The 247,165-nt window shown below is 46.7% G+C and overlaps 4 protein-coding genes, 1 long non-coding RNA gene and 1 pseudogene across 16 annotated transcripts; 4 read left to right on the forward strand and 2 right to left on the reverse strand.

Annotated features, from left to right (window-relative positions):
- The first annotated feature begins 25,472 nt into the window (after positions 1–25,472).
- On the forward strand, positions 25,473–237,336 carry LOC310707503. Its single transcript, XR_014526520.1, has 2 exons — positions 25,473–25,856; positions 237,048–237,336. It is a non-coding gene; the product is annotated as an uncharacterized lncRNA (long non-coding RNA).
- Positions 60,167–70,172, forward strand: NCL (nucleolin). Its single transcript, XM_083504158.1, has 15 exons — positions 60,167–60,405; positions 62,020–62,127; positions 62,637–62,892; positions 63,260–63,403; positions 63,952–64,128; positions 64,364–64,450; positions 64,877–65,006; positions 65,576–65,712; positions 65,911–66,034; positions 66,370–66,524; positions 67,202–67,328; positions 67,659–67,810; positions 67,918–68,044; positions 69,374–69,588; positions 69,699–70,172. Exons 1-15 carry the CDS (start codon positions 60,388–60,390, stop codon positions 69,779–69,781), a joined length of 2,040 nt encoding a protein of 679 aa, XP_083360284.1. The 5' UTR covers positions 60,167–60,387; the 3' UTR covers positions 69,782–70,172.
- On the reverse strand, positions 77,675–106,356 carry B3GNT7 (UDP-GlcNAc:betaGal beta-1,3-N-acetylglucosaminyltransferase 7). 4 transcript variants are annotated; one of them, XR_014526441.1, is made up of 3 exons: positions 106,186–106,324; positions 79,580–82,017; positions 77,675–78,224 (listed from the first exon to the last, which is right to left on the reverse strand). XR_014526441.1 is itself a non-coding variant. In XM_083504465.1 (2 exons), exons 1-2 carry the CDS (start codon positions 106,194–106,196, stop codon positions 80,826–80,828), a joined length of 1,203 nt encoding a protein of 400 aa, XP_083360591.1. In that variant the 5' UTR covers positions 106,197–106,356; the 3' UTR covers positions 77,675–80,825. The 4 variants fall into 4 exon arrangements, 1 of the variants encoding a protein (XP_083360591.1); XR_014526442.1 differs by having other exon boundaries at positions 77,675–78,229; XR_014526443.1 differs by having other exon boundaries at positions 77,675–77,994; positions 78,128–82,017.
- On the forward strand, positions 91,740–92,194 carry LOC310707886 (small ribosomal subunit protein uS8-like; annotated as a pseudogene). The gene has a single exon. The product of its transcript is annotated as a small ribosomal subunit protein uS8-like (transcript).
- LOC310707860 (NADH dehydrogenase [ubiquinone] 1 alpha subcomplex subunit 8-like) lies at positions 106,298–114,133 on the forward strand (the record flags this gene model as incomplete). The annotated part of the gene is made up of 2 exons (XM_083505317.1): positions 106,298–106,412; positions 113,558–114,133. The coding sequence occupies 2 exons, from the start codon at positions 106,298–106,300 to the stop codon at positions 114,046–114,048; spliced, it is 606 nt and encodes a 201-aa protein (XP_083361443.1). The 3' UTR covers positions 114,049–114,133.
- Positions 139,458–228,444, reverse strand: ARMC9 (armadillo repeat containing 9). Of its 8 annotated transcripts, none has more exons than XM_083504058.1 (26): positions 228,203–228,336; positions 226,522–226,606; positions 225,433–225,558; positions 224,536–224,691; positions 222,270–222,425; positions 220,368–220,460; positions 217,089–217,113; positions 213,760–213,917; positions 210,970–211,068; positions 203,788–203,823; positions 194,815–194,849; positions 193,396–193,507; positions 191,330–191,422; positions 189,769–189,859; positions 186,572–186,695; positions 182,192–182,331; positions 180,610–180,686; positions 178,593–178,667; positions 172,442–172,532; positions 168,811–168,869; positions 160,942–161,046; positions 160,453–160,568; positions 155,443–155,567; positions 154,979–155,111; positions 146,912–147,084; positions 139,458–142,209 (listed from the first exon to the last, which is right to left on the reverse strand). In XM_083504058.1, the coding sequence occupies exons 2-26, from the start codon at positions 226,573–226,575 to the stop codon at positions 142,187–142,189; spliced, it is 2,475 nt and encodes an 824-aa protein (XP_083360184.1). In that variant the 5' UTR covers positions 226,576–226,606; positions 228,203–228,336; the 3' UTR covers positions 139,458–142,186. The 8 variants fall into 8 exon arrangements, with proteins under 8 accessions (XP_083360184.1, XP_083360185.1, XP_083360182.1 ...); XM_083504059.1 differs by having other exon boundaries at positions 155,443–155,537; positions 224,524–224,691; XM_083504056.1 differs by having other exon boundaries at positions 224,524–224,691.
- Positions 237,337–247,165: the final 9,829 nt, after the last annotated feature.

A 247,165-nucleotide genomic window follows, 5' to 3' on the forward strand; every position in this document is an offset into this window, starting at 1 on the left:
TCATTCAGCCTGCTTACGTATATAGAGCTCAACTACAAAGCAACAGTAACAACTTTCTGTAACTATCCAATCATAGAATCATAGAGTTGGAAGAGACCACAAGGGCCATTGAGTCCAACCCCCTGCCAAGCAGGAAACACCATCAGAGCACTCCTGACATATGGTTGTCAAGCCTCTGCTTAAAGACCTCCAAAGTAGGAGACTCCACCACACTCCTTGGCAGCAAGTTCTTCCTAATGTTTAGGTGGAATCTTCTTTCTTGTAGTTTGGATCCATTGCTCCGTGTCCACTTCTCTGGAGCAGCAGAAAACAACCTTCTCCCTCCTCTATGTGACATCCTTTTATATATTTGAACATGGCTATCATATCACCCCTTAACCTCCTCTTCTCCAGGCTAAACATACCCAGCTCCCTTAGCCGTTCCTCATAAGGCATCGTTTCCCGGCCTTTGACCATTTTGGTTGCCCTCCTCTGGACACGTTCCAGTTTGTCATTGTCCTTCTTGAATTGTGGTGCCCAGAACTGGACACAGTACTCCAGGTGAGGTCTGACCAGAGCAGAATACAGTGGCACTATTACTTCCCTTGATCTAGATGCTATACTCCTATTGATGCAGCCCAGAATTGCATTGGCTTTTTTAGCTGCCGCGTCACACGGTTGGCTCATGTCAAGTTTGTGGTCAACCAAGACTCCTAGATCCTTTTCACATGTACTGCTCTCAAGCCAGGTGTCCCCCATCTTGTATTTGTGCCTCTCATTTTTTTGCCCAAGTGCAATACTTTACATTTCTCCCTGTTAAAGTTCATCTTGTTTGTTTTGGCCCAGTTCTCTAATCTGTCAAGGTCGTTTTGAAGTGTGATCCTGTCAGGGACGCGGACTTATAAAAAATATTGGGGGGGCCCGGGAAAGCTCATGAATAATAAATAAGCTCATGAATATGCAAATAAAGTGGCTCCGGCCCTAAATAGGGCAAGCCACGCCCCCCAGCCAGCCGATTGGCTGGCTGGGAGGTGTGGCCAGTCGGGATTCCCCTGTTCTCGCGGGATTTCCGGCAGTGCCTTGGCAGTGGCGGTGGTGCTGCGAAGCAGCGAGGCAGGAGCCCCCGCCATTAGGGCGCGCGGCTGGCTGGCTGGCTGGCGAAGGAGCAGGTGGGGAGGAGGCGGGGGACGGCGGCGGCGCTCTGTTGGAAGGGCGCCCGAGATTATTGGGGGGGCTGAGCCCCCCAAAAAAATTTTTTGAGGGGGCTTGAGCCCCCTCAAGCCCCATGGAGTCAGCGCCTATGGATCCTGTCCTCTGGGGTGTTAGCCACCCCTCCCAGTTTGGTGTCATCTGCAAATTTGATCAGGATGCCCTTGAGACCTGGTAATGTCAAGCTGGGGCTGGTGGGAATTGCAGCCCAAAACATCAGTGGGGTGGAATGGGGGGTTCACCAGGGTGGGGGAAAGCGTCCTCCAAGCTAAGAACTTTTCAAGGAAGACAAAAGAACAACTCCTTTGAAAATGAAACAGAAAATGCCACTGTTTTTACAGTAGTTTGAAAATCTTCAACAGGCTTCTTCAGTTTGAATTGGTTTCTTGCAATTTCTTAGGTTGCTCAGCACAAATTCATCAGTAATCGACGCATCTTTATTCCTCTCCAAGCATATTTCCCTGGGGGTGTTGGATTGGGGGCGATTAGGAACAGAGGAAACGAGAAGAATGTCATCCAGTCCCCTTTTCTGCTTTCTGCTACATGTTCTGAATCTGAATACCAGTTAGCAAAGCTACCGAAAACCCAGCAGGATTCTCCGTCTTCACCTGAAATAATGACTGTTTCTCGGATAATGGCCTTCCTTTTCCTACTACAGACAAATTTATTTGTGGTGGAATAATTATATAGTACGTGGAAGGGGAAGGGCTTTGCTATCCTCATTCCGCTATTACGGTAATTATATGGGCACAATAAGATGAACTAAAATAGTTTTTGTTAAGTCGTGGGTTGACATAGCAGCCGGCACAGCGATTTCTTCAAGTAGCTCTTTATTATGGTAAGCTGGAATAGAACTGAACTGCAAACAGCTCAGCCGGCCTGTATTTATAGGCAGCTGGCTGTCAACATTGTAACCACAACAGCCCAGAGTTCCCGCCTAAAATAACTGCCGCGGACCTGAGTGAAAACTATCTACAGACCTGAGTGAAAACTATATACAGTATCCCCCTGTTGGCCCAGGGTGAAACTACACTACATAACACCCCTCCCCACCGAGATAAGGCGTTAGTTACAATCGTAATGGTTTCCTTATATACAGCACTACGCGTAATGGTTCAATTAAGCACAAAAGCATATCGGTTACATTTCCCATACTTAGACCAACAGTGATACCTGTCCAACAACATAGTCCTTTAAATAAGTTGGGCGCTTGGAAACTCTGCCAGACCGCCGGGGACTGGTAGCCAAGTCCGGAGGGCCACACAGTTCTCGCTGAGGCTGTGGTGCGACCCTAGGTGGCATTGGAACCAACTCCCCTGGATCCGCTGCTGTGGGTGGAGCCTCCGCAAGTGGAGTGGTCTGAGTCTGTTCTGAAACGGCTTGGTTCGGCTCCACGCTGGCAGTTTGCGAGGGAGGTGTAGGTGGGGCCTCGCCATCTGTGCGTGTCTCTTCTGGAGCCGCAAACGCAGTTGGGGGCACCTCGGTAGTGTCCAAGTCCCCAACCCTGCGCCTAAGCTGGTCTATGTGCCGTCGCCACAAGCGTCCGTCTTCGAGTGCCACCTGGTACGAGCGAGGTCCAGTGACTCCCACTACCGTGGCTGGCACCCAAGGGATGTCCCCCACATAGTTCCGGGCAAAGACCTGGTTTCCTGGAACAAATGACCGTGGTGCGTTGGCACAGCCTGGGGGTTCAGCCACGGCAAAGTCTGGGTGTAGCCGGTCGAGCGGTGACCTGAGGCGGCGGCCCATAAGCAGTTCAGCAGGACTCCTCCCTGTGGCCGCATGAGGGGTGATGTGTTGCACGAACAAGTATTCGGCGACCCGCTCATGCCAGTCTCCCCGGTCCAGGCGCGCCAGTGCCTCTTTTGTCGAGCGCACCATTCTTTCCGCTTGCCCGTTGCTGGATGGATGAAAGGGTGCCGTTAGGGCATGGCGGATGCCCAGTCCCAAAAGATACCGCTCAAACGTGCCTGACGTGAACTGCGGTCCGTTGTCAGAGACAAGGACATCAGGACACCCATGCGTTGCAAACAGGCCTCGCAGCACCCGGATGACAGCTTCGGTAGTGGTGGAGGGCATCAGGGCGACCTCCAGCCATTTAGAATAGGCGTCCACCACTACCATAAAGGTCCGGCCCTGAAAGGGGCCAGCCAGATCGATGTGCACCCTCGACCAGGGTGTCTTTGGCGTCTCCCAGGTGTGTCCCTTAGCTGCCGGTGGTGCAGGCCTCGACTCCTGGCACGCTTGACAGGCGGACACCCAGGCAGGCGGAAGCCCTTGCAGGAGACGCTCCATAAGGCTTTGGAAGATGCCAGGAGCCACACTCACCCCGAACTGCAACCGGCGGCAACGGAATGCCCCCCGGTGGGTGACGATCGTCTGGGCTTCAGCAGTGGCATCATCGACTGGCAGTTGTTGATAGGCTTGGGCAAGGTCCAGCTTAGCGAAGACCTTACCCTCACCCAGGGAATGCAGCAGGTGTTGGACAACAGGAACCGGATAAGCGTGCTGCTGAAGTGCCTTGTTGATTGTGCACTTGTAGTCAGCGCAGATTCTCACCGACCCATCTGGCTTGACAGGCGTGACGATGGGGGTTTCCCACTTTGCGTGGTCAACCGGCTCCAAAACTCCTTGGGCGATCAGTTTGTCCAGTTGTTCGTCCACCTTAGCCTTGAGAGCAAAGGGAACCCGGCGTGGCTTTAGCTTGATGGGGGCTACTTGTGGATCAAGGCTAAAGGAGATGGGCGTACCTGTATATTGGCCCAAGGTGCCATCAAAAACCTCAGCAAAGTCTTTGACCAGACCCTCAGTCTCTGCGTTAGAGATGCAGTTGATGCCGGTGACTTCCAGGCCGAGGGCATCAAACCAGTCTAGCCCTAGGAGGCTTGGCCGCTGACCTTCGACCACCACTAACCGGAGCAGGCCCGAAAAATCCTTGAAGGCGATCCGGAACCGGCCAACGCCTACCACGGGAATGTCGTTTCCCTGGTAGTCTCTCAGGTGTACGCGGTGAGAGTCGAGTTGCCTTTTGGACACTCTGGGTACCAGTCTTTTGATGGTGCTCCATGACACGATGGACAGGGCAGACCCGGTGTCGATCTCCATGTCACATGGAGCTCCCTCAATGAGCACCGTGACGTTCAGCTTGCGTCGCGTAGGCGAGTCGGTTTGGCCAATCGTGGTTCCAGACGGGCAGCGGCAGTTGGTGAGAGCGAAACAACTTTCCTTGGCAGACTGGAGTGAAGACTTGGACTTGCGAATCGATGAAGGGGGGGTGTCAGACGGAGCCGATCGGCAGACCTTAGCGATGTGGCCCCTTCTGGAACACCTCCTACAGATGGCGTCTCTGAATCGACACTTGGCACGGGAATGGTTGCCTCCGCAGCCAGCACATTCCGGTTGGCCCTTGGACTTCTGTTGGAACTTCCTGCGCTCCCGCTTTGTCTGGTGCACGTCATCGTCTTCACTGGAGGATGCCTCCTCACTGCTGGCCTCTTCATGATGCACCGGAACTGGCTCCCTAGCAAGACGCGGGCTGCTGGACTTGCGGATCTCCTGGGCGGAGCGTTCAGCAGCTTCTGAGGCCACAGCCTCCTCAATGGCTTTCTGTAGCGTGAGGTCTGGCTTGGCTAGGAGGCGCCGTTGTAGATGGATGTCCCGGACCCCGCAGACGATTCGATCCATCAGGGCATCGTCTAAGTCTCGGAACTCACAGTGCATTGCAGCCTGTCGCAGGGCGGTGGTGTAGTTGTTGATTGACTCCCCCTCTGCCTGGTTCCGGTGGTAGAACGCATGGCGGGCAGCAATCTTGGACGGCTTTGGTGCGTAGTGGTTGCGGAGCTTCTCTTGGATCGTGTCCCATGGTGTTGCCTGGACTGCTTCAGGCGCAACCAATGCTCGGGCCGTCTCAAACACCTCAGGCCCACAGAGGCTGAGGAATAGGCCCCGCTTCCGATCCTTTGATACTGCTGTCAGCTCGTTGGCTTGGAGGTAGCAGTCGAACCGAGCGAGGTAGGAGTCCCATGATTCAGAGGCTGGCGCAAACGGCGGTAGAGGCACAAGTGAAGCCATGATTCCGATGCCGGCGTGAAGGGCGATGGATGGAACACAGTGCTCTAGCCAGAACAGTCAGCTCTGAATTGGTTCTGCCCAGTGATTTCGCTCAGTGATTTCGCTCAGTGATTTCGCTCTGTGATTCAGCTCAGTGATTCAGCTCAGTTCAGAGGCTGGCCGCATCTGGCTGTGCTCTGATGTCCATCTATCCCACCTTCGTCGCCAGTGTTAAGTCGTGGGTTGACATAGCAGCCGGCACAGCGATTTCTTCAAGTAGCTCTTTATTATGGTAAGCTGGAATAGAACTGAACTGCAAACAGCTCAGCCGGCCTGTATTTATAGGCAGCTGGCTGTCAACATTGTAACCACAACAGCCCAGAGTTCCCGCCTAAAATAACTGCCGCGGACCTGAGTGAAAACTATCTACAGACCTGAGTGAAAACTATATACAGTATCCCCCTGTTGGCCCAGGGTGAAACTACACTACATAACAGTTTTTAAAGAGGGTTTTTTTGGGGGGTGAAGATTAAGTGAAAATCAGCAAAGTTCTGTTGAATATTCTTCAGTTTTGATTTTCAAGTTGAAACAAACAGCAGGAGGAAACATGATAGAAGTTTATGAAACTACTCATGGCAAGAACAAAGAGGATAGCAAAATGGTTATCTCCCGCTCTACTAGCACTGGGATTTGTGGACACCCAATTAAACAGAAGGCTGGAAGATTCAGGAAAGATAAAACACAGCACTTTTTTCACGCAGGGTATACTTAAACTGTGGAACTCACTTGGATGGCTTTAGAAGAGCATTAGGGGGGGAAAACCCTCATATGAATTATATTGGCACAGTAAGATTGAAAAAATAGTTTTTAAAATGGGGTGTTTTTTTGTGGGAGTCAGAGAAAATCAGCGAAGCTCTCCTGAATATTCTTCGGTTTTGATCTTCAAGCTGAAAATAACAGCAAGAGGAGACATAATAGAAGTTTATAAAACTACCCACGGCAAAAGAGAAAGTGGATAGAAAAAGGGTTTCTCCCTCTACTAGAACTTGCGGACTTCCAGTTAAGCCAAAGGTTGGAAGATTCAGGAAAGATAAAGGAAAGTTCTTCATGCCGTGCAGAGTTAACCTGGGGAACTCCCTGCCACAGGAGGCAGTGATGGCCACCAATGCCTGTGCTGAGCCCGAGGCTAACCCATGAAACGCGGTCCAGGACTGGTCCAGAATCTGAAGGTTCCACTTGGAGTCAGTCCGACAGGGCCAAGGCAGGACACGAGGCAGGAAACCAGGCAAGGCCAGGTACATCCCTAACCCCTCCCTTCCTCTTGGGAATTATAACATACCCCTTGCTTTAATCCTCTTATCTTGAATATGCTTCTGCCCCATATTGAAGCATTTAATTAATCAGAGTATTTTCTTTGTTGTGGAGATCTCAGTGCCGTGCATAACAGAGCAGGTGCCTCGTTCTTTTAATATCCTTTAGCGTATCAGCAAATCACGGTTCGTCCAATGAACCTCTTGGCCATCTTCCGACTTGGAAGGTGGTTCGCCTTTCCAATTTGTTTTTAATATTGGGCTAGTAGACATTCTGTAAGAAGGATTCCAAAGCCGGATGCAAGGTTTGAGAAATTATTAGTTGACTGTATTCATATCCCAACTTTTCCTCCAAGCAGCTCAAGGTGACTTGCATGGTCCCCCTCCTCCTCATTTAATCTCCACAACACCCCTGTGAGGTAGCTTAGGAGTGACCAACCCAGTGGGCTTCTTCATGGCTGAGTGGCAATTCGAACCCAAGTCTCTCAGGTCCTAGTCCAACACTCTAACCACTAAACCGCATGATGTACCCTCCATCTCCTAACTGAATTCTAGAGAGTTCTCTAGTTGACCTTATGTGATTGGCTAACATTGGTCACAGGAGGTATCTAGTGAAGGAGAGACTCCATTTTATGTGAAGCAAGATGGCTGTGTTTTCGAATCCACTGTGAACACTGCTAAGTTGAATAGAGCGTTGGAGTGCTTCTTCTCCGCTTGAAAGCTGCATTTTCTTTACTCTTACTTCAACAAGGGAAACGTGGAGATGACAAGCCCTTCCTTGAGTGATGTTTGACGCTGGAAGATCTGCTTCCGCAGTTTAATCTTTATTTGATTCTGCTCTCCGTACGGCCATGCACCGCTTGCCTTCACGACAGCTTTCCGCGTCCCCCAGTACAGTCAATAACGCGACTAATGTCTAATAAAAAGGGCCATTAATATGATTCATGGGTAGTTGTCACCCGCCGTGAAGGGCTGGGAACAGCAGCCTCACGTGGCGCAGAGTTCTCATCTGAGAAGACAAATATTGCCCACATTATACTCCCTGTCAGGGAGAAAGATCCCTACCCTTTTTGTATGATCGTCTTTTGCTCCAACCAATGGATTCATCCACAGCCCGAAACTTGAGGTGCTCTGGGAGGAAAAGTCCCTTTGGGACATCTGGTTGGCCACTGTGAGAACAGCACACTGCAGTAGACGGACCATTGACCATTGGGATCTTTTTATGTTCTTGTTTCGGCCAGAGATATTCCCTGTTTCTGCAAAGAGTCATGGGTGATTGTCCCTGAGTCTTGACCCACAGAGGGGTTGCGTTGGGAACATTAGAGGTGACCTTGCCCCCTCCAATTTCCAATCTATTCTGTTTATATTTATTGTCTATTTGTTCATGCTGCTTTTCAACGTAAATACGCTCAAAGCAGCTCACCACAGAACTACGCAACTGCAAATCTATGCATCATCCTAAGATGCAAATGATTTGGGGGGGAAACAGAGCAATCCAACAAATAACTCAATTTGATTACAGTACGTGAACATGACAACATTTAAAGTCATCATATATTAGATATTGCTTCACATTGCCAGGAGGAGTCTTGAAGTGACTGTAAAGCGACTTTACAGGGGCAATTATGTGCAAAACGCATTAAAATGGAACAAATATGCTAAAAATGTTCACGAACGAAAAATGCCCAACAACGCAAAACACTGGCGATGGACGTGACAGGAACGTAGGAAGATGATGCCTTGCAACAAGACAGACCAACAGTCCATCTATCTGAGTACTGAATATTGTTTATCATCTATTGATTAAAGCTGATGTTTTCACTGTTAAATCGCATTGAGACATTGGAAGCGATTAAACAAATGGAAATAAATCAGTAAATTACAAGCCTTGCAGCCAGTACTGGGAGAAGCTCCCCGCTTGCCTGCTGGTGCCTTGATCTTCTTTTTAAAAGAGTTGATTTCCCCTTGCCAGACTTTTCTGGTTCTTTGCAGTGATTCCACCACACCTTGCAGGAATAATGAGTGAAGAAGCCAAACCCTTTGCGAGTGCAGAAGAGGGAGGCAGGGCCCAGCCGTGCTGGGACTTGTTCCTGGAACCTCAGGGATCCGCTTTAATAGGGGGAACCTGCACCAAAGGCCACTCACTCATCAGAGACGCTACTGAAGGCAGATTTTGCAGGCACATTTCATGCCGGTTCCCCAGCAAACTCACAGCTTGTTGCAAGTTTCAAAGGCTGCGTTTGGAGAGACACCAAGCACAGGAGCTGTGATCTGGGCTGGGGCGATAGGCAGAGGGAGCTTTAAGAAAGAACCAGGGTGATCTCTGGGATGCGATGAAGGAAAGCAGGCGGGCAGCTGGGTTTTAAGGGCATTCAGTCAAGGTGTGAGAAGCAAAAGGCCACTGAAACAGCAAGCGAGGTTTGTTCCTATTGACTCATTTTATCTAAGAAGACTTCTATACTGCTTCTAAGCAGTTGGCATGAAACAATGGGAAATGTAACTAAAACAATACCGATAAAATCCAGCATTAGAAAGAAGTACCGTAAACATTTATCAAAATTAAAATTAAACTAGCCGTGTTAAAACAGAGATACATTATAAAATCAAATGCCTGGATAGTCTGGCCTGAAATAAAGTTTTTTTAGCAGGCACCGAAAACATTCGGTATGACTGTGCCATACTGTAACCACGCTTGGAACGTAGTTCTGGTCGCCTCGACTCAAAAAGGGTACTGAAAAAGGTTCAGGATAGGGCAATCAAAATGAGCAAAGGGATGGAGCGACTCTCCTGTGAGGAAAGCATATGGGGGTCATTAGTTTGGAGCAGGGGTTCCCCAAGGGGCAGGACTGCTCCAGAGGGCAGGATCACCGGGGGGGGGGGGGTTGTGTGTGTGTGCTAAGTGTCAAGCAGATAGCAGAAGGGGGAGGTGGGCTGGAGATGTAGCTGACTATCGGGCTTTGAAAAACTGGTGCCACTGGATCAAATTCACCCGTTTTGTTGAATTAATTTAACTGGATAGTTTAAATTGGATTTTGAATGAATATGAGTTTTATTGTGGTATGATCTTTCTTAGTGGGTCCTGCAAACCGCTATTCTGAATAATGCTTTTTCCAGAGTAGGGTAGGGGGCACTGGGGGGTGAGTTTTTGGAGCCAAGGGGCTGGTGGCCCAAAATAGTATGGAAACACTGGTCTAGAGAACAGGCAAGCCAAGAGCTGACGCGATAGAAGTGTATGAAATTATTCATGGCATGAAGAAAGCAGAATGCAGGAGGAAAGAGTTACAGGGGGCTTTCAGGGACATTTATCCCTGTTCGCTCTCACTGATCTTCTCATTGCGGAGCCTCTGACAAGCTTCCAAGGGCCGCCCCAGGGGTTCCCAGAACAGAGTTTGAAATTCACTGAACTCATAACACAGCAGAACCAAACAAGCTTTGGAAAGGAAATGTGTTCAGGCTATTTGCCCAAACCAAGGATAAATTATAATCTCAATGAATTTAGAACCTACTATGTTGGACTTTCATTATCCACCCACCCCCATGCCAAAACAGCCTTATTAATGGGGAATATTGGGAATCAAATCAGGAGAATGTTTGTGAGCAAATTCCACCAGGAGATGGACTCAGGGGGGGATCTTGCCCATATTCTTCTCAACAAAAACATCAGCCACATCCTGCTCACCAGCTCCATAAAGACCCAGAGAAAACCCTGCTCTCATTTTCCACGGCCCCACATATGAAGATCAGGCCCAAGGCCAACCACATGCAGATGGAAAGCCCCAAGAGCAAAAATCCAAAGCTGTCAGTGTCCACAGCTGACAGTTTAGTACAGGAGTCAGCAACCGTTTCCAGCAGGGGGCCGGTCCACTGTCCCTCAGACCTTGTGGGGGGCCGGACTATATTTTTTTGAGGGGGAAATGAACAAATTCCTATGCCCCACAAATAACCCAGAGATGCATTTCAAATAAAAGAAAACATTCTGATGTATGGAAGTGAAAGCTAGACCATAAAGAAAGCTGATCGCCGAAGAATGGATGCTTTTGAATTCTGGTGCTGGAGGAGACTCTTGAGAGTACCGTGGACTGCAAGAAGATCAAACCTCTCCATTCTGAAGGAAACCAGTCCTGAGTGCTCATGGGAAGGACAGATCGTGAAGCTGAGGCTCCAAGACTTTGGCCACCTCATGAGTAGAGAAGACTCCCTGGAAAAGACCCTGATGTTGGGAAAGATGGAGGGCGCAAGGAGAAGGGGACAACAGAGGACAAGATGGTGGGATAGTGTTCTCGAAGCTACCAGCATGAGTTTGACCAAACTGTGGGAGGCAGTGGAAGACAGGAGTGCCTGGTGTGCTCTGGTCCAGGGGGTCACAAAGAGTCGGACACGACTAAACGACTAAACAACAACAAACAACAACAAAAACACACTGGTTCCCAGACCATCTGCAGGCCGGATTTAGAAGGTGATTAGGCCTGATCCAGCCCCCGGGCCTTAGTTTGCCTACCCATGGTTTAGTGTGAAATGCTTTGAAAGTGGCTGCTCTGATCTTCCAGCCAGCTGAGCTTGAGTCTGATATTGTAAATAAATAAATGCAGAAATTTGCCAGGCCCATGTGAAGTTCCATCTGTGCTTGGCTTTTCCATTCAATCAGAGACAACAGCAGACTGTCTTTGTGGCCAAGGAGAGGGTAGGAGGAGCCTAGAGGCAACTGCTTCCAGATTATCTGTTTATTGAAAATTCACCCCGATTTATCCGTGGGGAGGTTAGATGACGTTGTGCCAAGCAAGTGCTATCTCAGATTTTGCAGTATAATTTCCCCATCACTTTCCATTTTGCAAAAAGTTTGATTGGGGCGGCGAGTGAGTGGGTTTCCTGTACAAGTTGCAAATGTAGAGCATGAGATTCTTGATCTCACGGCTGTGGGTTCGTGTTGGGCACGCGGGGGGTTGGATTAGATGACTCTAAGGGTCCCTTCCAACTCTACGCTTCCGTGATTCTGTGACATTAATTGTGAACCCCGAATCTGCCGGAATGTGATTGAATCCCAGCTGAAAATAAAGACAGCCTGGAAACGCCTTTGGTTTTATTAAATGCACTGGAAACAGAGGTGGTCCCAAAGAAGGCTTTGAAATGGATGGCCTCAAGGCATTCACACACAGTACCAGTGCCAATGGGCATGGCAGTGCAGGGCCAATATCCCAGCAGAAACAGAAATACAGGGAACAAATATATGAAGAATTTTAGGGGTCTGACAGATGTAGAGTTATGAGGAAAAGATTGCTTCCACCTAATTGTTCTGTGTTTAGGATTAATTTTAAGTGATTGAATGGTTTGTAAAAAATTACCATACACTGCTTAGAGACTTCAGTATTTAACAAGTATGTAAATAAGTATCTAGCCCCACCCATTTTGCCTATGGCCCCACCCACCTCTGTCATGTGACCCTCCCCAGAACATTGCCTCTGTGGGAATGTAGCAGTTGGTTTATTAAAGGCTCCCTACCTGTACCTTAGGCTGCATCTATGCCATACCTTTAAAGCATATTCCTGCTCCCAGGGAACCATAGTTTACTCCACAGAGCAACACCCTTAACAAACTACAGTTGCCAGGGTTCTTAGGATGTGTGCACTGTAAATGTGGTTTTAATGTCTGGTGTGTACACAGGCTTGCCCATATATACCAGTCACTTCCTGCTGTACACAACAGCCCTGCTCTTGTTGTTTAGTCATTTAGTCGTGTCCGACTCTTCGTGACCCCCCTGGACCAGAGCACGCCAGGCACTCCTGTCTTCCACTGCCTCCCGCAGTTTTGTCAGACTCATGCTGGTAGCTTCGAGAACACTGTCCCACCATCTCGTCCTCTGTCGTCCCCTTCTCCTTGTGCCCTCCATCTTTTCCAACATTGGGGTATTTTCCAGGGAGTCTTCTCTTCTCACAAGGTGTCCAAAGTATTGGAGCCTTAACTTCAGGATCTGTCCTTCCAGTGAGCACTCAGGGCTGATTTCCTTAAGAATGGATAGGTTTGATCTTCTTGCAGTCCATGGGACTCTCAAGAGTCTCCTCCAGCACCAGAATTCAAAAGCATCCATTCTTTGGTGATCAGCCTTCTTTATGGTCCAGCTCTCACCTCCATACATCACTACTGGGAAAACCATAGCTTTAACTATATGGACCTTTGTTGGCAAGGTGATGTCTCTGCTTTTTAAGATGCTGTCTAGGCTTGTCATTGCTTTTCTCCCAAGAAGCAGGCGTCTTTTAATTTCATGGCTGCTGTCACCATCTGCAGTGATCAAGGAGCCCAAAAAAGTAAAATCTCTCACTGCCTCCATTTCTTCCCCTTCTGTTTACCAGGAGGTGATGGGACCAGTGGCCATGATCATAGTTTTTTTGATTTTGAGCGTCAGACCATATTTTGCACTCTCCTCTTTCACCCTCATTAAGAGGTTCTTTAATTCCTCCTCACTTTCTGCCGTCAAGGTTGTGTCATCTGCATATCTGAGGTTGTGGATATTTCTTCCGGCAATCTTAATTCTGGCCCTGCTCAGTCGCCTTCATTTCCCCAATGTGCATGCTGGTCAGAGCTAGAGTTGCCAACTGACCAAGTAAAACCCTTCATGGTTTGCTCCTGTGCTCTTTGGCAACCGCTGTCTGCAAAAATGACCAAGTGTTATCATCTGCTAAGGCCTACGGATACCGCAGCTTGTAACAGCACAGGAGCAGGGGTCGATATATTGCTTTGGCAACCGGAGCCAGAGCCTGGTGGCCTGAGAAACCTTCTGGAAGTTTGTTCCAGCAAGAAACTTTAATTAAAGCAGCCAAAGGAGCAGGAGCTTCTGGCGGAATCCAAATCTTGGCGAAGCGTATTGAGGTTTTTCCTTTCGTTGCTGCGGCTGGTTCACCACGGCCAGTTGAACCGAGAGGTCTGCTGAGATCGCAGAGCAAAATGAAAGTAATTGCTTGATGACAGGGAAGAGTTCAGCTAAACCTTCTCAGGGGGAACCTCTCCTCCATCCTGAATTTGATCAGACAAGAGGCTCCAGAGAAACGTTCTGGGTTTGCACTCGCCTCTCTCGGGCCTCTTCACGCAACTAATCGCTTCTGCCAGAACTGCTGAGAGAGGAGCAGCAACAGATTGCAGTCTCTGTTCTGGCTGGTGGACCATTAGAAGGGAACAGCTGGCCTGGGGGTAACATCGCAGCCAAGAGAGAGGGCTGAGCTGGAATCTGGGATAAGTGGCCTTTTGTTCAACGGCTGGAAGAAGCTGCTATCATTTGAACGGCAAGAGTGGGTAATCTACGCCGGATATTGTAGCCCCTGCAGTATCAGATCTGTCTGCAAAAGCAGAAGGCAGTCCAAAATAAAAAATAAAAAATCTCTCCCTCTCTTTTTAATAATATCCCTGCAGTTTGTCATTGGTATTGTTACGGATCTATGTGTGTCCCACAGGTTATGTGTGTGTACACAGCCCCAAAAGAGATGACAAACCACCTCTTGTTGTTGTTGTTAACGTTTATATACTGCCCTTCATAGGGTGGTTTAAAGCATAAAAACACAAAATACATAGCAACAAGTATTGTATTGTATTGTGTTTTTAATATTTTTTGTTGAGAGCTGCCCAGAGTGGCTGGGGCAATCCAGTCAGATGGGAGGTATATAAATAATCAATTCCTATTACTATATAAAAGTCCAAATGTTGCCCCCACACACATTTAAACCTGGGGGAAAGTGGCAAGGGGGGTGCCACAGGGTTCTCTCCTGGGCCCGTTGTTGTTCAACGACTTTATAAACAACTTGGATGAAGGAATTGAGGGGAGGCTCATCAAATCTGCAGATGACACCAAACTGGAAGGTGTAGCCATTGCCACAGAAGACAGAATCAGGATTCAAGATATCCTTAACAGATTGGAGAACTGGGCTGAAATGAACAGATTGCGTTTCAATAAGGGACAAATGAAAGGATCTGTTCTTAGGCAGTAAGAATCAGCTGCACAAATATAAGATGGGGGACACCTGGCTTACTAGCAGTACACGTGAAAAGGATCTAGGGTAGGGTTACCAGACGTCCCCGGATTTGCAAATCTGTCCCCGGACAAATTCCATCCTCGGAATGTCCCCAGATTTGCAAATCTGTCCCCGGAAAACGTGGCAGTGGCAGCCTCAGCAGCCCAGAGCCAGCCTGGTAGCGCAGTTGGCTCTGGCTGGCTTCAGGAGCTGCTTGCTGCTTGCTGCCGTGGCGTCCACTATTTTTCCTCGCCAGAAGTCCCCATATGATGTGTTGTGCACAAGACACGTCATATGGGGACTTCCAGGAGGCAAACTGGCGGGCGCCGGAGCCAACTGCGCTACCAGGCTGGCTCTGGGGTGCTGAAGGGGAACTGGGGACGTCCGGCGGTACAGATCTCCTGCCCCCTTCCCCCTTTGTTTTGACTGATCAGGGGAAGCTCGGGAGTTGCGGGTGGGTGGCCATTGCCCAGTTTTTTAAAAACTGCGCATTTATGTTTCACAGGGTGCAAAAGAAGGGCTTTGCACCTTTATATAATATGCATGTGTGCTTGGGCCCAGGGTCTTTTGCCTCACCATTCCCACTACAGTGGTACCTCTGGTTACGTACTTAATACATTCTGGAGGTCCGTTCTTAACCTGAAACTGTTCTTAACCTGAAGCACCACTTTAGCTAATGGAGCCTCCCTCTGCTGCCGCGCAATTTCTGTTCTCATCCTGAAGTAAAGTTCTTAAGCCGAGGTACTATTTCTGGGTTAGCGGAGTCTGTAACCTGAAGCGTATGTAACCCGAGGTACCACTGCACTGACTCCCTGTTGCTACTCAGCTTCAAAAAAAGGGGGGGGAAGTGTCCCCGGATTCATTGAAAAAAATCTGGTAACCATAATCTAGGGGTCTTGGTGGACCACAATCTGAACATGAGTCAACAGTGTGATGAAGCAGCAAAAAAGGCTAACGTGATTCTGCCTTGGTCAGACCACACCTGGAAACTGTGTCCAGTTCTGGGCACAATTTAAGAAGGATATTGACAAGCTGGAAGGTGTGCAGAAGAGGGCGACCAAGATGATCAAGGGTCTGGAAAGCAAGCCTGATGAGGAACAGATGAAGGAGTTTAGCCGGGGGGAAAGGAGAGTGAGAGGAGGCTGGGGACTGAACTTGCAACTTTCTGCATGCAGAGCAGATGTTGCAACCATGACAGCAGCACTGGGCCTTCATTCACCTGCTTGTCTTCCAGTGTGGTTTGTGCTGTCTGCTGCCAGCAATGCCCTTCTGCGTTCTACATGGGACAGAATAAACGGATCCAAATCTGACATCAGAAAGTGGGAGAATATTTCGACCTCCCAGGACACTCTGTAACTGGTTTTCAGCTGGCTGTTCTGGAACAAGGAACTTCAAAGGAAGAATAGGAGGGGAGACAGTTGAATTTCCATTCATGGACAAGTTAAATGTCATCAGCTGAGGATTAAATCAGGAGAAAGCATTTTTATCACTCTGCAATGGGTTGATTAGCTCACCAGTGCCTTGGTGTCTGTGCTATCTGTGACTGATTCTTGTGAATGGTTCCCTGACACCCAGAGGCATTCAGGTGTGACTATTTCATTTACATTTAAACTCTAAATCACCATTAGGTGGAATTTTTACATCTCTCTGCCATTCAGCTGCCAAATTCCGCTTTTTCCCTTTCTCAACTTAAATTTCATTTCATGCATCTGAATGGGTGGGTTTGAGTCTAGGAAAGCATATAAGGTTTTTGTTAGTTTTAATTTTATTTATTCAAGGTTTTTGTTAGTTTTAATTTTATTGGTCGTAAAAAAAAGCTTTCAAAAGTAGCACATAAAACCATATAACAAAAACCCTATTAAAAAGTTCAAATCAGACAACAATTCACTATTGTGGAAATATGTGTTCTTGATTTCCTGCACAGGCCTGGTGGAAGAGAAAAGTTTTCTGCAGGTGGTTAAAAGTTGAAAAAGTTAATTATTGATCTTTCTTTGTTATTAAAGTCATCCAACTTGGACGACTTTAAAAGAGGATTCGACAAATGAATGGAGAATAAGGCCATCCGTGGCTGCTAACCCTGATCCTATGCTCTCCTTCCATGCTGCAATGCTTCCGGATGCCAGTTGCTGGAAACCATTAGATGGGCCCCCTACAAAGCGGCCCACGGGGGTCTTTTAAGTGGCCCCGAGCCGCCCCTGAACAGAGACATCCGCTCGGCGAGTCCCTGCGCACTGCGCTAAACCAGTGCAGCGCAGCGTGGGGACTCACCTCTGCGGTGCCGGAAATCGTCTCTGTGCAGACGCAGACACCGGTGTTGCAGGAACGCCCCCCCCCCCCCAATCATTCAGTTTGTACAAACTTCACACACACTCACACCCTACATACGCTACGCTTCTGTTATAAATTCATAGAAAATCAACCATACATCGGATTTGTACTGTTCCACTTTTATTTTACTCCATGAAGGAAGGACTACAAAATAGGGAAGGTTTGATACAGGGCAGCCATAATCCCTTGAGCACACCAGCACATCCACAGGAGCCCTGCCCAGTTGCTATGCCAACCCTGGTGGTCCTAGACAGAAGACCATCAAGGTCACAAAGAACTTGCATATGGGAGTGGATTCAGCATGGACTGGAACAAAGGACAATAATCAGCTCTTCCCTCTGGGGGCAGGAAACTGGAAACTCCCCTCTGTCACCTGGAAAGTACTCATGGGGAGGGGGAAAGGGGGAACCAGCCAGGTGACAAGAGACTCAGGTTACCTCCACAACTCCTCCCTCAACCCCTCCTTTTGGTGATGTAGTTGTGATGTAGTCTTAGGGGTGTAGTTTGGGGGATTAGCAACTAATAAAAGTTGGGGTCTTCTTTTGTTCTGGGCTTCCATTTTGCTTCATCTTGTTGTGGGTGGGAGTCCTGTCGCAACAGTTTCCAATAAAGGCCAAGCCTACAGGCTGCTGTTTTGCTCCGAATTGTCCTGGTTGGTGTCTTTGTTTTTTGCCCAAGGGAGCCCTCGGATTCCTCCGTTAACACCGGAAATCACAGGAGTGTGTGCGATGCAGCCCTCGGAGGGATCTCTGCTGGAGTGAACCAGCCCAGGCGAGGTAAACCTTGCCCACCCCTGCTCTCACTGAAGACAGCTTCCCCCAGTTTCCTCCCATGGCATCTGCTTTCCTCCTTTGCAACGCATTGCATGCCTGCAGGGGATCAGGAAAATGATTTTTTTCCAGCCCATCTAAATTTTGTGGCTCAGCAACAGACTTCAAAGGACAAAGGGAAGCACAATAAATGATGGTTGAGAGACCAGTGTGTACAAAAAGATAAAGGTACTAGCAAAAGAGAGCCAATTTACCTCCCCCCCCTCCACCAGCCCCACGTACCAGGGTGAAATCTGGCTACCAAACCAATTGCTGTTTGTTTAGGGAAGTTTGGGAGAGCCTTGTGCAATCTGCAGGTGGCCCTTTCAGCATTTGCGGGGACCGTATCCAGACAGCGCTGGAGAACAACCTGTCCCAATGTTTTCCTCTTCTGGCTCCTGCCATCGCCAGGTGCTGCAAGGCAGGGAAAGGAGAAAGTCAGCCATTCAAGTGCAGTTGTGGCAATAATTATGCAAACTGGGTGTTACGTTGTGGGCGGACATATCAGACGACACAGCAATTCTTGCAAAGCAGCTCTTTATTTGTAAGCTGGAACAGAACAAACTGAGGAGCTCAGTCAGCCTGCTTATATAGAGCTCCAGAACAATGTAACTGTTGCCATTTTCTAAAACTATCCAATCACTGAATATCACTTTCGATCCTTCATTTGCATAACTATCTACAGTATCACCCTGCTGGCCCAGGGTCAGAACTTCAGTACATAACAGTAGGCTATTGCCTAAGTCCCGACGTTGCGTTTTTTGGTGTTGCCACAGAGCCAGCTGAAGTCTGAGAAGAATCAAACAGGCGCATCTAAGCATATTTTTTTTATAAGTTTTGGGGGCAGGTGGGCTATGTGCCTGGGCCCCCTTCTAAATCCTGGAACAGCCAGGCTAGCTTCCCGGTGAGGTAATGGGCCATTAAGGAAACAAAGGAAGTAGCCCTGTGCCCAGAAACCAAATGGGTGGGTCTTGTTATGTACTGAAGTTCTCACCCTGGGCCAGCAGGGGGATACTGTAGATAGTTTTCACTCAGGTCCACATAAGCAAATAAGGAATTGAAAGTGACGTTCAGTGATTCAGAGAGGCACAAATACAAGATGGGTGACACCTGGCTTGAGAGCAGTACATGTGAAAAGGATCTAGGAGTCTTGGTTGACCACAAACTTGACATGAGCCAACAGCGGCAGCTAAAAAAAGCCAATGCAATTCTGGGCTGCATCAATAGGAGTATAGCATCTAGATCAAGGGAAGTAATAGTGCCACTGTATTCTGCTCTGGTCAGACCTCACCTGGAGTACTGTGTCCAGTTCTGGGCACCACAGTTCAAGAAGGACACTGACAAACTGGAACGTGTCCAGAGGAGGGCAACCAAAATGGTCAAAGGCCTGGAAACGATGCCTTATGAGGAACGGCTAAGGGAGCTGGGCATGTTTAGCCTGGAGAAGAGGAGGTTAAGGGGTGATATGATAGCCATGTTCAAATATATAAAAGGATGTCACATAGAGGAGGGAGAAAGGTTGTTTTCTGCTGCTCCAGAGAAGTGGACACGGAGCAATGGAGCCAAACTACAAGAAAGAAGATTCCACCTAAACATTAGGAAGAACTTCCTGACAGTAAGAGCTGTTTGACAGTGGAATTTGCTGCCAAGGAGTGTGGTGGAGTCTCCTACTTTGGAGGTCTTTAAGCAGAGGCTTGACAACCATATGTCAGGAGTGCTCTGATGGTGTTTCCTGCTTGGCAGGGGGTTGGACTCGATGGCCCTTGTGGTCTCTTCCAACTCTATGATTCTATGATTCTATGAGGTTGTGTGGTTTGGGCTGATGGGAATCGCAGCCCGAAACAGCTAGGGGCCACCTACACCATGTTGGCTACCCCTGCTAACCATTCCACTTTAAAGAAAAATAAGAAAAGTTGGAGCTTTGCCTGGTATGCCCCACGGAGGACCTTAAGGTCCATAAATAGCAACACCCTAGAGGTCCTGGGCCCTAAGGAAGTCAGGTTATCCTCCTCCAGGGCCAGGACCTTCTCAGTGATGGCTTCGACCTGGTGGAATGCTCTGTCTCATGAAGAAGAAGAAGAGGAGGAGGAGGAGGAGGAGGAGGAGTTTGGATTTGATATCCCGCTTTATCACTACCCTAAGGGGTCTCAAAGCGGCTCACAATCTCCTTTCCCTTCCTCCCCCACAACAAACACTCTGTGAGGTGAGTGGGGCTGAGAGACTTCAGAGAAGTGTGACTAGCCCAAGGTCACCCAGCAGCTGCATGTGGAGGAGCAGGGAAGCGAACCCGGTTCCCCAGATTACAAGTCCACCGCTCTTAACCACTACACCACACATGAGACCAGAGCCCTGCAGGATCTGATTTCTTTCCGCAGCGCCTGTAAGACAGAGTTGTTCCACCTGGCCTTTGGCTTGGAACCAGCCTGATCCCCTCCGCCTCTTTCCTTTTCCTTCTGTGATGGAACTACTACTTGGGAACTTCCCTGGCTTTTCTGGCCCACATAGGACCAGTCTGGATAGTTGGCCTTGGTGAAGATATGACGTTTTCTCCCCCCCAAACAGTTTTTGCTCTGGGCTCTCACTGAAATGAGGCTGCATTTTAAGTAGTATTTTATTCTGGTTTTTAAGTTGTATTTTAATCAATTGTTTTTATACCTGAGGTTAGCCATCTTGGCCGGGGCTAAGATAAGATAAGATGATAAGACAAGACAAGACAAGACAAGACAAGACAAGACAAGACAAAAGATAAGATAAAAGATAAGATAAGATAAGAAAAAATAAGAATAAAGTAAAATAAATATCAGTGGAGCTACCTGCCAATCTCCCATTCCCACCACCCTTCTGAGTAATACCCCTCCCCACCTTCTCACTATATAGAAGGATCTGGCAACTTCTGTTTCAGTGTATCTGAAGAAGTGTGCATGCACATGAAAGCTCATACCAAGAACTAACTTAGTTGGTCCTTAAGGTGCTACTGGAAGGAATTTTTTTATTTAAAATAAATATAATTGTCTATGGCAGGAGAGGAGAACCTCAGGTCCCAGCACAGAATGTGACCCTTCCGTTTTCTCGACCTGACCCCTGAAGCTCTCTTCTTCTGCCTGGTTGGAATACATCCTTGAATGTTGGTCAATGCCTTCTGCTTGCTTGGATGGAGGACAGGGGGGGCTGTGCAAACATGTGCAGAAGCTAGCCTGTTCCACCCAAGCCATGTCATTGCCCAAATGCCCGGGGAGGCTGGAAGAATAAACATGTCTCCACCTGGCACCAGATGACAGTGTTGGCACCAGGTCAGCTTCTCTGGGGAAAGCATTCCATGGACTGGGCAGGGGCGATGGCCACAGAGACCACTTGTGCCTCCAACGATAGTGGTGGATCTTGATGTACCCCCAAGTTGGGGAGTGGGACCCCTCCTCCAATGAGAACAGGCTGCACCTATACATATCTGGATGGAAAAACCACCAACTAACAGAGTCTTTTGCTTATCTGCATGGAGCTTCAGTTAGCACTTAATTGTACATTTATGAGTCTGTTACAGGACTTGAAGTCCAGCCAGTCGAGAAGACTTGGAAGGAGGTGCTGGTGAGGAGACTCAGATGGGCAGTTTAGGGTCAAACAGAACAGCTTTCAGGAGCCATAGAATTATTTTTTTCAATTAAAAGAACGATTAAACCAAAGCAAGAGGCTCATTAAAAGACGCGTTATAGAGGAGAGCAGCCTGGCAATTTATGAGAATGCTTCTTCTAAATAATGTAGCTATTTCCTAAGTGAGAATGCTGTTTAGAAAAGTTGTTACGTAGCTGAACCACAGCTTGTTCAGACACTGAGAGGTGGCGTGCGCGCGATTGATTCAAATATCTGAAGGGTTGCCATGTGAAAGATGGAGCTTTCTGCTGTTCCAGAAGATTGGGATTCGAACCAATGGATCCAAATTACCATAAAGGAGATTCTGACTTTACATTAGGAAGAACTTTCTGACAGTAGGAACTGTTCAACAGCAGAACTCCCTCAAAAGGTCAGGTGTGCACAGCAGTGACCAGAAGAGGAATGACCACTGAGTGGAGCGCTGAGAGAAGAAACGCCCTGGTGCATCCGCAGCAACACAACTGGACGCCTTCATCTGCCCCAGCTGCAACAAAACATGTCTCTCCCATATCAGTCTCGACAGTCACAACAGGGCTGCATCCTTCCAACCACTTGACTTCACCCCCGAAGACGCACCCCTCCATTGTCTCCGTTATGTACTGAAGTTCTCACCCTGGGCCAGCAGGGGGATACTGTAGATAGTTATGCAAATGAAGGATCGAAAGTGACGTTCAATGAGTGGATAGTTTTAGAAAGTTGCTACAGTTACGTTGTTCTGGAGCTCTATATAAGCAGGCTGACTGAGCTCCTCAGTTCAGTTCTGTTCTGGCCTTTGAATAAACAAGAGCTATTTGAAGAATCGCTGTGTCGCCTGATATGTTCGCCCACAACTTAACAGTCTCCTGAGATAGACAGATGCCGCTCAGATGGCCATCTGACAGGAATTCTTTAGCTGCATTTCCTGCATGGCAGAGTTTCGACTAGATAACCCTTTGGGGGCCTTCCAGCTCTACAACCCTGAGATCCCGTGACTGTGCATGTATCTGCAGCTAGGAATGGGCGAATCTGGTAATTTCAGAGCCTCTTTCATTTTTCCAATCCTAAATTCAAGTCTCCACCTTTCCATTTCCCCCCAAGCCGTGCATACTTTTATGAATTTCTATCGTGCCACCTCTTCCTTGACTTTTCTCTAAACTAAAAAGTCCCCAAACATTTCTTCATAGGGGAAGCGCTAGGGGAACCTGAATCATTTTCGTACATTGGGTACGTTTCTGAGCACAATTCAAAGTGTTGGTGTTGACCTTTAAAGCCCTAAACGGCCTTGGCCCAGTAGACCTGAAGGAGCGTCTCCACCCCCATCATTCTGCCCGGACGCTGAGGTCCAGCGCGAGGGCCTTCTGGCGGTTCCCTCCCTGTGAGAAGCAAAGCTACAGGGAACCAGGCAGAGGGCCTTCTTGGTAGTGGCATCCGCCCTGTGGAACACCCTCCCACCAGATGTCAAAGAGATAAACAACTACCTGACATTTAGAAGACATCTGAAGGCAGCCCTGTTCAGGGAAGTTTTTAATGTGTGACATTTCAATGTATTTTTAATCTTTGTTGGAAGCCGCCCAGAGTGGCTGGGGAAACCCAGCCAGATGGGTGGGGTACAAATAAATTATTATTATTATTATTATTATTATTATTATTATTATTATTATTATGATTCTGTGATCACTGGAGGCTGCCACAGAACATCGCCAGGTGCTGCCTCTAGGTCTCAGATTTGGACCCTGAAATCTCGGGGTCTGGAATGCTCCTGTCCTGTTCACCCTACCCCTCAGTCATGTGGCTATCTCCTCCTTGGCACCCTGAGGCCACAGGAATTGCTCTCTCTCTCTCTCTCTCTCTCTCTCTCTCTCTCTCTCTCTTTCTCGCTCTCTCGCTCTCTCGCTCTCTCGCTCTCTCGCTCTCTCTTCACTTTCCTACCTGGGGAGCTGCCAGCTTATCCTGTTCATTTTGTAACTTCGAAATTGGAAAGAGATCCACAGCGCCAAGAGTTGAGTGTTGAATATCTTCACTAAGATTACAAAAGCACTGGCAGGAGAGACATCTGTTGTGCATAATTACCACTGATGTGTTTCTCCCAGCTGAGGGGGCTGGGGGCTGGCAGAGAATTGCCAAGTCTCAGAGAGATGGTTTTCAACAGTATGACGGGGCCTCCCCTGGCCCTGGCTTTATGGGCTAAATTAGCGTCTTGATATTCCTCTGCTCTTTGGTTCCTCTTACTCATTTCCGTCTGGGGGCTTACCTAGGGTTTTTTTTTGCTCTTTTCATTTCCCCCAAAGCTGCTCTAATTCTGTGCGGATTGCTTAAGCGCAATTAAAAGCCGATCGGCGGTGTGTAAGAACGGAGCGATGAATTGGCGGTGAAAAAGAGAGAGCCGGCAGGCTTGCGAGTTCTTTGGGGTTTAGACTGAGTCATGGCAGGGGGACTCAGCTGCCCGCCCCCCCCCCTCCAGCCCAGTCCTGACTTGAATGCCGGCCACAGCCAGGCCAAGATGTTTTGCCGCCTGAGGCGAATCAGAAAATGGCGCCCCTTCCGGGAACCGAAATTTGCTAAGGGAGCTTTTTTAACTCTAGGAGTCTTGGTTGACCACAAACTTGACATGAGCCAACCGTGTGACGCGGCAGCTAAAAAAGCCAATGAAATTCTGGGCTGCATCAATAGGAGTATAGCATCTAGATCAAGGGAAGTAATAGTGCCACTGTATTCTGCTCTGGTCAGACCTCACCTGGAGTACTGTGTCCAGTTCTGGGCACCACAGTTCAAGAAGGACACTAACAAACTGGAACGTGTCCAGAGGAGGGCAACCAAAATGGTCAAAGGCCTGGAAACGATGCCTTATGAGGAACGGCTAAGGGAGCTGGGCATGTTTAGCCTGGAGAAGAGGAGGTTAAGGGGTGATATGATAGCCATGTTCAAATATATAAAAGGATGTCACATAGAGGAGGGAGAAAGGCTGTTTTCTGCTGCTCCAGAGAAGCGGACACGGAGCAATGGATCCAAACTACAAGAAAGAAGATTCCACCTAAACATTAGGAAGAACTTCCTGACAGTAAGAGCTGTTTGACAGTGGAATTTGCTGCCAAGGAGTGTGGTGGAGTCTCCTACTTTGGAGGTCTTTAAGCAGAGGCTTGACAACCATATGTCAGGAGTGCTCTGATGGTGTTTCCTGCTGGGCAGGGGGTTGGACTCGATGGCCCTTGTGGTCTCTTCCAACTCGATGATTCTATGATTCTATGAATATATGCAAAACACAGGGAAGAGTCCCTTCCCTCTCCTTTCCCTGCAGCCCAACCAGCACTGAACAGCAGCAGTGGCGGCAGCAGGCCAGCCCCTTGTCCAGCTCTGGGTGCGAATGACGCTGGGGACCACTTCAGCCGTGCGAATCCTCCACTGGGAAGCTGCAACCTGAGGCGACTGGAGGTGGCCAGGGGAACCCACTGGGCCCAGCTGACAGCCTTGTCTTTAATATTCATTTCTCCTCTAACTCGCTTGCTTGCTCACTTGTTATTCCCATAACATGCATTGAGCGTAACGGTTCCTCCCCAAGTAGCTCTACAGAGGCAAGGCTTGGATGTGCTAATAAACCCCTTCATTATCTTTATTGGGCTCCTCTTCCTCCCCGATTACTTCTGTGGCACTTTTGCAATTGTTCCTAATGGGTTACCTATAACGCGCCACTGAACTGGCCTGGTGGGATAAGCAGATGAACTTTCGGTAACACAGAGTGAATAATTGCACACGGCTTAGTTGAGCAGCTTGAGGGGGCTGAATTTCTGAGTGCACTTTCCTGGGCTGCATTCACCCTTCAGATCTGCACCCCACCCTCACATTTCCCTTCAAAACACCTCTTGAATCTCTCCTCTTTACAAGCCTGGCTGCTGTAATAAACGTAAATCTGCCCTTACTCCCTTATGGGGGACACAAGAGCCCTTATAGAGTCCTTACATGGGTTCTCCATCGGTAGGAGAAAATAACCGAGGCCAACCAGAGAATATTGAGAAGCAAAGCAGCTAGTAAGCCTGATCTTTATTGAACTTTTGCAACAGGGTGCTCCCTTCACACGCAGGAAAGGTGTGTCTGCCCTTATATAGACATTTTAAATTGCCTGCCCTGGAGTCCAAGACCACCCCCCAGAAACATCACACAGTGGTACCTCGCAAGACGAAAAACGCGCAAGACAAAAGAGTTTTCCGTTTTTTGAGTCGTTCCGCAAGACGAATTTCCCTATAGGTTTGCTTCGCAAGACAAAACGTCTTGCGAGTTCTTGCGAGTTTGTTTCCTTTTTCTTAAAGCCGCTAAGCCGTTAATAGCCGCTAAGCCGTTAATAGCCGCTAAGCCGCTAATAGCTGTGCTTCGCAAGATGAAAAAACCGCAAGACGAAGAGACTCGCGGAACGGATTAATTTCGTCTTGCGAGGCACCACTGTACATACATCACAGAAGGGGTGTAGCTCAAGACCAACCCCCAGATACATCACACCTACATCACAGAAAGGGCGGTCTACAACAGAAATCTGAGTGCGTTGTTTACCTCCTGTCTGGCAGGTTACCTGTTAATGCTTACTTGATTGGATACCCTGGGGAGCCTGGCCAGTCTTTTGTAATGACAAATACTTAGTTCCTGAGCCGGGTCACATGCTCACCCTATTCATACACAGACCTACCATTAGGACAGGATTTGTGAACAAAAAGACAATGGGGAAGCTGCCCCACCTTTCCCTCCTTGCAGAGAAAACATTTGGTCAGTTTGGGAATGAAAATGGTTTCAGGGCAGTCCTCCTGTGCTGCTCCAGACCTGTGGTCCACACATCTATGTATGCGCTTGGTTGGTACATTTATGAACATTTATTATATACATTTATTATATATATATATGACCTTAATTTTTTTATTTCACTGCCATTCACTTTTCCAGGGAAATCTCAAGCATGGCACGCTCTCCACCCTAGACAATGGATGAGATCGTAAGAGGAGGCTGCTGGATCAGGCCATTCGGCACCCATCCGGTCCAGAATCCTGTTCTCACACTGACCAACCGGGTGCCCCAGTGGGAAACCTGCAAGCAGGATTTGAGCACAAGAGCAGAGCTCTCTCTTGCTGCGATTTCCAACAACTGGTATTCAGAAGCCATGTTGCCTCCGGTCGTGGAGGCAGAGCAGAGCCATTTGTGGCTGTTAGTCGTGCACAGCACTGCTGTTGTGCACAGCAGGGATGGGGAATGTTGTGAACAAAATCTGCCCTTTTCCCCTTATGGGGTATCCAAGAGCCCATATAGAGTCCTTACGAAGGTTCCCTATTGGCAGGAGAAAATAACAGGCCAACCAGAGAATATTGAGAAGCAAAGCAGCTAGTAAGCCTGATCTTTATTGATCTGTTGCAACAGGGTGCTCCCCTCAACCGCAGGAGGACAGAGGAGGACCCAGAACCAAGGTGTGCCTGCCCTTATATAGACATTTTAAATTCCCTGCCCTGGAGCTTTTGCGCTCTGCCAGTGACTTCCTCTGTGGCCATCGGAGTTGGGTCTGCTCTGCTGCACTCCCGCCTCTGTTATGTACTGAAGTTCTCACCCTGGGCCAGCAGGGGGGGATACTGTAGATAGTTTTCACTCAGGTCCACATATGCAAATAAGGAATTGAAAGTGACGTTCAGTGATTGGATAGTTACAGAAAGTTGTTACTGTTGCGTTGTAGTGGAGCTCTATATAAGCAGGCCGGCTGAACCCTTCAGTTCAGTTCTGTTCTGGGTCTGTGAATAAACAAGAGCTGTTTGAAGAATCGCTGGGTTGTCTGATATGTTCACCCACAACTTAACAGCCTCCTCCTCCTCCTGTTGGTCCATCTGCCTGTCTGCCTGCCTGCTTCCCTCCCTCTGCTCACTGCTTTGCCTCCTGCCTCCCTCCCTTTTTCCTCCTGCAACTCTCGCCCACGCTCTCCATGTTTCTTCCCTCCAAGCCCCCCTAGGTACCCAACTCACATTTCTAATAGCGCCATTGACCAACTGGGGAGAGGGCCCCACAGTGCTGCTGCGACGACCCATGCCAGCTACCAGATTCCTCTACCGAGGTGCTCAGAGGAGCCTGTACCCAGAGCAGCAGAGGGGTGACCCGGGCAGGTTCCTAGACACTTGGCGCCAGAGTGGAGAGTCAGGATTTTTGCACCCCCTACCTAGGCCTGCCGAAAGAAATATCAACAACCTCAGATATGCAGATGACACAACCTTCATGGCAGAGAGTGAGGAGGAATTAAAGAATCTTTTAATGAGGGTAAAAAAGGAGAGCGCAAAATATGGTCTGAAGCTCAACATCAAAAAAACGAAGATCATGGCCACTGGGCCCATCACCTCTTGACAAATAGAAGAAATTGAGGCAGTGAGAGATTCTACTTTCTTGGGCTCCATGATCACTGCAGATGGTGACAGCAGTTACGAAATTAAAAGACGCCTGCTTCTTTGGAGAAAAGCAATGACAAACCTAGACAGCATCTTAAAAAGCAGAGACATCACCTTGCTAACAAAGGTCCGTGGAGTAAAAGCTATGGTTTTCCCAGTAGTGATGTATGGAAGTGAGAGCGGAACCATAAAGAAGGCTGATCACCGAAGAATAGATGCTTTTGAGTTATGGTGCTGGAGGAGACTCTTGAGAGTCCCATGGACTGCGAGAAGATCCAACCTCTCCATTCTGAAGGAAATCAGCCCTGAGTGCTCACTGGAAGGACAGATCCTGAAGTTAAGGCTCCAATACTTTGGCCACCTTGTGAGAAGAGAAGACTCCCTGGAAAAGACCCTGATGCTGGGAAAGATGGAGGGCACAAGGAGAAGGGAGCGACAGAGGATGAGATGGTTGGACAGTGTTCTCGAAGCTACCAGCATGAGTTTGACCAAACTGCGGGAGGCAGTGGAAGGCAGGAGTGCCTGGCGTGCTCTGGTCCAGGGGGTCACGAAGAGTCGGACACGACTAAACGATTAAACAACAACACCTAGGCCTTCACCCTTGGCAGGAGCCAACCTAGCCAACCCCTAGGTATGCCCCTGGCCACAGGTTCCCCATCTCTTTGGCAGAGCATGACAAGAACATTCTGCACCACAACCAAGCAGTCTCTGAAACAGGCAGACAGGCTCTTTTATGGCACACACACAAAGCATGACATTTCACTGGTGCTTTTATTATCTCTTCTTTCTGTGGCAATCACTCATAGCTGAGTGAGATTGCCTTCCATGAAAGTGTGTCTCTATACACCCTGAAAACATTAACCAACATTCAATGTGCCACAGTCTCTTGCAATCAAGAGGAACAGGTGGGCGAGGCGCACCTGTGGGAGGGTCATGGTTCGAGGGCCGGCGGATTGCAGCTGGAAATCTCTCGCTTTCCCTAGGATGACCCCATTAACAGACACATGCACCCACTTACAGCTGCATTAGCAAAGCGGGTTTCTCTGTTATTAATTCCGCAGGCAGCCTCTGCTACCCTTTCGACAACAGCAGCAAAAGCAACGGGTGCCAGCCGATAACGCTAGCCAAAAGCCCATGAGAAACAGGACAGAAAAACACCCACTAATTATCAAAATATAAGACATTGGGTGTGGGGGTTAGAAACCCAGTCTGCAAAACGTGTCAATAAATGGGACAAAACCAACAATTAGAGGGACGTAGAATAAATTCAGCCTTGCAAGGAAATAAGCTAGAGCTAAAGGGCAGAGTAAAATGAAAGTTAACAAGCAATAAATAAATGAATGTAGTTCAGAGAGGGGGTAGAGGGTCTTCTCAGCAGGGTAGAAGCTTCACAGCTGGGTCCCCTCATTTCTTCCTGATTGAAATCAAAAGGCTGGGGAGGATAATGGTGGCACTGAGTCTTTTCCCCCAGCTTCCCAGATGCTGGTTCTGGACTTACTGCCTTGATGCTATATGGCTGCGTACACACCCTACATTTTCAGCACACGTCTTTCCACCCAAAGAAACCAGGCAACTGGAGCTTGGTCAGAGGCTGGGAATCGTAGCCCTGTGAGGGGGAAACTGTTGTCTTTGTCCATGGAGTTTTCTTGGCAGGGATACTGGAGTGGCTTGCCGGTTCCTCCTCCAGGTGGATCACGCTTGGTCAAAACTCTCCACTATGACCTGTCCATCTTGGGTGCCCTGCACGGCATAGTTCATAGCTTCTCTGAGTTATTCAAGCCCCTTCGCCACGGCAATCCATGAAGGGGATTTTACTTTCTTGGGCTCCATGATCACTGCAGATGGTGACAGCAGCCACGAAATTAAAAGACTCCTGCTTCTTGGGAGAAAAGCAATGACAAACCTAGACAGCATCTTAAAAAGCAGAGACATCACCTTGCCAACAAAGGTCCGTATAGTTAAAGCTCTGGTTTTCCCAGTAGTGATGTATGGAAGTCAGAGCTGGACCATCAAGAAGGCTGATCACCGAAGAATTGATGCTTTTGAATTCTGGTGCTGGAGGAGACTCTTGAGAGTCCCATGGACTGCAAGAAGATCAAACGTATCCATTCTTAAGGAAATCAGCCCTGAGTGCTCACTGGAAGGACAGGTTGTGAAGCTGAGGCTCCAATACTTTGGCCACCTCATGAGAAGAGAAGACTCCCTGGAAAAGACCCTGATGTTGGGAAAGATGGAGGGCACAAGGAGAAGGGGACGACAGAGGACGAGATGGTTGGATAGTGTTCTCGAAGCTACCAGCATGAGTTTGACCAAACTGCAGGAGGCAGTGGAAGGCAGGAGTGCCTGGCATGCTCTGGTCCATGAGGTCATGAAGAGGCAGACACGACTAAACAACAACAACAACGAGGGGTAAACTACAGTTCACTGGGTTCCTTGGGTGGAAGCCATGTGCTCTGAATGTGATCCTCTGCATAAGCTTCGTTCAAAAAAATCCTGGCTAATGCTCAAAAGACAGGCTGTCTAGGGCAGCCTTGTGTGCTTGTTGTAAGACCCCCTAATTGTCTCGTGAAGGTTCACAGCCCAAGCGCCACCACCTCCGCCTGGTGACAGGCACTCTCTGTCAGGAGGTCATCCTACTCTCGAGTAGGACCCTGGCAGAGACACATGCCCGACTGGCATGTTCCCTCCCTCCCGGTCGATCGTTTGGGAGCTTCAAAAGCTTTCTTCTGCCAGAAGAAGAAGAGTTTGGATTTGATATCCCGCTTTATCACTACCCGAAGGAGTCTCATAGCGGCTCACATTCTCCTTTCCCTTCCTCCCCCACAACAAACACTCTGTGAGGTGAGTGAGGCTGAGAGACATCAAAGAAGCGTGACTGGCCCAAGGTCACCCAGCAGCTGCATGTGGAGGAGCGGAGACGCGAACCCGGTTCCCCAGATTACAAGTCTATCACTCTTAACCACTACACCACACTGGCTCTCATCACAGAACATCACAGTGAACAATGCCAACAGACATCAGCACACCTAGGGATCCGCAGAGTCTTCGCAGCTTGCGTAACAGACCTCAGCAACTCAGCATTTTGGCTAATCTACTTTATTTACATCTAAACACACACGGAGCACTGCAACATGGCTCCCTCTCTCTCTAGCATCAGGCAGCAAAGAGAAAAAGAACAAAGGACAACAGTCCCACTTCACGGAACACAGTAACACAAACATCCTGTCTCCGTCACTTCCCACTCTGTGGAGTCAAAACATACACAGTCATGTGATTGACAAAAATCCTATGACTGCAATCATGGAGCAGGAACACTCTCATGTTCTGTAGCGTCAGCCTTCCTGATATTTAGCCTGGAGAAGAGAACACAGAGGAGATAAGATTAGCCATCTGTAGTTATCCCCAGGGCTGTCACGTCGAAGGTGGAGATAGCTTGTTTTCTCCTGCTCCAGAAGGGAGGACCGGAACCGATGGATTCATAGAATTGTATACAGTGGTACCTTGGTTCTCAAACTTAATCCGTTCCGGGAGTCCTTTTGACTTCCAAAACAGTTCAAAAACCAAGGCGTGGCTTCCGATTGGCTGCAGGAGCTTCCTGCACTCAATTGGAAGCCGTGGAAGCCATGCCAGACGTTAGGCTCCTGGAAAATGTTCGCAAACGGGAAAACTCACTTCAGGGTTTGCAGCGTTCGGGAGCCAATTTGTTCAGGAGCCAAGCCGTTCTAGTACCAAGGTACCACTGTAGTTTGAAGGGACTCCCAGGGTCATCTATTCCAACCCCTGTAATACTGGAATCTCAGCTAAAGCATTCAAATGTCAAGAAAAGAAATTTCAACTAAACATTAGGAAGAACTTTCTGATGATAAGAGCCATTTGAAAGCGGAACAGACTCCCTTGGGAAGTTGTAGACTCTCCTTCCTTGGAGGTTGCTAAGCAGAGGTTGGGTTGCCATCTGTCAGGGATTCTTCAGCTTTCATTCCTGCCTTGCAGGGGGTTGGACTAGATGACCCTCGGCGGTCCCTTCCAACTCTACAATTCTTTGATTCTATGAATCCATTGGTTCAGGTCCTACCCTCCGGAGCAGGAGAAAACAAGCTTGCTCCCCCTTCCATGTGATAGCCCTTGGGATACCTTCAGATGATGATAATAATAATAATAATAATATTTTATTTATATCCCACTCTCCCCAGCCGAAGCTGGGCTCAGAGCGGCTAGCAGCAATAAAGTAACACAGCATTCTAAAATCAATTCATTCTAAAATCAATTCAAAATCAAATTAATGGCAACCATTGGGCTAGAGTTCTATAAGGAGGAGGTCAGACTGTGCCTTGGCCAAAGGCCTGGTGGAACACCTCCATCTTGCAGGCCCTGCAGAAAGATGTCAAGTGCCGCAGGGCTCTAGTCTCTTGTGACAGAGCGTTCCACCAGATCAGGGCCACGGCCGAAAAAGCCCTGGCTCTGGTTGAGGCCAGCCTAACCTCCCTATGGCCCGGGATCTCCAATATGTTTTTGTTTGAAGACCGTAAGGACCTCCATGGGACATACCAGGAGAAGCGGTCCCATAGATATGAGGGTCCTAGGCCATATAGGGCTTTAAAAGTTAAAAACAGCACCTTAAACCTGATCCTGTACCCCACAGGGAACCAGTGCAGCTGGTATAGCACCGGGTGAATGTGATCTCGCAGCAAGGACCCCATAAGGAGTCTCGCTGTGGCATTCTGCACCCGCTGGAGTTTCTGGGTCAGTCTCAAGGGCAGCCCCACGTAGAGTGAGTTACAGTAATCAAGTCTGGAGGTGAGCGTCGCATGGATCACAGTGGCTAGGTCAGGGCAAGAGAGATAAGGAGCCAACTGCTTAGCTATCATATCTACAACTCTACAGTTCTATGGCGCTGCAGTGCTTTCATTTTCCTGCTTTGATTTCAAGACTTCCTTCCCCACAATTCACAACTCATCTGTGAGATTATTCCCCCACCCCTCTCCAATTTGCATCACCCCCATGCTTATTAACTTGTTGCCCTCTAATGGATGAAGTGCTACGGAGCAGTTTCAGGGTAAATCATGTTCTGGTTTTATAAAACCAGACTTTTTCCTCTCTTTTTGGTGTTTATTTATTTAAAAGGCCAAAAACCGATAGTAAAGAGAGAGGAAAATAATATATGGTTTTTTTTTCTGGCTCTCAGACAGCCTTTAACTATGAAAAGGCAATTTTCTCCGCTCACAGCCCAACAATTCTCTCTCTCCCATTACCACCCTGCTATTGTGTCTCAAGGATGTCGCAGCCCCTTTAAGCTTCTGCTGAAGAAGCGGGCTGTGAAATTGACTAAGAGGAAAACCAAAACAGACCATGCCTAGAAACCCGAGAGTGCAAAACTGGGAATATGAAAGGCAAGGGGGGGGAGGAATGATGTGCCCTTGCCTTTCTTTAAAACTCTGCCTGCCATGGCACATAAGCACGCACAGAGTGCTTCACATCAACACCCCCCAAGGGGGAAGAGCAGAGTCTACTCACTGGTGCAAGTCTCCCCTTCTCTTCTCCGCTCCCCGATGGGCAGCTGCAGGGGGCTGATTTGGGGAAGTCAAAAGCTCCAGCTTTGCAAGTCACCCAAGAGGTATTTTATTTTATTTATTTCATAAAATTCACACATCGCTTGATTGCAACACACACACACACACACACACACACACACACACACACAGCGCCCTCCAAGCGATTTACAAAGAGAATAAAACAATAAAATTATAGTAAAAAAAAACAAAACCAACTCTTTGAAACATTCAAAAGATAAGATTTCTAAATAAGAGCCAGTGTGGTGTAGTGGTTCAGAGTGTTGGATTTGGACCTGGGAGAGCAGGGTTCGAATCCCCACTCAGTCATAAAACTCACTGGGTGACCTTGGGCCAGTCACCATCTATCAACCTAGCCTGCCTCACTGTGTTGTGGTGAGGAGAAAATGGAGAAGAGGAAAACCATGTGACCACCTCAGGCTCCTTCGAAGAAAAGGTGCTCTGTGGATGTAATAAACACACACACACACACACACACAGCTCTTATTAATATCTTTAAGAAATAATTTTTAAATAAAGTCTCTTTAATTGCGATGATTACTATGCCAAGGTTTGGGGGTTTTTAAGCACATAGGGACACACAGCATAGGGACGCGGGTGGCGCTGTGGGTTAAACCACAGAGCCTAGGACTTGCTGATCAGAAGGTCGGCGGTTCAAATCCCCACAACGAGTTGAGCTCCCATTGCTCGGTCCCAGCTCCTGCCAACCTAGCAGTTCGAAAGCACGTCAAAGTCAAGTAGATAAATAGGTACCGCTCTGGCGGGAAGGTAAACGGCTGCTCTGGTTTGCCAGAAGCGGCTTAGTCATGCTGGCCACATGACCCGGAAGCTGTACGACGGCTCCCTCGGCCAGTAAAGCGAGATGAGCGCCGCAACCACAGAGTCAGTCACGACTGGACCTAATGGTCAGGGGTCCCTTTACCTTTTACTATGTCAAGGTTTTGGGTTTTTTAAGCACATTTCACAGCATAAGTAGGATAAATGCCACAGCAAAAGTCAAAAAGCACAAGACTTGCAGTAAAAAAAAAAAGCACAAGACTTGCATATTACTGTATGCATGAACCCCTTAAGCAAACAAGGGAGAGTTTGGACCCTGAACACAGGGAGAAGTATGGTGGCACCATGAAGGCACAGGTGCTGTTGCACTGAACAAAATGTTTTTCAAAAAAACAAAACCACTGGATATAGTGCATTAATAGTCATTTTCCCATCCCATTTTCCCCTCCACTTTGGCTTACTCTGCACCCATTGGCACATTTAAATGCAAAGTGCTTGCTCGGTTTCAGCAAATGAACATGGAAATCAGGAGGGTAACAAATGCAGGCTGAGGGGTGTTTGCTAGCAGCCGCTGGCTCTGAAATAGGGTCGCCTTCCAGGAGATGGCATTCTCTGTCAAAATGTGCCCCCCGGTTCTGCAGGGCTGGAAATTATCATAAGGCAGATCCTCCGGGGGCACTTTCGGAGAAGAACAGAACAGCGTCTCTCCTCTCTGACTTCATGTAAGCAGAAGAGGGAAGTTTGGTAGAATATTAAAATGCTTCCCTGCCCCACCCCAGGGATGGCAATTAATATGAAGTTTGAAGAGATATTTTTTTATCCAGGGGGAGGGGGAGCAAGGAGCAGGCAAGCTCTGGCAGATTAATCGTGGCTTCAACTGTAGGATAAAAGAGAGCCTTTTGTAAAACCAAAAGAACTGAAATGATGATTAGGGATGTGGTAAAGCTGCATATATTATGGGTTGTAGTTGAAGGACGATGAGATGTGGAGGTGATGACCCCTACTTGATATGGCTTTTTCTTTTTTTAAAAAAGGAGCAGACAAATTTGTAGAGGGAAATTGCCTTAATAAGAGCTCTGAACCAGGATTGTTGAAAGGAGCCTCCCTGTTCAGACGCACTCTACCTCAAAGCTCCAACTGCAGGGACAATTGAAATACTTTATTGTCCCTTGTACAACTTGTATACAGTGAGATTACACGAGCACCCGCCACTCAGCTCTCTTCGTCTTAATTCCCCTTGTTTACTGACGCACACCCACCAAACCCAAAAGTCAGTTGCCCTGTCTTTTTCATTCAGTTTCATTCATTTCATTCAATTTCATTCAGTTTCATTCAGTTGCCCTGTCTTTTCATTCAGCAACCTAACAGCCCACAGATAGAAGCTGTTCCTTACCCTGTTGGTGCGACTAATCATGCTTCTATCTCTTCTGCCCAAGGGCGAGAGATCAAGAAAGTGCCAAGTGCCAGCCAGGGTGTGAATCATCCCTGATAATTTTCCTCCCTCTCCTGAGGCAACGTTCTTCCGAGATGTCATCCAGCGGATTCACGGGACAGCCCATAATATCTTGTGCTGTATTCCCCACCCTCTGTAGGCACTTCCTATCAGATGATGTCAAACCAGCGTCCCACACCATGCTGCAGTATGAAAGGACACTTTCTATTGTGGACCGGTAGAAGCAGTGGTGTAGCGTGGGTTGTCAGCACCCGGGGCAAGGCAAGTAATTTGCGCCCCCTAACCCTAACCCCCAGATGTTGCGCCCAGTGCGGCCGCCCCCCCCTGCACCCCCCACGCTACGCCACTGGGTAGAAGGAGATAATCAAATGTTGATTGACATCGTTCTTTCGCAATACTCTGAGGAGATGGAGTCTCTGTTGGGCTTTCTTAACCACCTGGGATGTATTGATTTTCCAAGTAAGGTCTTCAGTGAGATAAACTCCTAGGAATTTAAAGGAAGAGACTCTCTCCACACAGCGCTCCCTGATGTACAGCGGGGCTAGACAATCAGCTGATTAAGAACAGGACTTAGGGTCTTAGTAGACCAAAAGCTAAACATGAGTCCGAGGGATGTGGGTGGCGCTGTGGGTTAAACCACAGAGCCTAGGACTTGCCGATCAGAAGGTCGGCGGTTCGAATCCCCGCAACGGGGTGAGCTCCCATTGTTCAGTCCCTGCTTCTGCCAACCTAGCAGTTCGAAAGCACGTCAAAGTGCAAGTAGATAAATAGGTACCACTCCGACAGGAAGGTAAACGAACGGCGTTTCCATGCACTGCTCTGGTTCGCCAGAAGCGGCTTGGTCCTGCTGGCCACATGACCCGGAAGCTGTACACCGGCTCCATCAGCCAGTAAAGCGAGATGAATGCCGCAACCCCAGAGTCGGTCACAACTGGACCTAATGGTCAGGGGTCCCTTTACCTTTAAACATGAGTCCACAGTGCGATGCAGCAGCAAAGAAAGCAAATGCTATTCTAGGCTGCCTCAACAGAAGCAAACTGTGCAGATCAAGGGAAATAATAGAACCCCTCTCTTCTCCCTTGGTCAGACCATACCTGGATTACTGTGTCCAGTTCTGGACGTCAGAATTTTAGGAACATGTGCAGAGGAGAGTGACCAAGGTGATCAAGGGTCTGGAAACCAAGCCTGATGAGGAAGAGTTGAGGCAGTTGGGGATGTTTAGCCTGGAGAAGAGGAGACTGACAGGTGATATGATAGCTGCCTTCAACCTCAGGAAGAACGTTCTGGCAGTAAGAGCTGTTAGACAGTGGAAAGGTCGCCCTCTGGAGGTTGTGGACTCTCCTTTCCTGGAGGTTTTTAAGTGGAGGTTGGATGGCTGTCTGTCATGGATGCTTTCGCTGAAATTCTTGGTTTGCAAATTTACAGATTGTTCTCTTCTGAAAGACATTTACATGAAAATGATGTACAGATGGTATATAACACCAGTACAGATAGCAAGAATGTATAAAACTGGGTCAAACATATGTTGGAAATGTAAAGAAAAAGAAGGGACCTTTTACCATATGTTGTGGGAATGCAGAGAATTTTTTTTTTAAAAAAAGGGAAATGATATACAATGAGTTGAATAAAATGTTTAAATAAACATTTGTAAAAAAATCCAGAAGCATTTTTGTTAGGGATTGTAGGAAAAGACCTGCCAAGGAAAATAAAAAAATTATTTATGTATGCTACAACAGCGGCAAGAGTCTTAATAGCGCAAGGATGGAAGAATGAGGAAACTCATTCCAAAGAACAGTGGCAAGAGAAATTGATGAACTACGCAGAACTGGCGAAACTGACATACAAATTGCAAGATAAGGACAACTGTGACTTCAAAGAAGAATGGGAACTTTTTACAAATTATTTAAAAAAACAACAACGACGAATTGGACTCCTTGGCAGGTTTCGAACAAACATGCACAAATTTATTGTTAACATAATAGACAGATAATTTAAGGATCTATGCAATTTTACAACATGCAGAGAATAACATGCCTTGAGAAATCAGAGAGAGGAGCTGAGGGAAGGCTTGGGGGGAGGGTCTTTGGGAGGGGGGAAAGGGGGGAAATGATGAAGATGATATGTTTTGATAACCTGTTAAGCTGAAATTCTCAATAATATTTTAAAAAAAAAAGAGAGAGAGATTCTTGGATTGCAGGGGGTTGGGCTAAATGATCCTCAGAGTCCCACCCAACTCCGCAATTCTATGAAAGCATAAAAAGATTGGTTTATTACACAGAAATGAAAGAAGGCAGAGCGTATGTGCGGTGCTTCAGACGGCAAAGTTATGCATATGCGGGCAGTGAACCATCATTAAGCATGCACACCTTAATGTTAATCCCATAAGCCTCGAGAGCGGGTGCTGCCATTTGCGGACTCCCAGGGAAAGGAGGAGAACAAGGGAGGGGTATACCTGATCTAATGGGACGCGGGTGGCGGTGTGGGTTAAACCACAGAGCCTAGGACTTGCCAATCGGAAGGTCGGTGGTTCGAATCCCTGTGACGGGGTGAGCTCCGATTGCTCAGTCCCTGCTCCCGCCAACCTAGCAGTTCGAAAGCACGTCAAAGTGCAAGTAGATAAATAGGTACCACTCCAGTGGGAAGGTAAACGGCGTTTCCGTGCGCTGTTCTGGTTCGCCAGAAGCGGCTTAGTCATGCTGGCCACATGACCCGGAAGCTGTACATCGGCTCCCTCGGCCAATAAAGTGAGATGAGTGCCACAACCCCAGAGTCGGCCACGACTGGACCTAATGGTTAGGGTCCTTTTTATACCAGATCTAGGAGCAAGCGGAAGCCAAAGTCAGGGATCAGAGCCCTGTGTCTTTGGAAAGAGTTAAGCTCTGCCCTTCAAAACCCAGATGCCGCGACCCACAGAAATCAACCACGTAAGGAGCTCAAGCTATCTCCCTTTCTTACAACTTCTTCACGCAGCAGCGCCCTGGAATCATCACTTCAAGATGCAGGGATGGCCGCCAACATCCTGGGCTTTGAAAGAGGATTGGGAAATGTCACAGAGAAAGGACAATTACTGATGATGCCTGCAGGGTCAGAGTCGCTGAGAATCACGAGCGGGAAATTGCTATTGTACTCATGTCCCCCTTGCATCCGGATTCCGACCGCAGGATCCAGCAAGGCTCTTCTTCTCTTCTATTTGTGTATTCTAAACATACGACAGAACAACAATTTCAGTAGCGTTAACCGAGGATTTCTCCAGCCAGTGTGTGATTATTAAAAAGTATGGGTTGAAGTATGCAGACGGTTCAGTCCCCTGCCTGAAACTCTGGGGGACTGCTGCCAGCCAGTGTAGACAATATAGAAGTTGATGGACTGATGGGATGACAATAAGGCAGATTTCTGTGTTCCTATCAGAATTTCTCCACAGCTCTCTGCTCTTGGGACCTAAACAATTAACAGACACTTTTGATAACCTTATAAAGATCTACGGTGCAGCCATATTTGGAGCCAGTCCCAAGAACATAGCGGAGAGCTGGAGTAACAGCAGCTAAAAAGATTTCCCCCCCCCCAGCCTCTTTGTATATTTTTTTAGCATATCATTTTCAACAATTATTAAACATACTTTTATACCTTGTACAATTTTTTGACTTCCATCAATCACATCTGAAAATTTCCCCATCTTTTCACTTAACATTTCTTACTTTCACTATTATATTTAAATCTCTTAACTAATGTCTCTCTTCTTTCTTTTCTGAAATATACTCGGAGTCGAGAGTGGATTTCATGCTCTTTATTCAGCTCATAGTGGTGAGGAGGAATGAATGAATGTCCCCTCAAAGTATCTGCTTTATATACATTATTTACACAATGGGCTGCACGTGATTGGCTAATTCCGGAATTCTCTTGTAGGCCAATCAGGTTGTGGATTGACTTCCATCTGGAGCTGGATTGAGTTGCTCCTGCAGACCAATCATACTGCTGCATTGTTCTAGGACCAATCAGACTGCTGCATTGTTCTAGGACCAATCAGACTGCTGCATTTTGGATCCTATTGTTCTAGGACCAATCAGACTACTGCATTCTGGATCCTATTGTTCTAGGACCAATCAGACTGCTGCATTTTGGATCCTATTGTTCTAGGACCAATCAGACTACTGCATTTTGGATCCTATTGTTCTAGGACCAATCAGACTGCTGCATTTTAGATCCTATTGTTCTAGGACCAATCAGACTGCTGCATTCTGCATCCTATTCAACTCAGTACACAACATCTTCTTTGCAATATTTCATATATTTCTCCTTACAAAACTTCTTGTAGTCCTGCTAGCGTAATTTGTTGATTACAGTTGCTCTTCAAATAGATTAATGGGCTGAAGCATCTCCTCTATAAGAAATGTTTGCGACTTTGGGGGGTTATTTAATGGGGGCAAGAGGGGGCACGATCAGTGTTTATAAAAATTATGCAAGTGGGAAAAGTGGGTGCAGAAAGTTTTTCTCCTTCCTTCCTTCCTTCCTTCCTTCCTTCTTAATTACATTTCTCTCCCACCCTTCCTGCAAACAGCTCAACGTATGTTTCATCCCTCCCCATCTCATCCAAACAACAACCCTGCGAAGTAGGTTGGGCTGTGAGACACTGACTAGCCCAAGGTCACCTCGTGAACTTCATTCCTGGGTGGTGATTTGAACTCGGGTCTCCCAGGCCCTACTCCAACACTGCCTTCCACAGCCCTTCAGGAAAGCCACGGCAAGGCTATTAATTACTGTGCTGTTGTTTAGTCATTTAGTCGTGTCCAACTCTTCGTGACCCCCTGGACCAGAGCACGCCAGGCACTCCTGTCTTCCACTGCCATCCGCAGTTTGGTCAAACTCATGCTGGTAGCTTCGAGAACACTGTCCCACCATCTCGTCCTCTGTCGTCCCCTTCTCCTTGTGCCCTCCATCTTTCCCAACATCAGGGTCTTTTCCAGGGAGTCTTCTCATGAGGTGGCCAAAGTCTTGGAGCCTCAGCTTCAGGATCTGTCCTTCCAGTGAGTGCTCAGGGCTGATTTCCTTCAGAATGGATAGGTTTGATCTTCTTGCAGTCCATGGGACTCTCCAGAGTCTCCTCCAGCACCAGAATTCAAAAGCATCAATTCTTCGGCGATCAGCCTTCTTTATGGTCCAGCTCTCACTTCCATACATCACTACTGGGAAAATTAATTACTGTATTTAACAGTACTACTGCCAACAATGTAGTCGGGCAAAAGTTAGGCCCCTGCCTCAGGGCGCATACAATCAAAAGAAGGCAGAGATTGGGCCGAGGAGGGAGAGGCATTGGTATCAAGCACGGGGGATGACTAGGTGATCATCTACTTCCAGTGGTTTATAATTAATCTTCATTATCCTTTGCCAGAGACTAGCTGTTGATTTTGTAAGTCCAACAAATGCATCTCCAGTCCCCTGACTTCCAGAATTCAATTAATCTGGAACTTTTTCAAAGGCAGGCAAATGCGATACGCTCTGTATAATGATTCAATGAGCTTTTAAAAAATAGTAATAATGGAGGAAGGCCCATGAGAATTGCTGTTACTTTTTGCGCCTCCCCCTTTAAATCCCTGGTCTTCATTCTGCCGAGAATGTTTCACCTCACAAAACTACCAATTTGCCTTCCCTTGGCCCTTTTTCCAACAGAAGAGAATAAATCTTAGCCGACAGCCCTTTAATCTCCCCGAGGTTAATGTGAAATCTTCTCATTTGGTAATGGCCTGTAACAGCCTATTAAAAAGTGAAAAGTGGAACAGAATCTGACTCGGACGTCTTGAAGACCTGCGAGACCAATTCATATCACTTTTCAGCCTGGTCCCTTAACTTTCAGAAACCACCTTGAGTTTGTGGTCAAATTCCCAGTCTCAATGATACTTTATAGGTGCAAACTGGCAATTCTCCTTTTATCATTCTTCAGCCTTGTATCATTCTGTACCCATTTCATGTGCAGAAGAACTGAGGCAGAGCTTCCATCCAAGTGACTCAGGGCTGGGGCTAGGATCCAGTCTGTCTGTCTGGTTGATAACATTTATAATTGATTGTAGAAAGAACCTTAGAGCAGTTTCCAAAATGAATGAAACCAAAAAAATACTCACTGAATTTTATTTCATTTTTACAGCAATAATTTAAAATGGACAAAAAGTTAAAGCCACAATAGACGGAAAGAAATTAAAACTCCCACCAGCTCTCTGGGTAGGCTTGTGTAAACCAGAATGTTGCAGAAAAGAATACACTGAAGGCGCCTGATTGCTATCAAGTGGCAGGGAGTTCCAAAGTGTAGCTGCTGTCACACTAAACAGTAAAGTTCCTACAAAGGTGGAATGGGTATTACGTGGCCCCTGCGATATGGCAATTCTGCCAATCAAAGCAGTTGTGTTGGCATATGTGGGGTAAGACGGTCTCGTAGGTAAACTGGTCCCAAGTTGTTGAGGGCTTTATATACGAATAGTAACACCTTGAACTCAGCGCAGTAGCAAATTTCCAACCAGTACAGATTTCTGAGCCACAGGTGTTCTATGCTGACAAAGCCCAGCCTTGCACACTGTCCCACGGCTCATGAATCCAGGGTACCCCCTTCAGAGTGGCAAAAACAGCACACCAAAATGCAGTAAATTAGGGAAATTTCCTTGAGAGAATGAGTATGCAAAGATAAATTTGCTCTGAAATGCTGGTTAATTAGCTTCTTTCCTTTTCAAATTGCAAACAGATGTTGCAAACTGAACAGAGAGAGAAAGAAAGAGTGCAAAATGGGCAGATCCATTCACCCATGGTGTAAGCAGAAAATTGATAGAACCCAATGACAGCAACACTCATAAAGTTTAGCATTATTCATGCCTGACTTTACCTTTGTGGAAGCAGAGATAGACACATGTAATGAATGGGGAATGGAATTCATAACACGGTGAAGGGGTCTGTCTGTGTGAAGCAGATGAAAAAGAGCATTTTCTAAAGGGAGGTTAGAAAATACTCCCCACCCCCCAGGTCAGATGAGAACATTAGTCCAACATCCTGTTTTCAAAGTGGCCAACTAGATGCTTACAAGAAACCTGCAGCCAGGATCTGAGCGCATTCAGAAACACGCAACATTTGACTGCAGAGGGAGACCAACATATGTTTCAATTTGGATAGAATCATAGAATCATAGAATCATAGAATCCTAGAGTTGGAAGAGACCACAAGGGCCATCGAGTCCAACCCCCTGCCAAGCAGGAAACACCATCAGAGCACTCCTGACATATGGTTGTCAAGCCTCTGCTTAAAGACCTCCAAGGTAGGAGACTCCACCACACTCCTTGGCAGCAAATTCCACTGTCGAACAGCTCTTACTGTCAGGAAGTTCTTCCTAATGTTTAGGTGGAATCTTCTTTCTTGTAGTTTGGCTCCATTGCTCCGTGTCCGCTTCTCTGGAGCAGCAGAAAACAACCTTTCTCCCTCCTCTATGTGACATCCTTTTATATATTTGAACATGGCTATCATATCACCCCTTAACCTCCTCTTCTCCAGGCTAAACATGCCCAGCTCCCTTAGCCGTTCCTCATAAGGCATCGTTTCCAGGCCTTTGACCATTTTGGTTGCCCTCCTCTGGACACGTTCCAGTTTGTCAGTGTCCTTCTTGAATTGTGGTGCCCAGAACTGGACACAGTACTCCAGGTGTGGTCTGACCAGAGCAGAATACAGTGGCACTATTACTTCCCTTGATCTAGATGCTATACTCCTATTGATGCAGCCCAGAATTGCATTGGCTTTTTTAGCTGCCGCGTCACACTGTTGGCTCATGTCAAGTTTGTGGTCAACCAAGACTCCTAGATCCTTTTCACATGTACTGCTCTCAAGCCAGGTGTCCCCCATCTTGTATTTGTGCCTCTCATTTTTTTTGCCCAAGTGCAATACTTTACATTTCTCCCTGTTAAAATTCATCTTGTTTGTTTTTGCCCAGTTCTCTAATCTGTCAAGGTCGTTTTGAAGTGTGATCCTGTCCTCTGGGGTGTTAGCCACCCCTCCCAGTTTGGTGTCATCGGCAAATTTGATCAGGATGCCCTTGAGTCCATCATCCAAGTCGTCATCCAAGACATCATCCAAGTGGATGTCTTGCCATTGTGTTTCACTAATTAATCCATACTTTACTTGCAAAGTCTTCTATTCCACAAATTTGTAATTTTCATCAGTTAAGTGATTTAATGTCAAAATACCTTTCTTCATCCAATTTTGCCAAATTATTACTTGATTTCCAATTTTTAATTTTGGGTTGGCCCATATTGTTAATTTCTCGTGCTGATAGGGGTCATCCTTATTATTTTTATTTATATATTCATCCAAATTTTTATAGGTGCTTTAATAGTCTCCGGGATAATAGGATATTTCATAAAATTGGAGCCGAGTTTAGTCCACCCTACAAGAGGTTCGAAGAAACTATATTCGAGAGTAGCCCAATTGGGATTCCTGTTAACTCTCCAATAATTAGTATTACTCAGCAGGTAGGCCTGGTGATATAGTTCCAGATTTGGGAGACCAAAGCCACCTTCCTTAGTTGGAAATTGCATTTTATGTAGTGATATTTTTGGTGGCTTTGTACCCCACAGGCAAGATCCAAATAGTTGTTTTATTTTTTGGAAGTAAAATTTGGGAATATGTATTGGTAATCCACTAAGAATGTATAAAAGCTTTGGAATGACATTCATTTTGAGGACATTAACCTTTCCCCAAAGGGAGAGGTTGAGAGATCCTCACCTTTCAACATCAAAAGAAATCTCATTTATAATTTGATTCAAATTTAATTTTACAGTTTGGTCTATATATGATGAAATCATTATACCCAATTATTTAATAAAGTCTTTGCACATCCGAAATTGATGGTTTCTATACAATTTAGCCCTTGGCCCAATTGGTAAAATCTCTGATTTTGTCCAATTTATAGAATATCCCGATATTCTGCCAAAGGTTTTTATTTTCTCCATAATTTTTGGAATTGTATCTTCTAGTTTTGTAATAAATGAAAGGATATCATCCGCAAACAAAACAATTTTGTAATTATCTTTGTTGTGTTTTACACCCAATCTCGTAGCATAACTTAAGACTTTGGTCTTTTTGCTATTAGCTACCACAAGACAAGGGACGCGGGTGGCGCTGTGGGTTAAACCACAGAGCCTAGGACTTGCCGATCACGAGGTTGGCGGTTCAAATCGCCACGACGGGGTGAGCTCCCGTTGCTCGGTCCCTGCTCCTGCCCACCTAGCAGTTCAAAAGCACATCAAGTGCAAGTAGATAAATAGGTACCGCTCTGGCGGGAAGGTAAACGGCATTTCCGTGTGCTGCTCTGGTTTGCCAGACGCAGCTTAGTCCTGCTGGCCACATGACCCGGAAGCTGTACACCAGCTCCCTCGGCCAATAAAGCGAGATGAGCACTGCAACCCCAGAGACGGTCACGACTGGACCTAATGGTCAGGGGCCCCTTTACCTTTACTTACCACAAGACAAGGAATAGCCTCCCACTGGAAATCTCGAGAGTCAATGCCACAAGAGATTGTTGGAGGGAGAACTTAGGGGCAGAGATTGCTGCTCTCCAGCGGCACAATAGTGATTGCTTCAAACACGTTAAAACCTGGTTAGATTTGCACCTGCCCTCATCCACGTTTAAACAAACGTTTCTTACTTAGGCAAGAACAAATCACAGACACTCGTCTTTGCAAATAAGTGAATGCTTTACTGTACGCACAGGGCTTCCAGAGGTTACAGCAAACAAGTCTCCATTCGTCGGAATTAAAATGAAGCTGTAGTAAAGGTAAAGGTAAAGGTAAAGGTAAAGTGGTTTAACCCACAGCGCCACCCGCGTCCCTGAAGCTGAAGTAGGTTCCTTACAAAAGGATTGTGCAATATTCAGGCTAGCAAAGATGCAGGCTTTAAAATCTCCCTTTTGGAGATTCCATTCACTTGTTTTTTCTTCCAGCTGGGAGCCAATAGCTGCGTGGCTCCTTGCTAGTTCCAGGAAGCATGAAGAGAAAAAAATTGAGAAGGGGGGAGGGGGAGCAGAGGCTACTGAGTCCTGCTAAGCCACACCCACTTGCAACTTGAGCTCAGGACTCAGGTTAACCCTTTTGTACACACATGAGTTAGAAACTACTATATTACAAAGAGATGTGGTATAACTCCATAAGCGATTATAGTTCTCTTGGAACCCCTAATGTACCACCTCCAAGTAATTCAAGGGAGACTAAACTCAACTCCTTTGACAAAGAATGGCTCCCCTTTTGAAAGTTTATTAAGGATGGGTGTAGATTTAGACAGCCTCCAGTGATACAGTCATCTTCCTGGCAGGGTTATTTGATGGAGTTTCGGCTTTCAGACGTATAGAATGAGGTTGAATCCTGACAAGACAAAAGTACTGTTTTGGGGGGACAGGAGGCGGGCAGGTGTGGAGGATTCAACCATATGTCAGGAGTGCTCTGATGGTGTTTCCTGCTTGGCAGGGGGTTGGACTCGATGGCCCTTGTGGTCTCTTCCAACTCTATGATTCTATGATTCTATGATTCTATGATTCTATGATTCCCTGCTCCTGAATGGGGCAACTGTGCCCCTGAAGGACCAGGTGCGCAGCCTGGGAGTCATTTTGGACTTACAGCTGTCCATGGAGTTGCAGGTCAATTCTGTGTCCAGGGCAGCTGTCTTCCAGCCCCATCTGGTACGCAGGATGAGACCCTCCCTGCCCGCAGACTGTCTCACCAGAGTGGTGCATGCTCTGGTTATCTCCCGCTTGGACTACTGCAATGCGCTCTACGTGGGGCAACCTTTGAAGGTGACCCAGAAACTGCAACTAATTCAGAATGCAGCAGCTAGACTGGAGACTGGGAGAGGCCACCGAGACCACATAACACTGGTCCTGAAAGACCTACATTGGCTCCTAGTACGTTTCCAAGAACAATTCAAAGCGTTGGTGCTGACCTTTAAAGCCCCAAACGGCCTCAGCCCAGTAGACCTGAAGGAGCGTCTCCACCCCCATCATTCCACTCGGACACTGAGGTCCAGCGCCGAGGGCCTTCTGGTGGTTCCCTCACTGTGAGAAGCCAAGTTACAGGGAACCAGGCAGAGGGCCTTCTCGGTGGTGGCACCCGCGCTGTGGAACGCCCTCCCACCAGATGTCAAAGAGAACGACAACTACCAGACTTTTAGGAGACATCTGAAGGCAGCCCTGTTTAGGGAAGCTTTTAAAGTTTAATGTATTACGGTATTTTGATATTTTGTTGGAAGCTGCTCAGAGTGGCTGGGGAAGCCCAGCCAGATGGGCAGGGTATAAATAAATTATTATTATTATTATTATTATTATTATTATTATTATTATTATTACATTATTAGGCTTAATATTTTATGTAATTCTGTCATGCTCCATTTTACCAAAGTTGTCCATTATTTTTGTCATTTCTTGCTGTTGAAGAGAAGAATAAACAACAAATTGTAAAATAAATAAATGAAGGGAAGCCATCCGAATTGGTGGCCACCTCTGCTGCTTCCTGCGTCTCTGTGTCCGTGTCGTTCATCCCCAGCTTGTGAATTTCCAAGCTGCGTTATAGAAGCCTCTGCGTTCTCTCCTCCCCAAAGCAGCTGAGAAGGATGGCTGAGGACTTCTCGCCAGCCAGGGCAAGGAAATCGAAACCGTACGTGACTGTGTCGCCGTGGTGCCTGCCGTCAGGGTCACCTGCCGCTGCGCCAACCCGGTGCCTGAAAATGAATCCGCCCCAAATCTGGCCACTTCCATGAAAAACAACTCATCATCTCGTTTCCACGTGCGGTTATGTCTTCAGAAATGGAGGCGTGAGCACACACAGCCTGCCGCTGGGATGCTCTTTCACAGGGCTAATGAGCAAAGGTAATCAGGGAGAGGAAAGGGCTCGGAAATGATCTATGGTATTAATAAAGCAAGAGGGTGGATCTCCAACCGCAGGCCATGTGCCGTGATGCTATTAATATTTCTAGTGCCTAAACTCTTTTGCTCCCTGCTAAATAACCAGCATTTTATGTTAGAGGGCTTTTGCATAAATTAGTGCGGGAATTATTTCAATAAACACATATACATGCAGATTATTCGTGTTCAGTGACTGCAGTTCCTTTCAATAAGGCTTCCGAAACATTTGATTTCAGTTCTGGAAGGCTGAAATCTTGTATACCCTTCAACCATTTTCCGGTGAAAATAAATAATAATACAGTCATAGTAAAGGTAAAGGGACCCCTGACCATTAGGTCCAGTCGTGGCCGACTCTGAGGTTGCGGCGCTTATCTCGCTTTATTGGTCGAGGGAGCCGGCGTACAGCTTCCAGGTCATGTGGCCAGCATGACTAAGCCGCTTCTGGCAAACCAGAGCAGCGCATGGAAACGCCGTTTACCTTTCTGCCGGAGTGGTACCTATTTATCTACTTGCACTTTGACGTGCTTTCGAACTGCTAGGTTGACAGAAGCAGCGACCGAGCAACGGGAGCTCACCCTGTCATGGGGATTCGAACTGCCGACCTTCTGATCAGCAAGTCCTAGGCTCAGAGGTTTAACCCACAGCGCCACCCACGTCCCTTAATACAGTCATACCTCGGGATAAATACGCTTCAGGATAAGTATTTTCGGGTTGCGTTCCGCAGCGACCCAGAAGTAACGGAGCGTATTACTTCCGGGTTTTGCCACTCGCGCATGCGCAGACGGTCAAAATGATGTCACGCGCATGCGCAGAAGTGGCAAGACACGACCCACGCAGGTGCAGTCACGTCGTACATTCTGTTCAGGAACGGATCCCGTTCGCATCCCGAGGTACCACTGTAATAATAATAATAATTTATTATTTATACCCCGCCCATCTGGCAGGGTTTCCCCAGCCACTCTGGGCGGCTTCCAACATATACAGGGACACAGGTGGCACTGTGGTCTAAACTACTTGAGCCTCTTGAGGTCCCTGATCGGAAAGTTGGCAGTTCAAATCCGTGCGACAGGGTGAGCTCCCATTGCTCTGTCCCAGCTTCTGCCAACCTAGCAGTTTGAAAACACACCAGCGCAAGTAGATAAATAGGTACCACTGCAGCAGGAAGGTAAACGGCGTTTCTGTGCGCTCTGGTTTCCGTCACAGTGTCCCATTGTGCCAGAAGTGGTTTAGTCCTGCTGGCCACATGACCCAGAAAGCTGTCTGTGGACAAACGCCGGCTCCCTCGGCCTGAAGCGAGATGAGTGCCACGCCCCTTTGACTGGACTTAACCATCCAGGGGTCCTTTACCTTTTTACCTTATATAAACATAATAAAACATTAAACATTTAAAAACTTCCCTATATGGGATTGCCTTCAGATGTCTTCTAAAGGTTGTAGAGTTACTCATCTTCATGGCTTGGGGGTTGTATAACCCCATACCCTCCAACATTTCTCTAATGAAAATAGGGACATCCTACAAAAATTAGGGGACGCGGGTGGCACTGTGGTATAAACCACTGAGCCTAGGACTTGCCGATCAGAAGGTCGGCGGTTTGAATCCCCACGACGGGGTGAGCTCCCGTTGCTCGGTCCCTGCTCCTGCCCACCTAGCAGTTCGAAAGCACGTCAAGGTACAAGTAGATAAATAGATACCACTCTGGCAGGAAGGTAAACGACGTTTCCATGCGCTGCTCTGGTTCGCCAGAAGCGGCTTAGTCATGTTGGCCACATGACCCGGAAGCTGTACGCTGGCTCCCTCAGCCAATAAAGTGAGATGAGCACCGCAACCCTAGAGTCGGTCACGACTGGACCTAATGGTCAGGGGTCCCTTTACCTTTACAAAAACCAGAGGTTTCTCTCCTCACACACCTCTCCATCCTTCACCAAGCAAGCAAGAGGCACGATCACCGTTCTGTTCCACCGCCGTGGAGTAGTCCAATGGCAGGTGTTGCCTGTAGAGACTCCTGAGGGCCAGAGAGAGAGGTCTGCATTTGGGCCCTGGGTCCTGACGCTTCCCACCTGAGCTCTGAGCCATCAACCGTCCTGATGAAATCGATAACATCTGGAAACTGAATCTCTCTCTGATGGCGGCAAAGGAAACCAGAAGTGGAGCTATAGAAGGGGGAGGGGCGGATCTGTGGAGCACCAGCAGAAGAATATTGAGAGTATCAAAATACCAATTTATTTGAATCAAATCTGACCAGATTTATTGCAAGATGTTTAGGAATCTCTTCCAGAAAAGGATACATGATTTGATAAAGAAAGTGCATGATAGGAAATATGGGCAATTGAGAGGCATCTTAATAAATTCCTTCACTCTTGTGAAAAATACAATAGAGAACATATATAATTATATTGAGATATCAGATTGGGTTGCTTACTTAATTGTGAAATATGATGAACGCCTAAAGGCTAAATATTTTTAACGTCTCTGATGCTTTTTCTTTCAGCCTCCGAACATATTGCTACTTAATCTAGGAATCAGTGAATAATATCTGTCTTACTTTAAATGTGGTTTTAAAAAGGGAAGGGAGCATTTCGGTTTTATGGGGCGCAAGCAAATGCCACGCCACTTGTGATATCGTTTGTGATACAGTTAATGTATAATAACTTAAGCGTGCACCTCCTAATTCACCCCAAAGTCTGATTTCCCAGCAGTGGTTTTTAAGACTGGACTCTGCTTTCAAATATGCACCTTTCTCTTGGAGCACTGCTGGACAGTCTCTGTGTTCGGGAGGTATTCAATCCCATCTTGGAAAATTCATTTTATGCTACTACATTTGATTGGGAGGTAGGTAAAGGTAAAGGGACCCCGGACCATTCGGTCCAATCGCGACCAACTCTGGGGTTGCGGCGCTCATCTTGCGTACAGCTTCCAGGTCATGTGGAGTAATGAGTAAGCCGCTTCTGGCGAATCAGAGCAGCGCACAGAAATGCCGTTTACCTTCCCACCGGAGCGGTACCTATTTATCTACTTGCACTTTGACGTGCTTTCGAACTGCTAGGTTGGCAGGAGCAGGGACCGAACAACGGGAGCTCACCCTGTCGTGGGGATTCGAACCGCCGACCTTCTGATCGGCAAGTCCTAGGCTCCGTGGTTTAACCCACAGCGCCACCTGCGTCCCTGATTGGGAGGTATTGTGTAACAAACAACCTTTCCCGAAAGATCAGGCGTTTTGTGATAAGGAAAATGATGAGAAGATACACTGCAAAATGTGCGGTACCACTTCCTATGGCACAGTTTTCTAACTTTCTGGCAAACAGATCAGAGTGAATGTTCATAGAATAGCCAACATTTTCTCCCTGCAAACAAATCAGGATGAATGCTCAATAAGCAGGTGCTCTGGAGGCGCCCCGCGATGCTATGCATAATTCAGGTTGCCAAGTGTTCAGAAAAACACATGCCTGATGTGCTCCTCTAAGAGCAGCTCGGTCTGCATAAATGAACATGCAAAGCTCTTCGCATCAACGTTTTCGCCTGCAGACCAGGAGCCTTGCTAGAAAACCTGAAAGGAGCTGTGGGCAAGGGCCAGCCATGTAAATTTGAGGAAAAACAACCAAGCACGGAGAAGCCATGCTGGGTGAAAGAGAGGCAAACTGAACTAAAATAAAGATGAGTGGTGGCACCAGCTCAGCAGCCTAAGGACACATTCACAATTTCAAATCGCAGGCAAACCTCTATTTGAGAATGCTGTGCCGCCCTTCACGAGGAATGGAAAGGGAAAGTAGAGGATTTGTAATGCAAATGTGCATTCTGGCTAATTTAGCATTTAAATTGCCTAAGCAATTTAGGCAGCAGCAGCAACAATCCACATGCACACCTGCAAACTTCTGAGCATAAGGCACTTCGCTTCCAAACACCAGTTGCGAGGAATCTGGGGAGAGCTGCTGCCCTGCTCAGGTGCTGCTGGCAAGCCTCCCAGAGGCATCTGGTACCCACCCCACCCCAGAAGATGCTAGGTCGTTGTTGTTTAGTCATTTAGTCGTGTCCGACTCTTCATGACCCCCTGGACCAGAGCACGCCAGGCACTCCTGTCTTCCACTGCCTCCCGCAGTTTGGTCATGCTGGTAGCTTCGAGAACACTGTCCCACCATCTCGTCCTCTGTCATCCCCTTCTCCTTGTGCCCTCCATCTTTCCCAACACCAGGGTCTTTTCCAGGGAGTCTACTCTTCTCAAGAGGTGGCCAAAATATTGGAGCCTCAGCTTCAGGATCTGTCCTTCCAGTGAGCACTCAGGGCTGATTTCCTTCAGAATGGAGAGGTTTGATCTTCTTGCAGTCCATGGGACTTCTCAAGAGTCTCAGATCCAGCAGGGAAATTCTTAAGTCCAACTTTGGCAGGTGCTATGGGAACAAAGGATGGTTAATTCACTTGCTGCTTGTGCATTCCTAACAGACGCCGCTTATTCTCTGTCTTCAAGACTTTCGAAACTTGGGATGGAATAAGAAAACAGCTTCACGTCCTGGTTGAGACATGTTTCTGGCTCCCGATCCATTTGGAGAGGTCTCCAGGTCCTCGCAGAAAGCAGAGGGCAGGTGCAAGACCAAGCACCCAATTGCAGCTACTTTACCTCGGAGATCCATGCACAAAGGGGGTCAGCTAAGGTTAATTTGAGAGTTTATTCTGCCTGCAGCAATGGGAGGGGTGTGGTGCTGGCTCCTTTTGGATCTCAGCCCCGCCTTTTCGCATTTGTGCAAAGCTTGGAGGACATGGGAAAACTCACCCAAGTAGTTGCTGAACCTCAGACTAGTGGGGTGTTCTCAAAACTAGGGGTGTTTGAGGAAACAGTACTGATAGAGGGTAGTAGTCAACCACGTTTTTCTCAGAAATTATTGGACCTCACTGATTCATTTCAGTCTGTCTGCTCTGAGTCAAACACAGACGAATTATTTTCCTTGACAGACCATAGCTGCGTGGTACCGTCATGGAATTCTACTCAATACTGATCCAGAGCAGATTCCAACGTATATTCAGCAGAGTAAAAGCTTAAACAGGATTCCCCCAAAATAGACCACAGGCATTTGATATTTCATCTGGCAGAGCTTTACTGCTACTGAAGGCAAATGAGCGTAACGGTCACAAATCCAATGCATTCAGGAAATCCAGTTGCAGCAGACTTAACTTAAACTTACAATAACTTACCATAAGTCTAAACCTTAACACTATCTACATACAGAACACTACAGCAGCAGGAAGAGAGATAGAGAAAGTGTGAAACCCAGGCTCCTCCTGGCCTCTTATTATAGTCAGCATGACCTTGACAGAAAGAGATAACAGAGCCAGTTGAAACCAGCTGCGCTCAGCTTCTCCGAAGGAATAGCCCAAACATCATGAACCTTCTGCTTGTTTCTTTCACACAGAGAAGCTTCCAGAACCCTCTTGAATTAATTAGAATAGGAAAGATCAATCACACATCAGATCAATACTTTCTGCACTAAGAAGTGCAAACTGACAGGTACAGTCCCTGGTCTGAAACCCTGGAGAGCTGCTGCCAGTCCGTGTAGGCAGTACTGTGTGGGATGGACCAGAAGTTCTGACCAGGAGCATAGCGTTAGGGGTGCCAGGGAGACTGTGGCCCCAGGCTCACAATTTTTGAGGGCGCGCGAACCAGGCGCACTTCTGCCAGCGCCCCCCCCCCCCCCCCGTGTGGTCTGGTCTACTTGCTCCTCTCTGCTTGCCAAGGGCTGTTCACGAAGAACGTGAGTCAGGAGTGGGCTTCCATTAATTTATTTCATACAATTTATACATCACTTGTTATTTTTTTAAAATAAAAACCCTCAGAAGTGATTTCCCAAAAAGACAAAGCAATAAAATTATCAATAAGAAGAATTAATAACTATTTAAGACTTTTAGAAATATAAACTAGCAAAAGGCTGATTAATACTTGCTTTGATTTTCTACGCATCTGGGAAGCAATTCATAGGCTCAGCATGTGCTCAGAGGCAGCCTTGCCCTTTTGCTCTGTCTTTCTGGGCGGAGGAGCTGGGTGGATTCTCCTAAGAGAAACCGAAGAAGATCCAAGGAGCCCTGCTCTAAAATGAGGCCACAAAATACTTCCCATATCAGCGAGTTCCTGGGCAGAGGGGATCTCTGAAGCTAAGAAATCTGAAAGCCACCGATTCAGAGATAAGACAGTTTTGCATAGGTGCATATAAACATCCTTTTAAATCAGTTGGCCTTTTTTCCCACCGCCAGTTTCCCAATATGTTTGACAGGTAAACTAATCAGGATTCCATTATCTGCTTGACTCACATGCCCCCCTCCTCTGCTCCACAAAGCCCACCTGCCTATCTGCTCCTGTTGAAAAGCTTATTCAATTGATTTGCTTTTGTTTTTAAGTTTATTCAGTTGATTTGCTTTTGTTTTCAGCACTCCTCCTTCTTCTCAAATCACCTGTCGCTTTCACAATGCAGCTTCCAACATCCTCTTCAGCAGAGGCTCTGAACTAATGGTCTTAATACAGCCGCCTGTTGCCACCTAGTGGAAAAGAAGAACGAACACCTGGAAATCTAACCAAAGGAAGCGAAGAATCAAAGGCCTTCCGGTGTTTGACCAAGCATCCATCCCAGTTCTGGCTTTATTGTGCCCCAAAGTGGCAGGCCTGATGAAACTCCTGGTGTGAGATTTAAATGGAATATTATGAAGGATTTCATCCATTCTGAAGGAAATCAGCCCTGAGTGCTCACTGGAAGGACAGATTGTGAAGCTGAGGCTCCAATACTTTGGCCACCTCATGAGAAGAGAAGATTCCCTGAAAAAGACCCTGATGTTGGGAAAGATGGAGGGCACAAGGAGAAGGGGACGACAGAGGACGAGATGGTTGGACAGTGTTCTTGAAGCTACCAGCATGAGTCTGACCAAACTGCGGGAGGCAGTGGAAGACAGGAGGGCCTGGTGTGCTCTGGTCCAGGGGGTCACGAAGAGTCGGACACGACTAAACAACTAAATGACAACAACTCCCAAGTGACCTTTGATGAAGAGGAAGCCTTGATGGAGCTAGTGGAGGGTTTTTTCTCAGTACCGCCCTGATGATGGGCACTGCTTGGTCTGCACAGCCCCATATGCAGTGGCCCAGCTGAGTCTTCACTGAGCAAGTGTTTCTCTCCGTAATCCTTGGTCACCCTCCTGACCAGACGTCTGGTTTGCAATCAAGTCCTCAACAAATGAAATTGAGGAATAGAATGAAAATTTACTCCCCCCGCTCTCTCTCCCCTTCTCTTTTCTCCCCTATCTTTATGCTGTCTATAACATTAGTGCCTCACATTGAATATGAATGATCTGTAGAAAGAACTCTATGAACTGTAAGCAGGGATGCCCTATGTACTTTTGCAACCAAGGAAAAACTTTAAGAACAATTAAAAAAATGAAATTAAGTACAAATACCCAGTGCTCTCTTTTTTCTAAAAAAAACGTTATGGGGTACTCTCATTTTCCTACTCGCATTGAAATACTGCCCCTCAATTAGGCTAAACATAGATTCACAAAATGTTGAGGGGCATGCGTACCCCTGTGTACCCCCAGAAAAAAGCACTGCATGTACCTAAGCATTTATTCTTTCCCATATACGCATTGATTAGCCTTGCCTCTTGCCAAACCTAAGCTGCATAAGGTCTGGTCCAATTTCAGATTCTAGCACCTGGTTGCTTAATTTAAATGGATATGCATTGCAGGGGGTTGGACTAGAAGATGACTCTAGGAGGGCCCTTTCCAGCTCTACAGCCCTGTGTTCTACAATTCTATCCTGCCCCCTGCTCAGTTTTCCTGATCCAATATGTTCTTTCCTGCTCTGCAGCTTATAAGAACCTAAGAATGGCCTCTCTAGTCTAGCATCCTGTTCTCACAGTGGCCACCCAGAAGCAGAATCCAAGCACAATAACCCTCTCTGCTCCTGTGGCTTCCAGCAACTGGTATTTGGAGGCTTTCTTCTTCTTTTTTTGCCTCCCACCGTGGAGGCAGACCTTCTTCTTTTCTTCTTCCTCTGTGATCACTCATAGCCAAGAAAGATTGTGAATTAATTTATTATTTCGGTCACAGACCAGTTCCAGCCCACATACAATATCAAAGAAGTAATAAAACAGGATAGGAATACATTTAAAATTGCCATTAGGTATAACAGAGATAATACAGATATAGCAACAGTTTAAAAATATATAAATTAAAACTAACATATAACCTAAAATTATCATTTAAGGCCTTAATCATTATGATAGCAGCTTGTTCCCTAAGTTTTACGGCAAATGCACAGAATTTGGCTACCTTAACGTGATCTCAGGATCCTTGTCCTCTACCAGGGATTTTAGAAGTTTGGATTCATTTGGAAATTTTTGCATAGCAGGGGGAATAAATACCGAGCATATATCCCTGTAGAAACAGCAGCCTAACAAGGCATGAGAGACAGTTTCTACCTCCATCAATTCACAGCGGCAGACTCGTTCCACTTATGATTTACCCTCGAATCTGCCCTGCAATAAGGCAGATGGCAGCACGTTGAATCTAGCGAGGGTAAATGACCGTCTGTATTTGGATATTTGTAATTTTGACAGATAATATGCTGGGGTAAATCCTCTCCCGTTATCTTTTATTGCTGGGTGTTTATTCATCTAGCTCACATGGCATTGAAGTTCCACATCCCAAATTCGTTGGTGGATTATTACTCTAGCTCAAGAAAGATGGTCTTCCATGAATACGGTCTTAACAGCGAGTCCATAAGTGACAGTGGAGGCCTATTCTGGATCCACATGTCCTAGAATCATAGAATCATAGAGTTGGAAGAGACCACAAGGGCCATCGAGTCCAACCCCCTGCCAAGCAGGAAACACCATCAGAGCACTCCTGACATATGGTTGTCAAGCCTCTGCTTAAAGACCTCCAAAGTACGAGACTCCACCACACTCCTTGGCAGCAAATTCCACTGTCAAACAGCTCTTACTGTCAGGAAGTTCTTCCTAATGTTTAGGTGGAATCTTCTTTCTTGTAGTTTGGATCCATTGCTCCGTGTCCGCTTCTCTGGAGCAGCAGAAAACAACCTTTCTCCCTCCTCTATGTGACATCCTTTTATATATTTGAACATGGCTATCATATCACCCCTTAACCTCCTCTTCTCCAGGCTAAACATGCCCAGCTCCCTTAGCCGTTCCTCATAAGGCATCGTTTCCAGGCCTTTGACCATTTTGGTTGCCCTCCTCTGGACACATTCCAGTTTGTCAGTGTCCTTATTGAACTGTGGTGCCCAGAACTGGACACAGTACTCCAGGTGAGGTCTGACCAGAGCAGAATACAGTGGCACTATTACTTCCCCAGTGGGGACATAGGTTTAGCCATCATGGCTATTAGCCCCTACCTGGGCAAGGAGAGCTAGCTTTGCCTCGGTTCTCCATCCCTGGTATAGTAAACTCCCTTTTTGAATACTGCAGTGCTTTGTGAATGGGGCTGCCCTTCAAAAACCTTTATAGAAACCTCATGTATTGCAGTCAATGGCTGCTAGTCAACTGAGACTGGATTATACGGGCACGTCACATCATTCTGCTTGCAGCCCAAGGCAAGGTACTGGTTTGACCCCTTCACAGACTGGGAATACTTCTCCATTGTTACCTACCCAGTTTGTGGCGGTGGGTGGCTGTGAGCCAGAAGCCCTCACCAGCCTGCTTCCAATCACCCAGAGTTGACAGTCAATTCTCACCTGCCTTCTGCCCACACCATAAATAAATAATCTACTCTGTGTACAGAAGGTTCTAGGTTGAATACCTGGCATCTACAGCTAAAAGGAACAGGTATCAGGTAAAGATAAACATATACATATACACGTGTGTCTGCCTGGAAACGATCCACTTTTAAGGAAGCATCAAATGGCCAAGCCTTGCCTGTTCTTAAGAACATGAATTACAACTTTACACATGCAATCCTTTGAACTCTCCGATTATAGGATCAGGGCCGGATTTAGGTTTGATGAGGCCCTAAGCTACTGGTGATAACGGGGCCCTTTATATGTGCAGCTGTCCTTTGTCAACAACAAATTGTCGCTGTTTTGTGTGTGGAATATATGCTATATAGTAATTGATGGACCTAATAGGTATCTCAAGCCATTTGCACATAACAAAATATGTATTTTATCAAAGTAATTGTTGAAAAGTCCATGCAGAATGCAAAGTCCATGCAGACTGTAAAGTAAAGGGGCCCCTGATCATCAGGTCCAGTTGCAGACAACTCTGGGGTTCAGGCGCTCATCTCGCTTTACTGGCGTACAGCTTCTGGGTCATGTGGCCAGCATGACTAAGCCGCTTCTGGTGAACCAGAGCAGCACACGGGAAACACCGTTTACCTTCCCTATTTATCTACTTGCACTATGTGCTTTCGAACTGCTAGGTTGGCAGGAGCAGGGACCGAGCAATGGGAACTCACCCCGTTGCGGGGATTCAAACCGCCGACCTTTATGCAGAATGTAGGCACCCTAAACAGCAGTACCTCTGGTTAAGAACTTAATTAGTTCCAGAGGTCTGTTCTTAACCCACCACATTATTTCTGTTCTCATCCTGAAGCAAAGTTCTTAACCTGAGGTACTATTTCTGGGTTAGGAGAGTCTGTAACCTGAAGCGTCTGTAACCCGAGGTACCACTGTATATAGAAATGAGCAAACCAGTGATGTTTTAGGGAGCAGGCTAGCAGGCGAGGCCCATTACTTACAGCATAGGAGCCTACACCACACAAAACACTGTTGCTGTATGTAGGTTTTATTTGCTTTTTATCTTATATTTTAGAAATGTACATCCAGGTTTTGTGGTTTTTTTGGAGTGGGGCTCTAAGCTTTAGCTTATATAGTACATAAATCCGGCACTGAATAGGATACTGAAATAATAATTTCAGAGTCGTGTGTTCAAGCCCCACGTTGTGCAAAATATTTCTGCGCTGACGGGGGCTGGACTTGATGGTCCCTTCCAATTATATGATTCTATTAAAATCACCCAACAACTTCTCTGCCTTGCTGAGGATTCCCCATGTGGATGGGGGAGGGGGGAAGGGCAGGGAAGCAACTTCAGATTCATTTTTAAAAGTGAACAGTAACCATCTCAATTTTGCAAGCTTCAGATGATGAGAGAAGAGTTGCAATTAAAAGAAGACTGAAAATGAAACTTGTTGAAACATTTAAAACAATTCTGAAGTGGTATTATTTTACTTGCTGGGAGGAGGGAGGAAAAGGTACACCATCTGTTAGCAAAGCGAAATGCTTGCATTGAGAAATAGATTTCACAGTGTGGTCAGCTAAACTGTGTAGAATTTCCAGCAGGCGGATTCTGCTTGTTTTCTACCCAGCATTCTTTAGCAGCAGCAGCACACAGAATACATTCACCCTAGATATTTCCGATGAGCTGATGGCTTTGGAATATTTTCAGCACAGATCAAATTAAAGGTGCCCAGAACTCCATATTCCATCTAATGACTCAAAGAGGAAAAAGGAGATTGAAACTGAATTCCCAAATCCTGTATGTTAATACAATCTCCAAATAAATTCACATTGCCTAAGCTGCATATTCACCACCCCCAAAGGGCGTGTTTACCCCTCACTGCACTACAATTCCCAGCACCCTTAACAAACTACCATTCCAATTGACTCTTTGGGGAGGGGGTGTGTGCTTTAAATGTATGGCGTGTACACAGCCTTAAATACACAATATTTCCCCAACATGTTGGAATAAAGGAAGCAGTCTTATGAAAAGTCAGATCATGGTCTACGTATCTAACTCAGCGCCATCTATGCTGACTGGCAGTATTCAAACAGGGGATTTCTCCAGCCCTACCTGGAAGCGCTTGGCATCAAACCTGGAACTTTTTACATGCAAAGCACATGGTCTACCACATGCTCTTCCCCCAAAGCTGCCTCCTTTCAAAGAAAGGATCACCCATTTTGGAGAAGGCATATTTTTTGTCCCACTTCTGGAAGAAAAATGTCCCTGACTGCTTTGCCTGGGATACAATACAATTCCTTCTGCTCCCCTAAGGCTTAGGGCAAGGTATCTACTACACATGCACACACACAAACCGTTTATTCATGCCCCAGGCCAACTACCCCAGATCAGCCTCTTCAGTCCGGAACACTGTGTGCTAGAACCATACTAGAACCATGCAGCAGATAGCTACAGAATAAATACTGATTGCTTGTCTCCAGGCTTGACCTAATGTCTTTCGGTTTTGACTCTCCAACCGAGGATGAGGAACGCACACGCGTCCCTCAACCCAGCGGGTCCCTAATCCCCCTCTCCAAATCTCTGCTTCACCTAGATGCTTGCAAGCACGCGCGTACTTTCCGGGAAGTAAATCCCACTGAAGCCAGTTAATAGTCATGCATAGATGAAGCGCAATTCCTAAAGCACCCGCTTCTCCACCAACACATCTTTACAGCGCTGTGATCTAGGGGGCTTACTGCCAGGTAAGTCTGCAAAGTGCTGGATCCTTGTCTCACACCTCGCTAGGCAGTTTCTGAACCCCCCCCCCCCCGAGAAACCAGCACACAAAATGGGCAGCCCCACATGGTTGAAGACAGACCAGCGCCACGTGCTCCTCTTCCTTCACTCCGCCACTTCCGCCCGTCACCGCGGGCCTATCGCAGCTCTCGCACTTACCAGCGCTGCCGCCCTATTAGCTGCGGCCCTTCGACCCGCCTCCGAATTAGGCGCGGTTTCTGATTGGGTGGGGCGGGCCTTTCTGCTATTGGCTCCCCCCCGCCTACTCCGAAAAAGCCCGAGGAGTGGCTCCTCACCTCGGCGAGGGGGCGGGCGGTGGGCTCCGCGACCGCCGATTGGCTAAGGCAGCGCCGCGGGGCGGGAGAAAGAGTTAAGCTAGTCCTCGACCTCACTCTTTTCGGTTCGGGCCGAGACTCGAGCGAGGCGCCAGGAGCGAGCGGAGGCTTCTTTCGACGCTCTACACATCCGGACAACCCCGCCGCCATTATGGTGAAGCTCGCCAAGGTGAGCGCCGCGGCCTACATGGCGGGAAGGGAGAGAAAGGCCCACAACATGGAGGCCCCTTTCTTTAGCCCGCGCGGAATTCTGAGGGAGGGGGGAAACGAGGGCGGCGTGACGGCGGCCTGGCGCGCGCGCGGCGGTTTCCAGGCCTCCCGTAGGTTTCACTGAGGGGGAATTAAGCGGGGGAGAAAGGGAATTGGAAGAGGCTGCGGTTTCAAGGCCCCCCCACCAACCAACGGCCTCTCAAAGCGGCGCGCGCGCGCCACGGGAGTAGAACGTCGGGCGGTTTCTAGAGGCCCATCGCCCTTTCTCTTCCAACGGGATCGAGAGGGCGCGCGCGCGCGCCACACGAGGAGTTTCTAGGCGCCCTCCGCTCCGCCTCAGCCGGAATCTTTCGAAGGCGCTCGACGTCCCACGGGCGGGGCGGGGGGGCGCGCATTCGCGGGTCAACCGAGCTTAGCTTAGCGTAGCCTAGCTTGGCGGGCGCGCGAGCGAGCGGTTTCCGAGGGGAGGGAGGGAGGGGGGCGTTGGGAGCGGGCGCCGCGCGCGCTTCGGCGTCGCCGCGCCGCGGCCACGTGATCCCGGCCGTGCGTAGCGGAGCACGTGGGAAGGGGAAGGAAGCCGCTCTCCAGGGGGGTTCCACGTGGTGCAGCGTCGCGGGCATTGCGGCCTTCGCCGCCGCCGCCTGGATCTGGTCCCTCCGGCCACGCGGCTTCGTGGGAAACATCGCTAGTTTAAAGCACACGCTAGCTATCTTTAGGGAAGGAGCCGAGCAACGGGTCAGCCGATGACTGGTGGCGGGGAAAGCGGAGCTGGGACTGCGCCTGGCGCCCACGAGGCTCCCCGGGGGAAGCAGCCACTGAGGGGGTTTTCCGCCGGCCCTCGTACCTCAGGCAGGCTCGGAGGGCTCCTCACGGGAATCCTGAGGCCAGCCGACCAATTTGGAGCCCCGTCTCGTAGGGATATTGGGTATCTCTATGCAGAACCAGATTGATCCTCCGCCAGGCGCAAAAACACGTCCTCCCTCGAGGGAGGCTGCTGTAAAGCGGGCGGGAGCAAATAACATTTTATAATTGCTTAATGACATAGAGAGTGAATCCCACACGCCGTCTGAAGTGCTTGTACGTGATGCTTCAGTGGGGGGGGGGAATTTGCTCCTGTAGCACAGTGAGCTTGCATATGGTTGGGCAGAATGTGTCTGTATTAATGGAGTATAGTTCAGAGGCCTGCTGATGTTCGTAATATAACTAAGCACATGGCGCTAAGTTGCAGTGAGATCAGTGGGACTTAACTGCCATGTGCTAGTTATCAGTGAGATCAGTGGGGCTTTGCATTGCCTGCCTGTGGTTGGATTGTGGCAGTAGTAGTAAGAGGGAAGCAAGGCTGGAATGTTTAATGTTAATTAGTTAAGCATTCCCATTCAGATGGGAAGATCTCCTGTATGAAAAAGAGGAAGGTGTAAGGTATGGGTGTTTAAGTAATTGCGCTTCACTGCGAACTATTAAAAGGAGTAGCACACTTTTCAGTAAGTAAGGAGACTTATAAGTGTATCCTGATAGCAGCAATTTTGAGCATTGGGGAAAACAGGCTTCTAACTCTTACTCTGTCTCCCACCAGAACGTTAAAAGCCAGCCTAAACAGAAGAAAATGGCTCCTCCTCCAAAGGATGTGGACGACAGTGAAGAGGAGGAATCATCAGAAGAGGAAGAGAGCAGTGAGGAAGAGGTAAGAATTTGGCAGCCAGTCAGTGTAACCTTAAATCTAATTTCTTAAGGTGCTTAAGGTGGCTGGGGAAACCGTGCCAGATGGCCAGGGTATAAATAATATATATTTTATATATTATATTATTATTACTAGGGTCAAAGTAGCTCATTAGCTGAAAAATCAAGTTTTGGGGGGAGAAAAAAAGATTGCATGAAAATGGCACTCTTAGGGGCGGAGGTCAAGGTCTTAAGTTAATTTCTCTTCCTAAGTCCCATCTATACATGTTACCTCATAGTAGTCCTTAGTGATAACTTCTAAGGAGATTAACTGTGTTAATTTGTGGAGCAAACTGGTGGTTAGAGATTGTTGTACCATGCAATCCTATGCATGTTGACTTGGAAACAAACCTTGCTGTGTTCAGATGGGCTTGCTCCCAGATAAGGGAGCATGAATCTTAACAATATTCTCAGTTTTGCATCCATCTTAGATTGCATGGTGCCTTGTTGACTGGAATATTTCTCTTCCTGCAGATGGTCCCCCAGAAGAAAGCAGTTACCCCAGCAAAAGCAGCAGCCGTAGCTACACCCAACAAAAAAGCAGCAACTCCTGGTAAGAAGATAGTGGCTACCCCAGCCAAAAAAGCTGCAGCTACCCCAGCAAAGAAAGCCGCTACTCCACTGAAGAAGACACCGGTTCCTGCCAAAGGAGCAAAAAACGGGAAGAACGCCAAGAAAGAAGAGAGTGAAGAGGAGGAAGATGAGGAGGAGGATAGCGAGGAGGATGAAGGTGAATTTGGTGGGGTAAATTACTTTAGTAAACTGAAATTGCTATTGCCAGATTCAGAAAAGTTTCTGGCTTTTACAGCAAAGCAGCAAATTATTGAAAACAAGCAAAAATACACGAGAACAGCATGCTATTTCTTGCATTATACATATACATATAACGTGTGTGTACTAGGTTTTGTAGTACAAGATGGTCACCATTTGGAGTCAGTGGTGCCGTACATGAACCATATGATTCATTTCAATCCTTTAGGTAGTTATGTCTTAAATCATGGTTTCTGGTTCTCATCATACAGTTAGAGGTTCAGTAGGCCTTCATAAATGTTCCAGTATTGATCTTTCAACAACTGCTGATAAATTGCTTCATGCAGATGAATCTGAGGAGGAGCCTGCAGTGCCAGTAAGGAAAGCCGTGCAGGCAGCAGGAAAAAAGCCTGTAGCTGCTGTAGCTGCTATATCAGCCAAACAAGAGTCTGAGGATGATGAAGACGACGAAGATGAGGAGGAGGATGACGGTAAGGCTCTTTCATTTATGAGAAGCACTTGTAGGGATTATTCTGAGTCATCCAGTTTCAGAATAAATAGTTGAGTTGGAAAAAGCAGAATAGGTCGAGATAACTTGCTGCCTTGTTTGAGTCTAGATACCAGCACAGATGATGATTATTGGGACTTAATACTGATCTTGTGATGTCTCTACTATGAACTGATGTGTTGGATGTATAAACAGTGCCCATAGTGGGGGCATACTAATCCTGATTCCCAGCTGAATCAGGACACAATAAACTTTAATCTGGACACACTGGCACATCAAAATGGAGGCCCAGGTAGTATTGCGCAGGCTTGACTCACGTTCCAAACCGTGGTTTGCACAGTTCTTGCTTTTTGAGTTGTCTGATTCTGTGACGTTGCACAGTGGCATCACTGAGGCTCGTGACTCTCATGTTCATAAGCATAGTTTTGTAGTAACCAGCATAATTTTTTTAAGGAGTCTAAAGTGAGCAAGAGGAGTTGTTCTTGGCTATGCACTGTGAGTGTTACCTAAAAGAGCTCCCTGTGGTTCTAGAATCTGAAGATGAGCCCATGGAGATCACCCCAGCAAAAGGGAAAAAAGCTGTGCTGGCAAAAACTGCACCAGTAAAAGTCACACCTGCTAAAGCCGCCAAAGAAGATTCTGAGGATGAGGAAGATGATGACGAGGAGGAGGAGGACGATGACGAAGAGGACGATGAAGAGGAGGAGGGTGAGTTGGCCATCTCTGAAGTCCCTCAGAGCTCTCAAAACATTGCAGTTGCCTTGCATTCTGCTTTGGTCCTAGAGCTGGAAATGATGAATTCTCGCTGAGCTGATGTGGTATCAATCACATATGAACACATTCTGAAGATAGTCAAGTCCTGATCCAGCTGCCCCCTTCTGGTGTGCTCCGTGCATCCCCTGGGATCTTTCTGACACCTCCTCTGCTTCTCTTCCCACTACAGAGAACGTGCAAGAAATGTCTGGAAAAAGAAAGAAGGAAATGGCCAAGCAGAAAGGCGCCCCAGATGCCAAGAAAAAGAAAACGGAAGGTGAGAAATCCACCCTTCAAAAAGCATGGTAACCTATCCCATCTCAGGGATCCCATAGTGGCCTTTTTCCAAGCATTCTTTTACTTATTAGCACGCTGCCTGTTAAAATGGACATCTGTGAGGCTTTAAAAGGGTGCTATGGAGCATGAGAATTAGAGGAAAAGAGACTAGAAGAGGTGGGTAAAAGAAGGATAAGGGCTAGTTCTTTTGGCGCGTGTTAGGAGAGTGTAAGGTCCTTGTTGCGCTGCTCCAGTGAGTGTGCAGTATACTCTTAATGTAGCATAGTTACCAGTGGAAATGACAGCTAATGTTGGGAGATTCCCAGGCTTGGTGCCCTAAGACTTTTGCGCAGGTGGCTCCAGCCCTTACTGTTGTCATTTCTAGAAGTGTTTGCATAACTCATGTAATCTTCCATTAACTTTTTAGAAGCTGCCTTCTCCATCTTCATGGGCAACCTGAATGGAAACAAAGACTTTGAGGAACTGAAAGTTGCCGTCAAGGATTTCTTTGCCAAAAAGGATCTTGAAGTGCAAGAAGTCAGAATTGGAAACTCAAAGTAAGAACTAAGTTTACTTGTGTATATTACGAAATCTTAAGAAGTCTTTAAAAGTAAAAACTTCACTTTAAAACTTCTTTCTGTTGTGGCAAGGAGGAAGTGAATGCTGCTTCGGTCTAGGGATGAAGAGCATATTTTGTTGGACAGCAACTCCTAACATCTCTGGCCATGCTGGTTGGGGCCAGTGGGAGTTAGGAGGCCTGACAGTAACTGGAGGGGGACACATGTTCTCCATCCCTGAATTAGACACTCGTTCAAAAAGTAGTATTTGTTCCGGAGATAAGGAGACTGCTGCATCTTACAGTGGTTCTTCCAGGAGAAGAGTGGGTAGCAGAAGGATAATACTTTAACTGCTGTAAAACATGTTAACTTTTAAAGCTCTGCAAGCAGTCATCACCTAAAATGTGACAAAGTTTCTGTGTCCCCTTGCAAATACTACACATGTTCAGCCTAGTGTATCCATTGGGTAGATTTGCTAGTTTTTAGATACCACATTAAGGCTGCTGTTTACTTTGGTTACCTTGTGGATATTTGGGTTGAAGACTGAAAATAAACCTTCTGTTCTGCAGGAGGTTTGGCTATGTGGATTTCTCATCGGAAGCTGATGTGGATAAGGCACTTAAGCTAAATGGAAAGAAATTATTGGGCTTGGAAATAAAACTGGAAAAAGCAAAGACCAGGGAGTGCATCCAAGAGAACAAGAAAGGTAAGCTCTCTTTTTAGTACAAGCTTGGTATTCTTGGACCCTCTTATTGTTGCTCATGGACGAAGGACTTTAAAGCAGCCTTTGCCTGCACATGTTCCTGCGGCTCTCCTGAGAAGTTTCCAAATAGATGCCACAGAGTGTGAGTGTTCAAAGTATTTTTCTCTGGATCTATAACCTCTTGTGGTGTTTGCTTTTTAGAGAGAGATGCAAGGACCATCTTTGTGAAGAACCTTTCTTACAGTATAACCCAAGAAGACCTGCAAGAAGTCTTTGACAATGCCCTGGAAGTCAGGCTGGTGTCCAAGGATGGAAATAGCAAAGGGTATGTAGCTCCATTAGCACGAGGTTGTGGGCTGCATTATTGGGGACCCTGCCAGTCAGCAGCAGAATTCCCCAGTTACTCTGCATATGCTTTTCTATCCAGGAAATCCTAAAAGTTCTGACCCTCCTTCTACCCAAAATGATTTCAGATTTGTTGTACTACAACAGGGCTGTATCTGTCTGTAGGAGTTTTTTCACTCCCCTGCAAGGTTCATTGTAATGAACGTACCTTTGGGATGGTGTTTAATATCATTGCTAGCTATTTTGTTCTAGAGAATTATCTCCCCAAGACATTCAGAACAAACTTGCCGTTTTTGTGTTCTCCCCATCCCTCAGGATTGCCTACATTGAGTTTAAATCAGAGGCAGACGCAGAGAAAGCTATGGAGGAAAAGCAAGGGATGGAGATTGAGGGCCGCGCCATCATGCTTGACTACACTGGTGAGAAGAGCCAGCAGGATGGCAGAAAATTCAGTAAAGGAGGACAGCCAGGTAATCTGCTTTGGTGCATTCAGGTCGTATCTGGTGTTGGAATTGGCTTGGCATGACAAAGCACTGAAAGGTGACTGCAGAGAAGCTGCGGTCATTACAGTGACATACAGTGGTACCTCAGGTTAAGAACTTCATTTGATCCGGAGGTCTGTTCTTAATCTGAAGCACCACTTTAGCTAACGGGGGCAGCCGCTGCACTGCCAGAGTACTATTTCTGGGTTAGCGGAGTCTGTAACCTGAAGCGTATGTAACCCGAGGTACCACTGTACTCCCAATTCTCAAAAGGAATCTTGAAAAAAGAGGCTTAGTTGGTTTCTGCTTCCTTCTGATGACCCTTTAGAATTTTGATTGCTGTGGGGCTTCAGCTTACCTTATTGTCAGTGTGGGTGGGTGTTTGTGTTTTCCTTTCTAGAAACATTTCTTTGGCCTTCTGTAGCTGCCAGCGCTTTCTGGACCAAAGTTCCACGAGAACCGTTGCATCTTAGCATGGGGCAACCAGGAAAGCTAACAACAAATACCTGCACCCCATCTGCAACTAGTCTAAGCAAAATATTCTCTTCTTTGACAGTTTGTCAAAGGCAGTTCTGTTTCTTGTTAATAGATGGAGGAGAATGCTAATAATAATAATCAGTGGAAAATATTGGAGTGACCCTAGAATGAAACTTTCTTTTCTGTAGGTGGAGAGTCAAAGACCCTTGTTGTGAACAACCTCTCATATGATGCGACAGAAGAATCTCTCCAGGAAGTCTTTGAGAAAGCGGCAGCAATCAGGATCCCACAGAACAACCAGGGGAGGCCCAAAGGGTATGTAGGAGCAGGCGTGTGGCGACTTGATGATTAAATCCTCTCTCTTGACTAGGCAACCCCTCAGAATATTAAATGTCATTGCCCTAGGATGTTGGACCTCCTTAAGACTTGCCTGGCTGAAGTGTGTCTTTGGACTCAGATAATGATTGGTGCTTGTTTAGCTGGAGGGTGGGTTAGAAGCTAGGCTGCTAAACGAAGGAAATAACATGCATTGTTGGGCTCGCTTTTGCCTCTGGCTGCACCCACCACTGGCTTGGGCTGGAGCTGTTTCCCCACCTACCCCTGTGACTCAGTTTCTTAACTTGACTCTGGCTTCTCTTTCTGCAGGTACGCATTTATAGACTTCCCCACAGCCGAGGATGCGAAAGAAGCAATGAATTCCTTCAACAACACAGAAATTGAAGGCCGGACAATCAGGCTGGAATTCAGCACACCAGGGGGACAAAACAGGAGTTTCAATGCTAGAGGAGGATTTGGACGTAAGTCTTTCTCCGTGCCCTAACTTAAAATCATTTGAGGGTGGGGGTGGTGTTTTAATTAGCCCTTGCTGTATCAACAGGGCTAAAATTTTATGTTTTTTATTTAGAGCAAAGCAAAACATTGTTTGTCAAAGGCTTGTCTGAGGAAACAACAGAAGAAACCTTGAAAGAGTCGTTTGAAGGCTCCGTTACTGCAAGAATAGTCACTGACAGAGATACTGGCTCATCCAAAGGGTAGGTGTAAAGCTGCCTCTGTCCCAGAGTTTTTGACATGATGGCAAGCACAAAAGTCTCGCTGCTGCTGACCTCCCCTTGATCCCACCCTCCACTAGGCCTCTGCTTTGAGCTTCTCTGTGTAAACTCAGGAGCCTTCCTGCCTTCTCAATGAGCTCCTTCCTGCTGATAATCCAGTGGCAGGCTATGGATTCGCACGAGAAGAAGAGTAAAACTGCAGCCCTGACCTTGGGTGCCTTGTCTGCTTCAGATGAGCTACTGTCATTGCTGTGGGACAACACTGCAACTTGCCTGCCTGCAGATTCTTAGCATGCAGTGCAGCCTGCAGTTAAGTTTGTGGATATCTACGTCTAGGACGGGCAAAATCCCCATCTGTGCGGCTTTCACAAGTATAGACTGTTGATGTCAGAAGCTTAGAGGGTAGAGCAGGAGACTTAGTCTCAAGTTTGTAGGTTCAGGCCCCACTTTAGGGGGGAAATATTCCTTCATTTCAGGGCCAGGGCATTTGAGCAGCATTGTTTGTAGCCATGCAGAAACCACACCAGCATTAAGTGCAATATTCATTGTAGTTCAATTGACTTTGAGCATAACCTTAGCTGGCGCTTAAAGGTAAAGGGACCCCTGACCATTAGGTCCAGTCGTGACCGACTCTGGTGTTGCAGCACTCATCTTGCTCTATAGGCCAAGGGAAGCCGGTATTTGTCCACAGACAGCTTCCAGGTCATGTGGCCAGCATGACTAAGATGCTTCTGGCGAACTAGAGCAGCACACAGTACCTATTTATCTGCTTTCAAACTGCTAGGTTGCCAGGAGCTGGGACCAAGCAATGGGGGCTCACCCCGTCGCAGGGATTCGGACCGCCGACCTGATCAGCAAGTCCTAGGCTCTGTGGTTTAACTCACAGCGCCACCCGCGTCCCTATTAGCTGGTGCTTACCTGCATTTAAAAACAAACTAATCTGGCCATCCTCTATAAGTGAGATCTGCCTTTTGTATGTATTTCCTAGACAGCTGAAAGTTAGCTGATATCTGGCTTCTTTCAGGCTAAATACTTCAGGAGTGCAGATCAGCTGTTCTGTTGAAACTTAGTTGAAGTCTAGGGTTGAAAGTCCTGTTTCAGCAGGCATGTTCTGTCAGCAAACTGAGTTTAACATCCCTTGAGTCCCTTTGGCAGGAAGGTGGGCTAGGAAATTAGATGCCTCAGGGGTGTATTGCAAATAACTTGGGACAGTCTGAGCCTGTGCTCTTTCTACCCAGAAGGGCACCTGTTGTCTCTGTGCTTGTATTGCTCCCAGGCAAAATGTTCAAACTGTCCCCTGCTCTTTCCTAGATTTGGCTTTGTGGACTTCAGCTCCCCAGAAGAAGCCAAAGCAGCAAAGGAAGCCATGGAGGATGGAGAGATCGATGGAAACAAAGTGACCCTCGACTTTGCCAAGCCCAAGGGCGATGGGCCACGCGGTGGCGGCGGCTTCGGTCGTGGCGGCAGAGGAGGCCGGGGTGGCAGAGGAGGCTTTGGCGGACGGGGTGGTGGCAGAGGATTTGGAGGTATTTGTGCTGATAATGTTTGTCCTTCCATATTTGAATAATGGCAGTGTGTGAAGAGCTGGGATTTTTTAAATTACTCTTTTCCCCTCCACCCTCTTTATCTTTTTTAGGCAGAGGCGGCGGCTTCAGGGGAGGCAGAGGAGGAGGTGGCGACCACAAACCACAAGGGAAAAAGATAAAATTTGATGACTGAGTGGCTTGTCCCTATATCTGAAAGGACTCTGGGGTTTTTAATTCTGTCACTACCAATATGACAGAGCCTTCTGAGGACATTCCAAGATGCGTTGCAGTCCGTCTTAAGAGCTACTTGGAAAAATTCCTTTCAATGAAGAAACAGCCATCTGACTGCCTGGCCACGCATATGAACTTTTAAAAAGCAACAAGAAATGTGGGAGTTGACCTGTGTCAGTGCATTTGTCCTGAATTTATAACGTTTTACCCCATGTACAAAATTAACTTCCTTATACATTTCTGTAGGGTTTTTCCTTTTTTGTTTTTTTGTTTATTTGCTGTAAAAATGCAAAAATGTTTTATCATTTGTGTCTTGGCACACTGTCTTGGACAGATTAAAGGGCCTAAACAGATTTGTTGTGTGTTTCTCAGCAAAGTTCCAGGGGGAATCCACAAACTAGCCAGGCAAGTGGGGTTTTACGCAAAGCTTTGAAGGATTGCTGGAAACGGGGAGAGAAAGGAGGGGTCCATACTTTTGTGTACCCAACACCTGAAATTGTGCTTTAGCTGCCATCACAGGCAGAGATGCCATCAGTGATTCTTTAGTGCACCTAATTCATTTCTCGAGGCAGGCACATAATTTTATGCTGCGAATTTCTCAGGTGGCAGAGGTGGCAGAAATATTCTCAAAAGTGAGAATTTACTCGCTTTTTTCTCAAGCATGGTGCAACATACAGAAATGGGTGGAAACCAGCTTTAAGCAGGACCAGGTCGGATGTTCTGTTGTAAGTTTGGTTGCTTTGAAGTGAGACATAATTGTGTCGTCTGAACTGAGGTGGGAAAATTCCTGCTATGAATTTCTACCTTGCTCTTTGCCTAACTATATTTCTCAAAAGCCAAAGTGTTTCCCTCTAGTGATGTAGCCATGTGCTAGAGCCTTTCAAGTAGGAGTTTGCTAAGATGGGGCTTATAAATATTGGTTGGCTGCTCCTATTAAAACCTAATACTGTGGGCTTTTTTTTTTTTTTTTTTTTTTTTGTCTCTTGTGAGTGTGAAGAAAGTATAATATGACCTTGGGCTAGTCCCATTTTCCCAGGATTGTTTGGAGCAGGGTGAGCTTCAAGTGCAGCTGCAAAAGGCAGGATAGAAGTCACAGTTAAATAATAAATTGAACTCCATATCCAGTGTGCGTTGAAAGCTTGTGGACTCCTGCACAAACAAAGACCTATTGAGGACTGTGTATTCAGTGATGCTGTGGTTGCCCTGCAAAGTTGAGAATCTATATTCCCAATTTCTTCAGAGTCAAAATAGTAATGGGGCTGGCTGCTTTCTGCAGGTATCTCCTTGGGCTCTTTGCATTAGTAGCAGCTAAAGAAATGTTCTTTAGCCTTTTAGCACATTAAATGCTGCTGCTACTTGGCCTCAATGCAGCAGGCCGTCTCTGCCCTTCGGATGGCCTGATACAAAGCAACAAGGAAGGCTTTAGCATGCAGAAACAAAATGGTTCTTGTGACCATTTTGCATGAGGGGGAACAGGAAGCAGGGAGGAAGTCTGGGCTGCTGCTGGTTTTTCTCCAGAAAGAGAAGGGGCTAATGTCTTTAAAACTTGGAATTCAGAGGGCAAGGGAAGCTTACAGGTGCAAGAAGTGGATTGAAAGAGGGATTGAAAGAGACCAAGTTGAGTCCAAATTAGGAAAGCCCAGAGTATTATGTCTTCCAAGTCCCACCAGACCTGCTTCTTAGCCAGGCTTGCTGAGGCCTGTTGGAGTTGTAATTCAGCAACACCTGGAGCGTCAAAGGTTCCCTGGTCTAAACCAGCTGCTGAATGGCTCTCCAGGGTTTCGGGCAGGATGTTCCCAGCCCTTCCCTGGAGATGCCAGGGATTAAACGTGACCTGCATGCAAAATGCAATGCCTTGCGGGGGGGGGGGGAGCAACTCTACCGCCTCATGAAAAAGAGCAGCTGCCAACCCATTAATAGTATGAATGAGAGTTGTGGAAGCAAATGACCCAACTCCTAGCTCTGATCCACACTGCACGTTGGTGGACGGATGCAAAGAGCGCTGGCAGCGAGACTCAGCCATTTTGGAAGCTGTTAGCAGAGACCCTCTTGAAATGGTAGGAAAGGTGTAGTTCTATGGGCTGAGCACTAGGTGGCAGCAGTGCCCTAAGGAACTGGTTTGCTTGTAGTAGCCCCAGGTAGGCAACCTAAGGCCCGGGGGCCAGATCCAGCCCAATCGCCTTCTAAATCTGGCCTGTGGACGGTCCAGGAAACAGCGTGTTTTTACAGGAGTAGAATGTGCTTTTATTTAAAATGCATCTTTTGGTTATTTGTGGGGCATAGGAATTCGTTCATTTAAATTTTTTTTCAAAATATAGTCCAGCCCACCACACTGTCTGAGGTGGTGGTGGACCGGTCCACGGCTGAAAAAGGTTGCGGGCCCCTGCTCTAAAGCAACAAAAAGGAATTCTGGCTCCAGTGAGAAAAATGAAGTCTTGCATCTCGCAAACCCCACAGACCTGAGAAGCAAGAACTTCCCTGAGTTTGGCAGTCGTTGGATGGAGGTTAGAATTTCCTAATATTTGTGCTTCTTTAAATATCTACACACGTGTCCGCTGCAATTCTATCCCTTTGACCACAGAGATCTAGCTCGCCCACTTTCCCTCCTGATGATTTGCTGTGGTTATTTATTGTTGTTGTTAATTATTGCATCCTGCCTTATACAGAGCACAGGGCGGCTAACGAACACGCCGTTGAAAATCAGATCAGATCCTAAACATTTAAGCAATCAAGAGATAGAGTTCTATAAATACTGGGAAGTGTCATGTTCTCTGACCTGAATATATCACATTGAGAGGAACATTTAGGAATAAATTTATGATGGTAAGAGTAATTTGGCAGCGGAACAGACAACCTCAGAAGGTGTGGACTCCCCTTCATTGAGTTTTCTAAACAGGTTGGATGGCCACCTGCCAGGGATTCTTTACCTGCGATTCCCGCATTGTAGGGGGCTACTCTATTCCGAACTTAAAAATGGAAAGTGTAATGCTGGTGGTCAACAAAAGAGGTTTAAAGACTGTCTCAAGGCAAATCTAAAAAAATGTAGTATAAACACCGACAATTGGGAAACTGGACTGTGAGCGCTCCAGTTGGAGAACAGCCTTTGCCAAAGGAGTTATGGGTTTTGAAGACATTCGAACTCAGAACGCAAGGGAGAAACGTGCTAAGAGGAAGGCACGCTTGGCAAACCCTCACTGGGATCAACTCCCATCCGGAAACCTATGTTCTCACTGTGGAAGGACGTGTGGATCCAGAATTAGCCTCCACAGTCACTCACAGATTCATTGTTAAAACTGTGTTTATGGAAGACAATCTTACTCAGCTACAAGTGATCGCCAAAGAGATATCCTACAAGGAGCTCATGGTTCTTCCCCACCCACCTTCTCTCCATGCCATCTTCACAACAACTGGGCAAGGCAGGTTAAGCTGAAAGGCTGTGACTGGCCCAGTATCACCCAAGGAGCTTCTAGGCTGAACAACTGCAAAATTATTCAAGGCAGAGCTCAAAATGCAGTCACCGTTTGAGGGATTGCTTCGAGGTAGGTTTGTGTACGCAAGCCCTCGAACTTTCAGGTGGTTCAATATTTATTCCTGGATGGAGGTCAAATTCCAGTTGATTAACGTATTCTTGGCACGTATCTGGGAAAACTTTGACACCTACATCGCTGCTGGTGGCCACGCGGCTTTTTCAAATCCAGCAAGCGATTCCTGCAGCACCTCGTTCACCGGTCAGCCTAGGACTGTTGGGTTACAGCCAGGCGTGTCCAACTGGTAGATCACAGGGCGTTCCTGGTAGATCCTAGTCGATCTGGGGCCCTTCAGTAATCTCCTTACAAAAAAGCCAAACACCCCCCCCCCCAAACTTTGGCTTCCTAAAAAAAGCTCCACAACTTTGGATAGATCACTGCTAGTCTTTTTACGACAATGGGTAGATCACTGGCAGTTTTTTTTTATACTGTGAGTGGATTGCAGTCTATTGGGAGTTGGTGAGGAGATTTCACCCCTCCCATATCCAAGAATCTGCTGATGTTCTCTGCTGATTCTCCAGAGAGGAGGGGGCTGTTTCTGCTCTCTACTTATTCTACTCCAGCACCACATCAAAGAGTCAGTCAGTGTGTCGGAGAGAGAGAGAGAGAGAGAGAGAGAGAGAGAGAGAGACTGAGTGTTAGAGAGAGATTGTGTGTTTAGATACGGTTGCTGCTAAGAGCAGCTGCAGACACTCAGTGCAGTGCAGCATTCATTTATGCTTAGACCTATTTAGCTCTGTATATAGTTGTATTATAATTGTAGATAGAATAAAGAAGATATTCTACAGAGCTGCTCTCCGAGTTGTTTATATACTCTGCTAGACTCTGCTGTACTCTGCTGTGCAACGACTGTCTTCTTGTGGGAGTGAATTCGGTGCTCACAACTCGCAAGCTGTGAGTCCACAGCACTTTGACCTGTTCCTGTGCAGAAGGTGGTCTCTGGAAGTGCTACCCAGCTCGCCTAGCCCAGTTGGGGCTGAAGTGGATGAGTCCAATTAGTGGCACTGGCTCAAGGGCAATGCTGACAGCCCTCCCAGCAGATGTCAAGGCAATAAACAACTATTTTACTTTTAAAAGACAACTGAAGGCGGCCCTGTTTAGGGAAGTTTTTAATGTCTGGTGCTGTATTGTTTTTAATATTCGGTTGGAAGTTGCCCAGTGGCTGGAGAAACCCAGCCAGATGGACGGGGTATAAATAATAAATTATTATTATAATAGGGACGCGGGTGGCGCTGTGGGTTAAACCACAGAGCCTAGGACTTGCCGATCAGAAGGTCGGCGGTTCGAATCCCCACTATGGGGTGAGCTCCCGTTGCTCAGTCCCTGCTCCTGCCAACCTAGCAGTTCAAAAGCAAGTAGATAAATAGGTACCACTCTGGCGGGAAGGTAAACGGCGTTTCCGTGCGCTGCTCTGGTTCGCCAGAAGTGGCTTAGTCATGCTGGCCACATGACCCGGAAGCTGTACACCGGCTCCCTTGGCCAGTAAAGCGAGATGAGCGCCGCAACCCCAGAGTCGGTCACGACTGGACCTAATGGTCAGGGGTCCCTTTACCTTTATTATTATTATATAATTTTTATAGTCCAGCCCCCTGCAATGCAGGAATGGCCATCCCATCTCAGCTTAAAAACCTCTAAGGAAGGAGAGTCCACCACCTCCCAAGGGACACCGTTCCACTGTCAGACAGCTCTGTCTGTCAGAAAGCCCTTATGTTCAGTGGGAATCTCCTTTCTCGAAATCCGAATTCATTGGTTTGGTCAGTTCCTGCCCTTTGGAGCAGCAGAAAACAAGCTTGCTCCCTGCCTTCATCTTCCACCTGAAGTTATTTGATCAGCATCATCAACAGGTCATGAGCCCGGAACAGGTGTAGTCAGTTACCTTACCTTACCTGCCCTGCCCTTCTTCAGTTGCCCTTCTTCCCTGTTTGGTTTCTACTCTTATCAGTTTCATGTAGTGTCAAGCAAGACTGTTAAGAGGCTGTAAAGTTGCCAGGCCTGACTCAGCTCAGTGGTAGAGAATCTCTTTTGCATGCAGAAGAGACCCATTCTGAAGTCTTTGAAGGCTACGCCCAGTCAGGGCAGACAAGATCAGGGTGGTCCAATCCTGTTTTGGAGGCCCTCGGCAGCATTCAAGAAAAAACATCCTTTTAAAATCAAGTTTTGAAAAATCGAGTTTAAAAACAGCCTTTTAAAATCAAGTTTTGTGTCCTGCGTTTAACAAGCATACATCTGTTTGTGCCTTAAAGGTAAAGGTAAAGGGACCCCTGACCATTAGGTCCAGTCGTGGACGACTCTGAGGTTGCGGCGCTCGTCTCACTTTATTGGCCGAGGGAGCCGGCGTACAGCTTCCAGGTCATGTGGCCAGCAGGACTAAGCCGCTTCTGGCAAACCAGAGCAGTGCACGGAAACACCGTTTACCTTCCCGCCGGAGCGGTACCTATTTATCTACTTGCACTTTGACGTGCTTTTGAACTGCTAGGTTGGCAGGAGCAGGGACCGAGCAACGGGAGCTCACCCCGTCGTGGGGATTCGAACCCCCAAACTTCTGATCGGCAAGTCCTAGGCTCTGTGGTTTAACCCACAGCGCCACTCGTGTCCCCAGTTTGTGCCTTAGTTTAATAATTAAATCTCTTAAATGTGTATATCACCATATACAAGTGTGACTGGAAAGTTTGGTGAATGACCACAGAAATAGGACAGGGAGAAATATTCAAACATACATACCTTACAGGCCTTCAAGGTGGGGCCCCTTTGATACAATGCACTGTTGACAACGTTCATAGAACTGTTGGAAACTTCTTAAGTCCTCTTTTTGTACTGCTTTCAGTTCCCTCGTCACAGCAGCTTGGACATGTGAAATGTTGGAAAATCTGTGCCCTTTCAGTGCAGATTTCCGTTTTGGAAAAAGAAAAAAATCCTATTGGAACAGATCAGGTGAATATGGAGGGCGGGACAACTTGGTCACCTCAGTAACGATTCCACGCAGAATATGCAATTCTTCCGCCATCGTTCTGATGGACAAACGCCGATCCACAAACTCACGGACTCTGTTGACATTTGCCACCATTCTGCTTGTCGACGGTCTGCCAGACCCAGGGTCATCTTCAATGGTCTGCTGCCCTTCACGGAAATGTTTAAACCATTCACACACTGTCTTTCGAGTTACATTTTGTGGGTTTCCGACGCCAATTGTATGTTCGAATATTTCTCGCTGTCCTGTTTCTGTGACCATTCACCAAACTTTCTGGTCACACCTTGTATTTAATTAAATATACTGTGTATGCAGCAAAGTGAAAGGCTTTTGGGAACTGATTTATAATGAGCTTTAAAAAAAAATTCAAATACACTTTTCCAAAAAAAGCCCGAAGCTTTCCTGCTAGGAATGACTGGCAAAGAAATTAGAAAAGAAGATAAAAATCTGTTTTTATACGCCACAACGGCCGCAAGAATTATGTTAGCACAAAACTGGAAAATGGAGGTAATACCTACTATAAGTGATTGGCAGGTCAAGATGATAAACTATGCTGAGTTAGCTAGAATAACAGGAAGATTAAGGGATATACAAACTGAATACATCATTATACACCAGGTGAAAATGTTCCTCTTTAACCAGGCCTTTGGCTGATTGACATCCAATGCCCTTTGTGTTGCGGAACAAGGAATTATTGGGTTGTTTTTATTTTGATTATATATTTTTTGTTTTTTATGTTGTGGTTTTGTGTTGTGAACCACGCTGAGATCTAGTATACAATTTTAGTTAATAATAATAATAATAATAATAATAATAGAATTGCCAAGTTAGAAGTAACTCCAAAGTTCCTCTAGCCCAACTCCTTGCAATGCAGGAATCACAAATAAATACTCCCTGACAGGTGGCCACAAAATCTCTGCTTAAAACCTGCAAGAAGGGGGAGTCCAGCACTTTCCGAAGGGGGTCCGTTCCACAGTCAAACAGCTCTTACCGTCAGAAAGTTCTGGCAGATCATAATTATATAGACTCTCTCACACTGATGCACTAGTTTTCTACTTGCGGGGAAGGACAGGGGTGTGGGTGGGTGTCCATTTACTTGATACTGGGGGAGCATTCAACTAGGTCTACTGACTGACTGACTGCAGTCCTAAGTGCTGTGTGTGGTTTTATTTGCCTCATCCTGCTACATGCGTCTTATGAGATCCAATGGGTTTTCTTGTTACACGAACACAGAATTGTGATGTAAAACCTGCAGGGAACTTTTGGGTATGAATAAACAACCCCCCTTTCCAAACACCCAGCAGAATCATGCTTGCTTTGCATTTCCACGCCGGCGCTCCCACATTTGCAACCAATCTCCTTTCTTCTTTTTAGCACAAACCTTTATTTAGAAACCCCCAAAATATCCATAAATCTTATGGCAATCATATGTACAACTCCACTATGTCGAAGCAACACACAGAGAGAGAGAGAGATCTGCAAGCATCCACACTGTTTCTGAGTGTGCAACGGAACCTGCTATAAATAATAGACATTCAGAGACACTGCAGACACATATAAATTATAGCACGTGTGTCTTCTCATAAATAGAGATCGCAGAAGGATTTCCACCGCAGGCGATGGTCGTCAGGCGCAGCCCGGGATGAGATACCGTGCCAGCCGTTCCCACTGGAAGTGAAACTGAGCAGGAATAAAAAAATCAGTTGCTTCTTGGAGGGAGGGGCAGGTGTCCCTTCTCCCCTCCCCCTTGGGAAAAAAATAATCATCATAAATTAAAAGTTTCACAGTAATAAACGTCACTCAAAAGTCTGACCGGAGTCTTTGCCGTTGGAACGACCCACAGCACAAGAAGCCATTTCCTGGAGCCGGCTCTGTCGTTGGGGAGCGTGAACAACTTGTCTATGCAACTGCTACACTAAGGAAAGAGGGAAACATCATGCAGTTGGCTATGGAGAACAGCCAATGAGCAATGCTCATCTCACCCCAGCGGTACCAGATGTTTTGTTCCTGGCTGTGGCATCGCTCAACACTAAGTCCCCAATCACGCTGCGGGCCGGTTGGCACATGTTCAAGCTCCTCTTTGAAACATTCTGCCTTCCACCTGTTCAAGCAACTGGCCACATCCTAAATTCTTCTCCCATCAACAGGAAGGGATGTGGGTCAGAACTGCCCCATGCCTCTCCCAACTCATGCAAGCCCCCTTTGCAACGCAGCAAATTGCGCCCAAAGGATCTCTTCGCACTCCTTCCAAATAAAACAAAGATTCCTGAATTTCAGCAACATTGGAGGGGCACTTTTAATTAAAATCAAGTGAAATTGGATGATGCTGTGAAGATGTCTTAAGGTCCAGCTTGCCAAATGTATATTATTTACTTATTGGATAAGGACATGCTTAAAACGAAGACAGCCCACTCTGCCACAGCAGGAACAAAATATCTGGTACAGCTGGGGTGAGATGGGACAGGACGAGAGAGGAGGCATCTTTTGCCCAATTTACCACTTGTAGGGGACCAAGCAAGATGAGGTGGTCGCCCAACACCAGGGCCGGGAGGAAGCGGCTGCCTCAGGCGGTACAAGTGCGAGAGGCGGCCCTCTGCCGGCGAGGGAGCTGTTCTGGCGCATGGCATTGCCACTCGTCTTTTCTGTCCCCGGGGGAGAAGCCAAGTGGCAACAGTTTGAGCAGCGCTGGGGCTCCCACTGATTTCGGCAAGAACCAGGGTGCGGCGGTGGCAGCAGAAGTGGTGGGATGCAAAAGGGAGTAGGGCAGGAGCTGCCAATTCCCATTTCGCCTCAGGTGGCAAAACAGGGCGGGCCTCCCCTGCCTGACATCAAGGGGAGTGAAGTAGGTGAGAGTCAATTACAGCAAAATCCGAGGTAGCGTTTAATTGGAGATTGTATTTTCAACAGCAAGAAGTTGGCTGATTAGGGCCGAGTCAATACTGGGCGAGAAATGGCAACGGATAAGTTACAATTGGCAGGCAATCAAAAACACCTCATGGCTTTTCCCTTATCTAAATAATCTTCCTTTGTTGAATTTTGGAGTTCCTTATAATTTGTCAGAAGCGTTTGTCCCCTGCCTATCGTTGGATCAATCTTATTTTATTAGATTCTGCCTGTTCTTTTTAAAGTATGGACTTAAATAAAATATGGAATTGGGATAGGGCTAAAGGGTGGGTGCGTGGCCAGGGGCTGGAACAGCGTACAAACGTACCTGTATGTGCAAAACTTGCCTGGTTTCACACCAGGGCGTTGGGAGGTTTCTCACCTCGTAACTTCTATGAAAGAGGCACATAGTGCCCGGTGTACGTTCTGCCCAATAATAGAGCTGGCTCAAGGTCCTGGGATCGGCTGCTGCCCAGACAGGTCACAAGGATAAAAAGGCATCTGGAACACACTGACAGATCCCTGTTTTACAGGGAAAACTCTAGGTAACAAATGCATTCATCTTCAACCATAACTTATCTTTTAAAAGTTAAGTATACCCCCATGTGATACAGCCAGCCGGGGGGGGGGGGGACTTGCTTCCCCCCCCAACTGGAAGACAATTGTTGGATGAGTTTTCTTCCTTTCAACTTTGGATGCGTTTCTTGTTTTAAGTTACCACACAGAGAGAAAAAACACACACAAAAATCCCTCTCCCCTCATGGTGACACTTTTTTTTCCCCTTAAAAAAAACCAAAACTGGCCTCGGTTTATAGATGGTGTCGTTTCGATTGGTGTTTTGGACTACAATTTCTGTCAGCCGCAGCCAGTGCCGCTGGGAGTTTTAGCGCCAACACATCAGGGCACCAGGTTGGCAAAGATGGCAGTCGAGGGTTATACAGCTTAGAGAGGGCTGGTCTTTCCCTCATAAAGGAATTTCTGTGAGAAAGACGCACAGGCACTTCTGCAGCCAGCCATGCCCGAAGGAGATGCACGCTGGCCTGTTAGCAACATCACCTCCCACCCCAAGCAGAGCAATTTCCAAACTGTTCTTTCTCTGAAATTCCGCGCAACAAACAGCAAGGAAGGGAGAGGAAGAGCTTAAACTTCAAGTGTCGTTTCAAAAACTCGTTCCGCTCTCTTTTGAACGGTCCGCTCTTTCGCACATACACAAACGCACACACAGAGTTGTGTCTTAGCTTCGGGACCAGCCCTCAGCTGAAAAGTATGCCACAAAACAAACAGCAACAACAGGGGCATCTCTGCTGTACTTTGGTCTGGTCACCACAGAGAACCTTCCGGTATCTCCGCAAAAAAGCTGGTAGAAGAACCTCCAGGGCAGCCCATCTTTGTCAAACTCTCTTTCGCAGCATCCAAAAAAAACCACAAACCACCAAAAGGGGAATAAAATACCCCCCAAAATCAACATTTCAGAGCTTCGTCCCCCTTCAAACACCCCTTTCCCAAAAATATATGGTTCCTCCTTCAACACCATTGGAAAAGACAGCGCTGGGTGTTGGCTCACGGCTCTGAGCAACAAATGTCTTCCCCTTAAGCGTTTCCCCCTCAGACAGAGATAGCAGGGAGAGCTAAAGGATCTGGAGCTTTCTGGAGCACGTCAAGTTACTGTGGACCAGATCCCACATGGCCAGCAGCTCTGAGGGGAGGAGTTTATGGACCACCAGCATGCTCTGGTAGAAGCAAGGCTCCTTGTTCATCTTGCTGTTCTTGTTTTTCACGATGCCAAACGTCTTGAAGCCGGCGTGGGCCACGGGCGTCACCTTGAGGACCTCCAAGCACATGCCCAAGAAGACGTCATCGATGGGGTAGAGCTCCAGGCTCTCCGAGACTCTGTGGAGCTTCTTCGCCAGGGTGCCATCCATGACGAAACCACCACCGCCTGCATAAGGCGGGTAGGTGTTCTTGTTGTACAAGGCGTTGGGGATGTAGTACTTGTTCTCCTTCTTGCGAATGGGCCGGGCCTTGAAGAGGACATCCCCCACGAACAGGTTGTCCGCCTTCTGGTCCTGCAGGAACTCCAGGATGTTGCTGGGGCTGACGTAGACGTCGTCGTCGCCCTTGAAGATGTACCGCACGTGGTCACAGTAGATGCTGAACCATTTGAGGAAGTGGACTTCCTTGAGGGTGAGGTTGAAGAAGCTGTCCAGGAAGTCCCACTGCAAGATGTCCCCGTAGATGCGGTCCTCGTAGTCGAGGAGCTTCTGGTAATTGGCCCGCTCCTCTTCCTTGGAGGCCACGCCCAGGAGGAAGAGGGTTCGCACCTTCCTGTCCTCCATCTCTCTCTCCTGGCCCCACGTCCTGCGGATGGCCTCTCGCCGGTCGTGCTGGGTGATGATGGACTTCACCACGATCAGCAGGTGGATGTCTCCGCGGCACTTCTCCGCGTGGTTGATCAGCATGGGGAAATAGCGGCAGTGGCGGTACAGCATGAACTGCCGGAAGTTGGGCTCCAGACCTTTGAACCAGTCCTCCTTGCTGAAGTTCTGGTTGGCAGAGCAGTTGACGGAGGTGACGTCCCAAGACCGCACCGCCTTCTCCGTCGCTTCTGCGGCCTTGAGAGCCGGGCCCTGCTTCTTCCAGAAGTCGCTGGCGACGGGGAGCACGCCGTCCCGCTTCTGAGCTTTCACAGACTCCTGGGCCGCGAGTTCTTTTTGCGGCTGGCCCTGGAGCAACTGGCTGGGTGCCATTCCTCGCTGCAAGACCGTCACCGTCACCACCAGCAGGAAGGAGAGGAAGACGCTTCTGTAGAGGGTTTTCTTCCTACGGCAAAAACAAAGCAAGGGGTCAAAGCTGGGGGCAACACAATAATAATAATAATTTATTATTTATACCCCGCCCATCTGGCTGGGTTTCCCCAGTCACTCTGGGTGGCCCCCAACAGAATATTAAAAACACCAAACATTAAAAACTTCCCCAAACAGGGCTGCCTTTAGATGTCTTCTAAAAGTCAGATAGTTGTTAATTTCCTTGACATCTGATGGGAGGGCATTCCACAGGGTGGGTGCCACCACCAAGAAGGCCCTCTGCCTGGCTCCCTGTAACCTCACTTCTCGCAGGGAGGGAACCACCAGAGGGCACTTGGCACTAACAATACTAACACTCTAGTCATCTTCTTGGAGAAAGGATATGATTAGATGATGATGATGATGATGATGATGATGATGATGATGATGATAAATTATTATTTATACCACGCCCATCTGGCTGGGCTTCCCCAGCCACTCTGGGTGGCTTCCCAAAAAATATTAAAATACTGTAACTGACTGCTGAATACATATAGATGGCAAACTTTGGCTATTCTCTACATAGCGTTGGTGTCAGATTTGTTCTGTTCTTTTTAACAATCTCACAGGTACATCCATTTGAATGACAGCTTTCAAAAACGGGGGGGGGGGGGAGAGCAAGTTAAAAACTTTACTCAGAAAAGATATTAATGGAGATTAGATAGCCCAGACAGGTTTCCAAAAACTATCGCTTGTTTAGTGTTGCATCAAAATTATCCTATTTGTTCCTTAACTTATAACTATGGTTTTATCTGCTCTTATAAGAGTTTCCGCAACTCTGTACTGCTGATCTTTATTCTGTGACCTCCTGATGAGTGCTTTGATTTAATCCTACCCTAAATCTCTTTGTGAAGTTGCTTACGGCTGGGAAGCAGGCTATAAAAATCCTTGAAATAAGAACATGGTGATGTCGTATCGGTCTAATTATTTACGAGCCCTGCTCACACTGATGTACATTGATATCCTTCTCCAGGTGTTCTGGGCAGACATGTGCGGGCTACATTAAGTAGGAAGGGATGTGCCGGCCCTACTGTTGGGCAAAGTGAGGAGTTTGCTTCAGGCAGCAGGTGCTGAGAGCAGACACAGCACCCACCCACTCCTGGCTGCTTCTCCCAAGCCAATCCCTTCAACTAGAAGACAAGAGTTCTGTTTGCCACCTTCCTCATCCTGGACCTCCTAAACCAGGGGTCTGCAACCTGCGGCTCCGGAGCCGCATGTGGCTCTTTTACACCTTTGCCATGGCTCCGGGGCGGATACTAGTGAGGCAAGGAGGCGCATTGTGCGCCCCGACACTCCCCACTGTGGCGGGCGCTGTACTGGCTGTGACGTCGCATGGGGGGGTGCGTGCGTTAGTCACGCACCGTCCCGACGTCACCTTCCCGCCCGCTGTCAGATCGCGGCTCCAGAGATATATGTGTTTTAAATGTTGCAATGGTTTTGCGGCTCCCAGTTTTTTTTCCCTTCGGAAACGGGTCCAAGTGGCTCTTTTTGTCTTAAAGGTTGCAGACCCCTGTCCTAAACTAACCTGCTGCCCCAAGTATAGGACTTTTATTTTATCTCTTCTGAATCTTCCAACATTCAGCTTCAGGGAATGTGCCTGAGTTCTAGGCGTTATGAGAGAGGGAGGAAAGCTTTTCTCATAAACTTCTGTCATGTCATTTCTCACTTACCTTTTCTCTAAACCAAACTTGAGTCTCCAGATTTTATTTTTTCTGCACTACACTTCCCATCATCCCTGACCACTGGTCCTGCTAGCTAGGGATGATGGGAGTTGTAGTCCAAAAACAACTGAAGTTTGGGAAACACGGCTCAAAACGAGAGGGGGAAAATCCCAAATGTTGCAAAGTTTTTTAGGAAGACCCCAAAATTGTTGCGCTTTTCTTAGACAACCCCCAAAGTTATTGAGCTTCTTTTTACAAAAACATGAATTTTCAATTGAGATCCAGGACAAAGCAACACATTTCAGAAATCCCCCGGACGTCGATTCTGCCTTTGAAATCCCGGTAATGTCTGGCAAAACCCTAGGTAAAGGTAAAGGGACCCCTGACCATTAGGTCCAGTCGTGGCCGACTCTAGGGTTGCGGCGCTCATCTCGCTTTACTGGCCGAGGGAGCCGGCGTACAGCTTCCGGGTCATGTGGCCAGCATGACTAAGCCGCTTCTGGCGAACCAGAGCAGCGCACGGAAACGCCGTTTACCTTCCCGCCGGAGCGGTACCTATTTATATACTTGCACTTTGACATGCTTTCGAACTGCTAGGTTGGCAGGAGCAGGGACCGAACAACGGGAGCTCACCCGTCGCGGGGATTCAAACTGCCGACCATCTGATCGGCAAGTTCAAGGCTCTGTGGTTTAACCCGCAGCGCCAAACCCTTGCCTTAGCCAAAAAGGCTTGCAGAGATCAGGAGTGAAAAGCCAAGAGGAGCCATAGATAGTTTGATCAGTCATTTCCACGCAGGCTTGAAGAACTTTAAGTTTAGCTATGAAAACCAAGCATGAGAAAATAACAGGAAAGGACCAACAACCTAAGTGCGATTTTGCCAATGGAATAAAACGGTCCCAAAGCGCTGGGGAACCGTTGCAAGTTTTCAGTACTTTCCAGCCGACCTAAGACATCCCACCAGAGACGTCAGCAGCCAAAATTTATTCCATTAGCAAAAAACTGAACTTCTACCCAGGGCAGTGTCCAATTTCCGCAGGCTTACACACACACACCCCTCCCTTTATTTCCAAATCCCTCACATTCCAGTCACCTGGGCTCCCTCCATCAGTTTGCTACCGGCAAAGGGAGGGGGGGAAAGGCAGCAGTCAAGTTTCTGTTTGCGGAATGGGGCCTTCCCTGAATAGAAGGAGGTCTGTTTGCCGGCCTCGGGGTCTACAGAGGACATTCTTCGCCCTCAAAGCAAGACCGAAGCGGGGAAGGGCGGGGGAAAGAAACAGGGAGTTCATCATTAGGGTTCTTTGATGCTTGTTGCATCGAATAAGTGTGCAATGTTCAGAGAGGCACACGCCTCCCATCACTTTGGCCAGACAGGAACTGGAGGTTTTCCCTCTGCAACTGCCATACGCTCCCCTGCTCCTCTCTCGTCTACCCACTATCTCAATCAAAGCATCGCCTGCCAAGGTTAAACCAAGGAGGAGAAGGCTGGCTGCTGCAGAGTGCTGTGAACAAAATCTGCCCTTTTTCCCTTATGGTGTATCCAAGAGCCCCTATAGAGTCCTTAAGTGGGTTCCCTATCAGTAGGCAAAAATAACAGAGGCCAACCAGAGAATATTGAGAAGTAAAGCAGCTCGTAAGCCTGATCTTTATTGATCTGTTGCAGCAGGGTGCCCCCTTCACACGCAGCAAAGGAGGAGGACCCAGAACCAAGGTGTGTCCGCCCTTATATAGACATTTTAAATTCCCTGGAGCTCTAGACCACCCCTCCATACATCATACATACATCACAGAAAAGGTGGTCTACAACAGAAATTTGAACATTGTTGTTTTTCCTGTCTGCCAGGTTATCTGATAATGCCTTATCTGATTGTCTTTCCTGGCAGTCTGCCCATTCCTTTGAGATGGTGATTTCCCAATTCCTGAGACAATGGGAAGGTTCCCTCACCCCCTCCCTCCTTGGAGAAAACATTTGGGCAGTTTGGGAGTCAAAATGGTTTCAGGGCGGTCCTCCTGTGCTGCTCCAGACATGTGGTCCACACATCTATGTACGTGCTTGGTTGGTACATTTATGAACATTTATTATACAGTGGTACCTCAGGTTACATACGCTTCAGGTTACAGACTCCGCTAACCCAGAAATAGTGCTTCAGGTTAAGAACTTTGCTTCAGTGGAAGCTATGGCTCAGAAAAGACTCAATATGGAGGCCAATTGGCCAAAATATTGGGAGATAGTAGAAGAAGATGGAGACACTTGGAGATTGCAGAGTTTTGAGAAATTAAAGGACAAAGTGCGAGACTGGTTACATTATGGTCAGATTAGGGAGGCCTTTAAGGTGGATAAAAAAATAGGCTTCCAGGTGGAAAAATCGAAACTAGAAACAGAACTGCTAGAACCAAAAACTAAGGTACTTTCAAGAATGTATAACTTGCTGTTAAAATGGAACACTCAGGATGAAACGGTTAAATCAGCAATGATAAAATGGGCGCAAGACATTGGCTATAATATTATGTTTGCTGACTGGGAACGGTTATGGACCACCGGTGTGAAATTTACGGCATGTAATGCCCTGAAAGAAAATATTATGAAAATGATATACAGGTGGTACATGACCCCAGTCAAGCTTGCAAAAATAAACCATTTGCCAGACAATAAGTGTTGGAAATGTAAAGAAACTGAGGGAACATTCTTTCACCTTTGGTGGACGTGCCCCAAGATTAAGGCTTTCTGGGAAATGATCTATAATGAACTGAAAAAGGTATTTAAATATACCTTCCCTAAGAAACCAGAGGCCTTCCTTCTGGGCATTGTTGGCCAAATGGTGTTAAAGAAGGACAGAACTTTCTTTATGTATGCAGTAACAGCAGCAAGAATACTCATCGCAAAATATTGGAAGACACAAGATTTGCCCACCCTGGAAGAATGGCAGATGCAACTGATAGACTACATGGAACTGGCAGAAATGACTGGCAGAATCCGGGACCTGGGAGAAGAGATAGTGGAAGAGGACTGGAAGAAATTTAAGGATTATTTGCAAAAGTATTGTAAATTGTATGAATGTTAGAATGATGCAGGACATAAAGATAATATGGCATTAGTGACTTAGCCGAAAGGAGTATGAAAACAATTGAACTATAAGAACAAAGGTGAAATTTGAATATTATGTCAAGCTTAAATATTTGATAACAAAGGGTAAAACTGGAGACATAATAGTTGAAACGTACAATTTAAAATAAGTCTTGAGAGAAGGTGAAGCATTGCTGAACAAGATTTTGTAAATGGGAACACAGAAAAGGGAGATGTGAGGGAGTCAGAAAAGAGGGTTATGGAAATTTTGTTTATGAAACTGAACTATTTTTCATGTTTTTTATATGATTTTTTGTCTTTTGCCTTTTTTTGTATGTCTTTTTTCGTTTTTTTTCCTTTTGGTCTATGTGACCGATGGTGATGGTGTTTTCCCTTTTTTGGGTTGTGTATGTGAATGGTGTTTTATTGTTTAAAACCTTTAATAAATATTTTATTAAAAAAAAAAAAAGAACTTTGCTTCAGGATGAGAACAGAAATCATGCTCCGGCGGCATGGTGGCAGCAGCAGCCCCATTAGCTAAAGTGGTACCTCAGGTTGAGAACAGTTTCAGGTTAAGAACGGACCTCCGGAACGAATTAAGTACTTAACCCGAGGTACCACTGTATATATAAAACCTTAATTTTTTTATTACAAGAGTCAATCTGATAGAAAATAGAAGCATTGCCCCCTGACCCCACCCCACTCACCATTCCCCCTCCACCTCTTTCCCCCTTTTCTTCCTAATGTGATACTAACCTCTCAACAAACGAAAGTGATCTGTAAAAAATGTAACTTGAAAAAAAAGAGACATTGCACATACTTTTGTAAACCAAAAAATCTTTAATATACAGTCATACCTCTTGTTACGTTCGGTTCAGGTTACGTCTTTTCAGGTTGTGTCCAGTGGCGACCCAGAAGTACTGAAAAGGGTTACTTCCAGGTTCTGCCGCTCGCACAGACGCTCAAAATGACGTCGCGCGCATGCGCAGACATGGCTTGCGTTCTGCTCATGTTGCAAATGGGTCTCCGGAACGGATCCCGTTCGCAACTAAAGGTACCACTGTACTGTGGCACCTCGGGTTACATACGCTTCAGGTTACATACGCTTCAGGTTACAGACTCCAATAACCCAGAAATAGTACCTTGAGTTAAGAACTTTGCTTCAGGATGAGAACAGAAATCGTGCTCCAACGGCACGGAGGCAGTGGGAGGCCCCATTAGCTAAAGTGGTGCTTCAGGTTAAGAACAGTTTCAGGTTAAGAACAGACCTCCGGAACGAATTAAGTACAGTGGTGCCTCGCAAGACGAAAAGAATCCGTTCTGTGATTCTCTTCGTCTAGCGGTTTTTTCGTCTTGTGAAGCAAGCCCATTGATGGATTAGCGGATTAGCGCTATTAGCGGATTAGCGGCTTATCTGCTGATCGGATCAGCTGATAAGCGGATTAGCGGCTTAGAAAAAAGGGGGGAAGGAAAAAAAACCAGCAGGAACTCGCAAGACATTGTCATCTTGCGAAGCAAGCCCATAGGAAATTCGTTTTGCGAAGCACCTCCAAAACAGAAAACTCTTTCGTCTAGTGAGTTTTCCGTCTTGCGAGGCATTCGTCTTGCGGGGCACCACTGTACTTAACCCGAGGTACCACTGTATTATAATACAGTGGTACCCCGCAAGACGAACGCCTCGCAAGACGGAAAACCCGCTAGACGAAAGGGTTTTCCGTTTTGGAGGCGCTTCGCAAAACGAATTTCCCTATGGGCTTGCTTCGCAAGACGACAGCCCATAGGGAAATCTCAGGGACAGCGGGGAAGCGCAGCGCGTCTTCCCCACTGTCCTCGGACCTCCTCCCCCCCCCCGCCCGGCATCAGAACGAAGCTCCGATGCCGGGCGGTGGGGGGGGGAAGCCTCCTTCCCCCGCCCGGCATCAGAACGAAGCTCCGATGCCGGGAGGTGGGGGGGGAAAGCCTCCTTCCCCCGCCCGGCATCAGAGCGAAGCTCCGATGCCGGGAGGTGGGGGGGGGGAAGCCTCCTTCCCCCGCCCGGCATCAGAACGAAGCTCCGATGCCGGGAGGTGGGGGGGAAAAGCCTCCTTCCCCCGCCCGGCATCAGAGCGAAGCTCCGATGCCGGGAGGTGGGGGGGGAAAAGCCTCCTTCCCCCGCCCGGCATCAGAGCGAAGCTCCGATGCCGGGAGGTGGGGGGGGGAAAGCCTCCTTCCCCCGCCCGGCATCAGAACGAAGCTCCGATGCCGGGAGGTGGGGGGGGAAAAGCCTCCTTCCCCCGCCCGGCATCAGAGCGAAGCTCCGATGCCGGGAGGTGGGGGGGGAAAGCCTCCTTCCCCCGCCCGGCATCAGAGCGAAGCTCCGATGCCGGGAGGTGGGGGGGAAAAGCCTCCTTCCCCCGCCCGGCATCAGAGCGAAGCTCCGATGCCGGGAGGTGGGGGGGGAAAGCCTCCTTCCCCCGCCCGGCATCAGAACGAAGCCCCGATGCCGGGCGGCGGAGGGGGAAAGCCTCCCGCCGCCGCGTGGCATCGGGACGAAGCCCCGATGCCGGGCGGCGGAGGGGGAACGTCTCCCCACGCCGCGCGGCATCGGGACGAAGCTCCGATGCCGGGAGGGGGAGGGGGAAAGCCTTCTCCCGCCGCCCGGCATCGGATGGCTTTCCTGAAGACTTGGGGTGGGAGGAGGGTTTTCCTTCCCACCGCCAACATTCAGAATGCTGTTCTGAATGTTGGCGGTGGGGAGGAAAAACCCTCCTCCCACGCAAGCCCCGGGAACAGAGGGAAAGCGCTGCGCGCCTTCCCCTCTGTTCCCGTACCTGTCCTGAAGGCTTGCGGTGGGGAGAAAAGCCCTTCTCCGCACCGCCAGCCTGGCAAGCGGTTTCCCTAGGAACGCATTAATTGATTTTCAATGCATTCCTATGGGAAACCGTGCTTCGCAAGACGAAAAACCCGCAAGAAGAAAAAACTTGCGGAACGAATTAATTTCGTCTTGCGAGGCACCACTGTATATACATACACACACACCCATATTTTTCCGAGTATTAGACAAAGTTTTTTTGACTCAAAAATCATGTCAAAAAACTGGGGTCATCGTATACACGGATAGTGACATGGAGGGGGGGAAGCTGGTTGGCGGCCCACAGTCTAGGGAGCTTCCAGTCCGCAGTGGTGGTGGGGGGCGGCTGCCCCCTTTGCCAACCCCCAGCAGCGGCCCTGCTGGGGTGATGGCATGCGTGCAATTCCCCCTTTAAAAATGCCCAACAACTTTGGGCCATCTCCCTTCATTTTCCAAATAGGGGGCGTCTTATACATGGGGACATCTTATACACGGAAAAATACGATGTGTGTGTGTGTAAGCTTTTCTGCCTCTCCCATGGACATCCAATCCTAGAATTGTAGAGTTGGGACCCAGAGGGTCATCTAGTCCAACCCCCGCAAAGCAGGAATCACAACTAAAGCATGGAAGAAGAGTCCACCACCTTCTGAGGAAGTCTATTCCACTGTCAAACAGCTCTTGCTGTCAGAAAGTTCTTCCTGGTGTTTAGTCAGAACCTCCTTTCTTGTAAAAGAGAGGAGTTCTTGCAGCGCACAGTTTAAACTGTGGAACTGCCTGCCACATGAGGCAGGGATGATCACCAACTTGGGTGGCTTGAAAAGAGGATTAGACACATTCATGGAGGAGGAGAGGGCTATCAACGGCTACTACCCAGGATGGCTATTGCTCTGCCTCCACAGTCGGGAGGCAGCAATGCTTCTGTGTTGCAGGAGGGGAGTTCGAATCCTGCTCTTGTGTTCGAATCCTGCTTGCTGATTTCTCACAGTCATCTGAGTGGCTACCGTGAGAACAGGATGCTAGCAGTTCCAGCGATTCGAGTGTTATAATAAAGGGAGAAAACGTTTTCTCTTTCCACTTTTGCCATGCTATGGATTATTTCATATCCTTCTTCTATCATGTCACCACTTGCATTTTCTCTGAACTTAAGAGTCCCCAGCCCTGCAAATATTTCCTCATGCAGAGGGTCACTCCATCCCCTCAATAATTTTGGTGGCCCTTTTCTGAACCTTATCCAACTCTGCAATATCCTTTTTTGGGTGTGGTGACCAGAACTGCGCAACGGTCTTTCAAATGCGGTCGTACCATAGCTCCGTATAACGGTACAGTGGTACCTCGGGTTACATACGCTTCAGGTTACATACACTTCAGGTTACAGACTCCTCTAACCCAGAAATGGTACCTCGGGTTAAGAACTCTGCTTCAGGATGAGAACAGAAATCGTTCTGCGGCAGCAGCAGGAGGCCCCATTAGCTAAAGTGGTGCTTCAGGTTAAGAACAGTTTCATGTTAAGAACGGACCTCCGGAACGAATTAAGTTCTTAACCTGAGGTACCACTGTATTATGATTCTTCATTCACTGCCAGACATCCCGGCTTCTCTCCTGCACAATATCCTCCCTCCACAATGTGTCGCTCAAAGCAACTTGCAGATGTCAATGACAACACAAAAACACAATCAAGAGGACACAAAACTACCAAACTAAAAACACCAGCAAGAAAACGACAACGCCAGGAAGGGCGGCACCCATAACAGCACCCTAAGCAGCAACAGAGTCAAAAGCTGGCTTAAACAGGAATGCCTGCAATTGCTAGCAGAACACACACAAAGAAAGGGAAGATTCGAATCTGGGGCTCATGCACACCCGCCTTCGCTCTGCATTTCTAGACAGTGGTCCAGGCTTTCCAGGTCTGGGTTAGAGCACTTTTCTTCTTATTTCGGTTCTGCCTGGCACTTTCCACGTGAAAACCCACTCTTTCCCGCCGAACAGGGCAGTTTGCAGAAAACCCGAATTGCTGTTTCTTCCGATTCAGCATTAAAGAGTAAGTTTTCCTGGGGAAAGAGGCAGGGGGTAGGGGGAGTGCCCAGCCTAGGCCGGGACAGCGTGGGTCTCTGTGCCTTAGAAAGCACAGCTCAAGCCTTTTTCCTCCATATTGCTGCACTGGCATCATGGTGCGCATGAACGTTCTGGCAGATGCTCTTAAAAGCATCAACAATGTTGAGAAGCATGGAAAACATCAAGTTATCATCCGACCGTGCTCCAAAGTTATCATCTGGTTCTTAACTGATGATGAATCATGGTTACATAGGTGAATTTGAGATCATTGATGATCACAGAACTGGGAACATTGTCGTTAATCTCACAGGCAGACTCAACAAGTGTGGTGTGATCAGCCCCAGATCTGATGTCCAACTGAAGGAATTGGAAAAGTGGCAGAACAACCTGCTACCTTCACGCCAGTTTGGGTACATTGTGCTGACAACTTCAGCTGGCATCACGGACCACGAGGAAGCTAGGCGAAAACACACAGGAGGAAAAATCCTGGGATTCTTTTTCTAAACTTGTAAAAACAGGCAAACTAATAAATTGTTCAAATAGAAAAAAGGGGGGGAGCACAGGGCAAAAGGGAAGTGGGGAGGAGTCCCTAATTTCTTGGCGCAATGGTATCCCAGCAGTGTTTGGAATTAGCCAGGCACCAGTTGCATTTGGTTTTGAATTCTGGTGCTGGAGGAGACTCTTGAGAGTCCCATGGACTGCAAGAAGATCAAACCTGTCCATTCTGAAGGAAATCAGCCCTGAGTGCTCACTGGAAGGACAGATCTTGAAGCTGAGGCTCCAAGACTTTGGCCACCTCATGAGAAGAGAAGACTCCCTGGAAAAGACCCTGATGTTGGGAAAGATGGAGGGCACAAGGAGAAGGGGATGACAGAGGACGAGATGGTGGGACAGTGTTCTCGAAGCTACCAGCATGAGTCTGACCAATCTGCGGGAGGCAGTGGAAGACAGGAGGGCCTGGTGTGCTCTCGTCCACGGGGTCATGAAGAGGCAGACACGACTAAACGACTAAACAACAACTAGTTGCATTTGGCCCCTGGCTTCGAGCCACTTGCGACCAAGTGAAGATGCCCAGGTGTCAGGATAGCACCTGACATCTCCACCATCTGGGGATCATTGGATCTGGACTGTTTTCGCACACTAATACCACATCCTGTAGAATTCTATCCATTATATTTTATCAGTACGATCGGAACCAATTTCAGGAACCGAAATGCTTTTTCTGTGCAACCTCAGCAGGAGCAGTGAACAATGTTGTTATCGCTTGTGTCCACTTCTCCCCCCACACTGCCCTGCTCACAGTTATAAAGAATATTGTTACATTATGAATGGTACCTTAAGAAAAAGAGGTAGGAATAATCCAATAAATACATGGGCTGTCCCTGGATCAAGGGATTTTTCTTCTTTTAGTTCTCAAAGTTATTAACTGTGCTAAAGGTTGTCATCTGAATTAGTCGAATGTTTAACTAAGGATCAATCACAATCAGTCCATCATTTGAAAGGTGAGACCATGGGTAGTCAATCTAAGGCCCGTGGGCTGGATCCGGCCCAATCACCTTCTCAATCCGACCCACGGATGGTCCAGGAATCAGTGTGTTTTTACATGAGTAGAATGTGTCCATTTATTTAAAATGCATCTGTGGGTTATTTGTGGGGCACAGGAATTTGTTCATCCCCCCAAAAAAAATATATAGTCCAGCCCCCCCACAAGTTCTGAGGGATGGTGGACTGCTTCACAGCTGAAAAAGGTTGCTGACCCCTGTTTTTATGCCTTCTCCATCTCTCCCTCTCATAGAATCATATAATTCTAGCATTAGAAGGGACCCAAAGTGTCATAGAATCATAGAGTTGGAAGAGACCCCAAGGGCCATCGAGTCCAACCCCCTGCCAAGCAGGAAACACCATCAGAGCACTCCTGACATATGGTTGTCAAGCCTCTGCTTAAAGACCTCCAAAGTAGGAGACTCCACCACACTCCTTGGCAGCAAATTCCACTGTTGAACAGCTCTTACTGTCAGGAAGTTCTTCCTAATGTTTAGGTGGAATCTTCTTTCTTGTAGTTTGAATCCATTGCTCCGTGTCCGCTTGTCTGGAGCAGCAGAAAACAACCTTTCTCCCTCCTCTATGTGACATCCTTTTATATATTTGAACATGGCTATCATATCACCCCTTAACCTCCTCTTCTCCAGGCTAAACATGCCCAGCTCCCTTAGCCGTTCCTCATAAGGCATCGTTTCCAGGCCTTTGACCATTTTGGTTGCCCTCCTCTGGACACGTTCCAGTTTGTCAGTGTCCTTCTTGAACTGTGGTGCCCAGAACTGGACACAGTACTCCAGGTGAGGTCTGACCAGAGCAGAATACAGTGGCACTATTACTTCCCTTGATCTAGATGCTATACTCCTCATCAAGTGTCATCTAGTCCAACTCTCTGCGCTGCAGGGATCGCAGCTGGGAACTCGGTCAGCAATGGGGGTGACTCCTGCTATAGCTCGTGTACAACACTTTCCAGATAACTCATGCTGAACTTCAAAGAATTCAGGATTTCTTTGGACCTGTAAACTCTGGAAATCACAGCTGGCCCATCCCTACCAGAGCAAAAAACACTGTTGAGGTTACATAAGCTATAGCTGGTGTTTGGGTGACCTGTCAGTTCCCACCATAATAGGATACCCTCCAACACTCCTCAGACCCTCCTCAAGCCCCCATTTTTTGTATCCCCCCTGCTGGACTGGCCCCCTGCTGAAAAAGTTTGCTGACCCCTGGGTAAGACCTTTGGGATGCTGGACAGATACAGCAAGCTGCTCTAATGTTGTTCTTTTATTGTTAGTGTGGGATAGCAGCCGCCAGCCTCTCTGAAAGCCACATTTCCCAGGATCCTTTAGGCAAAGCTGTTCACACTCAGAAACACATTAAATGTGCAAATGTTTGCAGTAGAAGAAGGGGGATCATTTTATCAGGCTGGCTCTCCTGGTTGGGACGGGACAGACCAGTTTGGCTCGATTCAAATTCCCAGGTAGAGCAAAGGCAAAGGATTTCTCTTCTAGGTTTCAAAAGCTGATCCTTTCAAGTGCCCAGAGGGCATCAGCCTTGTGTCAGATCTTATCAAGAACTGAAATCACTCCTGCCCAGTGGCTGGTGCAATTCAGAAGGGCAGTTTCCATCCGTTGGGCCTGGGAACTACAAGAATAGTTGCACGTTCCCAAGAGTCACCTTTTTTATAATAATGCTTTATTCTTTTTTCCAGACAGAAAGTTACATTTGTTACTCAACAACTCTATTCCAATTCAACAAAACTATTGACTTTCTGCTCACCCAACACTGGTGTTTATAACCCAAATTACATACAATTGCATTTTAAGGTTCCATCTTCTCTAACTGCATCCTCTCTAACATGTTTCTTAATATGCTCTGCTATTTTCTGACGCTTCAATTTCCAGGCTTCTTTAAAAGATTCTATCTTTTATCAGGGCCATCAGTTTTGCCACCTCTGCAAATTCCAAGAGTCGCCTTTTAAGAGGATCACTAAATCAATTCAGATAATGCAAAATACTTGAAGGATGGGGAATCTATGACCCTTTCGGTGTTACTAGACTCTGACTCTCAACAGCCCCATTGAACATGGCCAATAATAGTCAGGAGTGAGGGGGGTACAATCCTGCAACATCTGGAGAGCCACAGATTCCCCACCTGTGCTGTAACAAAACTGTTGGGCATTGTGAATGGGCTTTGGGCTTGTGTGCAAACCTCTTCAGATTCCTTCCTTCCACAGTTTGAGGGAACCAGAGTTTAGTGTGGCCTCCACATGAAGTAAACTATGGTTTGATAGACCTGGTGGGGAAAAAGGAGGAAGAAGAAGAGCATATCAGGCCAAGAAACCATTGCATTTGACCTGGGCCACTGCGCTCAGTGAAACTTCTACAGCATGCGTTCAGGGAGGAAGGTCTAGTCTTAGCAAACAAATTTAATACGTAATTCAGCACTTGACGTGCATTCTGCTACTAATCCTGGCAAACAACCACATGCTTCAGACATTTTATGGCGCTTAATTGTATTTAAACAATTTTATTTTTTGATTACTGAAGCCTTTTCCGCCCTGGGCTCCTTTGGAAGGCAGGGCAGGAAATAAATAAAGGTGCGTCCCTATCGTTCTCGATATGATGTGGGGCTGAAACAAGAGCTGATGGCCTAATCAGACTTTGTAAACCTTCACAAGGCCAGCCGCCTCACAGATCTGTAGATGGAGAGTCAAGGGACATATAACCCTTTTCTCCTCTGCTAGGTGCTCTCCTGAAGTAGAGTATTTGCTGGGGGTGTGTGGGATTCCTCCACTGGCAGCTTCAGGGAAGAGATAATTCCCCAGGACTTCAGCAGGAGAGAAAAGGGTTAATTTTCTCACCTGCTCTGATTCAAGGATTCCCCACACAGCTGGCACAATTTGCATTTCTCAAATACCTGCAGGTTTCAAATGTCCAGTGCTTTTTTCTGGGGGGGGGGGAAGCTACCCCTAAACATTTTGTGAATCAAAGTTTGACCTCATTGAGAGGCAGTATTTCAATATGAGTAGGAAAATGAGAGTACCCCATAACATTTTATTTTTTTTAGAACAAAAGCACTGCAAATACCTATACCAATACTTTGGCCACCTCATGAGAAGAGAAGACTCCCTGGAAAAGACCCTGATGTTGGGAAAGATGGAGGGCACAAGGAGAAGGGGATGACAGAGGATGAGATGGTTGGACAGTGTTCTCGAAGCTACCAGCATGAGTCTGACCAAACTGTGGGAGGCAGTGGAAGACAGAAGTGCCTGGTGTGCTCTGGTCCAGGGGGTCACGAAGAGGCGGACACGACTAAACAGCAACAACAATGCACAACCACTGCATCAATGACGCAATGCAGAATGCGCCTGTAAAAAAAGGAAAACCCACCCTACTGGCCTGAAGGGGCCCTTGATTCAGCAGCAGGGCTATTCACACAATCTGAACTTTTTCTCATTGAGTGAGCAATCCCTGCTTGGGAGAAGACTCTGTGAGCTAGATGCAAGAGTTTAAAACAGAGGGACTCTTGTACACTGCAGCACGTCAAATACAAGATGAATATGGAAGGCACAACTTTAGACTAGCAAGCTTTGTGCCAACATTTTTTTTAAAAAAAATATTTTTTTGAAAAAAACAACAACATACCACTATGTTATATTCACTGGAGAAAATTACAGGGGTTGCAGAGACATGGTCTGTGATGCAGCCAAAGTCAAGCGCCACTGGTTTTCAACAAGACTTGGGGCTTCACTGTGGCTGGATCAGGCCATCGCCCTGTGTAACGTCAGGCTGCAGCCTGGCAAAATGAGAAGGAATGGGAAAGGAAAACTACAAGCCCAGGAAAATCTGCCCTAAAGCGTAAGGGAGGTACTATCCAATGTTTCACCCCCACCCCCACTTTGAAGATTTATAATCTGCAAACAATAAGATGTGCAAAACAATAAAAATAAGATAAACTGCAAAAGGTGATGCACTCAGAAAATGAAAAGCAATAAAGCTGTATCTACAGTTGTACAATATTTCTTAAAATGTTTGTGGCTGTAACCAGGTGACCTGTTTGCTTGGCATTCATCCTGCTCTGCTTCAAGGGAAGATAAGACAGTGTTGCGTTAAGCAAATGTTATATTACACTTTCCAGTGAATTTTTCTGGTAGTTGCTTCTGGGGAGATTAGATGGGCGTCGCGTCAGGCCAAGTGTCACTCTGATTCTTCCCACACTGGCAATTTCCCCGACCACTTTCCTTATCGCAAAACGTATTATCTTGTCGGGGAAGCGGGTTCCTTGCGCAAGACCTCTCTGTCACCCACAATTGTGCAGCCTGGATTTGCCAATATGGGAATAGCGACAGTCTGGGAGCGCCCTGGGCCATCCTTCGGGGGTCGCCTTCTTAAACAAAAGCGACTGTCCCAAATACCAAGGTGCTCAGCTCTTGTCTAATTTAAGTTGGCAACTTATTCCAGAGAACCTTTGTGTAGTACATTTCTGGGGATTTAAAAACACGGCACGTTCCATTATCCCAATAAAGAGCTTCGAGGTTTTTTCTTCTTCTTACAATGGAGCAGTATTTAAATTGCATGAAATAAATAAATACTCTTTACAACATCCTTGTATGGTAGGGCAATGCTGTAATCCCCATGTTTCGGAAGACAAGCTGAGGGCAAGAGAATACCGTATTTTTTGCTCTATAAGACTCACTTTTTCCCTCCTAAAAAGTAAGGGGAAATGTGTGTGCGTCTTATGGAGCGAATGCAGGCTGCGCAGCTATCCCAGAAGCCAGAACAGCAAGAGGGATTGCTGCTTTCACTGCGCAGTGATCCCTCTTGTTGTTCTGGCTTCTGAGATTCAGAATATTTTTTTTCTTGTTTTCCTCCTCCAAAAATTAGGTGTGTCTTATGGTCTGGTACATCCTATAGAGCAAAAAATACGGTACTTTTATTTGCTGCGTCTATATCTCTCCTTCATTCCCAGGTTCTCCTAATAATAATAATAATAATAATAATAATAATAATAACAACAACAATAATAATTTATTATTTATACCCCGCCCATCTGGCTGGGCCTCCCCAGCCACTCTGGGCGGCTTCCATAGAAACCAAAAATACAGTAAAATATCACACGTTAAAAAAGTCCCTGAACAGGGCTGCCTTAAGATGTCTTCTGAATGTCAGGTAGTTGTTTATCGCTTTGACATCTGCTGGAAGGGTGTTCCACAGGGAGGGCGCCACTACCGAAAAGGCCCTCTGCCTGGTTCCCTGTAGCTTTGCTTCTCGCAGTGAGGGAACCGCCAGAAGGCCCTCGGCGCTGGACCTCGGCGTCCAGACAGAACGATGGGGGTGGAGACGCTCCTTCAGGTATACTGGACCGAGGCCGTTTAGGGCTTTAAAGGTCAACACCAACACTTTGAATTGTGCTCGGAAACGTACTGGGAGCCAATGTAGGTCTTTCAAGACCGGTGTTATATGGTCTCGGCGGCTGCCCCCAGTCACCAGTCTAGCTGCCGCATTCTGGATTAGTTGTAGTTTCCGAGTCACCTTCAAAGGTAGCCCCACGTAGAGCGCATGGCAGTAGTCCAAGCGGGAGATAACTAGAGCATGCACCACTCTGGCGAGACAGTCCGCAGGCAGATAGGGTCTCAGCCTACGTACCAGATGGAGCTGGTAAACAGCTGCCCTGGACACAGAATTGACCTGTGCCTCCATGGACAGCTGTGAGTCCAAAATGACTCCCAGGCTGCGCACCTGGTCCTTCAGGGGCACAGTTACCCCATTCAGGACCAGGGAATCCTCCACACCTGCCCGCCTCCTGTCCCCCCAAAACAGTACTTCTGTCTTGTCAGGATTCAACCACAACAATCCTGTGAGGTACGTTAAGCTGACAGAGGGCAGCCCAAGGGCATCCCATGTGACCCCAGCTTCATAGAATCACAGTTGGAACAAGGGTCCAACTTCCTGCAATCCCAATGTAGGATTCGAACCCACAACCCTGGGATTAAGTGTCTCATGCTCTGCCGACTGAGCTATCCCCACAGGCTGAGTGGCCATTTGAACCCTGGTCTCCCAGATCCTAGTCCAATGCTCTAACCACAACACCACACTGGCTCTGACGACACAAAAGATAAATTATTTTTATTTCGGTGGGGAAATCCACCTTCCCAGCACGTTACTAGATTACTCTTCTGAATGCTGCCAATCCTGGAAATTACACGAGAGGAACAGGCAGCTAAATAGCTAGAGCTTACTCATACAGTTCCTGGCTGCTGCCCTGACCCAGCCGCAGGTGTGTGGCTTTCTCCCCAGTTGTTAAATTAACACTTTCTTTCCATCAAAAGTGAAATAGACACCCTCAGGCCTAATACGTTACGGCTGATGCTTGGAACGAAATAAACGAAACTTCAGCCTGGAACGATGAAATGAAACCTAAAAAGGCTAAATCTTGTGCAAGGGGAAGATAAGGAGAAGCCCTTCATAAGGGGAATTTCCTCCATATGTGGTGGACTTGTACTAAGGTGAAAGCCTTCTGGGATATTATATATAATGAACTGAAAAAGGTATTTAAGTATAATTTTAGTAAAAATCCAGATGCTTTTCTGTTGGGGTTAATTGGTGAGGAAATTTTTTAAAAAGATGTAAATTTGTTCATGCATGCCACAACGGCTGCAAGAATACTTCTGGCTCAGAAATGGAAGCAGCAGGAACTTCCCACATTGGAAGATTGGCAGATAAAGATGGTTGAATACGTGGAGTTGGCAAAGCTGACAGGGAAGATCCGGAATCAGCGTGACGAACTGTTTCAAAAGGACTGGAGCAAATTTATATCTTATATGAAAGAAAACTTTAAACGTTTGAAAACGTTTGTAGGTCTGAGTTGAAATGTTTGGTAATGTGAAAATAAGGAGCTGATTTACATATAAGCAGGTGAATGTCAAAAGAAGATATAAGGTAAAAAAGTGGCTATGGAAATGAGAAGAATTGGTAAAAGAGTCGGAAGTCAGAAAGAGGTCGATGCTCTGAGCAATGCTTTAAGTCATGGATTTGTGTAATGAAAATGTAATGAAATATGGAAAACTTAATAAAAATTATGATAAAAAAGGAGAAGCCCTTCGCATAACCATAGAATTGTAGAGTTGGGGGGTACCCCAGGGGTCATCTAGTCCAACCCCCTGAAATGCAGGAATCTCGGCTAAAGCATCCATGGCAGATGCAACCTCTGCTTTCAGCCAGCAGTTTAGATCCCAATGCACAAAATCTCCCCTGTGGCAGATCTGCCATTTCCTGTTGCTCTATGCAAAAAGAACAAAAGAAAACAGAAAACCGTAAGTCACCCGCTCAGAAGCTTTCAGCTATAAAACAGGCTCTGTGGATTCTCATCCGTGGAAGCAGCAGCGGTCCGAATTAAGTGACAGCAGATCTTTAGAGGAGGTATTTAGGAGGGACAGTGTGGTGTAGTGGTTAGAGCATCAGACTAAGACCTGGGACATGAAGGTTCAACTCCCCACTTGGCCATGAAGGTCTTGCCTTGGGCCAGTCACTGCCTCTCAGCCTAACCTTCCTCACAGGGTTATTGTGGGAATTAAATGAGGAGGGAACCATCTACACCACCCTGAACTCCTTGGAGGAAAAGGTGGGATGAAAATGCAGTAAAATAATTGAATAGGAGGTGTCAAAAGACACATCCAGACAACCTCGTTATTGAGTGCCCATCTTCATTTGTTGCAGGGAAATTGGACTGTGTGTTCTATTTGATGAGCGGCTGCACTGTGGGTTAAACCACAGAGCCTAGGGCTTGCCGATCAGAAGGTCAGCGGTTTGAATCCCCGCGATGGTGTGAGCTCCCATTGCTTGGTCCCAGCTCCTGCCAACCTAGCAGTTCGAAAGCACGTCAAAGAGTCATGCTGGCCACATGACCCGGAAGCTTTACGCCGGCTCCCTTGGCCAGTAAAGCGAAATGAGCGCCGCAACCCCAGAGTTGGTCACGACTGAACCTAATGGTCAGGGGTCCCTTTACCTTTACCTTAATTCTTATATCTATATAAGATATATAGATATCTTATATAACCTATCAATTCTGAAGGAAATCAGCCCTGAGTGCTCATTGGAAGGACAGATCCTGAAGCTGAGGCTCCAATACTTTGGCCACCTCATGAGAAGACTCCCTGGAAAAGACCCTGATGTTGGGAAAGATGGAGGGCAGAAGGAGAAGGGGACGACAGAGGACGAGATGGTTGGACAGTGTTCTTGAAGCTACCAGCATGAGTTTGACCAAACTGCGGGAGGCAGCGGAAGACAGGAGTGCCTGGCGTGCTCTGGTCCATGGGGTCATGAAGAGTCGGACATGACTAAACGACTAAACAACAATAATTCTTGCATGTTTGCGGGGAGGTTAGAGGGGTGGTGTGTCAAAAGCAAGCGTTCCCTCCACACTGCCCTTTCCCTTATCCTTTTCACATCTTCACTTTCCTTATCGCAAAAAGTCTGATCTTCTGGGGAAGCCGGTTTGTTGCACAAGACCCTCCCAACCAGCTATTTAATGATGCAACAGCAGAGAGAACGTTGATAGCCAGTCACTGGAAAGGAAATTATTTCCCAACGAAAGGGGAATGGCTAAGTAAACTATGTGAGTACCTGGAGTTAGCAAAACTGACGGATTTAATAAGGCATAAATCAAAAATTATAATTCGGAAATAATGGGAATGCTTAAACGAATATTTATACAAGCAGGGCTCAGATATGAAAGTTTGGTTATGCCTGGACTAACCTTGTGAAGAATATAGAGAACATAAAGATTTGTCTGATTATGAAAGAATCTAAGGGAGGGAAATGATTGAAGAACAGATGTAAAGGTGAGTAAGATAACTAAGAGACGTGTGGTGAATGCGGTGGAAGTCTTTTATAATATTTTAACTAAGATTTATATATTGTAATGCTTGAAGCATGAATTTGGTAATATTATTAGTTATGAAAAGTATTTTCTTTGTTAGTTTGCATTTTGGAAAACATGTATATAAATGTGTTTACAGTGCTATGTATTGTTTTTTGTTTCTTTTTCCTTTTCTTTTCTTGTAAAATTCAATAAAAAGTAATGATGGTGATGGAATCTGACTGTGCGGCAGGTAACCGAACCCCTCACAAAAATAGCCACCAACTTCTCCGGCGCGCCATACAGAGATGGTGTAGAGAAGGGGATCCTCCTCTGCTCTGCTCTCAGTCCTTCCGATTTCTGGAGGTTGTGTGAACTTGTCCCAAACCAACTCGCCCCTTTGTTACAGGAGGAAGATGCAGATTTTGCTGCAAATTCACCTAGAGCTAAAACCCCCCAGGAGCCAAGATACACCAGCAGTCTGACATCTAGGGCAGCTTCCATCTTTCCCAACAGGTAACACAAGATGGTGAGTCCCTGGCGTTTCCTGGTAGGACTTGGGATGCCCCCTGCCTATAAACCCTGGAGAGTTAGCAGTCAACGTACAATACTGAGTAAACAAACAAACAAACCCCCGTGTTGCAAAATACGAGTCAGCAATATCAAAAGCAACACAATGGCCAGAAACAATTGCAATGTGAAAAACTTTATGAAATAACTCAAAACATTGTAGTTGTTTCTGGCCATTGTGTTGCTTTTGATATTGCTAACGTACAATACTGAACTTGATGGACGAAACGTATCCTGTGCAAAGGAGCTTGCAAAAAGGTTGGTGCCAGTGGTCTCTTCCTATCTTTAGCCAGGATGAACAGAAGGTCTGTTGTAGTTCATGAACAGACCACTGGCCAGTGTTCTAGCAGACCCCATAAATGGACCTTGATTTGATCCAGCAAGCAATTGCTCGTGCTTCGAAGCAAGTCTCTCATATTCTGGATTGCCAAGCAGAAAATCAGTGGCAGCTCAGTTGTTAAACTGGATCAGTGGCATAGCGTGGGGGGTGCAAGGGGGGCCGGCCGCACTGGGCGCAACATCTGGGGGGGGCGCGCTCGCCACCTCCGGAGTCGCCCAAGAGCCTCGGGCGCAGGCTGTAGCAGAGCCCCATGTCTCGCGGAAGCAACGAGCTGGCAGCGGCTCTCAGCGCTTGCCGCGGAGGGCGCGCCAGGCAGCCCCTCCTCACAGCCCCGCCGCCGCCGCCGCCGCTGCTGCAGCTGCTGGGCCATGTTGCATTTTCCTCGCCTCTCTGCCCTCCTCCTCCTCCGGGCAAGCGGCGTCGTTTGGGTGGCAGCGCCAGCGGCAACTCGCCTCAGATCACCTGACGCGGCAGGTTAGGGGTTAGGGGGCGCAAATTACTTGCCTTGCCCCGGGTGCTGACAACCCACGCTACGCCACTGAACTGGATCCACACTCCTGGCTCTGCAGATGTGTAACACACCAGTGGACTAATATCCTAGTCTCTCTTTTAAAAAATAGTAATAATGAAGGAATAAATAACAGTTTGGCCACTTGTTCTTCACTCCAACCACCCCGGCAACAATCAGCATCATATTTTGATTCGCAAGTTGCTCAAGGGATGGGCTAGCCTTATGACGACTCTGGGAGGTAGGTTGGGTTGAAAGTGTGTGACGCTCAGCACCAAGTCATCCACGGAGCCCTATGGGGAAAAAAAGGCTTGAACACAAGCCTTTCTGCCCCCCCCCCGCCCCCAGTCTACACCTGTGATCCAATTACTTGGGAGTCAGCCCCACTAAATATAGGAAGACTGCTGCGTAATCATCAGACCCAGGATCACACCATAAGTCGTAGGTCTCAGTAATCTTTTGATTTCAGGATGAAAACCTCAAACCGAGAAAATGCAAGGCTGGGATGGAAAGATAGGGTTGTTTCTGAGAAGGATCCGTTACAGGAAACTACAGTTGGCAAGCATCTTTGGCCACCAACTTCTCTCTCTCTCTCAGCTGCAGATCTGCATTTCCTAACTTCCTAAATGCATTAAAAGTCCTACCCATTGATATACTGTCAGCTAATAAGAGAAAATATAAAGAACTTTGCCGGAGCAATGCAACTCATATGCAATGCATATGACTGCATTTCCTAACTCCCTAACTGCATTAAAAGTCCTACCCATTGATATACAGTGGTACCTCGGGTTACATACGCTTCAGGTTGCATATGCTTCAGGTTACAGACTCCACTAACCCCGAAATAGTACCTCGGGTTAAGAACTTTGCTTCAGGATGAGAACAGAAATTGTGCTCTGGCAGCGCGGCAGCAGCAGGAGGCCCCATTAGCTAAAGTGGTGCTTCAGGTTAAGAACAGACCTCCAGAACGAATTAAGTTCTTAACCCGAGGTACCACTGTACTGTCAGATAGATATACTGTCAGCTAATAACAGAAAATATGAAGAACTTTGCCAGAGCAATGCAACACATATGCAATGCATATGACTCTCAGATCTGCATTTCCTAACTTCCTAACTGCATTAAAAGTCCTACCCATTGATATACTGTCAGCCAGTAAAAGAAAATATGAACTTTGCAGGAACAATGCAATGGGCCCATTGAGTCCAGGAGCCTGTGCTCCCAGTGGCCAAGCAGACAGACAGCACAGGGAACCTGCAAGTGGCTCCCCAAACCGGCATTCAGAGGCGCACTGCCTGACAGGGGAGGCAGAACATCGCCACTGTGGCCAGCAAGCCACTGGAAAACTCCCTTAGTTTCTGTCCTGAATCTCCTATCCTTCATCTTCCCTGGATAACCCTGTGCCCTAGGATTAGGAAAGAGGGAGAAAAAAAGTCTCACTGTCCATTTTCTAGACACCATCTCAGACATCTCTAGCCTTGTTCCCCCCAACCCTTTAATTCGCTTTTTCTCTGAACTGAGAATTCCCAAACGCTGCAACCTTTCCAGGGGGGGGGGTCGCCCTTTTCTGAACATTTTTCCAACTCCACAATAGCCTTTTCGAGGTCCAAGAACCGGAAATTTACACAGCATTCCGAGCGGGGTCTCGCCACCAGGGCAGCCTTAAGATATCACCAGTTCTGATTCGGATCTCTCTCCTCTTAACAAATCCTAGTATGGAATTTGCACTTTACACCCTGCAGAGTTTCAACATCTTCATCCAGCCACCCCCAGGCCCACTTAACTTGTAACCTTTGGGTTTTTTTACAAGAACACTGAAGCCCGGGCATAAAAAAATAAAATGGGATGGGATGGGGGCGAGTGAAGCAAAGCACAGAAAAGATTAATTCAGTGGTACCTCGGGTTACATACGCTTCAGGTTACATACGCTTCAGGTTACAGACTCCGATAACCCTCTCTCTCTCTCTCTCTCAGCTGCAGATCTGCATTTCCTAACTTCCTAAATGCATTAAAAGTCCTACCCATTGATATACTGTCAGCTAATAAGAGAAAATATAAAGAACTTTGCCAGAGCAATGCAACTCATATGCAATGCATATGACTCTCAGATCTGCATTTCCTAACTTCCTAAATGCATTAAAAGTCCTACCCATTAATATACAGTGGTACCTCAGGTTACATACGCTTCAGGTTACATATGCTTCAGGTTACAGACTCCGATAACCCAGAAATAGTACCTCGGGTTAAGAACTTTGCTTCAGGATGAGAACAGAAATCGTGCTCCGGCAGCACAGCAGCAGCAGGAGGCCCCATTAGCTAAAGTGGTGCTTCAGGGTAAGAACAGTTTCAGGTTAAGTACGGACCTCCGGAACGAATTAAGTACTTAACCCGAGGTACCACTGTACTGGGGCGGGTTACTCTGAAAACAAGAGCTGGAGTTGAAGAAAACCACTCTGCTTGCACGCTTTTAATCACAACCCCTAGGATGGTGTTTTAGCAGGAAAGGCAAAGGAAGGAGGGAGGATGAGAAAAACTCACGCTGAAAAAGAAGAAGGATGGAGCCTTGAATTGGGATGCTCAGTTTAGCCAGCGAAAGATGGGAAGGAAAGAGGCGATTCTTTCAACGCGCGTCTTGGAGAGCAAAAAAAAAAGGACGCTCGGAGTTGGAGCACCGCACAGCTGGGAAAGATGCAAATCAAAGGGTTTCTTTTGAGAAAGAGCTTCACTCACCACTGGAACATGCTGGGCGCCTCGGAGCCGGGAGAAGTTTCTCTGGCTTGGAGGAGCACAAAGAGCGGCGTCTCGGGGTCCCCACGCGGAGCGCAGGCGGCGGCGGCTGGGGATGGCACCAGCTTCTGAGCCCGAGGAGAAGCGCCTCGCCGCCGCAGCCGCCGCCGGACCCTCCTCTCGCTCGGCCGAAAGGTGGAGCCAGCAAGGAGCGCGCCTCTCGCCCGCAGGTGCTTAACCCTTCCGCCGCTGCGGGGCTCCATGAGCGCGCGCGCCCGCGCCCACCCACGCACCCGGCAGCTGCTGGAGCGAGCGAGCGAGCGCATCTCGGGGAAGGAGCTTCCAGGCAGTGCCGGATTGACATACAGAATAATAATAATAATAATAATAATAATAATAATAATAATAATAATAATAATAATAATAATAATAATAATAATAATAATAATATATTATTTGTACCCCGCCCATCTGGCTGGGTTTCCCAAGACACTCTGGGCGGCTTCCAACAAAGAATAAAAATACATTAAAATGTGAATGTTAGAATGATGTTGGATAGAATTTAAGTGGTTAAGTGGGGGGAGAAAGAAAGGTGTAAAATTAAGTGAAAATTAAGGGCGAGGATTTGCCGAATGAATAATTTGAATTAGAATACAAAAGGGGGAGGTATGAGGAGGTCTGAGAAGTAAATTAAGAGAAAATAAGTGAATGAAATTATATGTGTTTTTATTTTTGTATTTTTGTTTTTTGCTTTTTTTGTATAATCTCTGAAAAGTTAATAAATATATTTATAAAAAAAAACCAAAAACATTAAAATGTCACACATTAAAAACTTCCCTGAACAAGCTCCAGTTTAGGGCCCCACGCTCTTGGGGGCACCCCAAAAATTTAAAGGAAACAAAAACTGGATGTACGTTTCCAAAAGGTAAAACAAAAAACAAATAAAATAAAACCCGTGTTTGCATTATTAGGTTTGTTATGAATAAAAAATCATTTTAAGTTAATAATTACTTCACTATTCTTCTTAACTGTATTTCAATTCAACAGATACTTTGATAAAATACATGTTTTGTTATGTGCAAATGGCTTTAGATACCTATTAGGTTCATCAATTGCCATATAGCATATATTCAACACAAAAAACGGGACGCGGGCGGCGCTGTGGGTTAAACCACAGAGCCTAGGACTTGCCGATCAGAAGGTCGGCGGTTCAAATCCCCACAACAGGGTGAGCTCCCGTTGCTCGGTCCCTGCTCCTGCCAACCTAGGAATTTGAAAGCACATCAAAGTGCAAGTAGATAAATAGGTACCGTTCCAGCGGGAAGGTAAACGGCGTTTCCGTGCACTGCTCTGGTTCTGCCAGAAGCGGCTTAGTCCTGCTGGCCACATGACCCGGAAGCTGTACGCCGGCTCCCTTGGCCAATAAAATGAGATGAGCACCACAACCCCAGAGTCATCCACGACTGGACCTAATGGTCAGGGGTCACTTTACAACACAAAAAATAGCGACAATTTGTTGTTGACAAAGGACAGCTGGACATATAAAGGGCCCCGTTACCTTCAGTAGCTTAGGGCCTCATCAAACCTAAATCTGGCCCTGCTTCCAGGCTGCAAGCTTGCAGCTCACACAGCATTCTTTGGCAGAGAGTAGAATTGCATGGCCGGCAATCATGACCTGCTTTTGGAATTGATTTTTTAAAAAAGAATTTACATCACCGTGAGACCTGGGAAGGGGAGTCAGTGTACAGTGGCGGGTAGTTCCATCGGTTACAATTGCAAAAAGACTTTTTTTTTGTTGTTCAAAAAAGCAATCATAGAATTCCATTGGGGATGGAAGCCAAAGGTTGTCTAGGCCAACCCCTCCCAGTGCAGGAATCACGGCTAAATGGGTTGAGTTACTGCAGACTTGGGCAACCCAGTTCCCTCCATGTGTGTCTCTGGGGTCAATGGGAGTTGTACTTCGAAATATATGGGCAAAGGCTGCGTTAGGAGGTGGAGGACTTTAAAAATATACACATATATTGCTTTCTCTTTTAAGATTTTGTCTTGTTGGAGGGGGTGCTGGGAGGGGAGAACTGCTTGATGTTGAACTCCAGCTCCCATCAGCCCCAGCAAGTGGGGTCAGTGGTCAGGGATTATGGGATTTGTAGTCCAGGAACATCAGCCCTGGTTCTCTTCCTAATCTAATGCCACTTTCCATGTTGGAAAAATCATCTGTAGTCAGTTAAAATAAATTGTTGTTGTCGTTTAGTCGTGTCCGCCTCTTTGTGACCCCCTGGACCAGAGCACGCCAGGCACTCCTGTCTTCCACTGTCTCCCGCAGTTTGGTCAAACTCATGCTGGTAGCTTTGAGAACACTGTCCCACCATCTCGTCCTCTGTTGTCTCCTTCTCCTTGTGCCCTCCATCTTTCCCAGCATCAGGGTCTTTTCCAGGGAGTCTTCTCTTCTCATGAGGTGGCCAAAGTCTTGGAGCCTCAGCTTCAGGATCTGTCTTTCCAGTGAGCACTCAGGGCTGATTTCCTTCCGAATGGAGAGGTTTGATCTTCTTGCAGTCCATGGGACTCTCAAGAGTCTCCTCCTGCACCAGAATTCAAAAGCATCAGTTCTTTGGCGATCAGCCTTCTTGATGGTCCAGCTCTCACAGTTAAAATAAATACGTATGTGTAAAAATAGTTAATGCACGGGAAAGTTGGGCACTGTGAGAACAGAATGCTGCGCTAGATGGGGCTTTGGGTCTGATCCAGCCAGCAATGTATCCAAGCAAACATTTTTACAGATGACCCAACCTGTTCTTCCAGGTTAATGAAAGCAAGGAGCAGCACCAAAAGCTCTGGGTGAACGGGGTGCATTTCCTGCAATATTATGCCAAAATTTGCAAGTTCTAAAAAGAGGGCTGTTTTTAAAAGGTACTGTCAGAAATAGACTTGTTCCTTGGAGGTGATTGACGGGCTGTCAAATCAGCATATGCATATACAGTTGGAATTGTGAACAAGTCATTTGACTCATTAGCATTTGAAACTTCCCTCTTCCCACCCAGAGTCCTCATAATAGATTTAATTACAGAGAGACAGTAACAAGGCCAGATTCCAAGGTCAAAATATGCAGGAACCAGAAATTGGATTCCAGTCTTGAGCTTGGAGGCCGCATGAGCTCTGAATACTTTCTGCATAGAATTTAGTTCCTGAAGATACAAAATATTATTATTATTATTTTAAAAGTGGTTCTGGTTATGAATCACATTGCATGGAGCGTCAACAGTAAAAACAACTTAAAATAATTCCATATATTAGAAGCCATTTCATATGTGAAAACAAGGTCTGGTCTGATGCAAATATGGATTGGGACAAATAAAATATCCAGCTTCAAAGGGGTTATTGAAAAAAGGAAGGTCTTCAACAGACACATATAAAAGACAATAGAGAGATATGGAAGGGAGTTCCACACTAAAGACTTGATTCCTATATTGTATGGAACAGACGTTCTGATAAAGATGATATCTGCAGGGGTTTTCTGGTCTCATGGATAAGAGATAAGAGGCAATGCCAGGCCCTTCAGTAGGTCAACGTCACCTTCTTAGTCCTAGGGATACGTACACAGAAATTGAAATTATACATGTATAAAGGACCAGTCCAGCTTAGTGTGCACATTTTTTTTGATCCTCGGAAATCTGTATCAGGCAAAACTGAAATGCAGCAGTTATACATGACTGAAAATAACTTTGTTATTTTACCCAAACTAGGATCGCCCTTGGACTTTTAAAGTACTGGTTCCCAGAGTGAGAGGTACAATTCCCTGGGCGGCAGTGAGATTTCCTGGAAATGTAAATGAGTATCAGACTTTGAGAAGCTGGTATACCTGGATCAAGTTCATCCGTTTTGTTGGCTTAAACTAACTAGTTTCAATTGGAATTCAAATCAATGTGCAATTAATTGTTTTCTGTTTTGAATTTTATGGTGTTATCATCTTCCTTCATACAAACCGCCATTCTGAATAATGCTTTTTATAGGGTCGGGCAGGGAGCTCCGTGGATGAATTTTTGGAACCACGGGGTCAGAGGCACGAAAAACTTTGGGAACTACTGGTTTGAACAGACCTTTAGCCTGGTGGGCTCATTTGCCTGTTGTTGTTTAAAGATCTGCGTTTTCACAGGCCGATGATTGTGTGTGTGTGTGTGTGTGTGTGTGTGTGTGTGTGTGTGTGTGTTGCATATATGTGTTTTGTGTTTTCGTTTTGTTAGCTACCTTGGCCAGTGTGGAAAGGCAGAAAGAAAATGGAAATAAATAAGCAAAGACTGACATGCAGCCAGATCATTACCGGATCCTGTGGAAAAGTTCTAATGAGATCCTTAATGAGACAGCGAGAGAAAGAGAGCATAGAAACCTGGTCTCTCAGTTTGTTTAAAATGGTCTCTGATCAATCTAGCTTTAACTGTGGTCTTATTACTCAAACCAGGAAACATTGCTTAAAGATTAGTGATTGACCAGGATTTATATGTGTTGTATGATGCAATGAGCAAACATTATGTTGGGAATCAGAAATTTGGGTGGAGATTTAGCTTTCTTTATCTGTGGACTTTTGTAATAAATTAACCTCAGGTTTTTTTTTCCTGGAACGGTTCCTGTATTTAAAGCCTCAGACCTCGGTCCGATTGCTGATAGAACTTCCACAGCAGAGCTTCCCAAACTGTGTGTCGCAATACATTAGTGTGTCGGCTATAGTGTGTGGTTGTGTCGTGTGAACACTCCACGAGTTCCTTTCGGGGCCGGAAAAGGGTTAGTTTAACCTCCCTCTTGCTAGTAAAACAGAATTACTGTGTCGTGAAATGACACACGTCTAAAAAGTGTGTCACCAGCATGAAAAGTTTAGAAAGCTCTGTTCTACAGAGTTCGCCCAATTCAGGACCAGGGTAGACAGTAAATGTAAAGGTAAAGGGACCCCTGACCATTAGATCCAGTCGTGGCCGACTCTGGGGTTGCGGCGCTCATCTCGCTTTATTGGCCGAGGAAGCCGGCATACAGCTTCCAGGTCATGTGGCCAGAATGACTAAGCCGCTTCTGGTGAACCAGAGCAGCGCACGGAAACGCCGTTTACCTTCCCGCCAGAGTGGTACCTATTTATCTACTTGCTTTTGAACGGCTAGGTTGGCAGGAGCAGGGACCGAGCAACGGGAGCTCACCCCATCGCGGGGATTCGAACCACCAACCTTCTGACCGGCAAGCCCTAGGCTCTGTGGTTTGTATATGCAGATAAATAATTCTGAGAGACCTCCTGCTCCTCTTGGAGTGCAGAGTGCCTTTCTTTCCCAGTTCATCCCCACCCCACACAAATGCAGAGGGCAATTGCAAAGTGATTATATCTGTTTAAAGTACCAGATTATTCCAAATTTTGTGCAGGAGACCAGATTTAGCAACGTGCAAAGCTGCCACTTTTGCAAGTGGAATGTAAAATGCGTAGAATGTTTGTTTCACACAGGATAAAAATCAGTATTTTAGTGTGACAGCGCCTGTACTATGCAAACTCCCTGCTTTTGCTGTATTGTTCTCAGCACCTGCTGAATATATTTCTGTTAAAGAAAGCCGACTCAGACATACTGTTTTTTTTCATTATATATATTTGTTTTTTAAGTATCTATCCTCTTAACCCCTTCCTGTAGCCCTGGCATCTTAAGCATCTAGACTGGGTAATCTCTCACACTGGGCAACATTTTAATTCTAGACTGCTGACCAGATTTATTCGTAAATTATGATTTTCACTTCCGCAGGCTTAGCTTGTGTGGCTGGTTACTCAGAAGTAAGTCCCGCTCGCTCCCAGGTAAGTAGGTGCAGGACTGCTGCCTAAATTCTGCAGAAAACACTGACCTGAAACTCCTCAGTTAACACAAAAGCACAGCATGAAATGAAACGATCCTTATCAAACCAGAAATCCATTTTGCTTAATACTTAATTCTGTGAGGAATGTTAGGGCTGCTGGGTGTCATTTTAATCAGATACTCTGGATTATTGCTTTCAAAGCATGCCTAGTTTCAAAATGTGCGTGGTAAACTAGGAAGCAGTTAAGCTGCCAACCTTTTTTCGGGCAAGGCTCCTGTGCTGTGCCTTTAACAGAAAGGTGAAAGGTGAAAACTCAGCAGGCCTTGCTTTCTTCAGCAGGCAAAATGCGCCATACCTGGCTTGAAAGTTGGCTTTTGAGGCCAATGGGAAGCACAGAGGATCTTTACTATTTATTTATTTTTTAAAAAAAGCATCAATTCTACCTTCCCTGAAATTTCAGAGACGGGCCCATGGTCCATTTGAAGCAGATTGCTTTGCTCCAGGGAACTTGGAGTTGGCCCCTGTTGTAAACAAAAATTGCCCTTTTCCCTTATGGGGTATCCAAGAGCCCACATAGAGTCCTTACATGGGTTCCCTATTGTTAGGAGAGAATAACAGAGGCCAACCAGAGAATATTGAGAAGCAAAGCAGCTAGTAAGCCTGATCTTTACTGATCTGTTGCAACAGGGTGCTCCCCTCACACGCAGGAAAGGAGGAGGAACCCAGAACAATGGCGTGCAAGGCCTTATAAAGACTTTTGACATTGCGACCCTGTAGATCAAGACCACCCCCAGAAACATCATACATACATCACAGAAGGGGTGTAACCCAAGACCACCCCTCAGATACATCATAGCTACATCACAGAAAAGGCGGTCTGCAACAGAAATTTGAGTGCGTTGTTTATCTCCTGTCTGCCAGGTTACCTTGATTGAATCATAGAATCATAGAGATGGAATAGACCACAAGGGCCATCGAGTCCAACCCCCTGCCAAGCAGGAAACACCATCAGAGCACTCCTGACATATGGTTGTCAAGCCTCTGCTTAAAGACCTCCAAAGTAGGAGACTCCACCACACTCCTTGGCAGCAAATTCCACTGTTGAACAGCTCTTACTGTCAGGAAGTTCTTCCTAATGTTTAGGTGGAATCTTCTTTCTTGTAGCTTGGATCCATTGCTCCGTGTCCGCTTCTCTGGAGCAGCAGAAAACAACCTTTCTCCCTCCTCTATGTGACATCCTTTTATATATTTGAACATGGCTATCATATCACCCCTTAACCTCCTCTTCTCCAGGCTGGATTGCCTGGGTAGCCTGGCCAATCTTTTGTGATGATAAATACTTCGTTCCTGGGCCAGGTCACAGGCTCACACCCTATTCATATCTTAAATGTGCCTTTAAGACAGGATTTGTGAGGAAAGAGACAATGGGGAGGTTCCCCACTTTGACCTTGCAGAGAAAACATTTGCTCAGTTTAGGAATCAAAATGGTTCCAGGTTGGCCTTCCTGTGCTGATCTATGTAGGTGCTTGGTTGGTACACTTATGAACATTACCATATATCTAAGACCTCAAAATTCCTATCACAGAGGTGAATGGAACCTCAGCAGTTCTGAAAGCAGCAGCTCATCATTATGGCTCACAGTGTGACAAGCCCAACAAGGAGTTCATGCTTTGCCGCTGGGAAGAGAAGATCCCACAGAAATGTTTAAAGGAAGGCAAGGAAGTGAACAAGTGTGCAATGGACTTCTTCAGGCAGCTTAAACTGCACTGTGAGGAGCCAATTACCCAATACTGGACTTGCATTGACTATAATAACCTGCTAGAGCTTCGCCACTGGCGCAAGCAGCAGCCGGTCTTGGATGAGTGCGTTCTGGATAAGTTGGGCTGGGTGAGACCTGATCTGGGACAGCTGTCAAAGGTCACTAAAGTGAAGACTGACCGGCCACCGCCTGAGAATCCCTATCATTCTAGGCAAAAATCACAACCAAACCCACCAACTGAAGGCGAGTTGCAGACGTCCAAATATGGAAGCAAGTTGTCCTCCTTTAACTTTTAAACTGGCTATCTGGGCTCCTTCAAAACAACGCCAGACTTCTTGATGACTGTAAATAACTCTTTCCTGGTGTGTTTTGAATGCCCTCTGTTTTGGTAATCATTCTGGTGCTGGAGGAGACTCTTGAGAGTCCCATGGACTGCAAGAAGATCAAACCTCTCCAATCTTAAGGAAATCAGCCCTGAGTGCTCACTGGAAGGACAAATTGTGAAGCTGAGGCTCCAATACTTTGGCCACCTCATGAGAAGAGAAGACTCCGTGGAAAAGACCCTGATGTTGGGAAAGATGGAGGGCACAAGGAGAAGGGGACGACAGTGGACGAGATGGTTGGACCGTGTTCTCGAAGCTACCAGCATGAGTTTGACCAAACTGTGGGAGGCAGTGGAAGACAGGAGTGCCTGGCATGCTCTGGTCCAGGGGGTCACGAAGAGGCGGACACGACTAAACGACTAAACAACAACAACAAAGGATAATAAACTTCAAATGGTAAAAAAAAAAAACTTCTTTACGTGGTGCACTGTTGAACTATGGAACTCACTGCCACATGACATGCGATGGCCACCAACCTAGATGGCTTCAGAACAGGATTAGGCAAATTCACCGAGGAGAATGCTCTTGATGGCTCCTAGCCAAGATGGCTCTGCCCTTCCTCTCTGGACAGAGGCAGCAACGCTTTGGAATGCCAGTCGCTTTGCGTGTGCCCCATGGGCATCCGGTTTTCCACTGTGAGAAGGGGGTACTGCGCTAGATGGGCACCTGGCCTGATCCGCTGGGCTCTCCTGATGGAAGACGGGCGTTGTCAACATCTGCAAACAGAGCTGCTTTTTGGGGCTCTGGGAGCAGGAGAGCTGTCCGGGAGACTTGGTGCCCCACCGGTGCCGTAAAAATCGTGGTTATCATTTCCTATTGCAGTAAAAATAAAAGGGCCTGCACTTATTAAGAAATTCTTTCCATGAGTTCTAGTGGTTTCCAGGCTCTGTGAGCTTATGACAGCTGCGTCCTGAATGCAGCTACTTCAGGAGATGTTGCGGGGGGGGGGCGGTCCAAGCACTCCCAACCCCTCATAGATGAGGAGGAATGTGGAGGATGATTTGCAGCATAGCTGTCAACTTACAGATTTGAAAATAAGGGACCAGCAGCCAGAATAAGGGATTTTAGTTAACCAGTTAAAAGGGACCAGATAATTTTGGAGAGCAGCGCCGGTTTTTAGCCCTTCGTTTCCAGAGGTTGCTGCTCAAGACACCAGCCGATGAAACACTGCAATTAAATAACTAAAAGCAGCAACCACTTTTCGCGCAAAACGAAGTCCAAGCTACGAAGATGCTGCTGCAGTTCTGTATCTTTTCTCTCGTGCTTCATCTGCAGCTCTCAGTTCCATCAGGCGGGGCGGGAGGAAGGGGGGGGGGAATAGTGCCCGAAGTAAACCTGCAGATCAGACCATCTATGCTAGTCTACCACTACAAATCTATGGGAGAAGCGCTTGCGGTCCTTCCCTTGTAGCCCTTGGAACACCTGCCTGTGCCTCCTCCTCCTCCTCCTCTCTCTGAACTGCTTTCTCTGTGGTTGCCCTCACTCTCCTCTCAAGGCTTCTCATCAATTCATAGACCATGCCAGGCTGCCCATCTCATTCGGGTCCTTCAGTGGCACTGCCACAGTACGGCCTAGTGGGAGTGGCAGCGACGGGCAGAGGGGAGGCCCCAGGCAGAGACGCCCAGTTTGGCGGCCGCGAGGAGGATGGCGGCGGAAGGGCCCGAGGCTCCCACCAGTCCCGGCGGGGAGGTGTTTCCAGGGGCCGAGGCTGGTGAGAGGAGGCCGGAGGGGGGCGAGCCGAGCAGCCAAGCAACACAGTTGGAGCCTCCCTCCTCCCTGGCCAGCAGGGAGGAAGGGAGAAAGAGGAGCTGCTTCCTTTGAAACCTGGGAAATTTAAGGGACATCATCAATAAGGGACAGCAGTGGGACACGGCGCTGGGATAAGGGACTGTCCCTCCAAATAAGGGACGCTTGACAGCTATGATTTGCAGCAAAATGGCAAGCGGGAGAGGCACATGCAGCTGCAGCAAAAATATTAAAAGTCTAAAGAAGTGGTTCGCAAGGTTTGTGGTGCCACCCCCTAGGGATGACCTGGGGGGTGCTAAAAAGCAAGGGGGCGTTGGGCGGGATCAATGACTACCAGACAAATCTGGTTTCCCTTTGGTGAACTGATGAGACTAAATAGTTTTAACTGGGTTTTGAACCAATGTGCAATTAATGGTTACAGTTCTGAATTTTATTTTATCTTCCTTGGGGGGGTGCACACCGCTCTTCTGAATAATGCTTTTAATAGGGTCAGGTAGGGGGCACTAGGGATGTGGAACAAAGGAGGAGGTGACCCGGAAAAGTTTGGGAGCCACTGGCATGAAGTCTGGTTAGTGGCAGCCAAGCAAGCGTTACGGTGGTGGCATTTTGTGAAAGAGGATTATTTTAGTTGGCTTCTCTGGGTCAAACCGCTGGAGATTCAGCATGATAAAATTAATTAAAACATACCTGGGATCTCTTTGGCAAGAGGGATGATCAAACATGATGATCTTTTGGGTCAAAAACGCCATTAGAATGTTTGCTGAGAATGTGGTATTTGCTGACAAGGTCCACTGCAATGTTAATTAATAGCTTGCTCCTTGCAAGTTCTGTCTCTTGTATTGCTCCCTGTTCAGCACCGCTGGGGGAGTTTTATGCAGAAAGGCTTCTAAGCAGCTCACAAAATATAAAAACCAATGACCCAACATTACAGCTTAAACCTCCACAATTTAAACCACAATAATACGCGTTCCACAGTTCTAATAAATAATTATTTCAGTGTGGCAGCACTCCCTGCCTATTGACACCAGGCAGAGTCCTTCACTGCTATAGACATTTTTGTTTAGGCATACATTTAGAATGTTTAAATGTATTTTATACTGGTTTTTACATCATTGTTGATTTTCACGTTTTATGTTTTGAATAGTTTTTTAACTGGTTTTAATTCATTATATTCTTTTTCCAAATCCCTGCAAGGCCGATGGTTTTGTTTTCACACACAAGCAGCATATAAAGATCAGGCTTACTAGTTGCTTTGCTTCTCAATATTCTCTGGTTGGCCTCTGTTATCTTCTCCTGCCAGTAGGGAACCTATGTAAGGACTCTATATGGGCTCTTGTGTCCCCCATAAGGGAAAAGGGCAGATGTTTGTTTACAACAGTGTCAGAGCAGGATGGGGCAGGGGGCGGGCAGAGAGAGACCCACATTCATGCAGACAGAAGAAGAGCCTGCTGCCAGAGCCATCCTGCCTAGCAACCATCGATAACGCTCTCCTCCTCCACAAATTTGTCTAATCCTCTTCAAAAGCCGTCTAGGTTGGTGGCCATCACTGTGGCAGGAAGTTCCACAGTCTAACTGTGCGCTGCATGAAGTGCAGGCGCCAACCATGTTGCACAACTGCCAATTGATGTGGCACTGCCAATGCCCGGGCTGATTTCAGCCACACAAGAGGGCAGAATGGGGCTCAGGCACAACAACTGACACACGCAATGACCCCAAACAAAAGACTCGTGCGAACGGGGAGTTGCCTATGCTTTCTCTCATCTGTCCTAAACCTTCCAACCTTTCATTGGATGTTCACTAGTTCTAGCATTACAGTGGTACCTCAGGTTAAGAACTTAATTCATTCTGGAGGTCTGTTCTTAACCTGAAACTGTTCTTAACCTGATGCACCACTTTAGCTAATGGGGCCTCCTGCTGCCGCTGCGCCGCCAGAGCACGGTTTCTGTTCTCATCCTGAAGCAAAGTTCTTAACCCGAGGTACTATTTCTGGGTTAGCGGAGTCTGTAACCTGAAGCGTATGTAACCTGAAGCGTACGTAACCCGAGGTACCACTGTATAGGAGAGAGGGAGAAAAAATTTTTGCTCTCCTCTTTCTCTATGCCACGGATAACTTTCTAAATGTCTATCGTGTCGTCTCTCCCTTGCCTTTTCTCTAAAAAGTCCCCAACTCTCCAACTTTTCTTCATTGCTCCTTGCTCCTTTGAGTTGCCTTTTTCTGAACGTCTTCCAAATCTACAATATCCTTTTTCAGGTGAGGCAGCCAGAACGGCACACAATATCCCAAAACTACAGTTGTACCATAGATTTGTCTTTTATTTAAAAATCATTTTTATTGATTTCCCAATAAAAACAGCCCATCAACATATCCACTTCGTAATCCAATTAAAAACAATAAACTAAAATTAAAAAAACACAACCAAATTACATTCCAAATTGTTAATTACTAATTTTTCCGGGCCCCCCATAGTCTGGACCTCTGAAGAATATCTCCAATATTCCTGCCTCTTCTTGTTGCTTTCATATTTTCCACATTCTGATCTTAACGCTTTAAAGCTCTCCGTCCCTGGCTGCACCATAGATTTGTCTAATGGCGTTATGATGATGACAGTTTTCTTTTAAATTCTCCACTCGTGACCCTGGACCCCCCAACCCCTTCCTCTCAGCCTAGGGTTGTTGTGAGGGGAGAACCACACTGAAAAGGGGGTTGGATATTTTGGGGGGAAGCCATGTGACTGATGAAACTGTAGAACAAAGCCCAGTTCTTTTCTGATTATGGGCCAACGCCCTTTTCTTTCTCCATCTCTGCTCCGACCTGGGATAAATCAGTTCCCAAAAGTAAGATATTCCTCCAAGACTAATTAGGCTGCACCCAGGATAAAGGGGGGAGAGGGGATGATGGGAAATTCCACAGGATTCCCTCCCAGATGCTAAAGCCAGTCTCTGATATAGCTGAACAAAGAGATTCCTTTTGCAGGAAGGGCATGCATACAGATGAGGCCGGGGTCTGGGACATCTGGAAGAGCCTGTCTCCTGAGGGTGAAGACCACAATATGCATCTTCTCAAGGAATATTAAATGCAGCTTCAGATAATGCTAATGGTTTTTACAAGCCTGAGAGGCGAGGCTGAGGTGCATATCAACATATTCAACAAGATGAATTTTAACAGGGAGAAATGTAAAGTATTGCACTTGGGCAAAAAAAAATGAGAGGCACAAATACAAGATGGGTGACACCTGGCTTGAGAGCAGTACATGTGAAAAGGATCTAGGAGTCTTGGTTGACCACAAACTTGACATGAGCCAACAGTGTGATGCGGCAGCTAAAAAAGCCAATGCAATTCTGGGCTGCATCAATAGGAGTATAGCATCTAGATCAAGGGAAGCAATAGTGCCACTGTATTCTGCTCTGGTCAGACCTCACCTGGAGTACTGTGTCCAGTTCTGGGCACCACAGTTCAAGAAGGACACTGACAAACTGGAACGTGTCCAGAGGAGGGCAACCAAAATGGTCAAAGGCCTGGAAACGCTGCCTTATGAGGAACGGCTAAGGGAGCTGGGCATGTTTAGCCTGGAGAAGAGGAGGTTAAGGGGTGATATGATAGCCATGTTCAAATATATAAAAGGATGTCACATAGAGGAGGGAGAAAGGTTGTTTTCTGCTGCTCCAGAGAAGCGGACACGGAGCAATGGATCCAAACTACAAGAAAGAAGATTCCACCTAAACATTAGGAAGAACTTCCTGACAGTAAGAGCTGTTTGACAGTGGAATTTGCTGCCAAGGAGTGTGGTGGAGTCTCCTACTTTGGAGGTCTTTAAGCAGAGGCTTGACAACCATATGTCAGGAGTGCTCTGATGGTGTTTCCTGCTTGGCAGGGGGTTGGACTCGATGGCCCTTGTGGTCTCTTCCAGCTCTATGGTTCTATGATTCCATGATATTGCCAAAGGTGATGTATTTTATTTTTGCAATGCTCTTTCAGTTCACTGTTGTTGTTTATCACAGAGGGAGAGGTGAGCTTTGAAACATCCTGTTTTTTATTTTTCATAGCTTTTTCAGGTTTCCACCTTATTACAAAGTATTGCGGTGATGGAAGGGACCCCCAAGGGAATCACAGGTAAAAATCCTTGACAGGTGACCATTCAGGTAAAGGTAAAGGACCCCTGGACAGGTTAAGTCCAGTCAAAGGCAACTATGGGGTTGCAGCACTCATCTTGCTTTCAGGCTGAGGGAGCTGGTGTTTGTCCAGAGACAGCTTTCCAGGTCATGTGGCCGGCAGGACTAAACTTCTTCTGGGGCAACGGGACACCATGACAAAAAACAGAGCACACGGAAATGCTGTTTACCTTCCCGCTGCAGTGGTACCTATTTATCTACTCACACTGGTGTGCTTTTGAACTGGCAGGTTGGCAGAAGCTGGGACAGAGCAACGGGCGCTCACCCCATCACGAGTATTCGAACCGCCAACCTTCTGATTGGCAAGCCCAAGAGGATTAGAGGTTAGGCCACAGCGCCACCCGCATCCCTTTGACCACCCAACCTCTGCTTCAAGACTTCTTCTTCTTCTTCTTCTTCTTCTTCTTCTTCTTCTTCTTCTTCTTCTTCTTCTTCTTCTTCCTATCCCACCTCTTCAAGTAGCTCAAGGAGGCTCACATTTTATCCCCAGGGCAAAAACACTGCGAGGTAGGTCAGGTGGTGTGATAGGAATTTCGAGGTCTTAGATATATGTTAGATGTTCATAAATGTACCAAGCAAGCACGTACATAGATCAGCACAGGAAGACCGACCTGAAACCATTTTGATTCCCAAACTGAGCAAATGTTTTCTCTGCAAGGTCAAAGGAAAATGGAAAAGCCTCCCCATTGTCTTTTCCTTCACAAATCCTGTCTTAAGGGCACATTTAAGATATGAATAGGGTGTGAGCCTGTGACCTGGTTCAGGAACTAAGTATTTATCATTACAAAAGTCTGGCCAGGCTCCCCAGGCAATCCAATCAAGTGACCATTAAACAGGTAACCTGCCAGACAGGAGGTAAACAAAGCACTCAGATTTCTGCTGTAGACCGCCCTTTCTGTGATGTACGTATGACGTATCTGGGGAGGTGGTCTTGAGCTCCAGGGCAGGGACTTTAAAATGTCTATATAAGGCCTTGCACGGCATTGTTCTGGGTTCCTCCTCTCTCCTGCGTGTGGTGAGTGAGGACCCTGTTGCAACAGATCAATAAAGACCAGACTTACGAGCTGCTTTGCTTCTCATTATTCTCTGGTCGGCCTCTGTTATTTTCTCCTACCAATAGGGAACCTGTGTAAGGACTCTATATGGGCTCTTGGATACCCCATAAGGGAAGGGGGGCAGATTTTTGTTTACAACAGAGGAAAAGCAGTGACTGGCACCCAATGTCACCCGGTGAGCTTCCTGGCTGAGTGGGGATTCGAACCCTGATCTCCCAGGTCCTGCTCTGATACCCTAACCACTACACTAGCTCTCTTATGTTCACATGAAGAAGGGAGAAATCAGTGTTACCCTACTAGTACACAAAAACCTTCAACGACTTGGGACCTGTTTATCACCCCATACGCACCCAATCAGCTGCTTTGATTGGTGGAACTAGCACTCTAATAGGTGCCACACAATTCCCGTTTGTATTTGTAAGAATTCAAATTTCTAGCTTGGCAGCACCCATCCTGTGGAACTCCCTGCCTCTTGACACCAGGCAAACTTCTTCTTCACTGTATGCTTGTCAACATTTTTTGTTTAGGTAAGCCTCTCCAGACATGTAGAATGATGGCAGGTGTTTAATCTGGTCTTAGTTTATAGCTAATTTTAATTATATTCTTAATGTTTTAGATAGTTGCTTTTAACTTTTTGTTGTTGTTACTGATACATTGATTGGATGATTCTTTCTGTAAACCATATAATGCTATATAATTTTTATCAATCAGTCTATTAAAATAATGCATGGGCTCAAAGTCGTGAAGTACAAGAGTTAGGCCCTCTGAGACAACTTCTGCAAAGTTCAAATATACAAAAGATAAACACGGAACTGGTAACCAAATATTGGTGATAAAAATCTTAGCTGTTGCCGTGCTCCCATTTGCAGCCTGCAGTGTGGGGAAAGAGAGGGGAAAAGCACTTGATCTCCACTGAATCCTAAACATATTTGCTAATTAATTCTCATTCAGTAATTTCGCCACGGACCTCCTTTTGAAGACCTTTTATTGGAGAATGGCGCCTTTCACAATGTCCTGGGGAGGCAGAAATTCAATCTGCAATGAATGGGCACCAGCTAATCTCCCAATGTATACATTTGAGCTTGGAAATTTAAAAGACAAAAGAGAGTCCGATAAGATTGATTTGCCAGGGGGAGAAACCAGGAAACAGGGATTGTCCCTTAGGAGAGCAGCACACTTGGAAAATATATGCCTAGGGTTCTGCTGGGAGGCACCAGGAATTAATTACCACCAGTTTAAGCACTTAGTAATTTAAGAGTGATTGCATACAGTCCATAAAATTCTTTGCTCATATCAAGCCGAAAAGGCAATAATTTTTTTTTAAAAAAATTGGTTTTTCACAAAAATTTAAGCAAACAAATACACACATATAAACAAACAAACATAGATCATTGTCTTTATAAACCTCAATTTAATTAACATAGTTTAGTGACTTCCTCGTATCCCCCTGGTTGGATTTCAATATATATCATTTTAACGGTTTTCCAAATCAGTGTTCTTATAAAATTAACTTGATCTCTTGACATGTTTCTTTCTTCCCAATTCCGTATTAATCCATCACATAATACATATTGTAGTCCTAAGCCTGTCCGGTATTTGCAAGGTTTTTCCAACTAATTTAACTTAACATATTTAACTAAATAGTCATTAAATTTCATCCATTCCTCCTGGAACGCCTCCTCCTTCTGGTCGCGGACTCTTCCAGTCAGGTCGGCTAGCTCCAAAAAATCCATCATTTTCATCTGCCATTCTTCCACTGTTGGTATTTCCTGGGTCTTCCAGTTCTTAGCTAGTAAAATTCAAGCAGCAGTTGTGGCATACACAAATAATTTAAAACCTTTCTTGGGCAATTCCAAACCTGTTATTCCAAGAAGAAAGGCCTCTGGTTTCTTTAGAAATGTATATTTCAACATTTTTTTCAATTCATTATAAATCTTCTCCCAGAAGTCTTCCACCTTGGGGGGCAATATTTTTTTTAACAAAATGATTAAAAGGGTGCTCTCTAGAAGGCTCATAGTGAAGGGACACAGCTCAGTGAGTGCAGCAGCTGCTCTGCATTGTGTTGTTGTTGTTTAGTCGTTTAGTGGTGTCCGCCTCTTCGTGACCCCCTGGACCAGAGCACGCCAGGCACTCCTGTCTTCCACTGCCTCCCACAGTTTGGTCAAACTCATGCTGGTAGCTGCGAGAACACTATCCAACCATCCCGTCCTCTGTCCTCCTCTTCTCCTTGAGCCCTCCATCTTTCCCAACATCAGGGTCTTTTCCAGGGAGTCTCCTCTTCTCATGAAGTGGCCAAAGTCTTGGAGCCAACGGTAGAATGGCAGATGAAGATGATGGAGTTTAGGGAGCTGGCTGATCTCACCGGGAGAATCTGCGACCAGTAAGAAGAGGAACACCAAGAAGACTTGAAGAAATTTAAAGACCATTTGAATAAATATTGTAATCTTAAAGATATGTAATCACTTGAAATAATCAATTAGGCCTAGGATTAAATTGGGATTAAATATATAAATAAGAAAATGTACAAAAGGAAAAGTAAGGAAATGTGATTATGACTGTGATATGGTTTATGAAATAATGATATTGGAAACTGCTATATATAATTACTAAGAAGTTCAGATGGAAGAGATTTGAGGAAGCCAAATAATATGTTTATGAAGATGGATTTTAATTAATTAATTAAGTGATAGTCAAGTGATGATCTGTTGTATTGCATGTTTCATATTCTTTTTTCTTTTTCTTTTTTTCCTGTTTCATTCTTTTCCCTTTATTATTGTCAACTTTTTCTTTTTTCATTATGTTTATGTATGAAAAATAATCAAGGGTCAAGGGCCATGGCAAATTCTTATGAAGAAAACTGCAGAGTGAAGGAGCCAGACGCACGTCCTGGGGAAGAGAGTCCCCCAGATTAGCCAAGCTCCTGTGGGTGGTGGAAGTGCCAAGTCCCCCGCTACCTCTGCTGATCTACGAGAGGGTCTGTAGGGAAGGGCCTGTGACTGGGACAGGTATGCGGAATGTACTGGGTTCGATTCTCAACATGGCCAGTTCATACGCCTAAGAAACAGGTGCTCAGCGTAAGATCTCTTCAAAGCATTCATATAGCCATGCTCATGCTAATCCTCTTAACTTATTGCATTTCTCTTATTTCCACTGACCCATAGCATAAGCATGCTTTGCATTCATAAGGTCTCAGTTTTAATCCTCAGCATCATCAGTAAAGAATCTGGGGGAGTCCTTTGCGTATCGCCCTGGAGAACCACTTCCACGCAGAGCAGACAATACTGGCTTATGTGCAGTGGTGGCCTCACAGCAAAGGGCAGCTTTCTGTGCACACAGCCAGGAAAATGTATTTGCTGTTGGACCTCATGGAAAGGAACTCTGCCCATGCTCAAGTTCAAGGTGCCAATTTTTGTGTGAATAAAAGATGGCAGTCGTGTTTGGTTATGCTTTCCAGATCCTCACCAATTCCCACCCACAGAAAACCTTCCTGCAAAAATGATTGTGAGCAGAAATTTAAAACACGGCATGCAATAGTAAAAAGTCAGATTCTTAAGAGATGGGGGAGAAAGGGGTATAAAGCAGATTATATATCTATATCTATCTATCTATCTATCATCTATCTATCTGTGTGTGTGTGTGTGTGTGTGTGTGAGAGAGAGAGAGAGAGAGAGAGAGAGAGAGAGAGAGTGAGAGTATCCTCCAGATGTTGTTGGACTCCAACTCCCTCCAGCCCTGGGCATTCTGGCCAATGGATGATAGGAGCTGGAGTCCAACAACATCTGGACTGCCACAGCTTCCCTGCTTGTCTTAGTTGTAAAAAGGTAAAGGTAAATGTACCCAGCATCTTAAAAAGCAGAGACATCACCTTGCCAACAAAGGTCCGTATAGTAAAAGCTATGGTTTTCCCAGTAGTGATGTATGGAAGTGAGAGCTGGACCATAAAGAAGGCTGATCGCCGAAGAATTGATGCTTTTGAATTATGGTGCTGGAGGAGACTCTTGAGAGTCCCCTGGACTGCAAGAACATCAAACATCTCCATTCTGAAGGAAATCAGCCCTGAGTGCTCATTGGAAGGACAGATCCTGAAGCTGAGGCTCCAAGACTTTGGCCACCTCGTGAGAAGAGAAGATTCCCTGGAAAAGCCCCTGATGTTGGGAAAGATGGAGGGCACAAGGAGAAGGGGACGGCAGAGGATGAGATGGTGGGACAGTGTTATCGAAGCTACCAGCATGAGTTTGACCAAACTGCGGGAGGCAGTGGAAGACAGAAGTGCCTGGTGTGCTCTGGTCCAGGGGGTCACCAAGAGTCAGACACAACTAAATAATAACAAAGGTACCTCTGACAGATAAGTCCAGTTGCGGCGCTCATCTCGCTTTACAAACTGAGAGAGCCGGCGTTTGTCGACTTCCGCAGACAGTTTTTTCCGGGTCATGTGGCCAGCATGACTAAGCCGCTTCTGGCGAACCAGAGCGGCGCACGGAAACGCCATTTACCTTCCCACCGGAGTGGTACCTATTTATCTACTTGCACTTTGACGTGCTTTGGAACTGCTAGGTTGGCAAGAGATGGGACAAAGCAACGGGAGCTCATCCCGTCGTGGGGATTCGAACCGTCGACCTTCAGATCGGCAAAGCACAGTGCCACACCTAAGCTATTCAGAGTGTGCTGTTAAAAAAAGCAACAACAAAAGTGACCAATGCAGCAGACAATTAAACTGCGGAACTCATGTCCACAGGATGGCTTAGAAAGATAAGAGAAATTCAAGGAGGAGAAGAGGGCTGTCGAAGTCTACTAGCCAGGACTTGCTCTGCCTCCACAGCAGGAGGAAATAATGCTTCTGAATGGAAAGCCCAGGAGGGGAGAGGGTTCTCATGCTCAAATTTTGCTTGAGGGCTTCCTGTTGCGCCATCTGGATGGGCAGCTGTGAGAGAGGATGCTCTGGGTCTGATCCAGCAGGGCTGTTCTTCTGGTGTCCAGATGTGGTTCATGCAGGGGAGCTGTGATTGACTGCCTCTCTCTGCTGAGTCAAACCAAGGCTAGCTTTTGCATACTGTGTGGTGTGATAAGAATTTTAAGGTCTTAGGTATATATTAAATATTCATAAATTTACCAATGTACCACAGGTCTGAAGCAGTACAGGAAAACAGCCATGAAGCCATTTTGGCTCCCAAACTGCCCAAATGTTTTCTATGCAAAGTCAGAGGAAAATGGAAAAGCCGCCCCATTGTCTCTTTCCTCACAAATCCTGTCTTAAGGGCACATTTAAGAAATGAATATGGTGTGAGCCTGTGACCTGGCTCAGGAACTACGGTAAGTATTTATCATTACAAAAGACTGGCCAGGCCCCCCAGGCAACCCAATCAAGTGACCATTAAGCAGGTAACCTGCCAGACAGGAGGTAAATGACAACAGGAGATAAACAACACACTCAGATTTCTGCTGTAGACCGCCCTTTCTGTGAGGTAGGTATGATGTATCTGGGGGGTGGTCTTGAGCTACGCCCCTTCTGTGATGTATGTATGATGTATGGAGGGGTGGTCTTGAGCTCCAGAGCAGGGAATTTAAAATGTCTATATAAGGGCGGTCACGCCTTGGTTCTGGGTCCTCCTCCTTTCCTGCGTGTGAGGGGAGCACCCTGTTGCAACAGATCAATAAAGATCAGGCTTATTAGCTGCTTTGCTTCTCCATATTCTCTGGTTGGCCTCTGTTATTTTCTCCTACCGATAGGGAACCTACGTAAGGACTCTATACAGGCTCTTGGAGACCCCGTACGGGAAGAAGGCCAGACTTTGTTTACAACAGCAGAACCACCCTTTAGAAGGTAGTTGTTCAGCACCAAATGCCTGCAATGCGCTTGTCTTGCAGGCAGTGATTTAAGAACTGTGCCTCCTTTGCTTGAGCTCTTAATCCCCTGCTTCCCTGCCCTTAATTCCTCACCCTCTCTGGGTTCTGGGTGTGCCTGCATCGGCAAACCCCAACACAGCAGTTCTCTCTGCCCTGCAGCCGCCTTTGCCCGTCTGCTTGAGTCATCTTGCAGAAGGTGCTTGAAGATCCCCACACACTGCCTCCATTCAGCGGCGCTTGGCTCCGAAGACTGTTGCGCTTTTCACAGCTTCGATGCCCCTGGGATCTCTCTGGCACACTCGGATAACACTAGGTTCTTTTTCCCCCCTGAAGCAAATCACAAGGAGTGCATAGTGTGTGTGTGTGTGTGTGTGTGTGTGTGTGTGTGTGTGTGTGTGTTTTGCAGGGGAGGGCCAGAGGCTTCCACAAACAGCTGCTCTTTCTCCTTCAAAGCCCTCAGTCCCCCTTTTTCTGTTTGAAATCAGCGCTGGGACGACCAGCCAACCGGTACATCTGTGCACCTTCCAACGAAATCCAGAAATTTGCTGACACGCATCCTGTCTGTTCCACCATATCCTTGACAGTACAAGTCAAAAGTAGCCCATTGTTGTCGCCATCCCGCCTTCTCCCAGTTCTTTGTTCTCTGCCAAGCATCCCAGCTCCTCAAACAGGGTTTGGCTATTTTCTCTGCTTCAGATGACACAGCTCCGCTATTCCCTGAAACAAGAAAACGGTCTTGGTTTTCTAAAAGCGAACAAACTGGCAGCTGCGATGAGTTTCCAGAAAGTGTTATCACATAAGCAAAGACAACCTCCGCCCCATCCTGTCACAACCGCCGTAAGCCAGTTGCCCCTTGGTAATTACAAATGGGAAAATAAATATGCCCGATGCAACAAGTGCCCCAGTGTGACTTCAAGGTTTAGGAGGGAAATGGCTCAGTCTCAAAGCTTTATTAAAAGGAGAAAGGCTAAGCTTGTTAGGACAGAGGAAAGCAGTTTGGCTTGGAACGCCTTTAAAACAGCTGCAAATGCAGCTACCAAGTGTAATAAAAAATTTAAGGTCTTATATGTTTAATAAATGTTCATAAATGTACCAACCAAGCCTCACAGAAATTGACCTTTTCTGGGATGAATGCAAGGGTCACCGTGGAAATCTGATAGATGGAGAAACTCCACTGGCCAGCACAGTGACCCAACAGCTAATCGTCGTCAACCTACCTATCAAACAAAGAAACAACAAGGGGTCTTCTTTTTTTGCTTGAAATGAGTAAATTGTGTTTCAGATCCATTGCTTTATGGATTGGAAGTATTTTGCTAGTGACTATGACATGTGCTTCCTTTCTAATAATCTCTTATTGCCAGATCACAGCCTCACAGAATGCAAGCACTCTTGGTCTCAAAGGGTGGATTCAAGACTGGTTCTTATCCCTGAAATGTTTAAGTCAGGTCTCTGTATCAGGGACCCCTCACCCACCGCCATTGTGCCACGGAGTGTAAGAACTCCCTTGGGGTCAAGATAAGCACTAAGACAGTTTCTTCACCCACAACGTGAACCCAGCTTCAAAGTTTGTGTTGTTGTTGTTTAGTCGTTTAGTCGTGTCCGCCTCTTCTTCGTGACCCCCTGGACCAGAGCACGCCAGGCACTCCTGTCTTCCACTGCCTCCCTCATGCTGGTAGCTTCGAGAACACTGTCCCACCATATCATCCTCTGTTGTCCCCTTCTCCTTGGGCCCTCCATCTTTCCCAACATCAGGGTCTTTGCCAGGGAGTCTTCTCTTCTCCTGAGGTGGCCAAAGTATTGGAGCCTCAGCTTCAGGATCTGTCCTTCCAGTGAGCACTCACAAAGTTTGTGTTACTGTTATAAGATTTTTAAGGAGATTAGATATAGATATAGATATAGATATAGATATAGATATAGATATAGATATAGATATAGATATAGATATAGATATAGATATAGATATAGATATAGATGATAAATCTTCATAACTGCATATATAAACCACATGTCTGAAACCCCACAGAAAAAGTCCTGAAAATATTTCTCTGCAAGGTCGAAGGAAAATGGAAAAGCCTCCCCATTGTCTTTTCGTTCATAAATCCTGTCTTAAGGGTATGTCTGTGAATGAGTAGGGTGAGCCTGTGACCTGGCTCAGGAACTAAGTATTTATCATTACAAAAGACTGGCCAGGCTCCCCAGGGTATCCAGTCAAGTGAGCATTAACAGGTAACCTGTCAGACGAGATAAACAATGCACTCAGATTTCATAGAATCATAGAGTTGGAAGAGACCACAAGGGCCATTGAGTCCAACCCCCTGTATGTGATGTAGGTATGACGTTTCTGGGGCTGGTCTTGGACTCCAGGCGGGCAATTTAAAATGTCTATATAAGGGCAGGGACACCTTTGTTCAGGGTCCTCCTCCTTTCCTGTGTGTGAGGGGAGCACCCTGTTGCAACAGATCAATAAAGATCAGGCTTACTAGTTGCTTTGCTTCTCAATCTTCTCTGGTTGGCCTCTGTTATTTTCTCCAACCGATGGAGAACCTACAAAGGACTCTATAAGGGCTCTTGGGTTCCCCATAAGGGAATAAGGGCAGATTTTTGTTTATTACACAAGGGTGCTTCCAAGCAGGTATCTTTCCACAAGGAGTGCTGCTCAGCGTCCACACAGTGTTAGCATCAAAATGCCAATCTGCATTTCTTCCCAATTTAATCTAAGTCGCCCTTTCTGTGGAAAATCTGGTCTGTTAAATTTTGTTTTGCGTTTAATCTGTTATCAAGGATGCTGTGGTACCTGAACAACCTGTTCTGGTGAGGCCACGCCCACCTGTCCATCAACTGAGGTCATATGATGTGGGGCAAAGCTGCGACACCAAAAACCAAAGGACGACTCAGCCTGCACAGCGGCAGGAAAAGGTGGCAAGTTCAAAAAACGCCACACTGAATCTGGAAAGGAAGCCCTCTCCAGAATCTTTCTTTGAAGCCTTTGTATTGCCATATTGCAGAAGATTATTGTTATTTCAAGGAGATTAATATCCATTATAGTGGATGTCCATTATAGTGCCTGAAGCCTGTGGGCCTTTAAGTGGTTAAATCTGTTTGTTCCATAAAATGGTAGTTTCTGACACTTTCCAGATAAGCTTCCGCAAGTATCTCATGCTGTCACCTGCTAGAGAGGGAGTACAGATTTGTCTTAGGAGTTATGTATTGATTTCCTGCTAAGTGTTAGTCTTTTATTCCATACCCTGGATTTTAGTGTCTGGATTTTCTAGGGGCAGTCCTGGAATAACAAAAGCCATCTCAGCTTTTGATTTGATCCTGGAATGTCCTTATTTCCACCGCCAGCGCTGCCGCCGCTGAGCTCAGGGAGAACGATGAGCTGATTAAAATCAGGATCAAGGGGTTTTCTTAAGACAATGGAAGGCGTGTGTCCTGTGTCCTGTGGTGGCCCCCGCTCTTCTTCTGATGGGAAATGCTCGGGGGGGACGAGATACAAAAAATGTGGGGGGGGGCTTGAGGAGGGTCTGAGGAGTGTTGGAGGGTATCCTATTATGGTGGGAACTGATGGGTCACCCAAACACCAGCTATGGCTTATGTAACCTCAACAGTGTTTTTTACTCTGGTAGGGATGGGCCAGCTGTGATTTCTAGAGTGTACAGGCCCAAAGAAATCCTGAATTCTTCGACGTTCAGCATGAGCTATCTGGAAAGTGTTGTACACCAGCTACAGCAGGAGTCACCCCCATTGCTGACTGAGTGCCCAGCTGCGACCCCTGCATCGCAGGGAGTTGGACTAGATGACACTTCGGGTCCCTTCTAATGATGATGATGATGATGATGATGATGATAATTTATTTGTACCCCACCCATCTGGCTGGGTTTTCCCAGCCACTCTGGGCAGCTTCCAACAAAGATTAAAAATACATCAAAATGTCACACATTAAAAACTTCCCTAAACAGGGCTGCCTTCAGATGTCTTCTGAATCTCAGGTAGTCGTTTATCTTTGGAAATGCTAGAATTATATGAGTCTATGAGAGAAAGAAAAGGGACGCGGGTGGCGCTGTGGGTTAAACCACAGAGCCTAGGACTTGCCAATCAAAAGGTCAGCATTTCGAATCCCGGTGACGGGGTGAGCTCCCGTTGCTCGGTCCCTGCTCCTGCCAACCTAGCAGTTCGAAAGCACGTCAAAATGCAAGTAGATAAATAGGTACCGCTCTGGCGGGAAGGTAAACGGCGTTTCCGTGGGCTGCTCTGGTTCCCCAGAAGCAGCTTAGTCCTGCTGGCCACATGACCCAGAAGCTGTACACCAGCTCCCTCGGCCAATAAAGCGAGATGAGCGCCACAACCCCAGAGTCAGCCACGACTGGACCTAATGGTCAGGGGTCCTTTACCTTTTATGAGAGAAAGAGACGGAGAGATGGAGAAGGCATAAACCAGGGGTCAGCAACCTTTTTCAGCAGCGGGCCGGTCCACTGTCCCTCAGACCTTGGGGGGGGGGGCGGACTATATTTTGAAAAAAATAATGAACAAATTCCTATGCCCCACAAATAACCCAGAGATGCATTTAAAATAAAAGGACACATTCTACTCAGGTAAAAACATGCTGATTTCCGGTCTGTTCGCAGGCTGGATTGAGAAGGCGATTGGGCCACATCTGGCCCCTGGGCCTTAGTTTGCCTACTCCTGCCATAAAAGGTAACTGCAGTGCTCTGTCACTTTCTTGGAACTTTTTAATAAACCTGTTATTCTTTACCCCATTTGTGTGTTCCCTCGAGTGTCAGGGAAGAGCAACGTATTGTTACTCATTCAGTTTGATATTGCTGCTGGTTTAACCCCAGGGAGGTTTAATCCAGCCATCTCTAGAAATTTTACGATGGGCCCTGGGTGGGGTGAGGGAGTTCTTAGACAGCAAAATTTTGGCTTGGACCTGGGCAGCCCCATAGACTTTCCTCTAAGAGGGCAGCCTCTTAGAGTCACTTTCGCTCACTAAATGAGCAGCATCTCTCGAAGGACAAAAGGCAAGTTCACATTCCGCGGCCAGAGAGAGGAAACACCTGATCTCCATTTATTGTCTTCCTCGACTGTCACAGGACAAATAATCTACACTCCCTTCTCGCCAGCGGTGGAAATTTATGCATTTCCTCCTTGCTTGGCAAAAAGAGCCGACTCGGGAGCCAACCAGTTCTCCCCGCCCCCTTTACACACACATATTAGAGATTATAAAGCAGAAGGATTGCAACAAGGCATTCAGCGCAAAGGCAGCAGGTCTCGGGGCAGAGGGTGGGGTTGGTCCCAAGTGCGTAAGCATTGGGGCATCTTGAAAAATGTTTGCCAAGGGCTTGCCCAGGGGGGTTGGGTGCCAACTCTACCTGCTCCCCACACCCCACAAGAGTACAAGTTGCAGTCTTGTCAAGCGTCCCCCCTGTTCTTTCTTTACAGAGAGAAGGAAATCAGAGCAACTGGTGAGCAACTCTTTCCCCAGAAAATCACTTTGCGATGGGGAAAGAGGGTTTGCAGCAGGGGTCAAGCAAACTTTTTCAGCAGGGGGCCGGTCCACCGTCCCTCAGACCTTCTGGGGGGTTGGACTATATTTTTTTGGGGGGGGTGAACGAATTCCTATGCCCCACAAATAACTCAGAGATGCATTTTAAATAAAAGCACACATTCTACTCATGTAAAAACACCAGGCAGGCTCCACAAATAACCCAGAGATGGATTTTAAATAAAGGTAAAGGTAAAGGGACCCCTGACCATTAGGTCCAGTCGTGACTGACTCTGGGGTTGCGCGCTCATCTCGCTTTATTGGCCAATGGAGCCAGCGTACAGCTCCCGGGTCATGTGGCCAGCAGGACTAAGCCGCTTCTGGCAAACCAGAGCAGCGCACGGAAACGCCGTTTATCTTCCCGCCGGAGAGGTACCTATTTATCTACTTGCACTTTGACGTGCTTTCAAACTGCTAGGTTGGCAGGAGCAGGGACCAAACAACGGGAGCTCACCCCGTTGCGGGGATTCGAACCGCCGACCTCCTGATCAGCAAGTCCTAGGCTCTGTGGTTTAACCCACAGCGCCACCCGCGTCCCTGGATTTTAAATAAAAGGACACATTCTACTCATGTAAAAACACACTGATTCCTGGACCGTCCGCGGGCCGGATCTAGAAGGCGATTGGGCTGGATCCAGCCCCCGGGCCTTAGTTTGCCTACCCATGGTTTGTAGCGTGTCCACACCTGAAACCCCAGACCCTAAAGTTTCCTGGTAGGATGTTCTTTAGCCATATTCATTCCAATGCTGGGAGTTTAAAAGAGGAAGGGGCAAAGGGGCAAAGGGAAAGCAGGCAGATGGATAAAAGCACCTTGGCACAGCTATGCTCTGCTTGCAAATAAAAGCAAGTATTGCAGAGATGCCCAAAGTCTCCAGTGTGTGCTCTCAACCAATGCAAACTGATCTTGGGCCACGAGCTATTGTGGCATTAATTAAACGGGGAAGTTTTTAGTGTTTGATGCTGTATTGTGTTGTTTTACTACAGTGGTACCTCGGGTTACATACGCTTCAGGTTACAGACTCTGCTAACCCAGAAATACTACTTCGGGTTAAGAACTTTGCTTCAGGATGAGAACAGAAATTGTGCTCCAGTGGCGCATCAGCAGCAGCAGCAGGCCCCATTAGCTAAAGTGGTGCTTCAGGTTAAGAACAGTTTCAGGTTAAGAACAGACCTCCGGAACGAATTAAGTACTTAACCCGAGGTACCACTGTATTTTCGGTTGGAAGCCTCCCAGAGTGGCTGGGGCAGTAAAGTCAGATAACTGCCCTGCAAACTCTTTTTTCAGAGTTTGCAGGGCAGTTATACCCATCTTTTAGATTTAGGGGAGCTAGTCTCAAACGTTTGTTGGGAGAGACCTAGGGTTTTTTTTTTTGTGGGGGGAGTTATTTCTCCTGTCTTCAAGCTTTTTATGATGGAGGACCTTTGTAGCCACCCCCAACGACACAATCTCAAGATGGGAGGGGAGGGAACAGCTGCAGTCGCCTGCGATTCCTGCGCAATGTTTGCCATCTTGCCAAATGTTGCAGGCAGCTTTACCTGCAGCAATTGCATGTTGATTGCCCTTTTAAAAGACAAAATCCAGCAACTGGAGGAACGTGTAGCTACGCTCCAAAGAATTAGAGAGCTGGAAATCTTCTTGGAAGCAACAGAGCACACCGTCCCCACCAACGAGGAGACCGGGGGCTCCCCTGAGAAGGAAGATAGTTCCCCAACACAGGAGCCAGATATATGGAGAAACGTGACTCAAAGAAGTAGGAGGCCCAGGGTTCACTCTGATTGTTTAGAAATACACAATCGCTTTGAGGTCCTCTCCTCTAGCATGGAAGACGAAGAGCAGACTCCATTTGAGGATCTCTCCCTCATTACAGTCGATCAGGTATATGAAGATGAGCAGCAAAGTCAGTCCTCAGGGAATGTGCAGGCGAGCTTGGAACAGACAGCTCAAGGAAGAACCCCGACCAAACCCAAGAGGAGGCGTGTAGTGGTGATAGGGGATTCCCTACTGAGGGGAACAGAAGCAGTGATCTGTGGGCCTGACAAGATGTCTCGGGAAGTGTGCTGTCTCCCCGGGGCTAAGATCCAAGATGTAACTGAACGACTGCAAGGAATCATAAAACCCACTGACAAATACCCCTTCCTCTTGATTCATGTGGGAACCAATGACACTGCAAGCAATAGCCTCCAGAAGATCAAAAGAGACTACGAGGCTCTTGGCAGGAAATTGAAGCAACTAAATGCACAAATTGTCATCTCGTCTGTCCTCCCAGTTGAACGACGTGGCCCAGGGAGAGAGGAGAAAATAGTGGAAGTGAACAGCTGGCTTCGCAAATGGTGTAAACAGGAACGGTTTGGATTCTTAGATCACGGACTGCAGTTTCTTGAAGATGGACTTCTGGCAAGTGATGGGCTGCACCTCACACCGGTTGGGAGAAATGTTTTTGCCAAAAATCTCAGAAACCTCATCAGGAGGGCTTTAAACTGACTAATGTGGGGGAGGGAGACAGTGCTCCTGAAGGTAGGAGTCTATCAATTAATGAAGATGATCATCCAAATGTCATAGACCAAATGGAGCAAACAGCACGCAGACCTAGTGGTGGGAGGAAAAAATCCTTAAATAAGAGACACGGGGGAATGATTAATGGACTTCAATGTCTGTACACTAATGCGCAAAGCATGGGAAATAAACAAGATGAGCTTGAGCTCTTGGTACAGCAAACTAAATATGACATAATAGGCATCACTGAAACCTGGTGGGATAAGTCCCACGATTGGAATGTAATAATGGGGGGATACAATCTATTTCAGAGAAACAGACCAGACAAGAAAGGAGGAGGAGTGGCGTTATATGTCAGGGATGTGTATACCTGTGAAGAGATCCAAGATTTAGAACCACAAAGCCAAAATGAGAGCATTTGGGTCAAAATTAAGGGAGAGAAGAATAACAGAGACCTCATTGTGGGAGTTTACTATAGATCCCCAAGCCAAACGGAGGACATAGATGATGCCTTCCTGGAACAGATGGCTAAGCATGCAAAAGGAAGGGAGATAGTAGTAATGGGGGACTTCAATTACCCGGATATTTGTTGGAAGTCAAACTCAGCCAAGAGCATAAGGTCAAACAGATTCCTCACTGGCCTTGCAGACAACTTCATTGTCCAGAAAGTGGGAGAAGCAACAAGAGGAACAGCCATTTTAGATCTGGTCCTAACCAATGTTGATGACCTGGTTAGTGGGGTAGATGTGGATGGATCATTAGGCGCGAGTGATCATTCTCTTCTGAAGTTTACTATACAGCGGAAAGGAGCAGCCAAGCATACTAGGACTCAATTTCTTGACTTTAAGAAAGCCAACTTCATAAAACTTAGGGAAGTGCTGGGTGAGATCCCATGGACAGCAATACTAAAAGGAAAGGGAGTTCATGATGGCTGGGAGTTTGTTAAGAGGGAGATAGTAAAAGCACAACGTCAGGCAATACCAATGAAACGGAAACATGGAAGGTGCCTAAAGAAGCCAGGGTGGCTATCTAAAGAACTTTTAACTGAATTAAGATTAAAAAAGGATGTGTACAAAAAATGGAAAAGGGGGGAAACCACCAAAGAGGAATTCAAACAAATAGCCAGCACGTGTAGACACAAAGTCAGAAAAGCTAAAGCACAGAATGAACTCAGGCTTGCTAGAGAGGTTAAAAGCAACAAAAAAGGCTTTTATAGGTATGTTCGTAGCAAAAGGAAGAACAAAGAAACAGTGGGGTCACTCAGAGGAGAAGATGGAGAAATGCAAACAGGGGACACAGAAAGGGCTGAACTCCTCAATGCCTTCTTTGCCTCAGTCTTCTCCGATAAAGAAAACAATGCCCAACCTGAAGAATTTGGAGCAAATGATTCAGCAAAGGAAACACAGCCCAGAATAACTAAGGAGATAGTACAAGAATACTTGGCTAGTTTAGATGTATTCAAGTCTCCAGGGCCAGATGAACTGCATCCAAGAGTATTAAAAGAACTGGCAGATGTGATCTCAGAACCACTGGCAGTCATCTTTGAGAATTCCTGGAGAACAGGCGAAGTCCCGGCAGACTGGAGGAGGGCAAATGTTGTCCCTATTTTCAAAAAGGGGAAAAGAGAGGACCCAAATAATTACCGCCCAGTCAGTCTGACATCAATACCAGGGAAGATTCTGGAGCAGATCATTAAGCAAACAGTCTGTGAGCACCTAGAAAGGAATGCTGTGATCACCAATAGTCAGCATGGATTTCTGAAAAATAAGTCATGTCAGACTAACCTGATCTCGTTTTTTGACAGAATTACAAGCCTGGTAGATGAAGGGAACGCAGTGAATATAGCCTACCTTGATTTCAGCAAGGCATTTGACAAGGTGCCCCATGATATTCTTGTAAAGAAGCTGGTAAAATGTGGTCTTGACTATGCTACCACTCAGTGGATTTGTAACTGGCTGACTGACCGAACCCAAAGGGTGCTCATCAATGGTTCCTCTTCATCCTGGAGAAGAGTGACTAGTGGGGTGCCACAGGGTTCTGTCTTGGGCCCGGTCTTATTCAACATCTTTATTAATGACTTGGATGATGGACTCAAGGGCATCCTGATCAAATTTGCGGATGACACCAAACTGGGAGGGGTGGCTAACACCCCAGAGGACAGGATCACACTTCAAAACGACCTTGACAAATTAGAGAACTGGGCAAAAACAAACAAGATGAATTTTAACAGGGAGAAATGTAAAGTATTGCACTTGGGCAAAAAAAATGAGAGGCACAAATACAAGATGGGTGACACCTGGCTTGAGAGCAGTACATGTGAAAAGGATCTAGGAGTCTTGGTTGACCACAAACTTGACATGAGCCAACAGTGTGACGCAGCAGCTAAAAAAGCCAATGCAATTCTGGGCTGCATCAATAGGAGTATAGCATCTAGATCAAGGGAAGTAATAGTGCCACTGTATTCTGCTCTGGTCAGACCTCACCTGGAGTACTGTGTCCAGTTCTGGGCACCACAATTCAAGAAGGACACTGACAAACTGGAACGTGTCCAGAGGAGGGCAACCAAAATGGTCAAAGGCCTGGAAACGATGCCTTATGAGGAACGGCTAAGGGAGCTGGGCATGTTTAGCCTGGAGAAGAGGAGGTTAAGGGGTGATATGATAGCCATGTTCAAATATATAAAAGGATGTCACATAGAGGAGGGAGAAAGGTTGTTTTCTGCTGCTCCAGAGAAGCGGACACGGAGCAATGGATCCAAACTCCAAGAAAGAAGATTCCACCTAAACATTAGGAAGAACTTCCTGACAGTAAGAGCTGTTCGACAGTGGAATTTGCTGCCAAGGAGTGTGGTGGAGTCTCCTACTTTGGAGGTCTTTAAGCAGAGGCTTGACAACCATATGTCAGGAGTGCTCTGATGGTGTTTCCTGCTTGGCAGGGGGTTGGACTTGATGGCCCTTGTGGTCTCTTCCAACTCTATGATTCTATGATTCTATGATTCCATGAGGCATATAAATAAATATATTATTATTATTATTATTATTATTATTATTATTATAGCTATACCTTCCTTCTTTTTTAAAATAAGACGCGGCTATTAAAAGCTGACCTCCTAAGCGCCGCAAATTCTCTGGGAGTGAACGGATGCCTTGGGAATAAGAAAACCCTTTCATCATGAACGCTCTGGAAAAAGATGAGCTGGGACAGGGAACAAGTTGCTGCAAAGGGAGGAGGAGGAGGCAGCAGCAGGAAGAGAGGCCAGCAAAGGCATTTGGCAGTGAGAGGGTCCCCCTTTCATCACCACTGAAGTGTGCTGCTTCCTGCTATTGAGAACAGCAATGCTGAAAGCCAGTGGAACACACCAAGGGAAGCTCCACAATGCACAGGTTTGTTCCCCAGGAGCTCCCAGGCTCTGCCAAGGTCAGAGCGCCTGCCAGGGCCCAGATAAAGTCTAGCTTGTGAGACCGTGCCACATCTGTCGGCACAGGGCAGCGACACCCGGGTGCTCGTGCCATCCGCCGTTATCTTAGCTGCTCCCTGTTCCCAACAGCTCCTGCCTTGGATGGCACAAGGGGCTCCAGAGTTCTTTGGGGGGCAATTCCTTTATTGTTGTTGTTGTTGTTTAGTCATGTCCAACTCTTTGTGACCCCCTGGACCAGAGCATGCCAGGCACTCCTGTCTTCCACTGCCTCCCACAGTTTGGTCAAACTCATGCTGGTAGTTTTGAGAACACTGTCCCACCATCTTGTCCTCTGTCCTCCCCTTCTCCTTGTGCCTTCCATCTTTCCCAACATCAGGGTCTTTTCCAGGGAGTCTTCTCTTCTCATGAAGTGGCCAAAGTCTTGGAGCCTCAGCTTCACAATCTGTCCTTCCAGTGAGCACTCAGGGCTGATTTCCTTCCGAATGGAGAGGTTTGATCTTCTTGCAGTCCATGGGACTCTCAAGAGTCTCCTCCAGCACCATAACTCAAAAGCATCCATTCTTCGGCGATCAGCCTTCTTTATGGTCCAACTCTCACTGCCATACATCACTACTGGGAAAACCATAGCTTTAACTATACAGACCTTTGTTGGCAAGGTGATGTCTCTGCTTTTTAAGATGCTGTCTAGGTTTGTCATTGCTTTTCTCCCAAGAAGCAGGCGTCTTTTAATTTCGTGACTGCTGTATTAGGTCAACCAAAAAGCTTTCAAATCCTCCAAAGCTGCTCGTTAGGGCTAAATCTGGCTGTGGCAAAGCAACTGGAGGGCAGCAGGTTGGGGGAAGGCTGAGCTAGATGGTCAGGGAAGAAGCAGGAGGGGAACTGGGCTGGTCGAAATGAAGACTCCCATTCCAGCAATCCCAATGTTTATTTGTTTAGCTGTTTTTTCCAGTTCTCAGCTGGCTAATCTGGTTTTAGCCTCCACCGTGCCCCAGTCCACATAGGGTTAATAATATTAATAATAATAATAATAATAATAATAATAATAATAATAATAATAATAATAATAATAATTTTATTTGTACCCTGCCCATCTGACTGGGCTGCCCCAGCCGTCCTGGGCAGCTTCCAGCATATAGAAAAAGATAATCAAACATTAAAAACCTCCTTTAGATGCATTTCCCTCAGACACGTTGAATTCTCACAGCCACCTAGACCTCTTTACAAGCTTTTTGATTTTTTTATTTATTTCGGCTGCGTCAGACCAACACAGCTACCTACCTGAATCTACAATATTAATGTGTTTGTCCACGTTGCGTGTAAAATATAAAGGAAAGTGAAATAACATTCCATTTGCTTCTCCCCAAAAAGGTACATCAACATGTGTCCCCCCCCCCCCGCCTCGTGGAAAGGGTAGACCTGGCAAAAGAGCCCCATCTGTTCTCCCATCCTCAAAACTTCTGAGAACGTGCTGAGATTCCCCAGGGAGACAGATCTGCTCACTGTATGATGAGAAGGGAAAGGGAGTGAGGGGGCCGGGGACACCGTGGATCAAAGAAACGGCTTCAGAGGTCGTGTGCCAGGGGCAAAGCGATCCTGGCAGCATCTGTGGGCTTCCTGGCTTCTCCTTGTGAGGAGGAAACGAAGGTCTACGGCCCACTCATGGGAAAGCACAGGAGTCATCAGAGGGGTTTTTAAAAACAGGAAGACGACAAAGGGATGAAAGGGCAAGGGAGGAGACTTCTGAACTCTGCACTTTAAACATCCCCAGAGTGGTGCCTTGCTTTCAAGATGCTCCAGGGACTATTTCTAATATCTCTGGATTACAACAACAACAGCCACCCCATCACATTTCTCCTTCCCTACTCAACTTTCCTCCCTTGCCCAAAATGCAAGCATTAGCTTGCTTACCTGCTCTCTCTCTCTTCCACCCCCACTCAGTCTTTACACTCCTTTATACCCCTCTCCCGACTCACCAGATGGATCAGCCAAACTCCAGGTATCAGGAACAGGCCAATCACATGTCACTGGGCAGCTAAAAGATGAGTCAGGCCAGCTCTCTCCACTAGTGGAGGCTGCCCAGCAGCCTTCCCTATCCTCAGCCCTCCAAATGTTCCAGAAGTGGCCGACTTGGGTACCATGCTGCTGTGTGCAAGGCCAAAATTTGTCCCCTACCTGTCCTCACCCTACCTTCCCAAAAACGGGTGCCTGGCTTTGGGGAGGAAGAGTGAGGACTCAAGGACCCCATCAGAGCTTCACGCCACCTTCCCAAAGGCCAGCGCCTTGCTTACAACTCCTGCTTGGCTCAGCGCACAGTGTGTGGGCCCCAAACACATTCCAAAATCTGCCCTTGGTTCCCGGCTGCCCCAGCTGGGGCGGGTAGGAATTGTAGCTGGGGAAGGCTGCCCTATAGTTTCACGCAAGATCATTCCAAACAGTCTCTGGTTTTGATTTAGGGGTAGAAACTAATAATAGGTTAAAGTATAGCTCTGTTGTGGCAGATATTTCTATTAGACCAGGGTCCTCCCATTTAAGGCAGTTGCACATGTCTTTTAATGAACTGAACATATTGAAAGATTATGAGGGCTTGGGGAGGGCGAGAGAAGTTTGTGTGCGTGAACTTAATAGTGTTTGGCTTATTTTTTGGTTGCTATTTTGTTAATAGCTTTCCAGATTATAAATGCCTTTTTGATTTGTTTATCATACAACATGACACATGCTGTAACTGTGATGCTTAACTTATTTTTTACAGCGGGGGGGGGGGGAGTATTTGATCCCCTGCTAAATTTGCCCGTTTCCCTCTGACGAAGAAATGACCGGTCCATAATTTTAATGGTAGGTTTATTGTAGCTGCGAGAGACAGAATAACAACAGGAAAACCCCCAGAAACCCAGAAGACAAAAGTCAGAGATTGGTGTGCATTATAATGAGCGAAATAAGTATTTGATCCCTTTGCAAAAAGTGACTTAGTACTTGATGGCAAAACCCTTGTTGGCAATTACAGAGGTCAGACGTTTCTTGTAGGCGGCCACCAGGTTTGCACACATCTCGGGAGGCATTTTGTCCCACTCCTCTTTGCAGATCCTCTCTAAGTCGGTAAGATTTCGAGGCTGACTTAGCAGGGGGTCAAATACTTCCACCCCTCACTGTAGTTGCTGTTGTGCTAATGGTGTTTTGTGGATAGTAATGGCTTCACCGATTTGTTAATGGTATTATAGGATGTGCGCTGTGATGTTCTTTATGTTTTTGTCATTTATTGTTTGTAAGCTGGCATTCGTTTGAATGGAAAGCAATAAACCCAAATAAAATCATGAGAAAGGCTGAAGGTGGATCTGCGTCACAGGCAGACGGACGGAAAGAAAGCTATGAGGGCAGGAGGCTGGGTAAATGCATGACTGACGTAAGACTGCAGGGTCTCTACCAAGGATGCAAACAGGAGCAGACCAGCTACTTGCTGTAAGCTCAAGTCCCTCAGGACACCGGGGCTGGGCTTCCAGTCTGTGTCCTTTGGCAAAAAGCAAGGGACTCCTGGACTGTGCATTTGTGCCTGGAAGCAGTGATGTCCAAGGAATAAAACATTCCTCCAGACAGAATCCTTCGGCCAAGGTAAGGTGTATCCCATCAGATAGCGGCTGAATCTCAGAGCATCCATGGCCCTTGTGCTAATAACCTCCCCCTTGGCTCTGCTGGCTGCTGCAGAAGCGAGGATCCCTGTTACAGGAAGCTGGTCGAGTCTGTCCTTAAGCGCTCGCTCAGACAGGTGATTCCTGAGGAAAGGATCTGTCCTCACTTCCTGGAAGACTGGCTGCCTGCAGAGGAGAGAGAGAAGCTATCAGCTAAAGCAGAATTCAGGACTGAGCACCTCAGCCTGGGGGGGGGGGGTGAGGCTGTGCCCACAATGGCCACGTCCTCTAGGGCAGTGTTTCCCAACCTTTTTTGGGCAAAGGCACACTTGTTTCATGAAAAAAATCTCGAGGCACACCACCATTACAGCCCCGTGACGTCAGCGCGCAGCGTCACGCCGGGAGGGACATGAATTGCTAGCAAATTACATAATCACCTCCTTGAGGGCTGGCTCATCTTCTCCGAAGGCAGAACCCCATTAATTAACAGCACAGACTCACACCATAGCCAAGACGAGGGGGGAAAACCTCAGTCATGCACAGTCATGCACATGTGGGGGCTAAATGAGGACGAAGACCGGGCAGAGAGCAGGGTTCAAATCACCCCACATGGGCAGGACAATCCCTGGGTGCTCCCTTGGGCCACTCGCCTGACCCACCTCGCAGGGCTGTTGTTGCGAGGATAACACGGGGAGAACCACGCGCGCCCCCGGGAGCTCCTTGGAGGAGAAAGCGGGCGATGAATGCAATGCACGAAATATATGAGAGGCGACCAGGTTTTGCAGGTGAGGGGCCCCTGCCAGCCTCCGCTTCCAACACCCGGCGCAATGACGCCGAAGTTTCCCCCCGGGCTCGGCTCGGGGAGCAGCGCTGCTCCCCCCCAGCTCCCCTTCGCCCTCCCGGCTCTCTCTGCCGCCCACTGGGGACCCCCCTCACCTGCCAAGTCCGGAGCGCCGGTGGAAGTTGCATGCATGCATGCAGGGCGCCGCGTTGCCATTGCATTGCACTGCACTCCATGCAACGCCTGCACGCATGCATTGCCTTGCACGCCCGCCAAGGGGTCTCCCCGCGGTCCGATGCGTCCCCTCCGGCGCGGATGCAGCATTGCAAAAATAAACACCCCCCCGACGCAGCCCTACCTGGGGGGCAGCCTCTGCCTCCGCCGCTCCGCCTCCGCGGGGATCCCCGGGCTCCATCCTGCCGCCCGATCTCCGCGGGGGTGCAGACAGGCTGCGCGGGGTCTGCGCGGAAGAGCCCCTGCCCGCCCGGCCGCCGCCGCTGCGCTCATTCCATGGCCGGGAGAAGAGCGCTTCAAACAAAACGCCCGGCCCTGCCAGGCCACGCTGGGAAACGTAGTTCGCGCACCCCGCGCGGGCGCGGAGCCCAAGGGCGAGGGGACTACGGATCCCGGCAGCCCCCGCGCCGGGGACGGAGGGGGAGAGGCCGGGTGCAGGGATGGAGGAACGGGTGGGCGAGCGAGCGAGTGAGTGGCAGCCGCCAAGCCTTGGCCGAGAGCCAGGAAGGGCCTCCCCGGAGGAGGAGGAGGAGGGAGGCGCAGAGCGGGAGGGAGGGAGGGAACCCCAGGGGTCATCTAGTGACGGCGCCCCAATCGAAAATTTGACTTTAAAAAATAATAATAAATCTTTCGAATTTTTTAATTTTTCCCGCGGCACACCAGGCAACATCTCGCGGCACACTAGTGTGCCGCGGAACAGTGGTTGGGAAACACTGCTCTAGGGGATTAACAGGGAGTCTGTGGTGCCAGAGGAAGTGGACCGTTTACTGTAAGACAGAGTCACAGTCACTTTGTTATTTACCTATTACACATTACTGCTTCCTCATTCATGGCTTAGTCTCTTCACCAACTTAAGGACATCCTGGATGCTCAAAGGGAAGGGCTGCATACTTAAGAACACATCTTTTCCCATCACTATGGCAAACTCTCTGGGAGCAGCAGGGTTGCAAGCTGCTTCCCAAGTTTGCCTCTGTGCATGTGATCCTCAACAGCAGCTGCAGAGTCCTGAGGTTGGGGAAGGGGTCCCGCTGCTTCTTTGCCCTTCCTCCAGTTCATAGCCCCCCACCCCCACCCTGCCTGGCTCCTTGCTGTCTCAAGACTGGGACCTCCCCCCTCCCCAAAAACAAATTCGCCCCTTTGCATTGTTTGCTCAGTTTCCTGCCTTCAAAATGGGGCTGTGCCCTCTTCAATTTGAGAATTAATCAATGTCCGTGAAGCCTTCAGCAGATGAAGGATGACTACAGGAGCCGCTTATTTTTTAAAACCAGGCAAAAATTTGGAGTAAGGCTCTGCAGCCTCTTATAGTTGTTTTATCTGCGAGTCTTTTAGTTCTTATGCTCTTACAGCTGTTTTAACTGCGTGTCTTTGTTGGTTTTTAGCTCTTATCTGTTTTAATTATTAGTTTTTTATCTATCCATTATCTGCGTTTAATCTTGTATTTTATTCGGATGTTTTATGCCTGTTTCCTTGTCCTCATTTGCCCTAACAATTATCGGTCAAAAATCCCAACTGCTATTTTATCTATATGCTTTTCTTAATCCTGATCTGTGACCGTAATAAAGTTCATTCATTCATTCATTGGAGGAAGGCTGCCTTCAAAGAAGAAGAGGAGGAGGAGGAGGAGTTTGGATTTGATATCCCGCTTTATCACTACCCGAAGGAGTCTCAAAGCGGCTAACATGCTCCTTTCCCTTCCTCCCCCACAACAAACACTCTGTGAGGTGAGTGGGGCTGAGAGACTTCAGAGAAGTGTGACTGGCCCAAGGTCACCCAGCAGCTGCATGTGGAGGAGCAGGGAAGCGAACCCGGTTCACCAGATTACGAGTCCACCGCTCTGAACCACTACATCACACAAAGCCCCATGAGATCCCTGGGCCACTTCCACCTGATCCAATTTGTATCCTGGAGCGAAATTTCCCTCTTTAGGGCTAGCAAGCCAAAAAGGTTTGAGGAAACTGCGCTCAGGCCTTTCTCCTTTGACCAGCACAAGACTTGCTTAGTCCGGTAAAAAATCTTACTGCTTAACATGTATGGAAGGGTTAGAAATGTGTTATCTTTAAGACAATGGAGATGGTGGCCCAAACTGGGAAGGGCAACCACAAAACCAAGTCATGCCACTAACAGGCAAAAGAAAGGGGAAGGAAGAAACTCCAGCTGCTATCAGAAAACATTTCTTGTAAGCCTCGGAGCTTTTAAAAAAAGCTATAATGATGTGGGTTTGCATTATGAGAGGGCCACAAACTCTCCAGTTGACACTGTATGGAGGACTGGGGCTTCCTATTCCACTCATAATAATAATAATAGTAATAAATCTTATTTATATCCCGCCCTCCCCAGCCGAAGCCGGGCTCAGGGTGGCTAACAACAATAAAACAGTACAAAAGTACAGCATAAACAACACTCTAAAATCATTCATTATAAAATTAATTAATTCAAGCCACTGGCAACCATTGGGCCGGAGCTCCGCAAAGATTGCCGAGGGAGGGAGTCAGGCTGTGCCCTGGCCAAAGGCCTGGTGGAACAGCTCTGTCTTGCAGGCCCTGCGGAATGATGTCAAGTTAGTTCCACTTTCCCTGGAAAGCGGGGAGCACGGGGGCTTCAGGGACCGCTTTCTTGGCGAGTGTGCACTTTCTGCATTTCAGTCACGCTTCCTTTTCAGCGTGACAATGAGCCAGCGGCAGGAGCGAAGCAGGAAGAGCAGGAGGACTCGTGTGCGTGATCGCAGAGCCCTCTTGATCCAGGCTGGACAGAGCTCCTATCGCAGGAAACAGAATGCAGAGGCAACAGGAGTAAACAGAGGATGGGGGCGGGGGCGGGGGGCTGCAGGGAGGCAGCAAGGAATGCTTGACAGAGCGTGAGGCCAGAAGAAAAAAGCATCAAACCTGCCTGGAAAGCAGCTCCTCATTCCTAGTACCAGCTGTGCTAACCTTCTCATAAAAAAAAATCCTCCCCCTTTCCCATCCTTCCGTCTGCTGCATGGCGAAGGAAGATGCCAGCTGGTATTCAAGTTGCGGACTTGGGTCCCAGGCTATGGGTGCTCAATGGTGCCGCTAAATAGTGCCCGCAACGTAACGTGATGTCATGATGTCACATTGCGTAGGAATGCCGCAGCAGCGCTTCTGAGGCTGTGTGGTGTAAAGCCAGTGTGGTGTAGTGGTTCAGAGCGGTGGACTCGTAATCTGGTGAACTGGGTTCGCTTCCCCGCTCCTCCACATGCAGCTGCTGGGTGACCTTGGGCCAGTCACGCTTCTGTGAAGTCTCTCAGCCCCACTCACCTCACAGAGTGTTTGTTGTGGGGGAGGAAGGGAAAGGAGATTGTGAGCCGCTTTGAGACTCCTTCGGGTAGTGATACAGCGGGATATCAAATCCAAACTCTTCTTCTTCTTCTTCTTCTTCTGTGCGGGTCCCTGGAGGTCACGTCCAAGGCCTCGCCAGACGTCGTATCGAACATCGCCTCGGGCCTCCAAAGCAGCTTCCGGTACCAAACTGGAAGTTGTGTCCGAGCCCCCACAATTTTTTTGTTTGGTTGCCCAGGCACCCAGGGGCCCTAGAGTTGGCACCAGTGCAGCTAAAGCCGAAGCCCCTGGAAGGAACTACCTTAGAGAAGCATGCACACTTCTCCAACACAATCCTTTTCTTAAACCGTCTGGCTGTGTGCCATCAAGCAATGAGGTATTATTTATCTGTTATCTACCCTAATACCTCAGAGCAGGTTACAGTAGCAAAGCACAGCATTAAAAACAATTTACCATAACAACCATAAAAAGGAGGTGAGTCCCAAAAACATACACCTCCCTCAGGTGGCAAAAGACAGGGTCAAAGATGTTTCCTGGAACCAGCCCAGACCATGCAATAAGGCGATTTTGCTCTTACTCTGCCTGCTCCTTGATGAGGATCCAGAAGAGCCGGGGCGACTGGTTTGCTGGGGCCCAGACTGGGAGAACTGGGGAGCGATGGTTGGGATTTTGCCCCTTCCAGGCCTGGCACTCGGGAAGTCCGGGGAGCAAGGGAGCCTGGGCTTGCTGGGGAGGCCAGGAAGGAAGTCGCTGCAAGAGGGAGAAATGGAATTAAAAAACGAGGGACAGAGCAGCCTTTGCGACTTGGAGAAAGATGGGATATTAATCTTCTGAATTAATGAAGTCAACTGAGCACCACAAGACAAGGCAGAAGTTTGCAAGGAGTCTGGAATTCTGCAACAAAAGACCCTGAATCCTACAACATTTTGAAAACATATTGGATTAGCATCAATTGATATGGCAGACTTTCTTCTGGCTGGCATCAGCCTTGTAACGAAATTGTTAAGTACCCGTTAAACAACTGACACGCTAGCAAGGAACAGCATTCATACCATTTATTCAGGCAAACGTCTCACATAAATTCTTCCTCAAAATTCACATTTCCCTTTAAATACTTTAGCTTAACCTTCCTCAGTCTGACCCTACAGTAGCTGCCTAAGTAAACGGCCCCTGAAGAGAATGCACATTCTCCGCCTTCCTCTGTCCAATGCTAGTTTGTAACCTCCTCAGGGCAGGGACCTGTCCTCTTGCACTATTTAAAGCAGTAGATGCATCATATAACAGCAGGTGTCAACAGCTATGGAGAAGCTGCAGAAAGGAAGCCTGGGTTTTCCATTTGTCTCAGGGCTGAGTCCCAGAACTTCCTTTTACAAGGAAGGAGAGAGAGCCGCCTGCATCAGGCCCATGTCCCATCTAGTCCTTCCTCCTGTTCTCACAGTGGCCAGTCAGATTCCTGTGGGAAACCGGAAAGCAGGATCCGCGCACAAGAGCCCTCTGCCCACCTCCTGTGGTTTCCAGCAACTGGGATTCAGAAACATGGCTGCCTCCAAATGTGGCCATCAGGGCCAGTAGCCATTGATAGCCCTCTCTTACATGAATTTGTCTAATTCTGTTTTAAAGTCATCCCGGTTGGTCACCATCAATGCTTCCTGCAGAAGCGAGTTCCACAGTTTAACTAGTTTACGTGGGGAAAAGCTCAGAGTCAGGCTGGGTTTACATACAGCCTCAGGCCATGTGAAAACTTGCCTCTGGGCATGGACAAAGTGAACACACACACACACACACTACTGCCTGTCTGCGACTTGGGGCTTAGGAAAAACCAATTTCTGGGCAAAGGAAGTGCTCGTGCCTTTCCTCCCCTCTTCTTGGTTTATTTGGTTTTTTAAAACTAAGCACAGAACACTCCGTTGTTAAGAGGTTCTCTGGCTGCCTTAACAGCGGCCCCTTTAACTACGAACCAATGCTGAAAAACAACTTCAACAGTTTGCAGGGGATTCCAGATTTTGGGATTCATAGTTAATGTTAAGTACAGACCCTGTGTTTCATATCGATTTCTCAATTTGTGGGGTGCTGAAAAACGCAGGGGTTTCGCTGCAAAAAAACCCAACTGCAAAACTTTGGCACAGGTTAATTTTCCTCTTAATAGCCAGGTTGTGGCCCTACAGGCAAGGAGCAACTCAGGTGCAGGAAAGGAGTAAAAAGTGATAGATTCCTGAGATGTCTCAGTTATAGAGAAGTAATTAAAATGGGACCTCAAAGGGTCTCTCACAAACAGGCCAACACAGATGCCCCATCAAAGAAAGTCACTGTGAGGGGGAAAAGCAGGACTCTTCCCTCTTGAAAGGAATGTGGATGTTTGCAGAGCTTCCTCCACAGCCACCTGCCAGAGAGGTGGCCATAAGAGTTAACAACCTCCCTGCTTCTCCATTTCCTCAAATTGCTCCCACTGTTTGAGACTTTGCTTTTGCAAACTGTTGCCATTGATGGCTCAGGCCTGCTAATAAGGCAGTAAAAACTCTCTTGGAACTGCCTTTCGGCCGCCCTGTTTGCTTGCTTCTTTTTACAGCCCTCTCTGCTATCTTTTCAGAAGATCTTGCCAACCCCCTTTTCCAGTCCAGCAGGAAGCCTCTGGTCAAAAATAATTAATAATAAAAATACAGAGATCATTATCTGGTAGAATCTCATAGTTAGAAATTGAACTCAGAGGGATCCAGAACCAAATGGAGCGGATTCTAAATGTTTCATTTAGCAAAACAGGCTGTAATGGCTTGTGGGCCATTTCTAAACACATGGTCCCCCCCCCTCCCCGCAACTTTCATGACGCTCACTTCTTGTGCAATGATCTATTGATATCTGACAGGTATTATCGATGACATCTGGAATGTATACAGACATGGACACTTGCTAAAGAACTGACGGCTTCTATTTAAATTTCAGTTTGAGATGAGATAGGCCTTTTACCCAACCCCATGGGAGCATCAGCCATGGAGCAGCCTTAGTACATCTAAATTCCCTGGTTCTATATTTTGGGAATTGCCTCTAGCAGCTTGGGTGGGGGTGGGGGCAGTTGCTGGTGGAAATGGCACAAGGGGGAAAGGGTTTCAAGCCAGCCAGCCAGCTCGTTCTGCCCCCAACCCCAATTCCATTCAGGGGCCTTTGTGGTTCCTTTTAAGCTCAGAAAACAACCTGTTCAGAGATACTGTGTCACGTCTGGTCTGGCCAAAACATGCTCCATCAGCGAGCCCTTGTGGCTCTCTCCTCTCTCTTTCTGCTGCTCCAGAGAAGCGGACACGGAGCAATGGATCCAAACTACAAGAAAGAAGATTCCACCTAAACATTAGGAAGAACTTCCTGACAGTAAGAGCTGTTTGACAGTGGAATTTGCTGCCAAGGAGTGTGGTGGAGTCTCCGACTTTGGAGGTCTTTAAGCAGAGGCTTGACAAGCATATGTCAGGAGTGCTCTGATGGTGTTTCCTGCTTGGCAGGGGGTTGGACTCGATGGCCCTTGTGGTCTCTTCCAACTCTAGGATTCTATGATTCTCCTCTCTTCAAACGCACAAAGTAGAGGGAGAATACAGGGGGCTGTCTTATTTATTTATTTATTACACCTTTCCTCCAAGGAGCTCACGACACTGTACATTGTTCTCCCTTTCCGCCATTTTACCCTCACAACCCTGCAAGGTTGATTAGGCGGAGAGAGAAGGAGCCATTTGCCCAAGGTCACCCAAAGAGCTTCACAGCCGATCATGGATTTGAACCCTGGTCTCTTCCAGGGACTAGTCTGACCCTCTGACCACTATCTCTTGGTCTGCCTTGACGAGTGCTGCCTGCTCTGGTCTTCCCCGGCCTGCCTGCTGCCCTCCAATGGCAGGTGCCAGGTGTTGAATCTTTGAGCCTTACACAAGGAATGCATGTGACATACGCTGAGTGGAATTTGCCTTCAGGGGAAACAGTTTTTCTTGGGGATACACAAACCAGTGCCTCAAATCACATCCAGATATGAAGCACCTGACAAGGCCATCGCAGCATCTCCCTCGATCTCCGTATGTGACGCAAGTCAGCATTAACCAACCGCAACATCATGACCCAACCACAACCGGAGGGCAAATCAGTCGAGCTGGCGGTGGGAATGAGCAGGGCTTCCGCGATATGACGACGGCTAGGTGCTACTCTGGCAGGAAGAAGAAAGGCGGGCATGTGAGACATCCGCCACAGAGACATAAATCTTTATCTGCTGGCTCTCTGTGTTCTCTCGCTTTCTTGGGAGAAACCAGCTTGAAGGCACGCAAGCGACTGAAAAGAAATGCTGCTCCGGTGACTCATAAGCCACAAATAGTTGGGGGAGGGAATAAAAGGCAAGTAGAACAATGTTCTCTCACCTTCCCACCCACGCCAGGAAACGTTTAGTTATCTTTCTAATATTACAACCAGGGAATCATTCAGGTATAGCATGGCATATACGGGGGGGCGGACGCACCACTACTTAGCTGGGATCAAAATGCAGCGTACCAGAGAATCACATAGCATGCCAGGGACCCAAGAACCTCAGGGCTGTATTCAACTAACTTTTACTCAGAGTAAACCCTCTGGAATTAATGGCCAGGAGTAACTAAGTTCCATTAATCTCAGCGGGTCTACAGTGAGTAAAAGTTTGTTGAATGATCAGCTTCATTTCTACGAAGTGTAAGCAGGTAATCCTCATGGCTCCACAGAAAAAAAAATCTAAAGATGCACTAGCACATAAAAGCTTAAGAGAACACCTACCATCTCTGGTCATGAGGCACAGTGGGATCAAGCAGTCCATATCTATCTATCTACAGTGGTGCCTCGCAAGACGAAAAGAATCCGTTCCGTGATTCTCTTCGTCTAGCGTTTTTTTCGTCTTGCAAAGCAAGCCCATTGAAGGATTAGAGGATTAGCGCTATTAGCGCTATTAGCGGCTTTTAGCGGCTTATCAGCTTATCGGATCATCTGATAAGCGGCTTAGCAGCTTAGAAAAAGGGGGGGGGGAGGAAAAAAACCCCGCAGGAACTCACAAGACATTTTCGTCTTGCGAAGCAAGTCCATAGGAGATTCGTTTTGCGAAGCACCTCCAAAACGGAAAACTCTTTCGTCTAGCGAGTTTTCCGTCTTGCGGGGCACCACTCTATCTATCTATCTATCTATCTATTATCTGAACTCCTCTCCTACAAGTGACTGTGGGACAAAGGCAAGGCACTCGGGTATCTTACTGTCCTGGGAAAGAGTGTTCTTCAAGGATTTCCCTATCCAAGTAACCCCGCACAAATAGAGCCATGGGACCTTGGCATGAGTTCATTCTTCTTATGGTTTCTCCAGATCACTTTCTTCCCTGCTCAAGAACCCGTGCAGCTGTTAGCTCCGCTGTCGTGCAAGACTGAAAACTATTTGCCCAGCGTGGAGCTTCATTTATGGAGCTACCATGTTTTCAGAGCATCCACACATTTTCTTGCCATTTCCTCCCTTAGCCACTGTGAGCATTTTTGTGGGCTGCGGCTGCACAAAAGGGCATCAGTGGATGGCAACACAAAGACCTGGGGCTGATGCTAAGCTGTTCCTGAACAGGAATCCAGAAGGAGGCCCTGCTGAAACTGCTTGGAAACTGCCAAAAATGAAGAGTGAAAGGTAAGTAATATAAATAAATCCCCTCTTCACCAGAACCCAGGGGCCAAATGAAGCTCTCCAGGCCTCTCTGTCTGGGCACCCACCTCAGTGGCCCTGATCCGTGCTTTTGGTCAGCTGGAATGTACCCTTGAACTGCATTGTGATTTAAAATGCCTGCAGGGGTGTTTGTGCAAAAACCTGAGTTTGGGCTGGAATGCAGCCTACAGAGCAAAAGCGTGAATTGCCCCCGTTGCCCCTGTCCCTACGCACCATTTGCATGCGGCCCCTGGAAAGTTGCCCACAAGGGAATGTGGCCCTTGGCTCCTCAACCCTGATCTAGCCCAATGCCTTGCTTCTTTTTTCAGCCAGCCAGTTGCTTCTAAGAATCTGATAAGTAGGCATCACAAGGGTGATGGCCGTCCCGTGGGGTTCTGACTCCAGCAGGTGGGACTCGGGAGTTAGACTGCGACTAAACAGGGAGGTTCCATTTCTCTACCATGGCTAACACCTGCTGATGATAGACTTCCTCAAGGAAGGGGCCATGGATCTATCTAGTTCAGCATTCTGTTCGCAACAGCAGCCAGACAGGCGGCTTCCAAGAGGCTTGCAAACCGGGAATGAAGACACACACAAACACACACAGCTCTCTTTGTTCCTGATGCAGTTTATCTGTACCATTTCAAGACAACAGCTGTTTAACAGAAGAGGCCTAACTTCAGGGAAGTCAATTCCCACCTCAACCTCCTCTCTGGGCAGCGCTTGGACACCCTGGCACTTTTATAGCCCTCCTAAAGTGAACGTCATGCTATACAGAGAGGCAACCAGAACTATATACACGCAGGTTGGATTTACGTGGCACCTTCCAAAACACATTTGCCCCCTTGCAAAAAGGGGGTGAGGAACTTTCTCTCCCCCTCCACCACTGCTGAGGGCTGCTTGCTCTTTGGGGACCCTCCCTTAACACCAGGCATAATTACTGTCCCAAAAATAACAATAAAAAATATGAACACAAGATTATTGCCTCTGCTCTGCTTCCACAGCTGGAAGCAGCGAGAGAGAATGTGCTCTTGTGCTCGGATCCTGCTTGCAAATTTCCCGCAGGCACCTGGTTGGCCACTGTGAGAACAGGATGCTGGGCTGGATGGGCCGTGGGCCTGATCCAGCCAGCTCTTCTTGCGTTCTTAGTCTTCCACTTCGAAAGGGGAAAACACGCATTGTGCAATGGAATGATTAACTGCGGCTACAGATTTTTGCCTTTGGGCTGCAAAACACAGGCTTCTGTTTCTTTAGCGCAGAAGTCCAGACTGCCTGCTTCGAGATGCTGGTTCCCACAGCCAGGACAAGTCAAGGACATCTGCGGTTGCTGCCCCGGAACTGGGAGACGTCTGGAAGACTTATGAGCAAATTAATCTATCTTACACCAAATCATCTGGGCCATTAATGTCATGATTCTTGGCTTGCTTTTGGTACACTGCAGCTCCTACAAGTTTTAAATCACGTTTTGCAACTAAAGACTCTGTAAACACACAGAAAAAGATATGGGTGAAATAACAGCTTGGCCAACTTAAAGGTAAAGGGACCCCTGACCATTAGGTCCAGTCACGGACGACTCTGGGGTTGCGGCGCTCATCTTGCTTTATTGGCCGAGGGAGCCGGCGTACAGCTTCCGGGTCATGTGGCCAGCATGACAAAGCCACTTCTGGCGAACCAGAGCAGGGCATGGAAACGCCGTTTACCTTCCCACTGGAGCGCTAACTATTTCTCTACTTGCACTTTGACGTGCTTTCGAACTGCTAGGTTGGCAGGAGCAGGGAACGAGCAACAGGAGTTCACCCTGTTGCGGGGATTCAAACCGCTGACCTTCTGATCGGCAAGTCCTAGACTGTGGTTTAACCCACAGCGCCACCCGCGTCCCTTTGGCCAACTTGGACGGCTTTAAAAGACTGTTAGACAAATTCATGCAGCAAAAAGCTTCCAACGGCTACTAGTCCCCATCCCTGTGTTCTACCTTCCTTGCCAGAGGAGGTATGACTCTGAATACCAATCACTGGGAATCACAGGCAGGAAGAGTCCTGTCGCACTCGGGTCCAGGCTTGTGGGCTTCCCTTAGGCATCTGACTAGCCCCTGCGAGAACAGGATGCTGGACCAGCCGAGAGCCCTGCTTACGTCCACGGCACTGATTCACACCCCTGAAATGTCACGTCTGCCCATTTGCCTCGGAACTTCCCCTTTTGCAAGAAACACATTCAAAGAAAAACGCTATGAATTATTATTTGGCCCCGAAGGCTAATTGCAATTGATGGAGAAAAGCTACAGTGGAATGTGAACATTGAGAGGAACATTTAGGAATAAATTTCTGATGGTAAGAGTAATTTGGCAGTGGAACGGACAACCTCAGACGGTGGTGGACTCCCCTTCATTGGAGTTTTCTAAACAGAGGTTGTCACCTGTCAGGGATTCTTTACCTGTGATTTCCGCATTGTAAGGGGGCTACTCTATTCTGAACTTAAAAATGGAAAGCGTAATGCTGGTGGTCAACAAAAGAGGTTTAAAGACTCTCTCAAGGCAAATCTAAAAAAAATGTAGTATAAACACCAACAACTGGGAAACACTGGCCTGTGAGCGCTCCAATTGGAGAACAGCCTTGACCAAAGGTGTCATGGGCTTTAAAGACACTCGAACTCAGGACGCAAGGGAGAAACGTGCTAGGAGGAAGGCACGCTTGGCAAACCCTCACCATGATCAGCTCCCGCCCGGAAACCAATGTCCCCACTGTGGAAGGACGTGTGGATCCAGAATTAGCCTCCACAGTCACTTACGGACTCACTGTTAAAACCGTATTCATGGAAGACAATATTACTTGGCTACAAGTGATCGCCAAAGAAAAATAAAGAAGAAATAGGGGGCTGAGCCCGGTGACCCTTGGGGTCCCTTCTGACTTTATGATTCTGCAATTCTATCATAAATACGCTACTTAAGAATTTACAGGCCACTCTTTCGATAGACCATACACCTACATACCTGTCTGACAGTCGGTCTACGCTGTCCTGGGCAACACTGAAGGACTGGAGAGTCAGGATCTCAGCAGCTGATGGGGGAGAACCAACCATTCCAAGACGCCCCAGGGACCCCTCAGAGGTTTCAGTTTCAACTGCTGTTTTAGAAAAGAAATGCTTCAAAATTTGGGAGGTGGTGCTTTTTCTGCCAAATGTTTGGGCCCGCATCTCGTGTCCCGTGCCCCGCCGGCTGGTCCACCCATCTTTCAAACCCTCTTGTGGCAACAACGTTCCCCCAACCTGATGCCCTGCAGTGGGTCTGGACTACAACTCCCATCATGATGGGAGTTGTAGTCCAAAACACCTGGATGACACCAGATTGGGGGAGTGCTAGCAGCGTAATATCTAGACCAGAGGAGCATGTTCACTGACATGCCTTGGAATGTCCGACTTAAACCTAAAATTCGCGGACCTCCATCCAATCCTTACACGATGAAGAGAAGCAGAGCTCGGAATGGCTGGGTCTCTTGCCGCTGCGGGTGGGGGGACGGGAGTTCTGCTCAGACTGGAGGTGGCTGTCCCTGCTACAGGAAGAAAGGGCATCATTTTCTGGCCTGGCAAGGAAAACAAAAAGTCAAAGAACGATGAATGCTTGTAACTGAAAACGATTATCGCGCAAGAATTATTGCCTCCTGCGTTTCCTGTAACGGAGAGGCATTTTTCATTGCAAGCTGACTTGCCAGCACCAAAGCAGCCTTGCGGTGCAGTTTCCCCCTTGTTTACCAAAGTCAGGACATTTTTGCGGAGGAGAACTCTGGGATTATGTACGCAGCTCCTTAGCAAAGCTGGGCAAAAGCCTCCTCTCAACTCATTCCACTGTGTCAGATCAAGATTTACATTTCTGTTTGATTCTGTCCCTTTTATAGTAAGCTGAATGCCTGCACCTGCCTTATAGGAAGTCTTCCATTGGCCCATCAGCTCATTACGGTCTGCTCTAGGCTTCCCTAATCTGGTGGCTCCCTCCCATAGGTTTTCGGACTGCAGCTCCAAACAATCCAGGTTCAAGGTGTTGCTATTAGTATACAAAACCTTCATCAACTTGGGACCAGTTTACCTGCAAGATTGTCTTACCCCACCTACATCCACCTGACCACTTCCATGTAAGGAACTAGCACAGTTTTAGGTAGCACACGATACCCATTCCTCCTTTGTAAGAAATCTTTAGTGTGGCAGCACTTCCTGCCTACTGACCCCAAGCAGACACATTCCCTGTACTCTCTTGGGTGCCTGCTAAAAACATTGTTGTTTATAGCCAAAAGCCTGCCCAGAAATGAAGAATGTGAACGTATGTTTCGATCTGTTTTTAGTCAATTGTTGACTTTATCTTTGATCATTTAAAAATTGTTTTTATGGTGATGGGAAAAGGAATTATCTGTGGGATTGAGTGTAGGTATGTTTGAACATTTTTAAGGATTGTATGAAATGTATGTTTGTATATTCGCAATATGTGTGTATTAATGCTGAATTATTTTAACAATAAAAACTTAAAAAATAATAATAATAAAAGTTGTTTTTATGTATTTATTTTATAAGTAAAATAAATTGATAGAGAATTGGCTGGAGAAACCCAGCTAGATGGGTGAGGTATAAATAATAAATTATTATTATTATTATTATTATTATTATTATTATTATTATTATTATTAGAATTTATATACCGCCCTATGCCCAGACGTCTCTGGGCAGTTCACAGAATAAAATCAAAATATAAAACCACAAAATACATAACCAAAATAAAAAAGCAACCCACTCGTAAACCACATTGATGGGGTTTTTTTGATGTTTTGTTTTTTGTACAAAAATCAACCAGTGTATAAATTTCAGGAAATAAATACATTTCTGTCCTTGGTATGCCTTTTCCCCCCTTCTCAGTTTGATTCCCTGGCACCATATTTGTATCAATTAACTACCCCAAAATACAGAGGTGCCTTCACACTGGCCAGATTGGATGTGATGCCCTCTGCCGTACTTAAGGGCAGATACCAAAAGATTCCAATTGAGAAACGACTCTGCCCCTGTGGAGATGGCAATCTGGAAACAGTGGCTCATGTTCTCCTGTCCTGTCCCCTTTATAAAGATCTGAGGAAAGAGATCATCGCCCCACTCTTATTTACCATCCCAGGCCGCCCATCTGAGGCCGCATTGTTCTTTCTTTTATCAGATCAAAATGATCAGACAACAGCAAAGGTTGCTAGGTTTATCGAGGGTGCAGTGAGATTAAGGGCCACTATCTGAACGATAATCTTGGTCATTCGATTGCCCTTTTTACCCAATGTTGTCTTTTTAATTGTATATATTGCTTGTTTTATGTTGCTAAGGCCGTTGGCTAATGCGAATAAAGTTTATCTATCTATCTATCTATCTATCTATCTATCTATCTATCTATCTATCTATGTTTCTGGATGGCACCAGACTGGGGAAGGCTGAACTCCATTCTGATGGGTAACAACTCTCTTATTTGGATAGGAATCTTCCAGCACCAATATTTCAGAGTTGTGGGAAATTGACCATGGGCCCTTCCACAGCCATCGCATATGATCTTCTCCTGAGCTACAGTCTCTGGGCTGCCAGTTCCAATCCCTGAGGGTGAAAGTGAAGGAAGCGTGGGACTTTTTTTTTTTTTTTAGATTTCCACCTTTTCCACATTTGCTTGCTGCTATTTATATGCACTTGCGCCTAGAACTTTGCTTTTACCACGCTATTAAAACGTGACTGAGAAATCAATGTAAATGGCAGAGATGTGGCATTCTGATGACAGGGCCTGATCCGGCGAATGGCAAAGGCTTTCCTCAAATCCAGCTGAGAAAGAAATCACGGTTCCCCCTGATCTGGAGAACGCCAAATTAAATTGCCAGGTCTGAAATGTGCTTTGCAGGAAGCGGCAGGGGAAACCTGAGGCTCCCAGGAGTGGCACCTGGGGCTGGTGCCCACATGACGCATCAAAAGGCCTGTGCAAGGGATTATTGCAATGCTTGTGATGTTATCTACGGTTGCAGCAGCTGCGGCAGAGGTGGTACACTACAGCCACTCCACCCGCCTGGCTTGGAGCAGCTGCTGTTTGGCTATTCCTGCTCCAGGACTTCACAAGGTTGGTCCAAGGCATTTTGCAGCCTGTGGAAGAGCAGCAAACGCTCCCTGCCCGCCTCTTCCCAGACATAATAATTTAATAAGTTCCTTTTTAAAATCAAGGTGCATAGTACCCGACAGTAGCAACCCTCATTTACCTACTTTCTTTTTCTTTGCTCCATTCAAACCACCACCGCCCGCACCTCCCTGTCATCGTTCTTCTCTTGGACTACTGCAACGCGCTCTACGTGGGGCTACCTTTGAAGGTGACCCGGAAACTGCAATTAATCCAGAATGCGGCAGCTAGACTGGTGACTGGGAGCGGCCACTGAGACCATATAACACCGGTCCTGAGAGATCTGCATTGGCTCCCAGTACGTTTCCGAGCACAATTCAAAGTGCTGAGGCTGATGGGAGCTGGAGCCCAATGACTTAAACATGGGCACAGGTTGCTACCTTAGGCTATTATTTACCATTTCCCAGTTTGCGTGTGACATGGCGTGCTCCAAGGGAGCCTGTCTCTGGCATAGAATATTACATCATCATCATCATCATTATGATTATTACTACTACTACAGCAACCTTTAGTTAGCTGGAGCCTTCCAGTCGTTTTAGACTCCCAGCAGCCAGCTCAATGGTTAGGGATGACCAGAGTGGTACTCCTGCAATATCTGGAGGGCACCAGGTTGGGAAAGGCACCATTACGGTACTGAGCTGGGGGAAATGCTTTCATCATCGTTTCCCAACGCCTGGGTCTGAGAGTGCTTTGTATCTCATCTCTCTCCCACCCTGAGTTTTCACAGCCTTGTGAGTGGAAGTTGAGAGGGGAGAGAAAAAGGAGCAAAGAGGGGTAATGTCATGGCACTTATCCAGCGCATTGTTTAAATCTAACCACTTCAATGTTTCCACGCTGGCTGTTTCTGTTGCTAAGTCCTGTTAGGTCTTGCAAATGGTGATAGCGGGGGGAAAAGCAGGCAGAAAAGAAAGAGAAGCGGCAGAGAGTTTTTGAAAGCGATTACCTCTCTGCAGTGGTTGTGTGCTGTTCAAAAAGTAAAGGGAGGGAGTGACAGCAGGTGGAAAGCTTTAGATCTCACTATATTTTTAGAAGCATAATCCACCATATTGTAATAAGGAGGACTTCTCATTTTATCGTACACGAAAACACCTAGAAAACGAAGAAAGCCCCACCTGCTAGGAAGGGCAATGAAAAGCCTGCCATTTTGCAAATGCCTCTTCTTCACATTTATGCAGTTTAAAAGCTTCCTGCCCTGCACGCTGAGATGAAACACCAACCGTGGCTGGAAATGTCACAAGAAAACCAGCCAGGGCACTTAAAAAACTAAGCAGATGACAGCCATTCCTGCAAACCAGGCCGCTCTTCCCAGCGGTTCTGGCTGGCTCCCATGCTGGCTCCCTAATTTGGGTAATAATGCAAAAAGGGCTGTTGAGCCTGAGAAACAAAACCGGCTTCTTTGAACAACTATGTTCATATTGGTCAGATTTAGCTGCAATTCCTGCATTGCAAGGGATTGAACCAGCTGACCCTTTGGGTATGTTCCAGCTCTACAATTCTATGCTTCTGAGATGACGATGGTGATACCATATCACATTTTTGAGCGTCCAAAGCTTATCTGCATCATCTTGCCAGCCTTACAACACCTCTCTGCGCTTTTGCCCTCTGCACTCTTCCTGCTTCCTCCTGACCTTTACGCATTGTCTCCAAGTGTTTCTTTTGGATGGAGGTCTTGCCTCTTTCTCCATACAGATTTGTACAAACATTGACACAGCATGGATGTGAACCTGTGGCCTTTCAGATGCTGCTAGGTGACGACGGCAGGAGAGAGACGCTAACATCTGGCAAGGAACACAGGGCAGGAGGGGAGAGGCCTCGTGATTTCCCCTGCTCCTTTCCCTGAGTCACTGGCTCTTAACAGCTGTAGCTTGAGGAAGCGGCTCCAGGGAGGGCGTAGGAGGGCCGGGCTAGCCCAAGGTCTTTATAGGAACATGCACAGCAAAGCTGGAGGTTGACACCAAAGGCAGGGCTTTGCCTATTCCACTCTGTTTCAAAAAATCTGCATCTAGAGACAATCCAAATATCACGGCAAAAAACCTGCAACTTGTGTCTGCATAACTTCGCCTGGATTTACTATGCTTTTGCTAGTTATGGGGAGACGGAAGGAGCTATCCCACCCCGACAAAGGGCATGTGTTGCTCTAAGTGAAAACTCCTTTTAAAAGACAAAGCAAGGGCAACGTCCTGTCTAATGCTGTTTTATTTCGTCAGAATCTTTCCATCAATCTGAATTGCATTTTCTTTGAACCAAGGTCAAAAGCAAAAGGCCTCCCAGCTTTTGGCTTGTTTGCCCAGACTTACGTTGGGTAGGCAGCCCTGTGATGGCCCGGTGTCACAGGTCTCTGGAGGGGCTCGTCAATGCTTTGCGGGATGCTGGGGATCGGCTTCTTCTTCGCTTTCGGTGTGTTGGTCATAATCTGAAACGAGGAGGAGAGATCAGCTGCACTAAACAGAGACCTCAGGAGGGGGACGCATCCTGAGTCCATGCTAGTGCTTGTCCAAAGGCCAGGTGCAGTGGGAAGGAAGAAGAGGGTCAAGTCTTGTCCCGCCTCCCCCAACACATGGAGGCAACGTTCGAAGGCTTATTAGGCAAATCAGTGCCTTTTTTTTTAAAGAAAAAAAGAAGGCAACATTCTAAGGCTTATTAGGCTATTGCTACTAAAATCTGAGCTATGTCTTCAGGTTGGGTAAAAGGGAGGGAGGTATGCTCAGTTTGTCATTTTTCTCTTTTTGATATATAACTCAAAATACAAATTTTTGGTAAGCACAATACCCAAAGCCACTACTTACTCCCAAGTATTCCGTGGTCAGGAGCTTCTCACCCGACAACTCCCCCTGTTGAGGCTGCAACACTTCGTCTTTGTCCAAGTCGGCCTCCATGCTGTTGTGGTCTTCCTGCCATGACATGAAAGCAGAGAGTCAGGGACCCCTAAGAGCCGGGACAGTTCTCAGGTCACGGGAATAAACCATGTGACAGGCAAAGCCAATGAGATGCAGCGCATGGCTCCCAACGCCGAGCAGTGTCTTCATCAGGCAATTAAGGCAGACATAAAGTTACAGTTCTGTCAGCTAGTCGGGCAAGGTGTCACCGTGGTTCTGCTCCTGCCTAGAAGGTCATCTCCAGAGCACAGAAGCAGGTAGCCACTCTTCAGTCCACAACAGTTAAGTTATGGTGTTCCATAGGGTTTCATTCTGTCCCCAGTGCTATCCACCACCCTAAGTCACTGAAGACAACCATTAGGAGATTTGAGGCAAAGAGCCATCAGCTCACTGATGGGACCCAGCTCTATTTCTCTGTATTGTCTGAGTTGGGAGATGCTGTGCAGGTTTTGGACTGGTGTCTGATCAGGATCAATAAAGTGAAACTGGATCTGAAGACGGTGGAGGCTCTGTGGAGAGGTGGTTCCCTTGTCTGGGGCGTTGGAGAAGTTGCCTGTTCTGGACAGGGCTGAGCTCACTCTGAAGGAGCAAGGGCATGGTCTGGGGTGCTCCTAGCCCCTGTGCCACACTTGCTCTCTGAAGTTACCTGAAGCAGCATGGAAGCAGCCATGGAAGTAGGGGCAACCATGCCGCCCAGACAACAAGCACACAGGGGTTATGTCAGCTCAACGCAAGCTGGCTGGCAAGGGGGACACCCTGCAAATCAGTGGTTCCCAAACGCTTTTGGTCCACCACCCCTTTGCTTCCATCAACACATCTCCAGTACCCCCTACCCTATAAAAAGCATTATTCAGAATAGCGGTTTGCATGACCCACTAAGGAAGCTTATGACTTAATAAAATCCAGCAACAATTGCACATTCGTTCAAAATCCAATTAGAACTCTTTAGTTTAATCTATTCAACAAAATAGGTGAACCTGATCTAGTGATACGAGTTTTTCAATGTCTGATAGTCATTGACCCCTTCAGAGGTCCCCTGCTGCTCGCTTGTCTCTTAGCACCCCTCTAGGTGATCCCACCCCACCCCCCAGGGGGCAATGCGACCCCATTGGGAACCACCGCTGTAAATCATCAAGGTGGCCGCAGACTTTTGAGTATGGCATGTGTCAGGGAACTGACATCGGAGTGAGAGGCCAAGGGGAGGCTCCCAGATGATGCTGGCGAAGGACCCAGCAGCAGGGGGAGAAACAGCTCAGTAGAGGGGGAAGCCAATCAGCGCAACACCAGGGATAAAGGGGGGCAGACGGGGGAAGTGGAGAGAGGGCTCCAGGACTCTTCACTGGAGTTCAGTGAGGAGAGCACAGGTCCTCTGCTACCCACGCCCTCCCTGCGCAGAAGACTCCCGCGCAGTGAGAGGAGGAGGAGACTGGGTGTCAAACAACTTTTATGTTGGAAAAGATTTAAGAAACGTCCACTGACGGATTCTGCCAGCGACTGAGGCAGCCACAATGAGAAAGGGCTGTGCAGTCAGAAAGATTTAATAAGGCAAATTAGCCCAGAAAGGCACCAGTTTACGCACGAGTAACTCATACCCATTACAGCATGCTTGGATTTTACTGTGCCTTTTACACAAATTGCCCAAATCCATGCTGAAAGGAAGCAGAAAGCAATAAAACTGTAGTGTCATCTCCAGAGTGACAAAGGCCAGAAGAAATAAACCCAGAACACTGGTATCACTGTTCACTGGGAGTAAACCGCCGCTGATGCAAGGAGGGGGGCTGAAATCTGCATAGGCTTCCAAAATAGGGGCTGTTTGCAAAGGTGAGCTTTGCAGGAACAAGAACAGGAGATCCATACAAGGGAAACCGGCCAAACAAATCCCCACTGAAGCTAACTCAATTCCGCTGCAGCTCTGACAAAATGTTCTTTCTAAACAGTTAAATGGAATTAGCCAAATAAATTGCCACCAGAGTTTGCAGGCTATTTGTACAATGAAGGCATTGAGCAGACATGCAAAGCCCATGATTTTCATTCCCTGATTTACACCAAATACTACACAGCATCCTTGTGAGTCTCCCTCTGTGCAGCGGATGGGAGGAATTAAACTCACCAACTGCTGCAGCGATTAAAACAATGGGCAGGATTAACGTGCCCCAGGAGTGGAAGCCCTGCACAAGGACTCCCACTTGAGCAAAGGGGCTCTTCCCACCGTTGCCCCCCAAAATTGGCTCAGCAGAGGAAAGGAGGTAATTCGCTCTGAAAAGCTGAAACACTTGTGTAGACAGAATGTTCATCATGGCGTAATGCTGAATTCGACCGATTTTTAAAATTACTAACAATTATTATTTATGCGGTGGCACTTTAGAGAGTTACATAAGCGAAAACCTGGCAGGTCTCTGCCCCAAGATGATTACAATTTAAAGTTCAATTGCTGCGGGGAGGGCGAAGATGACACGGACGGATGGAGGGAGGGAGGAGGCAACCATAACTAAGAGTGATCATGTGAAGAAAAAGAAGAAAATTATAACTTAATTCAGGCTATCGGCTCAAATGTGATTTGGAAGATCACGAAAATGTTGTGAGCTCATCCTTCCTTCCTTCCTTCCTTCCTTCCTTCCTTCCTTCCTCTCTCCTGTCTTCTTTCTCCATTTCCTGCTCAGCACCAACTATAGTTTTTCATTAATTCCAAAATGGCACACCATAGGCAGTGCTTGCTCTCCAAAGCAGAATCAGAAACAAACCCCCTGGCATTTAAGGCGCCGCCTTTCCCACAGGCTTGGGACTCGTCCAGCCTCAGTATCAGAGGCTAAACTCACTCGGGGTGCAGATGGGCTTGTTGCAGGATCCTGGCTCCTCACCCCAAAGGTGAAGCCTGACCTGGGGCTTGGTGTAGGTTCTCCTGGTCCTCCTCTGACGAGGACTCCCCTAGCTGATCCATGCCACTCTGTTGTGTTTTACTGCATTTTAATAACAGATTTTATATATATATATTGTGATTTTAAACTGTTCCAAGGCGCCTGTAAGTAGTGCGCTGGCGCTAGAAGAAAGGGGTAGAAAATGTTACGTCAATAAAAAATTATCACGGGAATAGAAAGCCTCCTCCTTGGCACAGTTTGGGAGGATGGCATTTTATTTCCTGGGTTACGGAAAGAATGTGTTGACATAAGTTCACACCTTTCTTGACGCTGACAAAGGGAGTAGGTTTGTGGTTTCAGGATGCTTCTACATCCTTCATCTTGAGGGCTAAGACCTTGGTAGACACAGGTCAGTCCCTTACACAATTTCACCACCTCACAACAGCAGATTATTCCTTCCTGCATTCTGAAAGGAGAAGGGGTCCAACCGCTTGCCGTGTGTCAACAAACGACTATTTGCTCAAAAACCAGGAACAATATCCTGCGAGAAGCTGCTATGTATCCCTGGTGACATTCAGGAGGTCATGGCCTGCAAACCCATTTTGCAATCCAAGGATTAAACCTGCCCAAGCGGAGGAATGGAATTACAAGGGTAAGAACAGAAAAGGCCTGGGTCTCAACTGGACGGAGAGAACTCGGATTTCAGTCTCTGCCAAAATCGTTAATGCTTAAATCATTACGGGGCAGAGGCAAGGCTTAAAAGGCACATTAGGTGAATTGCATGGCCGGAGGCAAGCTAAGAAGCTGATCCAACAAGCCACAGGCCACTCTGCCTCTTCCTTTTGAAGCGTGGGGTGGGCACAACCTTTGGTGCAGCCAATGACAGGGGTCCTGAGACTGGGCAAGCAATTGGGTGCTCTATGACCTAGGAGGAGGAGATAGTTCCAGTGCCCAATTGGCATCCAGACTGTCACCAGGAACATCACTGATAGGAGGAAGTGCTGGAAGTGCCTCCTCCACGGTGGGAGGGTCTTTGGGAGGGTCCTGGCTATCAGGGTGTGGTGGCAGAAGAGTACAAGGATGCTATTGTGCGATGGATAATTCAACTACAGAAGACGACAGTGGCAGCCTTGCTGGTTCAATCAGAAGTCTATCCGCTCAAGAATTCCCACGTCTCCTCTGCCCCTCCATAAAAGGAATACAGTGGTGCCCCGCAAGACGAATGCCTCGCAAGACGGAAAACTCGCTAGACGAAAGAGTTTTCCATTTTGGAGGTGCTTCGCAAAACAAATTTCCTATGGGCTTGCTTCGCAAGACGACAATGTCTTGCAAGTTCCTGCTGGTTTTTTTTCCTTCCCCTCCTTTTTCTAAGCTGCTGATCGGCTTAAAAGGCACATTAGGTGAATTGCATGGCCGGAGGCAAGCTAAGAAGCTGATCCAACAAGCCACAGGCCACTCTGCCTCTTCCTTTTGAAGCGTGGGGTGGGCACAACCGATCAGCAGATAAGCCGCTAAAAGCCGCTAAAAGCCGCTAAAAGCGCTAATAGCGCTAATCCGCTAATCCGTCAATGGGCTTGCTTCGCAAGACGAAAAAACTGCTAGAAGATTTTCCTCTTGCGAGGCACCACTGTAACTCTCTAGTCTTGATCAACAAAAGCAGATTGCCCACAGGGCAAAGGTCAAACACATGCATCTCTTCACACATGCAAAGGGGAAAGAGTCAGTGTGGGCAGTGTGCTCTATCTTAATTCAAACCACTTCTCAGCTATGAAGTTACTATCTCTCTGTCAGGAGCCAAGTTGCACCATGGGCCTCTTGTGTAGGCAAGAGGAGATTAAGGTGCAAGAGATTCAGTGGTCTATGTATGCTAGACATGAGCTGTGGACCTGAATCAGATCATACCCATAAGTCAAGGCCAAGCAGCCCATGTGCAGAAGAGCTGGTCAGCTGTGAGCAAACATCTCCCACCCACCCCAACCAGAAAAAGGTCTTAGTCCTCATTCTACAAAAAAGGCAACCTGTCCAGTACTGTTTAAAGATGTACCAGGAAACTGAAACTCACAGCCTAGCTGAACGCAAGCAAAGAGAATCAGGATCCTGGGTCACTGTAGCAGTCTGCAAGTCATACTTCACACATTCAGGTTTGGGGTTCCCGTGCCCCCCCCAACTGTCTCACTATGTTTGCTAATCAGACATGTTCTGCGGATCTTCACAGTGCTTCAAAAACCTGCTTGACTAGAGATCAGAAAGGTCAAGAAAAATTTGACATGCATCAGTCAATGATGCTTCATTCATACTATCTACAGTCCTGTGAAAACAACCATTGCTACACAGCCAAAGAGATAGACCCACAGCAATTGGGGGGGGGGGGCGTGTGTGACTTCTGTTACACAAATAAGTAAACTGTAAAGCTTAGAACTGCTTGCCTTTCCACTCTGGTGAATGAAAGGTGCTCTGTAACTTGGAAGGTGAAATGGGAACGCGCTCTTAGGAATATTTTATAATCCTCCCATCAGTCGCAGTGGGCCCTAAACAGGAGACCTTCTCGGTGGGCTCTGCCCTAAGTCTTTTGGGTATTTCCAGGTATTCCCAAACTACAGCCTCATCTTCTCTTTAAATAGTCTACAGAGCTTGTCCTTTTTGCCTTGCTGAACATGAGACAGAGGCCTCTGAGACAGAGACATTTGCTTTGGCAAATGATCCTTTCAAGCCCACAAATTTCACACTATTTATATCCCAGTATTTTTCCAGAAATTTCTCACCAGTTGTAATCGTGCTGGCACAGATGCCCCAGATATTGCTGCAGTGGAGGAATGCAAGCAGGGCGGATGGAGGCTTATTATCAGAGCATCTTCTTTAAAACGTGCTCTGCAGGTTGGCCTGGTAATTAAGACAGGTCAGCACGTCCACATAACAAGCCCAAGGATTAGGACCGAGCTAAAACTGTTTCACTTTTTTGGGCATGCTTTGGCAGTGTCAAAAAACACTTCCCCTTTTTTCAACACTCCTTGCAAACACGCTCATTTATTCATTTGATTTGCCCCTCACTTGCCCTCACCAAATTGCCTTCAGTGACCCGTCCAAGGCTAATAAAATGCTTTGTGATTTCACTTCATGCTGTGACCTCACCGGAACTGATATAAACTATGCCATCCCACTCAAAACAGGATTCCTAACTGGATGGAATGAGCCATGTGACTATATTCAGGAAGAAGACTTGGGGAGGGGATGAAGAGGAACAGTGGGACAGGGAAACACCTAGGTCCAAATCCTGATTCTGTGGCTTCAGGGAAGTTTCTCTTCACCCCACCCCATAGCATCTCAGATGCAAAAGTAGTTTTGTCCATCTTGTTTTGGAGAGTAAGCCCATTTCTGGAGGTCCAGGGTACCTAAGGGATCGCCCAAACCCTTGGACCGCAGCTCAAACACTCAGATAACCCGCAGGAGCATCACTGGTCATTCCCTGAGTTGATGAGGCTCCACTATGAACCCCCAAATTTGGGATCCCCTCCAAATCTGTGCCAAACTTTTGTAGTGTTTTGCAGCAAAAAACACCCCATTTTGCAGCGCCCCAGCAACTCATCAATTGCTTCTCAAACCTGGGGTCATAGCTATCAACCCTAGGTTTAAGAAGCAATTGGTGGGTGGCAAAAGACAGGGTTTTCACTGCAATAAACAAAAACAAAAAAAAAACACACTGCAAAACTTTGGCACAGGTTTGCAGAGGATCCCAACTTTTGTAGTTCGCATTTATTGGGCCCATAAACGGAGCCTCCGGTGTCACTGGCCCAGTCCTGTGGAATACGCTGCCTTCTGTGCCAACTTTTTTTTTTTATGATAGAGGTTTTTATTAGTTTTGCTTTCACCAGTACAGAAAGTGCTCTTGAGACTCCTGATCAAATGTGGTATCCAAGGTGAGAAAACTTAAGACTCCCCTTAGGTGAAGAATTCTGAAGGGATGCCTGAATTTTAGCCTGCATATGGTTAATTGTTCGTGTAACTAGGGATAAAATTGTGCTCAAACCCCAGAGAAGTTGTTGAATTTTTGCAGAAAATATTTCCAGTCTATGGAGTGCTCTCCACGAAGCCGCTGCAGTTTGATGAGGTGGTTCTGTGCCAACTTTTAAACATCTGCTGAGAAGTTTTCTAGTCCGCCAGGCCTTTGCAGGCAATTAAGAATACATCCAGCCACAATGGTGAAGTGTTAAGTCTTATTTTATGCTGCTTATATTGTATGGTTTTGTTTTTATTGCTGTAAAACTTTTACAGCATTTTATTGCTGTATTTATTGATAAAAATATTTCTATACCACTGTGTCACACATCACAGTGGTATAGAAATATTTTTATCAATAAATATACCCAGCCACCAAGTTCAGCTGAAGCCTCGGGTTTCTTTTGCCTCTGCAATCGTCAGGTGAAAGTGCAGAGCCACGGTGGGTCTCTGCTCCCTGACTGCAGCTCAGAGTTGAAAGCAGGAGACAGAGATTCATTCCTCTGAGAAGCCATCAGGTGTAGAGAGGGAGAAAATAGTTGCAACTCTAGCTCCCATCATCTCTAGCTCCAAACTGGAGGATGTAGGTGCCCCAGGACTTGCTTGGTAGACCTGCCTCCACCTCCAGCTTGCAAGACCCCTCCCACTCTTGGCAGCTTCAAACCAATAGGTGGACAGAGGGGCAGTAAATCCCCCTGCCCAATGTCATGCTGTGTCCCACAGGTAGAGGAAGAGGCCAAGGCAAGAACCTGCCCTTCTGGGAGGCAGGAGCTGGTAACACAAACTTTTTGTTGGCTAGCACGGGTAGCCAAAATTGATCGACCCAGAAATGTTATGGGGCGCAGAGATATTATGACGGTCAAGTATTCCAGCCTCATGTGGGGCACAGTGAGCTCCTAAGACTTTCAGGCTTCCAGCTTATAAAACTTACCTCGTCATTATCTTCCTTCTCCTCATCATCAGACTCAGCGCTATCATCCAATGGATCTTCTAGAAGGAAACAAGATGAAACGTAAGAGAAAATGAGCGCAGCAGTTTGCTTCATCAGAATTTTCATGTAGCGGGTCCCCACCACCACCACTACCCTCATTTTCAACACTGACTGATATTTTTACTCTCTTTGGGCATGTTCCAAAGGGGACATTTCCCTGCACAAGCCATAATGAAAGCAGTGCTGTGTTAAGACATTTGGCCCAACCATTTTCCATCACTTTATAGAGGGGTGGCCTTAAAATGCCCTCAGAAGTTCTTTGCAATTGGGCTGGGGGGCCGGGCAAAGCTGTAACATTTTGTGTTGGGAGAGGTGAGGTAGCAGACAGATGCAACCTTTCTCTTGCAGAACAGTGCTTGGGGCAACAGCAGAACTGCAGTGAGTAGCAGCTTGGTGACATTCCTCCTGGCAAACCTCTAGAGAAGAGGGTTTAAGACAACAACAACATCCAAGAACGGCCACATAAAACTTGAAATCATGATAAGCATCGCTCCCTTTGGGACACTGGCATTTGCAAGGAGGAATGCTGCCAAGCTGCTGCTTCTTGTCCAAAGTTTTTCAGGTAAGAGAAAGACTGACCCTCTGCTGCCTTCTTATAAGAAGAGCCCGTTGGGTCAGGCCAATGGCCTGTCCAGTCCAGCATCCTGTTCTCAGATGACCATCCAACCTCTGCTTAAAAACCTCCAATGAAGGAGAGTCCACTGCTATCAGGTGCTGGTGTGGTTGCTCGGGAGCAAACAAGCAAGACTCCAACCTGTCTTTTCCAGGCTTTATTATCTGTACAAACTACCGTATTTTTGCCCTATAGGACGCACTGGCCCATAGGACGCACCTCCTTTTTTTGGGGGGGGGGTGAATAAAAAAATATATATTTCCCCCCCCCCCCCAGCCACGGGGCTGGGGCGGGGGAAGCCCGGGCTTCCCCCGACCCCAGAACAGGCTGCTATCCGCAAGCCTTGCGAGCTCGCGGCAACTCCCGCCGGGCTCGCAAGGCTTGCGGACACCTGCGCGAAGCACCGGGCGCCCTCCGGAGGGCGCCCCGTGCTCCAGGCAGCAGGCTACTATCCGCAGCCTAGGGAGCCCTGCGGGAACTCCCGTGGGCTCCCCAGGCTTGCTGATAGCTTCTGAAGCCTGGAGAGCGAGAGGGGTCGGTGCGCACCGACCCCTCTCGCTCTCCAAGCTTCAGCGAAAGCCTGCATTCGCCCCATAGGATTTCCCCTTCATTTTTGGAGGGGGAAAAGTGTGTCCTATGGGGCGAAAAATACGGTATTTACAGTGCAGAGCGTCGCAAGTCCATGTCTGCTCAGTCGCTAGCAGACTCTGGGAGTGGGCGGTCCTTATACTTTCCCCAGCATAACAGCCGTGTGACCCCCAACCTTCTCCTCCCCTCTCTGCGCCGAAGACTACTGCGCAGAACGGGCGCTGGCAAAGGGGGACTCGCCTCCCCTCCACTTTGCTCAGGCTCGGTGTTGAGGCTCACCCTAGCATCTTCTGATCCTTGCACCCCCCTCCCCACTGGAGGTGTGGCTTCCCTCCTCGCCAGAGGAAGAACTACTTCGCAAGACCTTCGGAGGCTCCCTGTAACACAACTGCCCTTCCACCTCTCGCCTCTGAGCTGATGGCAGTTCCCTGACAACTGCCTTCCAAGAAAGTCCATTCCACTGTCAAACAGCTCACTGAGGAGATTTCACCCCTCCCATATCCAAGAATCTGCTGATGTTCTCTGCTGATTCTACAGAGAGGAGGGGGCAGTTTCTGCTCTCTACTTATTCCGCTCCAGCCTCACATCAAAGAGAGAGAGAGAGACTGAGTGTTAGAGAGAGATCGTGTGTATAGATAAGGTTGCTGCTAAGAGCAGCTGCAGACACTCAGTGCAGTTCAGCATTTTCGCTTAGACCTCATTTAGCTCTGTATATAGTTGTGTATTATAGTTGTAGATAGAATAAAAGAAGATATTCTACAGAGCTGCTCTCCGAGTCGTTTATGCTCTGCTATACTCTGCTGTGCGACGACTGTCTTCTTGTTGGAGTGAATCCGGTGCTCACAACTCTAAGCTGTGAGTCCACCTGTTCCTGTGCAGAAGGTGGTCTCTGGAAGTGCTACCCAGCTCGCCTGGCCCAGTCGGGGCTGAAGTGTGTGAGTCCAGTTGGTTTCACTGGCTCAAGGGCGATGCTGACACTCATGCCATCAGAAAGTTCTTCCTAATATTTTATGTTCCTAATATATGTGTGCTTCTAGATGAGTGTTTACTGAGAGAAGGGTGCTCCACATGCATGTAAGCTTTCCAGGGATGATCAGTTAAGTTTTAAAAAAAGACATTTATAGTAACTCAACAACCTGTTTATCGCAGTAAGATCCTGCCGGTAAGTACACTTAAGACGCCTAACCCCTCCGTAATTTGTAATCTAAATGTATTTGCAAGCGGAGAAATGACTAGCTGAGTCACAATACAGTTCAGCTCACAGCTAGTGGCTATTTTGATCGTGGCCAAACTATAGTATTCAAGCACATTGCTGCAAAATTTCCACTGATATGTTAAATGAATCGTGCTCTGCAGCTGACCACACAGAACAATCACGTGACTGCCTCATGATGGGCTGAAAGGCGACACAGAGATGAAATTGCCATGCTAAAAGCTGCAATCCTAGTTCACTTACTAAGAAGTAAGTCTGGCTGAAATAAGTGGGCCTTATTCATGAGTAAACACAATTACTGCGATGCTGTAAGGCTGCAATCATAAGCACAATTACTTGGAAGTAAGCGCCAATGAACTCAGTGGAGTTTACCTGCAAGTGAACAGGTTTAGGAAAATGCTGCCAGGCTGCAATCATCTGGAAGTCTTTCCAAATGAAATCAGTGGGGTTTACTTCTATGTATACGTGGCTATCATTGCAAGGGTTGTGTGAATTGATCCTAGAAGACGCACCTTCTGTTTCAGCTTTAAAACATCTGCTGAAAAAGTTTCTATTCCAGGGGAGATCAGGTAAGTTTAAGAAACATGTTGCCAACAACCCATTTGTTTTAAGTCTATTTCCATTAGGCTTATGCAGGGAATTAAAAGCACGTATTTTATTTTATTTAATTTCTATACCCGAAGGTCTCAGGGCGGTTCACATAAAGGACCACATACATAAAATCAAAATACAAACAACAACCCAGTAAAGAAAAAAAACACCCTAAAAAGAGCCAGCATTTCAAAAAGGTTATAGGATGTAGATCAGGTCAGGCAAAGGCCTGGTTAAAAAGGAACCTTTTCGTCTGGCACCTAAAGGTGTATAGTGAAGGTGCCTGGCGAACTTCCCTGGGCAAGTTCCATAATAGTTCCATAATAGCTAGCTGATTTCTGATCTTAACATTTTAAATGTTTTTTATTGCATGATTTTGCATAAAATTATAAAGACTTAGGATTTTTAAAAAATGAATAGTGGTATATAAACATTTTTATAAAGGCTGATGCTCTCGGTCTGAAACCCCTTAGCCTGCCTTCACTTCTTCCAGTCCTTTGCCTGAGAGCAACAAAAGCTTTTTAATAAAGATTTTCAGCCCAGATGCGACTGTGTGTCCCTCTGACCTGATTTAAGCTGCTTGATAATAAACTCAATCTGCTGGATCATATCAGCGTTTCCTTCCTCGATGTAGCAGCGCAGAATGTCTTCCATTTCCTGGACGGGTTGGAAAACAGAGCTGTGTCAGTGGATCATATGGGTGACCTCAGCAAAGGGTCATTTCACTGGTTTGTTTAGCTTCAGAAAAGAACGTTGCGGTGGGAGAGCTGTGCCCAACTGCAGACATTCTGTTCTCTCCATCCCCCAGAGCAGTGCCTGGCCATGGGAGGGAAAAAGCCTTCCACAACATCCACAGCAGACATATTTCTGACACCTAAGTCAAACACAGAATGATTTAAGACTGGGTGTGCTGACCCCTGCAATTTCTCCAAATGCGGGAAGCTCGACTGCATAATGTGTAATAGTGAAAACTCTCAAACAAATGTGGTTCACAGCTTCTCAAAGTCTTCCATATCTCGCAGAGGCCAAACCAGAACAGTACCCAAATAGCACTTTGGGTAGGGCTTTTTTTCAGCCGGAACTCACCAGAACTCAGTTCCGGCACCTCTCAGGTGGGTGCCACTGCCATTCTAAGAGAACAAGGGAGGTATTCATGGTGAGTTCTGGCACCCCTTTTTCTAGAACACTGCATACAGGAACTTATTAAAAGTCACCAAGTAGCAAGCTAGCCTTTAGCTGCTCCTAATACAAGTATAGTATTAGGTATTGTATCCCATTTCTCCTCACTGCCTTGTCGTGGCGAAGGGGCTTGAATAACTCAGAGAAGCTATGAGCTATGCTGTGCAGGGCCACCCAAGATGGACAGCTCATAGTGGAGAGTTTTGACCAAACGTGATCCACCTGGAGCAGGAACCGGCAAACCACTCCAGTATCCCTGCCAAGAAAACTCCACGGACAAAGGCAACAGGCATATAAAAGTCATGACGCTGGAAGATGAGCCCCTCAGGTCGGAAGGGGTCCAACATGCTACTGAGGAAGAGCGGAGGACAAGTACAAGTAGATTCAGAGCTGATGAAACGACTGGGCCAAAGCCGAAAGGACGCTCAGCTGCGGATATGCCTGGAAGCGAAAGGAAAGTCCAATGCTGTAAAGAAAAATATTGCATAGGAACCTGGAATGTAAGAACCATGAACCTGGGTAAGTTGGATGTGGTAAAAAATGAGATGGCAAGAATAAATATTGACATCCTGGGCATCAGTGAACTAAAATGGACGGGAATGGGCGAATTCAGTTTGGATGACCATCATATCTACTACTGTGTGCAAGAATCCCGTAAAAGAAATGGAGTGGCCCTCATAGTCAACAAAAGAGTGGCGAAAGCTGTACTGGGATGCAGTCTCAAAAATGATAGAATGATCTCGATACGAATCAAAGGCAGACCTTTTAACATCACAGTAATCCAAGTTTATGCACCAACTACCGGTGCTGAAGAAACTGAAATTGACCAATTCTACGAAGACTTACAACACCTTATAGAATTGACACCAAAGAAGGATGTTCTTCTCATTATATGGGATTGGACTGCTAAAGTAGGGAGTCAAGAGATAAAAGGAACAACTGGCAAGTTTGGCCTTGGAATTCAAAACGAAGCAGGGCAAAGGCTAATAGAGTTCTGCCAAGAGAACAAGCTGGTCATCAAAAAAACTCTTTTCCAACAACACAAGAGACGACTCTACACACGGACATCACCAGATGGGCAGCATCGAAATCAGATTGATTATATTCTCTGCAGCCAAAGATGGAGAAGCTCTATACAGTCAGCAAAAACAAGACCTGGAGCTGACTGTGGCTCAGATCATCAGCTTCTTATAGCAAAATTCAAGCTTAAACCGAAGAAAGTAGGAAAAACCACTGGGCCGGTAAGATACAATCGAAATAAAATCCCTTATGAATACACAATGGAAGTGAGGAACAGGTTTAAGGATTTAGATTTGCTGGACAGAGTGCCTGAAGAACTATGGGTGGAGGCTCGCAACATTATACAGGAGGCAGCAACTAAAACCATCCCAATGAAAAAGAAATGCAAGAAAGCAAAGTGGCTGTCCAACGAGGCCTTACAAATAGCGGAGGAGAGAAGGCAAGCAAAATGCAAGGGAGATAGTGAAAGATACAGGAAATTGAACGCAGATTTCTGAAAAATAGCAAGGAAAAGAGGGCCTTCTTAAACGAGCAATGCAAAGAAATAGAGGAAAACAATAGAATGGGAAAAACCAGAAATCTGTTCAAGAAAATTGGAGATATGAAAGGAACTTTTTGTACAAAGATTACCATAATAAAGGACAAAAGTGGTAAGGACCTAACAGAAGCAGAAGACATCAATAAGAGGTGGCAAGAATACACAGAGGAATTATACCAGAAAGATATGAATGTCTCATACACCCCAGGTAGTGTGGTTTCTGACCTTGAGCCAGACATCCTGAAGAGTGAAGTCAAATGGGCCTTAGAAAGCACTGCTTTCTAAGTGATGATATTCTAGCTAAACTATTTAAAATTTTAAAAGATGATGCTGTTAAGGTGCTACACTCAATATGCCAGCAAGTTTGGAAAACTCAGCAGTGGCCAGAGGATTGGAGAAGATCAGTCTACATCCCAATCCCAAAGAAGGGCAGTACCAAAGAATGCTCCAACTACCGCACAATTGCCCTCATTTCACACACTAGCAAGGTTATGCTTAAAATTCTACAAGGCAGGCTTAAGCAGTATGTGGACAGAGAACTCCCAGAAGTGCAAGCTGGATTTAGAAGAGGCAGAGGAACCAGAGACCAAATTGCAAACATGCGCTGGATTATGGAGAAAGCTAGAGAGTTCCAGAAAGACATCTACTTCTGCTTCATTAACTATGCAAAAGCCTTTGACTGTGTCGACCACAGCAAACTATGGCAAGTTCTTAAAGAAATGAGAGTGCCTGATCATCTCATCTGTCTCCTGAGAAATCTCTATGTGGGACAAGAAGCTACAGTTAGAACTGGGTATGGAACAACTGATTGGTTCAAAATTGGGAAAGGAGTACGACAAGGCTGTATATTGTCTCCCTGTTTATTAAACTTATATGCAGAATTCATCATGCGAAAGGCTGGGCTCCATGATCACTGCAGATGGTGACAGCAGTCACGAAATTATAAGACGCCTGCTTCTTGGGAGAAAAGAAATGAGAAACCTAGACAGCATCTTAAAAAGCAGAGACATCACCTTGCCAACAAAGGTCCGTATAGTAAAAGCTATGGTTTTCCCAGTAGTGATGTATGGAAGTGAGAGCTGGACCATAAAGAAGGCTGATCACTGAAGAATTGATGCTTTTGAATTCTGGTGCTGGAGAAGACTCTTGAGAGACCAATGGACTGCAAGAAGATCAAACCTCTCCATTCTGAAGGAAATCAGCCCTGAGTGCTCACTGGAAGGACAGATCTTGAAGCTGAGGCTCCAATACTTTGGCCACCTCATGAGAAGAGGAGACTCCCTGGAAAAGACCCTGATGTTGGGAAAGATGGAGGGCACAAGGAGAAGGGGACGACAGAGGACGAGATGGTTGGACAGTGTTCTCGAAGCTACAAACATGAGTTTGACAAAGCTGCGGGAGGCAGTGGAAGGCAGGAGTGCCTGGCGTGCTGTGGTCCATGGGGTCACGAAGAGTCAGACACGACTAAACAACTAAACAACAACAACAACAACAACAACAACAACAACAACAACCCATTTGTCCATTAGGGAGGAAAAATCCAAACATGTCTGCTTGCATTTTTTGCCTATTAGAAGTTGCCAAGCCAATAATAAGATTCTCTTCTAAGTTAAGAACATCAAAGCTTCTCCTGGGGAGATTCTTCCATCTTTCCTTCTCAAGTGATACAGGATGTGTTGATGGTGAGTAGCAATTTAAAAACAAAGCCATTTGATCCACCAATTTAAAAACCCTGCTGCAGTGTGTTCACAGATAGCTTTTTAGAATAGGCTAGGGGAGATAAGATAAGAATCACAGGCAAGAACACAAACATCCATCAGTCTTGCACTTAAAATGGATTTCGCATAATGGCACAGACCCAGAGTGAGAGCTAGCGCAAATCAGAACAGATACCAGCTTTTGTTGGGCTGTTTAGTTGTGGTGGATTGTTATCTCCCAGCAAAACATTTCTGCAGAAGGCAATTCATCACCTCTTCCCATTCAGCAAGACCAACTTACAAGGATGGCGTACTGCCTCTTTCACAATGCCCTGCGGTTCCATTAAAGCCCTAATTTAACACAGATAACTTCTTGCAAGGGATGGAACTGATTCAGCCTACACCATTCTGTGACCTTGCAAATGTTCCTTAGGAAGCAGCTGGCAAAACTCATCCTTGGCCCAAGCCCACTGGTCTTTCTCCATTGTCCTGAGCAGCACTGCTGCAGCTGCTGGCAACACGCTCAGATCCTAAGTGGACAGAGCACCAGAACATGGAAGATCAACACTGCTGATGGGCCTCAGGCTTTGAGGTCATGGCTTGTGTTCAGAAAAAGGCGAGAGAGAAACAGAATGCCAACTCAGGTGTGCTGGCGTTGTCATTTTGATATGCATTTACTGAAAGAACTACCATCCCTGGGAAGGCCCATATACCTGGAGGGTGGGACCATTCCCCCCCTGAAGATGTGCTTTATTTTGGTTGCAATCTGATGTGCACATACTTAGAAGAAAAACCCAGTGACAATCAACTCAAAGGTACTCCCTGCTGGGTAAACTTACTTCAAACAAAGCTGTTAATTATCAATAGATGGCCCACTTGCAGTTCTGAGCAATGAAGGAAACAAATTCCCACAGGCATCTTGATGTCCAGCATGAGAAAAGATTGCTGGACTGGATGGGCCTTCGATCTTATCCATCAGAGATATTCTGAATGTTAAAGGGACAAGGTGGAGAGCTCTGGGATTTGGAGTAAGTGAAAGGACAGATTCGTAGTAAGCATAGCTAACTCACTGGGAATGGGTACCCATTAAGGAAAACCTTAATACAGAATGTGTGGATTAAGCAAGTAGTTGCTCTGGAAATTACCATGGAGGTAATTTGAATTTCCCTTAAAAAGTAGCATGGGATCACATCATGGGGAAACAGCACCCATGCTTCTGGGGGCATAGTATCATTCTGTCAGCACACCCACGAAGGAGGGGGCTGAGATCTCCTTCAGAAACCAAGTATCCCATTGAGGCATGAGACCTTTTCAAGGAAGGAAAAAATACAACTGATAAGCTAAGTATTGCAATTGAAAGTGAGGCAATTATTAGGAAATCCTAGTGTCAGGGGCTCAGGAACAGAGGCACAGGGGAGAGAGGAAATGGAGAGCGAAGGGGAAGAATCTGAGGGCAGCGTAGGGGAGTATGACAGTGACCCGAGAGATTCCATGAGCTTCTCCAGCGAATCAGAAGATTCCCAGAAGGAGGCGCCGATGGTCAGGGCAAGGGGGGTCCCAGGGGGGACACACCAGAAACAAGGGGCCAGCGGGGACTCCCAAAGCAGCAGCTGGAGATCAGGACCAGCTTCCCCACCAGAGCGTAGTGGGGGGGAAGAGTCCCATGTGTCAGGGCCAGCGTCTCCTCCAGCAGGGAGAGAAGATGAGTCAGGGCTGACCACGCCTCTATCGGAGAGTGGGGGAACGGAGGGGAGGTCAGGTCCAGCTAGCCCCCCCGAAGGGGGAAGCAGTGACAGGAGCAGTGTAACGGTCAGGAGGAAGGTTGCCGGCTGGGCGCGCACGCCAAGTTCAAATGTACAGGCGCGTGGGACAGCAGAAAACCCGGATTGGGAACCAGGTCCTAAAGCCCGCCGGAGGCAGGGGGAAGACTCAGCGTCAGAAGAGTCTAGGAAGGGCGAGACCCCAGCTGACAGGCGGAACCAGAGGAGGAAAGAGCAAAGGAAGAGGTGGAGCAAGGCTAGAGTCTTAAACTGGTGTCTGGGGGGAGGAGATTCAGACGGAGCTTCGGCGGTCTAGAGTTTCAGACGTAGAGCTGCACGCTGCGGCTGTGAAAGCGAAACTGAACTTCAATAAAGACTTTTGTATATAACAACGAACTGGCGTTGGTCCTTTGTGAGCTGGGACCTCGGGCAGCTCTGACACCTAGCTTTCTCTCATTCACTGCTGCTGACTTAACCCCTTGCCTTGTTTAGAGCAAATAAACAGCAGCCCAGGCTCTCTCACCATTGCTCGAGCTTCTTCTCGTATGGATGGAATAGCAAGGATGCTGTAAAGTGCCCCATTCACGTACGGATGAATCTGCAAATGAAAAGCAATGTATAAGCCCATTTCCCACCACCTGAGACACTGTCTAATGCTCATCCTCTCCCTCTTCTGTCCCACCTCCCCTCAAGAACCACATCTTCAGCAATGCCTTTCCAAGCTGCCCTGCACCTTCACACTTGTTCTTCCTTAACTCACCATGTAGTATTATAGCTAAAAGTGCAATGTACAAGCCAGGAAGTCCCCAGGTTATATTTCACTTCCACCATTAACTCAATTGGAGACCTTAGGCAAGCCAACCTCTCTGAGTCTCTGTCCCCAGGGTGCAATTTGGAGGGATTAATCCTGACCTACCTTGCAAAGATGTATAAGATCAGAATACAAAGAATAAGTTAAGAATATGAAACCCTTTGAATACGAAACACTATCCATTTTAGTCATGAGATGTTCCACACAAGTGTTCTCAAAGCCGCTTAAATAAAAAGTGAACACATCATAAAAACACACCAATAAAAAATAATCATGTTTCCTGTCGCAGTTGAACTGACTTATCTACAAAGACCTAAATGGCTTGTGACCAGGATGCTTAAAAGACTGTCACTACCACCTGACCCTTGTCATTCACCAAGGCGGTGGTTCTCAAACTTTCTTCTCTGGGCCACACTTTCAGAAAACAATTTGCTTGTGCTACACCTAGCTTTTTATTGATAAAGAAATATATTGGGAAACAAAACAAAAAACACCCGCTAGCAGTGCTTCATTTATAACACAGAACACAACTATTTTATAGGACACCCAGAAAGTATAAAACAATTTAGCTACATAAGAACAGGAATCATTCTCAAAGTACATGTATGCACCTTAAGTATGTTCACAAATGCAATGAGAGTTGTGAGCTTGATTTTGCTGGGAAATCTCATTTATATATCAGGTCTAATTTGAGACAAACAAACTCTCATCTCCTCATCGACACAAAGAGGCCTTTCTCTTTTCTGATATTTCACATTTGTCAAGTTGAAAGTACTTGTTCACAACAGTATGTCTTGGAAAACTGCAAAAGAATAGCCAATGCTCACAAAGAGAGGCGTGGATACTATACTATACATCACTGAAATGATCAATTTTTTCTTTGATTGCCCTTGAATCTTCCCGCCATCTTCTCCTGCCAAACCAGGGTGGTGCAGCACACCCTTTGAGAACCACTGCACTAAAGTTAGGCCCTTCTGCACGTCCTGCCACCATCTAAAGCAGTGGTGGCCAAACTTGGCCTTCCAGCTGCTGTTGGACTACAACTCCCATCATCCCTAGCTAACAGGATCGGTAGTCAGGGATGATGGGAACTGTAGTCCCAAAACAGTTGGAGGGCCAAGTTTGGCCACCACTGGTCTAAAGCGTGGTTGACGGGAAGGAAGGATATGGTTTTCCACCACTGAACCCAGGCTGTGGAATTCTTTGCTCCACAAGAGTTCTCCGGTTGTACAGTTCCAGGTACAAAGGCAACCTTCTCCATACCGGAGCCCGCCAGCTGTTTTGGACTGAAGTTCCCATCAGCCACTGCCACCTAGGTGAGATCTGGAATCGGGAGAGCAACATGTTGGTTTCTGCAGAAGGACCGCATGACACAGAGCGTTGTGACTCGGGGTCAGAGAGATACTTTGAAGATAATTCCAGGAACTGGCAGTCTGGAATCCAAATGGGCTTGGTAAGAAAGATACAGCTGTCTGACATTTCTTACTTTTTCTGTTACCCTTTGAGAATTCTAAAAAGAGGGTGGAGGGGAAAGAAGACTGCCTTTGCAGAGTCCAGATAATTTCCCAAGATGAAGAACTTCAATTCACCACCAAGGTATTTTCAGAAACAGTCACACACCCAGGTTTTTATTTGCAATAAATAGAAGATGTTCTGTTTTGATTTCTAAAAGTGTTTTATCTTTGCCTCCTTCCTTCTTTATACCTGCAAGCATTAGCTATAAAATTACCTCGTGGTTCTCGTGGCCAAGGAGATCTGAGAGAACTTTGAGTACCTCGTTTGCAATGTTCACACACATTTTCTTCCCTGTGAAGGTTCGAAACACAGAGACAAAATACCATCGAGTCAAAAGCATTCCTTAGAAGAAGATGGCATTTTGATTTCCCCCAGACCCATTCATATGACCTGGCTACCCTTTGAGATCTTAACTGCCTTGAGTCCCTGTCAGGGAAAAATGGGAGGTATAAATAAATATATAAGAAGTAGAAGACAAAGAAGAAGAATTAACGGCACAACCTTTAGGATTTTTGAGATTTAGACCAGGAAGAGCCTGATGGATCAGGCCAAGTTACAGGGAACCAGGCAGAGGGTCTTCTCGGTGGTGGCGCCCGCCCTGTGGAATGCCCTCCCACCAGATGTCAAAGAGAACAACAACTACCAGACTTTTAGAAGACATCTGAAGGCAGCCCTGTTTAGGGAAGCTTTTAATGTTTGATGCATTACTGTATTTTAATATTTGGTTGGAAGCCGCCCGGAGTGGCTGGGGAAGCCCAGCCAGATGGGTGGGGTATAAATAATACATTATTATTATTATTATTATTATTATTATTATTATTATTATTATTATTACCCATCTAGCCTAGCATCCTGCTCTGACAGTGGTCTACCAGATACCTGAGGGAAAAGCTGAAAGACATCATTTTGGCTACCACAGAAGTAAATGCTACCGAGTTGGATGCGCTAATGGTCTGACTCAATAGAAGGCACCAGAGAGGGTGGGAGGTGCTTGTGGGGTTTTCTGCCTCAGGTGCCAAAGAGGTTGCCTACTATTAGGAACCGGGAGAAGGACTGCAATTTGCTTCAGGCAGCAAAACCTATTGTGTTGGCACTAGGTCAGCATTGTCCAGGGTTGAGTCTTTCCCACTCTCTGCTTAAAAAGGTAAAGGGACCCCTGACCATTAGGTCCAGTCATGGCCAACTCTGGGGTTGCGGCACTCATCTCACTTTACTCGCCAAAGGAGCCGGCGTACAGCTTCCGGGTCATGTGGCCAGCAGGACTAAGCCACTTCTGGCGAACCAGAGCAGCACACAGAAACGCCGTTTACCTTCCCGCTGGAGTGGTACCTATTTATCTACTTACACTTTGACATGCTTTCGAACTGCTAGGTTGGCAGGAGCAGGGACCGAGCAACGGGAGCTCACCCCGTCGCGGGGATTCAAACCACCGACCTTCTGATCGGCAAGTCCTAGGCTCTGTGGTTTAACTCACAGCACCACCCACGTACCTTCACTCTCTGCTTACCTGATCCAATTTGGATAATATACAAGCCATTTTATCCGCACTGTGTTTCCAAACCAATTCACAACAGACATCTGAGCAAACTAACCCAAGTCCTATTAGGCCCCCTTTGACATGGGTGTTATTGAAAGGCCTTTGCCCCACCGATTCCTGCCTCTGGGCCCCCTCCCCACTGGGATGTGCCCCACCCCACCCCAGAAAGCTCACCATGGGGAAATGCAGTCCCCAGGCTAAAAAAAAGGTCTCCCATCCCCGCTGCACATAATATTTCCTTACACGAACTGAAAGATACCTGAGCTCCGAAGGCAGAGGTTCATGAGCAAGGCTACAGAGTAGGCCAAAGTATAATCGGACATGCTGTCTGTATCTTTTAGTGCATCCACCAACCACAGGATAAGCCCATCTTTGATCATAGTCGACTGCAGAGCCCGCCTGGGAATTCAAAGACAGCGACAAACGTTTGTTTGCTGATTATTCTTAATAATCAATTAATAATCTCTGTGAGAATGGGATGCTGAGGTAGGTGGGCCTCTGACCCGATCCTGCGGGCCTCCTCTTAACATTCAAAAATCTGCCACTTGAAATCCATCACCTCCACATAGCTTGCATCCAATGAGAAAATTTGCAAGATACAATCTCCTGGAATAACTAATTTGTGGCACATTGTGATCCCATTGCACATGAAGCATTTCACAAGACTGCTCAGTGTGCTAACTGCAGGAAAAGCCAGCTCATGATGTCTTAAATTGTGTACAAAGTGGTCCCATGAAATAGCCCTAAATCAGTTATCAGGGTGAGAAGAAGGAACCCAGAAGGAAAGTTGGGGCTTTTTTCCTGTTTTTAAGCTACGAAGCCATAAATAGTCCCGATAGCAAGGCAGTTAATGTTTCACTCCCTTCTTTATGCCTCTGTCGCTCTCACCCCTTTCTTCAAATGCTAAAATAAACCATGACCCATAAAAAGAGCTAATGAAGGGATGTATTTATGGTTATTGCAGCAGCTGATACTGCTGGGGCCTATTTTCTCCTTTCTCCAGACAGACCCTTGGCTTATTTAACTCTTTCCTCACCCAGCTTACTCTGCTTGGCATAAGGTGCCACCAGTGGACACTTGCCAATTACTCAAAACTCAATGTAATCGGTATGCACCTGACCTAACATATTCCCCCCCAACAAATGAAGGAGGCAGCTGAGAAACATTCAAGCACAATGATTCCAAAGTGGGATACAAACATTTGTGCCCCGTCTGCTTTTCAAAAAGATTGGAAGCTTCAGCTGCCACAGACATAGCAGCCAAGGAGGAAGGCAGCCGGATCGTTACTGTCATGAAGTAGTGATCCTGTGAGCAAGTATTGCTGGAGGGGGAGGGTCAGGTATTTGGTAACAATTAGTCCCCAAAGTGGGAATATGCGATCGGGCTGGCTGCTTGCCAGCATTCCCCAGCCCCTATAAATCTTTGCTGTACAGTGGTGCCTCGCAAGACAAAAAGAATCTGTTCCGTGATTCTCTTCGTCTAGCGGTTTTTTCGTCTTGCAAAGCAAGCCCATTGACGGATTAGCGGATTAGCGCTATTAGCGGCTTTTCGGTTTATAGGATCAGCTGATAAGCGGCTTAGCGGCTTAGAAAAAGGGGGGGAGGGAAAAAAACCCCGCAGGAACTTGCAAGACATATTTGTCTTGCGAAGCAAGCCCATAGGAGATTCATTTTGCGAAGCACCTCCAAAACGGAAAACTCTTTCGTCTAGCGAGTTTTCCGTCTTGCGAGGCATTCTTCTTGCGGGGCACCACTGTACTGTTTTAACATTTGATTGGGAGCCGCCCAGAGTGGCTAGGGAGACTCAGCCAGATGGGCGGGCTATAAATAATAATTTATTATTATTATTATTATTATTATTATTATTATTATTATTATTACTACTACTACTACTACTACTACTACTGCTACTACCTGCCAGGGAAGGGAGAGAAAACACTGTGTTTTAGACTTGCTGTTTGATGTTCTGTAGCTGGCGCCAGCCAATAAAGCCTGGTAACCCGTTTGGTGCCTGCGTGTGACTGATTGGTAGCTTGGAGGGAGGACTCGGGAAAGCGGCCCCCTCCCTTGGCAATTGTCACCCTAGTGATGTTTCAGCTACGATGGCTCAGAATCGGCTTTCAAATCCAATTCACAGTGCCCCAAACAGTCCGGGACCAGGATACAGTGGCGCAGGGAGTCCCAGTGGCACCAGGGATGGGTGCCCACAAGCGCCACTCCATAGGGTGGGACATTCTGGGGGCGGGGTGTGCCCAGTGGCGTAGCGTGGGGGGTGCAAGGGGGCCGGACGCACCGGGCGCAACATCTGGGGGGTGCGCTCGCTGCCTCCGGAGTCGCCGAAGAGCCTCGGGCGCAGGCTGTAGCAGAGCCGCATGTCTCGCGGAACCAACGAGCTGTGCGCGCGTCCGGGCTGAAGGCGTCCGGCAGGCAGCGGCTCTCAGCGCTCGCCGCAGTCAGGGCCGTGGAGGACGCGCCAGGCAGCCCCTCCTCACAGCCCCGCCGCCTCCGCCGCTGCTGCTGCAGCTGCTGGGCCATGTTGCATTTTCCTCGCCTCTCTGCCCCCCTCCTCCTCCGGGCAAGCAGCATCGTTTGGGCGGCAGCGCCAGCGGCAACTCGCCTCAGATCACCTGACACGGCAGGTTAGGGGTTAGGGGGGGGCGCAAGTTACTTGCCTTGCCAGGGGTTAGGGGGTGCAAATTACTTGCCTTGCCCCGGGTGCTGACAACTCATGCTACGCCTCTGGGTGTGCCACCAAAGCTGCGTCCCTCCCAGGCGTCCTTCACCTAGAGGGCAGATGCCAGCCCCGCGCTGCCTTTTTGCGACAGCTGAGGGGGAGGCAGTAGGCGTGGGACTGGAAGCTGCTGCACCTTTGGGTCTGGTGTGCCGCCCCCAAGGTAAGTGCGGCCTGGTGTGCCCCACCCCTTCCTCTGCTACTGCCAGGATACCTTAAGGACCGCCTCTTTCTGTGTGAAGCTGCTCTTGGAGTCAATAAATGAATGAAGGCCCTGCTGAGTCTCCTCCGCCGCCCCCCACTGTCTCAACTAATAGTAATAGTGCCACTGTATTCTGCTCTGGTCAGACCTCACCTGGAGTACTGTGTCCAGTTCTGGGCACCACAATTCAAGAAGGACACTGACAAACTGGAACGTGTCCAGAGGAGGGCAACCAAATGGTCAAAGGCCTGGAAACGATGCCTTATGAGGAACGGCTAAGGGAGCTGGGCATGTTTAGCCTGGAGAAGAGGAGGTTAAGGGCTGATATGATAGCCATGTTCAAATATATAAAAGGATGTCACATAGAGGAGGGAGAAAGGTTGTTTTCTGCTGCTCCATAGAAGCGGACATGGAGCAATGGATCCAAACTCCAAGAAAGAAGATTCCACCTAAAGATTAGGAAGAACTTCCTGACAGTAAGAGCTGTTTGACAGTGGAATTTGCTGCCAAGGAGTGTGGTGGAGTCTCCTACTTTGGAGGTCTTTAAGCAGAGGCTTGGCATCCATATGTCAGGAGTGCTCTGATGGTGTTTCCTGCTTGGCAGGGGGTTGGACTCGATGGCCCTTGTGGTCTCTTCCAACTCTATGATTCTATGATTCTATGATAACTATACACAGCAGGGCCTTCTCAGTGGCCACTCCTAGGCTGCGGAAGGCCCCTTGCAAAAAGGCCTGCATGTCTAGGTCATTTCCCAGAAGGTGGAAGAAGTAACAAGGGGATCCTCTACCTTGGACCTGGGCCTCACAACAAGGAGGAACGGATCTAAAGGGCTGTCACATGGAAGATGTAGAAGCTTTTTTTCTGCCGCTCCAGAGGCTGGGACCCAAACTGTTGGATTCAAGTTACAAGAAAGGAGATTCCGGCCAAACATCAGAAATAACTTTCTGACAGTAACATACGTTCAACAGTGGAACGGACTACATTTCAGTGCAAAAAACAACAAATCCAGCCCCTCCCTGGATTATAAGATTTGCATCATATAATCACTTTATATTTAAGAATAACAGATAGTAGTTCAGTCAAGTATGTTTATTTCTTTGTTAGATATCATGTCACTGATTCTCTCTAAGGCAGGCTTCCTCAAACTTGGCCCTCCAGATGTTTTGATACTACAATTCCCATCATCCCTGACCACTGGTCCTGCTAGCTAGGGATCATGGGAGTTATAGGCTAAAAACATCTGGAGAGCCGAGGTTGAGGAAGACGGCGACGGCTCTAAGGCTTAAAAAAGGTTAATTTCACAAGTCTACTGCCTTAATCAATCCTCTATTGTTTGGCATCTATAGATACATTTCCCCCAAAGTGTGTAATGAGGATGCATGGTTCACTTACGTATTTCTCCTCAATATGGTTTGTTTTAATGTTCTGTCTGTATAAATATCAAAAAGTATGCGCAATGATCACTAAAATGAGATAAAGGGATGCGTAAGTTGAGTATGATTATGCGGGAAAAGGCAAATCACTTTGCCAACCACGCTCCCTCTGAGCTCTCTTCCTCCTCCAGCTCTAAGAAATGCTCCTGTCATCAGCTCTGGAGTGCTCTGATGACAGTTATATGAAAATCAGGCCTTCTTTCCTCCCTGAATGCAACCTAACAAGCCTGCATTTCCTTTCCTGCCGCCAGCAGGGCCCCTCTGCTTTCATCACCTGAGGCTGAGTTTCTGCAAAGCCCCCAGGACGTTCTCTCGAGTAAGGGAATACTTGTCTTCGGCTTTCAACCTTTCTTCCAGCATTCGGAGCAACCGGGGATTCTGGGAAAGGTAGATTCGGCCTGGATAAAACAGGGCAAAGAATGAGACAGAGGAGAGCATCTCAGGGAAGGAACAAGCCCCTGAGATACAGTTTCTAAACGATTCTTGCAAGATTCATCCCAAACTGTTTATATTACCCTTGTCGGGTTTCCCCCCTTAGATCTTGTTTCTCTTCCTTGTGCATTGCTGTGAACGGACAGACCATTTCTACAACCAGAACTTGAGGATAACCTTGGCTGCATCAGAGGGAAAAGTGGAACAGCAATTGGCCTGGCTAGGACCAAGTCTTCTCTACGAACTGCCCCCACCTCCACTTGGCCATTCCACTTGGTTGCATTGGAGAGGTGAGGCTACAAGGCCTCTTCCACTGGGCTCGGCTAGAACCGTGTCATCTGTCTCCTTCTGTCTAATAACCATCCCCACGAGGAGCCATTCCCACCAGGTGGCATCCGAGGGAGAGCTGGGAGAGTGAGCCCCCACTTCACCCACCTGGCTAGGCCACCTGCCATGTGATCCTTCCCTCCCAGGACTGTTTCATTCGTTGGTCACAGAGGTTAGATTTAATTACTTTCCTCTAACCTCACTGCCCCCTTTCCCTTTCGTAAGATCTATATTAAATGGTAAACCATCATTTTAAAACTGTGAGCCACCTTGGCTGAATTGACAGAAAGCCCATATATAAAGGCAATAAAAAATTTAGAACGGCAAATCAGCTGTACCAGGGCAAATGTAAGAGTCTCTCTTTAAACATTTATTCTCTTTCTATTGGCCTTATAGCCGCCTAAGCATCCAACGTCACCTCCCTGCCCTCTGTTTTATGGGAAACCCTACAGCTGATGAAAACAAGTTTTGTGCAATTTAAAAGCCTGCTTCAAGCACTTCTGGCTGCCCTTTGACCCAATAAAAGTATTGCCTCATGTGCTTTGCAGTTCTTCTTCTGCAGTCAATACACCTCCAGGGTACCCACCAAGGAGCTGGACTTTAAACAAGCCCTCAATAGGGACAAAAGATGATGAACTTCCACACAATACAGTTTCATCCAAGATGCTGGCTGACAGATGCCCCGTGCAATGGCATTCCGTCAAACTGCAAGATCTACAGCGCGGTCCAGCCACAGACCTTGATGCCACATATCTCTGCATCACACTGCACCACACCAGGCTGCCCATCCTTATGTCCTGCCAACTCAGAGTGCCTTCGCTGCTTTATGCCAGTTTCCCACAAGAAGGCATAAAGGGCACAAAGTGAAGCCATCAGATGTCAAGGAGATAAAGAACTACACAACTTTTTAGAAGACATCTGAAGGCAAGTTCTTAATGTCTGGCGTTTTATTATGTTTGTGCTGGAAGCCACCTATTATCATTAGTAAAAAAGGTAAAGGTACCCCTGCCCGTACGGGCCAGTCGTGTCCGACTCTAGGGTTGCGCGCTCATCTCGCTCAAGAGGCCGGGAGCCAGCGCCATCCGAAGACACTTCCGGGTCACGTGGCCAGCATGACGAAGCTGCTCTGGCGAGCCAGCACCAGCGCAGCACACGGAAACGCTGTTTACCTTCCCGCTATAGAGCGGTACCTATTTATCTACTTGCACCTAGGGGTGCTTTCGAACTGCTAGGTGGGCAGGAGCTGGGACCGAACGACGGGAGCTCACCCCGCCGTGGGGATTCGAACTGCCGACCTTACGATCAGCAAGTCCTAGGCACTGAGGCTTTTACCCACAGCGCCACCCGCGTCCCTTATCATTAGTAGTAGTAGTATGAATTTAGGGATGCTGAAAATAATTGTGAATGTGACAATTCTAGCGATACTAAATCGCTCTGAGTTTGCCGCGTAATAAAAGGCCTCATCCAACAGGCCTGCAAGTCAGGTACTTATTGGAGGAGAGAGCCTGCATGACAGCCAAGTCTCCTCCTGGGCTGGAAACCACGTGAGCTTAAGAAAGCCACTGCATAGCTGCCAACTTACAGATTTGAAAATAAGAGACCAGCAGCCTCGGAAATAAGGGATCAGCAGCCAAAATAAGGGATTTCCCCAGCACAGCTATGTTCAACTTCTGAGCCCCTCCGAGCCAAAGGCAGAAAGCCCAGCCAGCAGCCAAACGAAGCCTCAAGCAGTGGTTCCCACAGAGCAGCAACCCGGCAAAGGGGATGCAGCAAGGAAAACCACTGTCACCTCTCCGCTGGGAAGCGCTGAGCAAAGGCGATTCCACAGGCAACGCGGCCGATTTGATCGGCACAAGGCATGCAAGCTCCACCCCCCAGTCGTTCTTAGACTCCTTATTGGGTGAGCAACGCAGCCAAGCAACACAGTTGGAGCCTCCCTCCTCCCTGGCTGGCAGGGAGGGAGGGAAAGGAGCGGCTTCCTTTGAAACCCGGGAAATTTAAGGGACATCATCAATAAGGGACAGCAGCGGGACACGGTGCTAGGATAAGGGAGTTTCCCGCCAAATAAGGGACGGTTGACAGCTATGAGCCAATCCCCTTCCCTGCCTGTTTAGCTCCCAAGACCTGCTATCTGGGCAATTAATCACTAACAGGGACCACCTCTGCATTGCACCTTGTTGGGAGTGTGCATGCTCTGCATGCAGAGGGTGCTATGCCATTCCAGGTCTGCAAAAGTCCTCATCTTTGTTCCTGGGGCACTGCTGCTTGTCAGTGTAGACTGGGGTGGCTAACCTGTGGCCACTCTACATGTTGATGGACTACAACTCCCATTGCCCCTGACCATTGCCTATTGGCTGGCTGGGGTAAGAGTCAAGCAACAGCTAGAGGCTTGCAGGATAGCCACCTCTGGTGCAGACAATACTGAGCTTGGTGGGCTGATGCTCAGCTTCAATATATGGTGGGTTTCTATGATAGCTTCAGACTGACTGGTGTGTTCCACTTCCTTGCCAACACTGGGTCTTAAGCACTGGCTCCCTCGGCCTGAAGCAAAATGAGTGTTGCGCCCCACAGTCACCTTTGACTGGATTTAACCGTCTGGGGGTCATTTACCTTACCTTAAGCCCTGACACGACCCATTAGGACACTTACATATAAATACTATGAGCCAACAGAGTTGAAAAGCAGCTACCTTGGTAGCCGTTCTCTTCTTACCTTCAGCCAGTGAAGCAAATGCATTGATAAGCCTGGCTGTATATTGACGGACAACCTCGCTCTTTGATTGTATCAGCATTAACACGCTTCTCTGCAGGAGACAAAAAGACAATTCAGTGCTTGAGTCTTGAAATTACATCTATCTATCTATCTCTCTATCTATCTATATCTCAACACGAAAGGCAGACCAAACAACCATCATAACACTATATGAAACCCACTTCACACGGCAACTGGGTCAAAACATCTGCTCTCAAGCAGAGAAACGTCTTTTTCTAGCATTTCCTGACCCCTTTCACTGGAGTGGTCAGCAATTGAACCTAGGACCTTCTGCATGCATAGAAGGTGCCCCGTCACCGACCTATGCTCCCTTTTGATTCTGAAAGCTAATACTGCCAAAACTTTTGGCTTCTTAAAAAAATTAATAACCTATAAATTCTGTTATTACTCCATATATAACCTGTACAGTGTTTTAAAAACGTATGTAGCACAAGCTTAATGAAACCTTTTGCATCTAAAACAAAAAAACAACAACACCCCTATATTTGGTAATCACTTTGGGTTGGACTGGCACTGTCATATTTTAAATTCCTGGTTCAGTCTGCTACAAACACCTACAACTGCTCGTAGTTTATTCACTTCTGTTTGGACTCAGATGAAACCAGCGGCACAAAATCCCTACAAGAGCTGGACCCAGACATGCAGAGGTCCAGACACCTTTCACAGAAACATGTCTCCTAGCCCAACCCATTCACAAATAATAATAATAATAATAATAATAATAATAATAATAATAATAATAATAATAATAATTTACACCCCACCCATCTGACTGGGTTTCCCCAGCCACTCTGGGCAGCTCCCAACAGAATATTAAAAACATGATAAAACACCAACCATTAAAAACTTCCCTAAACAGCAAAGCCTGTACTGCAAGTAGCTGAGTTGTACAATACACAAACTAGAGAGAGGCATCTCTGCTGATTATTAGGCAAATGGGTGCCATGCCCTGGTCTGATGCTGGCTTGCGGGGAGCTAGATTCCTAGCACAGGGGGCTGACTAAACTCAGGAGGGTTAAGGTAGCAGTCGGATATCAGGGCACCCCAGAAATGAAGAAGCTGGGGTCAGGCCCAGTGAGGCAATCTAAAAGCGGGTGGTTCCCATATCAGTGAGGCAAATCCAAGGACACAGGAGAGCAGTCCAAAGGTGTGTGGAGTTTTCCAAGGGCAGGGCATGAGCAGGGATCAGGAGGAAAGGGCAGGAAGCAGGAACAAGAAACTGGGCTGCACTGAGCTAAGGCCTCTGCTGTTATTCCAACAACAAGCAGTCTTCAAGTGGGGACTTGTGTAGCCTGATCTTCCAGACAGAGTAACAATATTTAGCCCAGCCACCAAGTTTCTCTGCTTCTAAGCAGACCCTCTTCTTCCCAAGAAAGCCGGTTCTTATGGGCCTTGTGCCTTTGATGGGTGGCTTCCTGTGCCAGCACCTTCTGACGCTGGCATTCCCAGAAAGCTAGCTGTGAGCTCTCCCACTGATCTCCCACTGATTGCCAATGCTCACCTGGACATTGCTGTAGCAGTCCAGAAGATCGTTGTTGATATAAGCCTGGAGAACGGTGTCTCTCTGCTCACCAGGATGGGATGTTGTCAGGCGCTATAAAAGAAGCACGGAGGAACAAGCATCAAGCGCACAGCTATCATCTATAATTTGAGAAATTATTTAGGCACAAGAAGGCAGCACTTCCTCATCATCCTTCTCTGCTAAACAATCATCCTCCAGGACTGGCTCAAGACATTTTGTTAGCTGACGCCGAAGTCAAGATGGCATCCACTCCCAAATCCTACAGAAGCCAACCAGGCTTGCAGTTCAGTCCTACATTGATGCTGGCAACAGGGCGGCATCCTCATTCCCTTCATCTTATGGAAGAAGGCTAGCTTGTGGGTTGCAGGCCAGGCCATGCATGGTACGTACAGCTCTATCCTCCAACATCTCACCACCACTCTTGGCCCCTACCCACAACTACTGCCACCGAGGGAGCTGCCTGACTCTTCTAAACAGCAGGAGTTATGTAGCTTGCCAAAGGCATGGACCTTCTGCATTTACACCAAAAATACATAAACTAGTACTGGGCTGAGAATTCAGCATCCAAAGAAACTCAGATTTTTCTTCTTTTTTTTGGTTAAAAAATAAAATAAAGCCCTCCTCACTCAGAATTACACTAAAATGAGAGACTTGTGAGAGGGTCTAGGCAGCAACAACGTAGGAACATTTTGAGAGAAGGTCCACCTTCCCTCCAAGGTCATCAACTTGATTGCTCTGTTCGTTGCTAATTGGGTCGAACAACCACAAGGGAAGGATGGATGCTCTAGGAAGCAGCACCAGCCCTGCATCAACTGGAGGCTGGTTCGTTAGGGCTCACTGCCCCACTGATGGCAGTCTGCCCTTACCCAGTTCACACCCAGCGGTGGAGAAAGAAGAAGAAGAAGAAGAGGAGGAGTCTGGATTTGATATCCCGCTTTATCACTACCCAAAGGAGTCTCAAAGTGGCTAACATTCTCCTTTCCCTTCCTCCCCCACAACAAACACTCTGTGAGGTGAGTGGGGCTGAGAGACTTCAAAGAAGTGTGACTGGCCCAAGGTCACCCAGCAGCTGCACGTGGAGGAGCGGGGAAGCAAACCCGGTTCACCAGATTACGAGTCCACCGCTCTTAACCACTACACCCCACTGGCTCTTGGGCACCTGGGGCAGTGTGCCTGGGGCGGCGTAGGTCGCCCATAGGGGCAGGGTGCACCGTGGGGCCTCCAGAGCCTGCCTGCCTCCTCCCACTCAGCCGCCCTACAGCTGGGGGGGGAGGCAGCGGGCAGACCGTTTGGGCAGCACAGAGTCTGCACATGCCCAAGCCACCACATCTCTCCCAGGAGACACGTGTGGCTTCGGCGCGCTGCAGGTCCTGTGGTGAGTGCCGCCCAGCATTTTGTCCCCCCCCCCCAGTGGTGATACCCAGGGCAGCCTGCACCCACCGCACCCCCTTCCTCCGCCCCTGTTCACACCTGCCTGCCTTCTTATTTGTAACCAGTTCAGGGGATGGCCCTGCCTGTCAGCTTCCTCCCCTTCCTTAGTCTCCGTGCTGCCCTTGTGAAACTGAGCAGGGAGCAGGATGGGGCAAAACTCAAATTAGTTGGCTCCGCCTGTCCGTGTCTCTGGCTCCCACTCCTCCCGGTCTCTCCGCCTTCTGCCCTCCCACTTCCACTGTACCAGCCAGCACTCTCTGCTGCTCAAACTTAATTTCAGTGGGCGCTACCCCTCTCCGTTTCCCCCCTTAACCAACCTCCTTTTTCAGCTCCTCAAATGGTTTTCTGCGACATGGAATTCAAATTTCCCCTCTGCATGTTCAAAGACTGGAAAGGGGCCAGAGTGAATTCTCAACCCTGAAAGTCAAACGGGGTGAGGCAGTGCAGCCCAGAGAGGGCAAAGACAACAGCAAGCAGAATTTGGGACAGTCAAATTTGTCAAGAGAGACCAATTAATATCCAGGACTTGGAATGTTGTAACATCCTTTGGTGAGGATGGGGTGAGGTCATATTCCTTGCAAGTGATGCACCTCTCTGTTCTCTAGTTCACCCACCCAGCGCAATGCCTGCAGCAAGAAGGTTTTCAGGCGGTCGCTCCCTTCAACCAGGTCTTTCTTTAGCTTCTCGTAATCCAAAGATGGCAAGAGCGGCACCTCCTGCATTTTCCTGCATGGCAAAATGAGAAAAGATGCACTCATGAAAAGCATAGTGACTTCTTTCAAAGTTGCACGTTGATCCCAGCCAAGTGAGACATTTGGAGATGGAAAACCTGTGCAAGGAATGCACCCCTTCAGACCAAAGGTCTGAATATACCTCCATATTAAAAAATGAATTCTTACACATAAAAAGGTAAGGGGAAAGGTAGCCAGTGTGGTGCAGTGGTTAAGAGCAGTAGACTCGTAATCTGGGGAACCGGGTTCGCTTCCCTGCTCTTCCACATGCAGCTGCTGGGTGACCTTGGGCCAGTCACACTTCTCTGAAGTCTCTCAGCCCCACTCACCTCACAGAGTGTTTGTTGTGGGGAGGAAGGGAAAGGAGAATGTTAGCCGCCTTGAGACTCCTTCGGGTAGTGATAAAGCGGGATATCAAATCCAAACTCTTCTTCTTCTTCTAAGGCAGGGCTAAAAACCCATCTCCATGACCTGCTAGCTTTCCGTGTGCAGGGATTTAATTTTTTTTCAAGGAGGAACATTCCATCATGTGAATGCCCACCTGCCTTTTGAAGTGGTACAGTCCACAGAGGCTTACCACTTTTGTCTGACTTAGTGCACAGTATGTCCCCAGACCTATCTTTTCATTAGGGTTAGCTCCATCCCAAGATGCAGACTCTGCTCCTTTACAGATAAGCACAGTCCCGCGATCCTCTGCCCTGCGACCCACTGTGTTTGAAAGGTTTTGATTGTTTCAAGCACCTTGGCAATAATGCTGCAAGGCATATCCCCTATGACCACCACTGACACTAGTTTGCAATTAGTTTTTCAGGTTACCCTAAACTGGTTTCCACTCAAGTGGGATTAGAAGGGCAGGAAGTTGTGGAGTACACTCACTTCCAGGGCCGTCTTAACCATAGGCGCCAGGGGTACGGGGCACCCAGGCGCCGGGTTCTCAGGGGCGCCAGGCCGAGAGTCTGGGGCCTGAGAGTTGAGTCCGGGGAAGAGCTCGTTCGTTGGTCAGAGCGCTGCGACAGGCTCTGCACCGCAAGTTCGGGGGCGACTGAGCCAGCGAGATGCTGAGGCGGCTGGCCAGCTCCAACCTCCTGCGCGCCTGGGACTGGGCAACTGGGGGGGGGGGCAGTGGGCGGATCTTTGCACCCTGGCACTGCATATGCTTAAGACAGCCCTGCTCACTTCCAAGAGGATCAGATGAATGAAAGGAGTCTCCATTTCAGCTTTGACTTCTCAGTGCATTTCAGGTTACTGCCCAAATTATGCTTTTTAAAAAAAGAATAACAAATTTAAAAGAAAATTACTTACACAGGAACTAATGATGCTCTTAACATTGTTGAGGCCTGTAGTTAAAAAACAGAGAGACAGGGAGAAAGGGAGATTAAAAAAAATTAATCAAGATTTTCTTGGTTTACCAAAGTACGTGCATTGTCTCTTTTTCAGGTTGTCAAAACAAAAAAATTCCTTCCAGTAGCACCTTAAAGACCAACTAAGTTAGTTCTTGGTATGAGCTTTCGTGTGCAAGCACACTTCTTCAGATATCTGAAGAAGTGTATCTGAAGAAGTGTGCATGCACACGAAAGCTCATACCAAGAACTAACTTAGTTGGTCTTTAAGGTGCTACTGGAAGGAATTTTTTTGTTTTGACTATGGCAGACCAACACGGCTACCTATCTGTTTTCAGGTTGTGTTTTCTACAGATCAGTTACATTTATTGTGAGACATTAGTGTTGCATGCAGTATAAGGTTGGGAAGAAAAGAGGGGGTGGTGGTAAAACTTACATTCTTTTATTTAGTTTATGTTTGGGGTTTTGTGTCTGCATCACTTTGGTAGGTTCGAGAGAAAGAGAGAGAAAGACTAAGGCAAAACCAAACCTTGGATTTTTCTCATGGCTACCAATACTCTTCCAAAATACAGTTTGGAAACCTTTATTAAAAATGTAGCTTGCATCCAAGGCAGTTGTGATAAATTGAAAAACACCATAAAAGATCTAGGATGATAAAGGCACTGCAAAAAAAACACTGCTAATCAGTGAAATAAGCAAAAAATAAAAATCACCATTGATCATTATCATGAAATGGAGAGGGAGGAGGGCACCCTCATCATAATCCAAAAGTTTTGAGGGAGGGGGTATTTTAAAGATGCAAAGACAAGAAGCCTAGCTGAGGTTTCTAAAAGTCTGGAGAGGGAATTCCATCAGGCTAGCACCACCACTGCCCACAAATCTGGCCTCAGATAGATTTCACTCAAGATTACTTACTGCAGATTAATCATACGGTCTGCTAAGAGATCCCGAGTATGCAATCTTGTTTTATGAATTTAAGGACAAAGGGGTGCTATATATATATATAAAAGGCAGACCAGGGTGTTACTAGCCCAGAGATGGAAGGAAGAGACAGCCCCGACCAGAGAAGAATGGCAAACCAAGTTGATGGACTATCCAAAACGGCAAAATTAACTGGGAAGCTCAGGAATCAAGAAGACATGAAATTTTAAAAAGAATGGGAAATGTTTATAATGTATATACAAAATCATTGTAAACAGGTCAAAACATTAGCAGGATTTTAAATACACTTGTAATGTAACAGAATGTATAGATAATTTAGGAAGATGAAAAATTGGAGAAGTATTGATATGCAGTTGAAAACAGAATCTAAAGGACACATGGAAGGGATGGGGGGAAGTCAGGAGATTCAGAGTAATCTCGATATTTGGATTTTGTACTGTTTTTTGATGTACCGTACTTTTCCGTGTATAAGACTAGGGTTTTTTCTTTTAAAATCATGCTAAAAAATGGGGGTCGTCTTATAAATGGGTAGTGCATAGGGTGGGCATTTGATTGGTCGCTGCTGCGGCTGTTAGCGGCTATTGTGCGTGTTATTGTTTGCTGCGTCAATGGGTGGTGTTGATTGGTTGATGCTGCGGCAAATTTGAGTCCCCCAAAATAGGAAGCGTCTTATACATGGGGGCATCTTATACACGGAAAAGTACGGTATGTTTATTCTCAAATAAAGATTATGAAAAAGTGAAAAGTAATAATAATAAGCAGACCACACAAGACTCAGGCCACACATGCATGCTCATTGCTCTATCATATGGAGGACTCAAACAGCCAAGGACTCTGAAGGCCACTTCAAGTGGGAACTGTTAAGCCCTGGGAACTCAAGTGTAATACTATCCCAGCAGCTTGTTCTGGGGAACAGCTTGAACAGAATAAGCTTCTAGATCATCCTCAAGGTCCTGCGTGCTTATTAAGGGAACAAAGTCTACTCACAGGCTTAACAAACATCTATCAAACAGGACAATTTGGAGGAACAAGAGGTTGGAAACAGAGTTAAGAAAGGTCCAGGAGAAAAGATAAGCTTTTCCAGATGGGGTTTAAATACTTGCAAGGAGGAGAGCCGGGTGTAAGTGTTGGAAGCAGGGAGGGGAAGAGTTTAGGATAAATTGAGCATCCAAACAGAACGGATGGAGATTCAAGATGGAAGGAGCTCAAGGCTTAGGCCAAAGAAAAGCACCAGGACAATGACGACAGGAGAGAAAGTAAAGAGAAAGGAGGAGGAAAAAGAAGTGACCAAAGCAAAAGCTTACGATTTCAATTGGCACAAACAAACCAGAAATTCTCCCAGAGTACCTTGCCCACAAATCCGTAACTGACAACAGAAGCATTATGGGTTTTCAAGATGACTTGGGACTGTAAAGTTAGGTGCCTGAGAAAGGGAGGACCTTTCTTCAGTGCATAACATGCAACGATCCCAAACTACAAATTAATTATTATTATTATTATTATTATTATTATTATTATTATTATTATTATTATTAATTTGTACCACCTGGCTGGGTCTCCCCAGCCACTCTGGGTGGCTTCCAACAAAGATTTAAAATACATTAAAATGTCACACATTAAAAGCTTCTCTGAACAGGGCTGCCTTCAGATGTCTTCTAAATGTCAGGTAGTTGTTTATCTCTTTGACATCTGGTGGGAAGGCGTTCCACAGGGCAGGTGCCACCACCGAAAAGGCCCTTTGCCTGGTTCCCTGTAACCTCACTTCTCGCAGGGAGGGAACCGCCAGAAGGCCCTCGGATCTGGACCCCAGTGTCTGGGCAGAACGATGGGGGTGGAGACGGTCCTTCAGGTCTACTGGACTGAGGCCGTTTAGGGCTTTAAAGGTCAGCACCAACACTTTGAATTGTGCTTGGAAACATACTGGGAGCCAATGTAGGTCTTTCAGGACCGGTGTTATATGGTCTCGGTGGCTGCTCCCAGTCACCAGTCTAGCTGCCGCATTCTGGATTAGTTGTAGTTTCCAGGTCACCAAGCCCAATATCATTCTTTAGTCAATCAATCAATCAATCACTTATTGTGTTTGACTAAAAGCCATTACAGATCATTTTTATTAGAATAAAATTAAAAGTGGTACGGGCACTGGTGACCAGACAATCGCCACATACACATCCCAATGCATGATCAAATAGCGGCCAATGGTAGGTTTTTAAAATAATGTAGAACAATTTGCTGAAATCGAACAATCCATAACAGAGTGAATATCCCAAAAGATGCCTCTTCCTAGTAGACCTGGCTCTGGAGTTGATTAAAACCTCTGAAGTCAATGCAAAATCAGAAAATCACAGCGAACTATATGCTTTGTGCAATCATTTTATCTCCTCTATTCATGCCATTGTGAAATGTGATGATTGTGCATAGGTTGATCAAACAGCGTAATGGTTGCAAGGTCTGTAAAGTTTCAAGTTGCTGTTATAGGGCATGATTACTGCCCTGTTATGCAGTTACACCCAACATGTGCCTGTGTACAATTGTGAACTTTTACATCATGGGTGTTGCTGACCTCAATATAGTTTCTTCTTTGAGACTATACTGTTTTATTGGACAAAGAAAGTTCCCAATAAAGGCATTTTTCTCACTTGCAAATGGTGCCACGCATAACGCATTTTCCAGGTACAGTTGTACCGTGGAAGCCAAACGGAATCTGTTCCAGAAGTCCATTCAACTTCCAAAACGTTTGGAAACCAAGGCGCGGCTTCCGTTTGGCTGCAGGAAGCTCCAGAAGCCGCACTGGATGTTCGGGTTCCAAAGAACGTTTGCAAACCGGAACACTCACTTCCGAGTTTGCGGTGTTCAGGAGCCAAAATGTTCAACTGGCAAGGCGTTCGTCAACCAAGTTACAACTGTAGTTTATTCTTACAGCTTCCTTGGGGTACGTATGGCCTCCAAACCAAACTGATACAGTATTTTTTTTCTACTGACAAGAGGCTTCATTAAATCGGACACCGTTTAGCCCATCAAAAGCAGTAATGTCTTGCCACGTTTTAATAAGATGCATCTGTTTCAATGCAGGGACTGCACTGAGATTACTTGGAGGTGGCCAAAAGAGGAGGAAAAATATTCTGTGCAGATCTTCCCATTACCCATTTCAACTATGTCAATGGGCACCATTTATTCCCAGAATATTCATCACCATCTTTTTTTGGTTAGAATTCATTTTCAGGCCCACTAATACCTTTAAAGACTGGCCTTCTTTCATAACTGCGGCTTCTTTCATGGCAGACTCTATAATCAGCGCCTATTGTTAGGCGTTGGAGCTGGGGAGTTTTAGAAGACAAAGGGCACGAAATGTCGGGGAAGATTGTATTACTCCATTTGACATACCTTCCGAGTGCTTGGGAATTTTGCAAAGCTGCCCTATGTAACACAAGGAGCATCTCTGCCACAAACGAATAAGTGTATACCTGCATAGGATGTCATTTCATATTATGCTTAAATCAATGAGTGATGATACATAATAGCCAATTAAAAGCCTTAAAACTAAACATTTCTCTTACAGTACAGGGGCTTCCTTTCACAGCAAGACCGTTGTACAGACACATTGTATTCTACCTAAATCCACTTGCCTTGCACTCATTTTTATTCATTTTCCTAGGTACTTTTGATTCGTGGTGGCAGTCTTTTTGTTTCGATGAGACATCGCCGCCCCCCCCATCAAAAGCTATCTAACTCAATGAAATCATGCTGATTCGTTCCATCCTAGGCAGTTACCTATCCTGAAAAATATATGCTTGAAGCCTTTAAATAATAATAATAATAATAATAATAATAATAATAATAATAATAATAATAATTTATTATTTGTACCCCGCCCATCTGGCTGGGTTTCCCCAGCCACTCTGGGCGGCTTCCACAGAAACCAAAAAACACTAAAATATCATACATTAAAAGCTTCCCTGAATAGGGCCGCCTTAAGATGTTTTCTGAATGTCAGGTAGTTGTCCATCACCTTGACATCCGATGGGAGGGCATTCCACAGGGCGGGCGCCACCACCGAAAAGGCCCTCTGCCTGGTTCCCTGTAGCTTCGCTTCTCGCAATGAGGGAACCGCCAGAAGGCCCTCGGCGCTGGACCTCAGTGTCCGGGCAGAACGATGGGGGTGGAGACGCTCCTTCAGGTATACTGGGCCGAAGCCGTTTAGGGCTTTAAAGGTCAACACCAACACTTTGAATTGTGCTCGGAAACGTACTGGGAGCCAATGTAGGTCTTTCAAGACCGGTGTTATGTGGTCTCGGCGGCCGCCCCCAGTCACCAGTCTAGCTGCCGCATTCTGGATTAGTTGTAGTTTCCGAGTCACCTTCAAAGGTAGCCCCACATAGAGCGCATTGCAGTAGTCCAAGCGGGAGATAACTAGAGCATGCACCACTCTGGCCAGACAGTCAGCGGGCAGGTAGGGTCTCAGCCTGCGTACCAGGTGGAGTTGGTAGACAGCTGCCCTGGATACAGAATTGACCTGTGCCTCCATGGACAGCTGTGAGTCCAAAATGACTCCCAGGCTACGCACCTGGTCCTTCAGGGGCACAGTTACCCCATTCAGGACCAGGGAGTCCTCCACACCAGCCCGCCCCCTGTCCCCCAAAAACAGTACTTCTGTCTTGTCAGGATTCAACTTCAATCCATTAGCCGCCATCCATCCTCCAACCGCCTCCAGGCACTCACACAGGACCTTCACCGCCTTCACTGGTTCTGATTTGAAAGAAAGGTAGAGCTGGGTATCATCTGCATATTGATGGACACCCAGTCCAAACCCCCTGATGATCTCTCCCAGCGGCTTCATATAGATGTTAAAAAGCATGGGGGAGAGGACGGAACCCTGAGGCACCCCACAAGTGAGGGCCCAAGGGTCTGAACACTCATCCTCCACCACCACTTTCTGAACACGGCCCAGAAGAAAGGAGCGAAAAAAGCCCAAAAAGAGAGATGTGAAGGATAAAGTGCAAATGTGGCAGCCTGTGGACATTGCTGAGAACCATTCTGGTCCAATCAGTGGATTTTTATTTTTTTAAGACTGGATTAAGCATCTGGAAGATATGATTAGTTTTAACGGGTAGGATTTGCAACAAAATGTGGCAGTGTGGCGTGCTTCTTGTTCAGGATTCTAGCCACTTTCATTCCCTTCCCCAGATTTGCACATCTGTATATATCCTCATTGGATGGTTTGGAAGGGGCTTCTCCTTATTTCCCCCACTAAATATATATATTTTTAAATACAGCAACCTTGTGGGTCCCCATAAACATGCGGATGCGGCCTACTTTGGATAGCCATCAGCACTCAGAACCGCTATTGGAGGGAAGAATGGAATCATGTTCTTTGTGCTCAAAAGCAAGAGTACCCTACGTACACAGAGGAGCTCCCATCCTTGGGAATGGGAAAAAGCATCTTTCGCACGCACGCAGTCCCAGCGTCAATCTCTGGTTTCACTAGTTAAAAGGATTAACCCAGGCACCCCCAAACTCGGCCCTCCAGCTGTTTTACGACTACAACTCCCATCATCCCTAGCTAACAGGACACGTGGTCAGGGATGATGGGAACTGTAGTCCCAAAACAGCTGGAGGGCTGAGTTTAGGGGGTGCCTGGATTAACCGGGAATCCTGAACCTCACTGCCACTCAGCATAGAGAACACAGAGCAAATGGTTCTTCCCATGTTTCTGGATGCACATGAGGGAGGCACAGGTCTCTGCTTGAGATTATGTCTGTGCACACTGGGGTGCAGTTTGGCGCTACGCAAGCCTGTCAGTGAATGGGAAGAAGAAGAAGAAGAAGAAGAAGAAGAAGAAGAAGAAGAAGAAGAAGAAGAAGAGGAGTTTGGATTTGATATCCCACTTTATCACACTACCCTAAGGAGCCTTGAAGCGGCGAACATTCTCCTTTCCCTTCCTCCCCCACAACAAACACTCTGTGAGGTGAGTGGAGCAAAGAGACTTCAGAGAAGTGTGACTGGCCCAAGGTCCCCTAGCAGCTGCATGTGGAGGAGCGGGGAAGCGAACCCGGTTCACCAGATTACGAGTCCACCACTCTTAACCACTACACCACGCTGGCCCTCCCTGGGAAGGGAAAGATGAAGGGATATTGCATGGGGATCCACTTCCACTGTACACAAGGGAGGAGATCAGCTGGGCTTGGGTTCCCTTGGGGCAGCAATGCAAATGGAGATCATCAGGAAACTGAATTCTGCACCATGAATACCACATTCTGTGATTTCCCGCCCCCCCCCTTTGCTTTGCACAAGCTCCTCTAGGCCTCATAGCATAGGGAAAAGCTTGTGCCTAATGTCTCCGCTAGAAACAGTCTTAAGAGACCATTTCAGCAGGAGACTGGAATCATTCTAAACAGGGCTGGAGTTGTTGTTTTTTCCTGTTCCCTAACTCCGCTTATGTCTGAAGCCTAGAAAGCCAATATCCTCTCCCTGCAAAGAATGCACTGGCTGTGGGCAATCTGGAATGGTCATAAAGGTCTTTTGGCTAGGAGGCCTGCCTGCAAATGGCCATCTGGGCTGCAGAAGGTGCAGCCAGAACCTTGCTCTCAACAAGATGTGCTTTAAGACAATCTGACTCATCTGACTCATCATGCACAGGCAAAGATGGACTCCTGAGCTCACAGCCATTACTGTAATCATTTCCAGAGAGGTAGCCTTGTTAGTCAGCGGCAGCAAAAACAAACAGTCTTGTGGCACCTGAAAGACTAACACATTTATTATGGCATGAGCTTTCATGGGCTACAGTTCATTGATTCAGATGCATGAAGCACTGTCCAGAGTTGCAGGTAAATATAGAAATGCTTTGGTGGTTGCAGATGTCTGTGCCATCTACAAGTGGTAATAATGTAATCACTGCCTGTACTTCTCTGCAGTTCCTTTCCATTCAATCCCTCCATTTACATCTGCCACAAATATGTACAGTGGTACCTCGGGTTACAGACGCTTCAGGTTACAGACTCCGCTAACCCAGAAATAGTACCTCGGGTTAAGAACTTTGCTTCAGGATGAGAACAGAAATCACGCAGCAGCAGTGCAGTGGCAGCAGGAGGCCCCATTAGCTTAAGTGGAGCTTCAGGTTAAGAACAGATTCAGGTTAAGAACGGACCTCCAGAACTAATTAAGTTCTTAACCCGAGGTACCACTGTATCTCCCAACTCAAGTTAACACCATGAAGTGCTGAAATGGACTGTAGTCAGCAGAAGGGTGATGTAACTCTATTCTAAAGGCTTGTTTTCCCTCAATCAGACTTAGGACAGTTCAGCCAGAGGTAGCCCCACTGCTGAACAGAGTGTGGATGTGGCACACTTTGCACCAGTTTTGCTTAATTCAGCATAACTTACACTTTCCATTCTTCCGATTGTTCCCTAAGAGGTCTTTAATCGAGTTGTTGGCATCGATCTGTCTCAGGAGACAATGGAGTGCACCTCCGGGGGTGATGTCTAACCGCTGGAGAATCACAACGCCTGCTGTGGCTGCAGTGACCGGTAACTTGTAACTGCTGCCTCCCAGCTTGCTTTTGCTGTGTTAGCAGCACCAAAGTGACCTCCCTGGGGCGCAAGGCTGGGCAGCGGGTATGGAGGTCCTGGGCTGCCCAGATGACAAGACCTCTCTGCCTTTGGCACCAGATTGGCTACAGAAGTTGCCAGAAGGAGGCGTACAAGGTGCCATTCAACCGCCTTAGGGACTCCACTCTGGATTTGTGTATGGTTTACTCCTTAGTCTGCCTATTATAAGGCACAGGCTTAATTTGACTTGTAGTTGTACGGCACTTCCCCATGCAAGCATTCCAACAGATTTTCATGCAAGCATTCCAATACCTTTTGCCATTCAAAAATGTCACTGGTGCACAGGCAGAGCAAAGAGAATGGGCTAAAGAGCCCGTGAAGGGGAGAGAGGACAGGAAAAGGATGCATAAGGCAATGTGGAAAAGATAATAAAAGAAAATGCAGGAACTTACATATTCATCATCACAGGGGCTCATACAGCAATATCCCTTTAGGGGTAAACAGGCACACATTAAAATAAAAGAGACGAAGAAAAAGAAGAGGGAAAGTTAACAGAAATCACACAGAGATGATCAGCAGTTTAAAGAAAAATACAACACACAAAAATAACAATAAAATTAAAGTTTGTTAAGGAGAAAGAGAAAACAGATTTTGGAAAGGGACAGGCACCTGAGCTTTGACCATCTTAAAACCTGTACTATTTCCACCAATATTCTTGTAAGTATCCACAAAAGACAAGGGAAGGTCTGGAAAAAAGGGTGTAATTTAAAACGACTTAAATGCCAAATTGAAATTGGTAGTGGGAAAGATAGAGAGAAGGAGATATCCATTAGTTACCCACTATTCAAGGCCGGCCCATCCATTAGCCTTGGTAAGACAGTAGCCTCAGGCAGCAGGCTGTTGACAGCTGGGAGGGGAAATAGTTTCAGGCCCCTGAGGAGTGTGCTGTTCACTGTCTCCTGCACTTGCCCTCATCATGCCAGACTTCCCCAGACAACTTCCAGTCACCTCAGGCAGCAGAGGAGGATGGGGAGGCGCGGAGGGTGCCATTTTCTGTTCTGCCTCAAGCGGCAAAATGTCTTGGGCCACCTCTGCCACTACTTATCTTGATTTGAAGCAAGATGCTGCAACCGAGGGAGCTATTGAAACAGACCTTACGCTTGCAAACAGCCTGGTCTCACTCAAACTGCAGAGCGAGAAACTGGGAAAGGATCTGCCTCTTGCCAGCCAGTGAGCAAATATCCTATGGCACCTCCAGTTAACAAGGAAAGTTCCTGGTTCCTGGAGGCTTCCTTTGGCAGGCAGGCAGCTCAATGCCACTCTTAGTTTAAAACAAGTTAGGCTGTACTCCTATAATGCAAGTCCCATTGAACTCAATGCAACTGACTTCTCAGTTTTGTTCCCCCCTCCTTGAAATAATATCTTCATACCTTCATGTTGTTTCATAAATGCCAAGGGAGAATATCAACCTGCTCTAGAAATCAACAAATAATAATCCTACTGTTTATGTTTTAGGTAGGCTCGGGCCTAGGCATGCATTTATAAAAGATTTGATTATTGCTATTTAAAAAACAAACAAACATGTGAGTAAATGTCTTAAGATGACATGGTTTGATTAGAATTAAAAGGTCTTTGCAAGTGCACCACAATAAAGGATTAAACGCCCAAAATGTGGGATGCCCCATGGGCTTAGTCAGTCATGAAAGCAAAAAAGCAGAAACCAAAACAGTATCTGAGAGGCTGCAGCAAAAGGGTATTTCTGTTAAAGCAATTGTCACTGATTTTATGGCACTTCCTTCTCCTCCTTCGTCCAAGGAGAAGTTCATGGGAAAGCCCAAGAAGGATCCTGGAAACGGACACATCCAGGCCTGCTTAGTTCCAGAGACGGCACCACAGCAAATCTGTGCACAATCTGCGCTAAAATATATATTAGAGCTCTGCGCCAGGCAATGCAAATTCTTCACCAAAACCACTGAATTCTACAACCAGTAAAAATCATGCAAAGTGAACATGAATTCCCTTATTTCTAAAAAATGAATCTTCCTGAACAGCTCATTCTGGCTGTGATCATGACAGGGAGGGACAAGGAACTGCGCAGAGCACCCTGCCCACTGAACATCTTGGACAACCACCTCCAGCTTCTGAGCAGCCCTGCGCCACCAAGGCAAATGCAGCTGTGCATTATGGTACGCTGGGAACTTGACAGAGGAGTGCTTCTCAAGGAGATGAGAAGAATAGGAGATCTACTAGCCAGGCTATGCTCTGCCTCCACAGTCCAAGATAGTAATGCGTCTGAATGCCAGCTGCTGGAAACCAGAGCTCTTGTGCTCTTGTGCTTAAATCCTGCTTGCAAGTTTCCCACAAGAGGCATCTGTTCAGCCACTGTGAGAACAGGATGGTGGACTAGGTGGGCCATTGGCCTGATCCAGCAAGCTCTTCTTATGTTTTTATGAGAACCTGGTGGGCTGCTTTTTGCTTGCCAGGACATACGTGACAAGCTCTAGCAGAATGAAGCAGTAGAATCCTGACATCACTGAGTAGATTTGCCAGTCCTTAGTCTTCCCCCTTGTGAAAAACCTCCAAGCACATAAAAAAATAGCAGAACAGGGAGAGATTTCTAGCTCAACTCACTCCCTGCTGTGTTAAGTTTTCTACCTGGAGGCAGTTTTTAAAAATGGAACCTCACATCTGAGGCCTCAAGTTTCCCCATTCATTCTATTATCGCATTTTCATCTCATTCTGCTGCATAGGTAGACAAGGCTATATTGCTTTCTGAAAAGATGCAGTATGTACTGTGAGCAAGCAGATCGTGAAGCTTGAGGCTCCAAGACTTTGGCCACCTCAGGAGAAGAGAAGACTCCCTGGAAAAGACCCTGATGTTGGGGAAGATGGAGGGCACAAGGAGAAGGGGACGACAGAGGACGAAATGGTTGGACAGTGTTCTCGAAGCTACCAGCATGAGTTTGACCAAGCTGTGGGAGGCAGTGGAAGACAGGAGTGCCTGGCATGCTCTGGTCCAGGGGGTCACGAAGAGGCAGACACGACTAAATGACTAAACAACAACAACAACTGTGAGCAAGGCAAGCTGCTGTGTTATGTCTAATGAAGAGTTCTGTGTAACTTGAAAATTTACACTCTCCTGCATCAATACATAAAAACTCAGAACTTTGCATTTGGGGTAGGGAGGGGGAGAGACTGAAAGTTTCTAAAATACTAGGTGGTGATTTCCATCTGCTTATTAAATTGTCTTATAAAAATGTCTCTCTGAAAAGTAAAAATAAGGGAGTTTCCTTATTAAACTGCAAAGCAAAGACAAACACTGTCTGCCAAGTGGATGGCTACCACACAATTGGAATTCTAACCATTTGCAGTAAACAGAATGTACAAAAAAATCAACAGTGCAAGAATGCGTCCGGCTCCTTTGAACAAAAGATTAAGAGGTTTATACAATAATATGAGATCAACACGAGTTTTACCTGCGGACACCTTTAATTGCAAAAGCAACATATGACAGTATGAGTGTCACACCTTTTAAGCTCCCAAGCCCCAACAATCTCATTCACTTCACTGCCTCTGGAACTTAGGAATGTCAAAGACTCATCCAGTGCAAGCGTCTTTACATCAATGGCTGCCTTTGCTTTCATTGGGTGCCGCACCCTCTATAGCAGCAGCAGGGGGGGGGCGGGGAAGCTAAGATGCAGGGCTGAATGTGGCTTCTCTCTTTGACCCTCAGGATCAGGAGTCCCTCTCCCCAGCGCCAGATTTAGGGCGGTGGAAGCAGTTCCCCCCGCCCCATGGCACCAAGCCGAGGGGGTGTAAAATAATATTATTATTGATAATAAAACCTATATTTATGCAGCAGGGGGCCCGCCCTGTGGAACGCCCTCCTGTCAGATGCCAAAGAGATAAAGAACTACACAACTTTCTGAAGACATCTGAAAGGAGCCCTGTATAAGGAAGTTTCTAATGTTTGGTGTTTTTGCTGTAACTAAGGGAGCGCCTCTCCCGGTATGCCCCGCGGAGGACCTTAAGGTCCATAAATAGCAACACCCTAGAGGTTCCGGGCCCTAAGGAAGTCAGATTAACCTCAACCAGAGCCAGGGCCTTCTCAACACTGGCCCCAGCCTGGTGGAACGCTCTGTCTCATGAGACCAGGGCCCTGCAGGATCTGATTTCTTTCTGCAGGGCCTGTAAATCAGAGTTGTTCTGTATGGCCTTTGGCTTGGAATCAACTTGATCCCCTCCTCCTCTTTCCTTTTTCCTTCTGTGATGGAACTCCTATTTGGGGACTTCCCTGGCTTTTTCTGGCCCAAACAGGACCAGTCTGAATAGTTGGTCTTGGTGAAGATTTGACGTTTTCATCCCCAAAAAGTTTCTGATTTGAGCTTCTATTGAAATGAGGCTGCATTTTAATGCTGTATTTTAATCTTGTTTTTAAGTTGTATCTTAATCAATTGTTTTATATCTGGTGTTAGCTGCCCTGAGCCCGGTCTTGGCTGGGGAGGGCGGAGTATAAATAAAATTTATTATTTAATATTATTATTATTATTTTATTATGCTGGAAGCTGCCCAGAGTGTTTGGGACAGGAGGGCAGCGTATTATTATTATTATTATTATTATTATTATTATTATTATTATTATTATTATTATTATTATTATTATTATGGCGGCGGCAGCAGCTGTGAGGCTGCAGAAGGTGCAACCCCCAACCAACCTGTTGCTTGTCTCACCACTTTGGGCAGCGGCTGATCTCCTAATCCTTTTAGGATTTGCCCTGAAGCAGCTCACTTCAGACTGCTTTGTCCTCTGGCCCCAGCTCCCGCTGACATGTGGCTCCCAAAAGGAGGATGAAGAATCCCAGGAGAAGCATCTGGGCGGCAGGTGGAGAAAGCATTGGACAGAGGACAGAAGATGTGAGATGCAGCTGGGTGCAATCAGTGTTTAAGTGGTACTGGAAACCCCTGGAAAATATGAGGCTATCCAGGGACAAAGTCTATACAGAGTGGGGGAGAGAGCGGGGGGACTTGTGGCTCTCCAAATTATGTGGGCTCCAACTCCCTTCATTCCTGATCATTGGCAGTCCTGGCTGGAGCCGATGGGAGCTGTGAATCTCTGAAAAGCCAAAGGTTTCCTTCCCCTGATATTCAGAGGATAGGAGAGGGCTACCCACAGAGCTCAATGGAGACAGGGAAAGCAAAGAAAGAGAGAGAGTGTCCCCTCTTCTTCTTTCTTGATCACTCGTAGTCAAGTAAGATTGTCTTCCAAAAACACAGTTTTAACAATGAGTCCGTAAGTGCCTATGGAGGCCAATTCTGGATCCACATGTCCTTCCACAGTGGGGACATTGGTTTCCGGGCAGGAGTTGTCCCCCTACAGAGACCTTGAAAGGGCAATTATTCAGGCAGGTTGGAAGAGAATCGGCTGGTGATGGAATAACAAGGCATAAAGGGAATCAAGTAGGAGAGAGAGAGAGATCAACTGTATCGAAGGCAGCAGAAAGGTCCCAGCCAAGGAGGACTAAGGACAGGCCCATAAATTTAGCAGTGAGAAGGTCGCTGGTGGCTTCCATGAGAGCAGTTTCTATGGAGTGCAAGGGGCGGAAGCCAGATTATAAGGGGTCAAAACAGAGTTGGAGAAGATAAAAATGAAACAGCAGGAGTAAGCAGCATGCTCCATGAGCTTTGAGGAAAAGGACAGAAAGAAAATTGGGTGGCAGTTGGGGGAGGAAGGGAGGGTCAAGGGATTAGAACCAAGATTCTCAAGAAGTTTAAATCTGATCCCATTATGACAGTCTCCAGGTTTCCTGCACTTGCTGAGAATCACAAACTGCACACAGAACCCAGTCCATATTTCCACCAGATAGGGCCGGCTGGATTTGGAAGACCTGGTTCAAAGAGTCACAAACTCACTCAACAGATGGCCTTGCTAAAGCACTCACTTGCAACTTCAGTTTCCTGTCTGTAAAAATGAGAACAAATAGTGCCCTACCTCCCATTCATGTTTTATAAGCAAGCAAATTAAAAGCTTTAGAGCAGTGGCTCTCAAACTTCTTGCGCGTTGGACAACTTGAAAATTGCCAAGGGTCTTGGCAGACCACTTAATGATTTTTCTGCCTGTTGTTTAGCCACTGCAAAGCGCTTTGCTAAATATTAAATATTTTTCTTCACAAAAAATTAGGAATTCTTTTTGAATACAATAATATACAATTAAAATACAGTGGTACCTCAGGTTACATAAGCTTCAGGTTACAGACTCCGCTAACACAGAAATAGTGCTTCAAGTTAAGAACTTTGCTTCAGGATGAGAACAGAAATCGTGCTCCGGCAGCACGGCGGCAGCGGGAGGACCCACAGGCTAAAGTGATGCTTCAGGTTAAGAACAGTTTCAGGTTAAGTACGGACCTCCGGAACGAATTAAGTACTTAACCTGAGGTACCACTGTACAATTAAAAATCAATCTGAATATTTTTAGGAACAGGCTGCTATCTTTTTTGTTTATTAATGGAGAACTCCCACTCGGAGTCACCCTCTTTCTCTTGCATTAGCTTGGCTCCTTCTCCATGCTCAGACTTTTCCACTCCTTTCCTATTTCCCCCCACTCTGGAGCTTCCCCAGATGTCATAAACTGGTTGAATACAGAAGTATGGTGGAGGAACCAGCTGGGAAACCACCAAAGAAAAGGCTCAGGGTCCGGGGTGTGGTGGTAGGACAACAATGAGTGGTCAGGGGGAGAAGTCTGAGAAGAAGAGGTGTCGGAAGGTGGAGAGGTAACAGGGCTCAGTGAGCAGGGGGAGTCTGTGTCAGAGAGAAGTCCAGAATCAGAGGCAGAAGCTGAAGCAGGAGAGGCCAAGAGGCAGAGATGAGTCAGTATGGTGAAGAGTCGTGGGTGTCTCCGCCTGCTGCTGCGACAAGCTCCCCTCCTGCCTGATCTCGCAGAACCAGAAGAGGCATAAAAAGGGCAGAGCAGCGGTTGACTGCATGCAGGTGCAATCTCTGACTGCTTGGAAAAAGCCCTAGTGAGGAGGCAGGGACTTTTAGTCTCAGCAACCAATTTTCATGGAGGAAGACCTGCTCTGCTCATTCGGCCTGGCACTCAACCAAGTCTGTGAAGGTCATGTTTTTGCTCATAAAGAGTTAACTCCCTCTTTGAACTATGTGATTACTGGTCTATGTGATTGCGGCATTCTCCTATGACACCAGCCATGGCTTTGTTCCTCTGGGGAAGGCAGAGCACCCTCCCATCACAACTGGCCTGTCCTACCCACCAAGGTTCTAAGGTCAACAGAGGGGCCACTGTGCCCACCATTCTCTACACACCTGAGCCCCCCATCTCCATGTAGTGACACCACTTTACAGAGCAGACCACTTTGGTGAAGCTCATGGGCCACTGACAGCCTTTGGGAACTGTTGCTTTAGAGAGTGCTCCGCACATGTAAAAGTGCTGCCAGTGCGCCACATTCTGCTTTTTGAGAACTGGTAGGAACGACCTTCCTCTAGGCCATCAGCACATGACAAAACCGTCACAGACCTATGGACCGCTGGGGAAGTGTACTGCTTAGGTGGTACATCATTGCACGGCCACAGAGTCATGGTTTTACCTTTTAACAAAGACAAGCGCCAAAGGTTATACTCACAGTTCCAGGCCTTGTGAAGTCTATGCTATGCGCTACGCTCTGCCTCATCTGGTTGCTAAATAAACGAACACAAACGCTCTGCAGATCTTCTGGGGTGATCTACCAAAAAAAGGTAACGCATTAAGTCAGTGGGAAATTACATTTTCTTTTGACCTTGGCTACTTATTTGCACAAGGAGGTGCCAAAACGGACCGAATGCCACCCTGCTCTTATAGGTGTGAGGGCCAAAAAACGGGGGAGGAGAGGCTAGGAATGCTTGAGTCATGTCAGTAAAAGTACGGCAGAACAGCCATTCTGTGCTGTGCAAGATCCCTGCAAAGCCCCTTCTGTGCAAGCCCCACCCTGACTGCCCCCACACCAGACACCATCTATGTCATGCATGGGGCAGGGGGGTGTAGCTCAGACAAAATAGTCTGGCAGGCCAAATCAGGCCTGTGCGGGCCAAGGTTTCTCGTCCCTGCATTAAACAGCCTGGTCACAACTGCCACCCTCCAATTTCATTTGGCTGATTGCTCACATGGGTGGGCTGGAAAAAGTCAATAGCAATACAGTCATACCTTGTTTTGCAACCAGGATCCGTTCCGGAGCCCCGGCCACTAGCCAAAAAGGACGCAGGACAAAGCGACGCATCTGCACATGGAGCAGTTTGCGCTTCTGCGCATGCGGCAAACCCGGAAGTAACCTTTCCGGTACTTCCGGGTTTGCCGTGGACATTCGCCAGAATGGACGCTAGACGAGGCGGACGTTGAGAGAGGTATTACTGTAAAGACCATGTAAAGCTTGAATGGGTTTTAACGTAAGACTCGAACCCTAAGTTGTACTTGGGTTCCACTGGAATCGATGGGGCAAGGTTTGCAGTGTGACCTAACTAAGTCTGGATCTAACCCATAATCACTCTGGACTCTAATACTGTACATTTTTGTTTGTTTGTTTAGGAAGGTTCACATCAATGGATGAAATAAAAAAATTCCTTCCAGTAGCACCTTAAAGACCAACTAAGTTAGTTCTTGGTATGAGCTTTCGTGTGCATGCACACTTCTTCAGATACACTGAAACAGAAGTTGCCAGATCCTTCTATATAGTGAGAAGGTGGGGAGGGGTATTACTCAGAAGGGTGGTAGGAATGGGAGATTGGCAGATAGCTGAGATGAGCCTGTTGACGACTCTTAACGACTGCAATAGGTCTTACAGGAAAAGGCAAGGGGTGAGAAGGTGAAAAATGGCTTAGTCATGTATAATGAGATAAGAATCCAATGTCTTTGTTCAGACCAGGTCTTTTCATGGTTTTAAGTTTGGTAATGAGTTGCAATTCAGCAGCTTCTCTTTCCAGTCTATTTCTGAAATTCCTTTGTAGTAAAACAGCTACTTTGAGATCTTGTATAGAATGTCCTGAGAGATTGAAGTGTTCTCCTACTGGTTTCTCTGTTTTGTGATTCTTGATGTCAGATTTATGTCCGTTTATTCTTTGGCGTAAGGTTTGGCCTGTTTGTCCAATATAGAGAGCTGAAGGACACTGTTGGCATTTGATGGCATACACAATGTTAGACGATGAGCAATTAAATAGTCCCGAGATGGTATGTGTGATGTTATTGGGGCCAGTAATGGTATAAATCTGACATCAAGAATCACAAAACAGAGAAACCAGTAGGAGAACACTTCAATCTCCCAGGACATTCTATACAAGATTTTGGGATTTTGGAAGTGAGGAGGCAGCTCCTGTCCTCGCAAGTTGAGGATTATATGCTTGCTTGAGTCACTGGGAGCCAACTGCACTGGTGCAGAATATTCCTGTTGGCTCCTGCTCTTGTCAGTGGAATTCTGTGTGATGCAGATTCTATTTATTATTAGATTTATATAAACTACCCTGCATCAAAGTATAAAATTCTGTGGCTTCCTCACCTTGGGATGCGGGGGGGGGGAGGAGGGGAGAAGGGCTGGGCTTCATTTAGCCTTCTCTGCCACTGTGATTGTATCATTGTATGAAATAAGTGTATGAAATCCAAGATCATAAAATGCAAAGTCGGATGAGCTCACAGTTCATTCCCAAAACTCCTTTGAATGCAACACTCAACTAAACAGCGCCACCACCTGGTAGAACTAGAACAAAACAGATTTGCAAAGAATGGGTGTCCAATTTTCTTGGAGCCCCTTGGGACAAGGCTTTTTAGCTTAGAAAAAGAGAAATTGAGAGGAAACATGATAGACATGTCTAAAATTAGTTAGGGTGTGGAGAAAGTGCATAGGGAGAAGATTTTCTCCCTTTCTCTAGAGCTTGTGGTTATCCACTGAAACTGAATGGTGGGAGATTCACGACAGACAAAAAGGAAGCACTGCATTTTACAGTGCATCGTTAAACTACAAAACCTTTCTTCGTAGGGAAGTTTTTCCTGCCCCGTGAACATTCTGGCTGCCCTTTTCTGAACATTTTTGAGCAAACCCATACGCAGTATTCCAAGCGCAGTAACAGCACAGATTTGTCATCACGATACTGGGAGTTTGATTTTCAATCTCGTTCCTAACGGTCCCTAAAATGGAATTTGCCTTTTTCATAGCTGCCACTCACTGGAATGACATCCTCATCTTGCTATTCACTGCAACCTCCATGGTCTCTTTCTTGGTCATTCACTGCTAGTTAAGGCCTCAACTGCATAAATTCCAGTTTATGTAGCCATGACACTTCACAGGCAAGAGCCTCCTTCATCAGACCCATCTGAATAAGAAATATTTGGCAATATGCAAATGCGGTTTATCTCAACCATCCAATGTGGATGCTCTCAAGTTCCCCCTTACCATTTTGCCACTGACTGTGGCCTCAAGGGAATCCACCAGCTCAGCTGTCACCCCAATGAGGTTGTGGTAGTCAGCTTGGATTTTGTTGAACCGCTTGAGGTAGGTCATGGTTTTGCGTTCAGACTCCACCAGCTGCTGATGTAGCTGCTGCAGCATTTCTGTGAAAGGGAAGAAAGGGAAATTACGAGCCTTTCCCCCTTACCAACCGCACTGACATACTGAGGAATGACACAGTCCTGTTTCCTTCATAGCAAAACACACACACACACACACACACACACACACACACAATGCCTTGCACATGGTGTTGCTCATGAATTCTAAGTAACAAAAAAGTGCAGTTTTGAAATCTGTGATTAAAATAAGTGCTGTTTTGAATGGTTCAGTGTGCCACCTCTGCATTTTAAATTGCATTTTAACCTGTATTTTAAATTGGTTCCCCCCTCCCATTATGTTTTTACTGTAATTTTACTGGTGTTAGCCACCCTGAGCCTGACTCTGGCCGGGAAGGGCAGGGGTATAAATAAAATGTATTATTATTATTATTATTATTATTATTATTATCATCATCATCATCATCATCATCATCTCGATCCAAAATGGTGCCTATTTGTAGCCAAGCACAGCCAGAGACTTGCGCCTCGATCTCATCAACCATCATGCAAAATTTGGTCACAGTATCTGAAGAAGAGTCCAAATGCATAGTGAACAAACTATATATAACATCTACATGGACACAGGGAGTATGCTGTTGGCACCTACTTTGGCTAACAATCCAACGTGGTGACAAAAGAGCAGGAGGGAGCGCTTACTCAGTTTTGCAGCACCAAGTATAATTGTCAGACAATATCCTCACCGTCATAAGACATAGACCAGGAGAGGGAGAATGTCCTCTGTCACCTCTAGATTACATCACTACCCTAACACTGAAACAAAACATGGGAGAGCGGACAGAGAATATTTGCCTCTAAAACTAGACAATTTAACGGTCTTGCGAGAACATTCTGTCTCAGCAACTATTGCTCAGGATAGTTAAGGTGGCACTTGTAAACAGAGCTGAGTATTTACTGGGGAACATTCAAACGAAAAAGCAAATCACAGAAATCAACTTTACAACAAAGCATTAAAACAGAACCGGTGTTTTCATTTCCCAGATGGAATCACTTCATGAGGAAATACTTGAAAACTCCTCTGCTAGGATATAGCACTGCTTTTAGAAGGTGCATTTGAAGCCATGTATATTCTCAAGAATCACCATCCCAGGACCAAAAAGTGACGTGTGTTTGCCTCCAACAACCAGGTTCTAACCTTTATTGGGGGGGGGGGGGACAATGGGGGAAAGGAGCATTGCAACCTGCTTTAGGGTCCATACAGACATACGCAACTTGATTGATGGAAGCACTCACTGTTCCTTACCAAATGGACAATCCTCTCCACGGGTTCTGCTATTTGAGAGCAGAAGTCAGCCATAGTACAGCATAGCACAGCACAAATGTCTGGCAGCTGCACCATCACAAATCCACTCACATCCCTACCCTCTGGGATGCTTGTTCTTTTCTTCTATTTTTACTAAATTGGTTAAGTTATTTTATCTTGCCCAAAGAAACTCAAAGTGACTTACAACCAGCCCAAAAAACAGAGATACATGAAAACCAAGTAGGGGAACGGAAACATCCCACCCACTTCTAAAAGGCCCCAGATAGTTAAGCATCAAAGGGTCTGGTTGTAAAAAAAAGTTTTTGACTGGTGCCTCAAGAGATTTAATGATGGCACCTGGCAAGCCTCCCTGGGGAGAGCATTCCACAAACAGGGAGCCAACACTGAAAAGGCCCCGCTCTCATGTCGCCATCCTCCAGACCTCTTGTGGAGGTCGCACACAAACAAGGGTCTCAGAGGATGACTGCAGGGTCTGCATTTGTTTATATGGGGAGAGGTGGTCCATGAGGAAGGTCTTGAGCTGCATTTCACTTATATATGGCACCAATTGAGCTTTTAATTTCATGAATATACAAGAAGTGCCTTAAACATTTCCCCCCAAAGTCGTACCACTACATCACACTTGCATTTCTTCCCAGAAAATGTGCAGAGGTAGCTCCCTGGCCACTCACAAAACCACTGTGACTAGTCTGAATCTCAACCTCCGCCTTCCCCACCATTACTGAACCTGAAACTTTCTCAGCTGTTCAAGTTGCTGCAAAAGGAAGGAAGCAAAAATGAAATCATTACAGTACTAGGCTGGTTTTCAATCTTGCTTCTGTTGACAATGATAAGAGACAGCACTGGAGAGCTCCTAAAGCTCCAAACCTATTGAAGAAACTCTAAAGTAAGGTCAAAAACAGCTTTCCACTCCGAGTTCTGCTGTTTTAGTTTCATCAGCTTCAGCAGACCAGAAAAATTAAGAGGATTTCCAAGGACATTTCAGTCAAATTTTTCCCCCAGTTGAAAAGCATTTCGTTTTGATTTTGTTCCGACAACAAAATGAACCATGCAACCGCAGCCATCAATTGCCTACCAGGTATTTTGTCCTACACAACTGAGAAACTTGATTTTTCCAGGCTCCCCTAGTCTTGGCAAAGCTCGGAAGAACCTACTGCTTTCTAAACCAGATTTCTTTGGTGTCTCGGGCTTTTATAACTATTGACAAAAACAATAGATTGGATGGGAAGGGACATTTTCCATGGAAAGAATCACACTATACAGTAGTTATCAGAGAATTAAAAGTTACATATACACATCAATAATTAAATGCACTTCTGAACACGTTTAAAGGCTTAGTTGGGGCAGCTCCAGACATTAATGCATATTAATGGAAGGGTTTCACCATTTAGTCCAGTGTTGTGTTTGACTGCTTATATATAGAATTTTTATTTTGCTCATCAGCCAAATTTTGTTCTAAGGCTTATTAATGTAAAAGGTGCAACACAAAAGAAAAATGGATTTGGAGGGAGGAGGAAAAAGCAAACTCACCCACCAATTCCCAGTTGCAATGTTTTTGTAAGTGCTCTTTTTGGAAGCTCAATAGGAGGGAATGCATTAATTGCTGGGCAGTGGGGTCCTGCAGGCAGGCAGGCAGGCAGGCAGGCAGGGTTTTGCCGTCTGGAGCAGATCTGGGCAAGGTGCAGGCTGTGCAAATGGGGGAAGGGGTCCATTGCCCAAGTGTACATTCTTGTGCTGATGGAACACTTTAACTGGATACCGCCCAAACATTTTAGCCTCATGTGTAAAAATGCTCAGAGCCTAAATATAATCACCATTTTAATGCCATATGACAGGCATTCTGATTCCAAAAGAGAATATACATGTCATCTCCAGAAAGCCTGCTTATTTACCTTGGCTGCACTGTGCGTTCTCCTTCTGCCGTGGGAGAGAATGAGAGCTAAGGAAAAGAAGCGCTCAGTGAACAGTGAGAGAAAATGGACTGGTGCCTCGTTGATCTCGTAGCACTTTTTAAGGACAAAAAATCCCGTAAATCCTACAGATGGAGAACCAAGACTCAGCAAGACTATGGTTAGTTCAAAGCCCTGCGAGAACGCTGGTCCATGCTAGCTCCTTCACACATTTTCTGCATCTGGTGTTAAGTGAAAGGTGTTGCACTATAGCTCAACTCAGTTTCAAATTATCTGTCTCCCCAGACTCTCTTGTCGTTCTTATTCTTTTGTAAGCGTCTGGTGTCTGCTTCTGGAAAAACTTGCAGGGAATAAGAGGTGGATGTTGTCGACCCAAGCAAGTTTAACGGACCTTTGCACGAAGTCAGCCTTTGCCAACCTGCTGCTCTCCAGATGTTTTGTCTGGTCAGCAATGGTCATGCTGGCCAGGGTTGACATCTAAAACATCTGGAGGGCTGGTTGCTGAAGGCAAGTCACCAGAGTTCCAGGAAGAGGAAGGCCTTCCCACCACCTGCCCCTGTGTCCTTGTAACGACAGATGCCAGGGACTGAAAGTGGAATCCACTACTGCATGCAAAGCGTAAGATACGATATCTCCACCTGACAGTATTGTCCCCCATGCATGAAGTGATAATTAAGACAAATCAGAGAATAAATCATGAAGCTCTTGCAACTGAGGTACGACACAGCTGGAAGACATGCTAGAAATTTGCTTTTAAGTGTGAGAAATAACAACTCAGACAAATGCAAGGAGCCTTACACTGTGCCAGGCCACTGACTGGTTCACTTAGCATGGCAGACTCTGCTCTGACTGGTAGCTGTTCTCCCTGCTCTCAGTCAGCCCTGCCACTAGAGACCTTCTTCCGATGGGAATTCAAATTGGGACCTTCCGGGTTCAGCTATACAAGATCTAGGTTTCAAAAAGAAGTGATCGAAGGGAAAGTGAAACTAATGAAGGCCGCATACAGGATACTGCTAGAATGGGAGACGAAAGATGAAGAGGTAAAATCAGTCATGATCAAATGGGCACAAGATATAGGTCATAACATTATGATGGAAGATTGGGAAAGGTTATGGAAAATTGATTTAAAATTTACAGATTGTTCTTTGTTGAAAGAAAATTATATGAAAATGATGTATAGATGGTATATGACACCAGTGCAATTAGGAAAAATGTACAAAACCAGTTCAAGTTTATTTTGGAAGTGTAAGAAAAAGGAAGGGACATTTTACCATATGTGGTGGGATTGTAATGAAATTAAGAAACGTTGGGAAATGATATACAATGAATTGAAAAAAATGTTCCATCTAACATTTGTTTAAAAACCTGAAGCATTTTTGTTAGGAATTGTAGGGAAAGACCTGCCAAAGAAGCTGAAAAACATCTTCATGTATGCGACAATAGCGGCGAGAGTCTTAATAGCACAAGGATGGAAGACTGAGAAAAGAACTAAAGAATTATGGCAAGAGAAACTGATGGACTATGCAGAACTGGCAAAATTGACACATAAACTACGGGACAAGGATAACTGTGACTTTAAAGAGGAATGGGAACCTTTTACAAAGTACCTAAAGACGCAACAAAGTGAACTGGACTCCTTGGCAGGCTTTGAATAAACGCTCACATTTTTTTTAATTGATAATAATTAGTTAGATAAATTAAGGACTTATACAATTCTCTAACGTGCAGAGAATAGTATTTATAGAGAAACCAGAGATTGGAACTGAGGGAAGTCGGGGGGGCGGGGAGGGCGGGTTGTTTATGGGAGGGAGGGGGAGGGGGGAAATGAGGGGGGAAATTAAGGATGATATGTTTTAATATGTTTTGTTGAAGTACCTAATAAAAAAATTAAAACAAATAACAAATTGTGACCTACCATACGGTTCATTGCTGAGTGACCTCTCCCTAAGGATGCAGCAAACTTTGCATAATAAAATGAGGAATGCATTGGGATCCTTGGTTCTTCCTAGGTATGTAAACAAGCCTGAAGGCTTGGGAACTGTCTCATAAAATTCCACCAGACAATGGCTGGGATCTGAGCAGCCAACAGAAGGTTCATGCAGGGACACTTGTCTCAGGCAAAAGCCACTTGATTCTAAATCATGGCAACCCACTATAAACAAACATATAAGTACGTGCCAAACATTTAGAAGTATATACCTTAACTGCATGTTTCTCTTTGGAGGGTGAAAGAGAGGGAAGACATACACCAGTGCAGTCCCAGAGGCTTTTAATTCAGCTCTGCCAGTTTAAGCGGTCATTGAGGTCGGAACTACGTAAGCCACCTCAGCATCGTATCTTTAAAAGGCCACCTGCCAGTTCTCTTGTGCAGATCAGGGATAAGTAGGCATGATTTATAGCAGAGAGGTTTTTGGTGGGCAGAGAATGGTCAACTTTTTCTTTACAAAAAGGAGGCCTTCTCAGTGGTGGCCCCATGGTTATGGAATCCCTTCCAAACGAACTATGCTTGACTCTAAACCAGGGATAGAGAACCTCCAGTCTGTGAGCCAGATTTGGACTGCGTGGCCATTTCAGTCAAGCCACGCTCACCTGCCCTACACCAGACATCATATTTCAGCTTGGCCAAAAGGGGTTTTGCAGGCACTGCTGACTGCAAGTACCTGCAAAGCCCCTTGCACAATGCCTCCCAAGCACTTGGCAGCCAGCTGATTGTCAGGTATGTCAGGTGCTCTGTGCAGGGCGCTTTGCAAATGCTGTGCTCAGTGCTTCCCAAGAGCCTGACAACCAGCTGGTGCTTAGGTGTTTGGGAAGCACTGTGCAAAGCTTTTACAAATCTCAGCTGTCTTACATCATTATGGCATCAGATGATTGACCAGTAAGTGGTCCTGCACACCTGCCAACACTGGTCCACAGGAGGAGATAAAATATCTGACCCACTGGGCCAAAAAGTTTCCCCACCCCTTGTGTAAGTTGCCCTCAGGTGTTTCATAAAGCATTCAAGCTATGGATGAGGCCCAGATTCTGAAAAGCTTATGCAATGATTAATCAATACAAATATATCTAATTAATCATCTAAAAATACACCAGATTGCAGCCTACTTGAGAGTAGTATAATGCTGATCCCAGCAGAACTTTCCCCCAAATAAATATACACAGGCTGCAGAGTATCATTAACTGGCTGACAGATCCACTAATTTCACTGCTCCCCTGAAAGGGATTAAATTGCAGTGAATTATCTTTAGAGCATTTTGCAAAGGATACATAGAGAGTCAGAAGTCTTGGGGTATTGCTGGCTTTTAGAGATGCAGACAGGAATTCTTCCAACCTCATTTTTAGATCAGACTCCCAAGAATCCTAGAAAAGCAACACACAAATCAGAACTGTTTATCAAATATGTACAGCAATTTTCTACAACACATACCAACATTTTGCAAGCCAAAAAGCGAGGAATATGTCACTTAAAACATGGCTCCTGGTGAAATGCAAAGAATAGCAGACAATTTGGGGTAGTTTTATGTAGAAGAGGCCATGGTAGTTTTATTAAGAGGATTGCAAACATGGATGGGCCACTTAAGCTACAGTAGGGCAATTTTGTAGGAGCAGAAACCACCATGAAGTTCTCTTTTGCAAACTTTGTTGAAATGATAAGAGCTGCACAGAAGCCCTTGCACAGGAAAACCTTGTTGACATTTGTGTATACCGAAATCTAAGTGGATTGTGTCCTAATGAGTCACAGTCTTTAAAGGTCATAGTAACAGCTAACTTGGATAGGGTACTGTGGTCTCTGTGAGGCTGCCCTTGAAAAATACTTGGAAACTGGTTCAAAACAGATCCATCCGAGTTTGAATTGGGAAAAAAGCATATTGAACATATTCCTCCAATATTAAAAAAATCTTATCTGGTTACCAATTTGTTCGCAAGTCCAAAAAGTGCTAATTTTAACCTGTCAGACCCTAAAGAGTCTGGAATCAGGAGATGGACTCCTATGTACCTAGCCAGCTATTCAGATCAGTAATTTTAAGTTCTTGTCCATGTTCCTAAGCCTAGAAAACACGGGTCAGAGAAGTTTCCCCCTTGCCCCGCTCCTTTCCCAGGGAAAACCCACTCTTTAGTGCTAAACTGGAGCAAACGTCCATCTGAAGAAAACCCAAATTGCTGTTTGCTCCGACTGAGCGCTGAAGAGCTGTTTTCCCTGGGGGAAAGCAGTGGGGCAAAAGGAAGTGTGAGTCCTGAGACGCAACAGTAGAGCATGTGGGAAAAGGCCTTTCTGGCCACAACGCCAGATGCTGAATGCATTCCAGATAGAGGTCCTTCACATCCAGTCACAGCTGGCCTTCTGACAAGAAGAGGTGGCCATTTTTGCAGCAGACTCAGCAAGCGGATTTTAAAGGCAATGGAAAGCTTGCACCCTGGCTGTTTTTCTCTCCTGTTTGGCAACTATTTAAACATATTTTGATCCGTCAGGCACCTGGGGTTCTTCAACAATTTTGGGGATTCCACAATTATTAAGCATTGCTGAGCTAAAAATTAATACTGTATCCCTCACTCCTGACAGAGAAGCCATCATTCCTTGTGATTTGGAATGTAAGATTAGACCAAAGACCTCCCTAGTCCAGCATAATGTTTCTTACAGCTTCCTCGCAGGGACTGGTGGCAGCTTCTACACCGTGGAACTCCCTGTCTGCTTACATTTGGTAGACATCTTCACTGGAATCTTTTCGTTGCCTGCTAAACACCTTTCTGTTTAGGCAAGCATACCCAACGTGTAAAGGTGACATGTATTTTAATCTATAATGTTCACTTAGAATATATATATATATTTGAATATTGGTTTTACTAATTTATGCTTTTTTATAATCTCATTTTTAAGAATGTGAAAGATTTGTCATGACCATTTTTTAAACATTTATTTTTCACCTATCTATGCTGAAGTGCAGCAACCAACCTTCAACAGTCCCATCCACCCTTAGCAGCATATTTTATTGATAATTTGTATATTTTGTATTCTTTGAAAACCCTTAAAGCATTTTGGGCTTTTTTTGCAGTTAAGCAGTATAGAATTTCTGTTAAATGAGTAAGATAAACAAATACACCCAAATCCTATTGCTGCTGATCCTGAGGGTAGGATTCAGCCACCATGACTAGCAGCCACTCAGTACATACCTGGAAAAGTTCTTTGAAAGATGGGTGGATCATAGGATTGGGAACAAACGGTAGGGCATAGAATGGAAGGAACTCTGTAGTTTGGCTCAGTGCTGCCCCTTTGGTCTCCAAATAGGTTTTAAAACGTGCAACCCTTTCATCCAAAGCTGCTTTGCTCTAAAAAAACAACGAAGAAACACAAGTCAGCAACCTGGAAAGCAGCATGACGGAACTCGCGGTGGGAATCTTGGTTTTATATATCGTTTGGTGTAGAGGCCTCCAAACTTATTTTATCCTCAAACACCACACCAGATGCTTGGGTTCTATGCGAGTCACCCTTTCCCATAAGCGATGTCTTGAGGAGGGTGCATGGAACCAGGATGGCAGAAATGGAGGAAGCAGATCGCACTACTAAAGCACAGGGGCTGCATAGCCACCAATCAGGAAGTCCCCCATTCCAATCTTTCTCATCTACCACAAATTCACTAGATGGACTTAAGTAAGCCTCCCTCTCTTAGCCTCAGTCCCCTCAACTACAAATGCAGTGTTAATCAAAAATTCTGGGTTGTTGGAAGCATTACTAAGATAATATACGTGAAGTACTTTTCAACAAACCTAAAAGACTATGTAAATCCTAAGCATTATTAAACACAACTACTGTGTTTTCTTCTGCAACTTGCATCTCGCCTATTATCAAGTTTCTACTCTCTGACGTTTTTCTGGTTTCAAAAACGGCACAGCAGTCTTCCGGCGAAACCAACAATGGGATTTTTTTAGTATTATTTCAGATCTACTGGGAGCAGTAGAGATGCAGTGAGTATCGTTAAATACCTGCAATTTTGAGTAGCCAGAAACACAGTAACACCTGTCCAGCAGTTTAAATTGAGCAGGGACCCAAACAATGAGAAAGCAAAGGATCACACAGCAAGACTCTCTATTTCTAGAAGCCATCAATTCTCACCTATTAAATACTGCAGGCAGCCTGCAGGTGATCTTATTGAGCCATCCAAACTGACTCTTCAGAACCACTGGGATATTTTGGTGCTTTATTGCCAAAACAGACTGCCCTAATTTTTTTACCTGTGTGCTACACAAGTACTATTAAGCTTATATTGCTTCCTTTCAAACTAATCCTAAACAGTCGGTAAAAACTTTATCCGTCCATTGGACACTGCTGAGCAAACAGTGACTCCTGTGGAGACACAGTTACCTAACCATCTCGCCATCCGAGAGGGCATGAAGGAGCAAGAATTTGGGAATGCAACTCACCCAAAAGTACTTTACACTTGCATAACGGGCGACAGGACTCGGTGAAATCCTTTGCATGCTAACTGTGTTCAGTGCGGCTTATTCCCTAGTGTGTTTAAGAGTGCATCGTAAGGTTTGTTAGGTAAAGGTAAAGGGACCCCTGACCATTAGGTCCAGTCGTGACCGACTCTGGGGTTGCGGTGCTCATCTCGCTTTATTGGCCGAGGGAGCCGGCATACAGCTTCCGGGTCATGTGGCCAGCATGACTAAGCCGCTTCTGGCGAACCAGAGCAGCGCACGGAAACGCCGTTTACCTTCCCACCGGAGCGGTACCTATTTATCTACTTGCACTTTGTGCTTTTGAACTGCTAGTTGGCAGGATTTGTTTGTTACTCACATGGTAAACTCATGGTTTCGAGGATCAGGAATGGGCACCATGGAGACTAAGGTCTATGCACTCGCTTCTCTCCTTATCCACAAACCAGGATGCCCCACCAGGATCAAACCATAGTCTGGGAAATCTGTTGGCTAACTATGATTTGTTGGTAGGCAGAAGCAGAAGCTTCTAATCTCCTCCTCACCTACAGGGGAGGAGTAAGCCCATAAGCCTGTGGCTAGCAGCCATTCATCCCTGAATGAAGTCTAGATCTGGACTGAACCATTATGAACTGCAGGCGAGAGCTCCCAACTGAATGATCCTAAAAATAAAAAAAACCCTCTACAAAGAAAGCCAAGCTGTCAGGGTTAGCTAGAACCCTTCTCCTTGACATCTAATTTTCTCTACAGAGGGGTTTTTAATTTTATTGTTTGTATAGAGGAGCACATAGTCAGAAGAACTAGCTTGGACACTCTAACCATCTTAGTGAGAACTAGGCGAAAGCCACAAGCCTAACTGAAACTGGAAAAGGGGTGAAAGCAATGGGTTATTTATCTCAGCTGTTGACTGAATCACCGCCTTCTCCACTCACTTAAGAAAAGATAGGAGTAAAAATCTACAAGGACAAATTTATTTAAAAAAGAAACATACAGGTTTTCCTACACTGTGCTTTAACACATAGATGGCAAAATGGATGTGAAGATAGAACTCTAGCTTCTGAGCGACAGCTTCATTGTCTCGGATTGAGGAGGGAATATTTTCTTCCCACAGTTCAAAGAAAACATCCTGGTCTCCATCAGTGAAGGACGTTAGTAGATCCTTCCAAAGAGAAGAAGAAAAGAGAGAAGTTACATATTTAATATCTCACTTCCTACGTGATGTTAAAGATGAAACCACTTCTACTGAAACTGTTCAGATCCAGAAAATCCCCTTCCGAGATTCTTCATGGACCAATCTGCTCAACAGCGTAAATAAAGGCTGATCCAGAGCACCTAAGTCAGGGCACCATTTCTGTGCCAAATCCAAATAGTACAGGTACAGGCACTTAAGAAACCCCTGGGCAAAGAAGATGACCTCACTGCTCTCCACCTGATGGGCACAGAGTTCAATTCTGCTTGGTTCAGGTGTGCCAACCCCTTCCCTGAGCTCATCTTGCTGGTTATCTCCCCCACCCAACCCAGAAAGGCCAACCTTGACAGGTGGGCAGGATCCTCCCACCTGTCAACCACCTAAGAAAAATGTTCCTCACCCTTACAGTACATGCTCACGATTACGATTACTACTACTATTAATTAATTAATTAAATCTGTAAACCACCTGAAGGGCAGTTCACTACTTGGCAGAACTAAGGAGTGGGCTTTAAGTGATGAGCGAGGACATCCCAAATGGGAATCCCTTCCAGCATGGACAGGGGAAAGCAATTTTGAACCAAGGGATCACCAATGTGGCAAGGTGTGGATTACCACAGACAAACCTGAGCAGAAAAAAAACTTGGATTTCAACTGCAATAGGGCTCCCATATAGATGAAGCACTAATTTCACAAAAAAGAGAAATGTTACCTGAATTATCAGAGCCTTGGAGTCCTTCACTGAACTACCCCCAGTTTTAGGTAATGGCTTCCCTTTTATTTTGCATTCCTTTGTAAATGTTTTCACTGTATCTTCAAATTCTGCAAACTCCAAATACTGCAAACAAGAAGAAAATCTGCAATAATTCTCATTAAAAGACAAGCAACAATGGATTAAGGCAACAGAACAGAAACCTGTTTGGATGCCTGACCTTTGATAGCTAGAAAACTGGAGAAAGCCGTAGCAATACACATGACTGGGCACTAGAAAAACATGACCTCCATATCAACCTATACATTTTCAGACTTCTGTATGTGCACAAAAATTATATGGATGAGTCAAGTTCTGAGCATGATGTCTATACAGACCAGTCTAATGATTCACTTTCAGTGACTGCATTGAGGTTTGTATATTGACCACTGAGGAAGACCCCTAGCGGGTTGAAATGCGTCTGGTTCTCAGTATTATTGCTGGTCATAAGAGCTTTGGTTTTCAGGATTACTGTGGTTCTTTGAATTTGATGACTGCATTTCAGACTTCATTTATATGTTATAGGCCTCATATATGCCCCTATTTTGGGAATGATTAAAATTCCATATTTATATATATTGCAGTAGTGGTCTGCATCCCCCCCCACATACCCAATTTTCTGCCTTAAATCTACTTTTTGAGGTTCAGTTCTGTATTTTCTGTTATTTGTATCTTGATTATCTTTTCAAGAGACGTTGGACGATTTCGCATCAACAAAAATTGTGCTGATTTAATGTGAATTTTACTATCTAATGAGACCATTGATTCATAAAATGAAAGCAATAACCAATGTACTGTACTACAAAATAAATAAGACAATATTGTAGATGATTTAAATTAAAATCACTTTTTTTCTTAAAAACAAAACAAAAATTGTGCTGTTTACTTTTTAAGGTTTGATGTTTTAATATGCTTTTGACTGGCAACCCAGCCAGGTGAGCAGGGTACAAATGATAAAATCATCATCATCATCATCTCAGCAATTCTGGACCACCCTGCACAAGTTCAGCAAATGTTAAACAAGCAGTCCCTTCGAAGAGAAAAACACACCTCCTTCACCATTCCAAGTAGCTCCGCTTCGTAAGCAAGGACGTCTCCCATCATAAATGTCGGACGACTCTTGTAGTAGCACAACCTGCAATTACAATGTGAAGGGCTATACAAAACAGCACATAAGAAATAAAGCGTTGCTTTCAATCAAAATTAGCTTTTCCAAATCATAAAAAATCATCTCGCTTCAGAATCCAGCATCCTGCTGGCAGCTCCTGACAATTCTTTATTTTTATAAATCTATTTATTTGGGTTTTTCAAATTAAAATTTTACAATAACATAACAATTTACAATATAGAAACAAGATTCCACAGAATCTCCTGGGCTTCCCTCCTCTGTGGCTCCTATTGTTAATCATTTCCTCCTGCATCTTTTATAACAATCCAGACCTTTTGCATCTCCATTATGTCCATAATTCACCATTAAACTACAAGTGTTATTCCAATCCCACTAACGATTTTAGCTTTTTACAATGGTTTTTAAGATCGATTATGAATTTTCAGGAGGATTTTCATAAAGAATGGGGGAATTTATAATGTCAGGCTGACCCTCCTCTAGTAGGAAGAACCATGCATGCCAAGGGGTGAGCATGTTCTCCCATAAGTCTAGTCCCATAACCACAGCCAGGGGATTGATTGCGGCTTGAGCTGGGCATTACATTCTGACACTCCCAGCTACTGTTTGGAGTATCAGAATGTGCTTCGGGTTCCCGAGCTCTTCCCTCCACCTGTCAACACGCTGCTCCGTGGCCGGGTTTCCTAGAACCAGCTGCAGAGTTGGAAGGGACCCCGAGGGTCATCTAGTCCAACCCCCTCAATGCAGGGATCTTCAGCCCAAGGGTGGAGCTCGAAAACCCACCCCCCTTGCCTGTTGCAGGGGGTGCCAGCTGCTCCCAGGCTGCAGCTTCCCGAGGAGGTTCTCTGCGACTTTCCAAGCTCGGCTGCAGCACCATTTCTGTTTTTTTTTATTAAAAATTTTCCATTTCAAAAAAACAAACAAAAAGGAAAAACAAAAAAGGAAAACATATACAGTTTAAGACCCTTCTTTTCTATTACATATTTCTCTGACTTCCCCACATCTCCCCTTCTTATATTCCAATTTAAATTGTTAGTTCAGCAAGTTCTTATCCCCAATTTTTAACCTTTTTATATTTAGTTGAATTTAAAAGACCATTTTTACAACATCCAAATTTATGCATCAATGTTCATTCTTAAATCTTAAATCCTTTTTCTAAAGTCGACCCAAATTCCCTTCCACGAATTCCCCACTTTTCATATTAGTAACAAAACAGAATAAAAAGAAAAAAGATGAATTATAATTAGGCACCCTTTGGATCCCCAAACCCCACCCTGCACTACCATTTCTGCACAGGCAGAAACCCAACAGGTGAGGCTCTGCTCCGCAGAGAGAGGCTATACCTCACCTGTTGAACTTCTTGCCCGTCGCGGAGCAGTCTTGAGGCGAGAGGAAGGGGGCGGGAAAGGTGCCTGGAGGAAAACCAACACCCCTCTGAGCATGTGCAGAGTGCCTTTCCCTTCTCTCTCTCCCCCACCCCCACACGTCACAGCCACCGGGGTCTGCAGCCCGCAAGACGCAGCTTTCCTTCGGGAAACCCTCTCCTGCTCCTGCTCCCAATTCCCTCGGGCCTCGGGGTAAGGGAAACCCACCGACCCGGCTTACCTGCTCCGCTTCCCGAGGCTTCGGAGAGGAGTAGGCCGCGCTCCCTCTCCCCGTCGCCTAGCAACGGCAGTCCCGCTCCGGCCCCTCCCTTCGGGCTTCCAGCGGGTTGAAAGCCACGCGGCTCCTCGGAACCAATGGCAAGGGAGCGCTGCGTCACGTGGGCCTGTCAGCCAAACAGAGGCCGGGAAGAAGGTGGGGGAAGAAGCGTCCTAGCAACGGGCTGGCTGAGGGGGAGGAGGGGAGAGAAGGCCCAGAGGGATGCTGGGAAATTGCCTCTTCCCAAGGATGCTGGGGAAGAAGGGCATGATGGGAAATTCCCTCCCAAAAGGTTCTGGGAAAGATGGGGCGGTGAAGGGGTGGCCATTTTCTCACTTGGGCACAGATGCTTTTAACTTTAGAGTGTTTTAAAAGAGTGGCTGTTGGCTTTCCTTGATTTTAATGTTTTATCTTTTTGTAAACCACTATATAAATATTATTATTATATTATTATTATTTTATTTGCGTTTCTAATACAATTCTATATCTGGGAAACGAACGAAAAAATACAAAGGCCAGAAAGAAGAAAACTCTGAAATAGAAAAAAAATAACAATTTTAAGATATTGTTTTCCTCCTCCGATTTCCCATCCTCTCCTTCCATGGTTCCTTTTGCCTCCTCTTTTTCTCACGTTTCTTGGTTCAGCCATCTATTGCAACTGCTTATATACACATTAGTTTTTTCTTACCCTGCTGAAAATCTTACCATCCTGCTAGGTTAATTGTTTGTTTAGAACTCATTTTCATATATGCATTAAAAAATATCCAGTCCTCCTTATATTTTCCATCATTTTGATTTCTTCTTCTAGTGGTCATCCCTGCTAACTCTGCGTATTCTAACAGTTTAAAAAAAAGCGTACATTTAAAAAAATGTATACATTTTATGAAATAATTAATAAAATGAGTAAATACTTGAGAGCAAATACCTTGCTGAACTCAGTGGCGCTTGCTTGTCAATGGGCACTCACAGGGCACCCGCAGAATCAGTGTGTACAAAGCACTGAACTAGAACTGGGATTTCCTCCCCACACCATTGGAAAGGCACATAGCCTCCTCCCCTGTCAGGTAGGTTGGGCCAGCACTGACTCTCAAGCCAGAGCCTACTTCACAGGGTTCTCATGGGGATTAAATGAGGCGAGCAGAAGGATGTACGTTACCTTGAGCTCCTTGGAGGAAAAGGTGGGATATAAATGCAGTTAGAATCATAGAATCATAGAATCATAGAGTTGGAAGAGACCACAAGGGCCATATATATAAAGTTGCTGTGATGGCCTGGGATTCCAATTCAGAGGATGAACCGGAGGAATCCCAGCCTGCACAGGAGTCCCCGCCTCCAGGGCCGGCTGAACTGGGGCAGGGCCTTGATTCTGAGGCACCTACACCTGTACCGGATCCTCAGCAGCAGGCACCAGGTGAATCCATTCTGGCTCCAGAGGTGGTTGAGGACTCAGTGCCTACAGGTGAGTCTCCCCCTGGGCCCAGTAACCCTTCAGCCTCTCCTGAACTGCAGAGGCTCAGGGCAGAGAGGCGAAGGGAACTGGTTTCTCCCAGGAGGAGTGCTCGCCTTAAGGCCAGGAGAGGCGGGTCTCCTGGGGGCCGGGACCGCCCCTGGCCTCAGAGAAGATAAAGGCCAGTCAGCCCGGTCCCAGGTTGCGGAAGCAGCGTTGTTGTTGAGTACCTGCTCCTACCCGGACCCAGACCTGACATTCCAAGGTTCTTGTTCCCCGCCCGGCTTCCTGCTTCTGACCTTCCAGCGTTCCTGTTTCCGCCCGGCCTCCTGCTTCAGACCTCGCCTCGCTCCTTGTGAACTGTTTCCAGGCTAGTGACTCAGGACTGAACTTGGACTACGATAATGGTAACCTTCCTCCTGGGACCAGCACAGTTGCACTAGATGGAGTGCAAACAGTTGCACCAGGTTTCACTAACATAATGGGGATTTCCCGCTCTCCTCCCCCATGTGTCATAATGTTCCTCCCCACCAAGAAACCCTGAGGGGGTCAATAAAAACCCCAGAACAGCATGCAAGAAATGCTTGCTCTGATGGAACTATCATAGTGTGACATTGTTGGGAGCTGGACAAGGGATCCTTTCTGATATAAGTATAAAAACTGCTCCTTTTCCCATATAGAGTCCTTTGTAGGTTCTCTATCAGTAGGAGAAAATAACAGAGACCAATCAGAGAATATTGAGAAGCAAAGCAGCTAGTAAGCCTGATCTTTATTAACTGTTGCAGCAGGATGTTCCCCTCACACACAGGAGAGGAGAAGGACCCAGAGCCATGCGTGCAAGCCCTTATACAGTGATACCTCTGGTTGCAAACGAGATTCATTCCGGAGGCCCATTCGCAACCTGAAAAGAACGCAACCCACATCTGCGCACGCGCGGGTCACGATTCGCCGCTTCTGCGCATGCACGTGACATCATTTTGCACATCTGTGCATGCATGAGTGGCGAAACCCGGAAGTAACCCTTTCCGGTACTTCCTGGTCGCCACGGGACGCAACCTGAAAATGCACAACTTGAAGCAAACATAACATGAGGTATGCCTGTATAGACCTTTTAAATTGCCCACCCTGGAGTCCAAGACCACCCCCAGAAACATCATACATACATCACAGAAAAGGGGGTCTACAACAGAAATCTGAGTGTGTTGTTTATCTCCTGTCTGGCAAGTTACCTGATTGCATTATCTGGGTTTTGGCCACTCTTTTGTTATTATAACTACTTAATTCCTGAATCTGGGTCACAGGCTCACACCCTGTTCATATCTTGAATGTGCCCTTAAGGCAGGATATGTGAGGAAAGAGACAATGGGGAGGTTTCCCACTTTGACCTTGCAGAGAAATATTTGAGGTCAATTTGTTCAGGACCTAATCTGTGGTGTTTCAGACATGTGGTTTATATATACAGTTATGAACATTTAATTTATATATATATATATATGACCTTAAAATTCTTATAACAATTTCCAACCCTACAATTCTATGATTCTATGATTCCTCCCTTTGTTCCATTATTTTATTGGTTTTAGTTAGTTGCATCTTTTCTTTGTAATAAACTTGATTGTTATGCAATAGGTGTGCAATAGGTGTGATGCCATTGTTAATTTATGCCCATTGTGAACTGCGTTTGAATGCAGTATCTGCAGGAAAAGAGCATTTCAACAAACTTGGCTTGACAGCCTTGAAATATGAGTACCTCACCAGTTCCAATGATTAAGCTGTTTAAAGCCGTGCTTGGCTGGGACCAATTTAAACTATTTTATTGGGTGATTAAAGGAAAGTAGTGAAATAAAAAATATATTAAATGTTCATAAATGTACCAACCAAGCTCATACATAGATGTGTGGACCACATGTCTGGAGCAGCAGAGGAGGACCACTCTGAAACCATTTTCATTCCCAAACTGGAGGTGGGGGAGCCTCCCCATTGTCTTTTTGTTCACAAATCCTGTCTTAAGCGTATATCTGTGTATGAATAGGGTGAGCCTGTGACCTGGCTCAGGAACTAAGTACTTGTAATTACAAAAGACTGGCCAGGCTCCCCAGGGTATCCAATCAAGTAAGCATTAACAGGTAACCTGCCAGACAGGAGGTAAACAACGACAGGAGATAAACAACGCACTCAGATTTCTGTTGTAGACCACCTTTTCTGTGATGTAGGTATGATGTATTGGGGGGGTGGTCTTGAGCCACACCCCTTCTGTGATGTATGTATGATGTTTCTGGGAGTGGTTTTGGACTCCAAGGCGGGCAATATAAAATGTCTATATAAGGGTGGGCACACCTTTGTTTGGGGTCCTCTTCCTTTCCTGAATGTGAGGGGAGCACCCTGTTGCAACAGATCAATAAAGATCAGGCTTACTAGTTGCTTTGCTTCTCAATATTCTCTGGTTGGCCTCTGTTCTTTTCTCCGACCGATGGAGAACCTACAAAGGACTCTATAAGGGCTCTTGTGTCCCCCATAAGGGAATACAGTGGTGCCCCGCAAGACGAATGCCTCGCAAGACGAAAAACTCGCTAGACGAAAGAGTTTTCCACTTTTTGAGTGGACGAATTTCCCTATGGGCTTGCTTCGCAAGACGAAACGTCTTGCGAGTTCTTGCGAATTTGTTTCCTTTTTCTTAAAGCCGCTAAGCCGTTAATAGCCGCTAAGCCGCTAATAGCCGTGCTTCGCAAGACGAAAAAACCGCAAGACGAAGAGACTCGCGGAACGGATTAATTTCGTCTTGCGAGGCACCACTATAAGGGCAGATTTACGTTTATTACAGTAGCCAGGGAAATCTCTGGGCCTCCAGTTCCTGGGAATCACAAGAGGGGAGAGTGTTTTGGGGATTTCCACAGGCGTTTGGCCACTGAAAACAGGACGCTGGACTAGATGGGCCTCTGACCTGATTCGGCAGGCTCTTCTTATGTTCTTATCATTGCACTCTGCTCTCTTCTCATACGTCCTCATTTTAGGGGAATCAGCAACATCCTGCGTACGTATATACAGGACTTTTTAAAATACTGATTTCACATAGCGTCATGGCTTGCCTTGGCTATGCCACAAAAGACTGAATGTTGCTTTGGGGCTTTGGGGCCTCTGCCACAGCGTGACTGTTCAAACAGGGCGTTAGCCTTTGTCCTCTTCTGTTTATTCAAAAACAGGGTTGCTTTTTCTTGAAGACACAGAAATCTGCCTAACCTTTTGGTTTCTTGGAGAGTCACAAAGCCAAAGGCTTTGTTTTATGTAGCCGACATTGGCAGAGACTTTAAAGAGAAGCAGTGGTACGAAGACGTTTTCTCACAGAAGCGTGTGATAAATTGTAAAGACTTCTGGGAAAATTATTTTTAGAAAAAGAAGCCGCTGCCCTGGATGGCAGTGATCCATTTGTTTCCTCAAGCTGCGGCGCAGAGGAGAATTACAGCACAAGGTTATCTTTAAAGTAAGATGAAGAAGCAGACTTGGACAAAGGTTCGCATCTGGTACAGCTTTTCTTTCATACAGCAGCCAAATGACTTAAAAGCAGGAAAATGAAGGGGGAATTATCTTCCCCGTTGTTTGTCCCCAACAATTAACATTCTGGTGGTAGGATAACCAGCCTCATACAACCAAAATGCTTAAGTCCAACTAATGCATGTAGGGGCTAATGCTGTCCTGCCAGGCTTGGCTAGGTCATTCTCCCTCACCTTGGGAGGGAGGAAAGAAAGTCTATTGTTTCCCTCTGTCTATCCATGTGCAAAGAGGTCTGAGCTGGTTGCTCCAAGCTTAAACCGCATGGCTTTTCTACAAAGCCATTCTTGTGTTCCTATACCAAATAATTTAGGACCTTTCACCAGTTTGGAACTAACCTAAGTTTTGCTGCCTGTGTTTTCTGAATGCTGTATGGTAAAGCACATGAACCTGACCTTCGAAGAGTTTATAAGTAAACCATTTTTAACTTTCATAAATTTAGCGTCATTTCTATGCTAGCGCAAGTGGGAAACTTTCGAATGAACTTAGAAGATTATATTTTAAAGGTCTAATAGCCTATACAGTCATACCTCGGGTTACAGACGCTTCAGGTTGCATTTTTTCGGGTTGCAGATCGCCGAAACCCAGACGTACTGGAATGGGTTACTTCCGGGTTTCGGCAGTCATGCATGAACAGAAGTGCTAAATCACATTTTGCGTATGCGCAGAAGCGCCGAATCACAACCCGCATGTGCGCAGATGCACCACGGTGGGTTGCAAACATGCATCCCGCACGGATCACGTTCGCAACCTGAGCATCCACTGTATTTCCATGCTTTACTTTGCTGCATATTTTCCCAAAATTTTCAGTCTGCTGGGGTTTCGTCACCACAGAGTACTTACCCCAAACCTCCTTAGGAAACATGGGTTGTGCCCACAAATTAAAGTCGACAAACACAGCTGCATGTAATTGGTGGCACATGGCAGCAATGGCAGTGGTGCGCTCCTCTGCTACCTCTTTGGCAACCTCCCCCCACCCCAGTGCTGCTGGTCTTCTCCCATGCTTGTGGATCTTTATTTCCCCCCTTGTTCCTGATGGAGATCTTCATTCCTCCCTTCTTCCCGGGCAGGGAGGGGCAGCTCCATTTTGTGGTTTGACTCAGGTGTCAAAATGTCTTGGGCCGGCCTTGCCTAGAGACTTTGCACTACATTGGAAAAGTGGCCCAGTCAGCAAGCATAGCTGTCAACTTACAGATTTGAAAATAAGGGACCAGCAGCCTCGAAAATAAGGGATCAGCAGCCAAAATAAGGGATTTCCCCAGCACAGGTATGTTCAACTTCTGAGCCCCTCCGAGCCAAAGGCAGAAAGCCCAGCCAGCAGCCAAACGAAGCCTCAAGCGGTGGTTCCCACAGCGCAGCAACCCAGCAAAGGGGATGCAGCAAGGAAAACCACCGTCACCTCTCCGCTGGGAAGCGCTGAGCAAAGGCGAGTCCCCAGGCAACGTGGCTGATTTGATTGGCACAAGGCATGCAAGCTCCACCCCCAGTCGTTCTTAGACTCCTTATTGGGTGAGCAACGCAGCCAAGCAACACAGCTGGAGCCTCCCTCCTTCCTGGCAGGCAGGGAGGGAGGGAGAGAGAGGAGCTGCTTCCTTTGAAACCCGGGAAATTTAAGGGACATCATCAATAAGGGACAGAAGCAGGACACGGCGCTGGGATAAGGGACTTTCCCGCCAAATAAGGGACGGTTGACAGCTATGCCTTGGGGATGAATTGGAAAATGCATATATCCTAGAAGGGAAAGTGAAGCTGCTGAAAGGTGCATACAGTATTTTACTGGAATGGGAAACAAAAGACGAGGTGGTGAAATCGGTCCTGATCAAATGGGCGCAAGATATAGGGCATAATAATACATTTTGAAGATAGGGATAAACTGTGGAGAACAGATTTAAAATTTACAGACTGTTTTATTTTGAAAGAAAACTATATGAAAATGATGTATAGATGGTATATAACTCCAGTACAGATTGCAAGAATGTATAAAACTGGGTCAAATGTATGTTGGAAGTGTAAAGAAAAAGAAGGGACATTTTACCATATGTGGTGGGAATGTGGAGAAATTAAAAAATTCTGGGAAATGATATATAATGAGTCGAAGAAAATGTTTAAATTAACATTTGTAAAAAAAACCAGAGACATTTTTGTTAGGGATTGTAGGAAAAGACCTGCCAAGGAAAAGAAAGAATTTATTTATGTATGTGACAACGGCAGCCGGAGTCTTAATAGCACAAGGATGGAAGAATGAGGAAACCCCGACAAAAGAACAATGGCAAGAGAAATTGATGGATTATGCGGAACTGGCGGAATTGACGTACAAACTGCGAGACAAGGACAACTGTGACTTTAAAGAAGAATGGGAACTTTTTACCAACTACTTAAAAAACCAACAAATTGAACTGGACTCCTTGGCAGGTTTTGAATAAGCATACACAAGTTTATTGACTGTTAATATAATAGACAATTTAAGGATCTTTACAATTTTACAATATGCAGAGAACAACATGTGCTGAAAAGTCAGAGAGAGGAACTGAGGGGGGAAATTGGGGAGGGGGGAATGATGAAGATGATATGATAATTTGTTATACTGAAATTATTAATAAAAATATTATCATTTTTTAAAAAAGGAAAATGCATATATCCATACAGGTTCCTTATTGCAGGAGGCTCCCAAAACGGAAAGCAGAGGGCCCGACATTAAGCTGGAAACGACTTCGGAGTTGCGATATAAATTATCAGCGGCATTTTGCAGCCCGGCCCAAGGGCAGCCACACGCCAGAGAAACCACAGCCAACTGTGAAGCAAATTGTCAAGCTGTGAAATGCAAAGCTAACTGAAGAGAGGAGGCCGAGGGAGATGTTTTTAGAATCGACCACATGAGGGAAAGATGTTTGCATGGCGGGTATCCTGTCCAATTCCACCACCACCCCAGACTCTGTGCTTTGTCTCTCTCAGGAAACGGATTCAGCTCAGTGGTGGAGCATCTGTTTTACACAAGAAGGTCTTGGGTTCAAGTCCCAGTGGCATCCCCAGTTAGGGCTGGGAGAGAGCTCCCTATAAAGACCTCCCTGCGTTCCTAGGACCTGTCGTCTTGTCTAGGAAGTGTAATAAACGAAAATCTGCCCTTTTTCCCTTATGGGGGACACAAGAGCCCTTATAGAGTCCTTACGAAGGTTCCCTATCAGTTGGAGAAAATAACAGAGGCCAACCAGAGAATATTGAGAAGCAAAGCAGCTCGTAAGCCTGATCTTTATTGATCTGTTGCAACAGGGTGCTCCCCTCACACGCAGGAAAGGAGGAGGACCTCAAACAAAGGTGCGCCTGCCCTTATATAGACATTTTAAATTGCCTGCCTTGGAGCTCAGGACCACCCCCAGAAACATCATACATATATCACAGAAGGGGTGAACTTACATCACAGAAAAGGCAGTCTACAGCAGAAATCTGAGTGCGTTGTTTATTTCCTGTCTGGCAGGTTACCTATTAATGGTCACTTGATTGGATACCCTGGGGAGCCTGGCCAGTCTTTTGTAATGATAAATACTTAGTTCCTGAGCCAGGTCACAGGCTCACCCTATTCATACACAGACATACCCTTAAGACAAGGATTTGTGAAGGAAAATACAATGGGGAGGCTTTTCCATTTTCCTTTGACTTTGCAGAGAAAACATTTGGTCATTTTGGGAGCCAAAATGGCTTCATGGCTGTTTTCCTGTGCTGCTTCAGACATGCGGTTTATATATTTATGTACGTGTTTGCTTGGTACGTTTATGAACATTTCTTCTATATATATATAAGACCTTAATTTTTTTATTTCAGAAGTGTAGTATGAGGAGAAGAATGAAGTGCCCCTGAACATGAACAGAGTGCCATTCCTTCACCACACCACAACTATGGTCGGACTAGGAACTGGGAGAGCACGGTTTGAATCCCCAATTGGACAAGAAGCTCAAGGGGTGATTTTGAGTCCCGGTCCCTGTCTTTCAGCCTAACTTACCTCAGAGGGCTGTTTTGAGGATTTAATAAGGAGACCGAGAGCCACGTCCATCGCTTTGAGCTCCTTAGAGGAAATGTTGGGATATAAATTTCAATAAAACGAGTAAATAGATCAGCTCCCAAACTTCTAGAATGAGGAAGAAGGGGTTCCAAAAAGCATGACTTTTTCCGTGCCAGTTTAGGATCAGCCCAGGAACTATTAATACCAGAGTTTAAGCTTCCACAAAAAAAGAAACTAGGCTAAGGCAAAGGTGAGCCTCAGATGGGCACCCCAATTTGCGGGCTGTGAGACCAAAGGTGGCTTTCTGTGTCTCAGGCCACAGGTTCCAGCTGTCCTGCCAGCGAGGAGAATAAAAAAACCATTTAACTCAGGCCCCGCCATCTCATAAACATCTCAGCACTGCAGTTTTTAATAATCCCAGTGGCTCCACCAGACTCTCGTGAGACAAGAAGTAGCCCTATATGTCAAACGACTGGTTTTGGGTACCTTTTTTAAAAGGAAAAAAAAACTACAAATCTACAAGCTCTCTATTTGTATTTATCTTTCCTCCCCAATTTATTATAGCTCAAAAAATAAAAACCACTCTGAAAGCCAGTACTAAACAAATGCCTCTTTTTAGCTAAGAGACTCAAAGGTTTTTAGACACGATGAGCCGCACGGCTGCTGGTATCGTCACGAGATTTTGCCATAACGACCTGTGTTTTCTCTTTGTGGAGTTTATTTAACTTGCAGGATGATGAGGAGCTACCCATAGACAGGGTGGGCTCTGTCTACTCATTTTTGCTGCTGGCAAAGCTTATCTCTGGCTTTGTGGTTCTAGGAGGTCGGTGCAAACCCATCCAAAGAGGCAGAGGGCAGGAAAAGATAGACAGGGTTAGTCAGCAGCAGGAGTTGCTATTATCTGTGTTCAATTCAAAAAACGCCAGGATTAAATCAATGTCGAGTAAGAGACAGACTTCAGGCGAGTGCCATGTTGAGAGTCTTGGGATGCCGCTCGGCTTGTATTGGAGGCTGGCAGGTCTATAAAGGAAAGAGAAGACCCTCCAAGCTCCCTAGAGTCCCAGGTGTAATAAACAAAAATCTGCCCTTATGGGGGGACGCAAGAGCCCTTATAGAGTCCTTTGCAGGTTCTCCATCGGTCAGAGAAAATAACAGAGGCCAACCAGAGAATATTGAGAAGCAAAGCAGCTCGTAAGCCTGATCTTTATTGATTCTGTTGCAACAGGGTGCTCCTCTCACACGCAGGAAAGGAGGAGGACCCAGAACCAAGGTGTGTCCCTCCTTATATAGACATTTTAAATTGCCCGCCTTGGAGTCCAAGACCACCCCTCCATACATCATACATACATCACAGAAGGGGTGTAGCTCAAGACCACCCCCCAGATACATCATACCTACATCACAGAAAGGGCGGTCTACAACAGAAATCTGAGTGCTTTGGTTATCTCCTGTCTGGCAGGTTACCTGTTAATGCTTACTTGATTGGATACCCTGGGGAGCCCGGCCAGTCTTTTATAATAACAAATAGCTCCTGAGCCAGGTCACAGGCTCACCCTGTTCATACACAGACATACCCATAAGACAGGATTTCTGAAGGAGGAGAAAATGGGGAGGCTTTTCCATTTTCCTTTGACCTTGCAGAGAAATATTTGAGATCAATTTGGGAGGGACAAAATGGTTTCAGGACTTTTTCTGTGGGGTTTCAGACATGTGGTTTATATATACAATTATGTGTGTGTATATATCTATGAATGACCTTAATTTTTTTATTTCACAGGGGTCAGCAAACTTTTTCATCAGGGGGCCGGTCCACTATCCCTCAGACCATGTAGGGGGGGCGGACTATATTTTTTGGGGGGGAAATATGAACAAATTCCTATGCCCCACAAATAACCCAGAGATGCATTTGAAATAAAAGGACACATTCTACTCATCTAAAAACATGCCGATTCCCGGACCATCCGCAGGCTGGCTTGAGAAGGCAATTGGGCCAGATCCGGCCCCCAAGCCTTAGGTTGCCTACCCCTGCTCCAAGCTCACTAGGCTGTCCTTTAACCTGCGCTGGCCTTTGAATACTCTCAGGGTTATTTTCCTTTTTTCCTTCTTCATGGAGGATTAAGGGTATTGACGGCTGAAGCCACACTGGGTGAGTTCTGCCTTCATCATTGTCACAGGCAATCATAGATTTGTAGAGTGGAAAGGGGCCCCGAGTCATCTAGTCCTTAAAAAAAAATAAAAAAAATATTCATTTTTCGTTTTCGTTCTTTACATACATCTCAAATTCTTAACGCTTACTATATATTCCTCCCTCCCTCCTCTCCACAACTTCCCCCAACTTGTGTTTCTGGTTTGTTTCTATTTTCACCCGCTTCGCTATCTCTCAACAGAAAAAGTTATTAATAACATAACATCAAAACTTAAAAACATAAAAATAAAATTAAATACATCTTATTTCACTATCTTCCAAACATTTTCTGATGCTAATAATGTGGATGTTTGTTTAAATCCTGCCATCAAGTCTATTGCCTTTCTTTGTTTCTGCAAATATAATATGAATGGTTCCCAATCTTTTTCAAAGTCTCTGTTGTCTTTTTCTCTTAGTCTTAGACCGAGTCATCTAGTCCAACCCCCTGGCTATCATATCACCTCTCAGTCTCAGGCTAAAGATACCCAGCTCCTTCAACCGTTCCTCATCAGGCTTGCTTCCCAGACCCTTGATCATCTTGTTCGCCCTCCTCTGCACACCTTCCAACTTGTCAATATCCTCCTTAAATTGTGGTGCCCAGAACTGGACACAGGACTTCAGGAGGGGTCTGAACAGAGCAGAATAGAGTGGCACTATTCCTTCTCTTGATCTGGACACTAGACTTCTGTTGATAAACGACCTCGGTCCTGTATACCTGAAGGAGCGTCTCCACCCCCATTGTTCAGCCCGGAAACTGAGGTCCAGCACCGAGGGCCTTCTGGCGGGTCCCTTGCTGCGAGAAGTGAGGTTACAGGGAACCAGACAGAGGACCTTCTCAGTGGTGGCACCTGCCCTGTGGAACGCCCTCCCAGCAGATGTCCAGGCAATAAACAACTATTTTACTTTTAAAAGACAACTGAAGGCGGCCCTGTTTAGGGAAGTTTTTAATGTCTGACGCTGTATTGTTTTTAATATTCAGTTGGAAGCCGCCCAGAGTGGCTGGGGAAACCCAGCCAGATGGGAGGGGTATCAATAATTTATTATTATTATCATTATTACTACTACTATTATTATTATTATGCAATAAACCTCTGAATACCAGGTGCTGGAAATCATAGGGATGTGAAAGTACTGTTGTTCTCAAATCCTGCTTGTGACCTTTCCATAGGCACCAGGTCGCATACTATGGCAATAAGATGCTAGACTAGTAATAATAATAATAATAATAATAATAATAATAATAATAATAATAATAATAATTTATTATTTATACACCGCCCAATCTGGCTGAGTTTCCCCAGCCACTCTGGGCGGCTCCCAATCAAGTGTTAAAAACAGTACAGCGTTAAATATTAAAAACTTCCCTGAACAGGGCTGCCTTCAGATGTCATTTAAAGATAGGATAGCTGCTTATTTCCTTCACATCTGAAGGGAGGGCGTTCCACAGGGTGGGTGCCACCACCGAGAAGGCCCTCTCCCTGGTTCCCTGTAGCTTTGCTTCTCTCAGCGAGGGAACCGCCAGAAGGCCCTCGGCGCTGGCCCTCAGTGTGCGGGCTGAATGATGGGGGTGGAGACGTTCCTTCAGGTATACAGGACCGAGGCCGTTTAGGGCTTTAAAGGTCAGCACCAACACTTTGAATTGTTCTCAGAAACGTACTGGGAGCCAATGCAGATGGTCTTCTGGTCTGGTCTGATCCAGCAGCCAGGCCCTTCTTGTGCTCTCCTCTCTGCCGTACGCAGGCACCCACCCCACCCACAAGGGCATTTTTCTCAGCCCAGAATCCCTACCAAGCTGTGATCTCCCCAAGCCTCCCTTTGCACAGGCACAAACTGGCTCTCCGTCAACATATTAATACCTTTTCCAGTAACTAAGGCTGTGCAGAGCCAGGCCGTCAGTCATCGATGTCCTAGGGATAAAAGGGCAGCGTGTCTCGTCCAAAGGAATCATGCGTGTTTCTGCAGCATTTCGTTTTCACCAGCTTGGCTGAAGGGGAAGGAATAGGGTGGCGTAGCAGAAGAGGATGCTTCACTGCAAGGTCTCCTGGCAGGCGCAAAAAATCTGCGTTCCACATGCAAAGCGGAGGACGTGGCTGCCTTCTGTCCGTTCCCCACCGTTCCCAGTTAAATGGCACAATTGCGGGAGACTGTAAGGCTTGTTATATAAGCTGTGGGAGCTTGACTTGCAATAGGCATGTCAATTAAATCTGCAAGGATCTGGCAACGTCCCACTGAAGATCGCCAATGGACCAAAAAGACGCTGGCCCAACTAATTCTTCTTTTGAAGTCTCCAGACCAGTTTGATGGAGGTTGTGTGTTTAAAAGCCAGAAGAAATGTGTCCTCGTTGCCAGGGCTTTTCCCCCCTCTGGGACTTGCTGGAACCTCCTAGGTGGGCACCATTGCCATTCTAAGAAGACAAGGGAGGTGTTCATGTTGAGTCCCTGCACCTCTTTTTCTAGAAAAAGTGTTGTTGTTTAGTCGTGTCCGACTCTTCGTGACCCCCTGGACCAGAGCACGCCAGGCCCTCCTGTCTTCCACTGCCTCCCACAACTTGGTCAAACTCATGTTCATAGCTTCGAGAACAGTGTCCCACCATCTCGTCCTCTGTCGTCCCCTTCTCCTTGTGCCCTCCATCTTTCCCAGCATCAGGGTATTTCCAGGGAGTCTTCTCTTCTCATGAGGTGGCCAAAGTCTTGGAGCCTCAGCTTCAGGATCTGTCCTTCCAGTGAGCACTCAGGGCTGATTTCCTTCAGAATGGAGAGGTTTGATCTTCTTGCCAGGTTTTATTCTGAGTCCAGGTCAGCAGCAACATCCTCCATATTAAGAGCAGGCGAATTCTCTAAGTGTGGATTCTGTCATAGACAAAAACATAACCACCATCCAATTCTAGCAGTCAAGGGGATGGTATCAGCAGGCTCAGGGGAGCCTCGTGGGCCTTGGGGTTCATTGATGGAAGAAATTAAATAAACTCCGGGGTTTGCTAATGTTTAAAAAAAACACTGAGGGGTGTGGAGAACGAAGCAGGAAAGAAACTTCCCATAAATGAAGCCCAAATGTACTCAGGATGCTAACTGGGAACCAGGGAGTGGAGTATGGTACAGTGGTACCTCGGGTCAGGAACTTAATTCGTTCCAGAGGTCCGTACTTAACCTGAAACTGTTCTTAACCTGATGCATCACTTTAGCTAATGGGGCCTCCTGCTGCCGCTGTGCTTCCGGAGCATGATTTCTGTTCTCATCCTGAAGCAAAGTTCTTAACCCGAGGTACTATTTCTGGGTTAGTGGAGTCTGTAACCTGAAACGTATGTAACCTGAAGCGTATGTAACCTGAGGTACCACTGTATTGTATTTGATAGGAGAGTGACAGCAACGTTCTTTTTTAATGCTATTGTGATTGATGTGAGGTGCTTTGAGCTCCACACGTGTCGCTGGAAAAGCAGAATACAAATATTAAATCAAAATCAGAGTGGCATGACTGGCTGACTAGAAATCCGTGCAAACACTACTACATGTGCCATACCTTAAAGTTTTCCATTCTGATCCAATATCTACATACAAGGAACATTAGAATCCTCAAAACAGCGACACGTGGAACACCATAAGATAAGCATACCATACTGTGGTTATTGCCAATATGCCAATTTAGGAACTGAATGGACTATCTCCTGACAATGCATTGGACTTTAATTTCTCAGGATACATTCTGTTTGCATGATGTGTTGATCTACGGAATTACACATTGTGAGATATGGTGAATTGTGTTTGATATAGAAGTTACACAGCCTGTTATGTTGTGTGTGTTGTGACTAGAAATCCCGGCAGGAGCTATGCTGCAACCTTGCATTTCAAGTTGCAATAGCTTTCACCTTGTGCGCATGCTTCATCCGGGTAGCCAACGCATGCGCACTCAGGTGCCTGGTTGAGCTTCTCCATGCACGATGGCACAGTGCGCCTTGGCAGCTCTCCCCAGTTGTTGCAAGTGGGAGAGAGGGTGTGTGCCACCCCTGTCGGGTACCAAAATTCAGGGGACGAGCACAAACCACCATCCTCAAGCTGCAGCTGGTCTCTCTCTCTCCCTCTCTCTCTCTGCACAGCCCAGCAAATACCTGTCTTGGTAAAACCACAGAAATGTTACAGGACGGAATTCTTCCCTGCATGCCTCATCGCCGCCCAGCAGGATTCGCATCAACAAACGACTAAAGTAAACGCCGATCTCACTGTGCTCCTATTGTCTGCCCAAGCCCTCCTGGCCTCTTCGGTTTCCTTCAAGCGGCACATTATAGACCCCAGAGCTGTTCATTTTCGCCCGCTCGGTGCCAACACAAAGAGGAAATATGTAAACAGGCGTTAGCCTTGTGTGTGTACACACACACACACACACACAGCAGCTGCAAGCGGGTGGATAGGGAACCAGGATGTGGAGTTCAGCTGGCTGCTCTTGAAAAATCACTTGCCTCCCTTTCTTAAGGTGGATTGACATGCTCCCTTGGCAAACACGTGTTTCCAGACTGGCATTTGACAGGTAAAATCCTAGGAATATATAGCTCAGGCCCTGGTTATCTGAAAACTGCATCCTCCTCTATGAACCTGCCTGGGTCTGAGATCTGCAGGAGAGACCCTTCTCTCAGTTCTGCCGCCCTCACAAGCACCCTTGGTGGAGACGTAGGAGAGGGCCTTCTCAGTGGCTGGTCCTCCAAGACTTTGGGACCCCCTTGCTTGAGAAGCCAGACTGGCTCCCTCCTTGTCCTTCTGCCAGCAGGTGAAGTCCTTATTCCGACAGGCCTTTTGAGATAGATAGATAGATAGATAGATAGATAGATAGATAGAGAGAGAACAGGGCTTTTAACAGTGCTGTGCTATTTTTATTATCTGTATTTTAATAGAATTGTTTTTATACTGCTCTAATCCTATTGTTTAATTACTTTTTAAGTATTCTTTGTTAATCTGTTTTTAGCTTTTCTGCATTTTATCTGCTTTGTTTCAGTTTGTTCTAGTTACAGGTAGGTAGCCGTGTTGGTCTGCCGTAGTTGAAACAAAATAAAAAAAATCCTTCCAGTAGCACCTCAGAGACCAACTAAGTTTGTTATTGGTATGAGTTATTGGTATCTGAAGAAGTGTGCATGCACACGAAAGCTCATACCAGTAACAAACTTAGTTGGTCTCTAAGGTGCTACTGGAAGGATTTTTTATTTTATTTTGTTTCAATTTGTGTAAGCCTTGAGTCCCGGTCTGGGAAAAAGCTGGCATAATAATAATAATAATAATAATAATAATAATAATAATAATGTGATGGGGGTTGCAAGAGAGGAAGGGCATTTTTGCATCATAGTAAGTTAGGCTGCCTTTCGTTCCAACATTTCTTCGTAGGATCCACAATTAGGAAGCACCAAGCATAAAATGTCTCCTGTGGACTCCCTCCCGCCCAATACATTATCCATCAATTAACGAGACACAAAATTGCCTTTGATTTAGTTCCAGGCTGGAGAGCATCCTAGAGGAGGCCTTTCCTGGTCTGCTGCTGCTTTCACTGCAGACTGAGCCCATTTCAATGCAAGCAAAATGCACACAGCCCTCGCATCCGCTTAATGGAGAGGCGTTCTGGGGTCAGCCCAGAGCTTTCTTGGAGTAAAAACACTAGAAGAGGCTGTCTGTCTGATCAAACTGAAGGGGGCCTGTCTAGTCTAGTACCTGATACCTGCGAAAAGCCCACAAGCGGGACAGGAGCACAGCAGCAGACTTGCCCCCCCCCAATGTGTTTCCCAGGACTGTCATTCAGAGGCATGTGGCGTCTGATAGCGGAGCTTGGTTCACAGATTGCCAGTAGTCCCTGATAGCTGTGATCTGTCTACCCCCCCCTTTCTATGGCGAAGCCCATAGTTTAATTATGTACTCTTGTGTAGAAAGGTTTCCTTTATTGATTCCTTTATTCCCAACTTTTCCTTCAAGGAGCCCGAGGTGGCGCTGTGATAAGAATTTTAAAGTCTTAGATATATAATCAATATTCATAAGTGTACCAACCAAGCACATACATAGATCAGCACAGGAAGACCGGCCTGAAACCAATTTTGATTCCCAAACTGACCAAATGTTTTCTCTGCAAGGTCAAAGGAAAATGGAAAGGCCTCCCCATTGCCTTTTCCTTCACAAATCCTGTCTTAAGGGTATGTCTGTCTGTGTTTGAATAGGGTGAACCTGTGACCTGGCTCAGGAACTAAGTATTTATCATTACAAAAGACTAGCCAGGCTCCCCAGTGTATCCAATCAAGCAAGCATTAACAGGTAATCTGCCAGACAGGAGATAAATAACACACTCAGATTTCTGCTGTAGACCACCCTTTCTGTGATGTATGTATGATGTTTCTGGGGGGTTGGTCTTGGACTCCAGGGTGGGCAATTTAAAATGTCTATATAAGGGCGGACACACCTTTGTTCGGGGTTCCTACTTTTTTCCTGCGTGTGAGGGGAGCACCCTGTTGCAACAGATCAATAAAGATCAGGCTTACTAGCTGCTTTGCTTCTCAATATTCTCTGGTTGGCCTCTGTTATTTTCTCCTACCAATAGGGAACCCACTTAAGGACTCTATACGGGCTCTTGTGTCCCCCATAAGGGAAAAAGGGCAGATTTTGTTTACAACAGCGCACATGGTTCTCCCTCCTCTCCTCATTTAATCCCCACAACAACCCTGTGAGATAGGCCGGGCTGAGAGGGAATGACTGGCTGGCATCCAAGGTCACCCAGTGAGAACTTCATGGCAGAGTGGGGATTTGTTTTTTTTAAATAAAATATTTATTAATTTTTTTTGAAATATAACAGTAAAAATGAAAAAGAAAAAAGAAAAATACAAAATAAAAACAGTTAAAAACATACATTTTTCCTTTTACTTATTTTCTTTTAACTTATTTCCCGGACCTCCTCATACCTCCCTTTTTTGTATTCCACTTCAATTTACTGGTTCAGCAAATCCTTACCATTAGATTTTAACCCATTTATAACCCTTTTTCCATATTCCCTTAAATCATTACCGCTGGAAACACCTTAGTTGCTATCCAACATCATTCTATCGTTCATTAATTTTACAATATTTCTGTAGATAGTCTTTAAATTTCTTCCAGTCTTCTTCCACCGACTCTTCTCCCTGGTCTCGGATTCTGCCAGTCATTTCTGCCAATTCCATATAGTCCATCACCTTCATCTGCCATATGGCAGAGTGGGGATTTGAACTCAGACCTTGCCCAAGTTCTAGTCCCAACATGCTAAACACCAGCTCCCACCAGCTCTTGGGTCCTGAATCTCTCACCCTTTAGCTTCGTTGAGACGCCCTGTTCATTTCGGTCGCCCCCTTCTTCACCTCTCCCAGCTCTGCATCCTTTCTGAGGTGGGGCAACCAATTTGACCAACCATGAAGGCATCACCAATTGGGACGCAGGTGGCGCTGTGGGTTAAACCACAGAGCCTAGGACTTGCCCATCAGAAGGTCGGTGGTTCGAATCCCCACTCCCGTTGTTCGGTCCCTGCTCCTACCCACCTAGCAGTTCGAAAGCACGTCAAAAGTGCAAGTAGATAAATAGGTACCACTCCGGCGGGAAGGTAAACGGCATTTCCGTGCACTGCTCTGGTTTGCCAGAAGCAGCTTAGTCCTGCTAGCCACATGACCCGGAAGCTGTATGCCGGCTCCATCAGCCAGTAAAGCAAGATGAGCGCTGCAACCCCAGAGTCGGCCACGACTGGACCTAATGGTCAGGGGTCCCTTTACCTTT

Source organism: Podarcis liolepis, assembly GCF_965112155.1.
Source record: "Podarcis liolepis genome assembly, chromosome: 5".
NCBI classification, from domain to species: Eukaryota; Metazoa; Chordata; class Lepidosauria; order Squamata; family Lacertidae; genus Podarcis; species Podarcis liolepis.

Bases quoted from the DNA above. Each gene is read 5' to 3' on its own strand.
- ARMC9 (XM_083504056.1), bottom strand. From the start codon at position 226,575: ATGATGGGAGACGTCCTTGCTTACGAAGCGGAGCTACTTGGAATGGTG. The intron at 213,918-217,088 runs GTAAATAAGCAG...TCCCTTTCACAG, and splicing joins GAACGCACAGTGCAGCCAAG to AAATGCTGCAGCAGCTACAT. The intron at 180,687-182,191 runs GTATCTTTCAGT...GAACCTTCACAG, and splicing joins CCTCTGCCTTCGGAGCTCAG to GGAAGAAAATGTGTGTGAAC.
- NCL (XM_083504158.1), top strand. The intron at 63,404-63,951 runs GTAAGGCTCTTT...CTGTGGTTCTAG, and splicing joins AGATGAGGAGGAGGATGACG to AATCTGAAGATGAGCCCATG. The intron at 66,525-67,201 runs GTAATCTGCTTT...TCTTTTCTGTAG, and splicing joins CAGTAAAGGAGGACAGCCAG to GTGGAGAGTCAAAGACCCTT.